This window comes from Leopardus geoffroyi, chromosome C1, assembly GCF_018350155.1.
Source record: "Leopardus geoffroyi isolate Oge1 chromosome C1, O.geoffroyi_Oge1_pat1.0, whole genome shotgun sequence".
In the NCBI taxonomy this organism is placed as follows: domain Eukaryota; kingdom Metazoa; phylum Chordata; class Mammalia; order Carnivora; family Felidae; genus Leopardus; species Leopardus geoffroyi.
Window position 1 is genome coordinate 162,907,600 of NC_059328.1, and position 206,676 is coordinate 163,114,275.

Here is a 206,676-nt window from a genome sequence, read left to right on the forward strand (position 1 = left end):
TCGCAGTCTGTGAGTTCGAGCCCCGCATAGGGCTCTGTGCTGACGGCTCGGCGCCTGGAGTCTGTTTCGGGTTCTGTGTCTCCCTCTCTCTCTGCCCCTCCCCCATTCATGCTCTGTCTCTGTCAAAAAATAAACGTTAAAAAAATAATAATGTGATGATGATAATTCCTGTATACCTTTAACCCAAAATTTAAAATTATCAATATTTTGACCATATTTCCTTCCTTCATCTTCCCCCATCCCACTAACTTTTTTTCTTTGCAGAACTGTTTTAAGCAAATCAGAGACCACGTTATTTAACTTCTTCGTACTCAACATAAATCTTTAAAAAGTAAGAGCATTATCTTAATATAACCACAATGCTGTTTTTATACTTAGCAACGTCAATAATAGTTTGTTTCATTTACATATAATTCTTGACGTTCACTTGGATAGAATGAAGTTTACAAATGTAGTATAAATTTGTCTCAGCATTGTTAACAGGTTCTTGGTTTCTAGATCTTCCCTCCTCACACAAAGCACTAATTTTGTGGATACTATTTGCCATCCTGTGTCTCGTCTCCCCCTTTCCCTTGGTTACAGATTTCCTAACTAGGAACAGAGCCATGAGGAAGAAAGACTGTTTCCCAGCCTTCCTTGCACCTGGATGTGGCTATGTGAGTAAATTCTATTACGGGAGATGTTAACTCAAGTGTCAAGCGTAGCTCCTGGGAAGTGTTCTTAAGGGGAGAGAGTATGTTTTCTTTGCCCTTCCTCCTTTTTGCTGACTAGAATGTAGAATCAGTAGCTGGACCTTGAGCATCTTGATCTATAAGGCTGTGTACTAAGTAAAATAGGTGGGGCATCAAGAGAGGAGTCAGATCTCTGATGATCATGGAGTCATCATATCAGTTTAGAAGTAAAGTTCCGGGGGTGACAGGGTGGCTCAGCTGGTTAAGTATCCATCTTCACTCAGACTCAGGTCCATGATCTCACTGTTTGTGAGCCCGAGGCCCGCATCGGGGTCTGTGCTGGTTCAGAGTCTAGAGCCTAGTTCAGATTCCGTGTCTCCCTCTCTCTCTGCCCCTTCCCCACTCGTACTCTGTCTCTCTCAAAAATAAATAAACTTAAAAAAAATTATTTTAAAGAAGTAAACTTCTATTTTCTAAACTTGAAGCCAATATATTTATCTTGGTTTCCCATCATTTTAACACATGTAACCAAATGAATCCCACCTTGCTCTCACCTGCATTTCTGTGCACTGCTTTCTCTATTTCTCAATTATGGTGGAGCTAGGCACATAGAAAAATGGGCTAGGGGCGCCTGGGTGGCTCAGTCAGTTAAGCATCCGACTTCAGCTCAGGTCACGATCTCGCGGTCCGTGAGTTCGAGCCCCGCGTCGGGCTCTGGGCTGATGGCTCAGAGCCTGGAGCCTGTTTCCGATTCTGTGTCTCCCTCTCTCTCTGCCCCTCCCCCGTTCATGCTCTGTCTCTCTCTGTCTCAAAAATAAATAAACGTTAAAAAAAAAATTTTTTTTTAAATTAAAAAAAGAAAAATGGGTTAGCTCTGAGTTAATGCCTTCTCATCTAAAATACCTATTAATTGAGATGTATCACATTCAACTTAATGTTTTAAAATGACAGATTGTCAACTTCCAAAACTCCTTTCCCTTAGGCCTGTCCTGGCTATAAAATCAACATCTTTCCTACCTTCTTAATTGATAGGCTGTCCAAATATACTAATGATTTGGTTCTTAAAAGAGGTATTTTGTTCAAAGTTTGCAGAAAGGATTTGGAGAAGGGTGGAAAAGGCCTGAACTGTTGAGTTTATGAAAAGCACTGGATACTGAAATCAAACCCAGCCTCATGACCCCTCTCAGATCTCTGTAAATGCATCCCTGATTTCAGAGCTAGTCTGGGTGAGCTACAGTGAGCTGTCACAATTGATGTAGTCATTATCAGAAGATCACAGTATATATACAGAAGTTCAAATATTGTCAACAGTTCTACATTTAAAAGATTTCTTATGTAATTTTACAGCTGGTAAATCAACCCCTGATGACACAGTGAAATAGGACCAGGATATTAAAGCATTTAAACATGGGTTTTTAATTTGTTAACCAAACATTAGGACATTTCCTCAGTCTCTTTTCATATTAAAAAATAAAAAAAAAAGACCTGCAGTAACAAAGAAAACTATTAAAGTTTCTTTCAAAGATGGAGGCTGATTTCTAACAAATAGAAGGTAATAGAAAAGAATGCACAATCGAGAGATTGAGCATTATTTTTTTCTATTGTAAATAGTTCTCTATTAAAGCAGTCTGTCAAGTTTTATATTAAAGAGACGTCAGTAATGGAGTTATTAGATCAGTATCCTCATTGCAGTGTTTTGAGCCAAAACAGAAATTCCCTGAGGTATGGAAATTTCTGGACTCGATGTTGTTTATCTGCTGATGAGAATTAAAAGAGCTGCAATGTGCTTACAAACATTGCAGGTGAGAGCAAAATGTTAAAACATTGCAAATTTTACACTTCCAAGAAACTAATGGAAAGGAATTCCCAATAATGAAAGCATAAGGAGTACATAAAATCCTGCTTTACATCTCAGTCTTTGAGGAAAAACTTTAATTTTCAACTGCCACAGATGGTAAAAAGTGGCCCTTAGATGTCAGTTCTCTGCACTATTAGGAAGCTCCTTTCACATGTATATACATATATCATTGCAGACAGTATTTCCCTAAAAGAGGCTGGAACAGTATTTCGGATCCTAAGTGCTCTTTCTACAAAGTGGCCTAAACATGTCTCCCACGGAGAGGTAGAGTTTATGTCCTGTCCCCCTCAAATCTGGGCAAACATTTGTGACTGCCCCAACCAACAGAGCAGTGCAGAATGATCACAAAAATGCCATGCATTTCACCCTGCTTTCTTGGGACACTCACTCCAAGAACTCACAAGCATGCTGTGAGGAAGTCCAAACCAGCCCGTGCAGAGACACCATATGGAGAGACCACAAATGGGAATCCTGGCGGATGGCCAGCAATCAACTGCCAGAGGTGTGAATGAAGACTCATCTAGAAGATTCTAGTTTGGTCTTGAGTCTTCTCAGCTGAGGCTTCAAATATGGTGGAGCAGAGACAAGTGATCCATCCTCACTGTAGTCTAGCTGAGTTCCTGACTGACTGGCTGGGGGAGAAATGAGGAGATGCTGGTGGAAAGGTGCAAACTTCCAGCTATAAGATGAGTAAGTTCTGGGGATCAAAGGATGTACAGATGGTGAGTATAGTTGTGGTAATTACCTGAGGTGATGGGTGTGTTAACTAACCTCATTGTGGTAACCATTTCACAATATACATGTGCTTTAAATCAACGTGTTGTATACCTTACACTTACTCAATGTTATATGTCAATGATATCTCCAGAAAGCTGGGGAAAAAAAAGAAGCAGTACATTTTTTAAGTTGTTCAAGTCCTTAAGAAAAAGCCCTAACTGGGATATTGCTGGTTTGGCTCTTTTTTTTTTTTTTTTTTTTTTTTTTTTCCCCTTCTATTTTGACTTAGAGAAATCTGTGCATATATTTGCAAACATTTTGTTGTTGTTCAGGGTGAGTTTACTGTAGAAAAATTACATTTTCGGGGCGCCTGGGTGGCTCAGTCGGTTAAGCATCCGACTTCAGCTCAGGTCACGATCTCGCGGTCGTGAGTTCGAGCCCCGCGTCGGCCTCTGGGCTGATGGCTCAGAGCCTGGAGCCTGCTTCCGATTCTGTGTCTCCCTCTCTCTCTGCCCCTCCCCCGTTGATGCTCTGTCTCTCTCTGTCCCAAACATAAATAAACGTTAAAAAAAAAAATTAAAAAAAAATTACATTTTCTGCAAATGGAGTTGACATTCTCTTCCTCTCTTTTTAGTTCTCATCCTGGCTACAAATGTAATTCCTCAAATCAAAATATTTTACCTAGGTAGGGCAATCTCAAGTAAAGTCGAAGGACTGAAACCTTCATTTTGTTGAGCCATTATTTTGCAAAGGGGGACTTCCTGCACTGGAATTCTTTTTTTTTTGGTCTTCTGCAGAATGACAAAATAAACAATTCCACAGGAGACTCATAAAAGGAGGCATCTCGGGGCGCCTGGGTGGCTCAGTCGGTTGAGCGGCTGACTTCGGCTCAGGTCATGATCTCACGGTCCGTGAGTTCGAGCCCCGCGTCGGGCTCTGTGCTGACAGCTCGGAGCCTGGAGCCTGTTTCGGATTCTGTGTCTCCCTCTCTCTGCCCCTTCCCCGCTCATGCTCTGTCTCTCTCTGTCTCTCAAAGATGAATAAATGTTTAAAAAAAAAAAAAAATTTAAAAAAAAAAAAAAAAAAAGGAGGCATCTCACCAACAAGAACAGAACTACCCACTACTTCTTTTGATTTACTCACACCATAGCCCCAGGTCTTGAAACCAACTTCCTTTTACTCAAGAGAAAGGATTTGAATATTTGTAATTTTATTTTATTTTATGTTTATTTATTTATTTTGAGGCAGGGAGGGGCACAGACAAGGAGAAAGGGAGAGAGAGAATCCCAAGCAGGCTCTGCACCGTGAGTGCAGAGCCTGATGTGGGGCTTGATCCCTTGATCTCATGAACCATGAGATCATGGTCTGAGCTGAAATCAAGAGTTGAATCAAGCTGAAATCAGCTTAACCAACTGAGCCACCCAGGTGCCCTGATATTCGTAATTTTATACAATCAGTGGTTGGTTTTTTGTTTTGTTTTGTCTTTTGGAAAGAAAGGGTAATTTTGAGTTATGTGCATTAGAAGCATAATTATGAGAGAAGCAAGGGAGTGTTCTCACAAATGCTCAAAGTCTACTTGTTCCAAAAAGCCCTAATGGACACCTTTCCCCTTGCTTGTTCTTCTCTGCTTCACCTCCTTGAAATGCTAATACACAGTTTATCAATTCTATAAAACTCAATGCAATGTGCATCACTCCCTCTCTCATTCCCTCATCTCACCAACTAGCATCATCACCCTCTTTGGGCATGCATCTACAAGGTATTTTCCAGAAAGATTCCATAGTAGACTATTGGCTCTTCCACTCACTTTTTTCCTCTTGCTAACTCTCTAGGGACTGATCTAATGTGTTTAACCATCCCCCCTCTTTAAAGAAAAAATAAATGAAGCCTTTAGATTTGTTTTAGTATTTCTTCTCACCTAGAAACTCCACTGGCAGGTTGAGGCCCTTGTATGGTATCCAGTGATGGATGCTGAATCCCATCCTTACTGGTATTTGCTCCTTGGAGGTGAAAAAATAAATGTTTTATAAAGCTCAAATTGGCCTTATCAAACAAAACATCTGCTAGATCAGTGAATGACTGGTGACAGCAGGAGACAGCAGTGCTGGCCTCTCCAATAGAAGTCACTGCAGTTAATGGAAGCTATTATGGGAAAATTCTGGCAAGAAGTTTTTTCTTTTCTTTTTTTTTTTTTTTTTCTCGACAGCTAAAATTTTTTAAAAGAAAAAAATGTATTCAGTTGCTAGGGTAACTGTGGTTTCAAAACTACTGTAACAAAAGCCAGATATCACATATCAAACCACCAAATTGTTAATTTGACTGGTATTTTAAAATAACTACCTAAAAGAGATATTTTCTCCTTATCTAGCTATAGAGGACAGGGGAAAAGGGCGGGGGGGGGGGGGAATAGGAGGAAACTCAAGGAGAAGAGAGGAAAAAGCAACCGGTAGATTCAAGAAATATTTTTGCCTTGCTAAATATTTGTTGGAAATAACCCCCCCCCTCCCCCCCCCCCCCCCCCCCCCCCCCCCCCCCCCCCCCCCCCCGTCACCATGTTACGGATACATTTGCATACAAGACTTATTTAGTCAGATTCGAAACATAAGGAGGATACTGACTTATCCTGTTTTCAATTTCTTTTCCCACACTTCAAACCCTGCCTGGGTTTTAAGTGAATGGTTTTCTGTGTGGGCACTTGGTAAGGGAACTGGTTACTTAGGAGAGTCATGCGTGTTCTGAAATCTTTTATGGGTGATTGTGTTTTCCTGTGTCTTGCTTTTCATCACTTGATTTAAAGGGCATATGATAAAGTCGGTAAAGGCTTGGACTCTGGAGTCAGACATAGCTAGGACTGAATTCCTTTTCTACCTTTTACTAAATTCTTTTAACTTCTCAGATCCTGTTTCTTCATTTATAAAAAAAAAAAGATATCAGGACAAATGTCATCATTACTTCAATAAATAAATTGGAAGGAAAGAAACAGGGAGAAGGGCCTATACATTAAAAGAGACTTGAGAGACGAAATGTGTGGGTATTGCTTAGATCTGATTTGAAAGGAAAAAAAGCAATTGTAAAAAGCATTTATGAGACAACTGGGGAGACTTTGAACACTGATTAGATGTTTGATAATATTAAGGAGTTATTTCAAATGTGTTTAGGCATGATTATAACATGGTATTATGATTTTGGGTTTTTTAAAGAGTCTTGCTGTTTCAAGACCAACTGGAATATTTACAAATGAATGATATGATGTCTGAGATTTGCATCAAAATAAGGGAGGAGGAAGTGGATGGGCTAGAGATTAAACAAGCTTGGCTATGAGCTGACAATTGTTGATGCTGGGTGATGAACACAGAGGGGCTCATTTATCATCTCTCTGTTTTTAAATACATATTTGAGATTTTCCATGATAAAAGTTTAAAAAGAGAAATAGCAGTAATACTCACCTGATAAGATTATCATGTGGATTAAATGAGATGCTGTGTGTAAAGCACCTGGCAGAGTGCCTGGCATATAATAAGTGCTGGACAAATGTTAGCCATCTCTAGGAGAGACAAGGCCTCCTCTTTCCCATGTGCAGACTTGTGAAAGCCAGACCATGAAATGTGCTGCTGATTGGAGCAGCTAACCTACTCCTTCCAAGACAGGCAGCCCTTAGCTCTTACTGCATTCATCTTTACCCAACCAAATTCTGTACTAGACCCTGTGCTTTCCACACATAAATGAAAATTCTGTCTTACAGTAGCTGTTGATTTGGGCTTTAGCTCCCCAGTAAGTTTTAGGTGGGAATGCTATTTCAGTGGAAAACAGAAGGCAAGAACTTTTTTAGAGCTCAACTATTAAATTTTTAGCATATTTACATATAGCATAGCCCTATATAATTTATTTAGCTTTTAGAACAATCCTTTCAAATCTAAATTATTAGCCTCAGTTTAGAGGGGAGGAAACAGAAGTTTCCTGGTCTGCCCAAGATCACAGCATTAAGTGGTGGACCTTTTCTCATACCAAGCTCCTGAAAGTCCCAAAGAGCCCAGCAGTCCTGGCCATCAGCTCCTTTGCCTTTCTTTTCCTTGTCCTACCTTAAAAACAACCACGGCCCCCCACAAGTTAAGTTGACATCTCCAGTCAAAAGAGTCTGAAGTCATAGTTATCTGTCCTGTGACTGATTTGCAGCCAGGGTGGTGAAAGGTCTAAATATCTGATGAGGAGAGTCACGGGCTTGGATGGAAGCTTGGGGCCTGCAGAGAAGAGGCTCAGGAAAAAGTAATAGAAAGAAAAAGGATTTGAGGATTGTACTGACATTTGTGTTTAATTTTCCTCTTGTTCTAAATGCTATTCCACTTTTAAGGAAAAGAGAAAGCAGAGAGAGATACCTTATAGGAGGGCTGTTCAATTCCAAAAATTAAAAACAGCCAGCTGCCATCCAGCACTGTCGGCCTTCATTCAAGCTCCAGCTGTAATTTAGTTCGGTGGTTGCGCCCGACACCCTAAACTTGCAAATGATGAGTTGACTTTAGAATCCAGCTTATTTAAATAAAGCGGGACAACTCCACGAAAAAGGCGGGTATCTGATTACACCCGGAGTTATTGGTTGTTTATATCCAACATTCCTGGGAATGGAGCGGAGAAAGAGGCACCACGAGAAACGCGAAAGGCCAGCGACAAAACGCTCAAGGAGAAAGTGTTAGTGTCTCAAACTGTAGGGTTAACCTCCTGGGTTCCACTCCAGAGCGTCAGGAGAGCTCGGGTGCTTTCAGCAGCCACCGGAAAGATTTCCAACCGACCCTCTCCCCTCCGTGGCCCTGAGGCCCTCACTCTAAGGCCACTCCAGCAACCAGGCTGCAGTCTGGAGCCGCCACCGACCGTTTCCAGAGCCAACCTCCCCAGGCCTGACCATCCCCTGCTGCGAATCCCGGATCCTTTCCCACGGGTTGGGCTCAAGTCCTCTTAATTAAGAAACAATAACTATTTAAGAAGAAGCGCCAATAGCCCGCTCTCTGCGCGCCCAGGCTTGGCCTTTTCGGGAGTTCCGGCGGGGAAGGGAGCAGCCCGGGGAAAGGGAGACAGCTCGCGGAGGCCCGGGCGACTGGAGCACCCGGCGACCCGCCTCCCGGGCCCCGCCCTCGGTTTTCCCGCCCGGCGGGGACCTGACGAGCGCGGAACCACCCTCCTCCCTGCGGCAGATTCGTTTGGAGTGGCGGGATCCAAAAGGCCGCAGGGAGAGGGCGCCGAGCGCGGGATTTGGCCGCTGGGAAGTGAGAGCGGTCCCCAGTCCAGCCGCAGGCCCCTGCGCCGGGTGCGCGGCGTCACTGCCACAAAATCCTTTTCTTCCCCGGAGGGAGCCGTCCCTCGATCCCTTGGAGGGTGGAGAGTCCTCACGTTCCCTCCTCCCGCTACCCCGGGTCGGAGGAGAGCTGCGGGATTAGGCTGGAGTGAATATTCCGCGTGCTCTATAATTACGCACACACTGAAATCTTCACCGTTGACTTAAGTTACTTGGCGCTGCGAGGGCTGGGGCCCTGCGTATTGATTAAACGCAGCCTCTATTTACCTACACAATAAATGTAGAGATTAGCGACGTTCGCTTGATCACAATAATGGGGTTGACAATTAGGGGGCAATGCATCCCAGATGTAGCTGAGCCTATGGAAGGCGGGCGGGCAGCAGCCTTCTGGAAGAGAGGAGCTCCGGGGTGGGGGTGGGGGGCGCTACGCGGGCGGAGGTGCGGAGCCCCGCGCGGAGCGGGAGTCCGCTCCGGGAGCGCGGCAAGAGGCTGAGGCGAGGCCCAGCAGCAGCGAGACCGCCGGCCACGAGACCCGGGGAGGCCCGCAGCGGGCTTTGGGGGACCTGAACATCTCCGCGCCCAGGTAGGCATCTCGGGCGCCAAGCCCGCCTCCCTGCGGCGGTGTCACCTGCCTCGAGGCCGTCTCGCCTGCTGCCGCCTGGCTGGGAAGGACGGTGGACGCCGCTGGCGCGTGCCCGAGTAAGTGTGCCTGTGTCATCAATGTGCATTCTGCGTGCGGCAGAGGGAGGAAGGCAGGAGGAGGCGCACGTGTCTACTGCGTGCGGAGCCTCCCTCTTCCCCCGTGTGTACTCCAAGAAGCGAGTCAGGGTGGAGGTGTCAGTCTGGCCTCGCCATGGGGGTGGGTGTGACATCCATCGGTGGGTGTGACAGGAGAGGCCAGCACGCAGGGTTGGACTCCAGAGTGGCAGGACTCCAGAAAGCACGACCGTGTGGACCCTAGGAGAGGCCTGTTCCCGGCGATATCACAGCCCAGGGGTACTTGGGTCCTTGGTAGGAATCTTACAACCGACCTTCTTCCTCTGCCTCTCACTGACCTGGAAGGCCCTGAGAAATCAATCCTAGGAAACAGAGGATTGAAAGGAACTAATTCAGAGAAGAACTCAGGACAGTGAGATGTGGGGTTATAAAGGGCAGATGAGAGCAGTTGGGTGTGTGTGTGTGTGTGTGTGTGTGTGTGTGTGTGTGTAGTAGTAGTAGTAGTAGCAGTAGCAGCAGCAGCAGTAGTAATACTATGTGGGTGTGTGAAATCGCGACCCACCTAGAAGAGTTTGCAAATCCTGGGCTCCCATCCCACACTGGCTGCAAAGGACCCAGGTAGCAACTTTTCCAAGCAAAGTGGTTTCTCTGTTTTTTCCCCCTCTTCCCTCTGTGCCTCATTATCGACGCATTATGTTTCCCATTCCACATTTAGGCACGCATGCAAGGATTTGTTCCAGACATCCATGAACAAGCCAGGACGAAGCCCTTTCCCGCCAAACCACTAAGGCTGGGGAATAAGCGGTGCCTGCCCCAACTCTGGGAGCGGGAACCCGGGAGAAGACTTGAGTGGTAAGAAGATCTAGAGGACTGGAAGGAGGGAGGGGGAAAAGGAAGAGAGAAGCCTGGGAAAGAGAAAGAAGAGGAAAGAGGAAGAGGAGGGACCCGCAGGGGCAGAGTTGGGCGTGGGGTTCGGTTACAAACGCCCCCTTCCGCGCCCAGTATCTTTCCCGGGGCTGAGTCTTCCTCGTCGCAGAGCTGAAGCCGACTGGGGGAGGGGGAGATAAGACAAAGGGAATTCTCCTCTGAGAAGTGTGAAGTGCATCTGTCCTCTCCTTGCAGGCTCTGGAAAAACTGGCAGGAATTTCCTTGTCGTGAGAAGACCGACGAGCGTCTGCAGAGGAGAAGACAACTGCAAACAGACTTTGGGCCAGGGAGGAGGGCGGGAGGAGGGGTGGCGGGGGCCAGCTTTGATGGCTTCAACTCTGTTGTAATTTTGTCTTCTCCAGATTAGCCAAAATAGTCAGCCCTAGCTGGGAGTTCTGTTCCGCAGAATCCGCTCCCACCCCACCCCTCCACCCCCGTGTCATGTGCACGCGAGGAGCTGTGTAGCTGCTCCTCCCCGAGTCACGCCTGAAACTTCCAGGGCTAATGGTTCTGTGTTCCTGCCGTAATTAGGAGGCCACACAGCTCTCCAACACTCCGTTAAACAAGTATGTAAGTCATCCTCTCCCTCTCCGGGGACAGACCGGGGGAAGGAAGGCTGCTGGGACCGCTTCGGGCGGTGTGTCCTCCGTTAGGGGAGTGGCTTGCTGTGACCCCCGGCTGCTCCTCCTGGCCCTGGTCTTTCTAAGCTCTTCCTTAGAAAGTAGAGAAAGGGGCAAAGAATGTGCATCTCGCCACCCACCGGACGAGCCAGGCGAGCCTGTATCTGTGCTTGTAAAGTTTTCTAAATAAATTGGTTCCAAGCAGTGATGAACAGAGGCTGAACCCGGGTCTTCTCCAGAACAGTGCAACGGATATAAAGAAGCTGGAGTCGTCCTCCCTCTCCACCCGCCCCCCCCCCCAATAAATCAGCCATATAAATCATTCGCATTGTTTAAGGTACATTGATCAATCTAATGGCTTGTAATAGGCTCCTAATTGCCACTTGCAGAGTTCTGCAGGTTCCTGTTTGAACGGGGAAGGTTTCATTCCAGCCCAAGTCCTCCTTAATCTGGAAACTGGGTGATCACAGGCCAAGGAAGAGCACTGCAGTGGCCAGGCCACAGTCTCAGTGCCTCAGGGGAGGGAGAAAGGGGGCTAAGTGGAGATATTTACTATTCTTTTTTTTTTTTTCTTTTCTTTTCAAAGCTTACTTCCAAATTTATAATTGTCTTTTTTTTTTCTTTAGTAAATTAGTAATTCTCTAATGAGCAAAGCCCAGGCTGTGATTTATTGATTATTGCTTATATCAGATGAGAAACTTTCCTTACTTGCATCATTTATATCTGTATGTAGAGTAAAAACTTCCTCAGCTGCAAACCGGTATTCTCTTAGTCATACATTTCTTTTTATTTACTTATTTCTAACTTGGTAACACCAGGAGTTGGGATAGGAAATAAATGGGGGGAGGGGCATGCTAAAAGCAAGGAAGAAAAAGCCAAACTTTCTCCAACATGGAATCCTTGAGACATGCCTAGACTCTTGTGTAACATCTTGTGTGGTTGTAGTGTCTCCTCCAAGCCCTGGATGGAAGAGGTAAAGTTGGAAGTATTCTCAAAAGCTGCCTACAAAAGACTAGAACGGAAGGAACTGCTACCCTGGCTGGGGGGAGCTGAACGATGAGCAGAATCCTCTGGCCTTTGGCTTTTAAAATGTTTTACTATTAGCTCAAAAGATGACTTTAATGTCCCAAAGGTGGTTCCATTTAAGTTCAGGCTAAGGCAACAAATTGTGCTTCGTTTTTGGTAGAAATGCTCTTAAAAAGAAGAAAGCCAACATTGAATGACACATTTGCTTAGGTCTAAGACCCCTCTGTGGTAGTTGGTAAGGGAGGGAGGAAGGTAAAACTCCAATCTGAATAGGCCCCCCATAGTTTCCGAGTAATGCAGTAAACAAATCTATGATGTTGTTGAATAATCTTCCAATAATTGCAGTCATTAAAATCATCACACAGTCTACAGTCACCTTCCTTCCTTTGACACACCAGAGTCTTTCCTTTAATTGTTAATGCATTTTTGGCTCAGATGAACAGATCAAGGCAGGCTTAAAATATGAGGCCCAGATACATCTAGCAGCAGAAAATTAGTTGTATAGCAAATGTTTGGAGTGTACTTAATAGACTAGGGGTTTTCACTTTCTCCAGTAGACCTTATAGGCAAGAGGGATTTGCATCTCCTGCCCCCTCTAAATAGGAGTAACACTCCTGAGGCAGAGAAAATATCCTTCCTGGCTCTTTTATTTGCCAGGGTTGGGCTGGAATTAGGGCGTTATAGAACAAGTATTAAATGAAAGCTCAGCAGAAATTGTGGGAGAGTTCCTCAATTTTCAATTAATTTTCTCCATTCATTTGATCTCAAGGCTGGCGCTTTTTAAAACATAAATATGTGTTAGCTATAAAAGATTCCCTTCTAATCAAAAGCTGCATTTCATTTGCACCCACAACTGGCAAGCTCCAACTGTGGAAAGGATTCACTGCACTCAACAGGCGCTTCCGTCTGTACCCGCTTCCTTCGCCCTTGTTCATGGCAGGCGACTATGGTACACAGGGGTAGCCTTGTTTTTTTTTTTTTTTTTTAACTCAAGTTATTAATGTATCTCCCCAATTCCCACACCGTGCTGACCTGATAATCACTGCTCTAGTGTAGATCATGCAAATGAAAAACGTAATTAACTGAGCAAATGATTAAAAAAGGGAGCGCTGTGGCTTACCAAATAAGTAAATAAAGGCAGGTTGGAGGAGGACAGGTCAGATAAATGCTTTTTACGGGCTCCTCTCTGTTCCCTCTCCCCTGTCCCCGCCCCCGGGGTATCTCGGTCCTGGTGATCGAGGCTTTGGCAGCAGCCAGCAGGGCCTGTGTAAAAACCTTCGGTTCCTCCTCCCCCAGCGCCTCCCCTCCCGCCCACATCCTCAAGTCTCCCCAGCACCACCTCACCCCACCTTGGTGCTGTGTATCCGCTGCTAACTCTGCGACTGGCCGAAGCCCCAGGGAGACTGGACAGCCACCTAATAGTTCGAATTATTCCGAAGATAGCTGGTCCTCCCCGTCCCCACCCTGTTTCCTGTGCATCGGGGAGAAGTATTTTTTTTTTTTTTTTTTTTTTTTTCCTGTAGTGTAGGAGCTCCAATCCTTCGGATCAGCGCTAATGACGGAATTGTTTCTCCGGCTTTGCCTTCTAAATGCAGCAACTTGAGCAGTTGCTCGGATCAAAGCTCTCGGGAGAGGCAAAATGGGAGAAACAATATTTGTTCAAAGGAAGTGAACTCTTCCCTTTAATTACCCTATTCTTCTTTATTAGGATTCCTACTGCTTTTTTTTTTTTTTTTTTGCAAAAAAAAATTATGTTGATTTCCCATAGTGTATTTACGATGTAAATATATTCCAAGATGAAAACGTCACGGATCAATTGTAAAGGACCCGGATACATAATTTTAAAAAATCAGTTTCAGTGTATATGAGGTTCTCACCCCACTTTCGCTGCTCAGTCAGATTTGTTTATGCAGAATCGACATTTAATAGTGCTAATTGCACTCCAGTTAAATTGCCCTGATTGCAGAAAGGGAAGCAATTTTCGTGCTCTCTGTCTGGGTTTGGAAGAAATTGTTTTATATTCACCTCTTTATAAAGAAGTGGAGATAAGGCACCGGGGCCTTTGCACAAATTGCACTTAGGGGCTGACTGGCAGCATTCAGGCGCTATAATAGAGCATTATTTGGCCGTTTTGAATAATGTAAAGCGTTTGCTGAAAGCTATTCTCCCGAAAATTGCTTTAACTTTTAAAAGGGTGATGATTCACTCCAAACCAGGCCTTTGTTACATTGTCATTATTTCCCCAAATGTTTTAACAGTCAGCTCAACACTTTAGCATAACACATTGATCTTTGTTTAAAAACTAGATTTTTTAGAGGATGAAAAAATCTGTCACACGAAAAAAAAAAAAACTGGACCTCTTTGGAAAGATCTCCTTGGGGCCCCACCTTAGAGTTAAAGTGGCCGGGGTATCTGCCTGCGTTCGTTTGGAAGATTCCCCTAACTTTTATTGTGATCCGGATGCGTGTATCTAAAGGAATATCCGAGTACCCACGTAGAGAGTCTGACAGCTGGAACCACATTGAAAACGGCAGGAGGGGGAGGGGAGGAGAGGAGGAGAAGGAGAAGAGGAAGGCGACCAGGGCTCCCGGAGCCCTAGGTACCAGCGTGAGCTGTTTTAAATGGTTGACTTGAAAATGTCACTAGTGCTAAGTGGCTTTTCGGATTGTCTTATTTATTACGTTGTCAGGTTTCCTTAAGGAGGGGGTGTGTTGGAGGTGGGGGAGGAGGTGGTAAGGGGAAACCTCTGCGCTTCTCCTACCGGGCTGCGGTGGGTGAGTCGGAAACGCCTCGCTGCCACTTAACAATCCCTCTATTAGTAAATCGACACGGAGACTCTACTGGAAGCCGAGACCGGTCTCCCCTTGCAGGGCAGAAGTCACCTGTTGGGAACGGCTCCGGGTCCCCCTGCCGGGCTTTCTGGCTCTTCCAGTCTGCCAGGATTCTCCCTTAACCTTCCACCCCGAGTCCCCCCACCCCGGGGGGGGGGCTTTTGACACCTTCCCTCCTCCCCCCGCGGATTTCCACCACAATCCCCCAGGGCTCAGTGCTCCAGCTTCGCCGCGCTAGTCTCCCGATTCTCCCCCTCTTTCTCTGTCACATTTTCCTCGGTGCTTTCGCCACCTTAAACGAAAGTGGGGGAGGGCACCATTCTGAGCGAAGGTATTATAACGGTAAGCAAAGAAAGCAATCCTTGCAGCCCTCCCACCCACCGAGTGCACTGAGACGCACGCAGGCTCCATCTTAGGGCCGGGAGAAGAGCCACAGTGGTCGCACGTTTGGGCCAAGAGATATTGCAAAGAGGAGAGAAAACACTGGGGGCACAGTTCCACTCGTGCTCACTTACTCCCCTCCGCAACAACTCTTTTGCACCCAAGCATTTGGGGGTTGTGGTTTACAATGTCTCTTAAAAAGCAGGATGTGGGTTTGGAGGGGAATGTGGTACATTAAACCCGTAGTACCCAGGTCTGTCCGAGGACGCTGGCATTTCTGGTTCAAAAGCAGCTCCAACTGCCCCGAAGAAGAAAGACAAAGTGAGATCCAGAAAGAAAAACAAACAGCTCAGCGATTGCTGAGGGACTCTAGCACGCGCAGTTGTCAGTTTGAGGACACCTCTTTTCACACCGACAAGATCCAGAGAGGACTTCATGATGCTTTCAGCCTACAAAATGTGGAGGCGCCCACGTGTGGCCTTGTCCCCCGCACTCGCGGATGGAGGTCCCCGAGAGAGGCTCCTGGAGCGTGTCCAGGAAAGCAGGGCTCTGGATGGGGGAACCCATCTCTCAACACGGTGCCCTTGCTGTGCAAAAGAGCCTCTATAGGCCCAGGGGCTCTGGAGTGGGAGCGGGTTGAAGCTGGGGCAAGAAAACTCGACTCCAGGGTGAAACGTGACATGCAAATCTTCACCCGGTTAAACAAACAGCCGAGCAAGCTGCAGCTTCAGCGCGGGTGGCGGTGGGGGCGGACGCAGCTCACGCCGGTCTCTGTTTCCAAAGTTGTTACAACGTGAAAATAAGCGGCTTCGTGCAGCGTGTTGTATGGGCTGATGCCTCCCACCCCCACGCCAGCCCCCAGCGAAACCCGGCAGATAATCAGCACTTCCCACTGTTTAGTCGTATTTGACAACTGGGTTAACCTGGTATCTAGGCGCTGGCGAAACGGTACAAAGGGTGCCCTCAATTACCACTAGAAGCTTCTGGTGTGAGTGGCACTTGTATTACCCCCTGGGTCAGAGGCCAGAGCGACAATTAGGAAGTCACTTAGACCTCTGGGGGAAAATAGCGGGATGCGCAGGCTCCAGGCCCTCCCAACAAGTCTGTGGGTGTAGACCTGGACATAGAGGCCTATTTCTCTCCTCTCAGAGGAGTTGTCCTTTCGCGCCCTCTCCTCAATGTGACTCTGGAGTGGGTAAAACCGAATCCACTGGGGAAAAGGAACTGGGTAGAACACAAACAATGATAAAATTGCGAGCGAGAATGATGGATTCCAGCTGAAGTTGTGCTGCGCAGGCGAGAGCTTAGACACACAAAGTGAGCGTTGACATTTCCGTCTTTACTTGGGCCTTGCCAGTGCGGCCTCCGCCAGGGCGCCCCCTCCCCTCTTGCCTTCTTTCCCACAAGTGGGGAGTGGAATCGGACTGTCAGTCCTAACTTGCATCATCTCGGGGTGGTTCGGGGGGCTTGTGTCTCAGTCTCAACGCTACTTAAACCTGGCTTAGTGCGTGAGTGTAAATTTTTAATTGCACTGTAATTTCTTCAGTCTCTAGCCCGCGGCCCCCCCTCTCCCTCCCCAACACAGCGCTGGCCGCCTTGACTGGCACGCGCCGGGAGCCCTGGCTTGGGCCCCTCGGCGCGTCTGATTGGCTGCGGAGCGGCTCCCGTCTGCTCCGCCTGCGCCCTCATTGGGCGAGAGGCGCAGCCAGCGGCACTTCAAAGCGGGTGCTCCTCGCACTTAGGCTGAGTTTAGCCGGCGGGAGCCCGGAGTCCGCTCGGCGCGAGCGCGGGGACGCGGGAGCTGCGCGGGATCGGAGCAGCCTTCCGGAGCAGCCGCCAGGCTCAGTCCCGCTCCTGGCCCCGCCGCGCAGCCTACGGACCTGCTATGGCCACGTCTATACTCGGGGTAAGTCGGAAGTGCGACAAGGCATTTGCTTGTTTTAACTGCAGCAAATTTTCGTTATGGCTTCTCCGCGTCCGCAGCTCCGGAAAAACTGTTGCTGCCGGACTGCAGCTGCAGCTTCAGCTCCTTTTAGCACTTTCCACATTTCTGGGACTGATTCTTTCCAACTTATTGAAACCTAGGAGATGCCTTTGTAAGAAAATGATTTGTTAAGCTAGTCCTTTTTGTGTGTGTGTGTGTGTGTGTGTGTGTGTGTGTGTGTGTGTGTGTGGCTTAAAAGAAAATCTAGAGGTTTCTTTTCTTCCCCTGGTGATTTATACCCCCCCCCCCCCTTGCTTCGGGGATTGTTGCAATTACGCGACAGTGGTGTTTCCAGAAAACAGCCTTAATCGTTTTTCAGTCCGTGTAGTCACGTTAACAAACATTTACACTTCTGTGGCTCCCCAGTTCGCCTGTGACTTTGAAATCCATCGCTGGGTCCCTTCTCCTCGGATTCTTGTTTTCATAATCAAGGGTTTTTTTTGGGGGGGGGTGTAAACATTTAAAACAACGTTTTCTATTAAAAAGAGTCAAGTCGTAGTCACCCTTGGGAGGAGTGCCCCAAGTTTCCCCCGCCCCTGAGCCGCTGTTTCGGCCGCCTCCGCCCTCACCCGGTGTTTGTTGTCGATGTGTTTACTTCCGTGCTTTACCCGAAGGGCGATTTGGGGGCCTGAATGAGAGGATCGGGCTTACGGCGAGCGGGAGGCGAGCAACCCGAGTCCGGCCCTGCGTAGGGGTTGCAGCGGCTGAGACGGGGAGAACCGAGACATCTTTGATTTGTAGCCCCACCGGAGAACAACTTTCCAGCGCCGGGACCCTCACCCTTGGGATCGCCCTTGCCCCGTGCGGGGCACGGCGCATCCTTGGCAAGCGCGCGGGGAGGAGGCGCGAGCCCAGGAGCCACGACCCCCCGGGACCAGTCGAGGGGAAACGAGGCTGCTCACGGGTGCACTTTGTGTCTTCCTCCCACTTCTTCCTGCCCTCCTTCTCCTTGCTCCCTCCCTCACCCCACCCACTTTAGGAAGAGCCGCGCTTCGGAACAACCCCGTTGGCCATGCTGGCGGCGACCTGCAACAAGATCGGCAACACCAGCCCGCTGACGACGCTGCCAGAGTCGAGCGCCTTCGCCAAGGGCGGCTTCCACCCCTGGAAGCGCTCCTCTTCCAGCTGCAACCTCGGCTCCAGCCTCTCGGGCTTCGCCGTGGCCACCGGTGGCCGCGGCTCCGGCGGCCTGGCGGGCGGCTCGGGCGCAGCCAACAGCGCCTTCTGCCTGGCCTCCACGTCCCCCACGTCGTCCGCTTTCAGCAGCGACTACGGCGGCCTCTTTTCCAACTCGGCGGCCGCCGCGGCAGCGGCGGCCGGAGTGTCCCCGCAGGAGGCGGGCGGCCAGTCGGCCTTCATCTCCAAGGTGCACACGACGGCGGCCGACGGCCTGTACCCGCGCGTGGGTATGGCGCACCCGTACGAGTCGTGGTACAAGTCAGGCTTCCACTCGACGCTGGCGGCGGGCGAGGTGACCAACGGCGCGGCGTCGTCGTGGTGGGACGTGCACAGCAGCCCGGGCTCGTGGCTGGAGGTGCAGAACCCCGCTGGGGGGCTCCAGAGCTCGCTGCACTCGGGCGCCCCCCAGGCCTCGCTGCACTCGCAGCTCGGCACCTACAACCCCGACTTCAGCTCGCTCACGCACTCGGCCTTCAGCTCCACGGGCCTCGGCTCCTCGGCCGCCGCCGCCTCGCACTTGCTCTCTACCAGCCAGCACCTGCTGGCTCAGGACGGCTTCAAGCCGGTGCTGCCCTCCTACTCGGACTCCAGCGCCGCGGTGGCGGCTGCTGCCGCCAGCGCCATGATCTCGGGCGCCGCGGCCGCCGCCGCCGGGGGGAGCTCGGCGCGCTCAGCCCGCCGCTATTCCGGCCGCGCCACCTGCGACTGCCCCAACTGCCAGGAGGCGGAGCGGCTGGGCCCGGCCGGGGCGAGCCTGCGGCGCAAGGGCCTGCACAGCTGCCACATCCCGGGCTGCGGCAAGGTGTACGGCAAGACGTCGCACCTGAAAGCGCACCTGCGCTGGCACACGGGCGAACGGCCCTTCGTGTGCAACTGGCTCTTCTGCGGCAAGCGCTTCACGCGCTCGGACGAGCTGCAGCGGCACCTGCGGACTCACACGGGCGAGAAGCGCTTCGCCTGTCCGGTGTGCAACAAGCGCTTCATGCGCAGCGACCACCTGAGCAAACACATTAAGACGCACAACGGGGGTGGCGGGGGCAAAAAGGGCAGCGACAGTGACACGGACGCCAGCAACCTGGAGACGCCCCGCTCCGAGTCCCCTGACCTCATCCTGCACGACTCCGGCGTCAGTGCCGCCCGGGCGGCGGCTGCGGCGGCGGCTGCAGCGGCGGCGGCGGCGGCGGCGGCCTCGGCGGGAGGCAAGGAAGCCGCGTCTGGCCCCAACGACTCTTAGAGGCCGGGCGAGAGGTGCGAGCGAGCGAATAGAGACACCGAGAGCGAGCGAGAGGTTCGGAGGGCCAGCGAGCGGGGCACGGACGGGTGGGGGCTCCAGTGACGCCCCCGGGCCAGCACGAAGTGCAGCAGCACCCGGCTGCCCGGCCGCTGCTCGCCGGCCAAGCCAGGAGCTCCCCTCTGCTATCCCAGCCCAGACGAGAATCGAACTCGTGATCCTGGAACAAAAGCAAACCACCCTCCGACACAAACAACACTAAAAAACTGCACACAGACAGACATGAACACACACCGGAGACCTACAACCACAAGCACGCACATTAGCGCGCGCGCGCGCGCGCACGCACACACGCACACACACACAACACTCGCACAAACTTCTCGAGCGAAGAGCAATACACAGAAACGCTCCCACCTCCCTCATCGCCCCCCCCCACTACCCTTCTCTTTCCTTTTCTCAAAAAACAAGCCACCACTCTGCAAAGGACTGTCAGAATATTTGAAAACAAACGGGACCTATAAAAACAGACCCTTTGTGTGGATTATATTATATATTAAATGCTCCAAGTCCTGCTTGATATCTACTTACAATGAGACTTTTTTCCTAAAAAGGAAGCATCAAAAAAGGCTTAAGGTGAGAAATTAAACTGGAAGTCTAGTGACAGTTTCTCTGTATTTCATAACATCTGTATAAATAGGGTTCAAAAGATTGTGTTCTTTTTTATTTTCTTGTAAATGTTCATTCGAATAGAGGTTTTTTTTTTTGGTGAATTCCTGAAATTCAGGGAGTTTTTTTTTTTTTTAATTTTCTGATGCACTTTGTGAAAGTCAGTATATATGTAAAAGATATTTAAGATGTTGAGTTATCATTTCACTCACAAACACGTAAGTTAAGGTCATCTAAAGAAATTAAATGCGTTTATCTGTATGAAGAAAATCTTGACATCATATTTTCATTTTGGTATTATTAAAGGACTCTGAACAATACACTTCCTTTTTTTTTAATCCTGTTCCCCTGTCATTATCCTTTATGTGGGTCGACTTTTTTTTGTTGGGAAAAAATTCCTTTAATGTTAGTTTTAGGTAATGTAAGGTTTATGTGAGTTATAAAAGCCATAATACATATACGTTTTTGAGAAGTCAAAATTATTTATTTGTATATCAATAGTGTAAATTAAATTGGGTTATAAGAATGTGTAGTTGTATTACTTAATGAGAGAGCTCTCAAAAGGTGACATTTTAAAACTCTAGGAGCGCCTAAAATAAAACCAAGATCCTTGGCAGCTTTAACTGGGTAGGTGCCTACACCTCCCGGGAGGGGTCAGACAAAACTCCAGTGGGTTTGTTTGTTTTTAAGAAGCGATTTAAAAACAATCTGTGAAAGGAAAAAGCTTTTTAAAAGAAGTCTTTTAGCTCCCAAGGCCCTCTACGTTGGGAGGTGACTCAGGGGAATAAATCGCTAGAGTCAATACCCCGGAAAAGACATTTCATGCCTAAATGAAAATCTTGTTAAATGTTATTAATTTTGACTTAGAGCACACAGCAGCCCCCTGTGCCTTGTATTCCCTTATTAGGGATTCATGTCTTATCAAATATCTAATTAATCTCCTAGACATCATTTGTTCTGGCCAACTTTATCTCAGCTGGTCCACGGGGAAAACTCCAAATATTCTCCGTGACAAAGCTCCCTTGAAGATCTTTTTAATTGTCTAAATTAACTGCACCAAATTTGCATGTCAAACGGTAAAGGGCAACCTGAGATAAAATGTAAACGTTTTAAAAGCCCCCAAACTAAGCACTTGATTTGATAACTAGGCTTTTTAATGTTATGGAAGACAACTGCTCCTTTCCTTTTCAAAGACGGCTGATCTATGCAAATAGTGAATTGGAAATGCCTAGGTCCCCGCGCCGTCAAATGGCCCTCGCAGGTTATTTGAATATCAGTGGCGCTGCTTCTGAAAAGGTTCAAGGATGCTCTCTGACTTCTTTGTGATTACTCAGTGCGGCGTCTTATTCTGAAGAAAAAAAACTCAGGAATAATTAAAGGCTGGGATCAGGCCTGGGAACACATTTGGGACAGGAATCTCATTTAGACAGTCTCTTTCAAAATAAGGCACAGTTAAATTGACCAGAAGGCAATTATTGAAATGAAAATTATTTTCACTCTCTTTGTCTCCTGACCACCAACTTAACAGCCCCAGTTTAAAAGAGAGGGAGAAGAGAGGGAGAGACGAAAAAGAAAATTGGTAAATGAGATAATTTCGCAATTCGAAAATGTTAATTTAGAAAATAAAGTACATATTTACAGAATAAAAATATTTCGAAAAGGCTCCCCCACACAATAGGAAACAAAGTCAGCACCAGTGGAATTTTTTTAAAAATTATTATTACTGTCCATCTTGAGAACTTGAATGGAGGTTTGATTTGGGGGAAGAAAAAATAAATTATTGTTATTAACAACCAACAAATTGTTTTCTCGCAAACTCTGCTCTGAAAAGCCAAGTAGCAAAGTGGCGATAAAACATAGAGCTAAGGTCCCCAGAGGGGCATTTTGCAGCGTGGGGTTCCGTGGTTTCTTCCCTATCCTCGTTCTTGCGGTCCCCGCAGCCTTGGTACCCCGCTCTTCTTCCTCGAGTTTTCCTCTCTGACCGTGTTCTCTCCCCGCTCAAACAGCTCATAACCGGGACCTCGCAGCCCAGCCCCCCGCGCGCCTTCTGGGTCAGGCCCGGTCATCTGGAGAAGCTGGCAGGGGTGCGTTTGCTCCGGGGGCTTTGGGCCGCGGCGCAGAAGGCCGAGAGAGGGTGCCGGGCGCGTTTGGGGACTGCGGGCCGGCGGCACGGAGGTGAGAGTGTGGTGGGCTTTCCTGAGGAAGAGGGCGCCCGGGCGTCTGTCCCAGGCAGCTTTGTTTCTCGTGGATAATAAAGGCAGATCAAAGGGCCTGGCCGTGCAGGTCCCGCTCCCCGCGCGGCTCCCTCCGCAGCCCAGTGATCAAGGCCTCTGCGCGCTGCCTCTGCCCCGAGGGTCAGCGGACGTCCATCACCGCGGCTCCGGGAACGGCGGGCGGTGGCCCGGCCCGAGCGTCCAGCCGGGAGACCAGAGCTCGCGGAACCCGCACCCGAAGGAAACGGGGCCTCTGCTCCCTGGCCCAAACCGACAGGCGAAAACAGACCCCAGGCCTCCCAGCCTCCGCACCCTCAGCCCCAGGGGCCCCTGGGGGCGCGGGGAAGCCCGGACCTGAGCGGGTGGCAACCTGCTGAGGCCGAGCAAATTGGAGAGGGCGTGCGTGGGAGGGGAGAGCCCACGAGCGGGGAGACGAACTCGGTCTCCCCTTGAGAGGGGGCAGCGACTCCTCAAGGCTACCTCGGGGTTCCGGCGGGCGGCATGGGATGCTCCGGCCCGGGGCCCGGGAGGAGCGCGAGGCCGAGGGAGGGGTCCGGGCGCAGACCCGGGCGGGGACCGCGGCCGGGCTGTTGGGGCCGCGGCCGGGGTCTCTGAGTCCCGCGTGGCCCGGGTGAGGGGAAATGCGATTTCGTTTCAGCCGGTTTCTCCCAGCGTTTCCTGTTCTGTAGCTTCCTGCGCAGTGGAGGAGCGGAGAACAAGTTTTCCCCAGCCCTGCGCCCACCCAGCCCCCAAGCCCACCCTCCCCCCGCGGTTACCTTTCCTGGGTCTGTTTGGGCCCCCGTAGACTGAACTGGAGCCTACCTGATGAGGAAAAAGAAAAAGAGAAGAAAAGACAGATTTTCTTTCGTCCAGGAGACACATCATTATTTTGGCGAGATTATTGTGCACCTGAACGGCGTGTCTGGACATTTCGTCAAATCGTTATAAGTCGCGTAAAATTGAATTTCTTTTTATTCAGATGGAAACTTTATTTATTTTAACTCTAATCTTATTTGCATCTATTATCTGTATTCACCAAGGCTCTCTCCCACTACAAAAATGCAGATGAAGTAAATCTCACATAAATCCCGCCCATTTGTGTAATTGGTATACTAAGTGTTTATTTTAAGTGAGAATAATTTAGCTACAAATTTTCTTAAGGAATAACATTCTTAACACATTAAAAAAAACTGAAAACTCTGATTTGCTTTTATGTTTGACAGTCGCTCTTGATTCCCTTAAGAGGAGCTTGGCGAGTGCGGCTCGCTGGCGCCATCTAGAGCTCCGGGCCGGGAAGGCCGCGCTGCCCGCCTGGCTTGTCGCTATTAGCGCCGGGAGACCGGCGTTTGACGCGAGCAGCAGCAACCCAGTGAAGCAAGCAAAGAAAAGCGAGTTTTTGTGTACCAGGGGAGGGGGAACGAGCCTCGCTTTTGAGGGGCACTACTTAGCAATGGCCGGTATTGCTGCTTCCAGGAAGGCGGTCGTTTCTGGAACGTGCTAACGAAATACCCAAACAAAACAAACAAAATAACGCCCCGCTTGGCCCAAGTCTTACACTTGCCGCATTTAACATGCCTTTCAAGGCAACTTCAGGTTCTTCCAACAACTCGGAGCTGAGCACGCTGGGCGCTGTCGGCGGCGACGTGGACCCCGGGATGGGCACGCAGCCGTGGGCTCAGTCCCCCGAGCCCTTGGCTCAACGGCCCGGTCGGCGAGGCCCACGGGGACTATCCAGGACCGATCGGAACCAAGCTGATTAAAGCAGGCTCCCAGACCGTCCCAGGTCCCCAGATTCCCCTCTGAAGGGGAGGAACGCAAAGGACTCCGTAGCTTTCACCAGCCAGACTGGGGATGGCCGAAGCATCCTTTAGTCTTGCCGCCGCCCTCCAGGCGACTGTCCCTTCCGAGTCCGGTGCTGGGGGCTGCTGAGCAGCCCGGGGCCTGGAGGAGGGGCGCAGGGCCCCCGAAAGCAGCCAGAAGCCCCGAAACCCCTCGCCCCAACCCCTCCCGAAGGGTCTGCACTCCCTGCCGGCGGAAACTGACCCCTTTTGTCCCCACCTTTCCCCTTTGAAACCCAAATCTAAAATCGGATAACAGTTGGGGGCGTTGACCAATTTTCTCTCCAGTCTGTGCATCGCCCTCCCCCCGCCGCCCCTTTCCCTCCTCTTCCCAGTCCACTACCCCACCCCTCATCTTCAGACGTCGCGCGGTGGCTTCTTCCCCTCCTTTCTTGCCCACCCCTTCCCCTGAGCCTTTATTGTATTTTAATCTTAAAAGCTACACCTCCAAATTCCGCGCCCAGGGCGGCAAAAGCGCCGTCGCCCGCAACAGCGAGAGTCGGCCGAGGCACTGGGGCGCCGGGCTCCCCGATCTCCAGCCGGGGAAACGCAACGCGTTTCCGGAGACTCGCAGCCACCTTTGCAGCGAGTAACTCGGCTGGGTTTGTATTTGCTGTTTTAATACAAACCCCGCCGCACTGCCTATTTCAAAGATGTGCTAATTACTACTTGGATAGCAGGGCGCAAAGTCCTTGTCCATTTCCCAGTACAAAGTAGGTTGCTAGAAAATTTGAAATTGCCTTTCAGCCTAAAGCTGCCTTACCTGAATGTCATAATTACAGTAATTATGTACATCCAAATTACATGCTAATTAAATTAGAATCAAATCGTTCTAAATCGAAATCAAATGAGGTAGTGAAGAATTAATCAATGACAACATAAATAGAGAGCTTCCTTCAGAGATATTTATTGTAACGATCCAAGGAGGAATTTGATCTGAAAAAGTCACCTGTTTATTTACTTTCAAATTAGTAATCAGTTATTATCCCTTCTCCATAATTTTAACCGTTCAGTGTTATTTACCCCCACCCTTTCTAGACGCTGGAGTTTATAGAAATATGTATGAGGTAAATACATACAGACATGCCTACCCTATATGTTATTGATATAAATATATACAGTGTGTTTGCAACTCCTGTTAAGGGGAAGGTTTCAGAAGGTCCGTGGGGACACATTCCTCCAGGGCCTGTTCTCTGTGACCCAGGAAAGAAAAGCACCTCAGTTTTTAGATTTTCTAAGATCCCTGCACTCTCTTCCTTTGGAAATTCATATAGGGGATTTTTGCAATGTTTTGCAAACACCTAACCGTTTCTGGGTGGCTCATATATAAAAGAAATGCAAAGTGATAGGGTGTCTTGCCCCAGTCTGTTTTCTGCTTGCAGGCTGCCGGCTGGAGGTGATATTTCCATTTTGCCCCAGGAGCGAGAGATTAGCGTCGGGGTCCTAAAGCGCCCTCTTCACCTGTGGAGCCGAGCGACGAGAGAAAGGCACTCGCTTTCCCAACCACGGAAGGCGAGTTCACCCTCCGATCTTCGAAGGAGACATGCGCCGGAGGCCGAGCGAGGTTAGGCGGGAACTGGCGGGCGAGGGCGCGCGGCGGTCCCAGCGGCCGGTCCCCAGGGCACAGCTCCCTCGGCCGGCAGCCTGGCAGAGTGGCCCGGGAATTTCTTCTGGGCAGGTTAGGGCCACAGGCGGGGGCGGGGGGCGGGGACCGGTGCTGCGAGCTAACCCGGACCCCTTCCCGTTATACTTAGTGGGTGAGGAGTCCAGCGGCCTCTTGACGCGGGAGGCCCATCTTCCAGGAAGGAGACACGTGCCCCCTAAATCTGCGCCTTACAGTTGGGCTTGAGATGCGATCAGAAGGTTGCCAGATGCATGTCTAGAAGGAAATCACCAAGCACAGTACGCTGGGGTGGTCGCCTCTGGGATGGGCAGGGCAACCCCAGCCCAGGACTCACTCCGTCCCCCTTCCGGCTTCCTTTGGCTTTAGGGCGAAGTCTGCACTGGTCAACACCCGAGGCCCTGGACCTCCCCTTCTCCACCCGCTCGGGGAGGCCTTGGAGCCGACGGGACTGGGGGGTTTCCGAGTCTACGAGTGGGGGGGGGGAAGGCGGCTCATTGGCAGTTTGGGCCGGAGTGAGGGTTCCTTCTCATTATAAGCAGCTCCTGACTTTCATCCCGCACCTCGCTGTCATTCTTACTGTTACGTTCGGAGGGATGCTAAGTGTGGCGTGAAGGGAGGAGAAAGGCGGGAGATGATGAAGAGTCATTCTCAGCTTCCTTTTCTGTCAGCAGGAGCCGGGTTTTAGGAGCCACGGCAGGAGAACTCTCAGTTGCCATCCTTCGCACTCCCTGACCTTAGAGTTCCCTCGGTCTTATTTGTCTCTCACAACTTTTAAAGAGCATTTCTTTTTGATCAAAACCAACCTCCCCCCCCCCCCCCCCCAAAAAAAAAACCCCGCTCCCAAGGCCTGCGTGCCTTTAAGGAGTGGCAACTACCAAGGTTTTCTAAAAAAAGCTTGCTGAAGATCCTTCAGCTGCTGCTGCTAGAATGTAGCTTTCTCCCTGATCTTAAGCACAGGCCGGGGGAGGGCGGGGAGGGGAGGCGGCCTTACTGAGCTGCGTCCCCCAGCGACTTCAGCCAGCCATTTGGCCCCGTGGTCATTAGGTAAGGAGGGGAGTGAAATGGCTCAGGTGGATTCTGAAATCTTTGAGCTTCGATGTAAAGCAGATGAAATGTTCGGTAATTAAAGCCGGGGAACGCGGGCTCCCAGCAGCATGGCCTGATCTGCTTCCCTATCAGCAAGCAGTCTCGTGGAAGAACAGCAAGAGAGGTCTCTCCAAGCCTTACCGATAAAAAGCTTTCTTCAGCTTAAAACCGTAGGACTCAAAACAAGATTTCTACTCCACACTGCAAGGTAAGCAGACCTGCCACCACGCTGCAGCAACCTCTGCCCATTTTGGCACATTTATTAAGTGAAATTAGGGCCAACTCACCACACAGACATCCGGATAAACAAATGCGTCCTAACCTAGTAACCCGAGCTTTCCTGGCCATTTGTAAATCGACAGCACCTCCTACAGGAATTAATTTGCTATCGTGTTAAATTATGTTAAATGTTAGGCTAGGGAAAGGGGCGGGGGGAGGTGAGGGTGCCCCAGAGTTTGCTCCCGTGATCCTCAAGTGCATTCTGAGGCCCATGGACAAATGTCACTGGGCATACCCAGATTGCTTTACAAGAACTTCTCTAGGAAGGCTGAGAATGACCAACATAACCACACTTTTCTTGTGGTTTTCTAAAATATGTCACTGTGGAGGGCTTGTTTGGGTTCTTGGATCATAGATTTCTTAAATGGGGAGGACTCTTCCTTGGCTCTCAGTACTGAGGGGAGTCTCCACACCTACAACTAGATGGCCTTTTTATTATGGTGTTTATCTGTTTTCTACCTTGTATTTCAAAAGCAAAAGTAGAATTAGATGTAGTAACATTTTTTAGTTTAAAAAATCACTTTCAATTCCTTAAACCCTTATCATTATGAGTACGCAGAGCAAGGGAGCCTCTTTAAAGCTACCATGTTAGGATTGTACGTGAAAATCCCTTCCTTCGGTTTCTGCCTTTTGCAAAGTTGGAATGCTAGCCCCTTGTGGGCTGTCTAGCACCCTTGGGTGACCAAAGCTGAAAGCCAAGTAGCAAACCAACATCCTCCATAATCACACAGGAATTTTTTGTACCATTAGATGGGTAAGAGTACTGGGGCTATTGGTAGCACGTGATAGTTTCTCAGTCTTAACAATGAAGGATAATTAAACCAGAGATGAAAAAAAAATTTCTCGTGGCCACTTTTTTTTTTTCATGGCCACTTATGAAGTTAAAAGTGGATCACGCTCTTGTGAAAGTCAAATGAAAGAAGTGGAAGAAATGACAAATGTATTTCTTTAATTCACTTTTAATTACAGGATGCATTTCAACATTTCTCTTCATAAACACTGTATTGGTTCAGAAACCCTTTGAGACAGTTAAGTGTTGCATAGGTTTTGACATTATAAAAATTATAAAGTCTAAAAAGGCATAAGATAGAAAATAATCAGTGCAACACTGATGAACTCAAGGTGTAAATTAGCAGTCTTTATCAATTTCAAATGCATGCTTTTTTTTTTTTAATGAAGGAAAGGGATCTTTGAGGTGTGCTAAGTTATTAAAGAATAGTGTAAAAGGAATTCAAGTTCTGCCCTTACCTCCAATTCTCTTAAAAATCTAAATAATCAAAGGGTTGCTTTATGCCTTTAGTTTCTTCTAAACCAAAGGACACCTGTGTATGTATATATGCATGACAAAGGCTTATATATCAGACTAAATGCAGTGGTTTTTAACTCCTTTCAAACAGACTTATGGAATTTATGAAATCATGACCGTCAACCCTCAGAACCACGCAAACCAACCAACCCTTGCATTGTATTAAATGACCCATGTCTTTTCAAATGCGGAACCTTGGTAACAGAAATACCTTGTCCGCGATGCTGTAGTACAGGTTTTTTGGAATTGCAGGTTACTTGCAATTTGTACCAAGTAATGTTTTCTATAGTTTACCATATCCTTTGAAACACAAGGGAAAATATGCAGCTACATTTAAATATGCCTTATATACCTATACTCATGAAAAACTATTAATACCTATACTCATGTAAACTACTTAATAGTTTACAATAGTCCATTAATGACATTACATAAATGCTGTAGCCTTTAGAAGTGAAGTCTTTAATAGTTAGCTGTATGCCAGTCGTAGAAAGGCCATAAGTGGTAGGCAGAAGAATGGTCCCTTAAAGATGTACATGTTCCCATCCCTGGAACTATGAACATGTTAGGTTATGTGGCAAAGGGGAATTAAGGTTGCAGACAGGATGAAGGTTGCTAATCAGTTTAAAGTAGGGAGTTTCTCTCGTGGGCCCAATCTAATCACCAGGGTCCTCAAAGGTGGGAGAGGGATGTACGTGGCAAAGGGATGACATGTGAGGACTTCACTTCACCCTTGTCAGCTCCGAAGATGGAAGGAGGGGCCAGGGGCCAAGGAATGCAGCTGTGCTCCAGAAACTGGAGATAAGCAAGCGAACGGATTTTCTTCTAGAGCCTACAGAAGGAATCAATCCTGCCGACACCTTGATTTTAGCCCAGGGAGACACAGTTCAGACTTCTGATCTCCAGAACTGTACAATGCATCTATGTTGTTTGAAGTGTGAGGTAATCTGTTCTGGCAACAGAGAAAACTAGGGTGTCATCCAAGCGTAAATCGGTAGAACAGAACACCTGAAGGGAGTTTAAATGTCTCAAGGAAATAGTGATCACGTCCACTACTGAATTCATACTAGAGAATTTCAACAATGATTATGCTTTGCTTCAAGTAAATTCAAATCTTAAGAGTAAAAATTTGAACAGAAAGAAAAAAAGTAACGAAAATTAAATTGTACCCATTCAGTGTATTGCCATTCTTTTAATGATGATTCAGAAAAAAGAAAATGCCACAGAGTTATAGGGGTTTTTATCTAGTAGAGGGCACAAGAGACATTTCTCCACAGAAAATATTTTTACAGCCCCAAAAGAGATTACTTGCAAATATTTGCAAAATTCACTCCTATAGGACTCATGTAGTTTTTGTACTTGATATGCCAGTTTTCAGGGATGGAAAATTAAAACAAAGCTTTTTTATTAGAAAGACAATAGTATGTAATTTAGCCCTTGCCACAGGTATTTAATAAGTGAGCAGAGATATTTTTATTCCCAGGTAATTGTCACATACAGTCTCTCTTTATTCTCTCTACTTCTGCTTCGTTCTCTTTGAGTCACTCCGGCACGCTTATCTCCTGGGTTCTCCCTGTGCGGTTTTCCTCCTCTGTAGACATCTGTGCCGTGGCTTCTGGGGCCATTTCTTCCATCCTGCTCTTCACTGGGACTTCGCTGTGGCCGTTTTCTTATTTCTCTTTGCTGGTAACTACCGTGACTTCTGCTCCGGCTTCTCCTACCCCTCTCGTCCCTGCTCTGACTCCTGCTGCTCCTCTCGTTTCTTGCAGATCTTCTCTTCTCTGGGCTCTGGTTATGGCTTCGGGACTTTCTGTCGGAATCAGCATGGCTCCATTTGCTATTCTCTCTAGAACTCTCTTGTTTTAAAAACCTAGGCTTTTCCTTGGCTTTGTCCTTGTTATGGTGACTGCTAGAAAGTTCTTCATAAAGTTTTCTCTTCTTAGACTTGTGCTTCTCTTCAGAATCACTGTTGCTATTCCCCGAACACTTATTTTTCTTTCTTTTCTTCTTTTGTATTTTTCTTTCTTTGCTGTCACTCTCACTGCTGCTTTCTGAAGTCTCACTGGAGGAGGAGGAGGAGGAGGAGGAGGAAGAGGAGGAGGAGGGGGATTTATTTTTATGTTTTCTGTGTTTACTTCTGCTCTTCTGAAGCTTTTTCTTTTTTCTGTCTTTTTTCTTTTTCTTTTTTTTCTTCTCAAGTCGATCCAATTTCCTATTATTGGGAAAATCGTAAAAACGTACTATGTAAAAATAGTTCTCTTGATGACAAATATAAAATTTTAAATAGACAATATATTTTCCTAGGTACTATTTAAAGTGGGACTCAAATATAAATGTATACTTTATTAAATGACAAATAATTTTCTTCCTTTTAAATTATTCAAGTCACACATAAAATTAAATGCATTAAGCCAATTATCTCACTATTCTTTCCTCAATAGCAATGACTATTAAAAAAAATTCTTACTGATTCAGATTTTGAAATTATATAGCACTCTAAATAAATGGACATCCTGACCTCAAGAAAGCTTTATAAAACATTAGCTACATGCTAATGTAAATTTAAATATATAGCTATAATCAGATGAAAAATTAATTATATGTTGTACAATTTAAAAAAAAAAAGGGTTTTTTTAATGTTTATTTTGGAGAGGGAGAGAGACTGTGAGCAGGGGAGGGGCAGAGAGACAGAAGGAGACACAGAATCTGAAGCAGGCTCCAGGCTCCAAGCTGTCAGCACAGAGCCTGATGCCGGGCTCGAACCCACAAACCACAAGATTATGACTTTAGCCGAAGTCAGACACTTAACCGATTGATCCACCCAGGCGCCCCAATGTTGTACTATATTAAAGTATGGAAATAATTAATCAACATTGCGTTATCAAAATTGAAGGGCATATTTTCCAGGAATTCTAAAAAAGAATACACTTTACATTTTTTGGATTCCTTTCTTCTTATATAAAATAATCACATACTGGTTTTCAACAACTATTTAGGACAATTCTATTAAGGCATTCTGAATTTCTGAAGAGTACTTCACATTCTCAGAAGAGTAACTTGTTCTGGTGCTTGAGTTACTCTAAAATAAAAATGTCTTCACTGGGTTCTGTCCAGCCATTCTCAAAACTCCACAAACTGAAACATCATGAGCTCCCTCTATTGGACTCAGCAGACATTTCTTGGATTCTTTAATCCAGAGGTAGTCTGTTTAAGATTCATATTTAAACATTTTTCAGCATTCCTCATAAAAAATCACAAAAATAGTAATACATGACCCATAATATTTTGTAAGAACTGTATGCAAAGATATATACAAATCTAGTACAAAAAGTAAAACCTACAAATAAATCTACTTCCAAACTAAATGTTCTGGAAAGTACAATGATTTTGTGGTATATTCTGAGTATATAATCTTACGCTCATTTTCATGTTACTGAAAGAAAGACAAAATTATATTACTATAGCTGAGGAATAAATCAGTAGATAGGATGCATAGGACGAAATATAAGAAAAAAATAGTTGAATCATTAAATATACACTGTTTAATTACCTGAGAAGTTTCTGTTTTTGTTTGGTTGTTAGTGATTTTAAAAATTCGACTTCCGGATCTTCTTCACCCTCACTTGCAACATATTCCTGAGTCAACAGAGACATCATTAAATTGCTAGACTGCAAGACAAATTAGTTATCAGACGGGAAAGAAAGCATAAAGAAATTCTGTCAAACCCGTACTAGAGATGAGTATGACATTCTGGATTGAGAAGTGGAGGGGGGGATTAAAAATTTTCTTATAATCTCCTGTCAAGGAGGATCATAATACATCAAGAGGTTAAGATAACTGCTTGGTCAGCATTAACAAACTTTATCAGAAAGCGGAAGATAGAGAAACACAAATAAAACGTTTATAACATGGTTTCTGCTCTCTATCTCTTGAGTTTGAATTTAAACACATAAGAGTTGAAACTATTTTATTTTTAATTTAATGGAATGTTAAAACCAAGACGATCATGAACTTTATAGGAAGGTCAAAACATCCATAATGTTAGCATTTATAAATTCAACAGTACATTATCAAATATATGATTATCAAATACACACCAATATACCAAACAGAACAAATATAGGATGATACAGGTTCTATGAACAGTCCCTAGCAGTGTTTGCAAAGTAATCTGCCGCTTTTCAGAGTACCACAAGATTATGCCAATGGGAGTGTGGGTTTTAGTGTCAGTTTTATCTCTAGACAGCCACATGAGCCACAAGGGCAATCACTTAACTTCTCTGGGCTCCACTTTCCTCCTTAAATAAAATACTTTGCATTAAAATATCCACAACCCTTCAAACGCAACCATTTTCTGGATCTATGTACAGTTCAATAAATTAAGTTTAAAATATTTTCTATAATTTTAGGAGTTTGCTTCTATACATTTCTTCCTATTGGTTCTATTTAATGTAAGTTAGCAGGAAGTAAAAAATAACCTTATCACCAGTTCAGTTAGAGACTTTAACCACATAAACCTAGAGGAGCAGTTTCATTTATTAAAAATATAGGTTTAAAAACAATTTCTCATTTAGGTTAAAATAATAAAGAATCAAAATCCAAGTACATTTTAGGCATCTTCTTTGCTCTATCTTGCTTTCCTATGGATATATGCATATTGGAAAACAATAAGTAGCAATTCACAAGCAATCACATTTAGATTTATAGACATTTTCAGCTTACCGATAAAAAGATCATTACCTGTGATGGATCATTTGCGGTCAAGTTTCTCCCCAGTACATTTCGTTTCAGTGCAAACCCACTGTTTCTCATCTCCGCTATTAGCTCCGAGGGGTGCATCGATGGCCCTGTTCACAAAAATCGCAGTTTGAATGTATCATTTATATCTCTCTACCTTTTTTGGACTCCACAGTAGGAATGCAGTTGAAGCTTTGTTAAGTAAAATCACAGCTAAATCAACTCAATAATCTTCTGCTGAGCAAATAATCAGATATGATTTTCTAAAACAGCAGTCTGGAGATTCAGAATAGAAAATAATTGCATTTTTCTTTATGTGCTAGGGGATTCTCTTCTTATGTAACTTTGTCACACTGAAAAGATACATTTAGATGTTACCTGCTTGGCAGTTTTTAGTACAAAATCAAAGGAAAATGGCAAAAAACTGCAATTAAACTTTAATACTTATTCTCTCAGTAAGAATTCAATTTAAAAAAGATACTTTTAAAGGTACAAGAGCAATTTATTATTCTAGTTTCTAATTCAAAATTCCTCATCCTCATTTATCAAATATCAATACTGAATACACTGCCATATGGTTTGCTAATTATCACCACACACACACATGCACACACGTACATATACACACATGCTACAGATAACTACAAAGCACTAATTAATCTTCCATATATAGATATATATGCTCAGAGTTTGAAATTTCTAGTTATAAGTTTGGGGTTGGTGACAAGCAATTTTAGGCTGGCGATAGATGTCTATATGTTACATTTTTCACAAGCTGCTGTTTCTACTTTTGCAAAATCCCAATTTGAAAAGCAAACTCCTTTTTGTTTATATACTAAAAATAGGTATGGACTAAAGACAGATACAATTAAAAAGTAATTTTTTTAAGAAAACATTGGTGTCCTTCCCTCAAACATTATTAGATTTACCATATGGAAGGAGAGACCCTTTCCTCATTCTTTTGTATATTTCAGTTTCATTTTGTTTTCCCTGCAGTAGCAAATAACAACTTTTCATAGAAGCTATTTAAAGTTTCTGGCCTAAATCATCAATTTACTTTTTTCTTTTCTTTTTCCTTTTTTTTTTTTTTTTTTTTTTTTGAGAGAGAGAGCGTGCACGTGAATGGGGCAGAAGGGCAGAGGGAGAGAGAGAATCCCAAGCAGGTTCCACACTCAGCACAGAGCTCAACGTGAGGTTCAGTCTCACAACACTGGGATCATGACCTGAGCTGAAATCAAGAGTTGACGCTCAACTGATCCACCCAGGCGCCCCAGAATCCTTTATACTTTCTTAAATGAACTAACTGGGTGATCTATCCAGAATATAAGGAAGAATAAAGACAGTTCCTGCTAACAAGCAATTCATAAGGGAGGGTGGAGGACAGAGAAACTTCAGAAATGGATTCTCTAGTTCATTGATTAAATATTTCACCTATTTTTCTTTTCACTGCTTTGTTGGTCTTTTACCAGTTATTTGCACGTTCACCTATACGTTAGCATGGAAGACAAAAAACAATAAAATTCAAATCCGCTCACTTGTCAATAAGCATCTGTGGTAAAGTTAGGTGGGTTACTATTTGTTACTGGGCTCTACAGGCTTTACACCATTCTATTCACATTACCAAGAACTGAAAGTAGAACACAATTTTATAAAGTAGAAAATATGTTTTCTGAAGCGTCAAAGCTCCATTTCCTTGATAACAATTTTTTAAGATGTCAAATGAATTCAGAAAGCAAACATGCTAAGGATTAGGATAAAAGCTACTTCAGTAAGGGGCCGAAGGGTTTGGCCATTATGATGAGAGGTTACTAATTTCATCAAAACACGGGTGCTCTCAGGAAGTTTTAAAAAACACGCTTTTTATATTTTCATTACAGTACTTCCAACTACTCCAAGAAAATGATCTCTCTTTAGCCTGTCTGACAGATTGTGAGACAAACATTACTCTTGTAGCGTCTATATTTTTCCAAATCCTCAAGTGAACTCTGGGTAGTACATATGCTTGGCATACACTTCCACACTAAAGACTGTAAATACTTAGGGAACCACCTGACAAACAGTATTCAATAAATAGTAACAATTATTATTTTTGCCAGTAGCTATAAAAATGTTTATGATTATTTTATTATATAGTCTTCATGATTTAAAAAACGCTTTTAGAGTATTTTTCAAAATCCAGTCTTATTCATATATTCTTATACTTAAACCTTTTTCTATCGTCAAAAGTTCCGGGTTAGAAGATGTGACAAGGCAGGTTCAATTAAGGTATATTTAGCAAGGTATCTTTATACTTTCCCATTATTGTGACAGTGGCTATGAAGAGTTAAATTGATAGAAATGACTCCAGCTCTCTGAGAACTCAATGTTTAGTTGATATCCTAGATTATATAGATATGTTGAAAAAAGATTTTACAATATATTCCAATGCAAAATGACTATTCTCATGTATAGTGCCTAATGATTATTATTTTTTACATTCCATGTTTCAGAGAAGAGGCGTTAAAGATTCACACCATAAGGTTATTTACAAACATATTATGCTGAATTCAAGAATTTGATCCATTTGTCAAAGAGACTGCATCTCTTAAAATACTCCTTTTCACATCTGTGTAATGGATTAATTAAAACGTCCTTATTTTGTAAGCAGTTGGTGTCCTACTACAAAAAAAGGTGCAGCAAATCCAGATCCAAAGTACAGGGTCATCATAATTAGTAACTGCCACTTGTTTTCCACTGAAAATGGCAAATTGGTCCGTGGGCCCTCCTCGTAGTGGCTTCTCGGGACCACGGACGTTGCGAACCTCGGGCGCTCCGTCCCAACAGCACTGGTGGAGGTTTGGCGCAGACACCCAAGGCTACAGAAAGGGCAGCACCACCCAAGTCCTCCTTTTTTACCACCTTGCTCTCTGGTGTCTGTGCCTTAACAGTTTAAACTACAACTGGAATCGGGGCCCAGGAATGTTTGGTTTGCTCTTAAATTTGCTATGGTTGAATAACTCTAGAGAATTCAGGAAGAGGACATTTGTTTTAAAATGTAGATTTGTGAGGACTCCTTTCTAGATCACTTCACTCAGGCTGGGTCAAGTCTCCAGAGCATGAAAACCAATGTTCCAACTTTGAAAAGCAGGTCCACTGACGAAAACTGTTTTACATTTTGCAAACTTTCTCTGCTGTGATACAGGTAAGCATCAGAATACGGATTGTGACTACAGTATTCAGTTTCATGTCCTGATTAGACCTAGACTATTTTCTACTAGAAAAATACTGTGGGGTCAGTGTCTCAGGGGGAAAAAAAAATCCCAGAAGGCAAATTAGGTTGTACAAAATTATGTTTGGACAGGGGCTAATCTATTCATTAAGAGCATTCATTTTTATAGAACTCAGCAAAAGTAACGGGAGGTAAGAAATGTTGTGTAGTGAAATGCATGTTTTATTGGAGGACACTAAAAAGTCCTGGCTATGAGAAAGGCCCCATCACCAACTTCACCGTTAGACAGCAGTCCCAGCTGACGCCCACAAACAGCTCAGCAGGAAGCTGAATGCCGAAGGCAGACACACTTGTGTCTCACTGCTAGCACGAGGTCAATCTGCTCTTCCCAAGAACAGATGTATCTTCCTTTCCAAGTTCCTCATTCCTTTTGAAATGAAACATTACCCTCTACAATTTCATGGTATTCAGCGGGAGAAGGGAGGGCACTGACCTGCAGGTTAGGGAAGGCTGCATGAGAAATGCCTTTTCCTTCTCCCCCAAAATTTAACACAATAACTTATGGGATGTACTGTTTGCTGCAAGTGTCTGCTATTCCTAAAATGAATATAGTTTTGTTTGCTATTAAAGTGGTGAGCACTCACGGTTTATGAGATTGAGCCACGTTGGGCTTTGTGCTCACAGTGCAGGGCCTGCTTGGGATTCTCTCTTTTCCGCTATCTCTGCCCCTCCCCTGCACTTGCTCAAATCCTCTCTCACAATAAATAAACGTAAAAAAATTTTTTTAAGTGATCAATTTTTCCCTTTTCATTGTGGATTTGTATTTAACCTTATACGGTAAAAAATTTCAAACCTAGAGAGTATAATGTAATGAACCTAATGTACTCCTTAGCTTCAACAATGATATTTTGCCATTCTTTATGACCTCCAACTTCCTGTGTTTCTTTTTTGATAGAGTTATTGACAGAGTATTTGACAGATCCAGATTTTGATAGAGATGAAATCTCAGATATCACTTTGGTATTTAATCACTAACAAACAAGGAGTATTTCTTAAAAATAAAACCCTAACACCTTTTACACCTGTCCATGCTGACAGTTTTAAAATATCATCGGATATCCAGTCACCATTCAGATTGTCCCAACAGTATCTTTTCACAGTTGGTTTGTCCAGATTAGGATCCAAACAAGGTCCTCACACTGCATCTAGTTCATATGTCTCTTAAATCTCGCTATCTTTTTTAAGGATTATTTATTTATTTATTTTAAGAGAGAAAGTGCGAGTGGGGGGAGGGGCAGAAAGAGAAAGAAAAAATCCCAAGCAGGCTCCACACTGTCAGCGCAGAGCCCGATGTGGGGCTCCAACTCACGAACCGTGAGATCATGAACGGAGACAAAATCAAGAGTCGGATGCTTAACCAACTGAGCCACCTGAGAGGCCCTCTCTCTCTTTTTATTTTAAGTAATTAGTTTTAGATAGGCTCCATGCCCAATGTGGGACTTGAACTCACAACTCTGAGACTGAAAGTTACATGCTCTACCAACTGAGCCAGCCAGGAGCCCCTCTTTTCCCTCTTTAGAAACTGAGGTATAAGTGACACATACCTTAAGTCTGTTTTCATCTAAAAAAATTTCACTACCCCCACCCGCTATTCGTTTGCTGAAGAACCTGGGTTATTTGTCCTGCAGAGTATCCCACATTCTGGATGGTGGTGTCATTTAATATGTTCTTCTAGTCTTTGTATTTCCTGTAAGTTGGTAGTTAGATCTACAGGCTTATTATTAAGTTATTCTGGCATGTTATACCATATACTTAGGAGGATTACATAGCAAGTCTTCTTATGTTTGGACTTGAGAAAAATGACACTTGAAAACACACACATTTCTGGCCAGTGAACTAGACTGAGGACAAAAGGCTGAGACTTCAACCTAGAATGTTTTGCTGTCACTACGTAGTAATAGTGGAGGGGGCAGAACCTGAAAAATGTGCGTTTTAAAATAAACTCCCAAATATGATCACAAATTAAATATGTTATGATTCTTATTTCCATGGGAGTACACCCTTTTTTTTCCGTCTTTCTTCCTTGAAATTAAATCGACTGAATCTAGTAAAAAAGCCACTCCCTGTTACTAAGGGTAAAAAGGCCACACAGAGACACTGGTTATAGAACACGACGGGGAGATCTGTGTCTAGTGGGAATTATCAAGAATCGTATACATATGATTCCTAATATTACCTAACCTTTTTGCCTTTAAGAAAGCGTATAGAAAGTTATCTTTAAAAAAGACTCAAAAAGGGGGCACAGTGGGAACATGCAGCACAAGTCCCAGGGAAAAAGTGAACAAAGCTATTAATAAAGTGTGTGGGTGATTTTTATTTATATAGATGAGAATGTTTTACGTATGATTTTCCAAAGGTTATGCAAGAACCAATTGTACCGAATTGTAATAAAACTGCTCCATACTGGGAATTTTCCTGAAACACTGCCAGTGCAGCTTAGTGGAGGCTGGAAACAAAAGTGTTTCTTATTGCCCTTATCTCAAGTTCATACTGAATACAGCTAATTTGATCTCTATTAAAACATACAATGTAAAGGAAAAATGAAGCATTTCATTTTAATCTATGTGTCTGGAAAATACATAAAAACAAGGAAAGATAAAACTGCCCTTATTGTATGCTAGTAAAGAACACTATTAAAAATAAAAAACTTTCCCTTACAGAATCAATAGAGTTACAAATATATGACTTACATTTGATTGTATCTTCAAACTTCTATCTTCAACTTAATTTATATGCAAATATTTTAGTGATGATACTTGCGGTGATAAAGTGAATTCACAGTCCATAGGGGACTGAGAAAAGTCATTTCTGTTGTGATGAACATGAGGCAGTAGAAGTTAGCACTACGTTTTAGTTAAGAATATGAATGCTCTCCTGGGGGTGCCTGGGTGGCTCAGTTGGTTGAGTACCCGACTCTTGATTTCAGCTCAGGTCACGATCCCAGGGATGTGGGATGGAGCCCCTCATCAGGCTCCACACTGAGTGTGGAGTCTGCTTAAGATTTTCTCTCTGTGTCTCTATCTCTCTCCCTCCCTCTCCTTCCTCTCTCTCCCCTGCCCCTCCCCCACTCTCTCCCTTTCTCTCAAAAACAACAACAAAAAACAAAGAACATGATTGCTCCTGAGAGACTATGACAGCTCTTAAACATTATTCATCTATGAACCTCAGAAACATTATGCTGAGTCAAAGAAGTCAGACACAAAAAATACATACCGTATGATTCTATTTATACGAAGTTCATGAACAGGCAAAACTAACGTGCGAGATTAGAAAATAGAACAGCGGTTGTGGGTGGAGGAGGCTGACCAGTAGGGGACAGAAGGGTATGTTCTAGGTTATGGTAATATTCAAGCTCTGAATCTTGCTTGTCAGAGACATCGGTTACAGGGGTGTACGTATTTGTCAAACTCTATACGACCAGTATATTGTACTTTTTTTTTTTTTTAACTTTATTTATTTTGAGAGAGAGAGAGAGAGAGAGCAAGAGTGGGGGAAGGGCAAAGAGAGAGGAAGAGAGAGAGAATCCCAAGCAGGCTCTGCACTGTCAACACACAGCCCGACGTGGGGTCTGAACACACCAACTGCAAGTTCATGACCTGAGCCGAAGTCAAGAGTTGGAGGCTCAACCCATTAAGCCACCCAGGCAGCCTGACCAGTACATTTTACTTTATAAAATAGTTACACATGATATTTTAAATCAGTCAACAATAATTACTCAACGACTATGCTAGACGCTCACCACATTTCTGTATTACATCTCCTAACTATGGAGGGAACCTGGCATAAGGAATTTCAGCTTATTCCTCCCTAGTATATAACTTAGAAAGTGATTTAAAAATCAGTATGTATTACTGAGAGCTTATTATTTTATTCTGTTAGCATTCTAGAGAATGGAGAACTTAGTTTTTGCTTTCAAGCTTCTAATCTTTTTTGGAAAATCAGTTCATATCAAAGAACAGGAAAAATATAAATTGTAAACCTATGTTATAAGATATATTCAGAGAAGATGATAAACAGTGATGTTTATATAGTTAGCAAAACCTTTTCATTCAGTCACTCACTAAACTATTATTTCTAAAGTATTATTTACTAAGCATGTACACGGTGCAAGGCATTAGGGACACAAAGATAAAGAAGATACAGTCCCTAATTCAGAAAAGCTTGTATTTTCCAGGAAAGAATAAGAAGCTGAATTTGATTTTCAAACTCTCATACGATTTAGGAAAAGGTAAAAAGTGGGGCATTGTAAGTGAGCGTAACACAATGAAGGCTGTTAACTTCATTAAGTTTGATTTGCGTAGAATTAATATTTACTAAGTGGACTATATTTCATTCATTTTCCTTTTCCAGGTAATCACTAATTCATTTCCTTTACTTGAAGCTGGCAGACTTTGAGTAGATGGAACGATGTTAATAGGAAGAATCATGTAAAAGGGAGTTATGACTGTGATCTGAGAATCATAATACCCCTTGGAGATTATGGAGAAGTGTAGCCCCCACTACCCCACACATGACTTTAACACAGAGCAGAGTAATTTACTGACAGAACAGAATTACATTTAATTTGCTAATGACAGTGGAATTTCAAGGCCTAGCCACTGTAACAACAAATTTAAGCACTGAATTATAATAGTGCTTATAAATAGTTAGAAATGATGTAACCATTGGTAACCACTTAAAATAGCCAAAATTTAAAGTATTAATCAAGAGTACCACTTTGACATTTGGAGCACCATAACTTGACAAGTTTTACTGAATTATAGCTCTTTAAAAGGTCAACACTTCTTTTCAGCTACTTAGCTTCCACCTGCATTAAAAACAAACAAACACAAAAAACCTAGTCCCTGACTGATCAACTAGACAAAGGAAAGAGATGATGCATCACTTCTTTATTTTGAGGTCAATCCTTTATTTATTAGTTTTAATATCTGCCTATTTTAGGAGTTTAGCTTTTTTTTTTCTTTTTTTTAAATAGGCTCCACACCCAACATGGGGCTCGAAGTCATGAACCTGAGATCAAGAGTGGCATGTTCTACTGACTGAGCCAGCCAAGCGTCCCCAGGAGGTTAGCTTTAATGAGAATCCTGTAATACAAATACTTTTTCTGCAGAAAATACTTTTTCTCCAGAATTATGCTGGAAAATTAAACAAAAATTGTGCCATCAGATGTAGGTCTAGCCTAGTAGCTGTGCTGGTAGGATTCAACTTCTTCCAAGGAGTTGTTAAGGGAATTCCATAATAGATTCAGGGAGATTTGCCAGATGGGCAACTGAGTTTATCATCTTTCTTTCTATGGGAAGTCCCCCTAGCATGCTACTAGATGTCTTTCTAGCGAAGCTTGTGATCAGACCATTATTTTGTTACATTTCCCATACATGTCCTCAAGCAACAAAATGTTGTCAACATAGCAGGCTGATTAAAAGATGGAGAAGTAGCATGTGGAAGCTGTGTTGCAGGAAACTTCCATCAGAGTGACCGCTGAGTGTGACATTCTTCAAGGAAATTAAATCAAGTTAGGTAAGGAAGAGTGTTCATAGGCAAACCTTTGCAATAAGTGTAAAATGATGCTTTCCTCAATTTAAACTATTTCTTTAAAAAAAATTTTTTTTTTCAACGTTTATTTATTTTTGGGACAGAGAGAGACAGAGCATGAACGGGGGAGGGGCAGAGAGAGAGGGAGACACAGAATCGGAAACAGGCTCCAGGCTCTGAGCCATCAGCCCAGAGCCCGACGCGGGGCTCGAACTCACCGACCGCGAGATTGTGACCTGGCTGAAGTCGGACGCTTAACCGACTGCGCCACCCAGGCGCCCCTAAACTATTTCTTTAAAAAAAAAAATTTTTTTTTTAAGTTTATTTATTTTTGACAGAGACAGAGTGCGAGCACGAGCTGGGGAGGTGCAGAGAGAGAGGGGGAGACATAGAATCGGAAGCAGGCTCCAAGCTGTCAGCACAGAGCCTGATGCGGGGCTCGAACTCATGAACCGTGAGATCATGACCTGGGCCGAAGTCGGACGCTTAACCCACTGAGCCACCCAGGCGCCCCAATTTAAGCTATTTCTTCATTTTCATATTGTTACACACGAAAGGCTATGGCATACACAAGAGTGGATAGAGACACAGGAAACGTTAACGTCATGTTAGCCATTTGTGGTGTGGCTGGTTCTCAGACTTACGTGTTACAAAGAAAACAGAAATTCTGTCTGTGTCAAAACTATTTGAATTTGAATTTTGAATTTGAAATGGACTTTTATTAAAAATGTGAAATTTGCATATTTATGGAGTCCATTGTAAACATTTAAAAAATTGTATCTAAGTTAAAAAATGGCAAAGTAACTTTAAATATATAGCAACTTAAGCCTGAAACACCAAAATTGTACTAAGTAATTCGCACAATATGAAACTAATGTTAACAAATGTGGACTCAACATTTATTCACTTTTATGTTGCTTTTACACCTTTTGGATTTTCATCCAATATATAAAAAGCTTGAAAGTCCTCCCATCCTTACAACAACAAAAAGCTGACAAAACTGAAAATCAACCAATCTTCTTAGCAGTATTAAAGAATTGAGACCACAGGGTAGGACATTATCCCCAAGACAGGAGAGACAAGCGGTACAGACAATCACAGTTTAACAGGACCAGAAACCACCAATGGAGTCAGGAACTACTAGGAATCCTTAAAAGGGTAATATACTGTTGTTGGAGACTACGCAAGGACTAGCTTGAGAACTAAAAACTCCTGGGGGCCCAACCTTCATAGGGCCCCCACACTTTCATGAGTTTTACTTCCTGAAGCCGCTACACTTCTCACTATCAAAGAACTATCAAAGAACAATCTCCTTGTATTTACCTTCCATCAATAAGAAGGGAAAAATAACCAGTCTGAAATATGTCCACAGCATTTGTTGTCCTGAACATATGCTTACCCTCAAGGGAAACTATTTTACCAAAACCTAACCTACATGGGGAAAAAGGCGGGGGGGGGGGGGGGGGGGGGAAGTGGAGAAAAAAAGCTGAGAAGCACCTGTGAAGGTTACAGCTCAGGGGCACACATGCTAACTAAAAGAATGAGGCTTAGGGGCACCTGACTGGCTCAGTTGGTTGGAGTAGTCTTTTTTTTATTATTAAAAAAAATTTTTTTTTTAATATTTTTGACAGAGAGAGAGAGAGAGAGAGAGCATGAGTGGGGGAGGGGCAGAGAGAGAGGGAGACCCAGAATTTGAAGCAGGCTCCAGGCTCTGAGTACACAGCCCGATGCGGGTCCCGAACTCATGGAGTGTGAGATCATGACCTGAGCCGAAGTCGGACTCTCAACCGACTGAGCTACCCAGGCGCTCCAAGTTGGAGTAGTCTTGATCTCGGGCTCATGAGTTCAAGCTTCACACTGGACTCAATTAAAGGAAATGCTAGAAATAAAAAAAACACTAACAGAAATGAAGAATGCCTTTGATGAGCTCATCAGCAGACTCGACATGGACATCAGTGAGCTTTAAGATATGTCAATAGGAACTTCCCAAACAGAAAGCAAAGGCAAAGAAAATGAAAAAAATAAAACCAGAATATTAAAAAACTGTGTGGGGGGGTGGCGGTGCCTGGGTGGCTCAGTCGGTTAAGCGTCTGACTTCAGCTCAGGTCATGATCTCGTGGCTTGTGAGTTCGAGCCCCACGTCAGGCTCTATGCTGACAGCTCAGAGCCTGGAGCCTGCTTCTGATTCTGTCTCCCTATCTCTCTGCTCCTCCCCTGTTCACTCTCTCTCTCTCTCTTTCAAAAATTAATAAACATTAAAAACAAAAACAAAAAAAAACTGTGGGACAATTACAAAAGGTGCAATATATGCACAACAGGAATACCAGAAGGAGAAGGGAGGAGAGAAAAGAACAGAAGAAATATTTGAAGTAATAATGGATGAGAGCTCCCAAGACTAATGACAGACAACAAACCACACATTCAGGAAGCTCAGAGATCACCAAGCATGATAAATACCAAAAAACCTACACTTAGGCATATCATACTCAAACTGCAGAAAATCAAAGACAAAGAGAAAAACTTGAAAGATGTCAGAGGGCAAAAAACTCTTACCTAGTTAGGAACAAAGATAAAACTACATCATACTTCTCTTAAAAAACCATGGGAGCAACAGGAGAGTGGAGTGAACTATTGAAAGTGTTGAAAGATAATCCTACCAACACTAAATTCTGTATCCAGAGCAACTGTCCTTCAAAAGTGAAGGAGAAATAAAGACTTTCTTAGACAAACAAAAATTGAGGAATTTGTCACCAGCAGACCTGCCTTGTAAGAAAAATTAAAAGAAGTTCTTCAGAGAGAAGGAAAATGACAACGATCAGAAATTTGGATCTACATAATGAAAGAGCACTTGAAAAGGAATAAATGGAAGATAAAATATTATCTTAAGAATAAGAGTGGCGCCTGGGTGGCTCAGTCGGTTACACGTTCTACTTTGGCTCAGGTCATGATCTCATGGTTCATGAGTTCAAGCCCCACATCAGGCTCTGTGCCTGGAGCCTTCCTCAGATTCTGTGTCTCCCACTTGCACTCTGTCTCTCTCTCTCTCTCTCAAAAATAATTAAATATTTTTAAAAATTTAAGAGAAAGTGTCTTTTTTTATAGTTATTTGAGAGAGTGAGAGAGAGAGAGTGCATGTGCATGAGTGGGGGAGGAGCAGAGTAGGGGAGGAGAGAGAATCCCAAGCAGGCTCCTCTGTGCTTTCAGCACAGAGCCCGACGTGGGACTCAATTCCACAAACCATAACATCATGACCTGGCTGAAATCAACAGTCAGACACTTATCTGACTGAGCCATCCAGGCGCCCCTAACAGATAACATCTTGTATGAAATGATAATAGCAAGGATATACTAGATGATTATAGTTTATGAGTAAATGTATGGCAGCAATGTTAACAGGGACAGAGAAAAGGAATTGTGTTATATAACAGGAGCATTATATAAATGACCGTGCCTGGTCATGCCTGGTCTGGCTGGTTTATTCTGTTGCAAAGTACTGGTACTACTTGTGAAGTGGTACAGTGGTATTTGAAAGTGGACTTAAATTAGTTGTAAATGCACATTGCAAGTTCTAGAGCAACCACTAAAATAAAAGAAAAAAAAAAGTACAATTGATATGCTGAGAGAAAATGGAATCACATAAAATGCTCGACTAAAAGCAGAAAAAGCAGAAGGCAAAAAAATAAAGAACAAGGGCAACAAATAGATAACAATTATAAATATAATTACATCAATAATAGACATATTATTACATATATATGACTCAATGATAGGTTGTCTAAAACTAACCCACAGTTTTTTTTCTAATTTATTAAAGTAATTTCTATGCCCAATGTGGGGTGTGAACTCATGACCCCAAGATCAAGAGTTGCATGCTCTACTGACCTGAGCCACAGCACATCCACTTTAAATATCAAGACACAGGGGCACTTGGCTGGCTCAGTCAGTGGAGCATGAGACTCTTGATCTTGGGCTTGTGACTTTGAGCCCCACGTTGGATGTAGAGATTACTTAAAAAAATTTTTAAAAATCTTTACAGGGCACCTGGGTGGCTCAGTCGGTTAAGCATCCGACTTCAGCTCAGGTCATGATCTCACCATTTGTGAGTTCGAGCCCCCATCAGGTTCTGAGCCTGGAGCCTGCTTCAGATTCTGTGTCTCCCTTTCTCTCCTCCCCTGCCCTGCTCACGCTGTCTCTCTCTCAAAAATAAATAAACATTAAAGAATAAATAAATAACAACTATGTGAATGGAACTAGAGGGTATTATGCTAAGTGAAATTAGTCAGAGAAAGACAAGTATCATACAACTTTACTCACATGAGGACTTTAAGACACAGAACAGATGAACACAAGGGAAGGGAAGCAAAAATAATATAAAAACAGGGAGGTGGACAAAACATAAAAGACATGTAAATATGAAGAACAAACACAGGGTTATTGGAGGGGTTATAGGAGGGGGGATGGGCTAAATGGGTAAGGGGCATTAAGGAATCTATCCCTGAAATCACTGTCGCACTATATGCTAACTAACTTGGATGTAAATTAAAATTTTTTTAAAAAATCCAAAAATCAATCAATAAATAAAGAAATCTTTAAACAAATAAAGACACAGACTAAACTGATGGAGAAATATATATATATATATATACATATACACACACACTATACACATGTATATATATACACTATATATACATGCTATATATACATAGTGTGTATACACACACACACACACACACACACACACACACACACCATAGTAGCACTAATAAAATAAAGCTGGAGTATCCATGTTAATTTCAGACAAAGCAAGTTTCAGACCAAGGAAATTTATCAACAATAAAGAGACAATGACACAATGAAAAAGGGTTTCATTCTCCGCGAGATACAACAATTCCTAATGTGTATGCATCTAACATTAGAGCATCAAAATATGAGGCAAAAACTGATAGAAATGTTTTCAGAAATAGACAAATCCACTATTATAGTTGGAGATTTCAACGCCCCTATATCAGAAACAGATCCAGAGAGCCACAGAAGAAAATCAACATGATATAGTTGAATTAAATAGCATTATCAACTGGATCTAGTTGATATATATACAGTATTTTATCCAATATAGTACAAAGTATTGTATATATTGGATAAAGTATTTTGAACAGCAGAATATATATTCTTCTCAAGCTCATATGGAACATCACCAGGAGAGACCACATTCTGGGCTATAAAACACACCTTAACAAATGTAAAAGAATAGACATCATACAAACAATGCTCTCAGGCCAAAATGGAATTAAACTAGAAATAATAAAGAAGAGTCAGAAAATCCCAAAGTATTTGGAGATTAAACAATACAGTTCTAAATAACACACGTGCTAAAGAAGTCTCAACAGAAATTTTAAAATATTTTGAACTAAATGAAAAAAAAAAATACAACTGCTGTGTAGTAAAGAACTTGGCTGTACTTTGTCCCCAGTTCCTGGGAAGGAGCCTCTATATCCTTGAAATTTCTTGAGTGATAGGAGTGTCTGTTATTTACAATGGGATCTGATAGTTTACATTATTGAGGTGACGTAGACAGGTTATGCTAAGGAGATGAGTCAGGATGGGCTGGCCACACCAGAAGGATGAACCATGTGAGTAGAGGGTTGGGGCTCTGGTATTAGCTTGACCTCTGGAGAAGGGAGAGGAACTAGAGAGGAGTTCAACTATATGGTCAATGAGTCGATCAATCATGACCATATAATTAAACCCTAATAAAAACTCTGGCTTAGGTGAGCTTCCCTGGTTAACAATACTTTGTGTATAATTGATGTGTATGGAGGTGACATGCCTAGACTCCGTGGGAAGAGGACACTAGATGTTAAGTGTTTGGGGTTGGGGGGGAGAAAGGCAATTGTAATTCTTTAAGTATTAAATTAACTAATTAGTTTGTTTACTTATTTTTGAGGGAGAGCATGCGAGTGCAAGCACAGCTCAATCTCACGACTGTGAGATCATGACCTGAGACTCATCATGACTGTGAGACTCATGATCTGAAATCAAGAGGCAGACACTTAACCAACTGAGCCACCTAGGTGCCTCTAAGTGTGAAATTTAAACGCAAACAAAATGATGTTAAATCTACCTTCTTTACTACATTTTGTAGGACTTCATTTATATGAAATGTCAAAAATAGGCAATCTACAAAAAAAGTACAAAGTGGAGTAGTGGCTGCCTAGGGCTTGGGGGGACTAGGAGCTGGAGGGTAAGGGGCTGAGGGGTCCCTTTGGGGTAATGAAAATGTTTTCAACCTAACTGTGGTGATGGAGGTACAACTTTTGTGAATATGCAAATTCAAAGCCATTGAATTGTACACTTTAAAGGGGTGATCTGTATGGTATGCAAATGTTAACTCAATAAAGCTGCTGAAAAAATACTTGATCAAGAAAAAGAAGGGGCGCCTGGGTGGCTCAGTCGGTTACGCGTCTGACTTCAGCTCAGCTCATGATTTCGCGATTCGTAGGTTCTAGCCCCACGTCGGGCTCTGTGCTGACAGCTCAGAGCCTGGAGCCTGCTTCAGATTCTGTGTCTCCCTTTCTCTCTGCCCCTCCCCACTCACATTCTGTCTCTCTCTCCTTCAAAAATAAATAAAACATTTGAAAGAAAGAAAGAAAGAAAGAAAGAAAGAAAGAAAGAAAGAAAGAAAGAAAGAAAAGGCAAGCAACAGATTGGGAAAAAGTATTTGCAAAAGACACATCTAGTAAAGGACCAAAATATACAAAGACATTGTCACGACACTGACAATGCCAAATGCTGGCGAGGATATGGATAACAGGAACTTTTGTTCATTGCTGATGGGAATGTAAAATGGTATAGCTACTTTAGAAGAGTTTGTCAGTTACTTATAAAACTAAATATACTCTTACCACACTCTCTTGGTATTTCCCAAGTGTATTTACCCATACACTCCTTGGTACTTACCCAAAGGAGTTGAAAACTTATGACCACACAAAAAATCAGCACATAGATGTTTACAGCAGCTTTATTCCTAACTGCCCAAACTTGGAAGCAACCAAGATGTCCATCAGTAAGTAAATGGATCAATAAACTGTGGTACATCCAGACAATGGAATACTATTTAGCACTACATGGAAATGAACTATTAAATGAGTCATGAGAAGACATGGAGGAACCTACAATGCATATTACTAACTGAAAGAAGCCGATCTGAAAAGGCTACACACTGTAAGATTCCAACTACATAATCTTCAGGAAAAGGTAAAACTAGGGAGATAGTAAAAAGGTCAGTGGTTGTCAGAGGCTAGAGGGAAGGGAGGTATGAACAGAGGAGGGAGCACAGAGAATTTCTGGGGCAGTGAAACTACTCTGTACGATACTATAATATGGATACATATCATACATTTGTTCAAACCTACAGAAAAAGTACAATGCTGAGTTAGCCATAATGTAAACAATGGATTCTGGGAGATAATGACGTGTCAGTGTAGGTTGATCAATTATAACAAATGTGCAACTCTTGTAGAGAATGTTGATAATAGGAGAGGCTGTGCATTTGTGGGGGTCGGTTGTTATGGGAAAACTCTGTACTTTCCTCTCAAATTTGCTCTCAACCTAAAACTCTCAAAAAATAAAGTCTATCAAGAAAAAGCACAAACAAGAAATGAAACAAAATGATTAAGTAAAAGGCATACAGATACATGTAACTATTAAACCTATTAAGAAAGCAACAAACAAAAACAAAACCAAAAACACCTCACTTGCTTTGTTGAAAACCCACCTTGTGGATTTAAAAAAAATTGATGTTTAATATCAGTATACACTAAAAATGTAAGAGACAGATGGTAAGAGTCAATGATAAGAACAAGGGCCAAAGAGTACACATGAAGGCAGGTGGGCAGTACATCTAATTATAATGTAATATAAAAATACTTTATAAACATTTAGTCACCACTGAAGCTTGAAAGTTTTACATATAATTCTGATGTACTTCAGAGTGCATGGAAACTTACAAAGTTAAGATGATCTTATCGGTAGAAAAGATATTCTAAACCAGCTTAGCCAAAAGAAGCATTTTGATTGCCTAATTTAACTTTGTAAAGGAGAAGTAAATCTTATGGCTGGTCTCTGTAAACCTCACAGCTGGAACATTCTAACAGCACCTTGCAGTTACCAGTGATCAAAGTAAGTTACTTTATATACTAAACTTAGAATTTCATAATAGAAATAATGCAACGCCGGGGGGTGCGGTTATCATGAAATAATTACACTCCTGGGAGATTACAGGCACAAGGCTGTACCCCAGGGGTGTGATTATCCCATGATAACCACAGCCACTGAAATTGCATTATTGCAAAAATAATCTCTATTCACTGGTGAGACATTATTCAATAGGTGATTTTTTAAAATGAAAAGTTTTTAGCTTGAATCAGCAAGTGGATTAGGAAATTGGCCAGTTTATTTTTCACTGCATTCAAATTCAGGATACAACATCATTATTATTTGCTTTCCTATTTGATATACTAGAGTTTTTTATTTTGTTTCTGAGAATCCTTTAAGAGTTTCTATTAGTTAAGTGGCACTGCTAAATGCAGGTCAAACTTCAAACGTATTAACTGAGCAATAAAATTTTAAATAATTTACTTTTATGTACAAAATTTTTAATTCTTCTAATACTCACTTAAAAACTATAAATGTATAACCACTGTTAATATATTCGTCTATCTCCTGCCAGTCATTTTTCTACAAGTATCTGTCTATATGTCTACCTAACGACAGCAAGAGAAACATGAATGGAATCCATGTAGCCACTTTGTTTTACAATTTGCATTTTTAATTTGACCAAATGTTGTAAACAACATCCGTATCATTAAGAGATCTTCATATCATATCAATTGTTCTTACATACAGCTGAAGCTGATAGTTCTCAACCTTGACAGTGCATCAGAAATAGATCAGTAACTTTCATCATCTTCTGTGGTATCACAGATGGTGAAAGTTACTGATCTATTTTTACCATAATTTTATCATTGAGTTCAGTGTGTTGAGATATTCTCAGATGAGTAAGATACAGGATTTAAGAAATTAAAAATATCCTGTGTATTTACCAGTATTTGTTCTCACACTTATATTTGTCAGTTTTAAAGGAAAAATTGGAAATGGAAATTTTCCTAATGCCTTTTTCTATAAAGAGGCAAAGAATTTATTCAGTCTGCTAGTTATTTCTCATCATGAATATGCTTTTTACGACACACCAGTAACTCTTTCCTTTTTTCAGCTGTTCCAACTATTCTGAAAATAAATTTAATACAGGAGAACAAAGGGAAACATCAACCTTCTCAAGAATACAAGAGATATTCAATGTTTGAAAAGCCAAATCTTGTTTCTTTCCCATTTTTAAAAAAGTTTTTTATTTTAGAGAGAGAAAGAAAGAGCACAAGCAAGGAAGAGGAGCAGAGGAAGAGAGAGAGAGAATCCCAAGCAGGCTCCCCATTGACAGTGCAGAGCCCGACGACCCGGGGATCATGACTTGAGCCAAAATCAAAAGTCAGACGCTCAACCGATTGAGCCACCCAGGTGCCCCATTTTCTTTTCCAATTTTAATCTCACATTTTAATATAAAAGTACAAACAGTCACATGTAATTTCACCAAATTATTAACTATTTCAGTCTTCCATGTTTCCTTCCAGTCCTAATGTATATGCATGTAGCTTTATATTACCAGAATCATAATGTAGATTCAATTAGTAATCCTTAATTCACTAAATATATCAACAATTAATTTGGCAATTCCTCTAGGACTGGATATTTAGTTTACAACAGGAAAAAATTAGAAATGATACTGAAATGAATATTTCCCTTAAAAAAAAAAAAAAAGCTTTTAGCACATTATCATTTTTCCTTCTCTGTACTTTTCCCTTTCCAAACACACGCGCGCGCACACACACACACACACACACACACACACACACTACACCACACCCACCCAGAATATTCTATGGCATCATTTTTTTTTTCTTTTTTTTTTTTTTTTTTAAATTTTTTTAACGTTTATTTATTTTTGAGACAGAGAGAGACAGAGCATGAAGGGGGTAGGGGCAGAGAGAGAAGGAGACACAGAATCGGAAGCAGGCTGCAGGCTCTGAGCCATCAGCCCAGAGCCCGACGCGGGGCTCGAACTCACAGACCGTGAGATCGTGACCTGAGCTGAAGTCGGACGCCCTACCGACTGCACCACCCAGGCGCCCCTCTATGGCATCATTTTTGCCTAAACCTGTTTTCCCAAACTTTCAGATCATCACCATCCTCTAGGGTGAGAGTCTCAGAATCCTCTCAGTACTCTGATTCAATAGGGCCTTGGGAACCAATACGTTTAACAAAATACTCAAGTGATCCTTTACATCAGGCAAGTTTGGGAAAAGATGGCTGCAGTGTCCAATGGCAAAACTTGTTGAGTCATTGAAATCTGGTTCTGTTCATTCATGGTCATCCAAGATAAATCTTCTATGCTTGTTTTTCTTCTGGTCTTTCTTTCTGGCCCATCTTTCTAACTGTTTCAATCTTAATAACTCCTCAAAGGTCACTGTAGTCCTGTCTCCCCTATTAACACTCAGTTACTCTCTATTAAATAGATTCTTATACAATGATTAGATTGTAAACTAGGAGTAGAACCCTTATCTTTGATGAGGCTGGAACAGAGAAGTTCAAAAAATAAAACTTAAGGCTGATATGTGGGATGTCAAATACATAGTGCCAAATAAAATTATCTCATAAAGTAAAAAAGAAATTTAGTAGTTCTAAGAATTAATTTTCATATAGGGCACTTAATCTGTGCGCCATTCTTTCACTATCAAAGGCAGAGCTTCTAAAATCTTACAGATTTATGGGGCACCTGGGTGGCTCAGTTGTTTGGGCCTCTGACTTCGGCTCAGGTCATGATCTCACAGCTCGTGAGTTTGAGCCCCGTATCGGGCTCTGTGCTGACAGCTCAGAGTCTGGAGCCTGCTTTGGATTCTCTCTCTCTGCCCCTCCCCCACTTGTGTTTTCTCTCTCTCTCTCTCTCTCTCTCTCTCAAAAATAAACAAACACTGAAAAAAATTTAAAATCTCATAGATTTGGGGTGCCTGGGTGGCTCAGTTGGCTGAACATCCAACTCTTAATTTTGGCTGAGGTCATGATCTCACAGTTCGTGGGACTGAGCCCTACATCAGATCAGGCTCTGCACTGACAACAAGGAGACTGCTTGGGATTCTCTCTCTCCCTCCCTCTCTCTGCCTCTCCCCTGTTTGGGCATGCTCTCTCTCTCTCTCTCGAAATAAATAGATAAACTGAAAAAAATAAATAAAATTTGACAGATTTCAAAAATAACTTGATTCAAAAAGGTCATTTTAACTTTTTTTTTAAAAGTTTATTTATTTTGAGAGAGAGAGAGCAAGCAAGCAAGCAGGGGAAGGGGAGAGAGAGAGAATCCCAAACAGGCTCCACACTGTCAGCAGAGCCCAATGCAGGGCTTGATCCCACAAACCATGAGATCCTGACCTGAGCCAAAGTCAGACACTCAACTGAGCCACCCAGGCACCCTGGTTGTTTTATCTTTTAACCTTACATACTTTTTTTTTCCCTACATACTTTTTTTTTTTTTTTTCTTTTTTTTTTTTTTAATTTTTTTCAACGTTTATTTATTTTTGGGACAGAGAGAGACAGAGCATGAACGGGGGAGGGGCAGAGAGAGAGGGAGACACAGAATCGGAAACGGGCTCCAGGCTCTGAGCCATCAGCCCAGAGCCTGACGCGGGGCTCGAACTCACGGAGCGCGAGATCGTGACCTGGCTGAAGTCGGACGCTTAACCGACTGCGCCACCCAGGCGCCCCTTCCCTACATACTTTTAAACAATATTGCTTCTTAACTTTTTTTACTTGATATACCTTAGTATATCCTTATATGTCAACAAAGACATACAGCTCTATTCACCTGTTTATATCTTATGACTATATGGTATTCCATTTGGGGGGGATGTACCATAATTTATTTTAAAAAAGAAATGCTTATTATATGCCAGGCACTATTGCAAGCACTCCACATTAACTTGTTTAGCTCTCATGACCACCTTATGAGGTAGGTGCGAGAATATCTATTTCATAGACATTAGCAGACACACAGCAGTTAAGTAGCTTGCTTGAAAATACAGGCCTACTAAGTAGCAGAGCAGATGTTCCAAATCAGGCATCTAGGAGGCCCCACAGTCCCACAGTCTGTGCTCTTAACCACTATGCATACTGCCTCTCAGAATCTATGGCTCCCAATTCTAGAAGGCCGTTCCTTCTGGGGGCACCTGGGTTGCTCAGTCAGTTAAGCATCCGGACTCTGGATTTTGGCTCAGGTCATGATCTCACAGTTTGTGAGACTGAGCCCTGCATTGGGCTCTGCACTCACAGCACAGAGCCTGCTTAGGATTCTCTCTCTCTGCACCTGCTGTGTGCACATACATGCTGTTTCTCTCTCAAAATAAATAAACTTAGAAAAAAAAAAAAAAAGGCCATTCCTTGTACGATGCCAACTGCTCTTCTCCCAGATTTTACATGGTTGTACCTTTCCTGTCATTTAAGTCTCAGTTTAACATCAGTTCCTCAGAGGGGGCCATTCCTGACTGCTTAATACAAAATTACTCACCATTTACCTCTCATCACAGTATCCAATTTAATTTTCATCACAGAACTTATAAATACCCAGTATTTTCTTACCAGTTTATTTTGTGTCATTTCAATGTAATGAAAGTAAAGACATTTCCTGTCTTGATATTATTGTATTCTAGACCCTAGAAAAATGCCTGGCACAGAGTAAGTGCTCCATAAATGATTGCTGAATAAATGAGTGAGTTTATTTTACCAAGCTCTTATGGATGGACATTCAGGTTTGTTCCTGATATTTCAGTACCATAAACCTTTGAGCATCTACCTTATCACTTTCTTATTATAAAAACAATTTTTTTTAATGTTTATTTATTTTTGAGAGAGAGAAGCAGAGCTCGAGGGGCAGAGAGCAAGGGAGACACAGAATCCGAAGCAGGCTCCAGGCTCTGAGCTGTCAGCACAGAGCCTGACACGGGGCTTGAACCCACGGACCATGAGATCATGACCTCAGCTGGACACTTAACTGACTGAACCATCCAGGCGCCCCCACTTTCTTATTATAAATTCTTGGAAGCTGAATTTCTAGGTAAAAGGATATGCATGTTTTTAAGTCTTTTGATACCTATCATCAAATGACTTTAAAAATGGTGTTCCAATTTATCAACAGTGGATTAAAATTCATTTTACCACACTTGCTCCAACACCAGATGTATTCTTTTAAATCTTTGCCCAATTTAATAGGTAAAAAAAGATAATATATTATTTTAGTTTTCATTTCTTTGGTTACTAATGCTGTTGAAAATGTCCTCATAGGTTTAATGGCCATTTGGATTCCTCCTTTTGTCCTTTGCTCCTTTGCGTTTGTATGTTCGTCTTTACCATATTGACTTCAAAGGACATTTTATATACTAGGAATGTTAACTATAGTATTTCAATAAAGTTAATACTTTCTACCCTCTACCACTCTACTGCTCAATTCATTTAGACACAGATAAAGAATCACTAATTTGCAGACATCACAAGTTGGGTTACATATATGTTAAAACTTGTTAGGAACCAAAAAATAAGAGTATTTTTTTTTTTACTTTGTTCACTTTATTTTGAAAAAGTTCATTTGATTGCAGAATAGTACTACAGTACAACCGCACCACAAATGGGGTGCAAAAATTTTGTATAAAATGAATGATTACTTCAAGGTTTATGAATATAAATGCATGGCTGGAGATGAGCTAATAACCAGCTTCATTATATGTGAGTTCACTGTTTCCAATACTTTTAAAAATAGATTAAGTAAATAGCACAAGTTCTTCCGGTTGTTATAGACTTTCTAATATAGAATCAAGACAGGGGCGCCTGGGTGGCTCAGTCGGTTGAGTGTCCGACTTCAGCTCAGGTCATGGTCTCAGTTTGTGGGTTTGAGCCTGCATCAGTGCTAACAGCTCAGAGCCTGGAGCCTGCTTCGGATTCTGTGTGTGTGTGTGTCTCTCTCTCTCTCTGCCCCTCCACCACTTCCATTCTGTCTCTCTCTCTCAAAAATAAATAAACATTAAAAAAAAATTTTTAAATAACATATAGAATCAAGATAAAGTAGGGGTGCCTGGCTGGCTCAGCTGGTAGCATGTGACTCTTGATCTTGGGATTGGGAGTTTGAGCCCCATGTTGGGTGTAGAGATTACTTCAATAAATAAATCTTTAAAAAACAAAAAAAAAAGAATCGAGGGGTACATGGGTGGTTCAGTTGGTTAAGCGTCCAACCCTTGATTTCAGCTCAGGTCATGATCTCAAAGTTGTGAGATCGAGCCCCATGTCCGGCTCTGAGCTGGACGTGGAACCTGCTTAAGATTCTCTCTCCCCCCACCCCTCTTCCACTCACACACTGTCTCTCTCAAAAAAAAGTTAAAAAAAAAAAAAAAAAGAATCAAAGCAAGTCTGTTGATTACCAAATAAAAGGCTAAGTCTGGAATCTATCCTCATTCTCTCAGAAGCAGGATCAAAGTAAGACTAGGCTGAGGAACAAAGACAGCTACTACCACTGCCTGCCGCTAGCCGATACGGAAGTCATGCAGTTGTAAGGGCACCACAAGGTTGGAGTGAAGGAAAAGTGAGCAAGATGCAACCCCTTCCAGAAATCATATATACCTTTCAGATATAAACATCAGGTTTCTATTACTACTAAAATTAATAGTCAGAAATATTTAAGCCAATGGGTTCCTCATATATGATCTAGTGTACTCCCATGTTCTTTAGGGGTTTATTTATTTTGGGGGCTCTCCTTTCACCATTTGAGTGGGGGCAGGTGAGGAAGGAACATCAGTATGTGGATTTTAAGAGTACCTGCACTGTGTCATCAGTGGAACATTCTTTCGTCAGAGATTGCCAGACCAAGGTCTCTACCAACATTCTCTCACCACTGAGCAAATAGTTTCCCTCTACTTAAAATGTGGTTTCTTAATCTTTTTTAGAGGAGTAAGGATTAAAAAAAAAAAAAAATCAATTTTAATATTTGTATCTGTGTACTTCTTCTCCCCATTCTAACATCCATAACACCATTAAAGAAACAGTGTCAGGGGGCTCCTGGGCGGCTCAGTGGGTTGAGTGTCCCATTCTTGATTTTGCCTCAGGTCATGATCCCAGGGTCATGGGATTGAGCCCTGCATTGGGCTCTATGCTGAGCATGGAGCCTACTTAAGATTCCCCCGCATCCCTCTGTCTCTCTCCCTCTGCCCCTTTCCCAGCTTGTACTCTCTTTCCCTCTCTAAAAAAAAAAAAAAAAAAAAAAAAAAAAAAACAGATAGAGAAACAGTGTCAAACTTGACAATGATTTTTTTTTTTTTTAATTTTTAAGTTTATTTATTTTGAGAGAGAGCAAGCTGGGGAGGGGCAGAAAGGGAGAGAGAGAATCCCAAGCAGGCTCTGCACTGTCAGCACAGACACACAAAACAAGCCATGAGATCATGACCTGAGCCAAAACCAAGAGTTGGACGCTTAACCGACTGAGCCACCCAGGCGCCCCTCTTTTTTTTTTTTTAACTTCATTTGAGAGAGACAGAGAGTACAAGTGGGGGAAGGGCAGAGAGAGAGGGGGAGAGAGAGAGAGAATGCCAAGCGGGCTCCGCACTGTTTGTGCAGAGCCTGATGAGGGGCTCGAACCCACACACTGTGGGATCATGACCTGAGCTGAAGTTGGGTACTTAACCAACTGAGCCACCCAGGCATCCCTGATATTTAACATCTTTTAAAATTCAGTTTTGATTTTACCTGTGAACTAAATGAGGCAATTGCTGAGTCTTTTCATCAGCCTACATTTACAATTCAGGGAAACATGAATATGAGAAAGAACCATTTCTTCCTTCTATTTTTAGGTTACTAACCTGATGAACTATGCTTAATACCTTTTTTTTAAAATAATGTTTATTCTATTTTTGAGAGAGAGAGAGCACAAGAGGGGAAGGTGCAGAGAGAGAGGGAGAGGATCCAAAGCAGGCTCTGTGCTGATAGCAGAGAGCCGGACTCAGGCCTTGAACTCACCAACCATGAGATCATGACCTGAGCCAAAGTTGATGCTCAAGTGACTGAGCCATCCAGGTACCCCTGCCCCAGTATTTTACCTTTAATATCAAGTTTATAGGGCCCTTGGGTAGAAAAATTAAATTAAATTCTAACACAAAGCATTTAAAATTTAGGGGTACCTGGGTGGCTCAGTCGGTTAAGCGTCCAACTTCGGCTCAGGTCATGATCTCACGGTCCGTGAGTTCAAGCCCCGCGTCAGGCTCTGTGCTGACTGCTCAGAGCCTGGAGCCTGTTTCAGATTCTGTGTCTTCCTCTCTCTCTGACCCTCCCCCATTCATGCTCTCTCTCTGTCTCAAAAATAAATAAACGTTAAAAAAAATAAATAAATAAAATTTAAAATATATGAGCTTCCCACTGACCATCATATTTTGGGTACATATCTTTGTCAAAACAAACAAACAAACCAACCAACCAAAGGAAAACAATATCCAGAAATATTAAAGAAAAATGCTGTTTGTCCTTGATACAAATTATAAAACAAATAAATCATCTCTAGTGCATACCTGAGCCATCAGTGGGAACTGAACTTGCATTTATTCCAGAAAGACCAAACAAAGGACATTCTCGATCTGTGTTGACATGTCCCCATTTGTGACATTTAATGCACCTCACATTTCGAACCTGAGAAATAGTGAACATTATTTTAGTTATTAAAATACTGAGACTCTAAGCAATGTTCAAATCCCTACTCCTTGGCAGAGTTTAAGGTAAATTACTTTTCATTTTTAAAAGATTTCCAGGGAAAGAGATTCCATAACTATTTTGGTAATTTAACATAAATACTAAAACCTTTTGTAAATTCTGCCTAAAAGCTAAACTGAATACTATCTCTTTTTGACTGTTACTTGGTGGTAACAAAACAATGTGATCCAAAGAGAAATGGTAAAATATCAAAAAGGAATTACGTCATGGCTTAAACTTAAATTCTCTAATTTAAAAAGGTTAATCTTTGGGGCACCTGGGTAGCTCGGTTGGTTAAGTGTCCAACTTTGGCTCAGGTCACGATCTCATGGTCCATGGGTTCAAACCCCACGTCGGGCTCTGTGCTGACAGCTCAGAGCCTGGAGCCTGCTTCGGATTCTGTGTCTCCCTCTCTTTCTGACCCTCCCCCACTCACGCTCTATCTCCCTCTGTCTCTAAAAAATAAATAAACATTTAAAAAATAAATAAGTTAATCTTTAAAGTTTCAGTTTCCTAACCAGGGTTTGGCAAACTTCTTCTATGAAGGACCAGATATTAAGTATGTAAGTCTTTATGGGCCAGAGGTATCTGTTGCAATTACTCAACTCTGCCAATGTAGCAGGAAAGCAGCCACAGACAATATGTAAATGAATAAGGAAGGCAGGACTCCAAAAAATGTTTTTTCTAACAAGAATGTGGCCCTCTGGTGATACTATGGGTTCTAAAAAAATAGTTTTACACCTTTTCTTGATCTTGAGATAATTCTCTAAATTCCTGAAAACTGAAGAGACCCTTATCATTACAACTCTCAGTACAAAACTTTGATTCCTACCTTTTTTTTTTTTTTAAACAGGAGAAAATCAAATTTAATAGACATACATACAGGGAATCTACATAGACATGAAATTCCTGATTCCTATCTTTTATCAACCTACTACACTTAATGTTTTCTCCTCTAAGTCCTTTTACTGTCTGATATAAATCAAAACAACAGAGCCCTTTCTCAGCTTAAATACCTTTTGGACAACAATAAAGAAGTATTTATTAAGTAGAAATTATTCTTATAGAGTAAAATATGGGTCACTTGCCTGAATACCAAAGGGCTGATCTCTGATGTTCATGTCATCTTTGGCATATCTATTAAGTAGAGAAAATGTACAAACACAATATTAAGAACAATTTAATAAACAGCAGTTATTCTGAAAATAGTTTCCTAGTTCTAAAAACATAAAATGTATAACACAGAACTATGAAATCTACTTAGTATTTCCAGACATCACTTCATATTAAGTGTCCAGTTTGATGATTTGTGATTAAAAAAATGAAAAACTATTTAAATTAAAGTCTATGATCAAGGGGCACCTAGGTGGCTCAGTCAGTTAAGCGTCTGACCGTGGCTCAGGTCATGATCTCGCAGTTCATGGATCTGAGCTCTGCATCATGGGGGAGCCCGCTTGGGATTCTCTCTCTCTCCCTTTTGCTCTCTGCCCCTCCCCCACAAGTGCACGCTTGCTCTCTCTCTCTCTCTCTCTCTCTCTCAAAATAAATAAATAAACTTAAAAAAAAAGTCTATGATCAAATAAATTGTATAAGACAAATCACATAAAATACACTGTCACGTTAGTTGCCTTCTCTAGTGAACGAGAAGGCAACATAAGATGGGATATTAGATAAAGCTGGTGATAATATATTTTATCTTAGAAGAAAACTGGTTCTTACTTTTCCCTTGGAGCTCCTTTCTGCCATTCAAATTTGTATTCAGTCTCTCCTTCTGTTTCTTCTTTCTAAAAACATTCATTAGGAAGTCTTTCAACTTTTCCATTAAATTACAATCTATTGCAAGTAAATCTAAACACAGAAAATAGTACCTTACCTCTTTGTTTTCTTGATTGCATATCAAAATATGGGTGAAAAAAAAAGGTCAAGTTAAAAACTTCAACATTCAAGTTGGCTATCCACACTATACTATATTATGATGTCATAGCATTTAATTATAACTTGTAAGAATTTATTGGTTTGACTTTTTTTCCTTCTTTCACATGATAAAATTCAAATCACTAAAGGATAAATACAATATTGAATGAGACAGCCTGTAATAAGCACATTAATTCCTAATTTTTAAGCTTTTATATTTTTCACTGACAGAATATTATGCTTTCTATTCATATCAGTAAGGACTAAAGATATATACACAAATTATAAAAGAAGAAACGCACTTCTGTTGATATTGACTTTTTTCCTCTTCAAAGATCAAGTCATTTAAAAAAAGTCATCATGAAATATTACTAGACAAATATTTTTAGTATTTATTCAATTGTATTGATTACAGTATTTAAAAATTATCTTTACAGAATAACAGCCATTTTAAAAAATGAAGAGCAACTTTTAAAAAATATCTGTGATAGCAGTTCTATCTTTAGCTGCAAACACATCAAGGATGTTAAAAAAAAAAAAAAAGCAAATGAGGCAAGTACCTTTTTTAGCTCCTGGTGGGGCCTCATACATGAAATTAAGGCCATTCTTTACACGCTCATCTCCCATAAGCAACCTAAATGAAATAAGAAATAAAGTTAACAATTTTATGTAGGAGGAAAAAAATTACCGAATAACTGTTCCCCATCTCCAAAATCCCTAAAGGAATTAATAGAAAATATTTTTGTTAGGGAGAAAGTTCCAAAACTTTATTTCACTGATTAGATAACATCTGAAATACATGAATGGAAATTCAAACAGTGCTGCCCCTTTAGTAACTGGCTTTAAGTTCTGAGACTTTCTCGTTACCTGAGAGATCCTCGTCCTCCCAGAAGAAAAGGGGAAAAATGCCATGGTCACTCTCACATGCTTTTCTTAAACTTTGAAATGCTATGGAAATAATGACAGCTTTGAAATCCTATATGCCAGCACAAATTTGGAATTAAGTTAAATAGTGCCAACATTTTTTCTTAATTGTGAGGGATCAAACAGTTTTGGAAAAATGAGTCTCTCTGGAATTTCTTTAAAAGTCAAATCCAATTAATGCTTGTAATAAAAGTCAAAGTCAATAGGAGAATCACATTCTTTGATGAGGCCAAAGAAGAGAATATAGTTTAGAGATATTCTACAACAGGTTAATTACTATGATGGAATCAATGTCTGCGGCACCTCAAAAATCATTTTCTTTTTAGTTCTGTTTTAACACTGAAAGTTCTCAGTTTAGGTTCTGTTTAGAGAGATAACGCTATGATTTTTTTTTTTTAAGCTCGGCAATAAATTGAAGGGCTGGTTGAATTAAAGTTTTGATTCATAAGATCCAAGTAAAGTACTGATAATAAAGATGAAAGCTAAAGAGTGAATAGAATTTCCTCTTATATTTGAAAAAGGCAATCACAAAGGATTACATAATTATAATTCTTCTCTTATTTCCATTGGAATTTATAAAGAACTGTTACCAAAAAAAAAAAAAAAAAAAAGGAAGAGAGCAAAAAGATGACAGGATCTATATCCATACAATGGAATATTATTTTGCAATAAAAAGAAATGAACTACACGCTACAAAATAGATGAACTTCAAAAACATTATACTAAGTGAAAGAAGCCAGTCACAAAAGACCATTTATATGTATGATACCATTTATATGAGATGTCCAGAATAGGCAAATCTATAGAGACAGAAAATAAATTAGTGACTGCTTAAGGTGGAGAAGTAGAAGGGACAGGGTGTGGGAATGAGAAGTAACTGCTAATGGGTACAATATTTCCTTTTTGGATGATGAAAATGTTCTGATATTAGATTAGGGTGATGGCTCCAAGACTCTGTAAATATATATACTTAAAACAATATACCTTTTAACAAGTGTGCAAATCATATCTTCAAATAACAACATTTTAAAAATTAAAATCAAGCACGTGAAAAGCTCAACATCTGGTTATTAGAGAAGTATACATCAAGACCATGAGATACCACTTCACACTAAATAGAATGGCTATTATTTAAAAAAAAAAAAAAAAAAGGAACGGGGCGCCTGGGTGGCGCAGTCGGTTAAGCGTCCGACTTCAGCCAGGTCACGATCTCGCGGTCCGTGAGTTCGAGCCCTGCGTCAGGCTCTGGGCTGATGGCTCAGAGCCTGGAGCCTGTTTCCGATTCTGTGTCTCCCTCTCTCTCTGCCCCTCCCCTGTTCATGCTCTGTCTCTCTCTGTCCCAAAAATAAATAAAAAAACGTTAAAAAAAAAGGAAAATGGGGTGCCTGGGTGGCTCAGTTGGTTGAGCATTTGACTCTTGGTTTCGGCTCGCGTCATGATCTTGCAGTTTGTGAGCTCGAGCCCCGCGTCGGGCTCCGTGCTGATGGTGGGTGCTAAGCTTGCTTGGGATTCTCTCTCTTCCTCTCTCTCTCTGCCTCTCCCGTGCTCGCTCTCTCTCTCAGAAATAAACTTTATAAAATTTTTTTAAAAAAGGAAAATAAGAAACATTGACGAGGATGTGGAGAAAATGGAATCCGTGGACATTACTGATGGGAATGTAAGATGGTGCAGCCACTATGGAAGAGAGTTTGGTGGTTCTTCAAAAGCTAAATACAGAATCACTATACGATCCAGCAAATCTACTCCTAGGTATATACCTAAAGGAACTGAAAGTAGGGACTTGAACAGATAGATATTTACATGCTAGTGTTTATAGCAGCATAACTCATAACAGCCAAAAGGTAGAAGCAACCCAAGTGTCCATCCAGGGGTGGAGAGAGAAACAAAATATGGTGTATACATATAATGGAACATTATTTAGCCATAAAACAAGAAAAGTTCTGATACATGCTACAATATGGATCAATCTTGAACACACTGTGCTAAGTGAAATAAGCCACACACAAAGAGATAAATATTTCATGATTCCGCTTATATGAGGCGCCTGTAACAGGCAAATTCATTTTTACTTTAGAAAGTAAAATAGTGGTTACCAAGGGCAGAAGGGAGGCGGAATACGGAGTTACTGTTAAATAGGTATAGAGTTTCTATTCGGTGTAATGGAAAAAATTCTGGAAATGTACACAGCACTGTTAATGTAATTAATGCTGTGAACTGTACACTTAAAAAATGTTATATATATTTTACCCCTGCAAAAAAGCATTTTGTTTATACTGACATAAAAATAACATAAAATCAAAACTGGAAGATCCAATTTCCACTTCATGCAAAACTCTACAGGTATATAAAATAAAAAGTAAAGCTATGATATTGACATTTTAATTTCAATTAAAAACCTGTAAAAATTATTATTATTTTTATTGCTGTTGACTGTATACAGAATGGATATAGATTTTTTGACATCCCAATAATTTTTTTTTTATCCAATGAGAATAATAAATGTTACTGTCATCTTTAAAAAGAGTATGTAGGAATCAATATTCATAAACATTAAGAAACATCTCTATAGCAGGAAAAGCTTAAAAAAACTAGATTACTAAAGAATAAAATTGGCTACCAAGGACATTTCTGAATGAAGAAAAAAAAAACCCTTTGGAAATCACCAATTACTCATAAATTTGCATTTGAATAACCAAACAGAGAAGCAGTGAACACATCTAGTGTCCAGAACCTGGTTTCTAAATATCTTTTTCCAATAAAAGGAATCAAGGTCCAATCAATTTGGTTGATTCCAATGCTAGAGCAGGGAAAAATAAAAGACAAATTTGGACCATCTTATGGTGCCAGGAAGTGGTTTTTAAAAAAGGCTCGGGGTGGGGGATGCCTGGGTGTTTTAGTTGGTTAAGCAACTGATTCTTGATTTCACCTCGGGTCATGATCTCATGGTTTGTGAGATAGAGCCTTGCGTGGGGCTCCCATGCTAATAGCACAGAGCCTGCTTAGGATTCTTTCTCTGTCCTTCCCTGCTTGTGCCCACATGTGAGTGCATGCTCTCTCTCTCAAAATGATTAATAAAATAAAAAAACTTTAAATTTTTTTTTTTGTCAACGTTTATTTATTTTTGGGACAGAGAGAGACAGAGCATGAACGGGGGAGGGGCAGAGAGAGAGGGAGACACAGAATCGGAAACAGGCTCCAGGCTCTGAGCCATCAGCCCAGAGCCCGACGCGGGGCTCGAACTCACGGACTGCGAGATCGTGACCTGGCTGAAGTCGGACGCTTAACCGACTGCGCCACCCAGGTGCCCCTAAAAACTTTAGAAAGCCAACAGAATTTTAAAAAATAAAATAAGGTTGGGGCATTTGCAATGGTTATACGAGCCAAGCTGGTAGAGCACTCAAAGGCTAAAATTGAAAACAACTGAGCAACAAAATAAACAATAGTATTGGATTATAACCCATTAAAAAATTTTTTTAACGTTTATTTATTTTTGAGAGTAAGATAGAGTGCAAGCGGGGGAGGAGCAGAGAGAGGGAGACACAGAATCTGAAGCAGGCTCCAGGTTCTGATCTGTCAGCACAGAGCCCAAAGCGGGGCTCGAACCCATGAACTGTGAGATCGTGACCTGAGCTGCAGTCAGACACTTAACCGACTGAGACACCCAGGTGCCCCTGGATTATAACCCATTAAATAAATATCTGAGTCCATACTGATAGAAATAAATGATTAAATAAATAACTAAATAGGGAAAGGGAAAATTCTTGTTTCCAGAGGAATTCAAATTTTAAAATGTAGAGGGAATGAGAGGAATAGAAAATCACTATTAGAATACCATGGTAATAACTAATGCAGGCAGTATCCACGAATAAATGCTAAATTAGTGGACAAAAGTTCAAGGAAAAATAGATTATTTGCATGGCTTCAAGTATTTAATTACAAAGAGAGTAAAGTAACTTTTTTTTAAGATCAAGAATAAACAGTATGGGGCACCTGGGTGGCTCGGTTGGTTAAGCATTCGACTTGGGCTCAGGTCATGATCTCGCAGTCCTGGAGTCCGAGCCCCGTGTCAGGCTCTGTGCTGTGTCTCCCTCTCTCTCTATCCCTCCCCTTACTCATGCTATGTCTCTCTCTCAAAAAATAAACATTAAAAACAATTTTTAAAAAAAGAATAAACAGGGGCGCCTGGGTGGTGCAGTCGGTAAAGCGTCCGACTTCAGCCAGGTCACGATCTCGCGGTCCGTGAGTTCGAGCCCCGCGTCGGGCTCTGGGCTGATGGCTCAGAGCCTGGAGCCTGTTTCCGATTCTGTGTCTCCCTCTCTCTCTGCCCCTCCCCCGTTCATGCTCTGTCTCTCTCTGTCCCAAAAATAAATAAACGTTGGAAAAAAAAAAAAAAAAAAAAGAATAAACAGTATAATCTGCTGCAAAGCCACTCACCTCCACTATCTCTTTATCAGTCTAACGCAACTATAGACTGTTTCCCTGAACACCTCTCTACTTTCCCACTGTGATCTTTAATAAGCTTTTACTATATGTAAATCAGGGTTTCTCAACAGTGGTGCTACTGACCTTTTGGACCAGATCATTCTTCGTTGTGTGGGGCTGTCCTGCACATTGTAGGTTGTTCTGCAGCATCCCTAGTCTCCACCCACTAGATGCTGGTAGCATCCAACATCTGAGCAACGTGTCCAAACATTGCCACATGTCCCCTGGCAGGGGAGGGGGAAGTGGGGGGTGGATAATGGACTTCAGATGAGAACCATGGATCTAAATCCTTAACATTCTTCATAGTTCAGCTCAAATGTCCCTTCTTTCATTAAGTCTTACCTTGTTATCCCAAATGGAATTACTGTGTCCTATGTTAGCATGCTATTGTTTTTAAAACTTGTGTTTTTAATACATCGTTATTATATTCAGCTTTGAACTATATGTACGTATCCCTTACGAGAGAATTCCTGAGGGCAAAGACAAACTACATATCCCACTTTACAGGCCCCTATAACAAAGGGGCCTATTATTTATTGTCTTGCACAAAAGGAGGTACTCAATAAAAGTTAACCAGATTGAATAGAATTGTTGTGAAAAGTATTTAATTGAAGTAAAAGTTTTATTTCTATAATTTTGCACTACATATATATATATTTTTTAAAGTTTATTTTTATTTAGAGAGAGAGCGAGAGAGCAAGGGGGCGGGGGGAGAGAGAGGGATAAATCCCAAGCAGGCTCCGCACTGTCACTGCAGAACCCACTCAGGGTTCAAACTCATCAACCATGAGATCACGACCTGGGCCAAAATCAAGAGTCGGAATCTTAATCAAATGAGCTATCCAGGTGCCCGACACTACATTAGGTTTTAAAGAGAATATTAAGTAATCGTCTAGTAGTACTTTACTTATGTTCTATATTTTGATGAAAAACAGAATTGAGCTGAAGACAGTGTGGTCCATATAATTAAAACATCACTATTCACCTGTTTGATTAACCAAGAGCAACCAGCTTCAGAGTTAGACTTGCTAATATAAACACAAAATGACAAGAGCTAAACGGGAGGCACTGTGCTGGAATAAACCAACAAAGAACTCTAGTTATGATCCCACCATTAACAGAGCAATGATATCCAGGTCAAGTAGAGACACTTTACTTTTGATGGTGTCCTATGCATCTTTTCATTTCAATGTATACTAAAGAAATATCTCTGTAAGAGGTGTCAGTAGTTCAAGGGTAGACTTTTATTGTTCTTCCAAGCTTTACCTAAGTTGGGACTTCCTCATAAGCTGTATATGGAGTCACATCAATGTATATTTTATGTGAATTATTGGTAAGGTTGGAAAAAGTGGCCACGTACAGATATCAGAGTAAAGAGGGTTCACAGGAAATAGAATCCTATCATTGCGGTATTCAATTCAAAAAAGCTAATTTAATATATGATTCAGTAAGGGATCATTCTCATGCAACTGATCATTCTAAAAACACCAGCATAGTGAAATTTCTTACCTATTATCATATGATTCTTGTTCTTTAAGATATTGTTGCATTAATTCTTCTTGTTTCTTCTTATCATATGATATTTTCTGTTCTGCCATCCATACCTAAATTAGTGAAGTAAAAAATTAAAACAGAAAGTTTGCTCGTATTTTATAACAAAATATAAAATGTTACTGTATATAGTTTACAATATAATCTATTTTGGTCATAATGACATCATAAGATGACAACTGAAAAGTCTGATTTGTGCCTTGATACAGGTCCTTAAATCTACACATTCAATGGCTAAAATTAACAACCCAGGCAACAACAGATGTTGGCGAGGATGTGGAGAAAGAGGATCTCTTTTGCATTGTTGGTAGGAATGCAAACTGGTGCAGCCACTCTGGAAAACAGTATGGAGGTTCCTCAAAAATTAAAAATAGAACTACCCTATGACCCACCAATTACACTACTAGGTATTTATCCAAAGGATACAGGAATGCTGATTTGAAGGTGCACATGCACCCCACTGTGTATAGCAGTGCTATCGACAATAGGCTAAGTATGGAAAGAGCCCAAATGTCCATCAACTGATGAATGGATAAAGATGTGGTATGTGTGTACATATATAATGGAATATTACTCAGCAATCAAAAAGAATAAAATCTTGCCATTTGCAACAATGTGGATGGAACTATAGTGTATTATGCTAAGCAAAATAAGTCAGCCACAAAAAGACAAATATATGACCTCACTCATATGAGGAATTTCAGATACAAAACAGATGAACATATGGGAAGGGAAGCAAAAATAACATAAAAACAGGGAGGGGGACAAACCATAAGAGACTCTTAAATACAAACAGAGGGTTACTGGAGGGGTTTTGGGTGGGGAGATGGGCTAAATGGGAGAGGGGCATTAAGAAGGACACTTGTTGGGATGAGCACTGGGTGTTATATGTAAGTGATAAATCACTAAATTCTATTCCTGAAATTATTATTACACTATATGTTAACTAGCTTGAATGTAATTTAAAAAAAAAAAGAAAAAAAGAAAAAAATCTAGTTATTCAAAATAGCTAGCTTTCAGGAAAAAATCAAATTTAAGAACCACTTTAGGGGGCGCCTGGGTGGCCCAGTCAGTTGAGCATCCGACTTCAGCTTGGGTCATGACCTCACAGCTCGTGAGTTCGAGCCCCACATTGGGCTCTGTGCTGACTGCTCAGAGCCTGGAGCCTGCTTCGGATTCCATGTCTCCCTCTCTCTCTGCCCCTAACCCACTCACATCCCATCTCTGTCTCTCAAAAATAAATAAACATTAAAAAAAATTTTTAAGAACCACTCTAAGTACCTGTGGTACAACAGCTTCTTGCACTTAGTCTCTGTGTGATTTCGGAGAAGAGAATGATAATCTTTCTATGTCTAGTCAAGAAAACACCCAAGGCACAGCCAGTAGGATTAAACAATGCTCCCAAATGCCAATGGAGGAGAAATGGAGGATGAGAAAAAGAAAAAAAGAAAAGGAATTGAAAGGTAGTTGCAGAAAAAAGGGAAGAGACAAGAGAGGAAACAGAGATAAGAGAGAGAAGCATGAAATGCCTTGGAGTTGCTCAAGGGCACCAATATCACAGGCTGAATGTATCCCTACATGAAATCCTCAAAATCGTAAATGTGGTGGAGGTAAAAGCCCACACAACTTAAGCAAGGATACTTAATCAGGTTATTCTAGACTGAAAAGGTATCAAATGCCTTCCAACTGCCTTTACAGTAAAGGACACAGTATTTGACAATCATTCAACGTAAAGAGCAAGTCAAAACTTTCTATCCATGGGTGCCTGTGTGGCTCAGTTGTTAAGCCTCTGACTTCAGCTCAGGTCATGATCTCACGGTTCGTGAGTTCAAGTCCTACAGCGTGTGAGCTTGAGCCCTGCTTTGGGTGAGCACGTGCCTCACTTCGGGTGAGCGGCGCTTCTCTCTCTCTCTCTCCCTCTCTCTGCCACTTGTGGGATTCTCTATCTCTCTCACTGCCCTGAACTCACTTGCGATCTCTCTCAAAAACAAAACAAAACAACACACACACACACACACACACACACACACACACACACACAAAACTTTCTAAACATGCTAGGTTTTAAGAAGGTAAATTAGAGGACAAATACTTACATTGATAAAATTATGTCATTAACTGTGGGGGCAAATAGGTGTGGGACAAGGCTGCCGTTAGTTAATTTTAGAAGCAAAACAGGGGTAGTTACCAGTTTGTCTGTATGTGTGTATGCATGTATGTATGTATTCATTCACTCACTCACTCACTCACTCATTCAGGCAGAAAGAGAAGAAGAGAGAGAATCCCAAGCAGGCTCTGCAATATCAGTGCTAGGACTGAACCAAATCATGAGATCATGACCTGAGCCGAAACCAAGAGTTTCGAAGGTCAACTGACTGAGCCACCCAGGTGCCCCACCAGTATTTTAGTAGTGATGAAATAGGAAGGTTCCAAGGGGACACAGTGTGAGATGGACAAGTAGGAGTTCATATGGAAGTGAAAGCAAAAACAGAAATGAAAAGAATTCTTCAGGGACAGAATATACCAAAAATTTCTTTTGGGATAAGTTTCTGAACGTTTTCTCCACTGACTTCATACTTACCAATGTAATGTTACAGAAGAAAAACCTACACTTGGGATAGGCAGTAAAAAGCACATGTTTGGAATTTTCACTGCAGCTCAAAATGAAAACAGTTGCAACAAAGACATGCAAGGGGTCACTGCCTGGGAGAGTAACACACTAATCATAACATGGCATTTCTAACAGAATAACTATCATTTATTTAAAGTTTTAGATTTCACAATGTTATTTCACCAGTCTCAATTGCTCAAGAGCTTAAATACATACTGAGTATCATGGACTGGAATAAAAATAAAACACATTCTTAGCCTTCAAAATGCTCAGAATCTGCTAATAAAAAAAGTATGTTTAAGCTATTTCAGAATAAAAAAATGAACTGTGTAAGTGATAACAAAGTTTGCTATCTGGATAATAGGAAAACATACAAGATAAAGAAATAGAACAAGACGGTGATTAACTTTAGAGGACGGGAGGAAGGCTGGTATAATGGAATACTTTATAGCAAGTTTTGGTTTTTATTTTGTTATTTTTCAATTTTTATTTATTTTTGAGAGAGAGAAAGAGAGAGAAAGCGCAAGGGAGAAGCGGGGGGCGGGGGGGGGGCGGCAGAGGATCTGAAATGGTCTCTGCACTGACAGCAGAGAGCCTGATGTGGGGCTCAAACTCATGAACCATGAGATCAGGACCTGAGCTGAAGTCAGATGCTTAACCGACTGAGCCACCCAGGTGCCTAAGTTTTGGTTTTCAGAAGTTAATTTTTTTTTACCAATATACTTTTTAAAGTTTATTTATTTACTTTGCGAGAGAGAGAGAGAGAGAGAAAGAATCAGTGAGGGACGGGCAGAGAGAGGGGGACAGAAGATCTGAAGTGAGGCTGGAATTCATGAACCACGAGATCATGACCTGAGCCAAAATGCGTCGCTTAACCAACTGAGCCACCCAGATGCTCCAGAAGTTAATTTTTAAATTAAGTAAATATATTCATAGGCAGCCAATGATATTATTTCTTCCATATCCTTCCAAAGATGTTCTAATGCATATATACAGAAAACAATGTGTGTGTATATACATATATATATATATATCTCATACACATTCTTTTCTCACTCTTTTCATAAATGGTAACATATACTGCATGTATACACAGAATATGTATAAAATAAAATTGAGTATCATAGAGATCATTCCTAGGTCAGTTAAAAAAAATTTTCTTGGTTTTGGAGGGAGGAGGGGCTGAATATCATTTTACTGTGGAGCTATCCCATCATTTACTTAACCAATCTCCTGTTGTACCGATGGGCATTTAGGAGATTTCCAATCTTTTGCTATTACAAACTCTGCTTCAACAAATAACCCTCTACACAAGTAATGCCATACATGTCAAGCAGGGTTTTGAAAAGGATCAAAATTTGCCAAGGAAAAAAAACACGGTAAGATAGTAGTAGCAGAGGGAAAAGCTCAGACAAAGGCCGAAAGGTGCAAAATAAGAATTAAGTAGTTTAATATTACTGGAGTGTAAAATATGAGGTAAGAGAGTAGCAATAGGGGATGAAGAAGGAAAAATAAACTGAAGCCAGATAACTAGGATTTAATCCTGTAGTATTTTACAGGATCCTGTAGTATTTGCTTGGCTAAGAAGCCAAGCAATCAGATTTGTGCTTTAAAAAGATCACTCTATGGAAACAACCCAAATATTCAACTGATGAATGGATACATAAAATGTACTATATCAATACAATGGAATTAAGCCATAAAAAGAAATACAATACTGACACGTTCTACAACATGGATGAACTTCAAAACTGTTATGGTAAGTGAAAGAAACCAGCCACAAAAGGCCATATATTGCATGATTACATTTTTAGGAAACATCCCGAATAGGCAAACCCACAGAAATAAAGTAGGTTAGTGGTTACCTCGGGATGGGGGCGGGGCGGGGATGGTGGTTAAGGACAAATGGAGAATAACTGCTAACAGATATAGGTCTGGTGGGGAGATGATGAAAGTATTCTAAATTGTTTGTGGTGGTGACTGCACAAATCTGTGAATATACTAAAAACCACTGAACAGTACACTTTAAGTGGGTAATTGTCTAGTATGTGAACTGTACCTCAATAAAGTTGCCAAATAAAAAATATTATTCTGATAGCGATGTGGAGAATGGATTTGAGAGGGGTCAAGACTGGAGGCCAAAAAAACCAAAACAAACAAACAAAGCCCCCCCAAAACCAAACCTGTTAGGAAATTTAATTGTTCAGGTGGAAGATGACGAGGGTCTGAGCTAAAAAACAGGTAGTAGTGATAAAGAGGAGAGATGAATTCGAAATATTTGGAAAGTAAGACAAATTGAATTTATTAGCTACCTAGATAAAGGGGTAACGGAAAAGGGATATATCTTGAATTTCCGGGTTGGGTGACAGGATGTGTGTTACCACCTCTATTTCCTACTCATGAGATAGGAAGTATAAAATGAAGAGCAGATTTTGAATGAAAGACATATCCATTTCAGACATGTTGAGCTTGAGATGCCTGTAATATGTCAAGATGATAATTTCCAGTATGTAGTTGTCTTGACATGCCCCAAGCTGGGAGAAGAAATGTGAGACTGTAGATTTGAGAGTCCTGAGTAAAGAAGTAGTTAAAACCATGAAATTGGACGTGATTGCCTGGGAAAGCATATAAAGTAAGGCACAGGCCAAGGATGAAGCTCTGGGTAATACATGCATTTTAGGAACAGGCTAAAAATAAGTATGTGTATAGGAGCAATTAACATTTTATTGAGCAATCCCTCTATGTGGTACTTTGTTTCAAGCCTTTATCTATACCAGCTTATTCAGTCCGCATAACAATTTCACAAGTCAAGGCAACTGATACTGTTCATTTTAAATTTATAGATTAGGAGGCTGAGGATAAAGGATATTAAGTATTTGTGTAAGATCTCAGGGCTAAAAGTGACTGTGCTGGGAGCGCTTGGCTGACCAAGTTGGTAGAGCAAGCGCCTCTTGATTTACTGGGCAGGAGTTAGAGCTCCACGTTGAGTGTAGAGATTACTTTAAAAAAACAATAATAAAAAATTTTTTAAAAAGCCAAACGTCGTTGTATATCGGAAACTAATGTAACGTTGTATACACGTCAATTTAAAAAAATATTAAGTAAAATAAACAGCCAAACTTCAAAGAGTTCACCACACAGACGCTACATTATCGGGTGGGATAAAGACAGGAAGAGGTGCCTTTATTTCCCTCTTAAGAGCTCTCTTAAATAAACAGGGAATCACCTTTGTACAGGATAGCAGAGCTCAGAAGCCACGATCCCTGTGATCCGAAAAGACAAAACCAAAAACAGTTGAGAAAGTAACGAGGAACCATATGATCATACTTCGTATCTTACAGATTTACACATTCTAGATGACAAGCCGACCGGGCAGACGAAGGCTGCCCGCCTCCCGGCTGATGGAGAATAAGCGTCGAGGCCAGCTTTATTAGCGAGTTTCTCAGCAGAGAAAAAGGGGCGGGAAGACCAGGGTGTCAGGCCTGGGGAAGCGGCGACTGTTCCAGAAATCCCACAGACACAACCACTTTCATCACCTCCAGCCCTGGGGATCCCAGGCGCCAAGAGCCAGAACCCTACCCGGCTCCCCTTACTCACTTTCTTGATATTGGATTTGGAGGCGGGATGAAAGTCCTTCTTGCACATGAAATTGGCAAAAGACTTCCCCATCTTGAAGCCTAAGCTGGGGCCGGCGGCCACTGGAACTGTGAACAACGTAAACAAATACTGCCGCCTAACCGGAACTGCGCCTCCAGTGGCAGCGGGAACTTCCGCGGTCAAAGGTGACAGCTTCCGGCCGCTAGCTCCTCCGCCCGCCCTAGCACACCCCTTACCCCTTCCTCTGAGGGTAGCTCCTAGGCCAGGTGAGGGGCGTGAACGGGGCAGGGGCGTGCAAAGTTGTGATGCTAGGTGGGAAGCCGCGCGCTGTGGCGTGGCGGGACCGAGGGGCTCCGGGAGAGGCCCCGGGTCTGGAGTGAGCCGGCTGCGGGCTGAGCGCCGCCAGCTGGGGTGCAGAGTGTGTGCTGGGTGGCAAGGGGTGCTTGAAGTTCGTCCTCTTTATTCTGTGAACTCTGACTTCGGGTACATAAAGTTCTTCGCACCGACTTTTCTCGTCTGCGTTTTGAAAATAGTACTTCTCGTCCAAATTGTAGTACGTACGGATCGGGTGGATCAAACGATGTGGTATTTCTAAAAACGCTAAAGCATATAGAATGGAATGTCAACTCCATAAGAGCGAGGATTCTCAGCTGTACCGTGCCTGGTTCAGAAAGATGTTCCTAAACATTTGTTGATGATGAATGCGTACTGGGAGTTAATAAAGACTCTCAAGGCATCCCCTTCTAAACGTGCTAGGCGTTTTCCTAAGTAGGTGGCGTGTTTCCTTAGCAGGTGGCGTGTTTCCTTAGCTTCTCGTATGACTCCAGTTAGCATAGATCATCTAGTGCATTTTGACGGCCCTTCAGACTCCAGGGTTTTGAGTGGACATGGCTGCTTTGCTGTAGGGGATCCACCAACCAAATCCTCAGCAAGGAGGGGGTGGGTATGATAACAAGAATAAGCCTTTTATGAGAAATATACTCTTCTGCCCAATAATAACAGCTTTCATTTGAGTGTCTGATATGTTCCTTGCACTGTGCAAAAACGCTTTACACACTGTCTTTTTAAATTCTAATAACAACCTCCTGAGATACTTACCGATGAGGCAGAAGGCTTAGTTCGAGATTGAATAGCTTGCCAAGGTCATGCAGTGGTATAACTAACTTTGGAACACAAATAGAACGTGACCTAGGACATAAAGGTTGAAATGTACACAGAAAAGAACAGCAGCGATCGTGACTTCCCTGTTTCAACAACAAGAAAAGAGTGAAGTGTTAGGAGTTTCAGGCCGAATGTGTTTCTTTCTTACTTGAGTCACTTGTTTTCTTTTGAATGACACATTTATTAAACTTACTTTTTGTTTTTAAACTGCTAGTATGGGTTACCTGGGTGACTCAGTCAGTGGATCATCCAATCTCGAGTTCTGCTCAGGTCCTGATCCCAGGGTCGCTGACCATGGAGCCTGGTTAAGATTCTCTCTCTCTCAAAAAATTTTTTTTTAATAAAATAAACTGCTAGTATCTGTTTGTGTAAAGCCATTCTAAAGTTTGGGCATTATAAAATAAGGGAAAGCAGGAAACTCTAAAACAGTATGTCCATTCTGGAAGCAAATATGATCTACCAAAACTGAGGATTTCGGGTTTTCCAAATTACAAATGAAGACACAATCTTGATACTAAATTCTACAATCAGGATTTATAAGTTACGTATGTGAACTTCTTCCTAGACATATCAACAGTTTGGTATTTTGATTAACATGTTTTTGTATTTGTCTGATTCAGCGAGTCTTAAAATTTCAGTCTTCTCAGTATTATAATCTGGGTGTATTCTTCTTCAGCTCAAAGGAGACCCCTTCCTTCCTTTGAGGAAGTACTGGGACATTTCATAACTTCAGGTGATGAGAATACAAAGATTAATAAAGCACGCTCCCAGCCCTCATGGATCTTATTGTCCAGAAGGAGACTCATATATGTGCACAAATATGGAAACTCATAGGCGTACACAAATATAGTCTTCATAGCAGTAGAGTTAAGTGCATGGGTTCCCAAATATAGAAATACTGAAAGGAGATTCAGGGAAAACTTCAGGAGAGAAACATCTTAGAGGATAAATTTAACCTATAGACTAGAAGAAGTTACTTGTAATGTCTTTTTCTTATTGATTCTTGTAGTACAAGATTCATTCCCAAGTCATTTTCTTACAGATTTTTGTAGTGCAGTATAAAGTTTAAAACGTTAATGAACACTCTTTATTTGATATGGCAATAACATCCCTTGGTTGTCAAGTAGAACTCTTTGTTTTGTATATACTAAAAATGTTTCTCCCTTTTTATTTTGAATCTTCTGTATGTTTTTTAGTTTTTAAAAAATGGAACCTTGTTCCTGTGATACTTTTGTGGCATTACCTCCAGCAACGGTTGATAACAGGATTATTTTTGGAAAAAATTCAGATAGATTGTGTGACGAAGTACAGGAGGTAGTTTATTTTCCTGCTGCAGTTCATGAGAACCTGAGAGAACATCTTCAGGTAGGTGAAGTACATGTTTTGTTAGCAATAGTTTTCTTTAAAAGTATCATAAGCAGGGGCGCCTGGGTGGCGCAGTCGGTTAAGCGTCCGACTTCAGCCAGGTCACGATCTCGTGGTCCGTGAGTTCGAGCCCCGCGTCGGGCTCTGGGCTGATGGCTCAGAGCCTGGAGTCTGTTTCCGATTCTGTGTCTCCCTCTCTCTCTGCCCCTCCCCTGTTCATGCTCTGTCTCTCTCTGTCCCAAAAATAAATAAACGTTGGAAAAAAAAATTAAAAAAAAAAATAAATAAAAGTATCATAAGCAGCTTTTTAATTAGCTAGTTATCTGGCAGAGACTCTAGAAGTTAAAACTTCAAGAATTTAAATTTGAAAAATAATTTGAGTCAGAATTAGACTTCTGGTCTTTTATTTCAGTGATTTGGAGGAAGCTGAAAAAACAATAGAAATAGTTGTTGATTCTTTGATCAAATATTCGAATGTTTATCATATGCAAGCATGTCAAATAGGGCAAGGATTTAACGCCTGCTGTCAAGACTAGTTCTGTCTTCCAGGAGCTTAGAGTCTAGTAGAGGAATAGGATGTATATGTAATTAACCCCATTGTAAAGTGGGATGCTTTAATAAGAGCCACAAGTTGTGTCAGCAATAGAGAAGGAGCAATTAATTCAGACTAGAGATCGAGGAAGGCTTCCCCAGGAGCTGGGATTCAGCTGGAGTTTGATGGCCAAAAAGGATTCTGATTGGTGGAGAATAGAGAAAGTCATTCCAATCTCTGGAAATAACAGTTTTAACATCAAAAAAGGTTTATGGGGCCCTGTGGTTACATTATTAATACGCATTTTATGTAATCATTCAGTAGTACACACATTAATTAAATGATCCTTTTAAAAATTTTTATTAAAAACCCATTCAACACGGAACTTAAAGTTTCATATTATACTTTTATTGCTAACATATATTTTTTAGATTTCATTTTATTGATATAATAATAATAAAATAAATAAGATGTTTTCTGTATACAGGGAAATTTTTTTTTTCTTTTGCTGAGACTATTTATTTACCATGGGTCCCTTTCCACTTTCTCTCTTTATGTTTAAATTTCTCCTGTTCTGAAGCCAGTGGTTCTTATTCTTTTCACTACTGTGGACATACCAGATGGTTGACTTTCACATGCTACATAATTCTCTTGTATGTAATTCATACAAGCAATTCTCTTGTATGTAAGGGCTAACATATGGGACTTAGGTCACTAATTAAGAAATACTAGACATTGAGATTGAGGTCTCCTCCCTTAAGCATCTACTCAATACATCCTCCTCTACAAAATGTTTCGAGATTTCACAACTAGAAACTATCTCTCTACTGAGCTTCCGTTAGCACCTCATTTTTATTTTTCTTCACAGTCCTTATACTTTACATTTTGTTATATTTTAGTTAATGTGCAAGTCTTAGTTTCTTGAAAGCAAGATCTGTATCTAATTCATCTTTGTAACTAACATATCTCTTAGCAGAGTACTTTATAAGAGGAGATGCTTAGTAAATATTTGAATGAATAAAAGCTTTAGGGTCAATTCTGAATATGTTTTAAGGGTAATGACTTTATTATTGAAATTTTTAAGTTAGTTATACTTTATTTCATAACGGACATGTCTTCTGATTGATTTTTAGGATTCTAGAATTTGGTAACTTCTCCTTTTTTGGTTTTATGGTTGTTGTTATGCCTTTCTTTACAGTGTACTTACATAGAAATTGATCAAGTTCCTGAAACATATGCTGTTGTCCTCAGTCGCCCAGCTTGGTTATGGGGGGCAGAAATGGGAGCCAACGAGCATGGAGTTTGCATTGGGAATGAAGCTGTATGGGGAAGAGAAGAAGTGTGTGATGAAGAGGCGCTACTGGGCATGGATCTTGTCAGGTTATTTTTTAATTATATTTTTCTGGTATAGACCATGTCTAAAATTTTAATTTTGGTATAACTCTTGCCAGTTTTATTTTCCTATTTTTGTCCCATTTTGGGGATGTCGATACTTCATAGTTTGTGTTAAAATGCTTTAGAATACAGGCATACCTCATTTTATTATGGTTTCCTTTATTGCACTTCACAGATATTGCATTTTTTCGAAATGGAAGGTTTGTGGCAATGCTGTGTCAGGCAAGTCTGTTGGTGCCATTTTTTACAATAGCATTTGCTCACTTTGTGTCTCTGTGTCACATTTTGGTATCTCACACGATTTTTGTGTCTCACGCTATTTTTTTATTTGTATATTTTTTAAGTTTATTTATTTATTTTGAGGGAGACAGAGACAGCATGAGTGGGGGAGGGGCAGAGAGAGGGAGGGAGAATCCCAAGCAGGTCTGCACTGTCAGCACAGAGCCCGATGTGGGGTTTGAACTCATGAGCTGTGAGATCATGACCTGAGCCAAAACCAAGAGTTGGATGCTCAACTGACTGAGTCACCCAGGCGCCCCAGTTCTCACACTATTTCAAACTTTTTATTATTATTATATTATGGTGATCTGCAACCAGTGATTATAACTTATTGAAAGCTCAGATAATGGTTAGCATTTTTTAGCAATAGTTTTAAATTAATTTTTAAATTAAGGTATATAATTGTTTTTTTAGACGTAATGCTGTTGCATACTTAATGGACTACAGTATAGTGTGAACATAACTTTTATATACACTTGGAAACCAAAAAATTCATTTGACTCACTTTTCGCAATATTCATTTTATTCCAGTGGCCTGTAACTGCTCCTGCATTATCTCCAAAGTATGCCCATATAAGCATGTAATTTGAAGACTCAAATATCATTGAGAGAAGGAGTTGAAAATTATGGTTTATTGGAAATACCAAATATACTGTATCAGACCTTAATTCTCACAGTAACCTCATGGACTATATATTATTATCCTCATTTTACAGATGAGATACCTGAGGTACAGAGATAAAGCAACTTGGCAATAAGTTACCACAATGGAATTTTAACATTGAGCTATTTCACTCCAAAAACTTTATTTTCATGATTTCAAACTGACTTCAGAAGGAATGGCTTAGAAGTTGGATTTCAGGGGTGCCTGGGTGGCTCAGTCAGTTAAGCGTTCAGCTTTGGCTCAGGTCATGTTCTCACAGTTTGTGAGTTCGAGCCCTGCACTGAGCTCTGTGCTGACAGCTTGGAGCCTGGAGCCTGCTTCAGATTCTGTGTCTCTCGCTCTCTTCTGCCCCTCCCTCTCTTGTGCTCTGTCTCTGTCTCTCTGTCTCAAAAATAATAAACGTTGGGGCGCCTGGGTGGCTCAGTCGGTTGAGCGGCCGACTTCGGCTCGGGTCATGATCTCGAGGTCCGTGAGTTCGAGCCCCGCGTCGGGCTCTGTGCTGACAGCTCGGAGCCTGGAGCCTGTTTCAGAGTCTGTGTCTCCCTCTCTCTGACCCTCCCCCATTCATGCTCTGTCTCTCTCTGTCTCAAAAATAAACGTTAAAAAAAAAATAAAAAAAAAAATAAATAAATGTTAAAAAAATTTTTTTTAAAGTTGGATTTCAGTTTATCTGTTAACTTAAAACAGATAAAGTTCTTAAAAAAGAACTTTTATTTTGAATATAAAATAAAATCTCATGTGCATGAAATTATTTAAGAAAAATAATGGAAATTTATTTTAATCTGAGAACTTTAATATTTTTATTTTAGACTTGGCCTTGAAAGAGCTGATACAGCTGAAAAAGCCCTCAATGTCATTGTTGATCTATTAGAAAAATATGGCCAGGGTGGAAATTGTTCAGAGGGTAGGATGGTATTCAGCTATCATAACAGTTTCCTGATAGCTGATAGGAATGAAGCCTGGATTCTGGAGACTGCAGGGAAGTACTGGGCAGCAGAAAAAGTACAAGGTATGGACAACTTCTCATGATTTAATTTGTTTTTAGTTTGTTTTACAATTAATAAAATAACCCCCTTAACTGTAGACGTTGCATTTAATTGTTTCTCAAGATTTATAATCCAGTGCAATAAAGGGTTAAAGTGCAGGGGAAATGAAAAACAAAATGTGAAAGAATGTAATAGTGAAAGAGCACTATAAAAAACTTTTCTGAAAAAGAGGAAAAGATGATGTTATCTCTTTTTCATATTATGATATTAATTTTATATAATCTGTATATATTTTCTGTGCAGCTGCTCTTGGCTGTTTTATAGTACTTTTCCACTTAATAACCCCTTGCCATTTCTTCCTCATTTACCTTTGGGCTGAACTCAAAAATTTGATCACACATGCATAAGGAGGTAAGGAAAGGGGAGTGTTGCTGGGGATTTGTGTCTGTCCATTAGGGTTGGAAAGAATATGTTGATATTATAGTAAAGCATAAACACTGAATAACACAATTTGATTGTTTTGGGATGCTTTACATGTTTTTCGTGGTTTCTTTGTGATCAAATATTCCTTTCATTTTTAAAGTGAGGAAATCCAGAAAAGGGATGTGATTTACTCAAGGCAGTGATTGAAAGGCTTAGAATTTAATTCTTTCCCTCCTGACTCTCAGTTCAATATTCTTTCATTAGAGTACAGTCTTGTGCTTAAGCATGATCATGTACTTCCTATGTACTTACCTCCTGGATCTCCTAGTTTTACAGGGGAGATAAGGTACACATGAGAAAATATTACATGTTGCATGAATGATTCAGGCACATAGATGCTGTGAACAATTAGAGAAGGGAAAAGTAATTGTGGACTGGAAAAATTCAGAAAGTCTTCATGAAGGTAGCCTTGAGCTTTGGAGGATTTGGATGTTATTTTTCAAAATAAGTCATTGCCAGTTTTGATGGACATTTCATTTTATATTTTGCCTGTGTGTTTGTTAAGATATAAAAGTGAATTTAGACATTTAATATTTTCTAATTGGGGGGCAATTGATTTCTACTTGTCAGACTGTTATTCTAAATCTGTTTTAAAACATTCATCAATTTTCATTTTTCATGATCTCTTTTATTTACTATGATCTCTTTAGAACTGGTTTTTATTGTTTCTTCTGTTTTGTTTTTTATTTTTTATTTATTTTTTATTTTTATTTTTTCAATATATGAAGTTTATTGTCAAATTGGTTTCCATACAACAACCAGTGCTCATCCCAAAAGGTGCCCTCCTCAATACCCATCACCCACCCTTCCCTCCCTCCCACCTGTTTTGTTTTTTAGTTGAAAATTTGTTATAACTTAGTGCCATGATATTTTGCAAAGTCTTATATTTCTGTTCTAATATTATTTATGACTACTTCTTAAAAAGTAACTTCTAGGGGGTGCCTGGGTGGCTCAGTCACTTATGTGTCTGACTTCAGCTCAGGTCGTGATCTCACATTTTGTGGGATTGAGCACTGTGTCAGGCTCTGTCCTGACAGTATGGAGCCTGCTTGGGATTCTCTCTCCCTTTCTCTCTGCCCCTTCCCTATTCACATGCTCTGTCTCTCTCAAAATGAATAAACTTAAAAAAAATTTTTTTAAAGTAATTCTTTTATGTCTTTGAGTGTGTAATAGATGAGAAGTCTACATTCACATTTAAATAGTGGTTAATAATGTACAGATAAATACAGTATGTTAAATGTGATTTTTCTCTTCCCTTTCCTTGTTCTTCTTTGAAAATAGAGGGAGTTCGTAATATTTCTAATCAGCTTTCTATAACAACCAAGATTGATCGGGAACATCCAGACCTGAGAAACTATGCTAAGCAGAAAGGTTGGTGGGATGGTAAAACGGAGTTTGATTTTGCTGCAACATACTCTTATCTTGACACAGCCAAGATGATGCTTTCACCAGGCAGATACTGTGAAGGCTACAAGCTTCTGAATAAGCACAAAGGTAATGTTATCATTGAAATAATATCAGAATGAAAAATTATATTTTGTCTAGGTATAATGTGGATATGATAAAATCTGGTTTGGGGGGAATTATTCTTAGTAGAGATATAGTTTTACTAAACTGAAATTCTGTAAACTGATATTGTAAGCGTTTTTTTCCTCTGAGATGACTGAAGCACTATATAATTTTGAGAGGATAATAATTCTTTTATTTTTAAATTTTTTTAAACATGTATTCATTTCTGAGAGAGAGAGAGACAGAGAGACAGAGCGTGAGCAGGGAGGGGCTGAAGGAGAAGGAGACACAGAATCTGAAGTAGGCTCCATGCTTTGAGCTATCAGCACAGAGCCTGATGCAGGGTTTGAACCCACAAACCTGAGCCTAAGTCAGATGCTCAACCGACTGAGCCACCCAGGTGCCCTTAGACAAATTAGACTTTAGAGCAAGATGAAATACCAGGGAGAAAGAGGGACACTACATAATCAAAGAAAGGTTATTTTAGGCTTATTATGTTTCCCTGGTAAATATATATGCATCTAACAACAAAACTTCAAAATACATGAAGAACTGACAGAATTGAAAGGAAAAATAGACAATTTCATAATTATAATTGGAGACTTCAGTACTTCTCTTTTAGTTATCAGAAGAACCACTGGACAGGAAATCTGCAAGGATAATAAAAAACCTGAATAATACCATCAACCACTATATCTAACTGATTATTTATGGGATACTCCACCCAACAACAGCGTAACATATATTCTTTTCAAGTGCACATCAAACATCAAGATTACCCATATCCTGGGTCATAAAACAAATCTTACCAAATTTAAAAGAAACAGTGAGCAAAGGATGGTTTCTGGTGATAATGAAATTAAATTAAAAACCAATTTTAGAAGGATATCTGGAAAGTCCCCAAATACTTGGAAATTGCACAACATACTTTTAATCTGTGGGTCAAAAAAAGAAGTCTCAAGGGAAATTAGAAAATATTTTGAGTGGAATGAAGTGAAAATGAATATACCAAAATTTATGGGATGCAGCAAAAGTAGTGCTTACAGGGAAATTTATAGCATTTAGTGCTCACAGAACATAATAAGAAAGGTCTTAAATCAATAATATACTTAAACTTCCAACCTTAAGAAATGAAACAAAATGGAGGCGCCTGGGTGGCTCAGGTGGTTAAGCATCTGACTTGGGCTAAGGTCATGATCTCCTGGTTTGTGAGTTTGAGCCCCACGTCAAGCTCTGTGCTGACAGCTCAGAGCCTGGAGCCTGCTTCGGATTCTGTGTCTCCTCTCTCTAACCCTCCCCCACATGTGGTCTGTTTCTCCCTCTCTCAAAAATAAAAAAAACATTAAAAAATTTTTTTTAAATAAAAAAAAAGAAAGGAAACAAAATGAATCAAACAAACCAAACCAAAATCCCAGTCAAGGAAAAGTAAGGAAATAATAAAAACAAGAGCAGAAATCAATAACATTGAAAATAACAAAGCAGTGGAGAAAATTGATCAAACCAAAAGCTGGTTCTTTGAAAAGAGCAATAAAATTGATACACTGTAGACAGTTTGACAAAGAAGAAGAGGAAAACAACACAAGTTATATGTCAGGAAGAGAAATATCATTATCAATCACAACACAATAAGGAAGGTAATAGAGGAATACTACAAACAGCTCTAAGTGTATTCAATAAGTAAAGGAAATGAACTAATTCCTTGAAAGCCACAAACCACCAAAACTCACCTAAAAAGAAATAACTCTTGATTTGGCAGACAATTTAATTGGTTGTACTCAATCTGTAAACCCAATGGGTGGGCAACTCAAATTTCAGCTGAGTTCTTTCATCTTTAGCTGAGCTGCTTGCAAACTGCCTCACATGGCAATTCACACAGCAGATGGAGATTTGGGCAGGTTTTTTTTCCCCACAGAATTTGGGGGTTCTTCTCTGTAACTCCATCTTTTATGGGATTCTTCCTTCCCTTTCTAGTACTGTGGTTGACCTCTGGTTCTTCAAGCCAGAAAGACGGAGATTTTCTGTAAATACCTGCACAATACTGTGCAGCATTGACTGTGGCCTTCTCTTGAGCTAAAGCCAGAACACAAATAGGAAATTTATCCTGTGTTTCATCCTATCTTCCAAATGTCCCCCTCCAGAATTTTCCTGTTTTTGTCCACTGTAAAGAACCTTCAGGTAGTCTGTATTTTTTTGAGAAAGAGAGAGGGTGCAAGTGAGGGCAAAGAGAGAGAGGGAGGGAAGGAGAGAGAGAGACAATGAGAGAGAGAGAAGTGGGGCTCACCTGAAGTGGGGCTCAAGCTCACCTGATTCAGGACTCGAACCCATGATCTCTTGGGATCATGCCCTGAGCCAAAGTCACATACTTAACCAACTGAGCCACCCAGGTGCCTGATAGTTTGTATTACATCCCAAGTTTATAGTTATCTAAGGGAGGGTTGGTCTGATAGGAACTCACTTAGCTTAATTGAAAGCAGAACTCCTTCCTATGTTATTTAATACTCTATTGACATTATTTTACTTATAGAAATAGAAATATATTCACATGATTCAAAATCCACAGGTACATAAGAGTATACAAGAGTATATTCCTACTCTGTCTCTAGATACTCATTTCTTTTTTCCGTAGGTATTCCCTTATGTCTTCCAGATATAATATATGCTTAATGAAACAAATATGTATATGTAATTTTTTCTTTTTTCTTTTTTTTACAGAAATGGCAGTATGCCATATACACAGTTCTGCACATAACTTTTCTTTAGTTAGCAATATATAATATAGATAATTCTGTTTTGATATGTACAGAACTTTCTCATTTTTAAAAGATGCATAATATTCTAGGGGCGCTTGGGTGGCTCAGTTGGTTAAGTGTCCCACTTCGGCTCGGGTCATGATCTCGTGGTTTGTGAGTTTGAGCCCCATGTCGGGCTCTGTGCTGACAGCTCAGAGCCTGGAGCCTGCTTCAGATTCTGTGTCCCCCTCTCTCTCTGCCCCACCCCTGCTTGTGCTCAGTTTCTGTCTTTCAAAAATGAATAAACATTAAAAAAATTTTTTTTTTTTTTTAATTTTTTTTTTTTTCAACGTTTATTTATTTTTGGGACAGAGAGAGACAGAGCATGAACGGGGGAGGGGCAGAGAGAGAGGGAGACACAGAATCGGAAACAGGCTCCAGGCTCTGAGCCATCAGCCCAGAGCCCGACGCGGGGCTCGAACTCACGGACCGCGAGATCGTGACCTGGCTGAAGTCGGACGCTCAACCGACTGCGCCACCCAGGCGCCCCTAAAAAAATTTTTTTAAAGATGCATAGTATTCTAATATTGTGATATCTTGTTTGCTTCCATATGGTTGTATTATAATCATTATATAGTAATGACTGATTGTATGACTCATACTTTAGTTAACAAATTCCCCATTATCTAGGTTGTTTTTAGTTTTTCAGTACTGAAAATTATGTAATATGCTTACACCTTATTTATATTCTCATTCATGATTATTTTCCTAGAATATGTTTCTAGAAGTAGAATGTAGGGTCAAAGCATATGCATGTTTAAAGGTTTTTGAAACACATTGTCAAAATGGCCACCAGAAAAGTTGCATCAAATTAAATTTCTACCAGCAATATTTGAGTGCCGTTCTAATATATTTATCAATGTAGGATATTATTTTTGTTCAACCTTAGTAAATTGTGTAGGCAAAAATGACATGTTACTATTTTATTTTTTTATTATTTTTTAAATTGTATGGTTTTTATCTTTATTTTTCTTTTCTTCTATCTCTATTTTTACCCTATTCTATAAACAGTTTTTAAATATCTCATTGCCTTTATTTATTTTTAATTAATTTTTTAATTTACATCCAAGTTAGCATATAGTGCAACAGTGACTTCAGGAGTAGATTCCTTAATGCCCCTTACCCATTTAGCCCATCCCCCCTCCCACACTCCTCCAGTAACCTTTGTTTGTTCACCATATTTAAGAGTCTCTTATGTTTTGTCCCCTTCCCTGTTTTTCTATTATTTTTGCTTCCTTTCCCTTATGTTTATCTGTTTTGTATCTTAAAGTCCTCATATGAGTGAAGTCATATGATACTTGACTTTCTCTGACTAATTTCGCTTCGCATAATACCTTCTAGTTCCATCCATGTAGTTGCAAATGGCAAGATTTCATTCTTTTTCATTGCCGAGTAATACTCCATTGTATAGATATACCACATCTTCTTTATCCATTCATCCATCAATGGACATCTGGGCTCTTTCCATACTTTGGCTATTGTTCACAGTGCTGCTATAGACATTGGGGTGCATGTGTCCCTTCAAAACAGCACACCTGTATCCCTTGGATAAATATCTAGTAGTGCAATTGCTGGGTCGTAGGGTAGTTCTATTTTTAGTTTTTTGAGGAACCTCTATACTGTTTTCCAGAGTGGCTGCACCAGTTTGCATTCCCACCAGCAGTGCAAAAGGGTTCCTCTTTCTCCCCATCTTCGCCAACATCTATTGTTGCCTGAGTTGTTAATGTTAGCCATTCTGACAGGTGTGAGGTGATATCTCATTGTGGTTTTGATTTGTATTTCCCTGATGATGAGTGATGTTGAGCATTTTTTCATGTGTCAGTTGGCCATCTGGATGTCTTCTTTGGAGAAGTGTCTATTCATGACATGTTATTATTTTAAAACAGATCTGTTACTAGTAAGATTAGACATATTCTTATGTTTGTTAAAAAATTGTGATTTTTAAATTGCCTGTTAATTAGTATATCTTTCCATTTTTATATTTAGTTACTACTCTTTTTAAAAATGTTTATTTATTTGTTTTGAGAGAGTTAGAACATGAGCAGAGGAAGGAGCAGAGAGAGGAGAGAGAGAATCCCAAGCTGGCTCCCCATTGACAGCACAGAGCCTGATGTGGGGCTCAGTCTCACAAACCCTGAGATCATGACCTGAGCCAAAATCAAGAGTTGGATGCCTAACTGACTGAGCTAGCTAGCCTCCTCTAGTTACCACTAATTCTTAAAAAATAACTTGTAATGTATCTTTGTCCCTTTGCCTCCAAAGAACTCCAGAAAAACACCTTTTATTTAGAAGATTATTGAGTGAAATAACTACTGAATGGGTCATTCCACTAATATTCCAAAATATGTGACGAATATATTCCTTCACTTGAAGGATAATATGGTTCTGTAAATCAATGAGAAAGCAACTACTCAGAGATCAGTGATTGGTATTTGCCTCTTAGGTATCCATTAAACAAAGCAATTATGTTATCTATTTGGTATGGCAGAAAAAATTTTGTGACTTTTTAGAATGCCTTAATATCATTGTTTTCAAAGTATTTAGTATCTTACTTACATTTTGCTTTCCAGCAAAATGTCTTACCATTTGAAAGGTTTCCTGTAAAGTTTCTTAATGTTAGTTTGTCATTTAATAAATAGTTTATTTAAATGATCTTTTTTTTTCATGTGGATGGATATGTAGAAAATGCCAAAATGTGTTATTCCAAGGATTATAATTTTAGACTTACTATTGTTGTAAAAGTAGAGACGGAGTAGCAATTGCAGCATATCTATTCCCATTTATTAAAAGCTATCAAGGGCTAGACATTGTGCTAAGTGATTACATTATGTTCTCCAGGGAACTATTAATTGGGTATTAGCTTCATTTTATGAATGAGGAAACTGCTCGTTTATCTCCTCTATGAAACTGAAAAAAATGGACTCTCTTATTTGAACTTACATTTCTCTCAGCACCTAGTTCAGTGTCTTGCAGTAATATGTTGTGTGTGTTTCATAAGTGTTTTTGATGAAGTTGACAAAGGATTGTTCGTTGGATTAAGCCATAACTTACAGATAATGTAACAAAGATTGCTGTTGTGTACTTTTTTTCTGGCAATAAATTTAGAGGCTCAGGACATAAATTAGCAGGTATTCCTTTTAAAAAATGAAGAATAACAACACATAATTCAGGTGGAGAGGAAAATGTCAGGAATCGTAAGGTTTAGGGTAATTGGACAAAAGAAAAAATAGAGGTAATTATAAATTAATTAGCCACTGCAGCAGAATAATTAATTCTGTTATATTTAACTACAAAATAACTGAGTTATAGATTTAAAATGCATACATGATTATAGCAAGACTTGCATCTGACATGAAACTTATTTTTCTTCCCAAGTGTAAAGTACAGTTCATCCAGCTTTCTGTGCTTTGCCAAAAGAATAAATGTCTTCCCAATACTTTCATAGAAAATTGTCTACTAGTACATTATAGTTAATTTTTCCTATGATTTTTCTAGATGGAAGAGCCTACCTCTCGTCTTTCCAGCTACCTGATAGCTATTAACTGTGCTGCATGTATATCCAAATTGTATCTATATTCACTCATGTATTTTAAATAACTAGTTTAAATTGCAATGAAATTGCACCCTGTGTTTTGCATTCATTTTACTGAACCCTGCTACTGCGGTCTCAGTACTTATTCAATGCGTGCTAGTGGATTACTTATAGCTATCCTAGTCAAGTGATCATGTAAATCCTCCCTTCATTTTGAGAATTGCAGGTTTTGAATACAGAAAACATTTTCATAATACCTGTATTATTGCAGTGTTATGGTTCTGACACTGTTTTCATTAAAACTTGCCATTTATAGGAATTTAGATTTGAATCATTTTAAAATCTCACTAGGTGCAGAAGCTATGTGTCTGATAGATAGAAGTGGATAGTAGGCTTTTGCTTTATTGTTTAGTTTTAATGTGAAGGGCTGTTTTCAGGTACGCCCCCCTTTTTTTTCTTCCTGCATTTTCTCAAAATTAACAGAAAGATTTGCTCCTATAACAAGTTATCTATAAATTATTTTTCTTGAATTTGAAGTCATAGCTATCCTGTGGAGAAATGGAAAATTTGCTATGAACATGAAACAGTTGGTAACATGTTGACTGACTGAGGACGGAACATAATTTTATATGGAAGTCAGTTTTATTTTAATTTGAAATGTCACAGAATCACATCTTGAGTACAGACTTGCTGTAAGCTTTTTTCTTTTAATTATTCCCATATATCATGGGAATGGGAGGGGGCAGAAATGCTTGCTTTTCATGCTTTCTTTGTGGGTTATTTTGTTTTTTATTCCTTTACTGTCATTGTAGTAGGGTGTTAGGAGAGAGCAAACAAATAGCTGTGGTCAACCATGTTAAAGTTACTTGTTTCTTTAGAACTAATTTTAATGCAGTAGTTAAACGTTTCCTCTTTTTTTTTTTTTAAGTTGATTTATTTATTTGTGAGGAAGAGAGAGAGAAAGCAGGGATGGGCACAGAGACAGAGGGAGAGAGAGAATCCCAAGCAGGCTCTGTGCCATCAGTGCAGAGCCTGATGTGAGGCTCAAATTCACAAATCGTGAGATCATGACCAGAGCCGAGACCAAGGGTCAGATGCTTAACTGACTGAGCCACCCAGGTGCTCCTAAACATTGTCAATATAAAGTATCTGAAAATATCTGATACCAGGAACTATAGGTTTTATGGGTTTTTATTTTAACTGTACTTGTTCCAATATGGGTCTATCATGTTCATTACTGTTATTGAGAAATTGATACTACTTGAGGGTAAAAAGAGACTGGTGGGAGGCACAACAGTGGAGGGTTAAAAGCACAGAGCTGGACTTCTGCTTCTGGTTATTAAGGAGTAACTAGTGTTAGACTGACCTCCCCCTAAGAATACCTGTAAAATCTGGAGGAATAAAACAAAAAAGCTGGAGGAATAAAAGCCACTGTATGAAGGCATAGGTGAATGCCTGAAACAGTTAGGACATGAGGGTCTAGGTTCAACAGATTGAGAAAAGACTGTCTACACTCTGAGAAGCACCTTACCTTCTTGTCACAATTTCTCCTTAAAGCAATCATTGACTTCTAAGTGGCACATATGTAGGATGAGACACTGAGAAATCAAGACCAAAGTAGTTGCTAACTGCTTAAAAAGCTAAGTAGAGATGTGGGACTCTCACAAGGCTTTAGGGACAAAACTTAAATTTGATTGCCAATCAAGAAGAGTCCTGGGAAACACCCCAGCCTTTCAGCCCAGAAAAACTACACTTAGGAGAAAGAAGCAACAGGGACCAGGCCAGTCACAACTGGATCAGTAGGTAATCTACCTATATTCTGTGTGTTTACCAGAAGAAAATTAAATCCTCTGTTGAAAATATGAAGAGCTTCTACAAATTTTCATTCATAGTTTCCAACATTGGGTAAAAAATTATCAGACATGCCAGGTAATAAGACTAAATGACCAAAAACCAAGAGAAAGCAGACAATAGAAACTAACCCATTGGTATCCACAAACTAGCTTTGTCACAGACTAGGAGTCTGGAGTTCTCTCTTGTGCAGCAAGAGAGCAGACATAGAATTGAATACGAGAGAGACTAGTGTCTGGGAGGAGACCAGAGCCCCAAACAAAGCTTTTGTCTGCGTATTTATTGAGCTCTCAAGATCTTACACACATGGTGATGTGAAGAAACAAGATCTTACACACGTGGTGAACATGAAGAGAACAATCAGATAGTAATTGTTAACTTGTGTGTGTAAGAAGCAACGGGTCGGGGGGGGGGGAGGCAAGTGGAGTTTGTGATCAAAGCACAATAGTATATTGGCGCCAGACGGAAAGTAATTTCCTGCAGGTGATATAACAAGTTGCGCATGATCCCATTACAATAATCTTGCTAGCTAACCTTGGGCGCTTTCGCCCCATGGTGGCAGCTTTCCATCCTAAACTTTTTTCTAATCCATTTATGTAAATATATGGAATTCTTGAACGTATTTCCCCACATAGCTTTATCAGACACCGACTTAAATTAGTATGTTTTATATGTTCAAGAAAATTAGATGAAGAGATGGAGAATTTTATCAGAGAACTGGAATCTATATATAGAATCAAGTGGAAATAATAGAACTATAGCATTCTAATTACTGCAATTTAAGAATTCAATGGATTGGTTTAATAACAGATTAGACTTAGCAAAACAAATTATTAACTGGAAGATCAGTAGAAACTCTCCTGATTGAAGCAGAGATAAAAGTTTAGAAAATATAGATAAGAGTGTGAGAGGGGCGCCTGGGTGGCTCAGTCGGTTAAGCGTCCGACTTCGGCTCAGGTCACGATCTCACAGTTCGTGAGTTTGAGCCCCGCATCGGGCTCTGTGCTGACAGCTCAGAGCCTGGAGCCTGCTTCACATTCTGTGTCTCCCTCTCTCTCTGCCCCTTCCCTGCTCATGCTGTGTCTCTCTCTGTCTCAAAAAAATAAACAAACATTAAAAAAAAAAAAAGAGTGTGAGAGCCATCTCAGACTCAGTGAAAAGGTCTCACACATATGTAATTGGAGTCTCAGCAGGAAAGGACAGAGAGAATATGGAGGGGCAAAAGCAATATTTGAAGAGATACTGGCCAAGAATTTCCCAAAACTAATAAAAGTCATTAATCCACAGCTTCAAGCTCTATACACCACAAGAATAAATGAAAAGAAACCATACCTGGGCACATCATAGTAAGATTTCTAAAGGAAAAAGCCCAACCAAACAACAACCAACAGAGAGAAAATCTTGAAAGCAGTGAGAGAAAAGATACATACTATCTTCAAAGGAGCAAATATGGGACTGACCGATTAACTTTTTACTAGATGGGAAGGAATCCAGAAGACTGTAAAGGACACCTTTAAAGTGATGAAGACAAATAATGACTAGTCATTTAGAACTCAATACCAGTGAAAATCTCCTCCAAAAATGAAGTTGAAATAAAACAAAATTTGTCAGTAGCCAATTGGCACTAAAATAGTAAGAGTCATTCTTCAGGCAGGAAAAATGATCTCGGATATCAGCAAGGTAAGCAGGAGTGAATGAAGAGCCACAAAAACAGGAAATACGTGGGTAAAACTAAATGAATATTGAGTATTTAAAATGATAATTTTTTGACCAATGGCCATAGCTGCAGTGTTCAAAATATGTTGTGCATGGATTTTGTGTAGTATTGAGACTATGCTTCCCACAGGCTGCTCCTTGCCAATGACTGAAAGAGGCAGGGAGACTAAGGAATTCCTGGGATCATGGGAATCCTCCAATGGCCGACTTTGGGTCAAGGAACCCCTGATAGGCTTGCAAAGGTTTTCTTAGATGGTGTGGCATTGTAGGACACTTCCAACTCAACTTTTCTTCCCTCTCAACTTTCCAAACCCAGGTTGAGACTTCCATCATACTCTAGCTTCCTCCTCATTTTCTCTCACAGGCGTTTTCCCTCATAGTCATTTTCCCTAATAAAGTCCTTGTACATTTAACCATATGTCATGGCATCTGCTTCTCAGAAGACTCAGACAAACACATTAGAATTAAATGTCTGAGCATAGCACAAAAGACGGAGGCAGTCACTGGAGTTAAAGTGTTGTAAGGTCCTTGGATTAATGGATAATTAATTTAAGGCAGACTGTAATAAGTCAAGAGAAACTAACAAAATGATAAAAGAATGTATAAATAATAAACAGGGGAGAAGTAAAATAATAAACACTTGAAAAATTCAAGAGGGCAAGGAAGGAGAAAAAAGGAAAAATAGCTGGCATAAATAGAAAACTAAAAATATAATGGTTGATTTTGTCCTACATGGAATTTTTCTTTTTTTAAAACAGTTTTTAACGTTTATTTATTTTTGAGACAGAGAGAAACAGAGCATGAGCAGGGGAGAGGCAGAGGGAGAGGGAGACTGAGTCTCTCAGACACGGCACTATATGGAATTTTTCTTAATGGTTTCTAGCATTGATGTCCTTTGAGAAAGGTCGTTTTTACTATACTGTAAATGGTTATCTTTTTTTTAAGTTTGTCTAATTTTGAGAGAGTGAGTGTGTGAGAGTGTGTGAGAGAGGGGAGGGGCAGAGAGAATGGGAGAGAGAATCCCAAGCAGGCTCTGCGCTAACACAGAGCTTGATCTCACGGACCAAACCGAAATCAAGAGCCAGACGCTTAACTGACTGAGCCACCCAGGTGCCCCCAGAAATGATTATCTACATCTTATATTTATAACTTTATTTTGTAAATTTAAATTATGATGATTCTAGAATCATTCTAAAATAAAGTATGAATTAGGATTCTACCGTTTTCCTCACCACTCAAATGATTATCCAGTGATCCCAGTACTAATGATTAAATGGATTATCTTTCTCTACTGATTTGAAATGTCAACCAACTTGATCAAATTAATTCCTAAGTAAACCCATGTGTAAATTAGATTACTATATTTGTCCAGTTTTGTTTAAAACAGTGTAAGTAGGGGCGCCTGGGTGGCTCAGTCGGTTGAGCGTCCGACTTCAGCTCAGGTCACAATCTCACGGTTCGTGAGTTCGAGCCCCGCGTCAGGCTCTGGGCTGATGGCTCAGAGCCTGGAGCCTGCTTCCGATTCTGTGTCTCCCTCTCTCTCTGCCCCTCCCCCATTCATGCTCTGTCTCTCTCTGTCTCAAAAATAAATAAACATTAAAAAAAATTAAAAAAAAATAAAACAGTGTAAGTACACACAGTAAGTACTCAATACTTGTTGTATGAACAAAGAACAAAATGAGGGAATTTGCAATACTGTTGTTTTCTTTTTATGTGGTAGGACAAGGATATCTTCACTACTCTGCTCTTTCAAAATGTTCCTGACAATCCTTGACTGATCATTTTTCCAGATAAATTTTACAATAATTTTATTCAGCTTCTCCTCCCAAAACATTCTTTGAGGTTTGACTGGAATTGAATCAAAACTATAGATTATTTTAGGGGAGGATTGACACCTAATAATATTGCCTTCCTATTCAAGAACAAGATATGGCTGTATATTGAAATTTTCTTTTGTGTTTCTAAGACTTGTGTAGTTTTATCTAGGTTTTCCATATTGACTTTTTTTGTTAAATCTTTTGTGAAAACTTTTTCTATGCTAGACATGAGATCACATAGCAGCAGATATGATTGATATGGTCTGTGACCTTCTGGAACATAATAACTAGTGGAAGGTAGGACACAGGCAAGTAACAGATAGTACTGCTTGCTATTTGGTCGTTTTCCAGTCTTTACCATGTTGCAGTGTACATCTTGGTTTATTAAGTTTTGTCTGCATTTCAAAATTGTTTCTTTTTTAAAAAAATTTTTTTAAATGTTTATTTTTGAGAGAGAGAGAGAGACAGAGCATGAGCAGGGGAGGGGCAGAGAGAGAGAGAGAGAGAGAGAGAGAGAGACAGAATCCAGAAGCAGGCTCCAGGCTCTGAGCTGTCAGAACAGAGCCTGATGTGGGGCTCAAGCTCACAGACTGTGAGATCATGATCTGAGCGGAGGTCGGACGCTTAATGGACTGAGCCACTGAGGCACCCCCAAAATTGTTTCTTTAGGATGGATTGTAGAAGGGAAGCAGGACCTATAGTATTTGCAATCTTGACCTAAACAAGAAAACAGTTCTCTAGTTCCCTTCTATAGAGCCTAAATAAATTGTTCTCTAATTAGAACATTTTTTCAAAATTTCAAATTGTTATTATTTTATTGTATGTTGATCTTGTGTTCTGTGACTTTCCTCATTGAAATTGTTAGTTCTAGGAGCTTTTGGTTTTTGTTGTTGTTGTTGTTGTTGGGCAGATTCTCCTTTGGGTGGATTCCTTGGGATTTTCTATATAGACTATCATATCATCTGCAAATAGGGACAGTTTTAGTTCTTCCTTTCCAATCCATATACTTTTTGTGTCTTTTTATTGTCTTATAGTTCTGGCTAGACCTTCCAGGATTATATTGAATAAGAATGGTAAGAGCTGACTTCCTTGCTTTATTCCCAGTCTTAGGGGGAAAGCATTTAATCTTTTTATCATTTTTTTAGTGTTTAGCATTTATTTTTGAGAGAGAAAGAGACAGAGTGTGACTGGGGGAGGACTAGAGAGAGAGAGAATCTGAAGCAGGCTCCAGGCTTCGAGCTGTCAGTGAAGAGCCCGACTGGGGCTCGAACCCACAGACCACAAGATCATGACCTGAGCTGAAGTCGGATGCTTAACCGACTGAGCCACCCTGGTGCCCCAGTTTTTTTTATCATTAAGTGTAGTGTTAGCTGTAGCTTTTTGTAGATGCTTAACTTTATCATGTTAAGGAAGTTTCTCTCCATTTCTTGTTTGCTGAGAGGTTTTGTAATGAATAGATGTTGAAGTTTATTATTTTTTTTGTGTGTCAATTGATATGATTCTCTTTCTTCTTCAGCCTGTTAATATGGTAAGTTACATTGATCTTCACATATTGAACCAGCCTTGTATCCTTGGAATAAACCCAGTTTGGTTGTGGTATATAATTCTTTTTATGTATTGCTGGGTTCTGTTTGCTAATATTTTGTTATGGGTTCTTGCATCTATATTTATGAGAGATATTGGTCTGTCTTGTTTGTTTTGTTCTGTACTGCCTTTGTTTGGTTTTGACATCAGCCTAACAGTGAATCAGGAAGTGTTCCCTCCTTTTTTATTTTGTGGAAGAGACAGTGTAGAGTGCTGTTAATTCTTCCTTAAATATTTGATAGAATTCTCCAGCGAAACTATCTGGGCCTGGGTATTTCTTTTCTGTGGGTTTTTAAACTACAAAGTCAATTTCTTTAATAGTTATAGAGATATTCAAATAATCTGTTTAATACTGAGTGAGTTTAGGTAATATGTGCTTTTCAAATAATTGGTCCATTTCTTCCAAGTTGTTAATTTATGTGCATAGAGTCGCTCATAGTATTCCCTTTTGCTTTTAATGTCTGCAGGGTCTGTCATGATATCCCTGTTTCATTCCTGATATTGGTAATTTTGTAATTTTTGTCTTCTCTTTTTCTGTCAGTGTAGCTAGAGGTTTGTCAATTGTATTGATTTTTTTCAAAGAACCAGATTTTTGTTCTGTTGACTTTCCTTTATTGTTTTTTCTTCTTTCAGTTTCATTGACATCTGCTCTTATCTTTATTATTTCCTTCTGCTTGGTTTGGGCTTATTTTTCTCTTTTCCTAGTTTGTTAAGGTGGGAGCATGAGATGCAATGGACAAAATTTTAAGTTTTTTCTCAATATTTTATATTTTTGGCTGGTAATGTGAATGGAATATTTTTCTATTATATTTGCTAAGTCGTTGTTTTTTATCTATAAAAATTGTTGAGTGTTTTCATTTATTTAAAGGAACACCTCACTGATACTCTATTGAATTGGTAATTTTAAAATCTGTCCTCTAGGGGGGCACCTGGGTGGCTCAGTCGGTTAAGTATCAACTGTTGATTTCGGCTCAGGTTGTGATCTCATGGTTCGTGAGATTAAGCCCTGCATCAGACTCTGCACAGAACCTGCCTGGGATTCTCTCTCTCCCTCCCTCTCTCTCAAAAATAAATAAACTTAAAAAAAATCCTTCAATTCCATCCTCTTTGGCTTTTCGAGTATGTAATTATGTATCAGTGGTCCTACTTCCTTTTTCTAGTAGAATTATACTTTTAGAAATATAAATTTTTTCCAAGCATATAAAACTAGGAGGTCATAGAGGAAAATTGGGGAGAGACTTTCTAAAAAAAAGACCTCATTTTAGTCATACACCAGCTAGCCAGTGAACCAAAGATTGCAGAAAGCTGTGATGGATGGTAGGAGTAATATTCTAGTGTGTGTGTGTGTGTGTGTGTGTGTGTGTGTGTGTGTGTGTGTAAATAACACATCTACTTTATCCATTTATTAGTTGATGGACATTTGGGCTCTTTCCATATTTGGCTATTGTTGATAGCACTGCTATAAACATTGGGGTGCATGTGCCCCTTCAAAACAGCATTCCTATATCCTTTGAATAAATATCTAGTAGTTCAATTGCTGGATCATGGGCTGGTTCTGTTTTTAATTTTTGAGGAACCTCTGTACTGTTTTCCAGAGCGGCTGCACCAGTTTGCATTCCCACCAGCAGCGCAGAAGAGATTTCTTTCTCTGCATCCTTACCAACATCTGTTGTTGCCTGAGTTGTTAATGTTAGCCATTCTGTGTCAGTTGGCCATCTGGATGTCTTCTTTGGAGAAGTGTCTATTCATGTCTTTTGCCCATTTCTTCACTGGATGATTTGTTTTTTGGGTATTGAGTTTGATAAGTTCTGTATCGATTTTGGATACTAACCCTTTACCTGATATGTCATTTGCAAATATCTTCTCCCATTCTGTTTATGCCTTTTGGTTTTGCTGATTGCTTCCTTTGCTGTGCAGAAGCTTTTTATTTATTTATTTATTTATTTTATTTTATTTTTTTAATCTTTTTTTAACGTTTATTTATTTTTGAGACAGAGACAGAGCATGAACGGGGGAGGGTCAAAGAGAGAGGGAGACACAGAATCTGAAACAGGCTCCAGGCTCTGAGCCATCAGCACAGAGCCCGACGCGGGGCTCGAACTCACAGACCACGAGATCATGACCTGAGCCGAAGTCGGACGCTTAACCAACTGAGCCACCCAGGCGCCCCGAAGCTTTTTATTTTGATGAGGTCCCAGTAGTTCATTTTTGCTTTTGTTTCCCTTGCCTCCAGAGCCGTGTTGAGTAAGAAGTTGCTGCAGTCAAGGTCAAAGAGGTTTTTGCCTGCTTTCTCCTCTAGGATTTTGATGCCTTCCTGTCTTACACTTAGGTATTTCATCCATTTTAGTTTACTTTTTGTATGGTGTAAGAAAGTGGTCCAGGTTCATTCTTCTGCATGTTGATGTTCTGGTTTCCCAACACCATTTGCTAAAGAGGCTGTCTATTCCATTGGATATTCTTTCCTGCTTTGTCAAATATTAGTTGGCCATACGTTTGTGGGTCCATTTATGGACCCACTATTCTGTTCCATTGATCTGAGTGTCTGTTTTTGTGCCAGTACCATACTATCTTGATGATTACAGGTTTGTAATATAGCTTGAAGTCCAGAATTGTTATGCCTCCAGCTTTGCTTTTCACTTTCAGGATTGCTTTGCCTGTTTGGAGTCTTTTCTGGCTCCATACAAATTTTAGGATTGTTTGTTCTAGCTCTGTGAAGAAGGCTGGTGTGATTTTGATAGGGATTGCATTGAATATGTAGATTGCTTTGGGTAGTGTCAACGTTTTAACAGTACTTATTCTTCTAATCCATAAGCATGGAATAGTTTTCCATTCTTTTGTGTCTTCTTCAATTTCTTCAATAAGCTCTCTGATCTGTCCTCCCTTATAGATTAAAGACTTTTTTTTCCCTTGTTGCTTTCATAATCTTTACTTGTCTGTGTATTTTGTGAATTTGACTATGATATTCCTCGTTGATGGTCTGTTTTTGTTGAATCTAATGGGGGTTCTCTGTGCTTCTTGGATTTTGATGTCTGTGTCTTTCCCCAGGTAAGGAAAATTTTCTGCTGTGGTTTGCTCACATAAACTGTCTACTCCTTTTTCTCTCTCTTCATCTTCTGGGACTTCTGTGATTCAGATGTTATTCCTTTTTAATAAGTCACTGAGTACTCTAATTTTTGTGTCATGCTCTTTTGCCTTAGTTTCCCTCTTTTTTCTGCTTCATTATTCTTCATAATTTTGTCTTCTATATCGCTGATCTGCTTCATCCATCCTTGCCGCCGTGGCATACAACTGAGATGCAATCTCAAATGTATTTTACTTCTTTTGTCTCTGCAGAAAGGGATTCTCTGGTGTCTTCTATGCTTTTTTCAACCCCAGCTAGTATTCTTATTATCATGATTCTAAATTCTGGTTCAGACATCTTGCTTATATCTGTGTTGAGTAAGTCCCTGGCTGTCATTTCTTCCTGTTCTTTCTTTTGGAGAGAATCCTTCATTTTGTCATTTTGGAGGAAGAAAAATAATTAATAAAAAAATTAAAATTAAAAAATTAAAAGCAACACAAAAAATCAAATAAAGGAAGCTAGATCCTAGGTGCGTTTTGGCCTGGTTTTTGAAAGAAGCTTGATAGAATAGAGAAAAAAGGGAAAGAAAAGAAAAAAAAAGTAAGAAGTGTTAAAAAAATTTAAAAATGTATACAACAAAATAGAATAAAATGAAATGAGGAAAGTAAAGTAGAATTTTAAAAAATTACAAAAAATAAAAACTATAGCAAAAAATTTTTAAAAATTTTTAATGGAAAATAAAAATAAAATGTTCTCTTTCTGTATCAAAGAATAAGAAAAAAAAATTTGGAACACTTCACAAATTTGCATGGCATCCTTGCTCAGGGGCCATGCTAATCTCTGTATCATTCCAATTTTAGTGTATGTGCTGCCAAAGCGAGCACTTAGATGTGTTGCTGTAAATGGCTATTTTCTTGTACCACTTTTCTTTTGATAATGAGAATTTCCTGTTTGAAAGCTTTTGAAACCTATTCTGAAAGTCTTCCTGAAAGATCCTTTTTGAATTGTTAACTGTGGTTACCTCCAACTGAAATTGGATGAGGGAACTTTCACTTCTTTACATTCACAGAGCTACATATCTGTGTCAAAGTGCATCAATATCAATCTGTCTGTCTATCTCTCTATTTCCTAGGACAGAGCCTGGCATTTAGTAGTAGATGCTCAATAAGTATTTGTTGGAGGAATGAGAACTAAATAGAGAAAAATCTCATTTTTGTCTTTAGAGAATTTATAATCTAATGGCAGAGATAGAAGCTATATGTGCAAAAATCAAGAATGCTTATATGAAAGGAAAAGCTTATTTCAGTTCATCTTAATGGTAAATTTTAATTGGAAGGAGTTTGGGGGCACCTGGGTGGCTTAATCTGTTAAGCGTCTGACTCTTGATTTGCCCAGGTCATGATCTCACGGTTCATCTGCTTGGGATCCTCTCTCTCTGCACCTCCCAAGCTTGTGCTCTCTCTCTCTCTTTCTCTAAACATAAATACTTTTTAAAAATGAAGGAGTTTTGATTCAGGGGGAATTGAGAGTCAAATTTTAGGGAAGAGAATTATGACATGTGAGTAAAAGATATTTGGGCTACGTTTTGGAGGACTGCATTGTATAAGGGGGTAAGATTCTTCATCTTTCATGAGGTAGTTAGATCCTGAACCACATCTTTGAGCATGGATATGTATAGCAAGGAGCAGAGATGTCTGAAGGCACAATGGCTTTTTAAATTTTTTGGTGGAAATGCCTTGCAAATATGGAATTCTGAGGCTCTCTGTAACCATGGTCATGTTGTGTTTGCTAAAGAGATAAAATAGTTTCTTTTTCTAAAATAAAAAACTCCTTAAAATATCAAACTTTACATATGAAAGCAGAAAACAAAATATAATGCCATCTGTTTTATCACACACAATGGACATTTAAATATTTTAAGTAGTCCAGCAGATTTATGTTCATTAAAATCCCGCTAACTAATAATGTGTTTTGTTTCCTTCATTCCCACTCAGGTTACAATTCACACTTTCAGATAAGAGTATTAATATCAGCCACAGAAATTACAGGAAAAGGAGTATTTTATTTTATAAAGAACGCCTTGTATAATACTGGAAACCAAGCACTGTATTCTTTTAATATTTGGTTCCCAGAATGGATAGGTTCAGATGATAGTTACTGATATTGTCAGTTCACTGCTAACTAAATACACCTTAAAAATTTTTGTAAGGGCAACGAGATTGAGTGTATTTTGCATTTTTGATTCCTTCTTAGGAAGTTACAGATTTTACTTGATAGTAATGGTTTTGAGATTTAGTGTGTGTTTTATATTTTTTAAGAAATCTTCCTTATGATAGTGGAATGAGACTAATAGTTATGATACAAGGTTTGTTTGTAGTCAATCTCTAATTTATCTCTATCCCAATATCTGATTTATCCCAATATCTCATGTTATATATTATCAACAGAGAAAGCAGTTCATGATTGCAGCATGTCAACCTGCAAATTCATATGTATTTGATGATTTTTAAAATGATTTTCCTAGGAAATATAACTTTTGAAACAATGATGGAAATTCTCCGAGATAAACCAAGTGGCATTAATATGGAGGGAGAATTCCTGACCACTGCAAGCATGGTTTCTATTTTACCTCAAGACTCCAACCTTCCTTGCATTCACTTCTTTACAGGGACTCCTGATCCTGAGAGGTAAAGTCACAAAATACTGTAAACCAACAAGGGGTCAGGGGCTAGGATAGTCATCAGTCTGTTGGTGATTTTGCCAGGCTAACTTTTTCTTACACAAACATGACAATAATTTTTGGATCTATTTTCCGTTCAGGTTGTAGGCTGCCATTTACATATGTGCATTCCTGCCATAACTATTCTCATTTTTTAGGACAAAAATGTTAATAGTTTCTTGTCTGCAGTTATCCTTACTCTCTTTGGCCAAATATATTTAAAATTGTCAAGAAAAGAAAGTAGATGGTTTTCTTTTGCAGATTTCAGTATTATAATATTAGATGATTAAGAATACTAAGAAGATTAAATGACGTAGTTGTGCTGGATTTAGATGGTTACTTATCCGCTCATATCTAGAAAATATATGCCTGTAAAACTTAAACTATCAGTAGTTGAAGTTATATCTAAAATTGGATTTTAGATATGTTAAAATTGTCTTAAGTCATTAGTGTCTCTCATAGAACTTAATGCACATTACATTGAGAAATGATCTTATATTCTCTCAGTGTTATAGTCTTTCATGTTATTAAAGATCATTTCAAGAAGATGGAGTGAGACTTGAGGACACTTTATTAATACTGCTGCTGTGATTTCATTCCAGATCCTAATCCTCAATCTGTAACATTGAGGATTGTTCTTACCCTTCAACTATGGAGTTTTCAGTAGAAAATGATGGACTATAATTTCACTGGACACTGTTTCTGTGCCAGGCCCTTCTAACTAGAGGGAATCTTAGAAGATTTAGCATAATGCTAAATATTTTCCTATCCCCACTATCCCCACAAGCCAACTCTATGACTTTTTCTTCTAGATCTGTTTTTAAGCCTTTCATATTTGTGCCAAATGTTTCACAACTATTGGATACCAGTTCACCAACATTTGATCTTGAAGACCCAGTTAAAAAGAAACCACGTTTTCAGTTTAAGCCTGACAGAAGACACCCACTCTATCAAGAACATCAACAGGCATTGGAAGTAATAGACAAAAAGGAGGTATGATTAAATTATATTCTCTGTTTTATCATTAAGAACAGTTTAAAGTGTGATTCAGTCCACATTTTGAACTTTGGAACTTCACCTTTCTTTCCTTGCTTCATGTAAAAATAGGTTTGAAAATAGTTTAAACTCTCTCTCTCTCTCTCTCTCAAAAATAAACAAACATTTAAAAAAAAATAAAAGCTTTTAAAAATAAAATAAAAATAAAATAGTTTAGATGTTTCAATTATAGTAGAGCTCAAACCAAAGATTTAAAATAATGGTTAAGAATGCACTATGAATCTCTTAGAGAAATTTAGTATATTAAACATAATAACAATACCTAACATTTATTGGGCACTTTTTATACACTGAGCACCATGGTATCATTACACAAAATAGAATATTTTATTTAATCTTCAAACCACTTTATGAGGTAAATACTATTGTTATCTCCATTTCACTGATAAGGAATCTCCATTTACTGAGACTTAGAGAGTTTAAGTAGCTTCCTTAGTTTATATCTCACACCAAAAATTACAGAGCTACTGGAGGGCAGTTAACATCTCTTACATACAAAATGTTCTTAATCAGAGAGCCTCAGATTAATTTTTATTGGAAATGCTTAACACTCCTTAGACTTAATAATAATGATGAATTGGAGTCTTTTTTAAAAAATGGTAAGTGCTTATTATTTTTAAATGTAAGCAGTATAGAAGATGAACATCATCCAAAATCTCATCTCTAGAAATAAGCAGATATATTTTTGGGCAGACAGATTGACAAATAATTTTCTAATATCCATACCTCTTCACGTTTCTTCCCTCTCTGCCCCAGAGATAAAATATAGATTAGAAGGAAATGGAAGAGCTAGCTGGAGGTTTTTTACAGAACCATCAACTGATTCCCTCCAGGGAGGAAAAGATTGGCCATCTTGTACCTTTCCACACCTGTTTGTACCGGCTCCCGGTTTCTATTGCTATCATTCCTTTTACTTCCTCGAGATATATACATTTACATTCTTTTTACATAAAATGCATTGTATCAGTTGTCTTCCAGGTAATTATTTATTTACTTTTGTCTGTAGTACGTTTGCACGGTTGCCATTCCCCCACCCGCTTTGCTTACACTTAAAGCAGAGAACTCTGTCTAGACCTCCTGTTTGCTGTGGATTCTTGACACTTGCTTTATCTTGGACTACTTTGTTTTCACTTGTAACTTACAGTAAACACTTTTTGTAGGTAGCCGGTGGCATGGAATGAGAGGCAGGCAAATTGTTCTAGGGGCATTAAGTACGCTGATGAGAGCCCAGTCTACCGGCCAGTGGTGTCATCCACTGCGTGGGCTTGGCTTACACTCCTGACTGAGCACAGTCCTGTGACAAATGAGCCCCCTGGTCCTTCTTGCCTTTGCTCAAGTTCCTCAGTGATATGTTTCAAGAGATATGTCTGCTCTGGAGGGATTTTCCCTCACTTCTCCCTGAGCAGCCTCCACACTGCCACTAATCGCTTACTTAGTTCTCAGCATTGTCAGCTTCCTTTCCCCTCAATACTGTTTCTGGAAGGTTGGTTTTGTAGACTTATTAAATGCTTGTTAAATTAAAATGCTGATTGACATTTTTCTAAGTAATATTGAAATTAAAATTTAAAAGCTGTTAGTATTTTAGCCTTTATTTAATAGCCATTAAATGTTGATTGACGACAGAAAGTAATGGAGAAACCATAGAACCTGAAGGAAGAAGTGTCAAAGAGCTGGATTCTAGTCGATTTTTTTTTTTTACTGAAGTATAATTGACACAAAATGTTAACATTAGTTTTAGGTGTACAATATAGTGATTGGACAAATCTATACATTATGCTATGCTCACCCCACGTGTAGCTGCCATCTGTCACCATACGATGCTATTACAATACCATTAACTATATTCCTTATGTGCCTTTTATCCCCATGACATTCATTCCATAACTGGGCACCTATATCTTCCTCTTCTCTTCACTCATATTGTCTACCTCCTCACCCCCTGTCATCTGGCAACCATCAGTTTCTTTGTTCTCTGTATTTATGGGTCTAATGCTGCTTTTTGTCATTTGTTTTATTTTTTAGATTCCGCATATATTATGCAGAATCATGTGATATTTGTCTTTCTCAGGTTCTAGTCTATTTTTATGACTTAGGGAGAGTCAGTGCTACTGGTAGTTTTAATGTATGTTTCTTGATTACTGATGAGGTTGAAAAGCTTCTCAGATGTTTATTAGCCGTTAGTATTTCCTCTTAAATGACTTGCCTGTTCTTTTCCTTAGCCTGTTTTTCAATTGTTGCTTGGTTGTTTTTGTCTTTTGCCTCAGAGAGGCAAAACTATATGAATTTTGAGTCTTTGTTATATTGCAATTTTTTATCTCAGTTTATTGTTTATTTAACTTTTTTTTCAGACAGAAGTTTTAAGTTAAGTCAATTACATTTGTTAGTCTTTTCCTTTAAAGCATCTTGATTTCATGCTTCTAGAGGCCTGCTTCATCTCAAAATAAATATAACTTCTGTATTTTCTTCTAGTATGTATGTGTGTGTTTGAAAAAAATACTTAGTTCTTGAATTTTTCTGAAATTTCTTTCTATTTTTTCATGTTTATTTAAGAGAGAGAGAGAGAGAGAGAGCGTGTGGGAGGAGGGGCAGAGAGAGAATACCAAGCTCCGCATTGTCAGCGCAGAGCCCAACATGGGGCTGGAATTCATGAACCCTGAGATCATGATCTGAGCTGAAATCAAGAGTCTGGTGCTTAACTTACTGAGCTACCTAGGTGCCCCTGAAATTTATGTTTGTGTATGTTATGAAGTAGGGATTCTAACTTTGTTTTCCAAGAGGTGACCAATTATTTCAATACCATTTATAGACAAAATATATTTTTTTCTCACTAATATGTAATGTAGTGTTTCATCAGAAAAAGTTGATCCAATTTGATTTTAAAGTCCATGTTTAGATTAAGCATCTTTGTTTTGTGGAATTCTGCCCTATAATGGTTCACATTTGTAAAATTATTCTTACTTTCTAGTAACTTTCTTCTTATATATTTTTTCTCTCAGTACTTACCCTATAACTGGTCATGGTAATTCACCAATAACTTAAAAATTCCTTTATTCTATATGAGTAATGACCTTTCCCCCGATTCTTGAAACAGGGAGGAATCACAGAGAAAATGTCTTTTTTAGTTGTTCTTTCCCTTGAATACTACTGTTCTTGTTCCTTTGTTTAATCTGATAATATTGATTTTAAATATAGAAGATCCACCTTCATAAAAATATCTTAGCCTCATTTTTCAGCAACCTTCCCCAGACACAATATCATAATTTCAATGGTCCTATAAATTTTTCTTTTAGGTTTCTTGCTTATAGACTAATCCTATGCAATTATGCTTAATCTTTTCTACTAAAAGTACCTAATAAATTGGAGTTAATCCATTAATTCAATATAGAACAAAGATTTTTCCTGAAGAATTTCATTCCGTACTATATCTAAAGAATGAGAGGGGAACCAAACTAGAAGTGGAAACCAGAATGAAAAAAAAAACTTGTCTGTAGAGTGGTTTGGAATTTGGTTAGACTTATATGTGTGTGTGTATTTACTTATTTTTATTTTTTCATTGTTCAGGAAAAAGCCAAAACTATGTTGGACAACATGAGGAAACTGGAGAAAGAACTATTCAAAGAAATGGAGTCAATTCTTCAAAACAAGCCTCTTGACGTTGATAAAATTGTTAATCTCTTTCCCCAGTGTGCAAAAGATGAAATTAGAATTTATAAGTCAAACATTAGTTCTTAGTGTCATGTAAATGGTCAACAATCTTCCTCAAAGTCAGAATCTATCACCTTGGTAAATGATATAACCTAGTTTGAGTAGATCTGATTTTTCTTTAATAGCATTTACCTAATGGCCTATTAAAACTGCACATAGTCTTGCTGAAATATTGAGAAAGAAAATAACATTGGAATTAGGCACATATATCATGGAATAGCCAGGAGTTATTTCAGGTATTTGTGTGTGTGTGTGTGTGTGTATGTGTGTGTGTATGTGTATGTGGTTTTTTTCCAGCCATAATACCTTTTTAAAAATTATAATAATTAAATATTCAATTCTGCATAAAGTATGAAATATTAAAATAATGAATAGGTTTATATTCAGTATATTTATGTATTGTCCTCAAATAATTTTCTCAATTACAGCAAGAAAGTAGATTTTTCTTTAGTAATGGAAAATATTGTTTCTCAGGTAATGAGTTTTTTCTCATTAGGCAAATATTAATCATCTCTAACAGAATTTTCTAGACTTATACATTGTCTTACTACAGTATATTAATCCTGAAAATGTGCTTTTATTAGACACAAACATGCTTTTTGTCAAGATTTGGCATCAGTGAGCTTTTAGCTCTAATTATCAAGCACTTTTTCAGCCATGCACCCTTACAGGCTTTTACGGTAATGTTTTTAGAAGAGCTTGTCTGAGGGATTAGAAATGGGATAAGGGAACCAAGACCTCAGGAGATACTGTTTCTGTGTCTTGAATCTTTCTCAAATTTTATTTCTCTTCACTCAGTGAAAACAGCAACAGGAATGAGATAGTGGCAATGAAATAGAATTATTAGTGTATTATGAACATGAAGAACATTATAGTGCATAATGTATTATGAACATTATTAATAAGTAATATTTACCCAAAGTTTATAAAACATTGTTAAAGTTACATAGAAATTACCAAGTAAGACTCAAAGTTGCAACTAGAAAACAAAAGAAGAATCCAACTCAACATTATTTATTGGTTTCTAGAAATATCTATTTTAGGTTTTTTATTATATTATCGTATTTATTGGTTGCTATCATTGTAATCAGGATTATTACTAAAGTAGTGATGATTAAAGAAAATTTCTTTTTTTTAGTTCTACTAAAGTAGGATGATTAAAGAAAATTTCTTTTTTTTAGTTCTCTCATAAAAACCATAATCTGCTTAGGGGCGCCTGGGTGGCTCAGTTGGTTGAGCGTTCTACTTCGATTTAGGTCATGATCTCGTGGTTTGTGGGTTCGAGCCCCACCTTGGGCTCTGTGCTGACAGCTCAGAGCCTGGAGCCTGCTTTGGATTTTGTGTCTCCTTCTCTATCTCCCTCTCCCCTGTTCGCGCTCTGTCTCTCTCTGTCTCTCAAAAATAAATAAATGTAAAAAAAAAATTTAAAAACCACAATCTGCTTGATTTTGCTCATCTAATACAGAGCTACCATTACAAAAGAAAAGAGATTTGTCTCAAGTACTCAGTTAATTATGTGTTTGCTTTACATATGGTTCAGTGAAAGCCTCTCCCCAAATCATGAAGACCTTTGGCCAACCCCCATACACCTCCTTTCTCTCTCTTAATATATGGGGAAACTAAGGGTAAGCAGGCTGTTCATTTATACAGGGGCACATACTTGAATCTTATTTCTCTCTCTGGGGCTCACATGTTTTCTCTTCCTCCTTTCATACCACCCTAGTCTCAACTAGCACTGTCTCTCACCTGGACAACTGCAGTGAACTGTTCTACACCCATTTTTGTTTTTTATCTCCGTTCACATGGGTCACTGCAGCAGAGTGATCTCTTGGGAATGTAAATCTAATAATACATTTCCTTCCTAAAACTTTTTTAAGAAAATATTTTTTTATAGCTGTTTTCGGCTTAAAGCAAAACTGAGCAGAAAGTACAGAGTCCCTGCATACGTCCTGTCCCACCTCCAACTTCCCCCCCACCCCGTCAATATCCCACACTAGAGTAATACATCTGTTACAATTGATGAACCTACACTGACATATCGTTATCACCCAAAAGCCATAGTCTACATTCGGGTTCACTCATTGTACCTTCTATGGGTTTGGACAAATGTTTAACGACATGCATTAGTGAGTATTATACAGGATAGTTTCACTGCTTTAAATATCTGTGCTCCACCTATTCATCTCTCCCTCCCCCTACTCCCTGACAGCCACTTACCTTTTTATTATCTCCATAGTTTTGCCTTTACTAGAATGTCATATAGTTGGGACCATACAGTATATAGCCTTTTCAGATTTGCTCTTTAACTTAGTAATATGCATTTAAGATTCCTCCATGCCTTTTCATGGCTTGGGAGCTCATGTCTTTTCAGTGCTGAATAGTATTCTGGATATTTTGATTGCGGATACCCAGTCATAAAACCATAGGTCCTACTGAAGGACACCTTAGTTGCTTCCATGTTTTGGCAGTTATGAATAAAGCTGCTATAAACATCTATGTGCCAGTTTTTGTGTAGACGTAAGTTTTCAGTTCATTTGGATAAATACCAGCAGCATGAGTGCTGGATGGTATGGTAAGAGTATGTTTAGTTTTGTAAGAAACTGCTACACTATCTTCCAAAGTGACTATCATTTTGCATTCCACCAGCAATGAATGAGAGTTTCTGTTGCTCCACATCCTTACTTATCATTCGGTATCGGCAGTGTTCAGGATTTTGGCCATTCTTGTAGATGTGTAGTAGTATCTCATTGTTTTCATTTGCATTTCCCTGATGACTTATGTTGCAGAGCATCTTTTAATATGCTTAATTGCCCTCTGTGTATCTTCTTTGGTGAGATATCTGTTCAGATATTTTGCCCAATTTAAAAATCAGGCTGTTCATTTTCTTATTGTTGAATCTAAAATTCTTTTAAAAAGTCATTGAGATAAGTCCCAGTCCTTAAGAACTATCAATGAGATCTTGCTGATCTGCCCATCTGTATCTTATTATACTTTTGCTAGGTTTTTTTTTTTTTTTTTTCATAATCCCCTTTATCTCTTTCACCATCCCCCCCCCCCTCCCCTCTGGCAACCACCAGTTCGTTCTCTATTTAAAAGTCTGTTTGGTTTTTGTTGTTGTTGTTCCTTTGTTTTGTTAAATTCTGCACATGAGTGAAATCATATGGTATTTGTCTTTTTTATTTCACTTGGCATTATACCTTCTAGGCCCATCCATGTTGTTGCAAATGGCAAGATTTCATTCTTTCCTATTGCTGAATAATATTCCATTGTATATGTGCACCACAGTTTCTTTATCCATTCATCTATCAATGGACACTTGGGTTGCTTCTGCATCTAGGCTAAGTAATGCTGCAATAACATAGGGGTGCATATATCTTTTCGGATTAGTGTTTTTGTTTTCTTTGGTTAAATACCCAGTTGTGGAATTAGTGGATCATATGGCAAATCTATTTTTAACTTAAAAAAAAGTTTAATTTATTTTGACAGAGAGAGGGGAGGGGAGGGGCAGAGAGAATCCAAAGCAGACTCCATGCTGTCAGCACAGAGCCTGATGAAGGGCTCGAACTCACAACCCATGAGACCATGATCTGAACCAAACTTAAAAGTCAGACTCTTAACTGAGCCACCCAGGTGCCCCTCTATTTTTAACTTTTGAAGGAACCCCTGTACTGTTTTTGCAGTGCCTGCATCAATTTGCATTCTCACTGACAGTGTAAAGGAACCCTTGTACACTATTACCTTTTTAAAAAGCTTTTACTATGCTGCTTTTTTTTTTTTTTTAAGTTTATTCATTTATTTTTGAGAGAGAGAGAGAGAGAGAGCACAGGTGGGGTATGGGCAGACACACACACACAGAATCTGAAACAGGCTCCAGACTCTGAGCTGACAGCAGAGAGCCCAAGGCAGAACTCGAACCCATGAACCATGAGATCATGACCTGAGTTTAAGTTGGATGCTTAACTGACGGAGCCGCCCAGGTGTCCCTGGTCTTTCGGGGTTTTTTAATGTTTCAAGTTTTTATTTAAATTAGTTAACATACAGTGTAACATTAGTGAGAATTTAGTGATTCATCACTTACATATAACACCCAGTGTGCATCACAGCAAGTGCCCTCCTTAATACTCATCATTTAGCCCATCCCCCACCCACCTCCCTCCATCAACCCACCGTTCTCTAAAGTTAAGAGTCTCTTTCATGGTTTGCCTCCGTATCTTTTTTTCTCCTTCCCCTATGTTCATCTGTTTTGTGTCTTCAACTCCACATATGAGTGAAATCATCGTATTTGTCTTTCTTTGGCTTGTTTCGCTCACTACACTGCTCTTTCAAATCCTTGAATGTGCCCAGCTCCTTCACAATGGCTGTGCCCTCTGCTTGCACCATTCATTTCATGTCCTCCTTTTTATGTAAGTAGTTGTTTTTATCCTTTAGAATTTTGCTGAAGCAGGAGTTCCTCAGGAAAGTTTTCCCCATCCCACAAGGTCAAGTTTGTTGTTACGTACTCTCAGAGCCACATGTGATCCTGATCACAAGTGTAATTATATGTTTCACATCGGGTTTTCACAGTAAAATAGAAGCTTTATGAGGTTAGGAACCCCACTATTGTGTGCTCAGTATTCAACATTGTGTTGGCACAAGTTAGAGGCTCAATAAATATTTGTTAAATGAACATTGAAGTGCTGATGGAAATAATGTACCCAGTCCTCTGTAAAGAGCAAATTATTTAGACAATCTATCTGTACAACTTGGCAAACTTTGTTAAGTCTCAGGTCAACCTGTTGCTTTTTTACATATTCAAAATGGGAATAATAACTCCCTAAAGACTGATATTATTATAAGGATATGTGAATTAAGAAAGTTTAGGAGACTTTCACTATGTAAATCCAATATGGTATTTGGGTTTTGGTAATCGTGTGGGTAATTAATGCCTTGTAGTATATTTTAGAAAATTTAGGAGTTCCTTTTTTTTAATGTTTATTTTTGAGAAAGTGAGAGAGACAGAGCGTGAGCAGAAGAGCAGAGAGAGAGAGAGGGAGACAGAATCCGAAGCAGGCTCCAGACTCTGAGCTGTTAGCACAGAGCCCGAGCCTGAGGCGGGGCTTGAACCCATGAACTGTGAGATCATGACCTGAGCTGAAGTTGGGCGCTTAACTGACTGAGCCACCAGGCACCCTGAAAATGTAAGGTTTTCTTAAATTTCAGGTGTTTCTTAGGAGTAAAAAATATAGTTTTTTTTGAAATTAAGCTTTTTTTTTTTTTGTTAATCCTTCAATGGTATGGTTTATTATTTACCATGATGTAATAAACCAAGGGAATAACTAATAAACTGAGTACTTTAAGAGTCTCATGCTCTACTGACTGAGCTAGCCGGGAACCTTAAGCTGAGTACTTTAGAGAAAGCTAGTTTGTTTGATGTTTGTTGAAAACATCAATTTATATATTAATCTTCAACCAAAAAAACTTTTATTTTTAATACCAGTACAGTCAACATACAGTGTTATATTTGCTTCAGGTAACAATAGACTGAGTCAACAATTCCATGTATTACTTAGTGCTCATCAAGGTAAATATGCTCTTAATCCCGTTCACCTGTTTCACCCACCCCCCCCACCCCCATTCCCCCTCTGAAAATGATCTGTTTGTTCTCTATCATTAACAGTTTGTCTTTTGGTTTCTTTTTTGTTGTTGTTTTGTTTCTTAAATTTCACATATGAATGAAATCATATGGTATTTGTCTTTCTCTGACTTAGTTTGCTTAGCATTATACTCTCTAGATACAACCATGCTGTTGCAAATGGCAAGATTTCATTTTCTTATGGCTGAATAATATTCCATGTGTGTATACACACACACACACACACACACACACACCTTTTTTTTTTTTTTTTTAACGTTTTATTTATTATTGAGAGAGACAGAGCATGTGCATGGGAGGGGCAGAGAGAGGAGGAGACACAGAATCCGAAGCAGGCTCCAGGCTCTGAGCTGTCAACACAGAGCCTGATGTGGGGCTCAAACTCACAAACTGCGAGATCATGACCTGAGCCAAAGTCAGACGCTTAACCAACTGAGCCACCCAGGCGCCCCTACCTCATCTTCTTTATCCATTCGTCTATCAATGGACACTTGTTGGCTATTGCAAATAATGCTGTAATAAACATAGGGACACACATCCTTTCAAATTAGCGTTTTCGTATTCTTTGGGTAAATACCTAGTAGTGCGATTACTGGATCATATGGAAGTTCTATTTTTAATTTTTTTCTCTGTTTTTAATTTTTTATGGAACCTCCATATTGTTTTCCACAGTGGCTGTACCAGTTTGCCTTCCCACCAACAGTGCAAGAGGGTTCCTTTTTCTCCACATCCTCACCAACACTTGTTGTTTCTTGTGTTTTGATTTTAGCCATTCTGACACGTGTGAGGTGACATCTCTTTTGATTTTGATTTGCATTTCCTGATCATGAGTGCTGTTGAGCATCTTTTCATGTGTCTGTTGGCCATCTGTATGTCTTCTTTGGAGAAATGTCTGTTTCTTTGCCCATTTTTAATTGGTTGTTTTTTGATGTCAAGTTGTATAAATTCTTTTATATATTTTTGGATACTAACCTTTCATTGGATGTATCATTTGCAAATATCTTCTTCCATTCAGTAGGCTTTTAGTTTTGTTGATCAACCAAAAATTTTACCCTAGAAATAATTATTCAGCCTAGAATTTTGGAAATTTAGTTCCTACTTGTAACATTTATGAAAAATAGGTTCTACAGAGTGAGTGTGTTCTTTTCTTAATTAATTACTTCAGGCTTTTCTCATACCAATCATAGAAATTTATCATTCCGCATTTTCCTGAAGAATGGTGATGATATTTCTGATCCTGAACTGTGTTTCCAACCATCAGACATCACTTGACTACCTATGTCCAGTGGTCTAAAGTAATTTAATATTTAACATCATATGAGAATTGATGGGGCAAGCACTCTTCTGTATAGCAAACATGTAAAATAATAGTTTTACATCTCTCTTGCTTTTAGAAACTGTCATTAGTCATTATTCTTAAAATGCCAAGCACACTTTACCTTATTCTGAAAATATTGAAGTTTAAACAAAAGCTAGTCATGGAATTATTCAGAACAAAGAAAAGGACAACTGACCGTATTGAATATTAGCCTAAAAGGGGTAGATTTGTTTTTTTTTTTTTAATTTTTTTTTTAACGTTTATTTATTTTTGAGACAGAGAGAGACAGAGCATGAAGTGGGGAGGGGCAGAGAGAGAAGGAGACACAGAATCGGAAGCAGGCTCCAGGCTCTGAGCCATCAGCCCAGAGCCCGACGCGGGGCTCGAACTCACAGACCGCGAGATCATGACCTGAGCTGAAGTCGGACGCCCAACCGACTGCGCCACCCAGGCGCCCCAGATTTGTTTTTTTAAGTAATCTCTACACCCAACATGGGGCTTGAAACTCACGACCCCAAGATCAAGAGTCACCTGATTTACCGACTGATCCAGCCAGGCACCTAAAAGATTTTAGATAGATTTTAATCAAAATTCTATCATAATTTTCCCAGCTGTGACCTTGCATATTAAAAATTATGAAATATGTGAAAAGGACTCTAATGTCATATTGATTCATTAATAAAAAGTGCTTACTGAGTGCATAACTGGGCAAGGCCCTGTGCAGATAGATCCCAGAAGGTCATGAAGAACAGAACAATCTCAGGAGACCCATTTAAGAAAACAGTGAAAACTTACAGAAAAGACCTCTAAGATGGCTTCTGCGTTTTTCAGATTACTCAAAGAAGATGTTGGCAATGCAAGTTAAAATAGGTATTTTATTGAGAAACTTGCTTTGTCAGTGAGAGTAAAAGTTACAAATATTTTCATTTAATAAAATTAGCGTATCCATAACCCTAAAAATATCCCTCAAAAGCCTTTGTTATCTGAAACCGCAGATCATTCTGATCCAGGGTTTTCTCTTAGTGTTTCCTATGGAAAAAGATGCTGCTTATTCCCTTCATGCAAATAGTAGAACAGGTGTAGTATGATTTGTTCACAAAACAAATTCTCCAGTTTGAGTTGCCTGCATGCATGTGAATTAATATCCATATTGTTGTAACTGTAAAAGTCTCCTGGTACAACAATGAGGCTTTATGCTTACTCCTGAGCGTTCTGAGAGTTATAATGTGGTCATAAAAAAAAAAAAAAAAAAAAAAAAAAAAAAGTTGCAGCAAGACATTTCTGCTGAAAAAAATCCCCATTCCCTAATCATAACGTAAAGTTGGTACAGGTTAATACTACACAATAAAGTGTAATTTACTTGTTAAATACACTAGGCTTCCATGCAGGTTTTTAAAAAAATTACATATTTGTTGCATTAAAAGAGCAATGATTTAAGTCTATAAATTATTTTCTAAATAGCTTTTACATGACACACTAAAAGTATGAGAAAAATAAATACTAGAAACATAGTTTAAATAAGGTAAACCAGCACTGACACCTAATAATTAAGTAGAGGTTCAAAGGTCATGTGAATAGATCTCTTTTTAATTTACTGAAGATAAAGCTTATCGGAGGGCAACACTGAATAACTTTCAAGTTTGTAGATTTTTTATACATGGACACTTTAAGAAGACTAAATTCTAGATGTAAAAGTAGGGTGTTAGGCTTAACATTTTTAAATCTTGGCTTGAACTATATAGCTTTTTCTCTTTAACTGCAGGGAAGAAGGGAATGGGGCTATCCTTCTGCACTGTGGTGCTTTATGCAAACACCAGAATCGATACATGGCAACAGATTTGTTGATAAAATTTAAACAAATCTGCTGAAATTATTTGCAGTACAAATGTTAAAGATTATACCTCTGTGGATGGATTTTGGAGATAATATTTATGGTGGTTCTTATTCGCCTCCTAATGACACAGATTAGTACTTTGGATAGAAAAGCAGGAAAAGATGAACTTTAAAAAAATATTGCTTCTAGTTTTTAAATGAGTACTATTTGTTAAGAAAATGGGGAAAATAGAATAAGAAGGTCTTTTATCAGAATCATTAAAATTCTTTCTCAGGAGGTGCTATCAATAAGTGCAAAGTTGTCATAATTTAAGGTCCATTTCCTGCCAGGAATATACCTGCCAAATCTGGCAATTTAAAGCAATAATAAATTGGATGTTCGTCTTGAAATTATAGCAAACGGCTGTGGGGAGCAATGTTTTAAAATGTTGGCATAACTAGTTTATAGTAATTATCATATTTATTATCAGAACTTTACATTTTGATTTGGTTTTCTCTTTTTCCTGTCAGTTTCCTGTGTGTTTTACAAACACACGAAGTCACAGAATGTTAGCATGGGGTAGGAACACACCTCGTCAAATTTTACAGAAGAGGCAACTGAGGTTTGGAGAGGTTACGATTTGCCCCAGGTCAGACAGCTAATAAGAAACAGATCTGGGGCCAGAATATGGCCCAGGGTTGTCTCCTTCATAATTTAGGTCTTAGGGGATGGGGATGAATGCTCGATCTCTTTATATCTTTCCTGTGGGGGAGTGTTGGCATTAACAGCAGGAGGACTCTGTTCAGGACTCTTTTGAAGAAATCTGTAAAACAAGTACTCATCCCGAAATTCATACTCATTGGTTATGTGCTGGATGACTCCTCCTTGCACCAGTCTGTCTCCATATATCACAGCTTCCCCACGGTCGGAGGCAAGGCCGACTTCAATGAGCCAGTTCACCAGGTCACAGCCACAGAAGGTCCCAGTAGACGTCTTTGCACCACACCTGTATGTCAAAGGAATGATTCACCCATATGTTCTGTAAACCTGGTATCAGCACTGCATGATAGAGGACAAGCAAGGAAAAACAGGAGACAGGGAAACACAGCATGATAGTTACAAGTGTGGCAGGAATGAAACTCTTCTGAATATAAAGGGTTTGTTAACTCATCCGACCCTAGAAAGACCCACCAGGAAAAAAAAATGCCGATAATGCTTGTGAAAACAGAAACATGTAAAAAAGAAAAAAAAAAAAGAGAGACAATGTAAATGCATCTACAAAGAAGCATTCTTTTTTATAGTAGCTGGCTGGCTACTATAACCAGATCTATCCTGTAGACAGTTGAACATTACTTATTTTATGATATACTCTTAGGTATAATAAGTAATTGAATAGTCTCAGGAACATTAAATGAATATGTTTTTATGAGCTCTTAAAAAGTGACTACTTTCACTAAACTACTCAAATCTCACTTCATTATTTTCTGTTTATCACACTGCCCACAAATAGTCTTTCTTCTTGCCTTCATCAGCAAGGCAATCTTACTGATATTTGTCAGGAATTTGGCGCATTAGGAAGGAAGGAAAGAATAAGTGTGATCTGTCTTGCCATAAATCTAAGGTCTTTAAAATGTGCTTTGATTATGAATCTATTTCTTGATTATTTAAAATTTGTCTTCCTAATGCAAATGTGGGGTGTCTCAGGTACGAATAAATAAACAAGAGGAAGAGAAGTGTGAAAGAAGCAATTAAATGAATTCTTAACATTTTCATACAAATATGCAATAGACAACATGAATCTGTCCACAAGCATCAGTCAAGCTGTAAAACCTAAAGTGCTTGACAACAGGAAACAGTGGATGAAAATCAAGACGAGATGAGAAGTAAGTGACAAAAATTTTAAAGCGTTTAACCACTAATGAATATAGAGTTTCACATAGAAATTAGAGAAGAGGCTAATATCCATGAAGGATCTTCTCAAGTACATAAGTCAAAATGTTTTAACATCAGTAGTTTGCTTAGTAATAAGATATCTTAATTTATGCTTTACAACTACAAACATCGCCTGGAATATTATGACCTCTGTCTGATCCTTCTCCCTGCTTGCTGGTTTTTAATTTATAGCCCAACACCTTATATCCCTGACACCAACTGGAGAATATTTGCTTCTTGATGACTGATCAGGCAGCTACAACCACAGCCCACGGAACTGCACAGACTGGCAGAGAATGTGCCACCCTACAGGTCACAGGGCAGCACCACGACCAGCCAGCGCCCATTCGGCCGTCTGGGCGCGAGGCAGCCTGCTAACTGCAAGCGCCGTGCTTCCCACCTACGCAATCACAGTGGGCCTGGCAGAGCTGACGTGGAGCACCCTTTGTTCATCTCATTTCATTTCATTTCATTTCATTTCATTTCATTTCATTATTATTTGTTGAAGTTTATTTATTTATTTTGAGGGAGAGAAAGAGAGCACAAGCAGGGGAGGGGCAGAAAGAGAGGGGGGAGACAGAGAGAGAGAGAGAGAGAGAGAATCCCAAGCAGGCTCCATGCTGTCAGCGCAGAGCTCAAGGCGGAGTTCAAACCCACAAACCGTGAGATCATGACGTGAGCTGAAACCAAGAGTCAGGTGCTTAACCGACTGAGCCACCCCACCCAGGAGCCCCCCTTTAATTTTAAGAAGCAACTGTAAATTGTTGAAACTGTCCATTAGTGGAACTTTGAAATAATTTTGTTTGGCTCTTTAGCTAACTTTTCTTCATAGTTTACCATTTCCAGAAACCGGGCTAGGACCCTGGTACAGATTTTGCTATCCGATTCAAAAACATGCTATCTAATTTTAAAGAAGAGGAAAATTAAGGTTTAGACAACTGAACTTGCCCAATGATGTCGCATAGCTAATAAGTAGCAGATTCAGGAGCTGACTTCTAATATCAGTGCCCAGTGACTAACTGTCCCAGGCTACCTGTTTCTAAACAAATATAGTGGCATAGGATATGTGTACATATATCATCCTGAATGGCAATTTCAAATTTGCAGCTATAGACATAAAAGGACAAATTTCATTTCATTTTCCTGACAATGTCATTAATAATATGAAATAACATACCACTAGGAGATGGAGAATAGAAAGTCACTTCTAAATCCAGTGTATCTCCCGGTTTTGTGAGAGACACTAACGGCCAACATGAAGTGAATGCTAATATTTTACTACATTTTCGTTCATTCTAAATTAGTTTTCACATTTTATATGGAAATCGGAAGTTCTATAACTTCTAAAAAGTGTAAGAATCTTACATATGCTGTTTTAAAACAATTTTTTTTAACATTTATTTATTTTTGAAAGACAGAGAGAGACAGCATGAGTGGGGGGAAGGGAGGGGCAGAGAGAGAGGGAGACACAGAACCCAAAGCAGGATCCAGGCTCTGAGGCTGTCAGCACAGAGCCCGACATGGGGCTCGAACCCACGAACAGTGAGATCATGACCTGAGCTGAAGTTGGATGCTTAACCGACTAAGCTACCCAGGCACCCCACTACATGCTGTTTCTTTTTTTTAAAATTTTTAAAAAGCATTTGTGTTTATTTTTGAGAGAGTCACAGAGTGCAAGTGGGGGAGGGGCAGAGAGTGAGGGAGACACAAAATCTGAAGCAGGCTCCAGGCTCTGAGCTGTCAGCCCAGAGCCCGACATGGGGCTGGATCATGACCTGAGCTGAAAGTCCGACGCCCAAACAACTGAGCCACCCAGGTGCCCCAGTATATGCTGTTTCTTAAACTATAAACTGACTGTTTTAACTTTTACATGTAATTGTGCTATTGAAAAAAAAAAAACCATATAGTTAATTACAACCATATTACTTAGCCTGTTACAAACCAAAATTAATCATCTAAAATATAATTATCTAGAATTTGTACTTGCCTTCTTTCCTTGACAATGTTTCGGATACACAGATCACGATGATAATGGATAAATTGTTGACAGGTCATTTTTATTTCCTCAGGAACAGGAGAACCCCTGTTGTCTGTTGTATCTTTATTATTCCATAGGAACTCAAGTCTAAAAACCAAAATTTAAGGAGGTCACTTTTAAGGAATGAAAAGCACTCAGAAAGAACCCCTTCCTGCTTATCACCCTATCGACACAGCTCTTCCAAAGCGGTCATCGACAACATCCACGTGCTGTTAGTGTCCGAAGCAAAGACCTAACCCGCACTTGGTTTCCTGGTCCAAGCAGGTGGAGACTTGAACATTTTATAAGCCATCCAAGCATATTTGATCTATTTCAGTTTCTACCAAAAAAATAAAGTTCTTTCCTTATTCTACATTCTACTGTTTTAAGTGGCAAAAATAACTTACAGAGATCAAGTATTTTATTTAATCATTCTCCAATTTCAGTACCAGAGAGACAAATACTGGGCTCTGGAATACAGCATCATTCTGTTTCTGCCAGCTCAGACAATACATGTGTTGACCATTTTAACTGATCAACATGATGAGCTGATAACTAAGTTCAATGACTTTCCTATTACGCTTTTCCTCCTTCATGAAATGAAGCAACTATATCTTAATAGTGTGATGATGTTAATGACGACAAAAAAGAAGTAGAAGAAAGAGCAGTGACCACATAGTGGGCACTTTTCAGGTAGTGGATAGGATAAATTCCATTAGCACTTCTAGTTTCTACTGAGTTTGACTTTGAAAACAAATGAGAGTAACAAAGATGTGTGCCTCCCCCTTCCTTCCACTCCTGGGTTGCAGAATTCCCATTTCATTATTTCTTTTAAAGAAGTTACTAATCTGAATCCAAAGAAACTTGTCACCAAGCTAATAAAAAAAAATTTAGAAAGAAGGGATTTGAGTTTTCTATAAATTGTCAGTTTGATAGAAAGAGAAATCCTATCGTCAAGGGAGAATCTATATTGTCAAATACCGACATTTGGGGATGCACAATCTACCACTTCCATTCCTAAATATATTTTCACGTTTCACTTTACTTTATGTCGTTAATGGCATAGATAGAAGTCCTCATCCATCAGGGCACCTGGGTGGCTCAGTCGGTCAACTTCAGCTCAGGTCATGATCTCACAGTTTGTGGGTTCGAGCCCCGCATCAGGCTCTCTGCTGTCAGTGTAGGGCCTGCTTTGGATCTTCTGCCCCCCTCTCTCTGTCCCTCCCCCTGGTGTTCTCTCTCTCTCTCTCTCTCTCTCTCAAAAATAAATAAACATGAAAAAAAAAAAAAAGAAGTTCTCATCCATCAATTCTTGTTGAAATGCAAATGACAATGTGGGAGTAATAAGAGTTTTTCTAAAGTTTTCTCTGCAATTATTTATTTGTTTAAAGTTTATTTTTCTTTATCTTGAGAAAGAGGGAGAGAACAAGTGCGAGCTGGTAGGGGGCAGAGAGAGAGAATCCCAAGCAGGCTCTGCACCAGCAGTGTAGAGCCTGACGCAGGGCTCAAACCCATGAACCATGAGATCATGACCTGAGCTGAAACTAAGATTTGGAGGCTTTAACTAACTGAGCCACCCAGGTGCCCCTTCTCTGCAATTATTTACAACAAATGTGTGAATCAACACAATGTTTAGTTTAATCTTTCTGTGGTCTAGCAATTACTATAGGTTTAAAAATATCAGTATGTTAATAGAATGGCCTTGTCATTACTTTTACAGGTATAGATTTCTTTCTAAAATTTTTTAATGTTTATTTTTGAGGGAAAGAGACAGAGCATGAGCAGAAGAGGGGCAGAGAGAGAGGGAGACACAGAATCCAAAGCAGGCTCCAGGCTCTGAGCTGTCAGCACAGAGCCTGACGCAGGGTTCGAACCCACAAACCATGAGATCATGAACTGAGCCAAAGTCGGACGTTTACCCGGCTGAGCCACCCAGGTGTCCCCAGATATAGATTTATTTCAAAACTAAAGTTACCTTCTTTTGAAAGGTAGAATGATTAAATGTTTGTCCAATCCAAAGATGCCAAAGGAAATAAATCCCTATGGAAGAAGAAAGGTTACAGTCATGAGTTCAACAGTAGAATGTTAAGACTGAGGAATTATGGAAGCCACCATATGTTTGGTGCTGGGGGAAGCTAACCTAGAGCGATTAGAGCAGTATTTTAAATGGACCACACAAGGCAGGTCCTCTAAAGTTCAGTGTCTGGAGGCAGGTATGATACTTGGCTGCCTCTTCTTAGTCATGTATCCTACTAGTTAGGTTGGATCATTGACTTAACCCAGGGCTGAGCTGCCACATCTGTATTCTAGCTCACTGAAGAAAAACGAAAACATGTAAGAGCTTCATGTCTTTGTTTTCCCTTTTGAAAAAAGAAAATAAGTTATCTCCCGTTGTGCTTCAGTGTTTATTATATTTCCGTTAACACTTCAGCAAGTAGAGAATTATATAGTGTCTGATTACAGTGAAGTCACTGAACAAACTTTATGTGACATGAAATTGGCTAGGTGCTTAGGGAAAGGGTTTGAGGGATTTGGGGGTGATGAGGAGAACTGGCACCAGAAAACGGCCACAGGTAAGGACGATTGGAATTGCCTGGGGAGACAGAAGGGTGGCCACTGCCATTTGCCAGGCACAGTGGGTTAAGGATCTCAGTGCAGGTTGGTGGGAGGTAGGGCGGACAATGCGATATACTGCAAGAAGGATCTACCTTGCTTCACCCCCAAACTATAAACAGCCAAAAAGGAATGACCTTACTATAACACCTATTCTCTCTCTCTCTCTCTCTCCTTTGAAACACTTGGGCCATTAGCTATGGGGGCATCATCTCAAATGCAACATTCCTGGCATTAGCTTCTTCATTTGTGAAGCTTTCTCAGTTCCAGTCCTGGGGTGACAGCCTGGAGTGGGCTTCTTGAAATCAAAAGGCTGAGTGAGACTACGAGTTCTGAACCTAGGATTTTATAGTTCCTGGGTACAAAAATCAGATCTTAGATTCACAAAGTGAGGTGGGCATCATGTAGCCTGGGATACTCAAGCCAGTCTGTAATAAACTGATTAGGTCACTTATCTATCTAGACATAGTCTTTTTGCCCCCACCATCATGGCAAAACAAACTGGAAATATTTCAAGTAATTAATGTTAGGGTAAAATGTGCAGGAATGTCTCCTAATAAATGTTAACTGACTCAGGTAGTCGATTATTTCAGGTTTAATAGGCAAAACCAGTGATTTCAAACAGAGTTATTTTTTTCAACCTGATACTTAATCTGTGGGGCTAATACTCTTTCTTTATTAAAAAGTAAGAGATTGAAAACAGAATCACACTTTGAAATTTTCACGTAAAAATATTTTCCCAATATGTAAAATGTCGTTTATTCTTCAATATCCATTTTATTAGTGACATAAAGACAACAGCACCTATCATATTAGTTCTTCATGGAATTTTAGTTCCTAATTTTTAAAACCGGGAATGATGATGTCACTTGGTTGGTGTTCCTGTGATGTCTAAGTAAGAGGACTAATGTAAAATCCTTAATAATGGTTGGCATTTAGACTGTCAAGGAATGGTAACTACGATCCCTGGCCCAAATGTATTTATCCATCACATGATTTTCTAACAAAGATTTAAGCACCTATCGTTTGAGAAACATCAACAAGTAAATGGAATGATGTTCATCAATTTAAGTGACTCGACTAAGGGACTCAGAGAAGGGAAGTCTTTTTCCCAAAGTGACTTATTAAGACCATAACAAAGTTTCAAAAGAAGTTGGGACATCTTGTCCCTGCTTAACTGATCACTCTTCATTTTAAAACCAAAGCAAAAAACGATTTGGTGTTTGTGACTGAAACACTCAATGTGCATTCTGATGACGAGAACCAACATGGAGATCGGATGCAGCTGTCAGCTGTCACGCATGCCGGCAGCTGGCGAACCAACTAAACCCTTTTGATTTAAAAGAAAACAACAACATCCGCACCACTACCCCCCAAACAACCCATCCAGGAAAACAAAAAAGCCCTCAAAGTTCTCAGTACATAAATACCTGGCCAAAGTTAAACACAGCACAGAAAAACTGTAGCTCAACATATAGCCTTCCAGGTTCTTGGTTGAATAGCCACCATAAACAACTGGAAAGATTCTGTAAAGGAAGGTGAAAATAGTATTTTAAAATGAAGCTAGCTAATCATTTCTTTTTATCCAGAACACAGTACAATAACTTATCTGCTTAATAATTGGGGGGAGGGGGGAAGACTAAAAGGAAAAACACCGAGAGAATATAGAGGCTTTGTCTTTTGAACAAGAGGTTTCAACCTCTCCTCCTGACAGATGTCACTCAAACAGCATCTAATTTGATCAGATCCGAAGCAAGAAGACATGCGCCATAATACGGAAGCTTACATAATATATCAGGACTGCCAACCAGCCTAAGACAGGACTGATTTTAAAATTAGTTCTACACAATGAAAACAATCACATCACTAAGCAGCAGTTCTTGGCAGCATTTCTTACTGTTTGATTTTTGTTCTTTTTTTTCAATAATTTTTTTAATGTTTGTTTATTTTTGAGAGAGAGAGACAGAGAGAGAGAGAGAGGGAAAGTACAGGAGGGGCAGACAGAGAGGGAGACACAATCCAAAGCAGGCCCCAGGCTCTGAGGTGTCAGCATGGAACCCGATGCAGGGCTTGAACCCATGAACCATGAGATCGTGATCTGGGCCGAAGTCGGATGCCCAACCAGCTGACCCACCCCGGTGCCCCTTTTTGATTTTTGTTCTTAAACAGCAGTTAAAATGGTGCTGGCTGACAGCATTCTATGTAATGAACATCCCAATGTAAAAAGGTTTCTTCATTGGTTATATATATGGTCCATCTCCCATCTAGGGAGGACCCAGGCAAGGTACATTTGAACCATCTTAAAGAATTATATAATAAATGATAATTCACACAAGAGGACATAAAACTGATTTTAAAATCCCTTAGTAATCAAAGAAACGCATTTAGAAAATAAAGGGCTATATTTCACTTATAAAGTTATCAAACTTTAAAATTCATAACATTCAGGGGCACCTGGGTGGCTCAGTTGGTACGGGCCTGATTCTTGATTTCAGCTTAGGTCATGATCTCATGGTTCGTGGGTTTAAGCTCTCTGTCTCCTTCTCTCTTTGCCCCTTCCCCGCGCGCGCTCTCTCTCTCTCTCTCTCTCTGTCTCAAATAAATAAACATTAAAAAAAATAAAATTCATAACATTCAGTGCTGGTGGGAGTTCTTTTACAAATCTATACTACTCCTTCCGAACACAATTTTGTAGAATGCATCCAAAGGCACAGAAATAGTTATACTCTTTGATCCAGGTTTCCCAAGTCTGAGAATCTATCATAATGAAATATTGCATGGAGATGTTTATTTGAGCATTTAGAAAAACTAGGAATAATCATCCATAAGGAAGTGGTTGGGTAAATTACAATGTATCTCCTCTACTGTTTACTGAGGAGCCATTTAAAGTAACAGTTATGAACAACTACGTAGCAAAAAGAAAATGACTGACACAAGTGACAAAGCAGAGTATAAATCTCTAGGTACAATTTAGAACCACAAAAAATGTATGAAAAAAGAGAAGGCAGTGATTGTGCAAATATCTATGGCATGAAGTGGTTATGCTCTTTTCGTAATCAAAAATTCTTTCTAAAAGTTTATCTTCTGGGAGGCCACGTAGGCATTTAGTCACTGAGTGGCCCTGCACACAGTGTGGAGATACCCGGTTTTACCAAATTCTAGGTTCAGAGCGTAGAATGAGGAAATGACTCTAAGCAACATAGGCTGTTGGAGCATTTAGGTGACAGGGTGCTGTGAACCCTTCTTGCCCCCTTCCCCACCAAACTGCTCAAGATGGGGATTCAGATTGGCCTCGCTGCCACGCCCCGAAGCAGGAACTAAGTTTCTCCCAGATGCCTGAATAAAATCTTTGCCAAACATTTAAAGAAATGGCCCCAAAACAAAATCAGAAGAAACATTTACAGCAAACAGGCCAATAATGAGAAGTAAACACAGCAACACATGTCGAGCCAGTTGCTGGTCTCCACTCTGTAGATACTGCTCCTCTTCCCGGACTAACATGCAGCTCTGGGAGTTACAGCGACTCACACAATGCTCATCTATAAGACAGTAAGTACAACAATTTGTAATCAGAGCTTTTTATTTGAATGCATTTCAAATTCATAATGACTTTCGAAGCAAACCAGCACATATGCACATTCAGCTCAGAATCAGTGTATTATTTTAGATGAAATCTGAGGAAGGCTCCTTCTTGTGGTTTCAGGAGAGTTGTACTTGTCAAGTGTTTTTATCTGAAAACTACAAGTAGTATGCCATAGTTCCCGTCTACACTATTCAATGGTGTTAATATATACATAAAGACCAGGCTTACTGTATATACTTATAGAATTTTTCTACACCAAGATATACACAAATAATTTTCATCGATGTAGGATCATACTACACAGACAATTTGGCAGCCTGCTTTCTTTTTACTTAGCAACACTATGCACCTCCCCCATGCATGCCGTTAGCTGTTGTTACCGCCATTAGCTATATATTATAAACCTCTATGTATCTTAATTTCTTTTTTTAAGACTAAATTAATAACTCGTGTTTCATCTATAGCAAATCTGCATACTGGTCACGAATATCCTGTTTTGGCTAACTGTAACACAAACAATTATTTCCCTTTGCCTTTCATTAAAGAGTTTAAAATCTGCCTTAGAAAAGACCTTTAAGAAAGCAAATAAAAACTGTTCTACACTGTTCTGTTCACATACAGAACCAAGTCCAAATCACAGATACGAACGACCCTTGTGCGGCCTAGAGTAGAGGGGAAGGGCCTTTCCCAAGAAACCTCTGTTCTCCTGCCTCAGCTCCACCATGTACATGGTCTCAAAAGCAGGGGAAACATTTTCTTCTTACCAAATGGATGTCTAGCCTAACACACAGTCTGATTTTAAACAGCGAAAGATGAAAAACACAATATTATAGCTCTCAACCCTCAAGGTAACAATAAAAATTTGTATTTCCCACAGCCACTTTTTAGAAAAAACACGGTCTAACATCACAGCTATGGCATGCAGAAGTGTGCTGTGCTAAGTAAAAAGAAAGCAGGCTGCCAAACCATTGCTGTGGTGTGGTCCTATTTTAATAAGAATGATTCGTGTGTATCTTGGTATAGAAAAATTCTACCGGTATACATAATAAATCTGGTCTCAAAATACTGTGTACCGACATGACAAAAATGGATAAAAATGAATTTTACTATCTTCCATTTGCCCCTTTTCCACATCATAATATTGATTTTGCCTTTGTGCTGTACCGGTGTTTTGGGGATGAGGAACTAACTATACTATCAGACTCTAAGAATTCTCACTTGTCCGTGGTCTGATTTCTTTTCCCCTTTTTTTGTTTCAGGCTTAGGAATGATACTAAATTGGATGAGTAGACAACGTCCATAGATGATGGCTTTCCTTCTATGTAAGTTTTGCAAAAGAGGATCAGAAAATGTAAGAAGCTCCTATAAAAGAGTTTTTCAGGAATCAGCATTATTAACAAAGAACATGGCAGATAAGCAAAGCAAAACAATTTTCAGAGACAAAAGAAATGTCAAATTAAATTACATGTTGAATTTGTCTATGGACTTTACTATTAGGTATATTGTGTAGGGAGGAAAAACAAGAAGGAAAGCCTTGGGAATTATGATGTAAAGAAACATTAGTTTACAAAATTGGCACCCCAAAACTGAAAGACAGTTTAACTGAATGCCCAATGGGGTTTCCTATCAGAAAGCCAGCGAAGGCCCCACATCTGATATATTTTCACTTCTTTCTGGAGAAACGGGAGTTCCACGATTTAAAATCCATTCCTAGCCAGCAGCTGGCAGCCAAACATAAACCCTGCTGGACTAATAGCGACTGCTACCACTGCGACCGCTGTTTGCTGAGCGTTTACTATGTGCCCCACGTGCTGTGCTAGGTGATTTGCACACATGTTTATTTATAACCCTCACAGCTTTTATATAGAAATGAAATGCCTTTGGCAACAATACAGTTGACATATGCTTCCTCATGAAGAGAGGGCTTTGGGGGGTTTCCCTTTCTTACTTGATTATAAATGAGCATAATTGGTTGACAGTGCATTGCAATTTCATATAAGTGTGCTCGGTTGTTTTAAATAATTTGAATTCTATTGTGTATGCATGGGGATGGCCCAAGGTGGTGGCACGGGAAGACCCTGAACTCATCTCCCACAGACACACCAAATCTACCACCATCTATGCGATAATTCCCACCTGAAAAGAGCTGAAAACTAGCTGAGCAGCTTCCTCTCCAATGAGGGAAAAATGGCCCCATGGAGCCAGGTGGGAAAGGCAGAGCTACAGTCTTACCAAAACCCTCACCCCAGGGTGCAGCAACCCACAATAGGGAAGGCTCTCACAGGCTCAGAGCTTCTCCCTGAGGAGTGAGGGGTCTGTGCTCCGTATCAGGTACCCTGACCCTGGGGACCTACACCAGACAGATGAGGCCCCAACAAAGTCTCGTTCTGGAAACCAATGGAGCGTATGTCCAGGGGACCCAAGGGCTATGGGGAGCTCAGCAGGGACTCACCCGTCTGGGGAACCAGCACTGGTTTGAGAGATGACTGGATTATATGTGAAGGAGATTCAATTGTTAAAGATTCGCTGGAATTTTCCTTGAGGGGGAGAGTGCCAGTTTTCGCACTTTCCCTCTCTTTCTAGGGCAGGCATGTATGGCTAAAACCAAGGCATGTCTCTCCCAGAATGCTCTTCTTCAGCATCGCTAAAATTGCAAGCGTGCCCCCCCCCCCCCGCCCCGCAATGCTCCTTTCTGGCACAGGCATGCCCCACACCCAACACTCTCCTGCAGCCTTGCTAAAGCTGACGGATGAACTCAGCCCACAGAGAGGCCACTCTCGTTTGCCTGGCTCTGGTGGCCGGAGGGGCCTGTACTCCTGAGCTCTATGGGTCTATAACAATTGGGAAGACAGTTCTGGACAGGACACCATATCCTGCACAACACACAGACAGTAGACTGAAACACACCCCCAGTCTGCACGTGGCAAAGACTCAGTTACCCCGGAACTTCAACCTGAGGGATAGGATTCAGGTTGGCCACATACCTAAAGGCACTCTCAGAGGATGTAGGCAAGGAGACACCATCTGTACCCACCCCCGCCCCCTACTTGGCCTCACCACAGCTTGCTAGTGTCTCCTAGACAGGATCTTTTACACTGGTCTCAAGCTCTGATTCTTGGCACCTGCTGCCCAGAGGATACCTTCAGATCTCCTGGTCTAGAGATCAGCAGGGTCTATGACTGTGGTCTCACAGAACTGTATACATTTGCATACTTGAAAAATTGCTGCCTGAGGGTCTGGCTTCCAATCAGCCTGAATCTAGGCGGTGACCGAGATCACTCCCTTTGGAATGCTGACGGGACCTACCACACCCTCAACAACTGGGACTCTCAAGAATAAATCAGGCTACTTAGACAATCACAAAGGTTCTAGAGACAACCAAGAGCTAGGACAGGGTCAAACACAGACTTGTGGTTATCGAAGTGAAGGGGGTTAGGGGAGGGTGAAAAGAGTCAAGGGGGTCAATGATGAGCGATGGTAACTAGACTTATTGTGGTGATGACTTTGTGATGTATACAAATATTGAATTATTATGCTGTACACCTTCTACTAATATAATGTCATATTCCAATTTGGGCACAAACAAAACCTTGAAATTCAGACCACAAATGTAATTCAGTCTCTTAGTCTATATGTCAAAGATTATTACTTTTAAAGATTTTTCTTCTTTTATGAGAAAGGGTATATTTAAAGTATACAGATTTAAAATGTAATTAAGCACTGGCCCTGGAGGAAATGAGTTGAGGGGGAGTCTCAGCTGCTAAAATATGAAAAACATCTGAGAAAAAAAATGGCACTTGGGGCAAACTTCTTGGAGTTATCACGTGGGTTACATTTATTGGAAAATGTGTGTATAATTCTACCAGTTACTATAAGAACTTTATTTTTTTCATGAATATTCTATCTATGCACAACTATTATCCTATTAGCACTCTTCCCCATCTTATTTGAGAATGCATAATCAGTCCAGCTTTCTAAGGAGAGGAATCTTCTGTTCCTTAAGTGCATCCTCACAGCCTGGAGGCACTTACTTTTCTCAGACGAAGGAGTCACAAGCCCACTGGTGCTTGTGTTTGCTACCGGCTCGGCGGATGGGCAGCATAATCCACCATTTCCCACGGAGCAGGAGCAGCAACCTATATAAATAAGACAGCATTCGAGAATAAGGACCAACCCCAGCAGAAATGAACAGCTTCAAGAAATGTCAAACAAAACAAACCCAAACCAAACCAAAAAAAACAACCTGTTCTCTCTCTCTCTCTCTCTCTCACACACACACACACACACACACACACACACACACACACATACATTTCCCATGCAGCCACAATATTTTCACATGGGATCTATCAAGAAGAATTTGCACGTGCTTGGGGCGCCTGGGTGGCGCAGTCGGTTAAGCGTCCGACTTCAGCCAGGTCACGATCTCGCGGTCCGTGAGTTCGAGCCCCGCGTCAGGCTCTGGGCTGATGGCTCAGAGCCTGGAGCCTGTTTCCGATTCTGTGTCTCCCTCTCTCTCTGCCCCTCCCCCGTTCATGCTCTGTCTCTCTCTGTCCCAAAAATAAATAAACGTTGAAAAATTAAAGAAAAAAAAAAAAAAAAGAAAAAAAGAAAAAAAGAAAAAAAAAAAGAATTTGCACGTGCTTATACAGAAGTTAACATTTAAAGGGTGGCAGACAAAAGCTCAGCTCCTTTATATATTGTCTCCTTGTGGTATGAGACAACTCATGTTGTTTCATGAGTTACCACTGTGCTTTGAGAACTAAGCATCTGAACACTTTCTTAAAATAGAGCCTTTATTCCATCACTCCTTAAAAACATGCACGAATGCTCTATTGTTTACTGTAGTTAATTCAAACTCATTAGCTTGAATTTAAAAGGCTCGTAAGGACTTGGCCCCTCTCTCCCTATCCAACTGCCCCCACTACTCAACAAGGCCTTTCCCTTCTCTCAGGACAATTCTTCAGTGTCCTCCACAAATCCCATGTCTATCTGGGTCTCCGGACCTAGTTAGAAACACATACAATTCCCACTCTTATTAATTCACTGAAGTCCTCTCTTCCTTTACGTTCAGCTCAAGACTCACTTCTTTCAAGAATGTGTTTTCTATGCGTCTAGAAGATGCAGTAAAAACAATTATATTCTTTTGTTTTTTCACATATATACAGCTGAAAATCTCTTGCTGCTTTATAGGTAGACTGGTTTATAGAAGTCACACCGAGAGACCTGCTATAGAGCTGTAACTTTCCCTCTACATAGTCAGAGAACACATGCAGTGTCCTTTCAGCATTTCACACGTATATAAGACGTGGTGCTCCGTGACAATGGATTCGAATAGAATAATAACTTCAGTGATAAACTGCATTAAAATTTAATATGCTAGAAAAAGGAATAATGCCTAGGCTGAAACTTTCATTGACAATATGTTTCGATTCTTCAGTAATGTTCTTAACCAAAAAAAAAAAATGTTGAAGTATAAAAACTACAATGTAGAATAAACGATCACAAGCGTCTTTCTAAATTTAAGATAATGATGCCACCTCTCAAGGTGAAAATAGAACACAGTATAGTAGAAAAGAAAATACAGAGATCATCTGGCCTGGCCCTCCTATCTTCAGAAACTTGAAGGCTTATATCAGCTAAGATAACATTGTTCAGAAGACAGGTATAAAGCCAGCCGGTTCCAGTGACATACACGTAGGGCGTGAATGTACATGCATAATATCGCAGCCACCACAGAAAGTGTGATGGCCGTTTTTATCTTCTAACGTACAAAGGATGTATAACTAGCCTGTTAGCTTTTTCTTTGCTAACTAAACCTTCAAACTCGTATTAAAATAGGTTAATTTTCCTTTCAATCATGATTCTACATTTATAACGTGCAAATCACGGGTCTTGGACAAATGTGTGGCAAGAGGTAGAGGTGAACGATCTATGTTGGACTACTAAGGTTTGGGAGGCCAGGCTGGATATGTAATGTGTTATGTGTTAACACTACTAGCGAAGCAGAAGACGGCAGGATTTGCGGAAGGAGAATAACCACGTGGATTTTAAAACCTTTTCGCTTCGAACATCCATGAATAGGTAAATAAACACGTACTTTGCCATGGCAATTTGTAGGGCAGCTTCAGAAAATCGTGGTGTGTTTTACGCACCCATCCATCACCCCACCCATTTCGCAAATATTACTAAACACTTACAGTAAGCCTGATACCATGCTAGGTGCTGAGGCCATAACGTTGGGCAGGTCAGTCACAGCTCTTACCGTCAAGTGGGTTATACAGACAATTTGAAAGGCAATTATAAAACAGTGTGATACAAGGAGAGGGAAATGTAAACACTGGGGAAGGTTTCCTATGGAACCATGCAATAGTTGTCCTCTGGCTCTTCATTTATTTACATTACAGGGCAAGTTAGTTTTCCTGCCAGAGATGATGATGACAAGGTTTAAAGAATATCTATGGTACACTTTACTAGTTATTTTTAAAATACAGGCATGGCGGGTGGGGGGGCAGGCACCTGGGTAGCTCAGTCGGTTAAGCGTCTGACTTTGGCTCCGGTCATGATCTCATGGTTTGTGGGTTCAAGCCCTGCATCAGGCTCCACGCTGACAGCTCAGAGCCTGCTTCAGATCTTCTGTCCCATTCTCTCTCTGCCCCTCCCCCAGTGGTTCTCTCTCTCTCAAAATAAATAAATAAACTTAAAAAAATTTTAAAATACAGGTAGAAGTAGCAGCAAAAGGCTCTGGGCTTAAGACACTTGGTTTTGTGTTCCCTGCACAAGTTGTCAGGCTTTCTGTAGCCAGTTCTGAAACAGTCCTGGGGAAAGAAGGCATAGAGAGCCAGCCAGAGTGGTGGTCTTCAGGATCCTTTATAGGATCACTGAAAGAGTCCATAAAGAAAATGAGGAAGGAAAGGGTGATGGGCAGGATCAGAAAATACCGCAGACTTAGGGAAAGCAGCTTTTAAAACGTTAGTGAAAACATAAATAGAATCCTTGAACCTCCATTTTAAAAGGAAATAGGTCAAGAAGGCTCAAAGGAATGAAATTCTGATGTTGTAATCGCAAAGGTTCTAACAAAAAAAAAAAAATTAGTGAGCACCATTAATAATATGAACTAAATGAGTCCCGAGTGAGGCAGGGATAGTGTGTAAGTGAGGAGTTGGCAAACTACAGTCCTGTGTGGCAGGACCCTGTCGTCCTATGTAGTAACATTGGCAGCATCAGATGTGGGAGCCAAGGCACCAGGAGCTTTGCCCCAGATCAAAGAGCAGGAAACTGTGGAGTCAGGATTTGAACCCAGCCAGTCTGGCTCCCATCTCTGTTTTTAGCTACTGTGCTATATACTTCCGGTTGGGGATGGAGGAAGGAAGAGAGGGAGAAGGGGGCAATGTAAAACGGTAAGATTTGTGGGGTTTTCTTTTTTTTTTTTAAGACAAAAATAGTTAAATTTTTAAGATTTTTCTCTTTCTTTCTCTCTCTTTTTATTGATATTTAGAACTAATAGTTTTTTTAGAATGTTTATTCTTTTTGAGAGAGAGAGAGAAAAAGAGAGTGAGCACAAGCAGGGGAGGGCAGAGAGGGGAACAGAGGATCTGAAGCAGGCTCTGTGCTGACAGTGGACAGGATGGAGAGCACGAAAGCAGGGAACCCAGAAAGCCCGGAGCCTGGACAGCGGGGAGCCCAATGCGGGCTTGAACCCTAGAACCACGAGATCATGGCCTGAGCTGAAGTCAGACTGTGCCACCCAGCCGCCCCTACAGCTAACAGTTTTGAGATTAGTCATCCCTCTACTCCACAAAGTCTCTGAACAAAATAGGGACTGTCACTGACACTTCCTGGCACAATGTTTTACAGTCTATGAAATCTCCACATGCAGCAATGAATCCAAAATGCATACTCTGTTGCTGAGTTCCCTTCATGAATTGAAGCAAATCTCACAACAATTGTTGACACTTATTAACAAAGTTACTAGTTAAGATCATACTTTCACTTATACCAAGGATTGGCAGACATTTTCTATAAAGGACTAGATGATAAATACTGTAGGCTTGGCAGGTCCCTGGTCTCTGGTGAATGACTCAACTCTACCAGCATCAGCATGAAAGCAGCCATGGACAATACACAAATAAGTGAGCACGGGTGTGTTCGAACAAAACATCATGAACACGGAATATGTAAGAACTGGGTCATACGAGAACAGTCAAGGGACCAGATTTGGCCTGCAGACTACAGTTTGCCAATTCCTACTAACTCTGTTTCATCAGGCCTCCTTTAATTCATTTTATTACGGTGCTTGCCTGATACAAGACTGTCAAGTTAACAAATGTTTTAAGTGCTGGGTTTCCTGGAAGGGGACTTCCTTCAGCTGTTACTTTTTCCTAAACTTTCAGGTCCAAAGAAGTCTTAGGATTTAACACAAGATGATCCTTACAAGAGACTTACAAACGCGAATCTAATGAAGAACCTGCAAGCTCTTTCTGCTCTTGACTATGATTCAAGTCCCTCATTTGACAAATACCTGTGATATTCCAGATAGTTCAAGGGAGTTTTCTGAAATGAAACACTCAGGATACACGCTATACAGGCATGGAAGCGTTTCTTTACATTTAAGGATCGTACCTGTTTCCGGGATAGAGCTTGTAAAAGGTTCCGGATCGTTTATCGGCACTGGACTCTCCTCAAAAGCGGTGTTCCCAGGCTCTGCTGCTTTGTGGCTCTGAGACTGGTCGAAGCCTTCATAGCGTCCCGCTTGGGTGGTGCGGTTCATACACATGAGTGATATGCCCGCTATCACAATGCTGCAGAACAGGGTGACTGCCGTGATGATCATCTGCCAGTTGGTGCAAAGACACATTAGGACACTTTGCGTAATCCCATCTTGATAATCTTAGTAGAATAGGTAAAGGGAACTTTTTCTGGTGGGAAATACAATATCCCCACAGCTACAAATGCTTTAGAACAGTAGTTCTCAAAAAAAGACTAAGAGTATGAAAGGGATATAGGTTACTTGTAGAGAAACTAGGATTTGCTTGTAATCATGTAAGATTTCTAGATGCTTCTTTCACTGTACATCAAAATCTTGGTTTCTTCTATAAGTAATCTAAATGACTACTCACAGACCTTTTTTAATTTAAAGTTTTTGCTTGTTTTAATACCTAAGTTCAAGGGTACCTCAGCTGGAGACTCTGTTATGGTAATAATACTAAACATAAATAATTCTGGCTAATACTCACTGCGTACTAACTATATGCCAGCACTAGTCTAAGTCCTTTAAATGTATAATCTTATCTATTCTCACAACAACCCAATAAAGTTCAAAATTACAAAAAAGAAAAAAGGAGATAGGAAGCCAAAATCTTTTGACGGTCTTTTTAAAAACACACATCCTTGGAGCACCTGGATGGCTCAATCAGGTGAGCCTCCGGCATCGGCTCAGGTCATGACCTCAGTTTGGTTTGTGAGTTCGAGCCCCACATCGGCTTGCTGTCAGCACAGAGCCCACTTCAGATCCTCTGTCCCCTTTTCTCTGCCTCTCTCCCACTTGCATTCTCTCAAAAATGAACACTAAAAAAAAAAAAAAAAAAAAAACCTATTTACAAACACACATCTTTGGGCCCTAGCCCTAGAGAATTCTGATCAGTAGATACATTAATCACTCTCTCCTCCAGTAGAGGAAACATAATTCATAAGTGAGTTTAAGAAGACCCAATAAGTTTTGGGGCACCTGAGTGGCTCAGTTGGTTGAGCATCCAACTCTTGATTTCAGCTCAGGTCATGATCTCACGGTGTGTGAGTTCAAGTCCCGTGTTGAACTCTGTGCTGACACTGCTTGGGATTCTCTCTCTGCCCCTCCCCTGTTCACACGAGCACTCGCGTACTCTCTCTCAAAATAAATAAACTTAAAAAAAAAAAAAAAAAAGAAGAAGACCCAATAAGTTTGAAGCATTTGGAAATCCTTAGCACCAGTGTGACGTGCAATAAATAAATAAACAAACAGATTTGTAAAATAACTTTTAATGTAAGTAGAGCAAAACACAGTAACAAGCTAGAAAGAGACATTCCCAAGAACAGAATTGTCCATAAACTCCTCTTACCTGCTCTTTTCCATAAAAGAAGGCCGAGTCAATGCTATCCCCATTATGTTTTCCAGTTATCAGAAGAACACCAACAAGGAGAGCAGGGATTCTGTAATGAGGGTTTGAGAGAGAAAAAGAGGATGAATAGGAACTGTATATATGGAAACACGTAAGCAAACAGAAAACTATCAACTTACCCCCAGCCAGATATTATGATGATTCCAACAGGAATTTGTACACTCTCTCTCTTTTTTAAAAGAAACAAAGAAACTGCCAGAAGGCCTATGAACAAGAAATAGAGATTGAAAGTCAGACAATTACTCTTGATGTTGACTGGACTTCATAGAACTTTAACCAAACTTATTTCAACGGTAGTCTGAGAGTTTTGCCCTAGAATTTACTCTTTCTAAAGAAATGCTGTCCCCAATATTTTGAAGCAAGATTTCCTCAAAATCATTCATGTTTTCCCTCCTGTGTCATTTTTTTTTGCTCAAATCTTCTTGTTTTATACATGAGGATTTTTTCAAAAGCCCAAATCATTTTATTCTTTTGACTGATATGTTTGGAATCTAAGTATATTTGTTTAAAAAAATGTAAGTGGATACAGAACAAGTCTAAAAATAAAAACACCCCCACTCTGCTGGTGGTAAGAAAGTATAGGCAATTCTCATACAGGTTTAATTTTTGGAAAATGACCCAAGTCTAAATGACAGATCTTAATACAAATATAATATGAACTTAAAACAAAAACAAATGTTTTAAAACTCTTGAGCATACCTTATACCATAAATCCAATTATTTATACAAGTAAAATTTAATCAATCCTACATGGTTATACAATCTTAGAACTTGGGACTTGGAAGGGACCACTTTTAAATTAACACCTTCATTTTATAGCTATGGAAGCAAAGGTTTGCCCAAGCCACATAGCCAGCAGAGGGCAGGGCAGGACTACAAACCCAGCCTTCTGATCCAAGGTTAAGTCCAACTCTACCAGTTTCTAAAACTCAGATCCATGGACCCCTAGGGCTCTTAAGACATATCCTGCAGGGTCTAGAAATTTTTATGGGACATTTTAAGTCTATCTGATATATTTTCATCAATAATCATCGAGATGACCATCTAATAACCAAAGTACAGTCTCATGATTTTAGAGCTTACATTTGGTTTTACATTAAGTTTGAGCCAAATGAAGGCCAAATGATGTCACAATGCATGGTCCAAGGGAAGGTTCTGTGGTAGTTAGAAGAGAGAAAAGCAATGAGATGAACCAGGTCATAAATCCAAACATGAAAGTAAAGGCAAGCCACACTAAAAAAAAACAAAAACAAAAACAAAAAAACCAAAACCCTCACCAGAGAAATGAGTTCCATTTTTACATTCCAAGCTGTGATTCAGACTAGCAAAACAACATCCTTTGTCATGTCAATGAATGTTGCTAATTAGACTCACAGAGTTTGTAACTGGGACTCTCATCTGTGAATTTGCTTTGGTTTTAAAGTTGTATATTAGCTGTATATAAGGAATCCAGACTCCGATCCAAGATGGTACAGACTAAGTAACACTATGCTACAATAATACAAATCAACACCGAAGTTCTTGAGAATTGTTTTCCTTTACAGGGAACCCACACCTTACTCAAGTTCAAGAGCTACTTTAATACCACTGCTCCTTCCTAAGTACATTTGGACACTCTATAGTTCTAGGTTTTCAAAGTGCCAGGGAAACAAGGTACACAATAGTGTGCGAGCTGTGTTACGGTCATGAGGGTACTCTTTAAAGTTCTCAAGGTCATCATTCCTGCCTTATGAAACGATGGATATACCAATAGGCCCAGGCTAGCCCTGGATCTCTCTTGAGTTTCTGGCAGAAGCTTTGAGAGTTCCTGCCAGAATCAGTTAATCTCTTGAGGCCTCAATTTGAAAAACAAAGGACTTCAACTAAACTAGGGTTTCCAAACTGTAGAGACTATGGGTGGTACGAAGGTGAAATTTTTTGACTAGTTTTGGGTTGTTTTTTTTTTTTTTAATTTTTCAACATTTATTTATATTTGAGAGAGAGAGAGAGAGAGAGAGAGAATATGAATGGGACAGGGGCAGAGAGAGAGAGACAGAGAGGCAGACACAGAATCTGAAGCAGGCTCCAGGCTCTGAGCTGTCTGAGCGGGGCTCGAACTCATGAACCATGAGATCATGACCTGAGCCAAAGTCAGACGTGCAACCCAAGCCACCTAGGCAGTCCATATTTACTTTAACAGGTACTTGAAAAACTAGCACACAAAACCTGGGATTTTATTTTATTTTCATTTTTTTTTTAATGTTTATTTTTGAGAGAGAGAGACAGAGTGCAAGCAGGGAAGGGGCAGAGAGAGAGAGAGAGAGACAGAGAGAGACAGAGACAGAGAGAGACAGAGAGAATCCCAAGCAGGCTCCAAGCTGTCAGCACAGAGCCCAATGTGGGGCTTGAACTCACGAACTGTGAGATCATGACCTGAGCCAAAGTCGGATGTTTAACCGACTAAGCCACCCAGGCGCCCAAAACCTGGGATTTTATTTTACTTTCAATTTTTTTTTTAATGTTTATTTATTTTTGAGAGAGAGACAGAGTCGAACAGGGAAGGGGCAGAGAGAGAGAGAGAGAGAGAGAGAGAGAGAGAGAGAGAATCCCAAGCAGGCTCTGAGCTGTCAGCACAGAGCCCAATGTGGGGCTTGAACTCACGAACTGCGAGATCATGACCTGAGCCAAAGTCGGATGCTTAACTGACTAAGCCACCCAGGCGGCCAAAACCTGGGATTTTAATATAAGGCTCAATTTATTAAAGTAAAAAAAAGTGAGTAAATTTCTAGAGAAAAATAAAAAAAGGACAAGTGGTATGCAGATATGGCAAAAATTGTGAAGATGGGGGCACCTGGGTGGCTTAGTCGGTTAAGGGTCTGACTCTTGACTTTGGCTCAGGTCATGATCTCGTGATTTGTCAGTTCAAGTCCCACATCAGGCTGTGTGCCAACAGTGCAGAGCCTGCTTGAAATTCTGTCTTCCTCTCTCTCTGCCCCTCCCCTGCTTGCTCTCTCTCTCTCTCTCAAAATAAATAAACGTAAAAGAAATTGCAAAGACAGTATGCACATGAATGAAATTGGAAATGTTGAACAGATGATTTACAATGACACTTTAGATTTAAAATTCTGTTATAGCATAATAATGACAAGGGTAAGGGGCACCTTCACTGGCATCCAGGAATTCAGAACAAGGTCTCTGGATAGATTTTGGCATGCATGCTTAAATAGGATTTCAAGGACACTTGGGGATTTTTGATATATTGATCTATTTGCTGTTCTCCTATTCGTATGATAAGTTTACCATGAATAAACCTAAGTATTCGAGATCAAGTTGGTTCATCTGTACTTGTAAATAGAAATCGTTAGGCTCTTTCACTTGACATCTCATGAAAACTCTTAGGCTGTGCAAGATGTGCACCAGCTGGATCCCAAGACCTGACCTTACTGCTCACATGCTTGTACTTACCCACATTTGTCCCACATTTTTCCTTAAACTCTTCTTCCCAACTTACCTCTTAACTCGGGCAAAGGATCCTACAGGCCTAACATCCCATGATGCAAACCGAAACTACCACTCAAGCAATAATGACTGCTGGAGGAAGAGCTCTGGTGACCCAGACCACCCACCCAGACCAGTTTGAGTGAAACCCCTGACTCTCACCTGCGCAGATGGACCATGGAGTGACCTCTGGGATGATCAACATTTACCTTTACCTCATTGTAACATTAAAATCTCCACCCAGGAAGGAGCACAGCCTCATTTACATAACATACAATGTACGTATAGACACGTCTCCTGAAGGTGTGACCATGTGCCTGCCTCTACATACCATGACAAGGCTTCCCTATCTAAATATGCATCCTAACCCTAAATAAAAGGAAGCCACTCACCCCTGCAGGGAGTCACTTTTTCAAAGTGACTTTTTCAAAGTCATAACTTTGAAAGTTATGATCTCCTTATTTGTTGCAAATAAAGTTTCCTTTGTGCGACGACTCACCAGGTGTAGTTTCTATCTGTGACTCACCAAGGAGTGAACTCACCTTGGTTTAGGTACAGATATACTGCCTTTAGAAAGCGCACACCTTCTCCTGTTAGCACCGAATTTTTCATTCTATAATTTCTCCTCACACTGTTGCTTCACTTCAAAAGGCTGTTGACTTGGAAGGGCCCTACTTGGGATCTTAAAGGCATGAAATCAAAGGCCTGTCCCTTGAAGCCACTTCCTGACACCTGCCTCCTAACAGTGACCATAACCAGTGCTTCCATTCTACCATTTTCCTCTTATGTGCCATTTTATGGGTTCACATCTTTGGTATGAATACAATACGGTCAGACAGAATGTTTCACAAACATACCAGAATGTATGCATCCAAATAAATATTATATACTTCAAAATGACAATATGCTAAAATAGTTGAATACCTTTTTTGGAGCTAGTTGAAATGAGACAGTCTTTCTTACCGGGTACTCTTGTATTTCCATATCCTTTTATTCCTTACCTTTTCTTGTTCTCATATAACCACTTTTCCTTCTGTTTAATGATATAGTCCCAGTTGTTGACTGCCTAATATGTAGTAGGCATAAATACCCATATCTCATTCAGTTCTCAAAGTAACTCTGCAAGGTGTGATAACCCAGTCTCACAGATGAGGAAACTGAGGTTGTAAAAGTTAAGTCATTCGCTGAAGGCAGAGCCAGAATTTTTCACTCAGTTCTGTTGGACCCTATTGGTGATCTCGGGGACATACCTCACATGCCTCATACTTGTCTGCCATTCCCTCCCTCCTTTCTTCACTTGCCTCCAGTACCTGATCTCTTGGTGTGTCCAAAGGCGAGCTGTGCTGACTGGGGCCGAGAGCCAAAGATCCTGAGGAAACAGACCACGTGACCGGAAACCCCCTGAATCCAGTCAGGAATATAGTACACCAGGAAACAGAGCACAGCATTGCTGACGGCCTGTGCTAGTGACAGTAGCGGCCGAGAGAATGCCTTAATCCTATCCTACTAGACTTCAAAAAGGTCAGCTCTCAGCTGAGAGCTTCTAATGACAAAAGACTTAAACTTCCATTTATGATCCAACTCACCTGTCCACAGGTAGGTGCTATAGAGGGAGCTGTACAATAGAACAAACACCAGAATTTGTCCAACAAAATTTTTTTCTTTCACAAAATTCCATACCATCATTCCAGCACAGACAATAGACTGAAGAAAAAATTATGAACAAAGTCAGTCATATTCATATGAGTCACATAAATGTTTTTATTCACAGCAAATATAATTATTCACTTTAAAGGACTGCTGAATAATTATGCTAGCTATACTAAAGCTTCAAGTTTTATGATAAAACCCCTTTTTACACAGTCTTTAACAGTGTACATAATTGAAACAGACAACATTCTAAATATTAACCTTATAATTATTAATGGGTTACATAAAAAATGCTAAACTTTTTTCCATTATAATTTGAGATATGCAAAGATTTGACTAGAAGAATAAGATTGTGAGAGAATTCAATCTTTAATGATTCAATTATTTCTATTAAAAATGTGAGAGAATTCAATCTTTAATGATTCAGTTATTTCTATTAAAAAATGCAAAATTATCACTGCCCACCATTATCAGCCTTTATATACAGTTCAAGACCTACTGTGGTATATAATAAATTAGGCATGAATTAATTGTAATCAAGTTGTAACTGACTGCATTCAGTAAAAAATACTTTTGACTTTATAACTGGAAAAACCCAGCGAAATAATTTTCTCCTCTACAGTAGAATAATCAATGAAAAAAGCATAATTCCAAATATCTATATGTTTACTAACCTGAGCGATGAGTAAATTAGTTGTAAGCATATGAGGGAGCTGTTTATATTTCTTACTCAAAAGAAGAATAGCCAGAGACCAGATCTTAAAGACAAAAGGTTCAAAAGTTACTTAAGTTTTTAAAACCTTAATAACTCCTTATCAAATAACTCATTGATTAGCTCTTTTTTGAGAGAGAGAGAGACTGCACACTGGTGTGCATAAGCAGAGGAGGGGCAGAGGGAGGAGGGCAGAGAGGATCTTAAGCAGGCTCCGCACCCAGTGAAGAGCCCCATGCGGGGCTCAAGCTCACCACCATGAGATCATGACCTAAGCGGAAATCAAGAGTCGGACGCTTAACTGACTGAGCCACCCAGATACCCCTTATTAGCTTCTTTAAAGGATTCTGTTTATCTTGGTTCAAAAGAAATTCCAGTATTTTACTTACTTTAATCTGCCTAGTTCCCCCCCAAAATATTGAGGTAAATTACTATATCCATGCTATATAAATAGCATGGAGATGTAACAACATAGATGGACCTAGAAGGTATTATGCTAAGTGAAATAAGTCAGACAGAGAAACATAAATAGTAAATGATTTCACTTCCATATGGAATCCCCAAAACAAACCAAATGAACAAACAAAACAGAAATAGACTCATAGATACAGGAAACTGTTGGCCATCAGAAGGGGGAGGAGTTGAGTGGTAGGTAAAACAGGTCAGGGGGACTGAAAAGTACAAATTTCCAGTTATGAAATAAATATGTCCTGGGGACTTAATGTACAGCATAGAAAACATAGTCAATAACATTGCAATAACTTTGAATAGTGACAAATGGTAACCAGTTTTATCATGGTGATCATTTCATAATGTATAAAAATATCAAATCACTATGATGTACTCCTGAAATTCATAATTATATATCATTTATACTTTGAAAAAAAAATGAGGAGATCCTATCACAAATTAACTGTTCAAAAATGACAGGGTCTTTAAGAACTAATGCCTTGACCAGGGCCATGTCCTAACTTTGCCTACTTTTGGTGGCTGGGGTAGCACACAGGTTCACCAACTATTCAGGAAAAGATCTTTAGCGGGAGATGCAGTTATAATGCACTATTCTAAGTTTTCCTCTTTTAAATTCCACCATACTGGCTCATAAAGTAACTAAATTCCAGGTAGTCTTATTTGGAACAACACACATTGCCCACCTTAAGATGAACTGTCTTGCATCCCTTATATTTAAAAGAATTGGGTTTCTATTCTCCCTCTAAAGTGGCCAGCTAAGGATGCTGGTAAATTTCCTTCTTTCTTCTGCCCTCATTTCAATCAACATTTATATCATCTCTTTCCCCAATCCTCTTACCAAAGGGCACAGATTTTAACAATATGTAACAGAAGTGAAATTTCCTAAAAATTACATTAATCACACATTTATTTGTTGTCAGTATACATGTTCATCCCTATCTCCTTTCCCTTAACAGTAAAAGTTGTCTTCCCCCCACCCCCCCCCCCCATCCAGAATACCGCTTGAATTCCATAGGCAACGTGAGCTACAGGATACTCTAGTCGTCAAATGTTTAAGTATTTAATTTGCACTAGATTCATCCAGAAAGCTTCATTAACATTAAATGGATGGACAGATGATCCCTTCCAACCGTGATTCTACAACAGCTATTATTTGTATAGTGATTCGCCATTTGCAGAGGCTTTTCACATATATTGTCTCATGTAATCCTTAAAACAATCCATGGAAATAGGTAAAATTAGTATCTCCAGCTCACAGCTGAGAAAACTGAAGTTTGGAGACACACAGCTAGTTTGTGACAGGGCCACAGTCCAAATCCAGGTCTGACTAAATCTCATGCCTTGTCTGCTGTATGACTAACTCTCAAAACAAAAGACACAACTCGGAAGGCTGATATGTACATTTTATGCGTAAGCTTTAGCTTTCTCTATTGCCTAAGAGATTTTTTTAAATACATTTTAAATCCCTAACTTCCTGTTACCAAGCTATTCTCAAACTCATTCTGTGTTTTTATTCATTTTTACACTGAGACATACTTACCAAGGAGACAAGGCTGATAATACTTATATCAAAACTAACATTCTGGATGGCATACGCCAATGGCTTAGGGTCCATAGTGGGAAAGGTTAGTAACCAGGCAGAAACATACATGATTGGTGCAGACACAAATGTGCTTATGACCATCCCTGAGGTTATCTGCAAAAAATGAAATCAAATTGAGGGTCACGCTGTCGATAAACAATTACTCTAAACTTTAAATAGCCACACCACACGAAGACATTCTAAAATAAAAGAGTCAGTAAAAAGACATCACAAATTCCAGCATATTCTCTAATGGTGCATTGCCCATTTCTGAGAGTCCTTAAAAGAAAACACAGTTAACTTCCTTTGGCTCTTCCAATCCATGCTCAAATAATATTTGTACATAACCAATACTAGACATCCCACGCTGATGGTAATCTTCTAGGTTCTAGACAGTAAACCATATTAATGATCTAATTAAACTGATGACCAGTTTCCTTCCACACTATTTCATAAAATATAGGGCAATAAAATCAGAAAAAAAAAAATTACCATGCAGATTAAATAATGGAACTAACCTTTGTTAAGTAATTTCGTTCCTTTGTTATATTTCAAAAACATTTAGTCTAATACTGTAAGTAACATGTACAATATGCTTAGACAAGGTTAATAATTTGGTATTAATTAATTTTAGCTATTTACTGCAATTCATTATGTGGTGTTTTGCATCTGCTGGTTGAATTATCAGTGAATGAAACATTTTTTTTTTTTTTACCCAAAATTTCAAAAGTTACCATTCTGTAGATAATCTCTAGGCTTCAGTATAAGTACAACAATGAAATATTTGAAATCTAAAAAGACTAATGAAAAAAGCAACGGCTGAGAAAAGACCCTGAAATAACTATTATTACAGGATGTTACACGATGCCTCCTTATTTACAATGAAGTAGCTTACACATATCAAATTCTCATAAAAGAATGCTGATTTCTGTGTTTTAAAAATTCATTTTTCTCCTAACTGGACAGTCAAACTTAGAGAACAGTGTATACATACAATCTCGACTTCCATGTTGAACTGTGTTGCAAAGATAGCCACGCCTGGCGCTACAGGAAAGACGCCATACAAAAATGCGTAATTTGATAAACTTGTATGGTTCACTACACTGTCGCCCTTGTCCAGGAGTTCCACCATTTCTCTACACAGAAGTGGCAGCACCAGCCTGAAAAAAACAAGAAATGTGTCATTCACTTGACATCAAAGCATGCTGGTCCCCAAGGGGGAGATTGTTCTAGCGAACTTGGCATTAGGTTATTCTTCTTCTCCTGCCCAGAAGGAGTATCTATTTGCATGCATATATTCTCTGCATGCCTACTTGTGAACATTTTGAAAGAATCAAGAATTCAACTTGGAGCCATTTAAGTGTAATAATGTTCTCTTTTATTTTAGTTTATTTATTCATTTTGAAGGAGAGAGAGAGAGCACATGGGGGAGAGGGGCAGAGAGAAAGGGAGAGAGAAAATCCCAAGCAGGCTCCACACTGTTAGCACAGAGCCCTGTGGGGCTTGAAATCACTGGCCATAAGATCAACACCTGAGCATAAGTCGGACACAACCAACTGAGCCACCCAGGTGCCCTATTTTTAATTTTTTTAGAGAGAGAGATTGGACAAGGTATGGAGGGGGCAGAGGGCCAGAGAAAGTCTTTTTTCATACGTTTTAAAATTTATTTTTGAGAGAGAGAGAGCACGTGTGCACGGGGGAGAGGGCAGGGGAGCAGAGAGAGGAAGAGAGTGCAGGGCCCTACTCGGGGCTCAAACTCGAGAACTATGAGATCATGACCTAACCTGAAATCAAGAGTCAGATACCCAACTGACTGAGCCACCCAGGTGCCCTGCCCTGAGAATCTTAAATAGGCTCCATGCTGTCAGCACAGCCACTGATGTGGGGCTCCATCAACCTCACCACCAATTGTGAGATCATAATCCGGGCTGAAATTGAGAGTTGGATGTTTGGGGCACCTGGGTGGCTGAGCTGGTTAAGTGTCCTACTTTTGATTTTGGCTCTGGTCACAATCTCGTGGTTCACTGGATGGAGCCCTGAGTTGAGCTCTGCGCGGACAGCACCGAGTTCCCTTGGAATTCTTTCTCTCTCTCTCTTTCTGCCCCTCCCCTGCTTGCTCAAACATACTCTCTCTCTTAAAATAAATGAATAAACATAAAAAAAAAAAAAAAGAGTTGGACACTTAATCAACTGATGTTGATTAGGCATCAACCCAGATGCCCCTAAGTGTAACAACATTCTAAAAATACTTTCTGGGCACCTGGGTGGCTCAGTCAGTTAAGCATCTGACTGCTGCCCAGGTCACAATCTTGGGGTTCATGGGTTGGAGCCCCGTGTCGGGCTCTGTGCTGACAGCTCAGAGCCTGGAGCCTGTTGAAGATTCTGTGTCTCCCTCTCTCTCTCTACCCCTCCCCAGCTCATGCTCTGTCTGTCTCTCTCTCAAAAACAAAATAAAAACATTAAAATTTTTTAATAAAAAAATAAAAATACTTTCAACATCAGAGATTAGGAGGAGAAAACTCAGTTTTTGTTCTACAAATAATTTTCTTACAAAAAATGTGTAAAAGCTGTAGTTGTAGCTGCTGTTTCTTGTTTTCTTTACTAACAAACTGAAATGTTAAAAGAAAAAAAGATCGATAACCTGAGTAAACTTTTTTTCAAGAAAATTACTAAACTTCTTTTTGGAAAAAAACCCTGATCTTTATTATGATTTGGGGTTTAAACGTATTCAGGTATTGATAACATTGCTGTTCAATTAGATTCTGAAAGCCAACAGAAAAACAAGTATCTTACAATTACTTCTGCATCACTGTAGAGACAAAAGGGTTTGGCAAAGGGAACTGAAACAATGAAGCAGAGCAGAGAAGTGGCGAAATCCAGACTTGGTGAAGAGTCAGTGATTAAACAAATCCTTCAGGATTCCATAGAAAGACCATACAAGTAAGGGGAGCTGAGCTGATGAAGCTCTTAAAAAGAACAAGGCCAGGGGCGCCTGGGTGGCTCAGTGGGTTAAGTGGCCGACTTCGGCTCAGGTCATGATCTCACGGTCCGTGAGTTCGAGCGCAGCGTGGGGCTCTGTGCTGACAGCTCAGAGCCTGGAGCCTGTTTCAGATTCTGTGTCTCCCTCTCTCTGACCCTCCCCCGTTCATGCTCTGTCTCTCTCTGTCTCAAAAATAAATAAACATTAAAAAAGAAAAAAAAAAAAAAAGGCCAGGCAGGTGATAACATTGTCCTAGTAGCACCTAGAGATATGCTGTATATAGAATAAAGAACTGCTCTTACATGTATTTTTTAATTAGAAAAAATAGATAAAGATATCTAATAGGGATCAAAGACCAAGAAAAAAAAATTTTTTTAAGGAAAAAGATTTTGGGGACACCCGGGTGGCTCAGTTGGTTAAGCGTCTGACTCTGGATTTCAGCTCAGCCCATGATCTCACGGTCTGTGGGTTCAAATCCCATGTTGGGTTCCACACTGACCGTGTAGAGGCTGCTTGGGATTCTCTCTCTCTCTCTCTCTCTCTCTCAAAAAAAATAAATAAACTTAAAAAAAGACTTTTTAAATGAGAATATTTAAATTCTACTTATAAGTTGAAGTTGACAATCATTAGAACCATATTTATTACTGTGGCAATACTAATTAATTCTTTATTTCCAAGAAGAATACCATACCATAAATAATTTTCAAAAGTTATATTCATTTTTATTATTTTGAAAATATAGACGCTATTTCATATTGCATTGCTCTTGTGAATTTAACTGTCTATACAAGAGCTGATTTCAATACTTAAGTATGCCCCAAGTGCCTTGGGGTAGTGTCACAGTAAAATTATGTCACCCGCACCATGAAATATAACTCCATGGCCAATGAGCTAAGTAAGCTGAAAAACTGTTGACTAAGAAACTGATAAAAGAAACTTTACTTGATAGGCTAGGATCAGAGGATTGGTAATAATCATTTGTACTGACTTACCTATATTTAGAAAGTTCAACCATCCACAGAATTATATTTTCCCCAAATTCATGAAAAAAAAGCTTATATTCAAAATTATTGTGTTCCTCATGAGTAATAGGGTTTTAAAAGATTTAGAAAACTTAGAAATCCTGTAAAATTTCCTTTAAAAATATGATCAGCTGGGATGTTAGTAGATATTAAGTAAATTTATATAAAAGTTAAAGAGAAACCAATAGTCTTCATTTTCTGTCAGGAAAATGGGAAGAATAATCTACACAGAATAAGGAAATAACTTTCCACAATATACCAACATCACATTTTCCTTCAAATCACAACTACTCCGTTAGGAGGCATTATTACTCTCAGATTATTTAAAGGAGAAAATAGTCATAGACACATCTAATGAATTGACTAAATAAGGCTTTCACAGAGGACAGTCCCCAAGTTAAGTAAGTGAAACTTACAGTTTAGCTGTGATGAGAAGAATCAGTACAATAAATGCTGACTTCTTCAGTTTCTTTATTTTTCCCACCATCGTGAGACCAAGATAAAATAGAGCTGATCCAGAAAAAGAGTTTGCAAGTCCATCAAGAAAATTTTCCATATATACAGGCACCTTTTGATCAAGAATAAAATTGAAGGCAATGCCAATGAAAACCATAAATACTATTGGGTTCTGTAAAACACGCAGAAGTCCAAGTCCTACAATTTTCACTTTGTTTTGAGAAGCATTTTGAGTGTCTTTCCACTTCTGGATTTCACAGAAGATAAACCCTATAGGGTTTAACATCATAAGAGATATTGGTGCCACCAAGTAAATGTACTGGAGATATTCTGGGTATGTAGTTTGATATAAGGCTTCAACTGCAAAACACGAATTAAAATTGTTTCAAAAATGATTACCACAGAAATGCATGAATAAATTATTCATATAATGTTTTCCATGATTAATTATAACATTTTAAATTAATCTAAATAGTGCACAATGACCTCATTAGCCTACTTTGGAAAAGTAAATTTTAATAATAAAGCTGAAAAGAAAAAACACATTATATTAAATGATATTTAGCTTATAAAATGATCATCAACTTTAAAAAATTATCATTAGTGGGACCTACTAATTTTTATTATGTACAGGCTAAGAGTAGTCTCGATAAAAGGACAGAATTGTAGAATTATTAAAAGAAAACATCTAGTAAGAAATTAAACATTTAAGTAATAAGAGCAACGAGGTACTTTGGTTCCCTTGAGAGAGTTTCACTGGAGTGGGGAACTGAAGCCAGACTACAGAGGGTGGAGGAGAGGGGAGGAGACAGTGGACAAAAATATGAGCAATGAAAGGATAGAGTCCAAGCTATGGTGGAAAAGAAGTAAAGATGGGAGATGGCTCTCAGATAAAAAGCTGAGGAATCAGGGACTGGAGGTCCCTACGAAGTCCTAGAATGACAAGTAGTTGGAAGGTTAGGAGTTCAGAGTAAGTCAGATAGTGAGCTAACTGAACTTAGTATTTCCCAGAAGACTAGGTCCCAGATGTGGCGTGGGAATTGATGGCTGACAGGGTGTAAACATCACTGGAGACAATGAAGTCAGGGAACTGAATGGGCAGAGAACTTAATGGGTAGTTCACACAGATGCTAAAGTCAAAGAAGATAATGGCAAAACTTGGGGGTGGAGAGGATGACAATGAGCCAGATATTAAAGTCTTCACTAAATGAGGAGGAGTAATCAGAATGAGGTCGGCAGATGACAGCAATGAGGATGAACGGTTGAGGCAGGCAGCATGGACCCCAAAGAAGCAGTTCTTGCAAAAGAGCAGAGAGTAATGGCCTGGCAGAGGTACAAGGAGGCTATGAGAATGCCAGCTCTGCCTACTATTGCTCATATAGGATGCAGGTGAAGAGAAAATAAGTGGTCTCCATTTGAGAGGAATAAGAAGGAATGAATGAATGCCTTTAGGAAAACCCAGTGTAGATGTTGAAGAATTAGGAATGAAAAGGTGATCTAAGGAATGTTTGGGAGGAGAATACAGTTGAGTACACAGCAGACCACATTTAATTAACACAAATTCAACTATGCTCTCTTAGGAAAACAAAAGCTTCATTTTCTCCCCATTGAGCGTGTTCCCAAATGCAAACTAATCACTTCACTTGTTCATTGATGAACAACAATGCTAGAGAAAAAAATCTGGCTGTTTCAGACTTATGAGAAATGGTACAATATATACTAGTATGTGTGCTGTATTCTGCAGGTGACTTAACAGATTTTCAAGAGTTTGCATGACTTTAGAACCTAACCAGTGCATAAAATGAGTCTCCTTGGAAGGGGGTGGGTGGGTTGGATCAGACTTCAAGCAGTTCGTCAGTGGACATGAGGGATAGTGGTCCGGTTTGGGGGTGGTCGGACCAACACAGAGCCTTAGAATAAGCAACCCGGTCTCCAGGCACATATTTGGCAATGAGTTCTGAAATTCAACCTACCACATATAAAGGTTGATTCATAAATGATTTGAGGTTGAGAAAGAAAGATTAAAAAAAAAAAAAATGAACAGCCACAATCACTCGCAAAGACAGAGGCAATCATGTGCAAAAATGTAAAAGATTAGATTTCTCAATTTACATTAAGATAAAGTTTCACAGGTAGGAAACTATATTTGTTTACTTACTCAGGATACATAAGTCCAGTTAATGTCATGCACCTTTCCTGTTAAAGTTACATAACTAGATTGTATAACCTTTAGAAGCCTACCTGGTTCTCATGAGCTAAAACCTACTTTTTTGTAGGATTCCATTCCTTTTTTTTTTTTTTTTTTTTTTTTTTTTAGTTAAGCACTTACAGAGGTCTATAATACCTCTGAAATGAAGCAGTGCTAAACAAAACATATTTGATTACATAAAACATCACAAATTGTCCACTAATTTCCAAATTAGATACACGAGCTCTATCTGTATCTCTTAGTGGTGTTCTGTCACATTTCGTAAGATTTTATCTTTTAAGTAAAAAAAAAAAAAAAAAAAAAAAAGGCAGCACTCTTGATAACTATTTCTAGACAGCTACACTTCTACTTAGATATTGCATCTCTAGGAGAAAGGCTTCCATACCTGCTCACCACTCAATTATTAAAACAGAGAGCATATTTTGGAAAGCCTTGCATTTTCAATCTGTGTACAAGAGTTTTCCCAAGTGGCCACTAAAATGCACAAAGTTGTTTCCTTTGACAACTTTTATCACACAAATCCCCTTAAGTAAAGGCCTTTTTCCAGAAATTTACCATTGCCAGCATGCTAGCACTTAATCACCATAGGATTTTAGATTGTTTTACAAACTCAGTGCAGGGGCATGTGGGTGGCTCCTTCCGGTTAAGAGTCTGACTCCTGATTTCGGCTCAGGTCATGATCTCATGGTTCTTGAGTTCAGGCCCTACATTGGACTCTGCAGTGGCAGTACAGAGTCTGCTTGGGATTCTCTCTCTCCTCTCTCTGCCCCTCCCCTGCTCACGGTCTCTTGCTCTCTCCCTCTCTCTCAAAATGAATAAAAGAACATTAACAAAAATAAAAACTAAGAGCTCAATACAAATTTGAGCAGCAGCCTATCATTATCTATGGCTAAGCAATGACCACGTACTTTCTTCTTTTGCAGGATCTTTTGTATTTTCTCCTCTTGAACCACTAGTCAAAAATCTCAGAATTGGATTAATGTGTTTATCAACTTATATTCTTTTTTGTTTTTTCTTGACCACTCCCTTGATCCATTTTATTCACTGCCGACAGTATCTTCTAAATCTTACCTTTCAAAACTTAGGATTTTCCCACAGTGCTCACCTTCCACGGGAATCGCTCTAAAGCCTTTCTATTGGCATTCATAGTCCAGTCTCCACAAGGGGTCCCTTCCTCATGCAGCTCATCGCTCACTATTCTTTCGTGCAAAGCCTCCACCGGCGATTAATATCACAGTTTCCCCGGGCAAACACCAGGTTCATAATTACAAGTTCTACACGCTGATCATCATTCCCCAACTTGTTGAAGTCTCTCTTTCCTTGCCTAAATCCTACCTATAGTTTAAGGCCTGTCTCAGGTACCAATGCTTCCTCCAGGTCTTCAGTCTATATCCTGGGTCTCCTCTCTGGATGGCTCTGGCACCTTGTTTCATAGAAGTTGTTTCTCACCACCTTCTAAGTTCCCTGAAGGCACATTGTCATAACCCCCAGTCCCCAGCATCGTGCTGAACAAATTCAAAAAATATTTGCTGAATGGAATTAACATATCAATGAATGTCAAAGTTTTCAAAGTAAAAATGTATTCTGTAGGGGTGCCTGGGTGGCTCAGTCAGTTGAGCATCCAACTCTTGATTTCAGCTCAGGTCATGGTCTCATGGTTCGTGAGACTGAGCTCCACGTCGGGCTCTGCGCTGACAGCTTGGAGCCTGCTTGGGATTCTCTCTCCCTTGCTCTCTGCCCCCCCACCACTTGTGCTCTCTCTCTTAAAATAAATTTTTTAAAAATGCATTTTGTAACACACAGCAATTTGTATCTAATTGTTATCTCTTAAACCTATTTCTTTTTGTACACAGGTTTTTTTTTCTTTTTTCTTATTCCGAGTATTTATAAAGCAGATTACTATTATTTTAAACCAGTTGAACAGGTATATGAAGGCAAAAAAAAAGGTACAATCTAGTGGGAGAGAGCAAAAAATTGGGAATGAATAAATAATTGCTAAATTACTAGAAGAATAAGGTTCAACATGGAAATTTCAGTCCAATTCTGCCATTCATTTGCATAATTAAAGTTATATATTTATCTATGAACTGGCAGTGTTTTGTTACCAATTGAAAGATGGTTTTTTTTTGAAAGATGGTTTTTCAAATCTGAAAAACATATATGAAAGTAGTGACCTATACTAACAAATTCGATTTCTAATAATTATATCACTTATTAAGTTCTAATTAATTAATACTTACAAATAAGGCTCTTGGGCGGGAGGAGAGAATCCCACTATGAGGAACTAAGACAAAATTAGCCACCCACTGTGGCTCCTATTTTGATTCCTGCCAGGTTTCAATCCCTTGAAAATAACACTAAGACCCAGACAAGATCATTCTATTATTTAATGGCATATAGTTAAATGCTTCATTTCCTTTCTGTTTACAGCTCAAGCACTAGAGCATAATTATGATTAGTTGGGGTACTTACACTATCAGCATTGTTTAGAAGAATAAATTATAGGACTTAACTATGCCTTATTAGTATCTTGTAATGACAGAGGTAGGGAACCTTCTGATTTGCTGAAATCAACATTTCTTCTTGGTAGATTCTTGGTTTCTTCTGAGACTCATATTTCTTAAAGTACCTTTGAAAAGAATTGTTCTAAAAATGGCAAGCTTCTCTTTTAGTCTGTTAAATGTACTGTAGCATTCTGTCATTTGAATATAGATAAATCATTTTAATGTAATTTCATAGACTGTTATAATTGTCATAATATACAGAAAAAGGAAACATGACTGTCCTTAATTTTCTTTCATTAACTTATCCACCTTCTCCTGAATCACCTGTAAATTGGACTGATATTGTGCAAGAAAAGCAGTCTTTAAAAGGACATTTTTTAAAACCTATGATGCTTATCTGTTAACAAGAGAGTGGCAATACCTTGGGGGACACCACATAACAAACAGAAAGAAAGGGTCTTCTCTGTAGAGACACAGTCTTCTCTGTTTATCCTGAAAAAGTCCAGAAGGCAGATGGGCATGAAGCAGTAATAAATAAGCCCATTGGAGCACATACACAGCCCTACAGTTCTGTATCATACCTTCCAATCTGCAGATACGTGAGAAAGCACTTTTGTTTATACTATTGGTTTCTGGAAAGGTACTGTCTACAACCCAATGTTACAAGAGATCTTATATTATTTGTAATTTGAAAACAAAAAATGAGGGGCGCCTGGGTGGCGCAGTCGGTCAAGCGTCCGACTTCAGCCAGGTCACGATCTCGCGGTCAGTGAGTTCGAGCCCCGCGTCGGGCTCTGGGCTTATGGCTCAGAGCCTGGAGCCTGTTTCCGATTCTGTGTCTCCCTCTCTCTCTGCCCCTCCCCCGTTCATGCTCTGTCTCTCTCTGTCCCAAAAATAAATAAACGTTGAAAAAAAAATTAAAAAAAAAAAAATGAGAACTCAAAATTTAGAAGTATAATCATCAGTAAAATTGGACTAGCACACTGCTAGGAACATGATTATTACCAGATTCAATGATCTAGTGTAGGACATAAGGAAAACAGTGATGAAAATAGCAGACTACATTTTTGATTTGGAGATTCTGTCTTAAAATGAAAATGGAGAACCCTCTTGCACTGTTGGTGGGAATGCAAACTGGTGCAGCTGCTCGGGAAAACAGTGTGGAGGTTCCTTAAAAAATTAAAAATAGATCTACCCTATGACCCAGCAATAGCACTACTAAGAATTTACCCAAGGGATACAGAAGTGCTGATTCATAGGGGTACACGTACTCCAATGTTTACAGCAGAGCTTTCAACAATAGCCAAATTATGGAAAGAGCCTAAATGTCCACCAACTGACGAATGGATAAAGATGTGGTTTATATATATAATGGAATACTACTTGGCAAGGAGAAAGAATGAAATCCTGCCATTTGTAGCAACATGGATAGAATTGGAGGGTATTGTGCTAAGTGAAATAAGTCAGAGAAAGATATCATGTTTTCACTCATATGTGGAACTTGAGAAACTTAACAGAAGACCATGGGGGAAGGGAAGGGGAAAAAATAGTTACAAACAGAGAGGGAGGAAGGAAACCATAAATACAGAGAACAAACTGAGGATTGACTGGGGGAGGGGGCGGGGAGGAGAGGGGAAAATGGGCGATGGGCACTTGTTGGAATGAGCCCCCAAACCAAGAGCACACTGTATTCACTGTATGTTAGCCAACTTGACAATAAGTTATATTTTTAAAAAATGGATAGCTCATCTAATAGGTCTTTTTCCACTGCTATTCATTTTATAGAACACTTTTAGATATAGGACTATATCCACAATACTCAGGTCCTCACATTATAATACATGGTCAAATGTATCTTTGATTCTCTCTGACATTAATGGGTTACACAGGCTAGTTAGGTCTTCTGAAGATTACATGGGCATGTTATGTAACTGTGTGGCATAAGAGAATGCCCCAGGATTTAGAATCAAGAGGCCTAGGTTTGGATCTCAGTCACCTGTTAGCTGTGTGACCTGGGATAAGACAATCAAATCCCTGTAAGCCTGTCTCTTTATTTGAAAATGAGGATTACAAATATCTGCCCTGCCTCAGATGAGATAAATATATGAGAAAATACTCTATAAACTATAAAGTTACAAACGTTAGTTCTGTTTAGTTATGGACTTACTAATCTATGAGAGCATGAAACTATATACTTCTAGATTATAGCTAAATTAAGATAATGTAATATTTGTCAAATACTTAACACTATGACACCAAGCCACCTGTAAGGTCCTTATGACATAAATACCTTGACAAATTTACATTATTAATGCTCCTGAAGAGATGGACAAACACGTTAACTCCTTGCTCTTTTATTTCCAGTTTTTATTTTAATGCTTGGTTCATCCTTAATTTTAAAATTCAGTATCCTTGGGGCGCCTGGGTGGCTTGATCGGTTAAGCGTCCGACTTTGGCTCAGGTCATGATCTCACGGTCCGTGAGTTCAAGCCCCGCGTCGGGCTCTGTGCTGACAGCTCAGAGCCTGGAGCCTGTTTCAGACTCTGTGTCTCCCTCTCTCTGACCCTCCCCCGTTCATGCTCTGTCTCTCTCAGTCTCAAAAATAAATAAACGTTAAAAAAAAATTAAAAAAAAAATAAAATTCAGTATCCTTAAAGGAACACCTATATAGTTTCTATTTATAGCCCAGTCATTGAAGAGCCTACTCTCCCTCTCTCACAAACCTCCTGCTTTACTCACAGTTATTTAGTTTCTAAGATTTAGCTCCATTTCCGGTAAGCAAGATGAAGGAGGGCCAAAGGAGGAGAAAAAGGAAAATATATCCACTAGAATCCTTTTGGTGCCAGTGGTAAAATAATAACAATTTGGGGGGTGAGGAGAGTTTTAAAACTACTGAATAAGGAATCTGAAAGTTAATCATAGTTTTCAGTTGTCTGTTTCATTACATTTCTTTTGGTCTCTGCTCAGAAGATATACCATCAGAGACGTCTTTACTGACCCCCTCATTCCTATCCAAACAACTTTGTTTTTATGGTACTTGCCATTACTTGATAATATTTTAATTTTAATGTTATTTTCACATTAAAGTGTAAATTCAATATGTACAAGAACTTTGTTGACAGGTGTATTTGCAGCAGCTGGCACAATCATTGGAACCTAACAGGTCCGTATGAATGAGTGAATGAATGAATGACTCTATCCACAATACTCAGGTCCTCACATTATGATACATGGTCAAAGCACAACATTAACTTTTAACTTAAAAATAAAAATATAAAAAGTAGCTACTAAGGAGATATTTGCTTAGTGGTAGGTGTTCTAAAAAAAAAAAAAAGGATATGTTCAAGATAACTCAATATCCCAAATTGGTATGTTTTATCAGGAAAACAAACACACATAGAAACATAAAATTAGGCAGCCTAAAGAGTTGGAAAGGTTAAGAAGGAAGAGTTGAAAAGGTCAAAAAGCCTTCACCATTTTTGTTCTTAAACAAGAAGTTAACTCAATTGAAGTAAATTGACATTTTGAATAACAAGCTCAAAAACAAGCTTTAATATAAAACAATATGTATTCTAGATGGTAAGAAAAAGTCACTCATACATTTCCACTGATAACATTTAACAATAACTATTTTTATACACACATATGTCTATCTTTTTTATATAATTTAAATCAGAATCTGATCCCTTCTGGACCTGAACTTCTTTCATGTGATTATTGAGAAGAAAAAGAATATATTAGAAAGATGATTTTTAAAGTTTATTTGGATATGACTACTTATTTTAGGTCGACTCTTGAAGGAACTTCAAACTCTGAAGTTGAGGAAAGATAGAATTAATCCTAATTTAAGAAATAGTTAAGAAAAAATATGAGAGATTTTAAAATTTTATTAAAAGATTTATTCCCTTTTGGGTGTAGGCACTGTGGGGTAGTACAAAGTACAGTGGTTTGGAATGAGGCTTTGTGATTTGTTTTAAGTAAACTCTACCCCCAAAGTGGAGCTTGAACTCATGACTCCAAGATCAAGATTCGCATACTCTACTGACTGAACCAGCCAAGTGCCCCGAGAGGTTCTTTTAGATATAAGAATAAATACCTATCACTAACAAATGCTTAGATAAATTAAAGGATTAAATTTTGCTACCTCCTAAAATGTTTGAATTTTTTAAAAGGTTGAAAAGTACAATAACTTACCTATAGGATATCCCAATGCAAAGTCATTACTTTGTGTAGCAAAAATAGGGAATAGTCCAGCTTTGCTGAATCGACTATCAGGACTGGCAACCAGTAAGGTTAAGACACATACAATGAAAAATACGGAAGCTTTGGCAATCAAGATACTATATAGGAAAGACCAATCCACATTGGAAAAATTAAGTACAACCATATTTTTGAATAATAAAGCTGGAAGTGCAAATCTGGAGACAAAATTTCCCAGTCCTTTGGCCTGTGTTGATGTTATGACATTGGCTCTTCCTGCTATGTAGCCACAAAGGACTATGCCAAAGCATTCTAGTAAGGCTGGAAAAAGCCTTGTTATTGACATTGAAGGTGGGTCATTAGTGGAATTAAATCTATGCATCACTGTGGAGGAAAAAGTTTTGCTCATATTGACTGCAATGGTTAAGTTTTCTGCAGGTAAATTGGAAAAAGAATTCATTTTCGTTCACCCTCCAACTCCAACCAGATCTCTGGAAAGAAAGGAAAAAAGATTCAGTGTGACAATAAATCAGAAGACGAATTCTAGTTGAAAGCCTACACTGGCAAACCAAGACTTACCAAATGGCCAAATATGTACACTTTCTTCAACAACCACCAGAGAAAAATTACAATGAAAAAACAGGGGAGGGGGGGCGAGAGTGTTTGCTAACGATAACCTCTTTACTCTCAATGGTGGGTCAGCTCAAAATATTTATGTTGCTGTCCTATTTTCAGTATCAGACATGATTAAGATAAGATCCACAAATATGAGAGCTGCAGTGATACCCCATGGCTCTCTCCCATGATCCACACTTGAGCTCCACCTAGTGGGTAAGAGCTTGGGGCCCACAGAGTCTCTCCTGAATGTCCACCTGCATCCAAATTCCCTGGAAATTTCAGTTCTCAAGGCTACATACTGGATAGGAGAGTACTGCCTAGCCTGTGGTCATACTTGAGTACAGGACAAGAAGAAAAATATAGTAGAGTACCACATAACAATTTTATCTCTTCATCTGTGAAATGGCAATAATACTATCTACCTCACTGGGATTTGAGATGATTCAAGTCCCTTATAATCACATCTGGCACAAAGTAACCACTTAACTTTTGGTAGTATATAAAAGAGAATGAAAAAAAAAAAAATGATGGCATCCTACCAGGCTACCCTTAGTTCCTTTTATACTAGCATCAGATATTTGCCTTCTTGAATGCCCCATAGTTCCCTTTGTGTCACAGGGACTTTGTACATGCTGTTCAGTCTAAAATGTTCTCTTCTCTACCTGCCATTCTCTATGTAATAACACCTGCTCACCCTCTAAATCATATAGTTCAGGAGTTTCTTCATCAGGTAAGGCTTCACTAACCCCATAGCCAAGTCTTTTCCAAATAGAATCAGATTCCTTACCCGTAGGCTACTTTTTGCAGTTTGTAATTACGCTATGCATTAGAGTGACTATTTGATTTATGTCTATCTCTTTCACTAGACTTTAAGTGCCACACAAGTAGGGACTCTGCATGTCCTTGCTCACTGTTGTATACCTAATGCCTAGCACAGTGCCTGGCACACAGGAGGCACTAATATATTTATACTGAAATATTTACATATAAATATATATACTTATATATATATAGTATATATATTATTTCGATGAATGACTAAAATATTAATCTGCTCTTAAAACTTTCACCTTTTATTTTTAATGTTTATTTATTTTGAGAAAGAGAGAGAATGCATGGGGGTGGGACGGGGGGGGGGTGGGGGGGAAGAGAGAATCCCAAGCAGGCTTCATGCTCAGCCCAAAGCCTGATGTGGGGCTCGATCTCATGACTGTGAGATTACGGCCTGAGCTGATATCAAGAGTCAGACGCTTAACTGAGCCACTCAGGCACCTCAAACCTTTTGCCTTTTAGTGGACCAATGTTCTCTTTTAGGAACTATCTAGTTCATGGACAGAAATCTTTTTTTTCTGAATGATAAAGTATTGTAAGTTTTTCACTATAGCAACAGGCCATGACCACAAAATATGTTCTAAAATGTTCCAAAGCTATTCTAAAATGTTAAAGAACACAACGTGTGTTGTAAAATGTCCTAAAGATGTTCAGAAAATGCTAAAGCTAGAAAGAATTTGTTATGCTAGCATTACAATACTTAATCAGACTCCCCTCTTGCTGCCAGGGACACAATGAACATGAGGTTTGGGCCACTTTGCAACTAATCAGCTTTCATGAGTAACTCAAAATTTATATGGTGACAATTGCCAATTTCTAAGTGATTATTCTGGGTTAACCATCTAAAGTGGACTTATATAAGGTAGAAAGTAAAAATGCTCACGATTTCCGAAATTTACAATGCCCAGGGGTAAGTTTTCAAACACCCACATGACATCAGAAAGACTCAGATAGCAGGCCAGAGAGCAGCAACAACTAATACACGGGGTGTGGACAAGCCAATTTTCTCTGTGCTACCCTCATATAAACTGAACCATTTAAAAACCTTGGATGTAATCTGGATCCGGACAAGTGTTGTTCTACCAGGATTAGATAGGAGTGGTCAATATCCACAAAACCGATAATAATCACATACTTGAAGTTTACCAAATAACCATCAAATTATATTCTGGGAAAGCTAATGGTTGGGATAGGTACCATTAGTTGAGGTAAAGAGCTGGTAAACAAAGGTATTAAACATTTGGAGCCCCTAACAGGTGTGGACCTGAAAAGGCAATGCCAAAGAATAAGATGACAAACTTGTCCAGTCTTATGTTATTTCTTTAAAATTCCCTATATTTCTTTGCCTGGAATATTAATAACTCATACTGGTCATTATCCCTTATTTGTACCGCACTCACATATCAATGTATTACAATAATTTTTTTAACGAACAGTTTTAACTAAAATAGTGGCTGTTCTTTTTTAAAAAAAATTTTTTTTTCTTAACGTTTTATCTATTTTTGAGACAGGGAGAGACAGAGCATGAACAGGGGAGGGTCAGAGAGAGGGAGACACAGAATCCAAAACAGGCTCCAGGCTCTGAGCTGTCAGCACAGAGCCCGATGCGGGGCTCGAACTCACAGACTGTGAGATCATGACCTGAGCCAAAGTCGGCTGCTTAACCGACTGAGCCACCCACGCGCCCCAAATAGTGGCTGTTCAATTAAAAGAGTCAAATAGACCTGAACCCAATTTTGAGCCTTTTCACTTACCAACTCTTTGGGCAAGTTAAGTGCCCTCTCTGAACCTTAGCTTCTTCAACTGTAAAATGAGAGTAAACACCTCCTTAAAGGGATATTGTGAGGAGTGGAGATTTTATTGTTCACACAGATTTTATAAGTTCACACTTCAGAATTTGTAAGTTCACCCAGCTTATCACAGTAGCTTATCACACTGTAGGTCTTCAAGAAATGGTAGCAACTGCTATCAGGAATTGTGGTCCTAAGAACAGTAACAAATTAAATATAATTCATTGTCTTAGGCCAGTTCTTCAAACTTGGTATTAAAGATTCTCCAACTAAAATAGAGAGATGGGTGTGGTTTGTGAGATCGAGCCCCGAGTCAGGGTCTGTGCTAGCAGTGTGGATCCTGCTTGGTATTCTCTCTCTCTCTAGCTCTCTTCCCCACCCCACCCCCTCCTCAAAATATATAAAAATAAACTAAAAGAAAAAAACAATAGAGAGATGGGATGGGTCATAGGTTATCAACTTTTGTTTCATACCAAACTAAGAGGAGTTCACTTTAATTCAGTTTGATCTCAAATAGTTTATAGCAGGGAAGGGAGAGCTCTTCATTTTTCTCAAGGTGATGGTCAAATAGTTGTAGCACTGCCCATGATTAACTGTCAGTTAGTCAAAAATTAAAAGACAAACTTTGAAAAGTAATCTGCCCCTACCCATAAAGATTCCTTTAATGTTCCTCCATATTATAAAAACAATACTTGCTAACAGAGGTAAGGTCAAAACCACCAAAAAGCACTTACAAAGGTTTCTCATCCCCCCTCCCCCCCCCCCCCCCCCGCAGTGGGAAGAGTATATGCTTTTTAAAGCATTCTTTTAAAATGAACAGGAACCACAGCAACGGAAGTTTTTAAAAAATCGCATCCAGTCTTTTCATCTCATTAAAAACAAGGGTTGTTAACAGAACAAACAAGTTGATCTGTCATAGTAAAAGACTGCTCACTGGCCACTCACTGGGGTGGGGAGTGGAGAAATGCTATACACAAACCACTTCTAGCCACTGATATTTGGTTGACAACGTGAAGGAACCACTGAGACTGTAAACAACTGCCACTATTAAGTGAAAATGGGGAAGGGGGCTCTGATTTATTTCAAAGAGAAAGCTTTAAATTCTTAGGCTGTCTATTCTCACACACCCAATATCCACGATCCTGTGGGAAAAGCATAATATACTACGGTACTATTAAAGCATTCTTCAACATCAACAGTCACACCATCCACCCACTCCCACCTACTTGCAGAGGACCAAATGTCCTTCCTAGAGACCCAGGGTGGGGAGCGCTGAGCACTGCCTCTTCCCTTGTCAGCAGGCACAGACTTTGGCCCTCCAAGATAAGGATGCGGAGGGACCTTAACCAAACAGGCTGCCCAGAGACCAGCTGCCACCTAGTGCCTGGGCAGACGGCACTGGAAACGGAAAGGCAGAATGGGGTCTGTGCCTGGGATAAAAAGTTGGTCCCTCAGCTTCCTCAGGACCTGGGATTAACAACGTCATGGTAACTGACATGCTCCAAAAAGGGGCAAGGAAGAAAATTCGGTGCAGTGCTCTAGGTACCTGGGCAGGAGCTCCCAGAGCAGATACTGAGGCCACCCCTCGGGATAAAAGGAAGAGTCCGAGAATGACAGCGTGGACGTAAGTGCAATGAGGTGCTCCTCAAACTGGGGTATGGCAGTTCTGTCTGTCACTGGAGGGGACAAGCTGTCCCTTCCCCTATGTTAAGTCTTCCTGGGTGGCTCCGGAGGTCCTAAAAGCGAACGCTGCGGGACAGGCGCCGACAGCTGACTGCACGCAGCCAGGGTGCCAAGGGCGGGGCACTGCCCACCTGCCCAGACCCGAGGGGCGGGGATGGGGGCACCAAGGGTACGCAAGGCCGAGCCTGGGCCGGGCAGATTCGCGTCCCGGGGCCCCATCTCACCTGCTATGTCTGCAGCCCCTGGGCCACGAGAAGGGAGTCGATGCTCGTGGTGGGCCAACCAGGGAGGAAATCACCGTCATCTCCCACCCCAGCCCTCTTCACTGAGAGCTGCGGGCTGCTGGCGGCCGACTACAGCAGCTCTGTCACGTTCCGAGAAAGTGAGGTGCGGGTGTGCGGTGGCCAGGTCAGCTCCTCCCCGCGCCGGCCGCGCGGCCCCGCCTCGCCCCGCCTTTAGGCTCCGCCCCCGGCCTCAAGTCTAAGAGCTGCACCGCCCTGGGAACCTCCGAGCCTCCTGACCCCTGGACCCGCCTTCAAGCCCCGCCCCTCGCCACGAGCCTCCGAGCACACGTCCTCGGCCCCGCCTTAGGCTCCTCCCTCGCCGCGAGCCTCCGAGACGTTGGGTCTCTGGTCCCGCCCTCAGGCACCGCCTTCGGCCGCCGAGAGGTGGGGGAAACACTCGGTCCTTGGCTCCGCCCCCGCGCCGCCGGCTGCTGGCCGCCCAACTGCTAGACTCCCGCGGCGAGACTTCCGGTACCCGGCTCTCGCAAAATGGCGGCTGCGGTGGGCGCTTTTCCAGTCTCGTTTTCGTCGTTTTCAATTCAGGTGTGGAAGCATCTCGTCCTACCGCCTAACTCCCAACTTCTTGTGACCCGCAAATTCATGTGTTGGTTTGACTAGTCATTTGATAGCACAGAGTTTAAAATAGGACCTGGGTTAGAATCTTGCCTTTCCCCTTTCCCAAGGCAGTGCGACCTTGACCTTCCTAAATCAGAGCTTAAAATGTAGTTTTGGCACTGTGTTTAATTTAGATACAATAAGCAAGCGCCCAGTCCCTATTTGTGTTTTTGTTGTGTGGGAAAACTGCACGCATATTCCCTTAGTGTAGTGAGAGGAAATTCCTTATATTGGTGGAAAACTTCCTGAGCTTGAAATGAAGTGGTCCCAAATATAGAGCTCCATTTTAAACCTGATGAAAGCTTGTATTTGTATTAGTCTTTCAGAGTCAATATTGTTTCAAATTTAAGATATTTATAATATTACATTTAATATCTCCACAGGCTCTACTTTGCACCTTTAAATTTTTTCAGTCTGGCAACTTCAGTGTCTTCCTATCATCTTGGTAGTTTTAGTGCAAAGATACAAATTTGTATGGCTCAACTTGAAAAATCACAGTAAGCTAAGGATTGGTTAAAAGTTCAGAAAAGTAAGCAGGAAAAATGAGTGGAAACAAACTATAGAAAAGTCATGCATTCTACTCCTGTTCTCACTTCACCTTTGTTCTCTACCTTCACTCTTAATGGCCTTATATTTTCCCTTTGAACCTGGCTACTTTTTTTTTTTTAATCTTCTGAATATACTATCTCAAGACTAAAAGGATTTCTGTTTAGCAAGTGTGAAGATTCGTTCAACTAAATACATACTGAGTTTTGACTTTTAGGAGAATACATGAAGATATACCTGGAAAGGTAAGTTAACGTCAACCTCTAGGAGGTTCCTTAGGTTGGTCTTAGAGTTTGGGCCTTATCCTCTGACCACAGTAAAACCATTAAATATGTTTTGACAGGAATGTGTCATAATGATCACATTGTTTTTGGATATGTAATCTGGAAGCTTTCCCAGGATTAGTTGAAAGACTGGAAGCAAGAAAAGCAAAAGACTTTGGGAAGAACCTAGACTCTAGGAAGTAAAGACATACGTACTCTGGAGTGATGATAGTGAAAAGAATGGAAATGGCCTGAGAGACATCACAAAAGGAGAAGTGAGGGGACTGGATTACTGATAAGACCAAAGAAGAGTAAAGAGATAATGAACCCAAGTACTTACTCCATTACAGTAAGGAACAGGAATTGAGCCAGGCAGCCTCTAATAGCCTTCCTAGTTCTAAAGTTCCTTTATTTTCTATTGTTCTACTATCTGAAGATGAAAGGAAAAAATATTTCAAATGAGAGAAGCAGTTACAAGAAGAAAATAATGAATTTGATTTTAGGTCTAAAATCTAAAACCTTGATAAATTATCTAGTTCAGTCTCCTCTCTTGAAGGAGTTGTCATCATCCTCTCCATCAGAGGTCGTAGAGATTCAGCAGTTGGTCTAAGAACACCCAGCTAGTTGGTGCAAGGTATTGGGAATGTAAGTGCTCACTGTCCTGTAAGCTAACTGCTCCTGAAGGTATCAACACATGTAAGTAGAGATTGCTGATAGACACCTAGAGAGAAAACAGAAGCTCAAGAGAGAAAAAGAATAGAGCTAAACATGTAGTTTGGAGATACCTGTATGGAGTGGATGAGTTTTCTGAGAGCAGCTTGTACAGGGAAATTCTAGGAATAGAATGTATACAGAGATGAAAGACTTCATTAAAAAATCATTCTTAGATAGGTAATTACTGAATGCCAGGAGAAAACCATTCAATTTCACTTTCATATCTGCTAATCAGTCTGTAAGATGCTGACCTACATATACTATTAACTGAAAGAAGGGCAGAAAAGCTAAAAGTTATTCAAACTAATGGAGGGAAGCTGTAAATTAATCTTAATTCTTACTTACGAATAAACAGGACCTGTTCCTTCACACACACTGATATGGTAGGAAAAGATACAATTCAGTAGGGAGAGAGGGAAAGGATAGGACCTGAGGTCCCTGGGTGGAGAAAACATATTGGAACAATGCTGGGAGGATCTGACCACAGCAAAGCCCCTCAGGTGTAAGGTTCCTCTTAAGAATGTAACAGACATTACCTCCTCCCCCTCAGGTTTCCCTCAGTAATTTGACAAAGAGATCTGACTAAAAAAAAGTAGACCATAAAATGGATGATCCACAAGGAAAGGTGTGGCCATAGACCACCCCTCATACACTAGAAATGAGCCAATCAGGAAACAACCAGCACCTAGAGCTATCAAGCCCATAAGGGTAGAAACTTAGGAGGAACAAAAAGGAGGGTAAAAGGGGGGAGGGGGTGACCAGTACCTTATAAAACAAGGACCCTTGCCTGTAGTCACAGGCATTCACCTTCAAATGTCCCGTCTGTAAAAAGAGCTTTCATACTATCCTTACTTTCTAATCTTGTACTTTAATAAACTTTGCCTGCTGCTCATTTCGTGTCCACCTCTTCATTCTTCGAAGCAGCAAGACAACAAACCCTAGGTATTGAGGTAAAAAAATCCTGCAACACCGATACCCAACTCTAGTCGGTCAAGATTGACGGGAGGAATAAACCAAGTGGTTTGTATAATGACAAGGGTCATGTAGGATAGATGTTGAGGCAGTGTCATATAATGTAGATTCCTGGCAAATTTTGCTTTTTTCCGTAATGAAGTAGCTCTAATTTTTTTTTCTGATTTTGAATGTAGTAAATAATTATGAAATATTAATATAATAGAGAAAGGAAGGAAGAAACTAAAAATCACAACACGTACAGATAATTTCTGTATGCTTTCACATACATTTTATTATGTAAGTACCTTTTTTCTATGCATATGTAGATTAAGAAAATAGGATCATATGATTTTTTTATATGCATGGTTTTTAATAACCTTTTAAATTTAATAATGTATAATTAACATTTTTATCCATATATATAGATCTATATAATTTTTTTTATCTATCAAGTATTCCCTATTGAAATTTTGAGTATGATCTTCCTTGAAAAAGTGGCACTCTGGGCCATCCATAGAGTCTTATCAAAGATGTGCAAAGAGGAAGACATGTCTAATATGATTTTTTTTTTTTTTTAGTTTCTTTAAAACTCCATATCACCTTTCCATTTCTCTTTAGGGATACATATGATTCCAGAGAAGCGATCTTCACTTTGTCTTCAGAGGTGGTGTGACTAACCTAGGCTATCCAATCAGTACATTCCATCCCTTTGGACTCGGTGATTTAGTCAGGGTGGGCATTGGCTCTAAGGTAGTTTGATGAATGACTCTTAGGACTTTTGCTGAGAATGCTGTCTCTTGCTTGCTGGACAGGAGGAAGATGCTGGTGGCCATCTTGGGACCATGAGAGGAGCTAGTCTTAGAATGATGCAGACACCAAGGAAGGCACAGCAGAGAAAAGGAAACAAACGGTCCTTGATGACATATTGAGTTATAGAATCAAGCTTCACTTGAAGCCATGATTGCCTGAAGCCTGTGGACTTCTCATTCATGTGAGCCAATCAATTTTCTTTATTGTTCAAGCAAGTTTGAATTGGGTTTTCTGTTACCTACAATCAAATGTGTAGAAAAAAATTCTAGAAGAAAATGTTAACAGTAAATATCTCTGAGTGGTGAAAATAGCCATGATTTTTTTTTTCTGTGTAGAATAGTTCCCAAAATTTCTACCAAAAAAAAAAAAATGCATTAATTTTATTAAGAAAAAGCATGGAATAAGTCATAAAGTGTATATTTTGGCTATGTGGAAATGGTGAACAGTACCTAATAGTAAATATTTTTCTAAAACATATTTAAAAGCCACTACTGTATATTAAACTAGGTATACAAAATCCACACATAAAATAGAGTAAGAACATTGATACCGTGCAATATATGAATTTATATAAGGCTAAGGCTTAATCTTTATAAGGTTAATCTTTGTATCCTTAGATGTTCCATAAATGGTTTTTGAATGATTGACTAACCCAAATGGCCTACTAGCTATCAGAATGTTAAAATGTTCTTTCATTCAATGGGAACTATTTGATATAAGCAACTGTCATATAGCTTTTTTATAATAGCTGGATTTCTTATTTTTTCCAGCTTTTCCTTTGGCCCAGGTTTATAGCCTTATTTAAATATTCTCCCAAGGGGCGCCTGGGTGGCGCAGTCGGTTAAGCGTCCGACTTCAGCCAGGTCACGATCTCGCAGTCCGTGAGTTCGAGCCCCGCATCGGGCTCTGGGCTGATGGCTCAGAGCCTGGAGCCTGTTTCCGATTCTGTGTCTCCCTCTCTCTCTGCCCCTCCCCCGTTCATGCTCTGTCTCTCTCTGTCCCAAAAATAAATAAAAACGTTGAAAAAAAAAAAATAAATAAATAAATAAATATTCTCCCAAATTGTGGGAGTTTTTTGGTTACTTTAAATGCTATAATTAAATAATTTAATTTCTGGACTATCAAGCTAAAGCCCTTAAAAGTACCTTTTAATATGCACATATAAAAAAATATACACATACATATATTATGTATGTGTGTTTGTGTTTTTGCAATTACATAATAACTACCCCCCTTTCAATCTGCTAGTAAAATATTCATACAGAGCTACCAGGTTGGTGAACACGTGGAGGTGCTGGGAGAGTGGCTTTCCCAGAAAGGGCATGGAGCTTGGCACCCAGTCCCACATACCTTGTCTTACACCTCTCTTCCAATTTGGATGTTCATCTGTATCCCCCTTTATCATATCCTTTTGTAATGAACTGGTAAATGTAAAAAAAAAATATATATATATTATGTATAATATATATATATATTTTTTAAACCAGTGAGGGAAGTGGAATGTAAACCTCTCACCTTGTTATTGGTCTTATTTACCTCAGGTAAGGCTCAGATGTGGTTAAATAGGCAGAGGCTTTTTCTGGGCAAGCATTTAAAAAGTTAAGCGGAAAAGGATAAAACCAGAATTACTAGGTTATAAAACTGAAAGCTAAACTACTTAGGTAATATAGGGTACAGAAATCATACAATAAAAGCATGATGGCTTTGGAGGTCTATCCAACAAGAAGGACTTAGCTTCTTGATACTTGTGGTTTTGTTTCAACCACTGTTTTGTTGTTGTTGTCGTTAAGGGGTTAGAGATTAGAAACATAAAAATGAAAAACAAAAAAATTACACCTGTTTTTATTACTAGTTTGCTCATTTAAAAATGTTCTCATAGACAACATTTGTTTTATAAACTATTATTAAAGAAAGACTCATAAGTGTGTAGAGAATTTTGTAATCTAAGTAATCTCTAAGATGAAAACCTGTAACTCTAAGCAACTTTGTAAAATATAAAGAGGAAGTGGAGAAAACTTCAGATTTAACTTTGATTTTGGAGTAAGAAGATCTTTGATGCTTGTTAATAAATGGATAGAACCTTTACTTGACACATCCCCAAAGGCAAGGGAATTAAAAGCAAAAATGAACTACTGGGACCTTATGAAGATAAAAAGCTTCTGCACAGCAAAGGAAACAACCAACAAAACTAAAAGGCAACCAACGGAATGGGAAAAGATATTTGCAAATGACATAACGGACAAAGGGCTAGTATCCAAAATCTATAAAGAGCTCACCAAACTCCACACCCGAAAAACAAATAATCCAGTGAAGAAATGGGCAGAAAACATGAATAGACACTTCCCTAAAGAAGACATTCGGATGGCCAACAGGCACATGAAAAGATGCTCAACGTCACTCCTCATCAGGGAAATACAAATCAAAACCACACTCAGATACCACCTCACGCCAGTCAGAGTGGCCAAAATGAACAAATCAGGAGACTATAGATGCTGGAGAGGATGTGGAGAAACGGGAACCCTCTTGCACTGTTGGTGGGAATGCAAATTGGTGCAGCCACTCTGGAAAACAGTGTGGAGGCTCCTCAAAAAATTAAAAATAGACCTACCCTATGACCCAGCAACAGCACTGCTAGGAATTTACCCAAGGGATACAGGAGTACTGATGCATAGGGGCACTTGTACCCCAATGTTTATAGCAGCACTCTCAACAATAGCCAAATTATGGAAGGAGCCTAAATGTCCATCAACTGATGAATGGATAAAGAAATTGTGACTTATACACACAATGGAGTACTACATGGCAATGAGAAAGAATGAAATATGGCCCTTTGTAGCAACATGGATGGATCTGGAGAGTGTGACGCTAAGTGAAATAAGCCATACAGAGAAAGACAGATACCATATGGTTTCACTCTTATGTGGATCCTGAGAAACTTAACAGAAACCCATGGGGGAGGGGAAGGAAAACAAAAAAAAGAGGTTAGAGTGGGAGAGAGCCAAAGCATAAGAGACTGTTAAAAACTGAGAACAAACTGAGGGTTGATGGGGGGTGGGAGGGAGAGGTGGGTGGGTGATGGGTATTGAGGAGGGCACCTTTTGGGATGAGCACTGGGTGTTGTATGGAAACCAATTTGACAATAAACTTCATATATTAAAAAACAAACAAAAATAAATGGGTAGAACTTTTGAGTAAATAACGAGCTCAAAAGAAATCTAACACCTCCTCAGCACAACAATTAAGCACAAACGTCAGAAACATTCTCCCAGTAGAGTATGTATTTTAAGGAGTTCTTGTCCTCTTCCTTCTTCTTTTGATGGACAGGTTCTCTATCTGTGTTGATTTCCATAGTATCCTCAGTGCCTGGAACAGTGCTTGGCACATAGCAGACCCTTGATAAATATCTGTTGACCTCCTAACTATTGGAATGCCAGCTGAACAAGTTTGTAAAGTTTCTGTTTTTAGAGAATCACTTCAAAGGGAAACACCTGCTCTTATTCTGCTTCTTTCAACTGTCAACCAACGTAACGGACAGGGAACAAGTATCAGAACTCAAGTCTCTGTGATCATTTTCGTGACTGACAATGGCTGAAACACAATAAATCATGGGAGTATCATCTTTTGCTCGTGACATAGACTAATTATGATAGTGTCCCAATAGTGAATTCTACACATATTTAAATATCCCCAGAATTCAAAAACTCATTTAGGAACCTAGTCAGAAAGAGGCCTGGGCACTAGATTTGGAGATGGTTGTTCTTGGAGGATAAAGTTGATAAGCATAAGCTTCTCAGTGCAGTGTTAAGTGCTCTGCAATCTAGGCTTTTATATCTAATAGCATGATTAACTATATCCTCAAGTCTGGCTTATTAGTTTTAATGGCCTAACTCAAATGCCCTTACAGGGGTTTATTATGCTCAAATATTTTGGAGACAAGATGTTTATAGTAATGTTAAAATTTGATAAAATTCCCACAAGGTTCTTAGAAATTTCATTTCATATGTTGCCTCAGTAGCTGGTCAAGGACTTTTTTTTTTTTTTTTTTTTTTAACATAATGGTCTTCATCAAACCAAGAACTAGTATTAAGAGTTTAAGCCCAATATTTGCCATAGTGAATAGAATTGTTTATTTTATTTTATTTCATTTCATTTTACCTATTTATGTATGTATGTATTTTATTTTTGTGATATACCACTTGAATTTTTTTTTTCAAATTTTTATTTAAATTCTAGTTAGTTAACATATAGTGTAATATTGGTTTCAGGAGTACAATTTAGTGATTCATTACTTACATGTAACACCCAGTGCTCATCATAACAAGTGCCCTCCTTAATGCCTATCACCCATTTAACCCATCTCCCCAACCACTTCCCCTCCAGCAACCCTCAGTTCATTTCTCTATAAGTGAGGACTCTGTTATTGTTTGCTTCCCTCTCTTTATTTTCCCTTCCCCTATGTTCATCTGTTTTGTTTCCTAAATTCCACATGTGAGTGAAATCATATGGTCTTTTTCTTTCTCTGACTGACTTGTGTTGCTTGGCATAATACACTCTAGCTCCATCCACACAGTTGCAACTGGCAAGCTTTCTTTTGATTGCTGAGTAATGTTCCATTGTATATACATCACATCTTCTTTATCCATGGAATTGTTTGTTTTAGAGGCAAAAGAAGATTATCCCTGAGGGCAATTGAAACAGTTTTTAGATATCTTCAAAGTACAAGCAGTGGTCCCAGTGAAGAAGCATGTTTGAATATCTCTTTCAACCACTGTAATTTTGCTCATCCAACCACGTGTGTCAAAAATTACAGTATGAAGGAAATGGCCAGTTTTCTTATTTGTCCTAAATTCCTGTGCTAAGTTCAGAAGGTGGTGAGCATGAAGGGAAGGTGACCTTTGTTACAGGGAGTTTAGCCTGTGTTGGGAGGTTGGAGAAGAAAAAGCCTTCATGGGAGTAGCTACGCATTTCAAAAAATTGTACTGCATTAGTAGAGGTAATTACAAAGTAACTCAAGTAAGAGAAATTTGTCTCCTTCCCTGGCTTCTAGAAAGGGAAATAGGGAACTTTTGTATCAGTCCCACTGAGATTAAGCAACCAACAGGGAAGCTGTTGGTAAGGAGACAACTGGTGCAGAGATGGTGCTATTGGTAATATTCTACAGAAGGATAAAGGGAGGAGGGATAGGATTTGGACACTTCCTGCAATCTGACAAGAGCTTTCTATTGTTTCCTCTTTTAGGCCTCAATCTTGTGTTTTCAACACTGTGTCATTTTTCTCTTTCTCAGCATTTTCTCATGTGTTCAGTCTTCTCATTTCATTATGCTAAGCCAGAGAGTTGGTGCTAACAGGCTATCTGCTTGCTGTATACATTATTTGTTAATACGATTTGCATGTTAGTATGGGTTACTGATCAAGGACATGGGAGAGTCAAATGATCAAATAAATGGAAGAACACAAGGGTGGGAATCGGTCATAAGGATTGAGGTACAGAGTGTAAAAAAGCAGAATGTTTAATCATGGTCAGTAGTCCAAAGATCTATAGGAATAGTTCTCAACCAGGGCTTCACACCAGAACCACTTGGGGAATATGCATTTTAAAGATACAGATGCCAGGGCCCCAGCCAGACTTACTAAGTCAACATCACTGGGATCAGGTCCAAGATGTGAATTTTTTTTTCTAGATTCTGTAGATGATTCTAATGCAAACTACTGTCCAAGAGCTACTCATTCAGGGAATAAACTAGAAGTTACATATCTGTTTCAAGGACAGGCAAGAATATTTGTCTTAGAGGAGAGCAGAAAAAAATTTCTGGAGTCTCAGTGCTCTGTGGTGAGACATATGTTCTCATGATATAGAAAAGGAGACACTGAATCTGACAGCTTCCTTCAGAAATCCATTTCAATAGCCAAATTCCTATCAGGACGTTGTTCCTCATGTGAAAACCGTTTGTTTGTTTGTCCTTTGTAGAGAAAAGCAAAACAAAACAAAACTGATCACTGTCTTTGTGTCTTGTGTATATACACCATTTCTTCACTATAGTGCCATTATCAAATCCCAGTCAGAAAGCTGTGGGTGAAACTAGAAGAAGTAATTTTATGACACACTCAATAACTAACCCAGTACATTTACTGTATTGTGTATTAGGTAGCAACCCCAGTGCGGTCACTTCACTGTCTCTTAAAACTTCAGTTTTTGAGAAATAACCATAATTCCTCTTATCTTTCTTCAGAGATGTTATTTTCTAAAATACGGCTCTTTACTAATCTTTTCCTTCATAGTTTACACATTTGGTGTCTTATTTTAAAAATCCTCCCCTCGAGGGAGGCAAACCATAAGAGACTCTTAAATACAGAGAACAAACTGAGGATTGATGGAGGGGAGCAGGGGAGAGGGGGAAATGGGTGATGGGCATTGAGGAGAGCACTTGTTGGGATAAGCACTAGGTGTTGTATATAAGCGATGAATCACGGGAATCTACCCCCCAAACCAAGAGCACACTGTATACACTGTATGTTAGCCAACTTGACAATAAATTATATTAAAACAAACAAACAAATAAATAAATAAAAAATCCTCCCCTCAGGGCGCCTAGATGTCTCAGTTGGTTAAGAGGCCAACTTCAGCTCTGGTCATGATCTTGCCATCCGTGAGTTTGAGCCCCACGTTGGGCTCTGTGCTGACAGCTCAGAGCCTGGAGCCTGCTTCAGATTCTGTGTCTCCCTCTCTCTCTGCCCCTCCCCCACTCATGCTCTGTCTCTGTCTCAGAAATAAACATTAAAAAAAAAAATTGTTATTCACTGTACTATTTTTCAGATTTGTATATATTATTAAAGACCCTCTCTAGATTCAAAGTGTAGAAAATTCCTGTGCAATACAGAGTACTTCCGTAGCTCCTGCTATAGAGCCTAGATCAGAAAACCCTCAATGGAGACTAAAATGAAATAGGAATGTACAAAGAGATAAAAATCTATTAGATAGCAGAGCAGTATCAGCTAATGGAGATATAAATTACCTTACAGTCAATGTATATTTCCCTTAGCAATACCAAAGAGGTGAGGCCTTAGCCTTGAGAAGAGTGAGCAAATGCAGGATGTGTGAACTAACGGCTGCTAATCATCCTGTAGATATGCTTATCACATGTTTGTTGGCTGTCTAGCAGGGATACACTTATCTGTTTGTCAAATGTCTAGCAGGGATACACTTATCATCTGTTCGTCAAATGTCTGGCGGGGCCTTTAGGATACCCTTGAGCAAAAGTCACTTTACAGCTCCATGTCGGCTCTGTTAAAAACCCAACCACCTAGAGGAAAGTAAAATTTTGATTAAATTCCTAGAAGGTGTTCCACATCTGAACCCTGCTCTGACCTCCCATGCCCACCTACTTCCTCAGGTCCTTGGCTTCACTTTAGCACTGGTTGTTGGAATTTGGGCTCCAATTCCTGAAGTCCTTTATGAACATCTATTATCTACTGTCTTTTGCCTGCCTCCAGGATTGCATCAGACACCTGGTTCTGCCCACCTGTGATTGATTTGGCTCACTTGTACACTCTGCCCCGTCTAATCAAAATCATAGGGCCTCCATATAGGATCCTTAATATCATTTCAAGCTGATGAGAATAAGCTTCCAACCATAACCTTCCAGCTGTTACCTGTTGGAGACTATTACTTGCACTCGCAAATCCAGACCTTTTGGATACTGTCCATATACTCAGATGGTCTAATTGACTATCATCCCAGCAAACAAGGCACTTCTATTGATATAAAATACAGTTGAACCTTAACACGGATTTGAACTATGCGGGTCCACTGATAATGCATTTTTTTTGATGAATACAATATAGTACTGTAAATGTATTTTATGATCTTTTCTCTTTTCTTCTCTTTCCTTTTCTCTTCTTTTCTCTTCTTTTCTTTTCTTTTCTTTTCTTTTTTCTTTTCTTTTTTATAGAGAGAGACAGAACATGCAAGCTGGGGAGAGGGGCAGAGGGGGAGAGAGATAATCTTAAGCAGGCTCCATTCTCCGCATGGAGCCCAGTGCAGGGCTGAATCCCACAACCCTGGGATTATGACCTGAGCCGAAATCAAGAGTCAGTCACTCAACCAACTGAACCATCCACGTGCCCCTAAAACAACCTATTTTATTTAGAGAGATTGTTTCTGTTTGTATTACTAGTCATTTTTTGTGCCCATAGGGGCCAACCAATTACAGACCTTTCTTCTGTAGTCACATGCCCCTTCTGACCACAGTTTGGGAAGGTTCTTCACTCTTCAGGACTCATCTGATTAGAATTGGTCCACCTGGGTAATATCTCCGCATCTCAAGGTCCTTCACTTAATCACACATATGCTTTGTGTACTTTTTTCCAAGTCCCTTTTGTCATGTAAAGTAACATGTTCACAGGTTCTGGGAATAGAACATGGATATTTTAGGAAGGTCATTATTCAGTCTATCATACATTTTTTTTCATAGGAACACTGACAAACCAGACTATTCACAAACTGAATAAATGCCATTCTGTAATAGCATAATTACCCTTAATATATGTCTTCCCAACTAGATTATAAACCTCTATTTTTGGTTCCTAGAATTTAACTCAGTGCCCTGTATAAAGTCAATTCTCAACAGGGTTTTGTTTATAAGAAACATATGGAGGTAAGTAGGTAGATAGATAGGGATATGGATATGTACGTACACACAGAAAGCAAACATAAAACAGCCTATTTAAAAAGGATTTTTTTAATGTTTATTTTTGAGACAGAGAGAGAGCAAGGTAGGGGCAGACAGACTGCGGCTGGGGGACACAGAATCCAAACCAGGCTCCAGGCTCTGAGCTATCAGCATAGAGCCTGATGCGGGGCTTGAACTCAAACTGGGAGATCATGACCTGAGCCAAAGTCAGATACTTAACCAACTGAGCCACCCAGGCGCTCCTAAAACAACCTATTTTATTTAGAGAGATTGTTTCTGTTTGCATTACTGGTCAATTTTTGTGCCCAGAGGGGCAAACCAGTTACCAGGGATCACTGGGATGGGCCTATCATCTGAGTCTACGGGGGCTGATCTAGAACTGGGATGGACCAGGAACCTGATTTCATGGGGCCAGCCTGGAGACCGGGGTCAGAGAGGCCAGCTTGGCACTAGGGTGAGCCTGGAATCTGGGGCTGCAGGAGTCATCCTGTCACCTGTGGTCTTGGGGGGTCAGCCGGGAAGTTAGGTCTACAGGTCCAGACTAGTGCTAGTGCAGACCATGAGCCTGGGTCTTTGGAGCAAGCCTTAAGGCTGGTGCCTTGGGGACTGCCCTGGTGATGGGATGAGCTAGGAGCCTGGGTCTGTGGCAGCCTGTCTAGAGTCTAGATCCACAGAGGCCAGCATGGTGCTGGGGGTAGTAAGGGGCCTGAGGCCACAGGGTTTGGCCTGTTGTTGGGGTGGACTGAAAGCCTGGGCCTGTGCCGGTCACCCTTGTGCTGGGCCCAGCCAGGAGCTTAAGTTTGTGGGTACTCATTTGGAGCCTGGGTGTGTGCAAACTATTGGGGAGCCAGGAGCCACAGGAACTACCCAGGGCCATGGGCAGTGGCTGGTGCTGGGATATGCCAAGAGTCTGGGTTCTTAGGATCTTACCAGGAGCCTAGGGCTATGGAAGCCTTCTGGGGCCACTGGAACTGGGCAGCACTCAGATGAGCCAGTGGTCTGGGTTTGTAGCATCCCCCTGGGAACCTGGAGCCAAGGGAGTCCCCTGGGACTATTGGGGCCTAAAGGCACTGGAGTGATGTGGGGACTTGGGTTTGTGAGAGCCTGTAAAGAGGCACCTAAGGCTGTAGGTGTTGACTGGGTGCTGGGGCAAGGTGGCTCTGGCTGGGGTCCATAGTGAAATCGTATAGTCACTTCACTCACCTCCCATGGAGAGGGTATCTCTCTCAGCCTAGGCTGTCCTGGCTTAGAGGAGGGGTGATGGGAACAATATGAATGTATTTCTTATCATCCTCAGTGAGTCTTTTCCTATTTCTCTGCTTCACCCAGATTCTGTAATCTATCACCTGGAATCCTTGGCTCTTGTGAAGGTATTTTCATACATGCATAGTTGTTTAGATTAATGCCTCTGGGATGAAATGAGTGCTAGAAATTCCTATGCTGCCATTTGGGTGATATCACTCTCCTCCTGGGTCATGCTTTTTGATCCACTCTGACAATCTCTGTCTTTTAATTAGTGCATTCAGACTGTTGACATTCAAAGTGATTATTGATATAGTTGGATAAATAACTATCACATTTGTTACCATTTTCTATTTGTTACCTCTTTTCTGCCTTTTGTGGTTTTAACTGACCATTTTATATAGTTCCATTTTTAATCCTTTTTTTTTTAGCGTATCAGCTATACTTCTGTTTTGCCTTTTTTAAGTGTTTGCCCTAGAATTTGCAATATAGATTTACAACTAATCTAAGTCCACTTCAAATAACACTATACCTCTTCATGAGTAGTGCAAATACCTTATCATAATAAAATAATCCTGATTTCTTCCTCCTATTGCCATACTTATAAGTAAGTATACATATATACATATAGAAGCATATATCACCAAATCCAGTGTTGTTATTTTGAACAAACTGTTATCTTTTAGATCAATAAGAAGAGAAATAAAAGTTTTTATTTTGCCTACACTTATTTCTTCTCCAACGCTCTTCCTTTCTTTATTTAAATACAAGTGTCTGACATATATCATTTTCCTTCTCTCTACAGAACCTCTTTTAAACTTTCTTGAAAGGCAGATCTACTGGCACTGAATTCCCTTAATATTTATTTGTTTGAGAAAGTCCTTATTTCTTTTTCATTTTTGAAGGATAACTTTGTAGGCTACAGAATTTTAGGTTGGTGAGTTTTTCTGTCAACACTTTATTTTTTATTTATTTCATTTATTTATGTATTGAGGGGGGAGGGGGAAGGGCAGAGCAAGAGAAGGGGAGAGAGAATCCCAATCTCGTGAAACGTGAGATCATGATCTCAACCGAAATCAAGAGTCTGACACTTAACCACTTAACTGACTGAGCCACCAAGGTGTCCCTCTGTCAACACTTTAAACGTTTCACTCCCATTTTTTCATACTTGCATGGTTTTTGAGAAGTCAGATGTCATTCTTATCTTTGCTACTCTGTAGGTAATGGATTTTTATCCTTGGGCTTCTTTCAGGATTTTCTGTAGTTTGAAACTGATATGACTAAGTGTAGTTTCGCAGGGGGATTTATCCTGTTTGGTATTCTCTGAACATCTTGGATCTGCAATTTGTTGTCTGACAATAATTTGGGGGAAATTCAGTATGGTTTGAAATATTTCTTCTGTTCGTTTCTTCTGGCATTCCTATTGTGTATGTGTTACCTTTTTTGTACCCAGTTCTTGGATATTTTGTTGTTTCTTTTTTCAGTCTTTTTTCTCTTTGCTTTTCAGTTTAGGAAGTTTCTACTGAAGTATCTTTAAACTCAGAGATTCTCTCTTCAGCTGTGTCCAGTCTACTAATAAGTCCAACAAAGGCATTATTCACTTTTGTTACAGTGTTTTTTATCTCTAGCATTTCTTTTTATTCTTTCCTAGAATTTCCATATTTTTGTTTACATTGCCCATCTGTACTTGCATGCTGTCTACTTACCAGAGAACTTAGTAAATTAATTATAGTTGTTTTAAATTTCTGATGTGATAATTCCAACATCTCTCTCATATCTGAGCCTGGCCCTGAGGCTTCCTCTCTCTCTTCCACTTATGTTTTTTGCTTTTTCATATATCTTGTAATTTTTTCTTGGAAGCTGGGCATGATGTACAGAGTGAAAGGAACTGCTATAAATAGGCCTTTAGTAATGTGATGGTAAGGTGGAGGGGAAGGGAAGTTTTATAATCTTATGATCTGGTCTCAGTCTTTTAGTGTGCCTGTGCCTTTGGACTGTGAACCTCTAATGTGCTTCTCAGTCCTCCTCCCTCCATACCCTTAAGTGAGACAGGATGGCTAGAGGGGGCTGGAAGTGGATTTTTCCCTTCCCCCAGGCTAGTTAGGCTCTGATAATACCCCAGCCGGTTAAGCTGTGATTAAATAGTACCTTCTGAAGGCAGACCTTGTTAAGAACAGAATGCTCTGGTATATTTTTAAATGGTTTCTTTTCCTCTTCCCCTGCCAAAAACGTAGTGGGGAAGAAAGTGTGGATTTTTCTCCGATATTCAGTGTGAGAATGTAATAGAGATCCAGGAATTAACTCACAAAAGTGTGGGAGCCCCCATTGACTGGGTCCCCCTGGAGTTTTTAAAATTTTTTTTTTCAACGTTTATTTATTTTTGGGACAGAGAGAGACAGAGCATGAACGGGGGAGGGGCAGAGAGAGAGGGAGACAGAATCGGAAACAGGCTCCAGGCGCGGGGCTCGAACTCACGGACTGCGAGATCGTGACCTGGCTGAAGTCGGATGCTTAACCGACTGCGCCACCCAGGGCCCCCCCCCCCCCCCCCGGAGTTTTTAAATCTCAGAGTTATCCACACTGAGTGCCCAGCAATTCGTAAATTACTGTTCAGGTTTCCCTACCCTGGCACTGGTTTGCACAGTTTGTTGCCCTAGTAAGTTGTGATTCTATGTATTTGCCTGTTGATCTTTCCAATTTTGGGAACAACATTTTGCCCCGTGACCTCACTTGTCTTTTGGATGTAAGGAGAGCTGTTGATTTTTCAGTTTGTTCAGCTTTTTATTTGTTGTTAACTTGGAGTGACAACTTTCAAGCTTCTTGTAAGCTGGACTGAAAACCAGAAGTGTTTTATTTACCTTTTCATCACTGAAATATTAAAGACTCAGCGATTCTGTGTGAATCATTGCTAAGCTTCTCCTAGCAGTTCTCATCTGTTTTTTTGGTTCTCTCTATTATTTCACTGGGGCTCACAGAAGTTACATATCAATGGACTACATGTTCTATTGGCAGAATGTGCCCTAGTGTGTATGAAAAGTGTGAAAATATGAATAAGTGGAGTGACTTGATCAGTCCTACCCTTTCTAATGAGAGTTTCCCAACTGTCATTCAGTCACCTTACCCTTCTTCCCTTTGATTCTTAATCTGACCCCTCTTCTATTCCATGATATAACCCAAAAGTTCTCATTAGCTTATTCTATTTTCACAGATTTTTTTTTGTTTTTGTTTTTTTCACCATACTTATAGTTTTGCATACTCTTTTATGGACCCTGATTGTACCTTTTGTAGTGAGCACTTTATAGATTTTAAATACTTGTTGCTTTACATCTTTCGTTTTTAGGATGATATAATCTGGTGGACTGTGGTTAGGCTGAGGATTCAAATAAATATCTCTTTCATCTTTAATCTTTCAGTTCTTTATGTTTCATGTCTTTTCTGTGAGTGGGCTCAAACTCCTCACTTTCTGTATTCCTTATTTTTTTCCCTTAACTTTTTATTGTATGTAGGAATTCTGGTCAAATCAATATAGGTTAGCCTCACATATTTTTTTCCACATAAGGAAGCATTTATTTGAGGTTTAACATGAATCATACAAATAAAGTTTGTATAAACACAAATCCACATCAAGTCATAACACAGCAAAAGACAAAGTGAAAACAAAGAAAACTAATTGGTGGCTATATACAGTTGGACCCAGTGTGTCTTATACATTGAAAGTCTTTTACAAAATAGTCATCTTAGATCAACGGAAGATCAATCGTCCTGCAAGATAGGTTACTCTAGTGATCTCCTCTACAGGACAACATTTTCTGGTGTGTGCCTTGTGCTCTGCCTGTAACATGAGATAGACGTGGTCTGGGTGACACACAACCTGCAGTGAAGTTCCCACTGTTTTCTCCAACATCCTCCTATGGCTGGTAATTGTTTTGGTGATTGCCACCCCCTCAAGACACCTTGCCATAAGTGCTCTGTTGGCCACTGTAGTCTACACATCCCTGTCCATATCCATAGTTCCCAACATTATACCCAATATTACCATAGCCGCCATAGCTACTATAGTTTTGAGACCAACATAGGCACTATTGTAATTTTCATATCCTTGATCATAATAGTTATTAAATCCTTGGCTCCTGTATTGGCCCCAACCTCATCCATGACCCCTAGTACCACCTTGTCCACCAGCTTCCTCCTTTTTGTTGTTGCTATTATTGCCTATATACCTCTTTGGGTTATGCAGCTTTGATTTCACACTTCCCAGAACCAGTCTGTTTTCATTTTTTACAATCTGTTTTCTAACAGTTTCTTTACTGGCTCTTCAGCTGTATATGTGATAAAATCCTCTTTCATTTGTTTTTGTGTCCATGGGAAGTTCAATGTTTTCAATCTCCCCAAAAACTCCAAAATATTCCTTAATTTGTTCTTCAGGGGGATGCCTGGTAGCTCAGTCAGTTAGGTGTCCGACTTCGGCTCAGGTCATGATCTCATGGTTCATGGGTCCGAGCCCTGCGTCGGACTCTGTGCTGATAGCTTGAAGCCTGGAGCCTGCTTCGGATTCTGGGTCTTCCTCTCCCTCTGCTCCTCCCCCACTCATGCTCTGTCTCTCTTTCAAAAATAAATGAACATTAAAAAAAATTAAAATAAATAAATAAATAAAATAAAACATAAAAAAAATTTAATTTGTTCTAAAGAACTATCTAGACTCAATCCACCCACAAAAACCTATTTGGTGGAGGCGGGTTTCTTCCCTTTTAAAGTTTTGGCCCTTTCAAGGTCTATCAGTTTGCCGTCCAGTTCGTGTTCTTTCAGTTCCAGTACCCACCATCCTGACTTTTGCTCACGTTGATCTTGGATCCCTCTGCGAGTCCCTCTGTGTTGCTGTACTTGTTCATGTCCTCCATGGTGGCGGAATAAGTGGGAGGGTGGGTTGGGGGGAGGGAGGGTGCTGGAGTGCAGGCCAGGCCTGGCAGCAGCTGCAGCAGAGCATTGTAAGGAGCTGGATTTAAAATGGTGGCTGAAGATGGGGCTCCTGGGTGGCTTAGTTGGTTAAGTGCCCGACTTCGGCTCAGGTCATGATCTCACCGTCCGTGAGTTCGAGCCCCGTGTCGGGCTCTCTGCTGTCAGTTCAGAGCCTGGAGCTTGCCTCAGATTCTGTGTCTCCCTCTCTCTCTGCCCCTCCCCCACTCACGCTCTGTCTCTATCAAAAAATGAATAAACGTTAAAAAAAAATTAAAATGGTGGCTGAAGAGCTAGCCTCACCTCACATATTAATTTTCTTTTTTCAATGACATTTTTCTCACTGCCACCTCGTACCTTACCACTTCATGCCTCATCTTCCATCTTGTCTATCTCCTTTCAGTATCTCCCCATTCCATATTATTTTTCTGTAACAATGGAATACTTAAAAAAAAAACAAAAACTCAAGTAACAGAAAACTCAAGACAGATTTAAACAATGAAAGTGATTTATTGGCTATTAAGACTAAAAAGACCAAGGTAGGATAGGCCACAGGGTTAGTTTGATTTAGTAGTCCAACCATGTCATCAAAGACCTGGCTTCTTTACCTTTCTCTGTTCTGCCTTCAGTCTTGTCAGCGTCAGTCCAAACCTGGCTTCTCTCAAAAACCAAACTAACTAACCAACTAGCCAAATCCAGAAATCCAAGTTTTATGTCTATATATACCACCCTGCCCAGAAAGGGAGAGTGTCCTCTTATTGGCTCTTCCAGAGTCAGAATGTTGCTTTCCTAGAAGCTCCATTACTACAAAGGATACAGTGCATGTTACTGGACAAATTTAGTTCAGATGTCCTTCCTGAACCTCCCTCTATGCTGGAGAAATGGCATGCACTATGTGGCTCAGGTATAGGTTACCTGAACTTACCCTTGCTGAATGGGGAATGGGATGACCTTAGATTAACGAATCTAAGATGAATTTAGATTAATATGAGACTACTCCTAGAACTAGAAGTTCATCTGGCTTCTCCCTAAACATGTGAGAGAAGTTGACATCTGACTGAAAGTCTGGAAACTGTGAGGAAGGAGGATAGGGGAAATGGATTGCTAAGTGACAAAGAAATGATCCCTATCCTTGCACCTAGTTACTTCAAAAATTCGTAAAACACCATTTTTATTCTGTTGCTCTGCTACCGTAATCCAATGACCGAATCTGGCCTGCCACTTGTTTTTATAAATAATGTTTATTGAAACACAGTCATACTCACTTGAAAAGTATCATCTATGGCTGCTTTCAGACCACAGTGGAAGCGTTGAGTAGTTGTGTAGAGGGTTTTTTTGTTTGTTTTTTTGAGAGAGAGAGAGAGAGACAGAGAGACAGAGAGAAAGGGTGTGCCTGTGAGTGGGGGAGGGAGGAGAGAAGGAAGGGAAGGGAAGGTGGAGAAGGGGAAGGGGAGGGGGGAGGGGCTTTAAACTGCTGAGCAGAGAGATCATGACTTGAGCCAAACTCAACACTTAACCAACTAAGCCATGCGGGCACCCCAGAAGAGTTGAGTAATTGTAACAGAGACCATATGACCTGTAGAACCTAAAATATTTATTATTAGGCCCTTTCAAAAAAAGTTTGCTGACCCCTGCCCTAGAAGATTAAATTTAAACTCATCCTTGATGTCAAAACCCTCTATCATCTATCCTCACTTTAGTGATCTAATTTAATTGGCATTATTCACTGTATACAAACTCTAATCCATTCAGACTAGTTTATTCACCCACCCCAAACAGTGCACATTCAATCTCTACTTTTTAAATTTGTTTGTGCTTTATCCAAACTGGAATGCTCTCCTTCAATCTTAACATGTCTTTGAAGGCCCATCTCAAGTTTATGAAGTTTTCCTTATTACCTCAACCCACTGGAGCCTTCTTTCCTGCATTTATTATTTCCATCACACTATAATGCATTTTGAGTCTATATGTGTTTTATAAATATATGCATATGTCTTATCTGTCCAATTAAATGCAAAACTCCTGGATATTTGAATCTTGGTAGTATCATATTTTTTGTATCCCTTACAGAATTTCAAGCAATGCTGGACCAAGAAGACACTTAAGTAATACTTACTAATCTTGTCAAAGTCTACCTCATATTCAGAATTAGTCTACTTCTTTGCATCCCCAGAATACCACCCTAATTTGAGCTCTACCTGCTCTCATCCAGCCTAATGCTGCTGTCTCCCAAGTGTCCGGTGCTCCTTCTGGCTCCCTACAATCTTCTCTGCACACAGTGAACAGACTGACTTTAAATGTTTAAATCAGGTGATGTTATTCTCCTACTTAACTCCTCTACCTGCATGACATATCTCAGAGTAGTTGTGTTCTGCCTCTGCCTAAATCTATGCCTCCCCCCCCACCCCGCCCCCACATCTTCTCTCATGTGTCAGTGGTCACTCAGCTCCCCTTTCTCTCAGTTCCTCTGTCTGGAATATTTTCCCTCCATGACACAAATGTCTGACCCCTCGTAATGTCTGCTCTCAGTTCTCTCCTCTTTGCCTGACCACCCAGCCTAAACAGCCTCCTGCCTCCTACATTTCACTCTAGAACACATCATCCAGTTTCACCTTCTTCATAGCCCTGATCTCAACAGACTATGTCTTGCTTACTTTTTTAACTGTTTCCCCTCTAAATGTGAGCTCCATGAGTTTACTTAATTTGTTCACCACTGTATTTTCAGCCCCTAGAACAATGCCCAGTGCAGAAGAAGTATTTGGTAGCTCTTTGTGGAATAAACAAAACCGTTCGTAGATTTATTTCCTTTTAAAATAGCAAAAGAGAACTTTTATTCACTCCCATAAAAATTGCTAACCACCTTCTTCCATAGTGTTACCACTTAGGGTTTTGCACAAAGAAACTGTTCTTAGGGGGTACATTTGTTTCCTAGGGCTGCCATCACAAATTACCACAAGCTGAATGGCTTAAAACAACAGAAATCTATTCTTTTACCATTTTGAAGGCCAGAAGTCCAGAATTAAATTGTTGGCGGGGTTGATTCCTTCTGGAGGCTCTGAGGGAAACGGTCCATGCCTCTCTCCCAGCTTCTAGTGGCTGCTGGCAACCCTTGACATTCTATGACTTGTAGATACAGCATTCTAGTCTCTGCTTCCATCTTCACATCACCTTCATCACCTTCTCTCTGAGAGAAGAACGTGTGTTTTCTTCTGCCTCTGATATGGACACTCTCCCTGGATTTAGGGCCCACCCTAATCCAGTAAGAGCTCATCTAGGTTTTTAACTAATTACATCTGTAATGATCCTGTTTGCAAATAAGGTCACATTCTGAGGTTCTGCATGGACATGAATTTGGCGGGGGGGACACTATTCATTAGGGGTTTTTATTTTTTTATTAAAAAAAATGTTTATTTATTTATTTTGATAGAGCACACGCATGCATGGAGGAGGGGCAGAGAGAGACAGGGAGAGAGAGAGAGAATCCCAAGCAGGCTCCACGCTGCTAGCACAGAGTCTGCCTTGGGGCTCAAACTCATGAACCGTGAGATCATGACCTGAGCTGAAATCAAAGTCAGACGCTTAAATGACTCAGCCACCCAGGCACCCCTCATCATGGGTTTTTAATACAACACAGAAATTAATAGTCCACTCTTGCTGTAGTATATTGCACATAGGTTGTTTTTTGGTAACCAGCAATAACCTCCTTTACCGGGAACACCTCTGTTTCCTAGTGGGGAATTCCCTTGCTCCCTCTGTTGGTAATCTTGGTGGGGATGTAAATTAGTATTCTTCATCTCACTGCAACTAAGGAGCCACATGTGACTAACCCAAGGGAAGACAGCTAGACTCCTGGGATGTTTTATTTTTTGGAATTTATAGTTCCTTATATTTTGGCAAACTTTCAAGATATACTTTTACTCCATAGTAAATTTCCCTTGATTTTAGCTCTAGAAATCTGTGAATGCACAGAACACATTAAGCAATCTGGATCATGAAACTTTTAATCTTGAGAAGAGGTACACAGGATGGGAAATAGAGGGAGGGCATACACTGGAGCTGCAGCACCTCGGAAAGATCCAGAAGTTGTTCTTGTTGCCTGGACTCCAGGAGCTGTCCTCATTCTGTCCTGGCCTTCCAGCCTCCCATCTATCCTGTGAGCTCCTGGCTATCGTTCTGTTCAAGGCCCTTTTTGCTTGAGTTAGTCAGACAGAATCCATTCCTATCAATTGTTAAGCTGAAACTTAATTGTGAAACTCACAGTTGTTAAGCTGAGATCCAAGATGTTTTCAGTACTGCTGCAATTTTGCATATTTAGCTCTGAGCTCTGACATGTGGAGTTTACGACTACATGAGATACTACCTTCAAAATGTCAATTTCATCCCAAACCTACAAATTAGTGTAATTAAAAGACAGCATATTAGCATTTTCATTAATTTATTTATAACCCATCGTGTCCCAAAAGGACTTCGTTATGTCAAATTATCCTACAAAGGTATAGCAAGAAAAAATACACTTAAAATAATAAGTGGAAATGAGACAAAAGAGAATAAGCATAGAATACTAAGATGAAGCCATGAGTGAACCTAATCCATAATGGTTACTGTGAAGGTCCAGACAATAGGTAGGGGCAAGATGCAAGAATATGACAGGGTCTACAGGCTAAGATTGCCATGGTATTTGGCAACAATATTCTCTACTTGAAATAATACCTTCTCAACCTGCATTTTTGTTAAAAGAGCTTTCAGTCTCTCCATAGTAATGGAGACTGAGATAATGGGGTCATGAGATAATTAAGCAACTTGCCAAATAGGAACTGCCTAACCAAATGCCAGAAAAGAGAATACATTTGCTTAAAGTCACTATGTTATCACTTTAAAGATGGTAAACATATGCCAAGACATCTGTTTTCAATTTCCTTTTTTTATTTTGGTTAATATTACTCAAAAAAAATTTAACTATAGTGTCTTTTTAAAAATTAATAATTCATTTTGCTTTACACAATAGTTGGACCTTGGGAAAGCTTTATTTTATAAAAAAGATTTATTTTTACAAGTTGAAATGTTTGGCTTTTTTTTATTTTATTTTATTTTTTTTTTTTAATTTTTTTTTTTTTTCAACGTTTATTTATTTTTGGGACAGAGAGAGACAGAGCAGGAACGGGGGAGGGGCAGAGAGAGAGGGAGACACGGAATCGGAAACAGGCTCCAGGCTCTGAGCCATCAGCCCAGAGCCTGACGCGGGGCTCGAACTCACGGACCGCGAGATCGTGACCTGGCTGAAGTCGGACGCTTAACCGACTGCGCCACCCAGGCGCCCCGGCTTTTTTTTATAAGTAAGGTCTAGACCCAACGTGAGGCTTAAACTGACAACCCCAAGATCAAGAGTTACATATTCTACCAACTGAGCTGGCCAGGCACCCCACAAATTGAAATATTTTAAGTAGAAGATTGGACCTAGCTGTTTAAAAAAACACATATAGTCAATTTTTGCAAATCAAACACTACTTTTTCATTTATTATGCTAGTGATGTGGGATTTTCACATGTTATAGAAATGTTGGTTCCTCTCACAGTTTTTATAAGGAAGTGAAGCTCAGATTTTAAATGCAAACACTGCATAAAGATATTACTCATACATAGTAACATAGTAAACACAATCATAAGATACTGATCTTCATTATTGTAATGAAGATTTTCCTGTTTCAATATTTATTGCATTCACCCCCACCCCAACCAAACCTTTTCCAGAATCTGAGGTAATTATTGAATACATCACAAGTGCCACCTAGTGCTTTCTTTGAAAATAACTTTTTTTTTTTTTTTTTTTTTTTGATCTTCAGAAACAAGAACAAAACAAGATGTAGAAGGCCTGACTGTCAGGACAGAGCTTGTTTAAATAACTCTGCTTTCTAAAAAGTCTGTTTGTTTTCAGTCAAAAAAGGCTTTGAAAGAATTTTGAAATGAGTTTCTTTGACAGTAGTCAGATTTCTCAATACTGTTTGATTTTAATTTTGCATAGGTATAGATGGAATTAAGTTAAAAATGCTAAAGAAGTGGAAAATGAAGGCATTTCACTAAGGAAGTAGCAACAATATTTTCAAAAAGTATTTTCTTCAATTCCCAACGGGAGCGGACATCTCACCAGAGCTCTGATTCTATCGTCATTATTTTATACCCCAAGTCACTCTTGCTTCCAATTCTCCTATACTTAAGGCATTGAAACATTGTCGTCGTCGTCGTCGTCATCATCATCGTCATCATCTCACCACCACCACCACCACCAGCACCAGCACCCACAGTCATGATCACAAGCACTAGCTGAGAGACTAGTTGTAGGATCCTGTGCTAGTGTCAAGGAAACAAACACAAGCTTTAATCTCCACCGTCAAGGAGCTTAATATTAACTTGGAGGGAGGAAAAGAGGTAGAAAGAAGAGGAGGAGGAAAAGTATGTGTGTAATAATAAAATGGCAATTCTCGATGAAAAGCTGTCACCATTTTTCCAGTTCATAGGCCATCCCCACCCTTTTACCCACTCCTGGTATCTGAGTCCTGTGCTCGGCTTTTGAAATGCCTTTCTGATAGGTTCTCTCTTCCCTCTCTATTGTCTGTTTATTCCTCCACCTCATTCCTGGAAAATTGCAACAGACTTGTCCTTCGGTTTCCCGCCTCTCCTATTGTCAGGCTAATATTACTAAAATGCTGCCTTTAACTTTTTATTCTTTTCCTCAAGAACCAGTTATGGTTGTCTGTGCTCATTAGACTGTGGGCATAAATCTCTGAGCCTAGCTTCCCTCCCCTGCCTACCCCCCTCCCCAACCACCCCCCACCCCCACCCCGCAGCTTTGAAGGTTTTCTATAATTCACACAGACTTTATCTGTTGGGTATACACTCCAACACTAAATTTTCACCCCAAAGGGCAGGGTTCTGTTTACTTTAGAACAAAAAGGCAGGCTGTACTTTCATTTCCTTTTTTAAATTTTGTGGCTTTTTCTCCCTATTTCTACTTGTTTTTCCTTTTTTTCTCTTTCTTTTTTTTTTGTCTCTTGTGCCATTTGTCTTTATGTTATGAATTACCCTATCCCTTGTTACCATTGCCATTCTTTTCCTCCATGTACCTTTTTCTCCTGATGACCTCTCCTGTGGGCATCACATTCTCACCAGTGTCTCCTGGTTGTGCTTTCATCTTGCTCCACAGCGAGTTACATTGGAACTTCCCTTTCCCGCTCATTGGGTTTACTTCTTTGCTTCCTGGGTCAGTGGTCTCCTTTCTTTTCTCCTTGTTTTGCTTCAGAATATTTTCAAGCAACTTTGCAAAAATGAGCACGTAAGAGGTAAATGTTCCAAGTCCTTGCATGTTGGAAATGTCTTTATCCTCACGTTTAAACTGTGTTTGCCTAGGTACAATATTCTAATTTAACTAAAACCATGTTACCAAAACATTTGGTAGCTGGTTTCTTATTGTGTTTTGTTTTATTTCATTCATTCATTCATTCTGTTCTTTCCAGGAAGCAACTTTATTCCTGCAGGTACCGCTCAGTTGGGTTTGTACCCAAGGAACTGAGCCCCGTATACCACGTGGCATAGTTTTTTATATATATTTTACTTCTTTGTCTCCCATATATGATAACACACAAACATGTAGTCTGATTAAGTGGTCTCATGTCGTGAGGGATATTGTCACGTATGTGTATAGCCAGGTTACCTTGACGTTTATTTGTTTTTTTTTTTCCTTAGGGAGGGGCTCTACCACATTCCCCCCTTTGGTGATAGGACCCCTCTATCTTATTGTGTTTTAGTACCCGGGTTGCTGAAGAGAAGTCCGATGTCAGCTTGACTCTTGTTCTTTTGTAATGTGGAAGATAAATTGTCTCAGTTTCACTGGCATCAAGTCAGATCCTCTAACGATCTATTTTTCCATAGTGAAGCTGAACCCCACAGGTCTGTGTTCTGCTTTTAATGCTGACTAATAAAATTTCAGATCCTGGCTCTGAAAATACAGAACTTCCTAATTTTTTTCAAACTCTAATAAAGAGATGAAAAAGTTGCTTCTTCTCTTCTGCAACAAAGAGAGAGATGACCTTCCTCATGGTAAAACTTGGTAAAAGGACCCAATGAGATATGGTGTCAAATGTGAACTCTCACAAGGACATCAGTCTTGCTTCCTCTGTGATACGAGCCTTGCACAAATATTCACAACTGCTGTCAGCTCATTCTGTCCTCTGTAATACAAATATGTTGTTGGAATTATTATTTGAACAAAGGAATCTTGTAGATGCTAGATATCTTAGAAATTGTTGCCATGTTATGTGAGTATAACCTTTAATGACACCTGTCATTCTGTCTTACTTGTTAAGACTTGTTAAGATAGTCTTATTTGTTGCTCTGGTGATAATGTTGTAGTTGACACTTATGTTCCCAAGTAGTATAAACATTGTCAGAGTTGTTCTGTCAAATCAGAAGAAGATCCTTGGCTCTCTGCCCTTCCTATTTGCACAATGGACAAATAAAAGTCTACTGTGCTAGAGTGCTTCATGTAACAAAGAATCTCATTTATATTTCCACATGGATATCCAGTTGCTTCAGCACCATGGACCAAAGTGACAATTTCTCAAACCCATAGTAGTTGATTTTATAAGATATTTCAGTTCTGGGGTATCTGGGTAGCTTAGTCTGTTAAGCATCTGACTCTTGATTTTGGCTCGGGTCATGATCTCATGGTCATGGGATTGAGCCCCGCATGGGGCTCTGTGCTAAGCATGGAGCCTGCTTGGGATTCTCTCCCTGTCTCTCTGTCTCTCCCCCATTTGTGGGGGGGGGGGGGGGCGGGAAGATGTTTCATTTCTAATACCTGAGTGCATTCAAACATGTCATCTTTTCAGAAATTTGCAACAGTTATCATTTCAGTATCCTTCTGGAACTTTGGGAGGGGAGAAGAATATTTGATAACAGTATAAAAAGGCAAAGTGGTGATTCCTGTAATTAAAACAAATTTTTACTCTCCCCTCCAGAGAGATACCAAGGTCCAGGAGGACAGTGTCCCAGAATATTCTTCTAAATATGGTGAAAGTCTTTCTGCCACAACCAAAAAGTATTTTTTATATTAATGTGACCACAGTATTAAATCTTTACTACATCTATTGCTGTATAGACTAATCAGCTCTAGGACATCGAACAATAGAAAACAGTAATATTGTGGAAAGGAAACTTTTCTTAGATCCATATGAATGTCCATATCATCTCTGAAAGTGATCAAATGGACAATAGAACAGAATGGAGTCCAGAAATAGGCCCACACATAGAGGATCACTTGATTTAACACGAGTGTGCCAATATATGGTACAGGTTCAGAGGGTGTTTGAATTTTAAAATTGGATATATATTATCAAATTATGCACCAGAAAACTTACACTAATTTATGCTCTCACTAACATGGTTAAAGAGCACTTCATGGCCTATTCATGTAAATGTTCAAGGATGTTTAAAAAGAATGGATATTCTGTTTATTGAACACAAAGTCCTCTTTCTATGTGTGTATATAATGCAATGCATTCATTATTCAAGCAACAAGTATTTACTGAATGCCTCATATGTTTTAGGTACTGCTCTAGGCCCTGGGGATTTGGCTGAAGGCAAGTTACCTTTTTTGAAGCTTACATTCTTGGGGGGTGGAGACAGATAATAAACAGAAAATAATTTTATAGGGTTTTAGTTGCATGAAGGAAAAACCCGGGAAGGTATGGGGTCAGAGAGAGACTAGTCTCGTTCATATAGGAGAGTCAGGAGAGGCCTCTCTGCAGAGGTGACCTTCATGATGAGAAGGAGGGAGCCAAGCATAGTTTGAGGGGAAGGTGTGTCCCAGACAGAAGTTCAGGGATTGTGAAGGCCTTGGGTCAGGAAAGTGGTTGGTGTGGGAGAGACTCAAAGATGGGCCAGCATGGCTGGAGAGTATAGGATTGATGCTCAGAGAGCATCAATGATCCAGCATCAGGCAGGGGCTTGATCATGCTGGCCTTGGTGCTCATAGCAAGACATCTAGATTTTGTTATATTGTAATGGGAAGTCATGGAAGGGTCTTAAGCACTGATGTGGCATGGTCTGATTCATACTTCTAAAAGATAATTTTGGTTATTGTGGGGAAATGAATGGGGGAGAGGGGGAAAAAGGAAGTGAACAGACATTTACGTGTGACCAGAGAGACAGTAGCTTGTGTTAGGTGGTAGCTGGAGAAGTAGTGAAATGTGACCAAAACTGGGGTGTGTCTGGTGATACAACAGGACTTGCTGATGGTTTAGATGTCAGGGTGGGGTGGGACTTAGGGGAGGAAAGGATCAAGGATGATTCCTAGGTTTGGGGCCTAAACAACTGGGTAAGTGGTGGTGCTACCAGCTGAGATAGAGTTGACCGGGGAGGGATACAGTGGTGCAGTGGCAGAAAATGGTGTGTGCAAGTGCAACAGCCTAGTGTCCATCAACAGATGAATAAACAAAATGTAGTATCCCCATACAGTGACATGTTATTCAGCTATGAAAAGGATTGACATACTGATACATATTACAACATGGCTCAACCTTGAAAACATGCTAAGTGAAAGAAGCCAGACACAAAAGGCCACATGTATGATTCCATTTATATGAAATATCCAGAATAAGCACATCTACACAGTCAGGAAGTAGGTTAGTGTTTGCCAGGGTGGAGAAAGGGAAACGGGGAGTGACTGCTTAATGGAGGTTTCCATTCAGGGTGACAAAAAAGTTCTGGAGCTAGACCTTGAGGTGGTTGTTACAACACTGAGAATGTACTAAATGGTATGGAATTGTATACTTGAAAATGGTTACAACAGTAAATGTTATGTATAGGTTCCATTGATCATTCATTCTACAAATATTGTAGGGAGTGGAGTTCCTACTGTCCAGGCATCATTTTAAGTGCTGGGATTCAGTGATGAATGAAGTGTGATACTGAAATTTTATTTTCCAGTAACTTACTCTCTGAATGCTCTTGTGGTTTGTAGGCAAAATATTCCCAAATATTCCTGAATATACCACATGAACCCCATCCGCCTTTTTCTTAAGATGAAAATTTTATTCTGATCTTATTTTCTTTCCAGTCAGGTCTGTTTGTTCTCTTGTTTTGTCTATTAGATTCCCATGATGTTGGTTTTCCTTGATGTCTGGTGATTCAGTGTTACACTTTTACAAAAGGAAGAACTAGGTCGATTACTAAACGTAAGTGGCATGGATTTTATCTGCTCTTGTGTGAGTGTGCTATTTGACAGGCCTTTCCTCTGAATGCAAAATCTGACATAAATTCTAGATAGGTAGGTGAGGACTGTCCTCAGGAAGCATTTGCTTAAAGATAAATGGGTGTAGAATATTTTTTATTAGTCGGAAATCTTTTTTCTTTCATTTTTAGATTACAATTTTTATTTTATTTTATCTTTATCATTAAGTATAATTGACATACGGTATTGTATTAGTTTCAGGTGTGCAACATAATGATTTGACAATTCTGTGTATTACTTGGTGCTCACTATAAGTGTAGTCTCCATCTGTCACCATACAACACTGTTACAATATTATTGACTATATTCCCCTATGCTGTGCTTTTCATTTTCATGATTCATTTATATCATAACTGGAATTTGTACTTTTAATCCCCTGTATCTATTTCACCCATCCCCTGCCCACCTTTCCTCTGGCAACCACCAGTTTATTCTCTGTGTTTAATGATTTTAACCTGAACACCTTTATTGAATTACATCACTTTAAATTTACAAATCTAGAAGTTACTATGTAGTGTTATGAATATATATATATATTGTTATGAATAAATGATATTTTTCTTATATTTATATGAAACATTCATAAAGTTTTTAAATAACTGCTTTGAATTTGTTCCTTCCAAGTTCTTTGTAGATCTCTAGAAATGTATTATCATAAATCAAATTCTAGTTTCAGAAAAGAACATGTTGCCTTAACTTATCTTTTTTTTTTTAATTGAACTGTAATTAACATACCATGTTGTATTAGTGATTACAGCAAAGTGATTCAGCAATCCTGTACATTTCTCAATGCTCACCACGCACAGTTAAGTGTAGTTACCATACAACATTATTATGATATTATTCACTGTATTCCCTATGCTATACTTTTCATCCTCATGACTTACTTATTTTATAACTGGAAAATTATACCTCTTAACCCCCTTTATCTGTTTCACCCATCCCCCACCCACCTCCTCTCTGGCAATCACCAGTTCTCTGTAAGAGAAATCTGTATCAATCAGAATTCTTTTTTTTTTTTTTAAGTTTATGTATTTATTTTGAGAGAGAGAGAGAGAAAGAGAGAGATAATGAGCAGGGGGGGCAGAGAGAGAGCGGGGAGAGAGAGAATCCCAAGCAGCCTCCACTGTCAGCGCAGAGTCTGAAGCGAGGAAATGAGGTTCAGACTTCACAAACTGTGAGATCATGACCTGAGCCAAAATCAAGAGTCAGATGCTTAACCGACGGAGCCACCGAGGCCCCCTAGAATTCTTGATTGTAAGTAGCAGAAGTTAGCTCTGGCTGACTTATGCAGAAAAGTAATTTATTGGCTGGCTATTGAGTAGCTCACAGAATTGACTGGAAGGCTGAACATCGGGCTTGGAAAACCAGTAGGAACCAAGGGGGCCGCAGCCAAGGGTACTCCACTAGAATAGCCTGGTTAAGTCATAGCTGCCAGCCTTTGTGAGTATCACTCCAGATTCAGGTTCCAGCTAGAACAGCCAGTACTCCAACTGCCAAACCAGAAAGCAGGGTTATCTGCCAGGTACCCAATAACCACATGTGGTAGGCAGAAAAACGTGTGAACATGTTCCCTTATATGGCAAAAGCGATTTTACAAATTAAATAATTTGACAAAGGGTGGTTATCTTGGATTATGGAGGTGGGCCCAATTATTAAGGTGATTCCTTTAAAGTGGAGAAACTTTTGCAGCTGTCATCAGAAGGAGCTGTGACTATGGAAGAAGAGTCAGAGAGATATGGCACTGCTGTCTTTGAGGATGAAGAAGGGGGCATGAGCTAAGGCATGTGGTGGCCCCTACTAGCTGGAAAATGCAAAACAACAAATTCTCAAATTCTCCCCTTGTCTCCAAAAAAGAGTACTGACACCTCAGTTTTAGCCTGGGACTTTTGACCTACAGAACTGTAAAGTAATGAATTTGTATTGTATTAACCCACCAAGCTTTAGAACTTTGTTATGACAGCAACAGAAAGCCAATACACCATACGTTTGCGCTATTTCCCTGCCATGATGCTAAAGTAAGTAAAGTTTTGCTCCGGTGGCAGACTGTGTACATTTTCTTCCTTATAGAGTTACCTTGTCATCTCCTAACACTTCCTCCTGCTTTTCTGTTCCCTCCCCAGGCCAAACACTACTGGTGTTTTTCTTTCTGTCACAGTTTTGGGGCATAGGAACGCAATGGGCCCATGTTCTGGATCCACTTCTTTAGTAAATTATCCTCATGGTTGATTCAGAGCCTTTTTCTCTATTATTGCAAATGTCCCTCTGAATTTGTAATCTCTCTGGATTTTTTCTTACCTTCCCATTCCCATTTTAATCACTTATTTAGTTTGTATTCTGTAGCCAGTTCTTGGGATGTAATTTTGCTTCACGCTTGTCAATGTTGATTTCATTTAACTTCTATCTTCCAGATATTTCAAATTTTTTCTGATAATAGTACCCTTTCTTGTTTACCAGAGCTGTGTGGATTTCTTCTTTAAAAACATTTTCCCCTTGTCATTTTTTTTTTTTTTTTTTTAAGTAGGCTTCATGCCCAGCCTGGAGCCCAATGGGGCTTGAACTCACGGCCCTAAGCTCAAGACCTGAGCTGAGATCAAGAGTTGGATGCTCAGGGCCTCCTGGGTGGTTCAGTCAGTTAAGCACCCCACTTTTGATTTCAGCTTAGGTCATGATCTCATGGTTCATCCCTTGTAGGGCTCTGCTCTGACAACACAGAGCCTGCTTGGGATTCTCTCTCTCCCTCTCTCTCTGCCCCTCCCGTGCTCGTGCTCTCTCTCTCTCTCTCCCAAAATAAATAAATAAAAATTTAAAAAAAAAAAAAAAAAGAGATGCTCAACTGGCTGACCCATCCACATGCCTCCTGACTCCATCGTTGTATGAAAATTGGGGTGGAACGGGACATGGTCTTAACGAGCTCAGTTCACCATCTTGATCCAATCATTGTCTATTATTTAGGTTGATTATTCTGTACTTGGGGGCTCACAATCCAAAAGACTAGAAAGTTCCCTGAAGAGTGGGCTATGTAGTCCAGTTTCAGCAGCATGTAATAGTAGAAATGCAGATTCATGATGGGTTAGCCCTAGGGAAGTGCAAGAGGGAGTAGATGGAACACAGGTATTGGGAGGATCCAGGTAAGCATCAGGGAAGCTTCTTAACAGGAAAAGAAAAGATAGACCTGGATTCAAACCCCGATTTGCTCATTGCTAACTGTGTAACCTAGGCAAGTTTAGCCTCTGTGAGCTGCAGTTTCTGCACTTGTAATATGGGGGACAACACCATCTAGGAGACAGGGGTGCTGCGAGGATTAAACAAAGATAAGATTGGTAAAGTGCTTACCGTGGGCTTGGCATGTAGTAATATTGGGTATTTACTGAGTGCTTTCATACCGATTAATCTTGTTTAATCCTCATTATAAAGCCTATTAATATGGATCAGGAAACTGAGGAATAGCGAATTTAAGTAAGCTGCTTAAGGCTTTAACCATTAAGTGGCAGAGCAGGGATTTGAACCTGCGCAGTCTGGCTCTGTCATCTCTGCATCTACACACCGTGCTACAGTTTACCCCATGGGTGAGGACTCTTGGGCTAAATGCTCTTCTCTGGCTCTTTAAATTCCCTGTGCATTTATGGGGTAAAGGAGCCAGATTAATTTTAGGAATTGGGAAAGGATTGAGTCAGTAAGAGGTCCAGTAAGAGGACCACTAAGTGGTCCCGGCAATAGGCAAGTTGGATCTAGCAGGTCTTTGTAGGTTATTGTTTTGTCTGTGTTTGTTGGCTTATTTGCTTTATTTATTTTGCAGAGGTGATATTTATATAACAGTAAAGTGCACATATCTTAAGTGTATAACTCAGTGAATTTTCATATATGTACACACCTGTGAAATCACCATCCAGATCAAGATATAGCAAGTTTCTAGCCCTCGAGAAGGCTCCCTGGGCCCCAATCCCAGTCAAAGGCAACTGTTGTACCAACCACTATCATTAGATGAGTTTAGTCTGTTTTTGAACTTCACGTAAACGGAACATACAGTTTGTGCTCTCTCATGGCCGGTTTCTTTTACTCATTCTGTTTGGTTTTTATTTTGATAAAGAACCAAATGCATTATAGGCCATGAACTTGTAAGCAGATGACCACATTCCACGGGTTTAGATAGCTAAGATCTCCAAGTGTGACCCCCAAGGGGTCTGTACACAAGGACAGCTTTCTATGCATCTTGGTAGCCAGCTGCAGGGGATGGGGAAGAAGAGGAAAAACACGGCCTGGTAGGGCTGCCATCTGCTCAACACCCTGTGAAGGCTCTCAGGACTCCCTGGGCCATGGGGGTAAACATTCCTGGTCCACTACAGGTGTAAAGTGCATGTTAGTTCCTTTTCCCTTTCTGGGGTTCCCCAGAAGTCAAGTTTTAAGATGGGACAAGTGCCTGAGTTTGCTTGAGGGTGGCACATTCTTTGCCCTTTGCAACTGTGGTGGAGTGGAAAAGTCTGAACTGCTCTATACACTCGGGTACAATAAATGTCCACACTTCCCTCCAGCCTCTGGGAGTCCATCTTCTCAGGGTGGAGCCCTGTCTGTCTTCCCTGTGAAACACTGCCTTGCCTCTTCTCTCTTTTTAGGATAATTTAGGCTTCTTTTCTTGAAGAGACAAGAACTCTCAAAGTCCTGGTTGGGGCTTTTTCTAGGATCGCTTTCGAAACACAAAGAAGTTCTTAAAGCTCTTATACCTGAGCATAAGAGTGTTCTGAGCCTCCCAACAAAAAGCTAGGTTTCTGTCCAGAGAGGAAAAGAAGGGGAATAGTACCTTTTCTTTTGATCAAACAAATCTCCACTGGGGGCGCCTGGGTGGCTCAGTCAGTTGAGCATCCGCCTTCAGCTCAGGTCATGATCTCGCGGTCCGGTCCGTGAGTTAGAGCCCCGTGTTGAGCTCTGTGCTGACAGCTCAGAGCCTGGAGTCTGTTTCAGATTCTGTGTCCCCCACTCTCTCTGCCCCTCCCCCACTCATGCTCTGTCTGTCTCTCTCTCTCTCTCTCAAAAATAAATAAACATTAAAAAAAAAAAAGAAGAAAAGAAAAAGAACAGGGCACAAGTGACTACATCAATAATCCATCCTGCCCAACAGCACTGGGTCCCTAATCTGCCCTCTCTGACTAATCACAGGGAACCTGGCAAAATTACACACAGTCTCAGCCCACTTCTTCAACCACAAATTGGTGCTGATGCCAACCTGACAAGGACATCGTCATTAGGTAATGAAATTAGCTATTTGAAAGGTTGATTGATACTTAGGGTGTTGATAAGTGTATTTTATTTTCTTTTTGTCTGTAGGAGGAATTGCATATACGGAAGTATGAATATCTTGAGTTGGGTGGCCTAGATTATAGGGTTCTGAGAACAGGGAAGTGATGCACTTTGCCAGGTAGGTGGGAAGCAGGGTAGGGCTCACAGAGGCTTTTCTCCCCTCCTGTATGGTTCCGAGCAGGTAAGTGGTATGACTTAGGAGGTACTGGGTGGTACCTCCTCAAAGTAGTGCCTGAACATGACTGATTGTTAGAATTACATGTGCACTGTGAAAACATTCCTACCCCAGTCCTTTACCTTCTCCCACCCTGGCTGAGGATCTGATTTAGTAGGGCAGGGGGGAGATAAAAATGTTTACTTAAAAAAGTCCCCGGGGTGTTCTTGATGATCAGTAAGGTTTGGAGGCTAGTCTTCTAAGATATATTTCTGTCTGAAAGTCCAATAGTTTAAAATATTTCCATATTATCTCAGCAGGGGCATAAAAACAGGACAGGGGAATTCATGAGCCACCTCTGCTCCCCAGAAGGAAAAAAACTTTTGTGGAACACTCTAAATTACATGAACCTTGTCACGTGCATTGTGACAAGCCTTGTCACAAGCCTAAGGCTTGATTTTTTTTTTTTCATGACAAAATTTTCATCAAGGAAGAAGAACAAAACCTACCAGTACCTTGAGTAATTGGTATCACCCTCATTCCCAAACACTTTTACTAGGCTACATCTTTAATTGGGAGTTTTTATTACATTAAAGTACATTAGAATGATCAGGCATGCTTGAAACCTTTTCTCTTCTCTGTATCACCTCCGTAGCTTCTGTTATTGAAGTCATCTTTATACCCACCTCTTGAAGATGCTCCCTCTGAGCATTCTGATGAGAGAATATATGAGGATGATAGACCCTTAGGACTGTGAGCTGGTAGCTGAGAATGTCTATTAAATGGAGTAGCTTTAATCCTAGCTTCTAGGTTAGATCAGCACGTGAAGAGTATGGGAATTAGAATTTTGATGGAAGATGGCTCAGGGGGATGGGACAATCTATCATTCTAGTAATGTTTTATTACATATTGCTGTAATTGAAACCTTGATTTGGGAATTTGTAATTGAATTTGGGAGCACTGAAAATTTAGAGAGAGGGAAGAAATGAGAAAGGTTTGGGGAAGCTAGAGGAACATGAGCATAGTATAAGCCTAGGTAGGAGATGAAGAGTGACAGAGCCAGGAAGTTAGAAGATTGTGGAGGTAGAAATATACCAAAGATAAACAGTATATCCTTCAGCCTCTTATGGGTCTTGCTGGGCAATTTGCATCCCAACTTTTCTTCACTTCTGGTCACTATTTCATCCTGGTCCAAGAGAGAACCAAACTAGTTTTTTGTGAGCTGGTTTCAAAATGACTCAAAGAAAAGTCTAGGAGCTGCTTAGATATAGCTAGGAAAATAGTTAAATGTATCAGACTACAGTTTTGTCCTATGTTGTTTAGAGGCCTTATTGGGAACAATGCTCATGGATCTTTCACAGATAGTCTGGAGCTTGGAGGTTGTCTTCATCACTCTTTTTTTGGGGGGGGGGAGTTTGAATACTGGCCTGTGCTGTTTAGTGTGTGTGTGCATGTGGGTGGGTATGTTTTGTATTTGTTTTTTTGGAGGGTTGGGATAATGAAGTCATGTTGGGTCAAAATTGGCTTATGTCTGTTAAGAGGTTTGATTTTTGGTTTTGCTGTCATTTATAGCAAGCAAATGAAGTTTAAAAAATAAGTGTCTTGGTTCTAAGTGCACTAGATTTATACCTTCTCAAAATAAACAGAGGCTTTACTGAACATGAACATACAACTGTAAGGCTTCAGACACTAACTTTAATGGCAATGAAACATCACTAGAATATTATTTTTGTCTAAAAATATTTTCTTTAGGACCACATGGGCTAGAATTAACACTGTGGCCTAATAACACTTATTTCGATGGGATTAAGTTACTTTTTGGAGGAGTACTTACTTTAGAATAGTCAGGAAGGCTTTTCTCCATTTTCTCATAATAATAATGCAGATAGCAGGAGTACTTACTCCCAGACTGCTATTGTGAGTATTCCCTGAGACATCCTTGGCGAGGCCACTCTGCAGAAGCAGACGGTCCATTCCCAGAAGACCCAAGTGCATGTCACAGTCAGTTCCTGCCCTGGACCGTGAAAGCCCAGTAGAGGTTCATTGGCCCAAATGGTTGACTAGTTAGGAGAATTGTTTACCTGACCCTTCCTTTTTTCTTCTTTATACTCCTTTCTCATTTGTTGTTTTAAAAAATTAAATATATAAAAATTTCTATTAAAAACAGAGGGAACAGAAAACAGAGAGAGCTGTATAATGAGCCCCCATGTGCATATCACCCAGCTTCCCAGTTATTAGTATTCACAGCCTGTCATTCCCCCATCCTCACTCCCCACTCCCACTGGATTATTTTGAAGCATTTGAGGTAAACTCAGATATCATATCATTTCTGCTATAAATATTTCAGCGTGTGTCTCTAAAAGATATGGACTCTTTTTAAAAAATGTACCTATAATACATTTATCACTCCTAAAGATATTGAGAAAAATTCTTCAATATCATCAAATATCCAGTCAGGTTTAAATTTCCTTGATCTCTTCTGGATTTTGCTGACTACTTCCCTGTGGTGGTATTTAACAAGTTCTTCCATTTCATGTACTTCCTGTAAGCTGTTAGCCAAATTTGAGGATTAATACCAGTGCACCTTGGATGATGGGATGGAAATGTGGGAAGAGTCCTCAGCAAGGCATTGAGCCACTGAAATAGGCAACCACTAGCAAATGCCACGCCTCTGGATTTCTTATTATGTGAAATTGTAAATTTAATCCACTTTTAGTTGATTTTAGCTATAAACAATTGATACACCAGTTATATTCAAATAAATCTCTTTTGTGTTTCTGTTTCCTATTTAAAGCCCTGATGCAGAAAGAGAGGGGGAAAAAAAAAACACCTATACACCTTGACCTTGAGTTTCCCATAAAGTCAAAGTCTTTCTTATCTATTCTAAGAGAACTAAAATGATGATACAGATAGCACAAAACATTGAATGGTCAGAATAAACTATGATGTCTTATTTTAAGTAAAATCAGCTGTTGATAGGATATAAGTTGAAAAAGTGCGTGACAACTTAAAAAGTAGAGATGGAAGCCTAGAAACTTCTATACTGGTGATAGCAATTGGAGTTAAAATATTTTCCAAGGATTATTCCTCAAGTACGTAACTAAGCGTTGACTTTGAGTGTTGGCAACAAAGGGAAGCTTTTCTCCTGTTACATTATGCTGAACATAACATTCTTATTAAGTAGGAAAATTGGAATTTCTGAATCTCCTCCTTTGCAACAAAACAGTTCCCAAGTTTCAAATTGAATGCACGAGATTAGAAAGCAGAGTGATGAGGATTTAATTAAAAACAATAGTATGATATTTGAAATCAGTTTAAGAACTGAACAAGTAAAGGACAGCTGACAATCTGTCCTGTGCTTGCCCCTGCTTCTTGTATTTTGCATTCCCAGACTGTGTCGTTTGGAAGCAAAGCTTCATTGTTTTTCGGTGAGTAGATTACACCTCTGTCTTTGCAGACAAGGTGATGACAGCAAGTGGTTCCAGGAAACCCTGGGTAACAAAGGCTCTTTGTTTTGTGTGATGAAGCTCTGGCTTGTAAATGGATGACATCAGTCGGCCTCCCATCCACTCCTCTGGATCCCTCAGTGTACAGAGACTCCTTGTTAATGACTTTCACTCTGAACAGCTGCTGGCTTCATTTACTGTGAAGATGGTGATCATACATCCCAGATTTCAAATAATCTGTTCTGTTTTCAGACCATGTGTCAGGCTCTCCATCCTGATTAGAAAAATATCACTTTAAGTATGGCACAACCCCTTCTAACTTCTCTCTCCACTGGAGCTTTTCCCCACATGTCTCATTGTTTAGGATACCTCTTCAGGTGCTGTCCCTTCTCCTTTGCCCAAAAAGCAAAATTCCACATGTATCTTCAATGGAAATATCCTCTCTTTAGGGATCCTGCCTAGAAGGGATTTCAACTCAGGATTAGTAGGGCAGGAGACTACCTCTCTGTGGAAAGCTGCCTGATCAGAATTTGAGTGAATGAAATAAAGATTAAAGCCTTTAAAAATGCACACAGTGAGGGGTACCTGGGTGGCTCACTCAGGGCATGATCTTGTGGTTCATGAGTTTGAGCCCTACATCAGGCTCTCTGCTGTCAGTGCGGAGCCTGCTTTGGATCCCGTTTGGATCCTCTGTCCCCGCCCCCCTTTCTCTGCTCCTCCCCTGCTGGTTTTCTCCTCTCCTCTCCAAACAAACAAACAAACAAACAAACAAACAAACAAACTTTAAAAAATGCACATGGTGATGCATTTGAGTAGGTGAACATAACTTATCTTGGAAAAGTCACTGAAAGGAAGAAGTCAGGATTAGGGTTCAGTTTTGGAGATTAGATAACAGCAAAGAGCAACTTCAAAGCCCACTGTGAGGCTATCTGCAGGTGGGGGCCAGACAGTGTGCTCACCATTTATGCTGACGATGTGGCTTGGAGAACATGCCAGAATCTCTGGTGTCCTCTGTGCACTTAAAGCATGAGCCAGGTCCACCACAGGTGCTTAGGGGATACTTGCTGAACTGCATTGACCAGTAACATTTACTTAGGTTGACTATGTTTGCTACACTGGATAAATGCATTTGCAACCATCTTTTCTGGTTCAGGGTACCAGACTATGCCTGAAATGCCACGAAGAATGTTTGTACTTGATAGTTTTTTCAGGGAGGTAAGGCTTTGATTTTCCTGTGTGTTTTTTTTTTTTTTATTGTTTTTGTTTTTAAACCTGACTTTGTATTGAAAATATTAGAAATAAAACTTAGGAGAGGACAGACAGCCCTTGGGTGTAAGGAGATTGGTAATGGCTTGGGACAGCTGAATAAATAACATATATTTATCTGGCTCCCTGGGCCTTACCCAAGCCTTTTTACAACTACCAGGTGTTTTATAGACACATTTTTCTATGAAGTAGTCAAACTGTAAACACAGTGAATCCTGACTGATTATCACGTCTTAAAAGAGAGAGAAAGGGAGAGGGAGGAGAAGCACCACCACCGTTTTCCTAATAGAAATATCTTTTGTTTTTGTCTTTGGAAGCACAGGACCAAGGGGGTGAGGGTGGATTTGGGGCTGTGGACTGTCACATGGCCCACAGCTCTGCTTTCAACCCATCCCGATTATGGCTTCTATGTAGGGATGTCCCACATATGTAAAGATGGTGCCCTGAGAGGAAACTGCACCCACTGCACTCCAAGCACCATCCCAGAGTGTTTTGTACTTACAATGGTAGGTGCTCAGGAAATGTTTCTTGGGTAAATAAAGCATCATGTATTGTTTAACAATATTCATGAACAGTCTAGCTTCTCCTTCATATTCATAAGCTTCTTAGGTCAAGGATGAAATCTTATGCACCCAAGTATCTCCTGGTGTAAAGATATATGTACTCAGAGGACGCCTGATGGCTCAGCTGCTTAAGTATCCGGCTCTTGATTTTGGCTCAGGTCATGATCTCAAGGTTGATGCGTTCAAGCCCTGCATGGGGCTCTACACTGACAGTGCAGAGACTGCTTGGGATTCTCTTTCTCTCCCTCTCTCTCTGCCCCTCCCCTGCTTGCTCTCTCTCTTTCTTTCTCAAATTAAATAAACTTAAAAAAAAAAAAAGATGTACGCACTCAGTAAATGTGTTTGAGTGGAGGAAGGGAGCCCTCGTGAATACCAAGGGGAGCCTGTGTGTTAACCTTCATCCATACTTAGTAACAGAAATGTTCTCTCAACTTCCTTTCAGGGTATCACAGATTCATGGTAAGAGCGGGAAAAGAACCTGAGAGAATTTTAGGCCAAATTCTTTGTTTCATACATGAAAAAATTAGGTTTGGAGAGATGCAGCAACTTTCTCAAGGTCATATAGCTAGTCTTCAGCAGAGCCAAGAAAAAACTGGAATCTCCCTGAAAGCCATTTTTCCTTCTCAAGTATTTTAAAGTTTTATCTAAAAGATTTTCATTTCAGGGTTATATATATATGTCCTCAAATAGTTGTTATAATCAGTTAGTCCTTAAGAAAACTCTAAAAACTCTAAGAGCTTTTAGCTAGTTATTTCCCATATGACACATTTCAAGATATTAAATAAGAGGTTCTCACTAAGACATCAAGATAAAAAATATGACAAGCAAAAGAGAGGAGCCATAAAAGGATAGAGATCTTCAGAGGGATTATCCAAAAAGTGGTAACATGACTCAAATCCTTGGCCTACATTCAAGGTAGAAAGGGGGCTCAATAAATAGCACCTCAATTAATAGCACCCGCCCAGGTTCTGAACAGGCTGGGAAATAAAACCCAAGGTAGCAAATAGAGGCCAAAATACTTCCTTTGTTACTAAAAGGCACCAAACTGGAGGGTAGGGCTTAGTGTGGCACCAAGTGTGGCTGTTCACCGAACCCTAGGTTTTGGCTGACCTTCTAGGCCAAACAGATACACACCTGAGGGTAGGACCAGTGCCAGAGGAAGAAGGGGGGGCCCAGGCTAAGCTTTCCCAGTGAGTGGATAATGTCAGTAAGGGGCTCCAGGAAAAGCCCAGGGTGTAACAGCTAGTGTAGGACTCTCCACAAAAGTGGGGAACAGCCAGTCTCCATAGCAAAATATCAGGGGGGTTGAGGATTGAGAGGGAAGACTTGTGAAGAGGGTTTTTCTCACCCCAAAGATGCTTTCTCACTGAAAAGTCTTCATTTAGAGAGCTTTACATACATCTCCCGCCTCTTGGAGTAGGCTGGCGACTGAGTGGGCCAGCACTGGGGGAAGTGGGGGTAAGGGGAGGGAGGGGAGAAGGATGGCAGGGGAGAGGAAGAGCAGGGGAGGCAGTGGGCCAGGGGGAAGAGGAGGAGGAGGGAGAGGAAGACAGGAGTGAGGAAAGGGGAAACTTAGCTCCTGCCCAACAGGGCCACCTAGAGGAGCTCTTAGGCTTCAGCAGGGAGCAGCCTGAGACAGCAGGAGAGGGTTTCAGCTGAGGAAGGAGCTTCAGGTGCGAGGAGGTCCCGGGCCTGGCCTGGCGAGGGAGGGAAGGTGGGGCTCTGAAGCACCGTGAGAGCACCCCTTACCGGGAAGAGGCAGCCTTCAGTTTCATAGCCTAGCTAGTAAACAGAGAAGCCACCCTGAGAGGCCACTAGCAAACGAGGAACTTTTGTCCCTCTTCCCTCGCTTACTTCTCTTCCCCCTGCCGGCTTTGACCCAGGAACAGATGCTGGTTAGTGAAATGGGCACAGACAGTTGGAAACAGTAGGTGGAGGAAAGGAACAGATGGACCTTGCCCCCTTCCCTGGCTGCTCAGCTGCAGAAGGCCCCAGAGGGGTAAAGGGAAAAGTGTCAGCTTTAAATCGGATTCTAGGAGTTGATTATTATGCAAGACTGGATCTCTCACTTCTTGATTGGGAATGTGTTGGAGATTTAAAATGGCTGTAGGACCTCTTATTACCAAAAAATGAATCAAAACAAGTCATGGGATTATGGAGGTTTTTCTGCAGGAGGAGGGGAAGAACTCGTCCCCACTAAGTAATTCTAAAAGAGATGGAATCAAAACCAAAGTTACTGTCCAATTTGAATAGGTGATTTTCTTCTTCAAATTGAACTGTCCGTTGACTTCTTTTGTTGGTTTTTATTTCTCTAGCCCACCAACATGGGCTTGTTGGTGCTGTCTCTACATTTATTAAGCACATTGCCTAAACCAGGATTGGGGACATGAAGAACACTGGAAGCTCCCAGCTAACCCAGGGTCAAATCCCGCTGATGGCATTGCTACAGTTCCCCCCCCCCCACCCCCCCATGGCTTGGTGCATGCACAGCAGCTCCTGGGCTACTCATGCAGCAGGTTATGAATTCTAGAAGGAAAACAATAAATGCATTCTATTCAGTAACGGTAGTCTTCCTGTGACCTCTTTCTTCCCAGCAAATGGCACTGTTAATTACACCTGTTGGTGAGTAAACCGAATGAAATCTGTTGAAAGTCCCTTCTAGTCCTGGCCAAAGCCAGGCAGAGGAAGCCAACTGGAACTCCCGTCACCATCTCCCAACACCCTTTGTTGTTTGATCAGAATAGTTTCCCTGTGTACGACATCAGTGATTCCCAAGGCTGCTTTAAGAAGTTTATTTATTATATGTGAAATGATTGAAAACTGCCAATCACGAATCTGGCAATCCCCTCTCATGAGCTTAAAGACTGTTCTGATTACGATAATTACATTTTTATGAATATCCTACCTAGGGAGTAACAATTTTACTATGTCAGACTACATCACACAAAGATGCATCAATTTCATCTGCAATGAAAAATAGAGCCTAATAGCACAGTTATATTTATATGATAGTCAAACATCAAGATGCAACATAAGTACTTCAACTGAAAGAATTCTGATCATTATTTAACCTTGAGATGATGATTAAGGGTGAAGGCTTGTCAGCTTTCATGAATTATTTTTTCATGATTTTTGCTGTTTTGATTTGATTTTTAAAACTCCATAATTAACACTTATTAACATTTGGATTCTACCCCACTCCCCACCCCCGGGTAATGTTGGCAAGGCAACAACAGTAATAACAACAAAAGAGTAATGGATATGATTAATGGCCAAAGAAAGAGTATTGGGAAATCATAAGACACCATTATGTCTCAGGTACAACAGTGCCATACCAACTGGTTTTCTACTTAGCTAAGTTTCCTAAAGCGTGATGCAAGCAATGGACACAGTATTTAGGTTTGATGCTATATGTACATATTAGTTTAATGCAGAGAAAAAAAAGTATTCTGTTATTATAAATAGTGATCAGTTCCAGTTAAAAAGTGTGGTCTAAAAACCAGTACAACCAAGCATAACATAGAACTCTGTTAGAAATGCAGATTTTCAGGCCTCCTCCTAGACTTGCTGAATCAGAATCTCCAGAAGTGGGGCACAGGGCCCTGTCTCAACAAGCCCTCCAGGTGATTCTCTGAGGTTTGAAACCACTCTTCTAGCAGGTTGTAATGGTTTCCATTGGCTGCAGTGAACCACTGCAGTGCTAGAGGCTGCATTCCCAGCCACAGTGTAGGCAGCCCCCTTAACTCCAGAAGTGTGCGTTCCAGGGGAGCTTAAGTGAACAGTCAAGTTTCAGTCAAGTCCCTGAGTCCAGAGGGAGGTTCCTCTTATGTGGCCTTGGTCTTCTCTTTAGATCTCCTGAGGTCACAAGCCCTAGTGTCTTCCCATTACCAGTCAGAATTGTTAGTCCATCCTTCCTGGTAGAAGAGAAGTTTGTAATACCTTTTATAATGTCAAAAGGTTTCCATCACCCAGATCCTTGCTGGTTCCTTTTCTCTGTTACAACCATTTACTTAAAGTCACCTTGGGCTACTTAAAAAATCGTAACATCCAACATGGCGCTCTTCTGTATTTCTTTATGGCACTATCTGTGATACCATCTTTTGATAGCACTCTGGATCAAAATTACTGACCAGAACTCACCAGAAAAAAGTATGGAGAAAGGCCACACATTGCAAGCATACGTAATTCAAGAAAACAGACTAGCACAT

At 40.1% G+C, this 206,676-nt stretch overlaps 4 protein-coding genes, 1 non-coding gene and 1 pseudogene across 11 annotated transcripts; 2 read left to right on the forward strand and 4 right to left on the reverse strand.

Moving 5' to 3' along the window:
- The first annotated feature begins 16,766 nt into the window (after window positions 1-16,766).
- Window positions 16,767-20,440, forward strand: SP9 (Sp9 transcription factor). Its single transcript, XM_045480241.1, has 2 exons — window positions 16,767-16,938; window positions 17,996-20,440. The coding sequence occupies exons 1-2, from the start codon at window positions 16,918-16,920 to the stop codon at window positions 19,427-19,429; spliced, it is 1,455 nt and encodes a 484-aa protein (XP_045336197.1). The 5' UTR covers window positions 16,767-16,917; the 3' UTR covers window positions 19,430-20,440.
- A 9,173-nt stretch (window positions 20,441-29,613) lies between these two features.
- CIR1 (corepressor interacting with RBPJ, CIR1) lies at window positions 29,614-74,091 on the reverse strand. Its single transcript, XM_045480243.1, has 10 exons — window positions 73,937-74,091; window positions 67,687-67,781; window positions 61,332-61,405; window positions 60,731-60,741; window positions 60,577-60,641; window positions 59,946-59,994; window positions 58,680-58,797; window positions 33,183-33,289; window positions 31,992-32,077; window positions 29,614-30,653 (listed from the first exon to the last, which is right to left on the reverse strand). The coding sequence occupies exons 1-10, from the start codon at window positions 74,006-74,008 to the stop codon at window positions 29,915-29,917; spliced, it is 1,416 nt and encodes a 471-aa protein (XP_045336199.1). The 5' UTR covers window positions 74,009-74,091; the 3' UTR covers window positions 29,614-29,914.
- Window positions 74,092-74,120: 29 nt separating this feature from the next.
- Window positions 74,121-106,269, forward strand: SCRN3 (secernin 3). 5 transcript variants are annotated; one of them, XM_045480244.1, is made up of 9 exons: window positions 74,121-74,202; window positions 76,294-76,462; window positions 78,193-78,374; window positions 80,142-80,341; window positions 82,083-82,295; window positions 95,050-95,088; window positions 101,185-101,347; window positions 102,192-102,372; window positions 105,997-106,269. In XM_045480244.1, the coding sequence occupies exons 2-9, from the start codon at window positions 76,304-76,306 to the stop codon at window positions 106,165-106,167; spliced, it is 1,308 nt and encodes a 435-aa protein (XP_045336200.1). In that variant the 5' UTR covers window positions 74,121-74,202; window positions 76,294-76,303; the 3' UTR covers window positions 106,168-106,269. The 5 variants fall into 5 exon arrangements, with proteins under 5 accessions (XP_045336200.1, XP_045336202.1, XP_045336204.1 ...); XM_045480245.1 differs by lacking the exon at window positions 74,121-74,202 and adding an exon at window positions 74,247-74,704; XM_045480246.1 differs by lacking the exon at window positions 95,050-95,088 and having other exon boundaries at window positions 74,123-74,202.
- LOC123600126 lies at window positions 99,441-99,544 on the reverse strand. The gene has a single exon (XR_006713505.1). It is a non-coding gene; the product is annotated as a U6 spliceosomal RNA (small nuclear RNA).
- Window positions 106,270-113,945: 7,676 nt separating the features above from the next.
- GPR155 (G protein-coupled receptor 155) lies at window positions 113,946-172,075 on the reverse strand. Of its 3 annotated transcripts, none has more exons than XM_045480250.1 (16): window positions 172,065-172,075; window positions 156,463-156,959; window positions 147,516-147,915; window positions 144,092-144,257; window positions 143,056-143,211; window positions 141,007-141,090; window positions 140,269-140,386; window positions 135,325-135,409; window positions 135,146-135,236; window positions 133,671-133,881; window positions 129,080-129,184; window positions 124,868-125,004; window positions 122,896-122,991; window positions 120,828-120,892; window positions 118,823-118,960; window positions 113,946-115,909 (listed from the first exon to the last, which is right to left on the reverse strand). In XM_045480250.1, the coding sequence occupies exons 2-16, from the start codon at window positions 156,926-156,928 to the stop codon at window positions 115,618-115,620; spliced, it is 2,610 nt and encodes an 869-aa protein (XP_045336206.1). In that variant the 5' UTR covers window positions 156,929-156,959; window positions 172,065-172,075; the 3' UTR covers window positions 113,946-115,617. The 3 variants fall into 3 exon arrangements, with proteins under 3 accessions (XP_045336206.1, XP_045336205.1, XP_045336207.1); XM_045480249.1 differs by lacking the exon at window positions 172,065-172,075 and adding an exon at window positions 161,615-161,818; XM_045480251.1 differs by lacking the exon at window positions 172,065-172,075 and adding an exon at window positions 161,615-161,818 and having other exon boundaries at window positions 115,854-115,962.
- Window positions 172,076-179,051: 6,976 nt separating this feature from the next.
- LOC123599101 lies at window positions 179,052-180,620 on the reverse strand (annotated as a pseudogene).
- Between the last annotated feature and the right edge of the window lie 26,056 nt (window positions 180,621-206,676).

Excerpts from the sequence above, each read along its gene's own strand:
- SP9 (XM_045480241.1), top strand. The coding sequence starts at position 16,918 with ATGGCCACGTCTATACTCGGG. Across the intron at positions 16,939-17,995 it reads TGGCCACGTCTATACTCGGG|GAAGAGCCGCGCTTCGGAAC; the intron begins GTAAGTCGGAAG and ends CACCCACTTTAG.
- SCRN3 (XM_045480244.1), top strand. The coding sequence starts at position 76,304 with ATGGAACCTTGTTCCTGTGATACTTTTGTGGCATTACCTCCAGCAACG. Across the intron at positions 76,463-78,192 it reads ACCTGAGAGAACATCTTCAG|TGTACTTACATAGAAATTGA; the intron begins GTAGGTGAAGTA and ends CTTTCTTTACAG. Across the intron at positions 80,342-82,082 it reads GGCAGCAGAAAAAGTACAAG|AGGGAGTTCGTAATATTTCT; the intron begins GTATGGACAACT and ends CTTTGAAAATAG.
- CIR1 (XM_045480243.1), bottom strand. The coding sequence starts at position 74,008 with ATGGGGAAGTCTTTTGCCAATTTCATGTGCAAGAAGGACTTTCATCCC. Across the intron at positions 61,406-67,686 it reads CAAGAATCATATGATAATAG|GTTGCTTATGGGAGATGAGC; the intron begins GTAAGAAATTTC and ends TATTTCATTTAG. Across the intron at positions 58,798-59,945 it reads ATCAGCCCTTTGGTATTCAG|GTTCGAAATGTGAGGTGCAT; the intron begins GCAAGTGACCCA and ends ACTATTTCTCAG.
- GPR155 (XM_045480250.1), bottom strand. The coding sequence starts at position 156,928 with ATGAATTCTTTTTCCAATTTACCTGCAGAAAACTTAACCATTGCAGTC. Across the intron at positions 143,212-144,091 it reads TCAACATGGAAGTCGAGATT|ATAACCTCAGGGATGGTCAT; the intron begins GTATGTATACAC and ends CATTTTTTGCAG. Across the intron at positions 140,387-141,006 it reads CTAATTTACTCATCGCTCAG|TCTATTGTCTGTGCTGGAAT; the intron begins GTTAGTAAACAT and ends TTTTTTCTTCAG.